Source organism: Mustela putorius, unplaced genomic scaffold, assembly GCF_011764305.1.
Source record: "Mustela putorius furo isolate JIRA1106 unplaced genomic scaffold, ASM1176430v1.1 tig00000585_pilon_pilon_pilon, whole genome shotgun sequence".
Classification (NCBI taxonomy): domain Eukaryota; kingdom Metazoa; phylum Chordata; class Mammalia; order Carnivora; family Mustelidae; genus Mustela; species Mustela putorius.
The window spans coordinates 362501-628169 of NW_025421424.1; the positions used below are offsets into that span (position 1 = coordinate 362501).

General features: G+C 45.7%; 10 protein-coding genes, 4 long non-coding RNA genes, 20 other non-coding genes and 2 pseudogenes across 42 annotated transcripts; 19 read left to right on the top strand and 17 right to left on the bottom strand.

Annotated features, from left to right (window-relative positions):
* Nucleotides 1–7329: 7329 nt before the first annotated feature.
* Nucleotides 7330–7402, top strand: TRNAV-CAC. Its single transcript has one exon. It is a non-coding gene; the product is annotated as a tRNA-Val (tRNA).
* Nucleotides 7403–11955: 4553 nt separating this feature from the next.
* On the bottom strand, nucleotides 11956–12029 carry TRNAN-GUU. The gene has a single exon. It is a non-coding gene; the product is annotated as a tRNA-Asn (tRNA).
* Nucleotides 12030–12582: 553 nt separating this feature from the next.
* Nucleotides 12583–12654, top strand: TRNAH-GUG. Its single transcript has one exon. It is a non-coding gene; the product is annotated as a tRNA-His (tRNA).
* Nucleotides 12655–14364: 1710 nt separating this feature from the next.
* Nucleotides 14365–18439, top strand: LOC123392525. The gene is made up of 3 exons (XR_006607246.1): nucleotides 14365–15418; nucleotides 15840–16042; nucleotides 17605–18439. It is a non-coding gene; the product is annotated as an uncharacterized LOC123392525 (long non-coding RNA).
* Nucleotides 14512–14583, top strand: TRNAE-UUC. Its single transcript has one exon. It is a non-coding gene; the product is annotated as a tRNA-Glu (tRNA).
* A 2027-nt stretch (nucleotides 18440–20466) lies between the features above and the next one.
* TRNAG-CCC lies at nucleotides 20467–20537 on the bottom strand. Its single transcript has one exon. It is a non-coding gene; the product is annotated as a tRNA-Gly (tRNA).
* Nucleotides 20538–25829: 5292 nt separating this feature from the next.
* TRNAG-CCC lies at nucleotides 25830–25900 on the top strand. Its single transcript has one exon. It is a non-coding gene; the product is annotated as a tRNA-Gly (tRNA).
* Nucleotides 25901–28629: 2729 nt separating this feature from the next.
* On the bottom strand, nucleotides 28630–32659 carry LOC123392526. The gene is made up of 3 exons (XR_006607247.1): nucleotides 30952–32659; nucleotides 30324–30526; nucleotides 28630–28770 (listed from the first exon to the last, which is right to left on the bottom strand). It is a non-coding gene; the product is annotated as an uncharacterized LOC123392526 (long non-coding RNA).
* TRNAE-UUC lies at nucleotides 31787–31858 on the bottom strand. The gene has a single exon. It is a non-coding gene; the product is annotated as a tRNA-Glu (tRNA).
* Nucleotides 32660–33717: 1058 nt separating the features above from the next.
* TRNAH-GUG lies at nucleotides 33718–33789 on the bottom strand. The gene has a single exon. It is a non-coding gene; the product is annotated as a tRNA-His (tRNA).
* Nucleotides 33790–34342: 553 nt separating this feature from the next.
* Nucleotides 34343–34416, top strand: TRNAN-GUU. The gene has a single exon. It is a non-coding gene; the product is annotated as a tRNA-Asn (tRNA).
* Nucleotides 34417–38993: 4577 nt separating this feature from the next.
* Nucleotides 38994–39066, bottom strand: TRNAV-CAC. The gene has a single exon. It is a non-coding gene; the product is annotated as a tRNA-Val (tRNA).
* Nucleotides 39067–49469: 10403 nt separating this feature from the next.
* On the bottom strand, nucleotides 49470–49543 carry TRNAN-GUU. The gene has a single exon. It is a non-coding gene; the product is annotated as a tRNA-Asn (tRNA).
* A 4951-nt stretch (nucleotides 49544–54494) lies between these two features.
* On the bottom strand, nucleotides 54495–73796 carry LOC123392527. Of its 3 annotated transcripts, none has more exons than XR_006607250.1 (3): nucleotides 73658–73796; nucleotides 69821–69871; nucleotides 54495–54630 (listed from the first exon to the last, which is right to left on the bottom strand). It is a non-coding gene; the product is annotated as an uncharacterized LOC123392527 (long non-coding RNA). The 3 variants fall into 3 exon arrangements; XR_006607249.1 differs by lacking the exon at nucleotides 54495–54630 and adding an exon at nucleotides 68414–69275; XR_006607248.1 differs by lacking the exons at nucleotides 54495–54630; nucleotides 69821–69871 and adding an exon at nucleotides 70980–71181.
* Nucleotides 73797–74075: 279 nt separating this feature from the next.
* LOC123392554 lies at nucleotides 74076–74239 on the top strand. The gene has a single exon (XR_006607305.1). It is a non-coding gene; the product is annotated as a U1 spliceosomal RNA (small nuclear RNA).
* Nucleotides 74240–75515: 1276 nt separating this feature from the next.
* TRNAQ-CUG lies at nucleotides 75516–75587 on the bottom strand. The gene has a single exon. It is a non-coding gene; the product is annotated as a tRNA-Gln (tRNA).
* A 12576-nt stretch (nucleotides 75588–88163) lies between these two features.
* On the top strand, nucleotides 88164–88327 carry LOC123392555. The gene has a single exon (XR_006607306.1). It is a non-coding gene; the product is annotated as a U1 spliceosomal RNA (small nuclear RNA).
* Nucleotides 88328–91848: 3521 nt separating this feature from the next.
* Nucleotides 91849–95690, bottom strand: LOC101691508. Its single transcript, XR_006607251.1, has 2 exons — nucleotides 94438–95690; nucleotides 91849–94187 (listed from the first exon to the last, which is right to left on the bottom strand). It is a non-coding gene; the product is annotated as an uncharacterized LOC101691508 (long non-coding RNA).
* TRNAN-GUU lies at nucleotides 95661–95734 on the top strand. The gene has a single exon. It is a non-coding gene; the product is annotated as a tRNA-Asn (tRNA).
* Nucleotides 95735–110151: 14417 nt separating this feature from the next.
* Nucleotides 110152–110224, bottom strand: TRNAK-CUU. Its single transcript has one exon. It is a non-coding gene; the product is annotated as a tRNA-Lys (tRNA).
* Nucleotides 110225–111204: 980 nt separating this feature from the next.
* Nucleotides 111205–111276, bottom strand: TRNAH-GUG. The gene has a single exon. It is a non-coding gene; the product is annotated as a tRNA-His (tRNA).
* Nucleotides 111277–112022: 746 nt separating this feature from the next.
* Nucleotides 112023–112094, bottom strand: TRNAG-UCC. The gene has a single exon. It is a non-coding gene; the product is annotated as a tRNA-Gly (tRNA).
* A 1083-nt stretch (nucleotides 112095–113177) lies between these two features.
* Nucleotides 113178–113249, bottom strand: TRNAE-CUC. The gene has a single exon. It is a non-coding gene; the product is annotated as a tRNA-Glu (tRNA).
* A 14406-nt stretch (nucleotides 113250–127655) lies between these two features.
* LOC101689808 lies at nucleotides 127656–127973 on the bottom strand (annotated as a pseudogene).
* Nucleotides 127974–130853: 2880 nt separating this feature from the next.
* HJV (hemojuvelin BMP co-receptor) lies at nucleotides 130854–134691 on the top strand. 2 transcript variants are annotated; one of them, XM_004779663.3, is made up of 4 exons: nucleotides 130854–131044; nucleotides 132289–132478; nucleotides 132891–133468; nucleotides 133980–134691. In XM_004779663.3, exons 2-4 carry the CDS (start codon nucleotides 132397–132399, stop codon nucleotides 134598–134600), a joined length of 1281 nt encoding a protein of 426 aa, XP_004779720.1. In that variant the 5' UTR covers nucleotides 130854–131044; nucleotides 132289–132396; the 3' UTR covers nucleotides 134601–134691. The 2 variants fall into 2 exon arrangements, with proteins under 2 accessions (XP_004779720.1, XP_004779719.1); XM_004779662.3 differs by having other exon boundaries at nucleotides 132307–132478.
* A 12583-nt stretch (nucleotides 134692–147274) lies between these two features.
* On the top strand, nucleotides 147275–151462 carry LOC101688663 (thioredoxin interacting protein). The gene is made up of 8 exons (XM_004779660.3): nucleotides 147275–147815; nucleotides 148303–148375; nucleotides 148498–148645; nucleotides 148839–148941; nucleotides 149084–149340; nucleotides 149435–149591; nucleotides 149697–149848; nucleotides 149994–151462. Exons 1-8 carry the CDS (start codon nucleotides 147566–147568, stop codon nucleotides 150027–150029), a joined length of 1176 nt encoding a protein of 391 aa, XP_004779717.1. The 5' UTR covers nucleotides 147275–147565; the 3' UTR covers nucleotides 150030–151462.
* Nucleotides 151463–160975: 9513 nt separating this feature from the next.
* POLR3GL (RNA polymerase III subunit GL) lies at nucleotides 160976–173897 on the bottom strand. The gene is made up of 9 exons (XM_004779657.3): nucleotides 173764–173897; nucleotides 170566–170730; nucleotides 164257–164424; nucleotides 163613–163742; nucleotides 162711–162779; nucleotides 162309–162365; nucleotides 162007–162080; nucleotides 161762–161875; nucleotides 160976–161458 (listed from the first exon to the last, which is right to left on the bottom strand). The coding sequence occupies exons 3-9, from the start codon at nucleotides 164380–164382 to the stop codon at nucleotides 161372–161374; spliced, it is 657 nt and encodes a 218-aa protein (XP_004779714.1). The 5' UTR covers nucleotides 164383–164424; nucleotides 170566–170730; nucleotides 173764–173897; the 3' UTR covers nucleotides 160976–161371.
* Nucleotides 172581–175993, top strand: ANKRD34A (ankyrin repeat domain 34A). The gene is made up of 3 exons (XM_013049519.2): nucleotides 172581–172924; nucleotides 173462–174175; nucleotides 174248–175993. Exons 2-3 carry the CDS (start codon nucleotides 173578–173580, stop codon nucleotides 175150–175152), a joined length of 1503 nt encoding a protein of 500 aa, XP_012904973.1. The 5' UTR covers nucleotides 172581–172924; nucleotides 173462–173577; the 3' UTR covers nucleotides 175153–175993.
* A 1779-nt stretch (nucleotides 175994–177772) lies between these two features.
* Nucleotides 177773–199617, top strand: LIX1L (limb and CNS expressed 1 like). Of its 2 annotated transcripts, none has more exons than XM_045081813.1 (6): nucleotides 177773–178183; nucleotides 186284–186447; nucleotides 189886–190026; nucleotides 196478–196573; nucleotides 196845–196938; nucleotides 197472–197653. In XM_045081813.1, exons 1-6 carry the CDS (start codon nucleotides 177892–177894, stop codon nucleotides 197507–197509), a joined length of 825 nt encoding a protein of 274 aa, XP_044937748.1. In that variant the 5' UTR covers nucleotides 177773–177891; the 3' UTR covers nucleotides 197510–197653. The 2 variants fall into 2 exon arrangements, with proteins under 2 accessions (XP_044937748.1, XP_044937747.1); XM_045081812.1 differs by having other exon boundaries at nucleotides 177774–178183; nucleotides 196845–196922; nucleotides 197472–199617.
* Nucleotides 187127–187536, top strand: LOC106004408 (annotated as a pseudogene).
* On the top strand, nucleotides 187620–187726 carry LOC123392565. Its single transcript, XR_006607310.1, has one exon. It is a non-coding gene; the product is annotated as a U6 spliceosomal RNA (small nuclear RNA).
* A 3742-nt stretch (nucleotides 199618–203359) lies between the features above and the next one.
* Nucleotides 203360–205366, top strand: RBM8A (RNA binding motif protein 8A). 2 transcript variants are annotated; one of them, XM_004779652.3, is made up of 6 exons: nucleotides 203360–203520; nucleotides 203799–203858; nucleotides 203983–204060; nucleotides 204242–204378; nucleotides 204905–205041; nucleotides 205140–205366. In XM_004779652.3, exons 1-6 carry the CDS (start codon nucleotides 203454–203456, stop codon nucleotides 205183–205185), a joined length of 525 nt encoding a protein of 174 aa, XP_004779709.1. In that variant the 5' UTR covers nucleotides 203360–203453; the 3' UTR covers nucleotides 205186–205366. The 2 variants fall into 2 exon arrangements, with proteins under 2 accessions (XP_004779709.1, XP_004779710.1); XM_004779653.3 differs by having other exon boundaries at nucleotides 203986–204060.
* A 144-nt stretch (nucleotides 205367–205510) lies between these two features.
* Nucleotides 205511–210999, bottom strand: LOC101687337 (gonadotropin-releasing hormone II receptor). The gene is given in 4 exon segments (XM_004779654.3): nucleotides 205511–205656; nucleotides 205658–206055; nucleotides 206571–206781; nucleotides 210120–210999. Coding segments are annotated over 4 exon segments (1158 nt in total). The 5' UTR covers nucleotides 210627–210999; the 3' UTR covers nucleotides 205511–205614.
* A 216-nt stretch (nucleotides 211000–211215) lies between these two features.
* Nucleotides 211216–216893, top strand: PEX11B (peroxisomal biogenesis factor 11 beta). Of its 2 annotated transcripts, none has more exons than XM_004779655.3 (4): nucleotides 211216–211338; nucleotides 212154–212269; nucleotides 212658–212859; nucleotides 215691–216893. In XM_004779655.3, the coding sequence occupies exons 1-4, from the start codon at nucleotides 211283–211285 to the stop codon at nucleotides 216094–216096; spliced, it is 780 nt and encodes a 259-aa protein (XP_004779712.1). In that variant the 5' UTR covers nucleotides 211216–211282; the 3' UTR covers nucleotides 216097–216893. The 2 variants fall into 2 exon arrangements, with proteins under 2 accessions (XP_004779712.1, XP_012904970.1); XM_013049516.2 differs by lacking the exon at nucleotides 211216–211338 and adding an exon at nucleotides 211386–212013.
* Nucleotides 216894–217282: 389 nt separating this feature from the next.
* On the top strand, nucleotides 217283–233780 carry ITGA10 (integrin subunit alpha 10). The gene is given in 31 exon segments (XM_004779649.3): nucleotides 217283–217984; nucleotides 220168–220279; nucleotides 220453–220496; nucleotides 220499–220562; nucleotides 220747–220838; nucleotides 221071–221185; nucleotides 221913–222040; nucleotides 222217–222365; nucleotides 222904–223054; nucleotides 223252–223417; nucleotides 223549–223622; nucleotides 223862–224006; nucleotides 224193–224341; nucleotides 224562–224705; nucleotides 224852–225055; nucleotides 225520–225650; nucleotides 226239–226405; nucleotides 226498–226640; nucleotides 227042–227155; nucleotides 227355–227440; nucleotides 227589–227730; nucleotides 227902–227994; nucleotides 228152–228228; nucleotides 228334–228423; nucleotides 228856–228934; nucleotides 229079–229192; nucleotides 229633–229713; nucleotides 229867–229980; nucleotides 231301–231396; nucleotides 231677–231790; nucleotides 232088–233780. Coding segments are annotated over 30 exon segments (3420 nt in total). The 5' UTR covers nucleotides 217283–217984; nucleotides 220168–220191; the 3' UTR covers nucleotides 232154–233780.
* Nucleotides 233781–246453: 12673 nt separating this feature from the next.
* On the top strand, nucleotides 246454–263795 carry ANKRD35 (ankyrin repeat domain 35). 3 transcript variants are annotated; one of them, XM_013049514.2, is made up of 15 exons: nucleotides 246454–246481; nucleotides 246895–247014; nucleotides 252037–252167; nucleotides 252909–252997; nucleotides 253354–253418; nucleotides 254455–254512; nucleotides 254701–254771; nucleotides 255047–255153; nucleotides 255792–255979; nucleotides 256607–256644; nucleotides 256811–258829; nucleotides 260561–260650; nucleotides 261917–261982; nucleotides 262958–263057; nucleotides 263593–263795. In XM_013049514.2, exons 2-14 carry the CDS (start codon nucleotides 246976–246978, stop codon nucleotides 263018–263020), a joined length of 3024 nt encoding a protein of 1007 aa, XP_012904968.1. In that variant the 5' UTR covers nucleotides 246454–246481; nucleotides 246895–246975; the 3' UTR covers nucleotides 263021–263057; nucleotides 263593–263795. The 3 variants fall into 3 exon arrangements, with proteins under 3 accessions (XP_012904968.1, XP_004779705.1, XP_012904967.1); XM_004779648.3 differs by lacking the exon at nucleotides 246454–246481 and adding an exon at nucleotides 246488–246622; XM_013049513.2 differs by lacking the exon at nucleotides 246454–246481 and adding an exon at nucleotides 246488–246601.
* Nucleotides 263796–265669: the final 1874 nt, after the last annotated feature.

Sequence of the window (265669 nt, forward strand, 5' to 3'; positions counted from 1 at the left end):
GGGAATGAAGAGTATTGGCATCCATCCAGAGTCAAAGTCCCTGAGGTGCCAGAGCTTTGCTGGGCTTGGCCTTCTGGCTCCCATGGAAGGTCAAAACCTCGCCATCACCATTTAAGTGCTGTCTCAGAACTTTGTCTTTACTCTTTCATGACTTCCATTTTTGTTCCGCAGTCCTCTTTGTGCTATAGAGAAGTTAGCTTTGCACAATTCAGTAAAAACGCTGCTCTTGAGAATCAAATGCAGTGTCCTGGGAATGGGACAAAAGTTCTACCAGAGACGCACAGTGGCTGACATGACTGTCTTACTCCTGCCTCACCTAATCCGCACAGAGATGGCATGGCTCTATGTGACCTCCTGCCAACCAGAGCCTGGAGTCATGCTCTCGTCCCAGGGACTTTCAAAAACAAGGAAAAAACCTCTGCAGTGTACAACATTGGGCCAACACAGTTCTTCAGCAACATCAGTCAGACCTGGGGGGAAAGGCCTGAAGCCACCACCTGGGTAGAGCCCCATGACCAGCCAAGGGACGGAGACCCCACCTGTGAGAGGGCAGGACTGGCTGAGGCTCCCATTTGTTCCCTTGGGGAAGCTGTGTGGATCTGATGAGGAAGCAGAGGCAGCAGAAGAGATGGCCCCTGGGGTTGAACTGACATTCAGCAGTATCTAGGCAGCTGAAGAAAGCAATTCCGGATTGTTCTTGGGGGTGCCTGGATGGCACAGTGGGTTAAGCATCAGACTCTTGGTTTTGGCTCGGGTCCAGAACTATTGGGCCTGCACTCAGCATGGGGTCTGCTCAAGACTCTCCTTCCCTCTTCCTCTCTTCCTCTGCCCCTCCCCCCCCACTTGCTCCTCTGTGTTCTCTCTCTCTCAAAAAAATATTAAAAAAAAAAAAAAAAAAGAATTGTTATTAAAAGCGAGGTGTCTGGGGTACCTGGGTGTCTCAGTGGGTTAAGCCTCTGCCTTTGGCTCAGGTCATGATCTCAGGGTCTTAGGATCCAGCCCCGCATGGGGTTCTCTGCTCAGCAGGGAGCTTGCTTCCCTCCCCCCCCCCACCCCCCCCACCCCGTCTCTCTGCCTCTCTGCCTACTTGTGATCTCTGTCAAATAAATAAATAAAATCTTTAAAAAAAAAAAAAAAAAAAAAAGCGAGGTGTCCTTAATCTGTTTACTGCTGCAGAGCAATTAGGCAGACGATGAGTTAGTCAGCTTCACCAGATGGGGTATGCTGGTTATTATCTAACCTGTACTATCCTATACTGTAGCCAGGGCTATGTGTAGCTATTTAAACTTAATTATGAAGTACAAAAAACAAATTTGAAAATTCAGTTTCTCAGCATTAGCTACATTTCAAGCACTCACTTGCCATAGGCGTCCGGTGGCCTCCGCATTTGAAACTGCACCTCTGGCTCATTCATCTGGCACGTCAGTACACATGAGATTTGTTTATTTGAAGGTCTAGACTTGTCTTTCAGCATTAGATTCATTTTAGTCCACCTAGTACATCCCTAGGACCAGCAGCTCCTGTGTCTGTACTGAACTCTCCGCTTTCCCTGAGCTTTACTGGAGAGGAGGACTTTCCTGCTTTCCCTGGGCTGGTGAAGAGGAACCCATTCCAGACCCTGGCTCCTGCAGGGCAGTGGTGAACCGGGCATGACCAGGGTCTTCTTGCCTTGATCACTCAAGCCCAACATTGCTCTAGGTTCCTCTAAAGGCTGCCCCTGCCCACACCTCAACGGAATACTTGGGGAGGCTCCTGGGCTCCGCTTATTACTTCTGTTATTAACTATAACAACTCGATTTTTTCCTTTTATGTAGTTTTAGAGTTACATCCTGTTTGTGGTAGTTCCTACTGGTATTTCAGTTGTGATGCTGATATACAATTAATTTTAAAAATAAATCAAAAGTGTGGGAACTATTAGCTCATCAGTGATAAAGGTACATGGATGTAGTCAAATATGGAAGGGCTCTGTTCCTAATGAACTTGGAGAAGCATGATTCTGTCTCAGTTTTAGGGACTGGCCTCCCTTAGCCTTGTCCCTCCCAGGAGCACTCCCTTTTGCCCTAAGTCAGGTAGGCAGGTATGCTCACTTGTCTGTCTCCTCTGGGCTTTCAACACAAAAGGCACTGTCAACTGTTTTTTTTTGTTTTTGTTTTTGTTTTTTTCGGGACTCCCTGGGGATGTTCCCTGTTCAGATCATTAAGAAGAATCAAGATTTCAGAAGTGCTTCTGGCTGGGAGATGTGATTACATCATCCCTGAAGCCATGGAGTCTGTTTCTGGGGAAGACTAAATCTTTTTCTGTGCTCTTTCTCTTCTACGTCATCAATTAGTCCTCAGTGTTTTGTAGGCTTTACTTTGAATCTTCTCTCTCTCTCTTTTTTTTTTTTCCTCAGATGAGGGGTGCTGAATAAGAAGGAGGGGAGGGAAATCTTGGTGAAGTCTTCTCCGTGAGCACTGGCACGATGGCCCAGCACAGGGGCTCTGGGGGCAGACGGCCTGGCTCCGAGTGCTGGCTCTCACCATCAGTGGGATGGGGCCCTTGGCAAGTCAGCCAGCCCTCCGGTGCCCGAGTGTCCTCATCTGCAACGAGGGTGGTCAGAACCTGCACTGTCTCGGGGTTGTATGTGGGCTGGCTACACAAGGAACCGTGTGCCCGTCGCACAGTGAAGCTCTGAGAAAGTTGCTAGTACAATGGGAATTAAGACTTTGCTTTCCACTTCTAACTGTACCACACTGCCAGCTTTCAACATTCCTCAGAAGAAATGAGGGGTGTTAAATGGTTTGGTTGGCATATTAGTGACCAGCACCAGAAAAACTGGTTACTTAATGATTTTGAAAGCCATCTGAGTGGAGATAGTGCAGCAGGGGCCTGGATCCAGCGTCCTCAAATCCTTGGACCTTGGACAGGCATGATGATTGTTCAGCTCATGGTGGACAGTCTTTTGCACATGCTTCTAGCAAGAGCTTTTAGTATCTGGTCATACTTAATCCAGGTATTATAAGAAAACTTCAAGTATGCACTAGTGATCCCCCCTTCTTTTAAGAAAAAAAGAAAAAGAAAATATAATTTATCTGGAAGTTGTAGATGTCATCTTTCAGTGATGACGGTGTATTTGCAGTAAACCGGCATTCACCTTGAAAAGAAATAATGTCTGCATTGAAGGAATTCTGTTTGAAATCGTCGGGAGAACTATCCATTCAGCTCGAGAGAGAAGAGAAAGAGAAGAGAAAAGTGAAGAGAAGCTCAGTGGAATAAAACTAGTTTTCTGCCTTTTCCCCCTCAGGAACAAGACCTTGAGGAACTGGAGAGATGGCAGCTAGTAAGAGTCAGAGAAAACAGCAACACATTAAGAAGTTTCATAGAGGGGCTCCTGGGTGACTCAGTCCTTGGGCGTTGGGTGTCTGCCTTCGGCTCAGGTCATGATCCCTGGGTCCTGGGATCCAGCCCCCCACCCCCACCCCGCATCCGGCTCCCTACTCTGTGCAAACTGCTTCTCCCTCTCCCACTCCCCGTGCTGTGTTCCCCCTCTCTCGCTGTGTCTCTCTCTGTCAAATAAATGACCAGAATCCTAAAAAAAAAAAAAAAAAAGTTTCATAGATCTGGACAGAGAGAGAGGAGAAAGGGGTAGGACATGTGGAGCTGACCAAGGATTCAGACGTGAGGAGCCAAGATCCTGGAGTAGGTTAAGTGAGCTGCATGCTTGGGACAGAATTTCCCCTGGACACATTCGCAAATTAAGCTATGTGCACATAAGAGGCTAGAAGGCAAGCAGAGTGTGGCTGAAAAGAAAGTGGAATTTTCAGCACTGCCATGGTGCTAAGGAGATACAAACTGAAGTTCAGGATTCATTGAAGAGGAAGGGCCCGAGGAAACATGCCACGGTCTCAGGTGGGGGAGCCCTGGCCATCTACAGCACAGCAGTTCGAGCAAACTAGCTGGAGACTGAGGCTTCCCCTGAGGGCAAACAAACTGTAAACCAGCTTAGTCAGGGATTAGGGTCGATCTGTTCCTCTGCTGCCTCCTGTGGGAGAGGGTGAATATCTTCAGAGAAAGACAACATCTTTCAAAAACAGGCTATCATTGTTCACACAACAGTTTCATCATTCAATCACAATACTCTAGGATTGTAAGGGAAGAGAAGCAAGGGGGTGGGGAAGCAAACCATGGAAACTAACTCATGGGTGATTGAGATACTGAGTTATGAGTTATTATTTTAGTTAGTAGAACATGGGGACTCTTGATCTTGGACTAGTGAGTTCAAGCCCCACCTTGGGTGTAGAGAGGTTCCTTAAATTACTTAAAAGTTACCTACAATTACTTTAAAAAGATAAAGTGGTATGATTCAGCTGACCAGAAAAGGGATGACAAGATAAAAAGTTTCATCAGAGAAACAGAATCCATTTTAAAAATCAGATAAAAAAAAACTACAGAAATAAAATACATAATAGTTGGCATTTTAAAGAGTTAATAGTTGAGTTTCATAGCAGTTTGGAAGAGAGATGATTATCCTGGAACTATGTAAGGAGAAGGAAACTCTCCAGGCTTAAGCATAGAGAGCTGAAAGGAAGAGAAATTCAGAAAGCAGTGTAATAGAGATATGGGCCATGTCCTGAAGGCCTAACACACATGTAATTAAAGTCTCGGAGGCTGGAGGAGACAGCAAATGGGGCGGAAACCATATAGAAAGATATTACGGACGATTAAGGAAAAATTGTGATGATCTATCCAACCACATGTGGAAGAAGATCAGTGAACTTCAAGCCAGAGAAGGACAAGAAAATCAGGGGCCCAAGCTGGTGAACTCCAAAGACAAATGAAAACAATCAGAGCAGCACCTGGATGGGGAGTGGGTGGTGAATTCCTATTACACATCGTCGGAAGATTGGAAGCTGAATTCCCAGCAAAAACAATGAAAAGGAGACCTTAGGGAAGGGTTAGAGCAAGATCATTTCCAACCTACTAGGTGCTGCTAATCCCTGGCCAGATATCTGTCAAGAGGAAGTGAAGACCTTACCACATTAGTAGCTTACCCCAACTAAAGGAAATGCAAAAGGTAACTCTTCAGGCTACCTGGGCGCAAGAAAAATCTGGAAAAATGAAGGTAGGAACGAAGAGCAACAGGTAGATAGGTTAAATATGTGACTAAGTCAAATAAATATCACTATCCAAACAATAATAATAATGTCTATGAATTCAAAATGTATGTTGAAATGAAAGTAAGGCAAAAACACCCAAAAATGAGGGGAGTAAATGGAATCGAGATGTTCCAGAGCTCTAGCATTGTCTAGGAGGTGTTAAAGGTGCTAATATATTCAGTCTTTTGCATAGATTTTATAGACTACATGAAAAAAGTAACTTATTTGTGTACATATGAAACAAGTATATAGTTTAATCTTGAATTAATATTACATAGAAACTAAAATAATATTTTTGAGAATTCTCAGGTTTTAAAACTAATTCACTTTATTTTGGGGTGGAATATTCTGGCTATACCTGTTATGTCCTGTGGTCTAATCTGTCATTCAGAGACACTGTTAATTAACTTTATGTTTAATGTTAAGGTTATAACATTAAGTATACTGCAAAATGTGATAAAGGTATAAGCCTCTGTGAGTATCAGCCAGCCTAATGTACTTCCATCAGCTCAGGAAGTTTCCTGGCAAAATATTTAACAAAGGGAAGCCCTGTTCTCGACTGATACTTCGTGGCAGTGGGAGCACACAGGAGTATCAGATAGGTGCATTTGAATACATAGGTTTTAGGTGTACAAACATGCCTTTATGGTGGGCATCTTTTGCTGAACACACTGTTTGAGGGAGTTATTCGTGTTACTGCCTTATCCATAGTTTGAATGTTTTTACTACACAGTACTAATCCATTCTGAAAATACATGTGAGTTTTATCCAGGTTGGCCTAGTATAAATGACATCGCACCAATGTTCGTGTAGAAGCTTCCTTTGGATGTAAGCATTCGTTTTTCTCGGGAAGTTAATAGCAATTTATTACCAGGTAACAGGGTAGGTATATTTTTTAACTTTATGAGAAACTGCCAAATATCAGGAAAGTGGTCGTGCTTTAAATGGACTGCAATCAATACCACACAGTAAGGTCCTACACACTTGAATGGGGGACACAGAGAGAAAACAACTTGAAAAATCTATTTTTCTAGGCTTCTCCTCTCCACTCTGCTCCCAGTACTTAAGGCCTCTGTGGGGGTGGCTCAGTAGTTTAGGCGTCTCCTCTGCTTTCTGCTGGGGTCCTGATCCCAGAGTCCTGGGATTGAGCCCCACTTCAGGCTCCCTGCTCAGCGGGGAGCCTGCTTCCCTCTCCCTCTGGTGGCTGGTGCTCCTGCTTGTTCGTTCTCTCTCTCTCTCTCTCTCTCTCTCTCTCTCTCTGTCTCTCTGTCTCTGTCTCTCTCTGACAAATTAAAGGTCTCTGTGAAGGTGGCTCTGGTCACACCAAGTGTCACCACCAGCCTATTCGGGTCTGGCTGCAAAGCCACAGAGAGACACCAAGGCAGCCCAGACAAGAGTCATTCCTAAACGCCAGGTAGGAATAGCCCTTCCCTCCCCAGTCAGGACTCTGTGACTCTTGGGCTCTGTGCCAAACTCTAAAAACCATTTCTTGCGCTTCCTTTTCATCCCTCCGTGCCTGGATTTCACTAGACACTGTCCGATGGTCATGGCCACAAGCGTCTTGTCAGTGGCTTTAAGGCAGCTCAGGCAGGAACCCGAGGGACCACCCGAGGATACCAAAGAGATTGCGGTTTGGCGAGAGGACCGCGGAGAAGCGCAGAGAGAAAGGGCCGGCGAGGGCAGAGCGCGCAGGGCAGGCGCGGCGGGGCAGGCGGGAGGCCCGGCAGAGGGCGTCCTCCGGTTCCTGGGAGGATTCCAGGCGCCGAGCAGCGGCCACGAGCCGAGAGCACCGACCGCCCCGCAGCGAAGCGGACCACCGACAGCCCCAGAGGGCGGGTGACCCCCGGCCGGGTGGAGGGGGCGCCTGGGGCTGGGACGCACGTGACCCGCCGCCTCCGGGAGCTGGAGAGTCGGCGGGGCGCCTTCGGCACCGGGGCGCGTCGTTCTGGATGTGGAAGCCCTGCCTTTGATGCGGATCCCGAAGCCAGACTGACGGCGGCCCCCGGCTCTTCGCTTCCTCGGGGGAGACGCGGGATCCCAAACCGGCGCCGCAGCGGGGCTGCGGTCCCTTTACCTGGAGGGTCGCGAGGGCTTTCAGGGGCTTTTTGCACTTAGGAAAGAAAGTGGTGGGCACAACAGTAGGGGTAGGACGGAAGCTGTTCAGGCTCCGGCATGAGATCCTGCCGCGTGCTTCGTTTCCGTAGTGTAGTGGTTATCACGTTCGCCTCACACGCGAAAGGTCCCCGGTTCGAAACCGGGCGGAAACAACAGCCTTTTTTGCCCCCTAGTCCTCGTGTTGACAACACACAAGGGAGGACGCTTGGAGCCAAGGGGAAGGCAGCGTGCGCAGCCTCATTTTCCTTTCAGAGAAACAAACACGAAGCCAGGCTGCAGCTCCCTTGCTTCCTGACAGCCTACTGCGCACTTGACAACCTGGCCTCGTTCGTCCGCTGCCGGCCTCGCTGGAGAGCGGGGGCCACAACCAGTCAGGCAGGCCGAGAAGGGCACCGGGGACAAAGCCCAACGCACGTTTCCTCTACCTCCAGAAACCCCCTAACCTGCTCCTCTGGCGCCTCAATCCGCTCTACAGGCGGACAGGCACCCGGGCTCGGAGAACCGACCACGTCCTCCCGGAGCCGTACACTTGGTTTTCCCGAGCCCAGCCCGCTGGCGCAACAGGTGGATTTGCCCCCACAGAACCAAAGAACACGAACTGCACCTGGGACTCGTCGAGTCGGCGTTTCAGGCTCCACCCGATGAGCCCACGGGGGAGCCGAGGAGCCCTTCGGGTGCCATCATCAGGACAGCCCTTGAGTTAGTTGGGAGGCCACCAATAGAGGGACTCTCTGCTCCTCACCCTCACCTTACTCATCGGGAAACCGAGGCTCACCAAGAGAGCATGGCCTTGGCTCTGCCACACACAGGGGTAAAGCTAGACTAGAATGGAGCACCGACCAGTTAGCTTGGGGTCAGACCTCAGAGCCCAAAGTGCTGCTGAGGCTGGGAGAGATGGAAGAGCAGCAGGGCAAGGGCTGGGAGCTGTGGGCCGCTGGGAAACGCCCCACTTTTGCTCTGCCCATCTGAGAAATCTAACTTTATTTTCAGGGTTTTCATCTGCAAGGGCCAAAGCAGGGATCCTGTGTGGATGCCCGGTGATCTGTGGGATACGATTTGGATTTTTCACGGCTACTGGTCAGGTTCTAGTCGCAGTCAGTAGGACCTTTCAGCACTGTCTCCTTACTTAGGATTTTCCTTTTCCTCCCCTAAATGTGCTGTGCACCAAAGGGCACGTGCAAAGGTGCCTCTGCAGTGAGTCCCTAAGAGCCAGAGGACCAGACTCCGGTTCCTTGGAATCACCTGGGTGGGAGAGCAGAGCTGGGATGAGCAGCCAGGGCAGGAGCTCACCTCCATCCCCCTCAGAAACCTAACCTCTCACTTCAAGGGTTTTCATCTACAGAGAACCTGCGATTTGACTGGATCACTCCTTTAAAACAAAGAAACAAACATATTTTGAAACACACAAAACAAGTTGCAGGTGTGGGAACATCCTGTATCCCTCACCTCAGTGCACCAGTTAGCATTTTCCCACATTGACACACCTCTCCCCCCCCCCCCCGCCCCCATATATTCAGTCTGGACACCCTTTGAAGACCTCTCAAGATAATTAGTTGGGCCACTGTCGCTCATTTCCTTGGGCAATGTCCCTCAAAACCAGCCTCTGCAGGACCTCTCCTCCAAGGCTAAGGGGAGGGCTTGTCCTCTGGAGGAGGCCCCTCTGGTCCCTTCAGGAACCAGACACCTGTTGCCCTCAGACTGTAGAGAAGCTTCAGGTGGACTGAGTGGTATGGCCTCTCCCAGAAGGTGCAGGCCAGCTTGTGCCCTGCACCTGTAGGAACACAATTAGGGTGTCATGCCCCGCAACCACTTGCCCTCTGGACTCCTTCTGGTGGCTTTGATGGGCAGAGGGTCTAGGGTCAGCCTGAGCCCTAGAACCCCCCACCCCAAGACAGACCCCTCAGGGAGGTGTAGCTCCCCCTTAGCTCCTGCCCTCCTGGTTGTCTGTGCCCTGCAGGGATCTGAAAGGGTCCTGGCCCAACAAATGGGGGAAGAATCCTTTCCTCTGGGGGGAGGATGAGGGGAGCAGGTGGAAAATTCTTCAAAAAGAAGGAGTTTTCAAGAGCTTTCCAGAGCTGTCTGCATTGGTGCTGTCAGGTAGGTGGTGGCCCTGTGATCCTGGTTCTTAGTCTTATTTTGTCCTGGCCTCGAGCTGGTCCTGGCTCCAGTCTGAGTCCAAGCAGACACCGGCAACTTGTGGTTTGTATCCAACTGTGCCTCTCCTCAAAGTGGGGAAGTGCCTGCGCTTCTATTTCCAGGACCCCAAGGGTCAGCAGGGGGTGGGGGGTGGGGGTCCCAAGGATGCTATTGATGGGGTTTTCTTCTTTCCTTCCCCCCCCCCTTTTCTCTTCCTCCCTTCCTTCTTTCCTCCCTCACTCCCTCCCTCCTTCCTCCTTTCTTGCTTCCTTCCTTCGCCTCTATCTTTCCCTCTTTCTTCTTCTCTCTCTTTCTTCCTTTACATGTTTTGTTTAAGTAATCACTACTCCCAAGGTGTGTCAGCTGAACTCACAATCCTGAGACCAAGAGATGCATGCGCTACTAACTAAGCCAGCCAGGTGCCCATCCCACTCCCTTTCTTGCTGAATCTGTAACTCAGGGACAACAACAAAAACAAACAAGAACAAAAACAAAAACAGTTTAACTATAGATTAGTGGTCTCAGTGCTAGTTACAAGGAAAAAAAAATCAAGTGAAATCTTGAGTACTTTTAAAATACTTTTAAGGATTTCAGTAATTTATATATAATGGCATAGAAGATGTTTCTATCATGTGGTATTTCTGAAGAGGACTCCTTGTGTGCATCAGACTGCTTTAATAATTTTGATCTGAAAACTGCTTTATGTTGTCTTCTAGTCTTTCTAATACTGTAGAAAATACTGGTAGATGATATTCCAGTTTATACAAGTCTTGGGTTTATTTTCTCTTCAAAATCCTAGTGACCCTTAGGGGCCTCAATCTCCTATACTGCTTTTACTGGTCCAACAAACACACTTTAATTCCAGTACTACTTAAGAGTTTATACAATATGAAATTGTGTGTTTCAGTAAGATGAATACATCCTATTATATATTTTTAAGGAGACTAAGTCTTATGATTCTGAAAATCACAGTGATGTAATTATTCTTACAATTGTGTGTGTGTGGGGGGGGTGGTGGTAAACCATTTTAGGTATCATATACAATCCCACCATGCATTTCTCCATTATGTGTCAGGTCAATTTGCAATTTGAAGATCTACTGTGATCTTTAAGTTCTTCCAAGGATATTAAATTGAGTTACTTAATGTATCAGCTTAGCTTAGAGCTTCTCTAATTAAGAGATAAATCACAAAAACTTTTAATACAGTGCTGCTGCACATATTTAGGCATTAGATAGGGGGGTTGATGGAACAGGTTGAGGGCAGTCGACCTTTAGGAGATATCGGTGAGTGTAGAAAACACATGCGATGTCTGCTCCAGCAAGTGAGGGAGGGGCTATCAGTGAACAGTAGGGCAACGTTAAAAGATATGAGTGATGAGGGCGGGGGGGGGGGTGGGTGGGACAGAAAATGATGTGAGTGATTGGAGTCCCTGAACAGAATGGGGGGCGGGAAGCCATTTTTGAGGAATTGAAGAATTTCCCATCATAATAAAAATGATAAACCCACCAACCCAAGGAGCCAAACGAACGAGATGAATGAGCGCAAGACACATGAAGAAAACCATATCCATTCACGTCCTAATTATATTGCTCAAATCCATGGGAAAAGAATAAAAAAATTTGCAAAGCCGCCAGAGGAGAAAGGTGTGATACCTACAGAACACAAAGATGAAGATGATGTGGGCTTTCTGGTGGGAAGCAGTGTGAGAAGGCCCTGGAGCAAACTTCAAAGTCAACGAGGATGTCCCCTCCAAAAAAGGCTTTCAAAAATGAAGGTGACACTGACACAGAAATGTTGACAGACTACATCACCAGCAGACCCACACTACAAGAAAGGTTACACGTACCACATGGGAATCTGCATTTAGCCAAAGGGACGGAAGGGCAACAGACTGGTAACCGCGTGGGAAAATAGATAAGATTCTTTTCTTATTACTTAAATCTCTTTAAAAACACGAGACAGATGAAACCAAAGTAGTAAGGATGGGTTTGGGGGTTTCTAACACGAAAAGTAAACGGCACGATGGCTACAGCATAAAGATGGACAGGGAAGAAACGTGAAGAGGTAGGGGATCCCTTAGAGGGAAGCCGGGAAATTACAGGTGTATGCGGCTATAAAGCTTGAAGCAGTCGCTGAAATAACAAAACAAAGAGTTACAGCTAATAAGCCAAGGAGGGAAAGGAGTGGATCATAGAAAAACCACGGAAACACTACGTCAGAGCAGTTGCTCTTCCAGGACTTTACCCTGTAGAAGTAGTCGTCTAGTACAAGAACGATGACGACAGCAGTATTTTATCCATACTATCCTCGAATCAACTTAAAGAGTATAAGGAAAGGATTCAATAAATACTGGCACAAAAACACACGCAGGCAGAAACTTCTCTGCCTCGTTAAAAGGCATTCGGAGGGTTGTACTCATTCGAGGACGTCCGGATTCGCAGCGACCTGTTCTCCTCCACAGCTCTCCTTCTCCAGAGTCCGCGGTGGCCTTCGAATCTTGGCCTCGGTCCTCCTGTTGTGCACAGGCCAAACGACAGGACCCTTTCTGCCTTCTAAAAATACTGCCGCGTCCCTGGGTGGGCTCGAACCACCAACCTTTCGGTTAACAGCCGAACGCGCTAACCGATTGCGCCACAGAGACCTTCGGGAAGCCTCCGCCCACATCCCGGTAGAGAGCGAGCACGCGCTCAACGCTAGGGGGAGCCACCCGCCTCCTGGGGGCGGGGGGGTGGGAGTGGCCCGCCCCCTCCCCGGAGAAGCCGAAGGCCAACTGGTTCCCGGGAGGTTTCTCCCCGTGGATTCCGCGGGCACCCGACCTTCGGCGCCGCTGGCGCTCGGCTTGCTCCACTCAGCGGCGGTCGGTGTGGGGGAAGCTGGAGAGAGGGTGGGGTGCGGCTGCTCAGAAGGCGGCAAACGCCAAGAGGCGGCAAAGAAAAGCGGGGGAGGCGGGGACGGGATGGCGAGACTGCCCAGGACCCGGATTGAGGGACCGGACAATGGTTTTTTGGTGGTGGTTTTGTCCTTATCGCGTAGGAGGTTCCGAGGAAGGGAAGGAAGATCCGAGAGCGGGTAGGAGAGACGCCACAGCACCAGTACCTGCAGTTTGTCCGATGAGAAAACAGTGCAGCTACAGGAATGACTTTGCGTCAAAAGTCCTATTGCGACTGGAAGGCCGGCCGCCGGGAGGGTGGCGCGCCGTGATCGTATAGTGGTTAGTACTCTGCGTTGTGGCCGCAGCAACCTCGGTTCGAATCCGAGTCACGGCACTCTTCTCGGCCCCTGGCGACCCGTCCCTTTTACTTTGTCTTTAAACACCCCCACCCTCGGGGCGCCAGCGCCTCGAACCTGGGGGCCCGAGAGCCCTGCTTTCCGCTGGCCACTGGGCGCCGGGAGGTCTTCTTCATTCACCCGAAGGAAAGGAAAACTCCACTCGCCGCTAACCTCGGGACCTTCTCCGCTCTGACTCGGAGCGTAAGGAAACTCAACCAAATGGCTTTTCTTCAGCGCGCCTCCAAACGAGGACAAGTCCTGGAGTCCCCAGCTGTCCAGCGAGAAGCCTCGTGGGCTGTCCTTGCTGGGAAGTGGCGTCCCCGTGGTCCTCAAAAAACCTTAAGGATCTTCAAAGACCAGAGAAAAGTGCCTGTCAGGTAAGTGACAGCTCTTCCACAGACCTGTTGAGCGCCTCAGACCTTGGCTCCTGCGAATCTCTGTCTCGGGGGAACTCTTTCAGTCCTTGGCTGTAGTCCTTGGCGTCATCGCAGCAACCTCTCCAGTGGCTCGTGGCATACCCTCAAGGGTTTGAAAATGCCTGTCGGCAGCCCCTTCCACGCCCGACGGTATTTATTCATCGCGATACCACTGAGAGTTGTGCTTGTTGCACATCCTTGCCAGGATGGGGTGTTTCCCATCCTTACCAGTAGTGCTATCTCGATGTGATTTTAACATCCATTTCCCTAGCGGCCAAAAATACTGAGCACCCTTTTATGTGCTTTGTTGGCCTCGTGTATCTTCTTTTCCGAAGGATCTGTTCATGTCTTTTACCTATCTCAAAAACTTGAGTTGCCTGATTTTTTTTTTTTTTTAATTATCAGTTTGGAGGCGCTCACAGCACCCTATAGCTACAGGTGTGGGGGTTTGCTTGCTTGCTTGCTTGTTTTTTGTTTGTTTGGTTGGTTGGTTGGTCAGATATGTTTTGTGAACATTTTCTCCCTGTCTGTGGCATGCTGTTTTCACTGTCTTGGTGGCGTCTTTGAATGAGAAGATATGGTTAAAGTTGATGAAGTCTAACTTGCCCTGTCTTTTTTTTTTTTTTTTTTTTTTTTAAGTACATATTTTTTCCTGGTTCTTGTTTAGGAAATCTTTGCCTACCACCAAGTCACAAAGTAACCTCCAAAAGGTTTATGCCTTCAACTTTTATGTTTTAGGAGGCACCTCCCATTAATTTTTGTGTGTAGTGTTGGGTAGCAGTAAAGCTGTTTCCGCCCCCGATATTGAACCTATTTCCTTACCCGGTTGAACTGTTTCTGTTGAAAACGAATTCACCAGGTCATCTGTGGGTCAGTTTCAAGTCTCTCGGCTCGGTCCATTTATCTGTGTGTGTCTCCTGATGCCGCTGGCACATTGCAAGGTCAGTAGGGGCTCAGAGTAAGTCTTCAAGTCGCGTAGGGTGAGCTGCGGGGGGGCAGCAGGTTGTAGGCGGCATAGATCCGGAGTCCAGTTCCCGGCTGCGGAGCCTTCCTTGAAAGCGGTCTCAGTCCGCCGGAATCCACCGGGTGATGCGAGGACCCCGGGGTGTCACGCCGGGCGCCTCCCTTCCCGCGCTCTCGCGGCACCGCCTGTCCGCACGCTACCGCCTCGCGAAGGCGCGTCACCAGGGCGGCTCTGAGGGGCGACCAGGCCGGGCCGGGGCGACTCGCGCCGGGACGGGTGGGCCAGGCAGGGCCCTGGCGGCCCTCGGGGCGTCTCCTCCTGCGGCCTCTTGTGTTGGAGAGGGCGGGGACGGACGGTCCTTGTGAAAGGGCTCCGGGGAGGACGGGTGACCTCCCTGAAGGCTCAAGGCCTTCCACGGCTCAGGGGGACAGGACTTCCGTGGGAAGGCGGTAGAAGAAAAGGCTCCCGCGTGCTCCCTGGTGGTCTAGTGGCTAGGATTCGGCGCTTTCACCGCCGCGGCCCGGGTTCGATTCCCGGTCAGGGAATCGCTTTTTTGACCAGGCATCTTCCCTTCTAGCCCTGCAGCTGCGCGCCGGCGGTGTGCTCCCCCCACCGCACCGACTCTTCCTCTCCCGCGGCCGGGGGGAAACGATGGCTGGCCCCTTGGCAGGGCGCGCCGGGCTTGATTGTGTCCAGGTCCGCCGCCCGCAGAAGTGACTGCAGAGGGCCACTAAGCAGCTGACTCGTGTTTACGTCTGCGCGGCGGAGGTTCAAATCCCCGCGGGGCCGCCCCAGAGGCGCCCACCAGGCTAAGCTCTGGATCCCAGGTCTGGAGGCCAGGCCACGTCGCGGGGTTCGTGTGTACCCCGGACGCGAGCCGGTGGGCCCAGTTCCTCAGCTCAGTTCGTGCGGGGAAAGCGTACTACGCGTTCGGACCCGATACCCGCGAGGGCTGAAGGGAGCGGGTCCTCCCCGAAGGCTGTCTCATTTGCAGATTAAGCGGCGTAGGGAGGTGATGTTAGCTGACGCAACAAAAGGCAGCGAGTGAGGGGTGCACTAAACGGAAAACTTACTGCTTCCGTAAGCCGAAGGTAGGGGTAGAAATCCACACCCGGATCCCAAAACGATGATACCCCAGTCAAATCCCCCAGTTTCTCCCAAGGGCTGTTGCATTTAGACCCTGTAGACTTTACCAGGCGCTGGGCCCGTTTTCTTTTTTCCCTTCGACCCTGGCTCTGAAGACCTGTTGAGGTAAATGTGACGTTCCGGTAAGGCTGGAAGAGAGAGCGAGCCAGGGCCGACGGAGGTGCTGTGGACCCAGCAGGCTGCAGAGGCGACCGGTGCGGGGTGGAGACCAGGCCGCGCAGGGGCTGCGGGGCGGTGAGTGTGGGGCCGCTGCCGAAGGCGGATGGCCTCAGGGGCCAACTCGTGGGTTCTCGTGGGGGCAGGTGTGCGAGGGGAGAGGGGCGAGTGTCTCTTGAACTCCTTTCGGGAGCGGTTTGGAAGAATGGCGAGGGCTGGGTGGAGGAGAAGTTGGTGACCCTGAGTGTACCAGGCAGGAATGGAAGGCTGTAGGGGTCGGTGGAGGTCCGCTATAGGCAAAGTTAACTATTTTCTTGACGGTGGGGTATTGACTGCATTTTCCGTCCGTTACTTGGCTGGGTGCTTTTGTTCTGGCGGTGGTTCCGCCCCCCCTCCTTTGTTTTTCCTTTTTTCTTTCTTTTTGCTTCTTTATGTCTCCTCTCCTCTCCTTGCCCCCAAGACTGTCTTTTCTTCACTCTTGTTCTCGCTGAGACCCTAGGTGTGTGCGCAGTGGGGCACCCTGAGGCTGCTTTCTACAGACCCTTCGGTGGGGGAAGCATGGTTGAGGGGTTGGAGGTGCACAACACCGCCCGGTTCCAGCAGGCCGCACGGGAACCTTCTGTGGTGGTTCACTCCAAGAAATCCAGGAATTCTAAATTCATCCCTGCCATCTGGGTAATGATGAAGGCAGAGTTTTCCAAAGTAAGAGAAGAATACCATCTATTTCATTTCTGATTACAAGGTCTTTTTGTGTGTGGGTTTTGGGTTTCTTTTTTTCTTTCTTTTGTGTGTGGGGTGTGTGTGTGTGTGTGTGTGTGTGTTCGTGTGTTCGTATGTTTGTTTTTCGTTAATTAATCTTGATCGGTACCTTAAAAAAAAAAAAAAAAAAAGAGCCTAAAGGTAGATGGCAAGCTTGCCACTAACATTTGCAAGTGTTCATGCAAAAAGTAAAACAGAGGCATCAAATCAAATCTCCTCCCGCTCCTGGGTGGACCTTGAGGGCTAGGAACACAGAAAAATGGACATTGTCAGTCCCAGGCTCCCTTGAGAAGGCATATAGGAGGTCCTCACTACATTAAGGTGGGACCCGAAGATCCAAAGCCCTGGCGGGTAAAGGTGATCCCATCTAGTCCTGCCCCTTCTACTTCCAGGGCTCTTTGGACAAGGCGGCCTTGGCTCTCCAAACAGAATAAGGAAAAGGAAGGCTTAAGAGGCCCTTGACAATAAACAAACTGAGTAGGCGGGCGGCACAGGCAAGCAGGCCCTGGCTGGCTCACCGGGTAGAGCAGCCACTCTTGATCCTCAGGCTTGTAAGTCCCAGCCCCACGTTGGGTTGGACGTAGAGATAACTTGAAGATAAAATCTTTAAAAGAAAGTAAATAAAAAGCCCCTGAAGAAATTGTGGCGGCGGGCTTGACCTCTAGTGGATTTAGCCTTGAGTACACATAGCCTGGGTAAGTCTGGGAGACCGTGGGCCATCAACTTGGTGGGTATGTTTCCCAGTCAGTAACAAACCCCAACCAAGAGCCTGCCGGAGGAGAGCATAGTCAAAGGAGAACATACTCATCCAATAACACTTCATCCAGGTACCCTCCAGTAGCATCTCAAGAGAATCAACTTGCATCTAGAATTCAGTTATAAGACAGAAGGACGAAAGCTCAGATATCTGGAATTTTAGAGATGCTTCCATCCATCCTTGTCTCAGGGCAGACATGAAGATGGAAATTAGGACATAATTCTGAAAGAAACAAAACTGAAAAGATTGCAGCTACTGCATAAGGTGTGGTGAAGCCAGTCTTCAGAGGACCATACACACCTTTTAAATGTAAATCATGACAATTGGGGCTAATTCCTAATGAGCTAAACCTCCATCTCAAAGAGTTACCAAAAATTTTTTAAAAAATAACAAGAACAACAAAAGCATATGGGACCAGAAATTAAATATAAAAGCAAGAATTTGAAAATTAGAAAAGACATGAAAATAAAAAAGAAAATGAGAAGTGAATATACAAAAGCAAAAAGTCAGTGGTTGGCTCTTTGAAAAGACTGCTCTGATAAAACTGGGAAGAGGGAAGATGGAAGTCACTGCTACTCAATGGGTAGACAGGAGATTAACAATAAATGAGTATCATAAACATGCATATGCCAACCCATTAAAAGTTTTAGAGGAAATGTAGGTATATTGCAGTATTGATTTGGGTAGGGTGGGGAGGAGGACTGGTCCTACAAGCATTAATTTTTTTTTTTTTTTTAATTCTTTGCAGGCTTTCTTCCTGCAAAGAAAGCCCAAGGACCAAAAAAGGTCATTAGAAGAAATGACTCCAAAGGCAAAGAAATTCTACAAGCACCAAAAGATGACAGAATTCCCCAACTTAGGTTTATGAGTTTGGGTGGAAACCAAAAACCCCAAAAAGGCAATGGGAAAAACAGAAATTACAGGCCTCGCTTAGTGCTGAGTATACACAGCTGCGGAAAAAAAAAAAAAGACGAATCAAACAAAATATATATTTAAAATGTGTCATGACAAAATTGGTCTTACACTGGGGAAGCAGTTGATTATCATTAGAAAATAAATGAATTTGTCACACTAACAACTTTTATGGGAGGAAAATGGGAATCACCAAAGCCCAGAAAAGGTGTTTGGAAAAATTCGTTATCAGTTTATGATTTTTCAGAACCTCTTAGCCTAACAGGAAGAGAACAGCCCTCATCTGCTGAAGGGGTAGCTTCTAGACCAAAAAACAGACAGACAAAACCCCTTCAACACACATTATAGTTGATGATAGAATACTGACCTTTTCCCCCCTTACCCTTGCCAATCTGGAACTGTCAGGAAGCAGACAAAGAGGCCCGCTGCCATCACTTCTCTACACCACTGTGATGGAGATCTTAGCCAGTGAGGAAAGGCAAGAAGAAGTAGGAGAAGTGCAAATGAAAAAAAAGAATACTACAATTATTTATATATATGAAATAAATTACTGGAACTATTAAGAGAATCGAGCTTCTTTGGTATATACACAAATAGAGAAAGCAGGCTATGATGAAGATTCAAAATCCAAAGGTGTTAAAAACATTATAAATGTTCAATGATTATAGCATATAAGAATTCAATTCCATGTACTGTGCCGGGTGGGGGGAGGAGGGGAGAAGAGGGATGAAATATGATCCCTACCTCCACCATCACCAGAGTAACTTCCATGTGGATTAGGCACCAAAATGTGAAACGAAACCACGGATGGTTTTAGTTGGTATTAATGTATCGAGGTAGTCGCATGATCTCAAGAGTAAGCAAGGATTGAAAACACAAGACAAAAAAGACCAATTTTTAGTGAAGAGGCTAAGTCACCTGCTTCAAGAATCTCTGTTCATTGCAGCACAGAATCAAGGGTAAAAAGTCAAGGCACAATTGAGGCGAATGTATCTGCAGTCAGCATAATCAAGTGGTATCAAAGATTCTTAATGAGTTATTGCAAAAGGAGAAGAAAAAGACAGACCTATAGGAAAAATCACCAAAGTCGGGGGAAAAACACAGGAGAAAATTCAAGTGGCTAACCAACATGGACCCGTGCTCCAATTCATTACCAAGAAGGGCCTTCAAAACGGAACCCTGATGAGAGAATATTACAGAGAGGCAAAATAACAACAGCACCACTAATAATTAAGTGGGAGTAGGGGGTGAGGTAGAAGGTTATGACCTGGTAAAGCATGGGAGTGGTTGATTAAAGGGCTAATAATATTTTACTTCTTCATCTGTGTGTAGGCTACACAGGTGTGTTCTGTGCATTTTACCTTATGTATGTTACAATTTTTCAACCCCCCACCCTCAATCTTCCCCACTCCCCCCACCTTCCTCCCACCCCCTCCACAAAACTCTTGAGGTTGAATCAATCACGTTTGTTTTTTAAAATTTTTGAAGATTTTATCTGTGTATTAGAGAGAGAGCGCGCGCGCGCGTGCCTGTGAGCCTGAGCTGCGGGGAGGGGCAGAAGGAAAGGGAGAAGCGGACTCCCCGCTGAACAGGGAGCCCAGCCCGGGGCTCCATTCCAGGCTCCCAGATCAGGACAGGAGCGGAAGGCAGAGGCTTTAACCGACTGAGCCACCCAGGCGCCCCTAAATCAAGTTTGTTGTGTTGGTTGTTGTTTAGTTTATTTTTTAAAGCGGAAAGGAGGGGAATCTCCCCCAATGTCACTAATCTTCACTTTTAAGCTGCTGTTAGGTAGGCAAATCCTCCAAAGATTTTCGGAGGAAAATTCGTCACCCGTAGCGTCTAACGCAGTCACGCCCCTACTACCCTCTAATTGGAATCCTTTCCAAGGAGCGCCCAAGAGCTAGAGAACAAACCCGGGTCCACGGTTCCCGGAGTCTTTAGTTCCTCTTCCTTTCACAAGTATACTCTTCTTCTTCGGGGGCCCACACCTGTTGAGGCGCATCGCCGGGCACGCGGCGGTCCTTCCCCGGAACCGCGATGGGCCGGCGGGAGGAGCGCGGACCGCGGCGACCAGCCGCGCGAGCGAGGGGCCTCTGGCCGCAGCCCCCCTGGCGTCCACCAGCCTGCGCCTTCCTCGGGCCGCCGACGCCGCCCCGGCCACTGGGTGTCTGCCCGGCCCCGGGGCGGCTCCCCTCCGGCGACCTTCCCGTGGCTGCCCTCGCTCCGGGGTGAGACGTGGCCCAGCGGCCGACCCCAGGTCCAGCACGGGCCTCAGTGACCTGGTGGCCCTTTGGGTTCCGTGGGTCCTGCAGGGGAAAGCCTGAAAGTAACTGTGGTCTTAAGTCCAAGCAGTCTAAACTGCAGACCCCGAGCAGACACTTGGGGGGGGGGGGTGGACAGGTGAGAACTCTCGAGCGAGGTGGTTGCCGCGCTGCACGCCAAAGGCTACTCCACTCAGGCCCAGCCCCAGTGTAGATCGGCTCCTTCTTGCTTTCTGCTTGGAAATGGCCCGCGGATTCGGGGTCTCGTTTTTCCTGCTCCTGGCGGCCAGAATCAGGAAACCACAGGACCTGGCCTGTGCCACCGGGAAAGCGAGGAGGAGGGGCCTCGTGAGCGTCTGAGGTCTGCAGGGGAGGGGAGAGGAGCGGGGAAAGGCACAGGAGGGTCGCGGATGGGAAAAAAAGGGAACGAGGCAGGATGCATTGGCCGGGAATCGAACCCGGGTCTCCCGCGTGGGAGGCGAGAATTCTACCACTGAACCACCAATGCCTCACACACGCCTTGGCGCATGGTGGGTCTCTAGAAAGAAGTTCCAGAGTGACCGTGGGAAGGAGCACCGGGGAGCGGAAACGCTCCAGAAGACGTTTACGCGGTCGTCTTTGGAGGACTGACCTAGCAAGCCCACAGGCACTCGAAGCAAAGGCTTCGGAAGGAGGTTTCCATCAGGCAACAGCGTCAAGTGGGGACATTCGAACAAGATAGCAAAATAAACTGTTCCGTCCGCTCACACCACAACTCTGAGAAAGTTGTGGTGTGAGCAACTGTACAACAGACTCCGGCAGGAAAACGTGGGAAATTCATCCAGACCCCTTGATCAACCCTCAGCCTCGAACTGTCGCTATACAGAGTCTGAGAACGTATCTAACTTGCCAGTTCAGAGCAAGTAAAATTCTAACCGGGGAAAGTAAGAAGCAGCAGATGCTGGTTGGAATTGGTGGAGGAATTAGAACATCTAAGGAAGAAACATATTTCGGTTAATGCAGTTAGGTCTTTGTTACTGGGTTTTTGTTTGGGGAGGGTTTGTGGGTACAATAATTATGTCGTTCTGTGATCATTATAACAATAGTATTTATCTGACTCTTAAGGTGTTCTAAGTATTTCAGTGGATATGTGATATACCATAATTATGACACGATTAGTACAGGGCGCCTGGGTGACTCAGTGGGTTAAGCCGCTGCCTTCGGCTGGGGTCATGATCTTAGGGTCAGTGGGATTGAGTCCCGCTTGGCAGGAAGCCTGCCTATCTGACTACTTGTGATTTCTCTCTGTCAAATAAATAAATAAAATCCTTAAAAAAAAAAGATTACTAGTAAGCCTGTGACTGATGATTAGCTGTTTTGGAGAATCTAATTTCGTTAAATTGAACTCCTGGCTGCAGTGAGTTGTAGCATTTGTTGACTCTGAGATGCCTCTGAAGCACAGGGCTTGGTGTATTGGCCATATAAGGAGCAGGCTGTTTTTTAGAAAAACATGGATGGCTGAAATGTCCTTTGATGACACTGAAATAGAGAATTTCTTTCCCCAATTTTCTCTGGGGAAATTCCTTGGGGAAATTAAGAAGGGGGGGGGTGCGGGAGGACACGGGACCTGGAGAGCTCCCCCACATGTTAGGGCTAGGAATCTGTATGACTTTTTAAGGACAGGAGCCACAGAGGTGCAAAGAAGTCTCTCTCCCTAGAATGCAAGCATTAAAGAGTGAAAATATAAATATCAGAATATCAGTCAGAGGCAAAGGACAAAAAAAAAAAAAGAAAGAAAGAACGAAAAGAAACAGTTTATATTGGCTAGAAGAGTAACATTCTAGCATCTGTCTAGGATCTAGTCCAATTTTTTGTCATGGTATGGCCTCCTTGAGTGGCCAAAGGAGGTGTGGTTAAATGGAAGATCTTCCAATGAAATTTTCAGGTATTCATCCTTTTGTAAGTCTCTCTCAAATACAGGAAAAAAGCAGGACCATTGATCCTTGGCCTCTTTCCAGGACACAAAATAGAGGTAGGATGAGAGAAGCTGTTATCACCCAGATCTTCTGGATTAACTCAGGTATATCCACAAAAGTCTACCTTCCCTAAATGTTACTGGGTCCTGAATGTCTATTGAGGGGAAAAACATGTTGGTATTAAATTTGGGAGGAAAGGGAGCTTGGAGGCCCTAAGAAATGGGGCAGCAAAAGAATGCATCTGAAGTGAGAAGATTTTTATTTGAATACCTCAACTTTATAGTGTTGCATAATTTAAGTTTCTTATGCAGACTTTGCTCTGGGTGTCTTTACTGTTTGATCTATGTGTCTACCAAAGAGATCTATACACATTTATTTTAAGAATTCTTTTCAGAGTCTTTGAAGACGATAAGACCTAGGTGCAACCTAGGATGAAGCTTTGGTGGTTCAGTGGTAGAATTCTTGTTCCACAAGAACAATGTAGGAGATCCAGGTTCAACTCCTAGCTAATGCATACGCCTTCCACTTTTAAGTTTTTCTTTTTGCACAGAGAAAACGGGTTGATTCTGGGTTCTGGTTTCCAGAAGTGGCAGTGGCAGTGCAGGGAGAAAAATAGCAACAATGCCTCTTTAGTTAATTCCAGAACAGAAGACCTTAAGGAGCTACCCTAAATAGGGATTTTGTAGGGCTCTGAGCCTTGAATTGATCCCACATGTTTGTTGACCTGCAGTGCAGTCATCACCTGGCAAGAGTATGTCTTTGAAGACTCAGATGTACCTGGTGGTTCTCTGCGATTTGAAATTGTACTTAAAACAATTGGCTCAGTGGGTTAAAGCCTCTGCCTCTGCCTTTGGCTCAGGTCATGATCTCAGTGTCCTAGGATCAAGCCCGGCATCAGGCTCTCTGCTAAGCGGGGAGCTTGCTTCCCGCCCCCCGCTGCCCCCCGCCTCTCTGCCTACTTGTGATGGCTCTCTCTCAATCTCTCTCTTTCTGTCAAATAAATGAATAATGATAAAAAAAAAAACCACTGTTACCCTTGTTCTTTATCCTATCCTATCCTTTGGCCACATAGCACATGTAGTGGAATCAAAAAGTGAAGTTCCTGAAGGATAGAAGTGGCTATAGGAGAGGCATTAGGGGCTCAAGGAAGGGAGACACTTGAATGCAGAGAATTGGGTTGTGGGGCTTCTGACCTTCTAAGGAGTTAGGTCCTAGTTTGCTGGTCTTGGTAAAATTAAGGACAAGAATGAACTCCATGTGGAGAGACACACTCACAAGAAAATAATTTTTATTGTGACTTTTTGTTTTACTTCACCAAATCTGATCAAAGGAACTTCAGGTTTGTATTAATCGATACACCAATTTTAGAACTGTTTTAGGATTACAAAAAAAATTGAACAGATAGCAGGGTTCTCTTATTCAGTTCTCCCAGTTCTATTATTAATATATTGCATTTATATGATACCTATGTTACAAATAATGAACCAATATTGACACATTATTATCAACTAAAACTCTTCATTTTTTAAAGACAAATCAATTTTGACAAATTGATAATGTCATGTGTCTATCATTACTATGACATACAGAATACTTTTGATACCCTAAATATTCTTCATACTGCACATAATCATCCTTCCCCTCTCCAAGTCCTGGCAACCACTGATCATTTTTAATCTCTATAGTTTTGCCTTTTCCCAGAGTGTCATATGTGGTCTTTTCAGACAGGCTTCTTTCACTTAGCAATATGAACTTAAGGCTCTTTCTTTTTTTAAAGATTTTATTTATTTGACAGACAGAGATCACAAGTAGGCAGAGAGGCAGGCAGAGAGAGAGAGGAGGATGCAGGCTCCCTGCTGAGCAGAGAGCCCGATGCTGGGCTCCATTCTAGGACCCTGGGATCATGACCTGAGCCGAAAGCAGAGGCTTTAACCCACTGAGCCACCCACGCGCCCAAAGGCTTCTTTTTTAAAGATTATTTTAAAAAATTTATTTGACAGAGAAATCACAAGTACGCAGAGAGGCAGGCAGAGAAGCAGGGAGAGAGAGAGGGTAGGAAAGCAGGCTCTCTGCTGAGCAGAGAGCCCAATGATGCCCGGCTCTATCCTAGGACGCTGAGATCATGACCTGAGCCCAAGGTAGAGAGGCCTAACCCACTGAGCCCATTAGTAATAGTAGCCCATTTCTTTTTATTTCTTAATACTACTCCATTCCATAGTTCAATCCATTCACGTACTGAAGGGTATCTTAGTTGCTTCCTGTTTCTGTGACCATTCATGTGTGAGTTTCTGTGTGGAAATAAATTTTCAAAAATTTCGGTAAAGACCTAGGATACTGATGCAGTACATATGTAAGATTAGGTTTAGCTTTGCAAGACACTGTCAAACAGTCTCTCCAAGTGACTGTATCGTTTTGCATTCGAAAGCAATGAATGATGGTTCCCACTACTCTAGATCTTCACTGCATTTGGTAATGTAACTTCTTAGATTTAACCATCCTAATACGTGCGTACTGGTATCCTAATGTTGTTTTAATTTGCAATTCCCTAATGACAAATAATGTTGAAAATTTTTTCATGTCCTGAGTTGTCACATATATATCCTTGACTGTTCAGATATTTGCCCTTTATTGAATTGGGTTTTGAAATTGTTATTTTTGAGTTATACAGTTATTAGTGTATTTTGAATACAAGTCCATTATCAGATAAATAATTTGCAAATATTTACTCCCAGATTCTGGCTTGTCTTTGACTCCCAGAACAGAATCTATTGCAGAGCAGAAGGATTTCATTTTAATGAGGTCAAACTAAATCCATTTTTTTCTTATAAGGATGGTGCTTTTAGATTCACACGGAAAAGAGTTACCATGAGAATGAATTTGAAGAACAAAGCGGGCATTGTGAGAGACCCTCACCTGTAGAGAGAAGCAAGTGTCTGGACATGAGATCCTAAGATTCTTCCTGACCTGTCAAGCACTTCACTGCTACCAGACCTGAGAAATGGCAGGAGACAGATAATAGGGATGGTAGGGGGGCGAGCAGAATACACATCGTACAGAAATCAAGACACTGTAGTGAAGGAATATGAGGACACTAGGTGGTATTAGGTACAGGTGTGTCCAGATTTAGGCTGTGGAAGGCTCCCTCAGGATGCAGTGTGTTGGAAGTGCAGGTTTGTAGTTTTGGAAGAGATATGGGAATAAATGTACACCTGTCGATGTAGGTGATAACTGGAAGCGTATTGGCCAGAGCCAGAGTGTCTTTTGTGTATTGGGCAAAGGACAGATGGAACCAAAGTTCCTAAAGGGTGACCTGATGGTTGTTTTCCTTGCTGAGTTTAAGTTTGTAACTCAGCCTCCACCTAGCTTTCCTTCTAGCAAGAAGGGATTCCTTGCAACACTGTGGCTCTTGTCCTTCAAAAAGTCATACTGATTCCTAGCCCCAACATGTGGAGCCTAAAAAACTGGCAAGTAAGATACGTTCTCAGACTCTGTATAGCGACAGTTCGAGGCTGAGGGTTGATCAAGGGGTCTGGATGAATTTCCCACGTTTTCCTGCCGGAGTCTGTTGTACAGTTGCTCACACCACAACTTTCTCAGAGTTGTGGTGTGAGCGGACGGAACAGTTTATTTTGCTATCTTGTTCGAATGTCCCCACTTGACGCTGTTGCCTGATGGAAACCTCCTTCCGAAGCCTTTGCTTCGAGTGCCTGTGGGCTTGCTAGGTCAGTCCTCCAAAGACGACCGCGTAAACGTCTTCTGGAGCGTTTCCGCTCTCCGGTGCTCCTTCCCACGGTCACTCTGGAACTTCTTTCTAGAGACCCACCATGCGCCAAGGCGTGTGTGAGGCATTGGTGGTTCAGTGGTAGAATTCTCGCCTCCCACGCGGGAGACCCGGGTTCGATTCCCGGCCAATGCATCCTGCCTCGTTCCCTTTTTTTCCCATCCGCGACCCTCCTGTGCCTTTCCCCGCTCCTCTCCCCTCCCCTGCAGACCTCAGACGCTCACGAGGCCCCTCCTCCTCGCTTTCCCGGTGGCACAGGCCAGGTCCTGTGGTTTCCTGATTCTGGCCGCCAGGAGCAGGAAAAACGAGACCCCGAATCCGCGGGCCATTTCCAAGCAGAAAGCAAGAAGGAGCCGATCTACACTGGGGCTGGGCCTGAGTGGAGTAGCCTTTGGCGTGCAGCGCGGCAACCACCTCGCTCGAGAGTTCTCACCTGTCCACCCCCCCCCCCCAAGTGTCTGCTCGGGGTCTGCAGTTTAGACTGCTTGGACTTAAGACCACAGTTACTTTCAGGCTTTCCCCTGCAGGACCCACGGAACCCAAAGGGCCACCAGGTCACTGAGGCCCGTGCTGGACCTGGGGTCGGCCGCTGGGCCACGTCTCACCCCGGAGCGAGGGCAGCCACGGGAAGGTCGCCGGAGGGGAGCCGCCCCGGGGCCGGGCAGACACCCAGTGGCCGGGGCGGCGTCGGCGGCCCGAGGAAGGCGCAGGCTGGTGGACGCCAGGGGGGCTGCGGCCAGAGGCCCCTCGCTCGCGCGGCTGGTCGCCGCGGTCCGCGCTCCTCCCGCCGGCCCATCGCGGTTCCGGGGAAGGACCGCCGCGTGCCCGGCGATGCGCCTCAACAGGTGTGGGCCCGAAGAAGAAGAGTATACTTGTGAAAGGAAGAGGAACTAAAGACTCCGGGAACCGTGGACCCGGGTTTGTTCTCTAGCTCTTGGGCGCTCCTTGGAAAGGATTCCAATTAGAGGGTAGTAGGGGCGTGACTGCGTTAGACGCTACGGGTGACGAATTTTCCTCCGAAAATCTTTGGAGGATTTGCCTACCTAACAGCAGCTTAAAAGTGAAGATTAGTGACATTGGGGGAGATTCCCCTCCTTTCCGCTTTAAAAAATAAACTAAACAACAACCAACACAACAAACTTGATTTAGGGGCGCCTGGGTGGCTCAGTCGGTTAAAGCCTCTGCCTTCCGCTCCTGTCCTGATCTGGGAGCCTGGAATGGAGCCCCGGGCTGGGCTCCCTGTTCAGGGGGGGGAGTCCGCTTCTCCCTTTCCTTCTGCCCCTCCCCGCAGCTCAGGCTCACAGGCACGCGCGCGCGCGCTCTCTCTCTAATACACAGATAAAATCTTCAAAAATTTTAAAAAACAAACGTGATTGATTCAACCTCAAGAGTTTTGTGGAGGGGGTGGGAGGAAGGTGGGGGGAGTGGGGAAGATTGAGGGTGGGGGGTTGAAAAATTGTAACATACATAAGGTAAAATGCACAGAACACACCTGTGTAGCCTACACACAGATGAAGAAGTAAAATATTATTAGCCCTTTAATCAACCACTCCCATGCTTTACCAGGTCATAACCTTCTACCTCACCCCCTACTCCCACTTAATTATTAGTGGTGCTGTTGTTATTTTGCCTCTCTGTAATATTCTCTCATCAGGGTTCCGTTTTGAAGGCCCTTCTTGGTAATGAATTGGAGCACGGGTCCATGTTGGTTAGCCACTTGAATTTTCTCCTGTGTTTTTTCCCCCGACTTTGGTGATTTTTCCTATAGGTCTGTCTTTTTCTTCTCCTTTTGCAATAACTCATTAAGAATCTTTGATACCACTTGATTATGCTGACTGCAGATACATTCGCCTCAATTGTGCCTTGACTTTTTACCCTTGATTCTGTGCTGCAATGAACAGAGATTCTTGAAGCAGGTGACTTAGCCTCTTCACTAAAAATTGGTCTTTTTTGTCTTGTGTTTTCAATCCTTGCTTACTCTTGAGATCATGCGACTACCTCGATACATTAATACCAACTAAAACCATCCGTGGTTTCGTTTCACATTTTGGTGCCTAATCCACATGGAAGTTACTCTGGTGATGGTGGAGGTAGGGATCATATTTCATCCCTCTTCTCCCCTCCTCCCCCCACCCGGCACAGTACATGGAATTGAATTCTTATATGCTATAATCATTGAACATTTATAATGTTTTTAACACCTTTGGATTTTGAATCTTCATCATAGCCTGCTTTCTCTATTTGTGTATATACCAAAGAAGCTCGATTCTCTTAATAGTTCCAGTAATTTATTTCATATATATAAATAATTGTAGTATTCTTTTTTTTCATTTGCACTTCTCCTACTTCTTCTTGCCTTTCCTCACTGGCTAAGATCTCCATCACAGTGGTGTAGAGAAGTGATGGCAGCGGGCCTCTTTGTCTGCTTCCTGACAGTTCCAGATTGGCAAGGGTAAGGGGGGAAAAGGTCAGTATTCTATCATCAACTATAATGTGTGTTGAAGGGGTTTTGTCTGTCTGTTTTTTGGTCTAGAAGCTACCCCTTCAGCAGATGAGGGCTGTTCTCTTCCTGTTAGGCTAAGAGGTTCTGAAAAATCATAAACTGATAACGAATTTTTCCAAACACCTTTTCTGGGCTTTGGTGATTCCCATTTTCCTCCCATAAAAGTTGTTAGTGTGACAAATTCATTTATTTTCTAATGATAATCAACTGCTTCCCCAGTGTAAGACCAATTTTGTCATGACACATTTTAAATATATATTTTGTTTGATTCGTCTTTTTTTTTTTTTTTTTTCCGCAGCTGTGTATACTCAGCACTAAGCGAGGCCTGTAATTTCTGTTTTTCCCATTGCCTTTTTTTGGGGTTTTTGGTTTCCACCCAAACTCATAAACCTAAGTTGGGGAATTCTGTCATCTTTTGGTGCTTGTAGAATTTCTTTGCCTTTGGAGTCATTTCTTCTAATGACCTTTTTTGGTCCTTGGGCTTTCTTTGCAGGAAGAAAGCCTGCAAAGAATTAAAAAAAAAAAAAAATTAATGCTTGTAGGACCAGTCCTCCTCCCCACCCTACCCAAATCAATACTGCAATATACCTACATTTCCTCTAAAACTTTTAATGGGTTGGCATATGCATGTTTATGATACTCATTTATTGTTAATCTCCTGTCTACCCATTGAGTAGCAGTGACTTCCATCTTCCCTCTTCCCAGTTTTATCAGAGCAGTCTTTTCAAAGAGCCAACCACTGACTTTTTGCTTTTGTATATTCACTTCTCATTTTCTTTTTTATTTTCATGTCTTTTCTAATTTTCAAATTCTTGCTTTTATATTTAATTTCTGGTCCCATATGCTTTTGTTGTTCTTGTTATTTTTTAAAAAATTTTTGGTAACTCTTTGAGATGGAGGTTTAGCTCATTAGGAATTAGCCCCAATTGTCATGATTTACATTTAAAAGGTGTGTATGGTCCTCTGAAGACTGGCTTCACCACACCTTATGCAGTAGCTGCAATCTTTTCAGTTTTGTTTCTTTCAGAATTATGTCCTAATTTCCATCTTCATGTCTGCCCTGAGACAAGGATGGATGGAAGCATCTCTAAAATTCCAGATATCTGAGCTTTCGTCCTTCTGTCTTATAACTGAATTCTAGATGCAAGTTGATTCTCTTGAGATGCTACTGGAGGGTACCTGGATGAAGTGTTATTGGATGAGTATGTTCTCCTTTGACTATGCTCTCCTCCGGCAGGCTCTTGGTTGGGGTTTGTTACTGACTGGGAAACATACCCACCAAGTTGATGGCCCACGGTCTCCCAGACTTACCCAGGCTATGTGTACTCAAGGCTAAATCCACTAGAGGTCAAGCCCGCCGCCACAATTTCTTCAGGGGCTTTTTATTTACTTTCTTTTAAAGATTTTATCTTCAAGTTATCTCTACGTCCAACCCAACGTGGGGCTGGGACTTACAAGCCTGAGGATCAAGAGTGGCTGCTCTACCCGGTGAGCCAGCCAGGGCCTGCTTGCCTGTGCCGCCCGCCTACTCAGTTTGTTTATTGTCAAGGGCCTCTTAAGCCTTCCTTTTCCTTATTCTGTTTGGAGAGCCAAGGCCGCCTTGTCCAAAGAGCCCTGGAAGTAGAAGGGGCAGGACTAGATGGGATCACCTTTACCCGCCAGGGCTTTGGATCTTCGGGTCCCACCTTAATGTAGTGAGGACCTCCTATATGCCTTCTCAAGGGAGCCTGGGACTGACAATGTCCATTTTTCTGTGTTCCTAGCCCTCAAGGTCCACCCAGGAGCGGGAGGAGATTTGATTTGATGCCTCTGTTTTACTTTTTGCATGAACACTTGCAAATGTTAGTGGCAAGCTTGCCATCTACCTTTAGGCTCTTTTTTTTTTTTTTTTTTTAAGGTACCGATCAAGATTAATTAACGAAAAACAAACATACGAACACACACACACACACACACACACACCCCACACACAAAAGAAAGAAAAAAAGAAACCCAAAACCCACACACAAAAAGACCTTGTAATCAGAAATGAAATAGATGGTATTCTTCTCTTACTTTGGAAAACTCTGCCTTCATCATTACCCAGATGGCAGGGATGAATTTAGAATTCCTGGATTTCTTGGAGTGAACCACCACAGAAGGTTCCCGTGCGGCCTGCTGGAACCGGGCGGTGTTGTGCACCTCCAACCCCTCAACCATGCTTCCCCCACCGAAGGGTCTGTAGAAAGCAGCCTCAGGGTGCCCCACTGCGCACACACCTAGGGTCTCAGCGAGAACAAGAGTGAAGAAAAGACAGTCTTGGGGGCAAGGAGAGGAGAGGAGACATAAAGAAGCAAAAAAAGAAAGAAAAAAGGAAAAACAAAGGAGGGGGGGCGGAACCACCGCCAGAACAAAAGCACCCAGCCAAGTAACGGACGGAAAATGCAGTCAATACCCCACCGTCAAGAAAATAGTTAACTTTGCCTATAGCGGACCTCCACCGACCCCTACAGCCTTCCATTCCTGCCTGGTACACTCAGGGTCACCAACTTCTCCTCCACCCAGCCCTCGCCATTCTTCCAAACCGCTCCCGAAAGGAGTTCAAGAGACACTCGCCCCTCTCCCCTCGCACACCTGCCCCCCACGAGAACCCACGAGTTGGCCCCTGAGGCCATCCGCCTTCGGCAGCGGCACCCACACTCACCGCCCCGCAGCCCCTGCGCGGCCTGGTCTCCACCCCGCACCGGTCGCCTCTGCAGCCTGCTGGGTCCACAGCACCTCCGTCGGCCCTGGCTCGCTCTCTCTTCCAGCCTTACCGGAACGTCACATTTACCTCAACAGGTCTTCAGAGCCAGGGTCGAAGGGAAAAAAGAAAACGGGCCCAGCGCCTGGTAAAGTCTACAGGGTCTAAATGCAACAGCCCTTGGGAGAAACTGGGGGATTTGACTGGGGTATCATCGTTTTGGGATCCGGGTGTGGATTTCTACCCCTACCTTCGGCTTACGGAAGCAGTAAGTTTTCCGTTTAGTGCACCCCTCACTCGCTGCCTTTTGTTGCGTCAGCTAACATCACCTCCCTACGCCGCTTAATCTGCAAATGAGACAGCCTTCGGGGAGGACCCGCTCCCTTCAGCCCTCGCGGGTATCGGGTCCGAACGCGTAGTACGCTTTCCCCGCACGAACTGAGCTGAGGAACTGGGCCCACCGGCTCGCGTCCGGGGTACACACGAACCCCGCGACGTGGCCTGGCCTCCAGACCTGGGATCCAGAGCTTAGCCTGGTGGGCGCCTCTGGGGCGGCCCCGCGGGGATTTGAACCTCCGCCGCGCAGACGTAAACACGAGTCAGCTGCTTAGTGGCCCTCTGCAGTCACTTCTGCGGGCGGCGGACCTGGACACAATCAAGCCCGGCGCGCCCTGCCAAGGGGCCAGCCATCGTTTCCCCCCGGCCGCGGGAGAGGAAGAGTCGGTGCGGTGGGGGGAGCACACCGCCGGCGCGCAGCTGCAGGGCTAGAAGGGAAGATGCCTGGTCAAAAAAGCGATTCCCTGACCGGGAATCGAACCCGGGCCGCGGCGGTGAAAGCGCCGAATCCTAGCCACTAGACCACCAGGGAGCACGCGGGAGCCTTTTCTTCTACCGCCTTCCCACGGAAGTCCTGTCCCCCTGAGCCGTGGAAGGCCTTGAGCCTTCAGGGAGGTCACCCGTCCTCCCCGGAGCCCTTTCACAAGGACCGTCCGTCCCCGCCCTCTCCAACACAAGAGGCCGCAGGAGACGCCCCGAGGGCCGCCAGGGCCCTGCCTGGCCCACCCGTCCCGGCGCGAGTCGCCCCGGCCCGGCCTGGTCGCCCCTCAGAGCCGCCCTGGTGACGCGCCTTCGCGAGGCGGTAGCGTGCGGACAGGCGGTGCCGCGAGAGCGCGGGAAGGGAGGCGCCCGGCGTGACACCCCGGGGTCCTCGCATCACCCGGTGGATTCCGGCGGACTGAGACCGCTTTCAAGGAAGGCTCCGCAGCCGGGAACTGGACTCCGGATCTATGCCGCCTACAACCTGCTGCCCCCGCAGCTCACCCTACGCGACTTGAAGACTTACTCTGAGCCCCTACTGACCTTGCAATGTGCCAGCGGCATCAGGAGACACACACAGATAAATGGACCGAGCCGAGAGACTTGAAACTGACCCACAGATGACCTGGTGAATTCGTTTTCAACAGAAACAGTTCAACCGGGTAAGGAAATAGGTTCAATATCGGGGGCGGAAACAGCTTTACTGCTACCCAACACTACACACAAAAATTAATGGGAGGTGCCTCCTAAAACATAAAAGTTGAAGGCATAAACCTTTTGGAGGTTACTTTGTGACTTGGTGGTAGGCAAAGATTTCCTAAACAAGAACCAGGAAAAAATATGTACTTAAAAAAAAAAAAAAAAAAAAAAAAGACAGGGCAAGTTAGACTTCATCAACTTTAACCATATCTTCTCATTCAAAGACGCCACCAAGACAGTGAAAACAGCATGCCACAGACAGGGAGAAAATGTTCACAAAACATATCTGACCAACCAACCAACCAAACAAAAAAAAAACAAGCAAGCAAGCAAGCAAGCAAACCCCCACACCTGTAGCTATAGGGTGCTGTGAGCGCCTCCAAACTGATAATTAAAAAAAAAAAAAAAAATCAGGCAACTCAAGTTTTTGAGATAGGTAAAAGACATGAACAGATCCTTCGGAAAAGAAGATACACGAGGCCAACAAAGCACATAAAAGGGTGCTCAGTATTTTTGGCCGCTAGGGAAATGGATGTTAAAATCACATCGAGATAGCACTACTGGTAAGGATGGGAAACACCCCATCCTGGCAAGGATGTGCAACAAGCACAACTCTCAGTGGTATCGCGATGAATAAATACCGTCGGGCGTGGAAGGGGCTGCCGACAGGCATTTTCAAACCCTTGAGGGTATGCCACGAGCCACTGGAGAGGTTGCTGCGATGACGCCAAGGACTACAGCCAAGGACTGAAAGAGTTCCCCCGAGACAGAGATTCGCAGGAGCCAAGGTCTGAGGCGCTCAACAGGTCTGTGGAAGAGCTGTCACTTACCTGACAGGCACTTTTCTCTGGTCTTTGAAGATCCTTAAGGTTTTTTGAGGACCACGGGGACGCCACTTCCCAGCAAGGACAGCCCACGAGGCTTCTCGCTGGACAGCTGGGGACTCCAGGACTTGTCCTCGTTTGGAGGCGCGCTGAAGAAAAGCCATTTGGTTGAGTTTCCTTACGCTCCGAGTCAGAGCGGAGAAGGTCCCGAGGTTAGCGGCGAGTGGAGTTTTCCTTTCCTTCGGGTGAATGAAGAAGACCTCCCGGCGCCCAGTGGCCAGCGGAAAGCAGGGCTCTCGGGCCCCCAGGTTCGAGGCGCTGGCGCCCCGAGGGTGGGGGGTGTTTAAAGACAAAGTAAAAGGGACGGGTCGCCAGGGGCCGAGAAGAGTGCCGTGACTCGGATTCGAACCGAGGTTGCTGCGGCCACAACGCAGAGTACTAACCACTATACGATCACGGCGCGCCACCCTCCCGGCGGCCGGCCTTCCAGTCGCAATAGGACTTTTGACGCAAAGTCATTCCTGTAGCTGCACTGTTTTCTCATCGGACAAACTGCAGGTACTGGTGCTGTGGCGTCTCTCCTACCCGCTCTCGGATCTTCCTTCCCTTCCTCGGAACCTCCTACGCGATAAGGACAAAACCACCACCAAAAAACCATTGTCCGGTCCCTCAATCCGGGTCCTGGGCAGTCTCGCCATCCCGTCCCCGCCTCCCCCGCTTTTCTTTGCCGCCTCTTGGCGTTTGCCGCCTTCTGAGCAGCCGCACCCCACCCTCTCTCCAGCTTCCCCCACACCGACCGCCGCTGAGTGGAGCAAGCCGAGCGCCAGCGGCGCCGAAGGTCGGGTGCCCGCGGAATCCACGGGGAGAAACCTCCCGGGAACCAGTTGGCCTTCGGCTTCTCCGGGGAGGGGGCGGGCCACTCCCACCCCCCCGCCCCCAGGAGGCGGGTGGCTCCCCCTAGCGTTGAGCGCGTGCTCGCTCTCTACCGGGATGTGGGCGGAGGCTTCCCGAAGGTCTCTGTGGCGCAATCGGTTAGCGCGTTCGGCTGTTAACCGAAAGGTTGGTGGTTCGAGCCCACCCAGGGACGCGGCAGTATTTTTAGAAGGCAGAAAGGGTCCTGTCGTTTGGCCTGTGCACAACAGGAGGACCGAGGCCAAGATTCGAAGGCCACCGCGGACTCTGGAGAAGGAGAGCTGTGGAGGAGAACAGGTCGCTGCGAATCCGGACGTCCTCGAATGAGTACAACCCTCCGAATGCCTTTTAACGAGGCAGAGAAGTTTCTGCCTGCGTGTGTTTGTGCCAGTATTTATTGAATCCTTTCCTTATACTCTTTAAGTTGATTCGAGGATAGTATGGATAAAATACTGCTGTCGTCATCGTTCTTGTACTAGACGACTACTTCTACAGGGTAAAGTCCTGGAAGAGCAACTGCTCTGACGTAGTGTTTCCGTGGTTTTTCTATGATCCACTCCTTTCCCTCCTTGGCTTATTAGCTGTAACTCTTTGTTTTGTTATTTCAGCGACTGCTTCAAGCTTTATAGCCGCATACACCTGTAATTTCCCGGCTTCCCTCTAAGGGATCCCCTACCTCTTCACGTTTCTTCCCTGTCCATCTTTATGCTGTAGCCATCGTGCCGTTTACTTTTCGTGTTAGAAACCCCCAAACCCATCCTTACTACTTTGGTTTCATCTGTCTCGTGTTTTTAAAGAGATTTAAGTAATAAGAAAAGAATCTTATCTATTTTCCCACGCGGTTACCAGTCTGTTGCCCTTCCGTCCCTTTGGCTAAATGCAGATTCCCATGTGGTACGTGTAACCTTTCTTGTAGTGTGGGTCTGCTGGTGATGTAGTCTGTCAACATTTCTGTGTCAGTGTCACCTTCATTTTTGAAAGCCTTTTTTGGAGGGGACATCCTCGTTGACTTTGAAGTTTGCTCCAGGGCCTTCTCACACTGCTTCCCACCAGAAAGCCCACATCATCTTCATCTTTGTGTTCTGTAGGTATCACACCTTTCTCCTCTGGCGGCTTTGCAAATTTTTTTTTTATTCTTTTCCCATGGATTTGAGCAATATAATTAGGACGTGAATGGATATGGTTTTCTTCATGTGTCTTGCGCTCATTCATCTCGTTCGTTTGGCTCCTTGGGTTGGTGGGTTTATCATTTTTATTATGATGGGAAATTCTTCAATTCCTCAAAAATGGCTTCCCGCCCCCCATTCTGTTCAGGGACTCCAATCACTCACATCATTTTCTGTCCCCCCCCCCCCCCCCCCCCCCCCCGCCCTCATCACTCATATCTTTTAACGTTGCCCTACTGTTCACTGATAGCCCCTCCCTCACTTGCTGGAGCAGACATCGCATGTGTTTTTTACACTCACCGATATCTCCTAAAGGTCGACTGCTCTCAACCTGTTCCATCAACCCCCCTATCTAATGCCTAAAAATGTGCAGCAGCACTGTATTAAAAGTTTTTGTGATTTATCTCTTAATTAGAGATGCTCTAAGCTAAGCTGATACATTAAGTAACTCAATTTAATATCCTTGGAAGAACTTAAAGATCACAGTAGATCTTCAAATTGCAAATTGACCTGACACATAATGGAGAAATGCATGGTGGGATTGTATATGATACCTAAAATGGTTTACCACCCCCCCCCACACACACACAATTGTAAGAATAATTACATCACTGTGATTTTCAGAATTAGAAGACTTAGTCTCCTTAAAAATATATAATAGGATGTATTCATCTTACTGAAACACACAATTTCATATTGTATAAACTCTTAAGTAGTACTGGAATTAAAGTGTGTTTGTTGGACCAGTAAAAGCAGTATAGGAGATTGAGGCCCCTAAGGGTCACTAGGATTTTGAAGAGAAAATAAACCCAAGACTTGTATAAACTGGAATATCATCTACCAGTATTTTCTACAGTATTAGAAAGACTAGAAGACAACATAAAGCAGTTTTCAGATCAAAATTATTAAAGCAGTCTGATGCACACAAGGAGTCCTCTTCAGAAATACCACATGATAGAAACATCTTCTATGCCATTATATATAAATTACTGAAATCCTTAAAAGTATTTTAAAAGTACTCAAGATTTCACTTGATTTTTTTTTTCCTTGTAACTAGCACTGAGACCACTAATCTATAGTTAAACTGTTTTTGTTTTTGTTCTTGTTTGTTTTTTTGTTGTTGTCCCTGAGTTACAGATTCAGCAAGAAAGGGAGTGGGATGGGCACCTGGCTGGCTTAGTTAGTAGCGCATGCATCTCTTGGTCTCAGGATTGTGAGTTCAGCTGACACACCTTGGGAGTAGTGATTACTTAAAAACAAAACATGTAAAGAAGAAGAAAGAGAGAGAAGAAGAAAGAGGGAAAGATAGAGGCGAAGGAAGGAAGCAAGAAAGGAGGAAGGAGGGAGGGAGGAGTGAGGGAGGAAAGAAGGAAGGGAAGGAGGAGAGAAAAGGGGGGGGGGGGGAAAGGAAAGAAGAAAACCCCATCAATAGCATCCTTGGGACCCCCACCCCCACCCCCTGCTGACCCTTGGGGTCCTGGAAATAGAAGCGCAGGCACTTCCCCACTTTGAGGAGAGGCACAGTTGGATACAAACCACAAGTTGCCGGTGTCTGCTTGGACTCAGACTGGAGCCAGGACCAGCTCGAGGCCAGGACAAAATAAGACTAAGAACCAGGATCACAGGGCCACCACCTACCTGACAGCACCAATGCAGACAGCTCTGGAAAGCTCTTGAAAACTCCTTCTTTTTGAAGAATTTTCCACCTGCTCCCCTCATCCTCCCCCCAGAGGAAAGGATTCTTCCCCCATTTGTTGGGCCAGGACCCTTTCAGATCCCTGCAGGGCACAGACAACCAGGAGGGCAGGAGCTAAGGGGGAGCTACTACACCTCCCTGAGGGGTCTGTCTTGGGGTGGGGGGGTTCTAGGGCTCAGGCTGACCCTAGACCCTCTGCCCATCAAAGCCACCAGAAGGAGTCCAGAGGGCAAGTGGTTGCGGGGCATGACACCCTAATTGTGTTCCTACAGGTGCAGGGCACAAGCTGGCCTGCACCTTCTGGGAGAGGCCATACCACTCAGTCCACCTGAAGCTTCTCTACAGTCTGAGGGCAACAGGTGTCTGGTTCCTGAAGGGACCAGAGGGGCCTCCTCCAGAGGACAAGCCCTCCCCTTAGCCTTGGAGGAGAGGTCCTGCAGAGGCTGGTTTTGAGGGACATTGCCCAAGGAAATGAGCGACAGTGGCCCAACTAATTATCTTGAGAGGTCTTCAAAGGGTGTCCAGACTGAATATATGGGGGCGGGGGGGGGGGGAGAGGTGTGTCAATGTGGGAAAATGCTAACTGGTGCACTGAGGTGAGGGATACAGGATGTTCCCACACCTGCAACTTGTTTTGTGTGTTTCAAAATATGTTTGTTTCTTTGTTTTAAAGGAGTGATCCAGTCAAATCGCAGGTTCTCTGTAGATGAAAACCCTTGAAGTGAGAGGTTAGGTTTCTGAGGGGGATGGAGGTGAGCTCCTGCCCTGGCTGCTCATCCCAGCTCTGCTCTCCCACCCAGGTGATTCCAAGGAACCGGAGTCTGGTCCTCTGGCTCTTAGGGACTCACTGCAGAGGCACCTTTGCACGTGCCCTTTGGTGCACAGCACATTTAGGGGAGGAAAAGGAAAATCCTAAGTAAGGAGACAGTGCTGAAAGGTCCTACTGACTGCGACTAGAACCTGACCAGTAGCCGTGAAAAATCCAAATCGTATCCCACAGATCACCGGGCATCCACACAGGATCCCTGCTTTGGCCCTTGCAGATGAAAACCCTGAAAATAAAGTTAGATTTCTCAGATGGGCAGAGCAAAAGTGGGGCGTTTCCCAGCGGCCCACAGCTCCCAGCCCTTGCCCTGCTGCTCTTCCATCTCTCCCAGCCTCAGCAGCACTTTGGGCTGAGGTCTGACCCCAAGCTAACTGGTCGGTGCTCCATTCTAGTCTAGCTTTACCCCTGTGTGTGGCAGAGCCAAGGCCATGCTCTCTTGGTGAGCCTCGGTTTCCCGATGAGTAAGGTGAGGGTGAGGAGCAGAGAGTCCCTCTATTGGTGGCCTCCCAACTAACTCAAGGGCTGTCCTGATGATGGCACCCGAAGGGCTCCTCGGCTCCCCCGTGGGCTCATCGGGTGGAGCCTGAAACGCCGACTCGACGAGTCCCAGGTGCAGTTCGTGTTCTTTGGTTCTGTGGGGGCAAATCCACCTGTTGCGCCAGCGGGCTGGGCTCGGGAAAACCAAGTGTACGGCTCCGGGAGGACGTGGTCGGTTCTCCGAGCCCGGGTGCCTGTCCGCCTGTAGAGCGGATTGAGGCGCCAGAGGAGCAGGTTAGGGGGTTTCTGGAGGTAGAGGAAACGTGCGTTGGGCTTTGTCCCCGGTGCCCTTCTCGGCCTGCCTGACTGGTTGTGGCCCCCGCTCTCCAGCGAGGCCGGCCGGCAGCGGACGAACGAGGCCAGGTTGTCAAGTGCGCAGTAGGCTGTCAGGAAGCAAGGGAGCTGCAGCCTGGCTTCGTGTTTGTTTCTCTGAAAGGAAAATGAGGCTGCGCACGCTGCCTTCCCCTTGGCTCCAAGCGTCCTCCCTTGTGTGTTGTCAACACGAGGACTAGGGGGCAAAAGGCTGTTGTTTCCGCCCGGTTTCGAACCGGGGACCTTTCGCGTGTGAGGCGAACGTGATAACCACTACACTACGGAAACGAAGCACGCGGCAGGATCTCATGCCGGAGCCTGAACAGCTTCCGTCCTACCCCTACTGTTGTGCCCACCACTTTCTTTCCTAAGTGCAAAAAGCCCCTGAAAGCCCTCGCGACCCTCCAGGTAAAGGGACCGCAGCCCCGCTGCGGCGCCGGTTTGGGATCCCGCGTCTCCCCCGAGGAAGCGAAGAGCCGGGGGCCGCCGTCAGTCTGGCTTCGGGATCCGCATCAAAGGCAGGGCTTCCACATCCAGAACGACGCGCCCCGGTGCCGAAGGCGCCCCGCCGACTCTCCAGCTCCCGGAGGCGGCGGGTCACGTGCGTCCCAGCCCCAGGCGCCCCCTCCACCCGGCCGGGGGTCACCCGCCCTCTGGGGCTGTCGGTGGTCCGCTTCGCTGCGGGGCGGTCGGTGCTCTCGGCTCGTGGCCGCTGCTCGGCGCCTGGAATCCTCCCAGGAACCGGAGGACGCCCTCTGCCGGGCCTCCCGCCTGCCCCGCCGCGCCTGCCTGCGCGCTCTGCCCTCGCCGGCCCTTTCTCTCTGCGCTTCTCCGCGGTCCTCTCGCCAAACCGCAATCTCTTTGGTATCCTCGGGTGGTCCCTCGGGTTCCTGCCTGAGCTGCCTTAAAGCCACTGACAAGACGCTTGTGGCCATGACCATCGGACAGTGTCTAGTGAAATCCAGGCACGGAGGGATGAAAAGGAAGCGCAAGAAATGGTTTTTTAGAGTTTGGCACAGAGCCCAAGAGTCACAGAGTCCTGACTGGGGAGGGAAGGGCTATTCCTACCTGGCGTTTAGGAATGACTCTTGTCTGGGCTGCCTTGGTGTCTCTCTGTGGCTTTGCAGCCAGACCCGAATAGGCTGGTGGTGACACTTGGTGTGACCAGAGCCACCTTCACAGAGACCTTTAATTTGTCAGAGAGAGACAGAGACAGAGAGACAGAGAGAGAGAGAGAGAGAGAGAGAGAGAGAGAGAGAACGAACAAGCAGGAGCACCAGCCACCAGAGGGAGAGGGAAGCAGGCTCCCCGCTGAGCAGGGAGCCTGAAGTGGGGCTCAATCCCAGGACTCTGGGATCAGGACCCCAGCAGAAAGCAGAGGAGACGCCTAAACTACTGAGCCACCCCCACAGAGGCCTTAAGTACTGGGAGCAGAGTGGAGAGGAGAAGCCTAGAAAAATAGATTTTTCAAGTTGTTTTCTCTCTGTGCCCCCCCATTCAAGTGTGTAGGACCTTACTGTGTGGTATTGATTGCAGTCCATTTAAAGCACGACCACTTTCCTGATATTTGGCAGTTTTCTCATAAAGTTAAAAAATATACCTACCCTGTTACCTGGTAATAAATTGCTATTAACTTCCCGAGAAAAACGAAACGAATGCTTACATCCAAAGGAAGCTTCTACACGAACATTGGTGCGATGTCATTTATACTAGGCCAACCTGGATAAAACTCACATGTATTTTCAGAATGGATTAGTACTGTGTAGTAAAAACATTCAAACTATGGATAAGGCAGTAACACGAATAACTCCCTCAAACAGTGTGTTCAGCAAAAGATGCCCACCATAAAGGCATGTTTGTACACCTAAAACCTATGTATTCAAATGCACCTATCTGATACTCCTGTGTGCTCCCACTGCCACGAAGTATCAGTCGAGAACAGGGCTTCCCTTTGTTAAATATTTTGCCAGGAAACTTCCTGAGCTGATGGAAGTACATTAGGCTGGCTGGCTGATACTCACAGAGGCTTATACCTTTATCACATTTTGCAGTATACTTAATGTTATAACCTTAACATTAAACATAAAGTTAATTAACAGTGTCTCTGAATGACAGATTAGACCACAGGACATAACAGGTATAGCCAGAATATTCCACCCCAAAATAAAGTGAATTAGTTTTAAAACCTGAGAATTCTCAAAAATATTATTTTAGTTCTATGTAATATTAATTCAAGATTAAACTATATACTTGTTTCATATGTACACAAATAAGTTACTTTTTTCATGTAGTCTATAAAATCTATGCAAAAGACTGAATATATTAGCACCTTTAACACCTCCTAGACAATGCTAGAGCTCTGGAACATCTCGATTCCATTTACTCCCCTCATTTTTGGGTGTTTGGCCTTACTTTCATTTCAACATACATTTTGAATTCATAGACATTATTATTATTGTTTGGATAGTGATATTTATTTGACTTAGTCACATATTTAAACTATCTACCTGTTGCTCTTCGTTCCTACCTTCATTTTTCCAGATTTTTCTTGCGCCCAGGTAGCCTGAAGAGTTACCTTTTGCATTTCCTTTAGTTGGGGTAAGCTACTAATGTGGTAAGGTCTTCACTTCCTCTTGACAGATATCTGGCCAGGGATTAGCAGCACCTAGTAGGTTGGAAATGATCTTGCTCTAACCCTTCCCTAAGGTCTCCTTTTTCATTGTTTTTGCTGGGAATTCAGCTTCCAATCTTCCGACGATGTAATAGGAATTCACCACCCACTCCCCATCCAGGTGCTGCTCTGATTGTTTTCATTTGTCTTTGGAGTTCACCAGCTTGGGCCCCTGATTTTCTTGTCCTTCTCTGGCTTGAAGTTCACTGATCTTCTTCCACATGTGGTTGGATAGATCATCACAATTTTTCCTTAATCGTCCGTAATATCTTTCTATATGGTTTCCGCCCCATTTGCTGTCTCCTCCAGCCTCCGAGACTTTAATTACATGTGTGTTAGGCCTTCAGGACATGGCCCATATCTCTATTACACTGCTTTCTGAATTTCTCTTCCTTTCAGCTCTCTATGCTTAAGCCTGGAGAGTTTCCTTCTCCTTACATAGTTCCAGGATAATCATCTCTCTTCCAAACTGCTATGAAACTCAACTATTAACTCTTTAAAATGCCAACTATTATGTATTTTATTTCTGTAGTTTTTATCTGATTTTTAAAATGGATTCTGTTTCTCTGATGAAACTTTTTATCTTGTCATCCCTTTTCTGGTCAGCTGAATCATACCACTTTATCTTTTTAAAGTAATTGTAGGTAACTTTTAAGTAATTTAAGGAACCTCTCTACACCCAAGGTGGGGCTTGAACTCACTAGTCCAAGATCAAGAGTCCCCATGTTCTACTAACTAAAATAATAACTCATAACTCAGTATCTCAATCACCCATGAGTTAGTTTCCATGGTTTGCTTCCCCACCCCCTTGCTTCTCTTCCCTTACAATCCTAGAGTATTGTGATTGAATGATGAAACTGTTGTGTGAACAATGATAGCCTGTTTGAAAGATGTTGTCTTTCTCTGAAGATATTCACCCTCTCCCACAGGAGGCAGCAGAGGAACAGATCGACCCTAATCCCTGACTAAGCTGGTTTACAGTTTGTTTGCCCTCAGGGGAAGCCTCAGTCTCCAGCTAGTTTGCTCGAACTGCTGTGCTGTAGATGGCCAGGGCTCCCCCACCTGAGACCGTGGCATGTTTCCTCGGGCCCTTCCTCTTCAATGAATCCTGAACTTCAGTTTGTATCTCCTTAGCACCATGGCAGTGCTGAAAATTCCACTTTCTTTTCAGCCACACTCTGCTTGCCTTCTAGCCTCTTATGTGCACATAGCTTAATTTGCGAATGTGTCCAGGGGAAATTCTGTCCCAAGCATGCAGCTCACTTAACCTACTCCAGGATCTTGGCTCCTCACGTCTGAATCCTTGGTCAGCTCCACATGTCCTACCCCTTTCTCCTCTCTCTCTGTCCAGATCTATGAAACTTTTTTTTTTTTTTTTTTTTAAGGATTCTGGTCATTTATTTGACAGAGAGAGACACAGCGAGAGAGGGAACACAGCACGGGGAGTGGGAGAGGGAGAAGCAGTTTGCACAGAGTAGGGAGCCGGATGCGGGGGGGGGGGGGGGGGGGCTGGATCCCAGGACCCAGGGATCATGACCTGAGCCGAAGGCAGACACCCAACGCCCAAGGACTGAGTCACCCAGGAGCCCCTCTATGAAACTTCTTAATGTGTTGCTGTTTTCTCTGACTCTTACTAGCTGCCATCTCTCCAGTTCCTCAAGGTCTTGTTCCTGAGGGGGAAAAGGCAGAAAACTAGTTTTATTCCACTGAGCTTCTCTTCACTTTTCTCTTCTCTTTCTCTTCTCTCTCGAGCTGAATGGATAGTTCTCCCGACGATTTCAAACAGAATTCCTTCAATGCAGACATTATTTCTTTTCAAGGTGAATGCCGGTTTACTGCAAATACACCGTCATCACTGAAAGATGACATCTACAACTTCCAGATAAATTATATTTTCTTTTTCTTTTTTTCTTAAAAGAAGGGGGGATCACTAGTGCATACTTGAAGTTTTCTTATAATACCTGGATTAAGTATGACCAGATACTAAAAGCTCTTGCTAGAAGCATGTGCAAAAGACTGTCCACCATGAGCTGAACAATCATCATGCCTGTCCAAGGTCCAAGGATTTGAGGACGCTGGATCCAGGCCCCTGCTGCACTATCTCCACTCAGATGGCTTTCAAAATCATTAAGTAACCAGTTTTTCTGGTGCTGGTCACTAATATGCCAACCAAACCATTTAACACCCCTCATTTCTTCTGAGGAATGTTGAAAGCTGGCAGTGTGGTACAGTTAGAAGTGGAAAGCAAAGTCTTAATTCCCATTGTACTAGCAACTTTCTCAGAGCTTCACTGTGCGACGGGCACACGGTTCCTTGTGTAGCAGCCCACATACAACCCCGAGACAGTGCAGGTTCTGACCACCCTCGTTGCAGATGAGGACACTCGGGCACCGGAGGGCTGGCTGACTTGCCAAGGGCCCCATCCCACTGATGGTGAGAGCCAGCACTCGGAGCCAGGCCGTCTGCCCCCAGAGCCCCTGTGCTGGGCCATCGTGCCAGTGCTCACGGAGAAGACTTCACCAAGATTTCCCTCCCCTCCTTCTTATTCAGCACCCCTCATCTGAGGAAAAAAAAAAAAGAGAGAGAGAGAAGATTCAAAGTAAAGCCTACAAAACACTGAGGACTAATTGATGACGTAGAAGAGAAAGAGCACAGAAAAAGATTTAGTCTTCCCCAGAAACAGACTCCATGGCTTCAGGGATGATGTAATCACATCTCCCAGCCAGAAGCACTTCTGAAATCTTGATTCTTCTTAATGATCTGAACAGGGAACATCCCCAGGGAGTCCCGAAAAAAACAAAAACAAAAACAAAAAAACAGTTGACAGTGCCTTTTGTGTTGAAAGCCCAGAGGAGACAGACAAGTGAGCATACCTGCCTACCTGACTTAGGGCAAAAGGGAGTGCTCCTGGGAGGGACAAGGCTAAGGGAGGCCAGTCCCTAAAACTGAGACAGAATCATGCTTCTCCAAGTTCATTAGGAACAGAGCCCTTCCATATTTGACTACATCCATGTACCTTTATCACTGATGAGCTAATAGTTCCCACACTTTTGATTTATTTTTAAAATTAATTGTATATCAGCATCACAACTGAAATACCAGTAGGAACTACCACAAACAGGATGTAACTCTAAAACTACATAAAAGGAAAAAATCGAGTTGTTATAGTTAATAACAGAAGTAATAAGCGGAGCCCAGGAGCCTCCCCAAGTATTCCGTTGAGGTGTGGGCAGGGGCAGCCTTTAGAGGAACCTAGAGCAATGTTGGGCTTGAGTGATCAAGGCAAGAAGACCCTGGTCATGCCCGGTTCACCACTGCCCTGCAGGAGCCAGGGTCTGGAATGGGTTCCTCTTCACCAGCCCAGGGAAAGCAGGAAAGTCCTCCTCTCCAGTAAAGCTCAGGGAAAGCGGAGAGTTCAGTACAGACACAGGAGCTGCTGGTCCTAGGGATGTACTAGGTGGACTAAAATGAATCTAATGCTGAAAGACAAGTCTAGACCTTCAAATAAACAAATCTCATGTGTACTGACGTGCCAGATGAATGAGCCAGAGGTGCAGTTTCAAATGCGGAGGCCACCGGACGCCTATGGCAAGTGAGTGCTTGAAATGTAGCTAATGCTGAGAAACTGAATTTTCAAATTTGTTTTTTGTACTTCATAATTAAGTTTAAATAGCTACACATAGCCCTGGCTACAGTATAGGATAGTACAGGTTAGATAATAACCAGCATACCCCATCTGGTGAAGCTGACTAACTCATCGTCTGCCTAATTGCTCTGCAGCAGTAAACAGATTAAGGACACCTCGCTTTTTTTTTTTTTTTTTTAAAGATTTTATTTATTTATTTGACAGAGATCACAAGTAGGCAGAGAGGCAGAGAGACGGGGTGGGGGTGGGTGGGGGGAGGGAAGCAAGCTCCCTGCTGAGCAGAGAACCCCATGCGGGGCTGGATCCTAAGACCCTGAGATCATGACCTGAGCCAAAGGCAGAGGCTTAACCCACTGAGACACCCAGGTACCCCAGACACCTCGCTTTTAATAACAATTCTTTTTTTTTTTTTTTTTTAAGATTTGTTTGAGAGAGAGAGAACACAGAGGAGCAAGTGGGGGGGGAGGGGCAGAGGAAGAGAGGAAGAGGGAAGGAGAGTCTTGAGCAGACCCCATGCTGAGTGCAGGCCCAATAGTTCTGGACCCGAGCCAAAACCAAGAGTCTGATGCTTAACCCACTGTGCCATCCAGGCACCCCCAAGAACAATCCGGAATTGCTTTCTTCAGCTGCCTAGATACTGCTGAATGTCAGTTCAACCCCAGGGGCCATCTCTTCTGCTGCCTCTGCTTCCTCATCAGATCCACACAGCTTCCCCAAGGGAACAAATGGGAGCCTCAGCCAGTCCTGCCCTCTCACAGGTGGGGTCTCCGTCCCTTGGCTGGTCATGGGGCTCTACCCAGGTGGTGGCTTCAGGCCTTTCCCCCCAGGTCTGACTGATGTTGCTGAAGAACTGTGTTGGCCCAATGTTGTACACTGCAGAGGTTTCCTTGTTTTTGAAAGTCCCTGGGACGAGAGCATGACTCCAGGCTCTGGTTGGCAGGAGGAGGTCACATAGAGCCATGCCATCTCTGTGCGGATTAGGTGAGGCAGGAGTAAGACAGTCATGTCAGCCACTGTGCGTCTCTGGTAGAACTTTTGTCCCATTCCCAGGACACTGCATTTGATTCTCAAGAGCAGCGTTTTTACTGAATTGTGCAAAGCTAACTTCTCTATAGCACAAAGAGGACTGCGGAACAAAAATGGAAGTCATGAAAGAGTAAAGACAAAGTTCTGAGACAGCACTTAAATGGTGATGGCGAGGTTTTGACCTTCCATGGGAGCCAGAAGGCCAAGCCCAGCAAAGCTCTGGCACCTCAGGGACTTTGACTCTGGATGGATGCCAATACTCTTCATTCCCCAAGTCTGTCCCAGACTGAAAGAACATCCCAGAGCAAAGCGAAAACACAACAGGTCTCCCAGATCCGCCAGAAGCTGAGGGTGGGACACAAAGGACCAAAATGGAGAGTGACCCAGAGACAGAGAAAAGGACAATGGGTGTATTGACCAAACACTACCTGGGAACTGGCTTTATTTAACGACTAGATGGCCGTTTAACTTCGGATGGTCCAAGGGCTACATTTCCACAGAAGAGTTTCCACCCCTCCACATACTTCAAAGCTAGCTATGATGTGTATACAGAGGTTCATATGAAAATTATATTTCTGTATCAGAGTAAAGAGATTATGAAAGAGTTATCCCACTCATTGTCGACTTACAGAAATGGAGACAGAACAGCTATAAGAATGTTGTCATTTAACAAAGAGAAAAACAGGATTTAGAAAAGAGACAGAAAAGGGAGGAGAAAGAAAAACCCCTACAGAAGACTTGAGAATATTTTGGTTTTGTTTTTCCTTTCCTTGGTAAACGGATCAGCTGAAAGCCAGCAAACAGCTAGTCTAAACAATTAATTCTGGTGAAGCTGCCTCACTCGTCAGGTCAATATTTTTAGCTATTTGTGTGAATGCTCCCAGAAGTTCTTCAAAGTTTAGTTGTGGGATGAATGTGGTGACTCCGCCTCCCCAGTTTTTTTTGTGTAATACCTGCCAGGCCCTTGCTTTGGCACCTCTTAATTCAGCCTAACTGAACTACTTTCTCCATCAGGATTTCTTGAGCTCATAACCATCCCTGTTGAGCCATAATTATTCTGAAAAGAGCAGATTTGACGATGCCCACTTGGGTATCACTTTGACACACCTTTAACAGTTGAATATCAACTTAAGGTAATGGTTGTGAGCAACACAGAGGTTATTAGATAGCAGATAGCACAGGAAAGCCAACAGTCTGAGGACAGCAAAAATATCACACATAGATACTTTAAATTTACTTTGCCTTCTTGCCTCAGCCAAACCAGAAGTATCAACTTCACTTCAGCCTAGCCCAGTGGCTTTGAACTTTTTCCAACCAAAAGAGTAAATATGTATATGTATTAAATATAAAGTACAAAACGTGGACCATTAAAAAGCCTTTACCAATATAAGCCAACCTGAATAAGCACTGATGTAGTACCAACTAAAGTTCAGAACATTAGCAGACCACAGAAATCTTCCTCATGACTTTTCCCACCCAAGAGCTCACGGAGTCATCTCCATCCCAAAGCCCCACAACCCCCCCACATTTTATCAGTATGTATGTGTGTGTGTGTGTGTGTGTGTGTGCATTTATGTATATATTTGTCTTTGCTTTCACATAAATTAAATCATAAAGCATATATATATATATATTTTTTTTTTTTTTTTTTTTTTTTTTGCGGGGGGAGACAGGCATGGTCTGAGTTCTTCACTCACCATTATGTCTGTGATATTTATCCATGTTTTCCATGCAGTGCTTGTTTTTGTATTCCTTGTATGAATTATATCTCAGTATACTTATTAAGCTCTTGGATGTTTGAGTTGGTTCCAGTTTAGGATATTTTGGATTGATATGAACATTCTTTTCTATGTCTTTTAGTGGACATATACATTTCTCTAAGACAGCCCGTTTCAATAAAAATATAATGGCAGTCACATACAGTTCTAAATTTTCTAGTAGATACCTTTTAAAAAGTAAAATGAAAGAGTAAAATGAACATCTATCTAATATTGTACTAGACCTACTATATAAAAATATTGTCATTGCAACATGCAATATTAACAACTTTTCGGGGGTTCAGTAGCTGCATGTAGCTTGACCTCTCATATTGGAGAGCACGGGACTAAGGTATGTAGCTAAAAGTAGAATTTCTGGGCCACAGTATATAACCATGAAGGCATGACCCTTAGCTGACACTGCCAAATTTTTTTTCCCAACAGTTTTGGAATTTATTTTTACCGTTTCCAGAATTAAGAGTCTCCAGTGCTCCTCATCCTCTCAGCATTTGGGATTGTCAGTCTTTTTTTTTTTTTTTTTTTAAGTCAGATTTATAGAGATGTAATTTACATACAGTAAAATTCATGAACATTAGATTATGCTACACATTCTCTTCAGTGATACTTGTACATGAAACTGGATTTTGGTGGTTGCTGTGATAAAAAAAAAAAAAAAAAAAAAGCACCGTGCCCCCCCCCCCAAATCAGTGTGTGACAAGGAATGAAGCCTGAGAAGGTCTGAGAAACTGTGCAGTGCACAACACCAAGGCATATGATTTCGAAATGTCAGAACACTGAAAACAACAAATCCTTCAGTTAAACTTTTGTAGGGAGTCAAGAGAACACCCAAGAATATCCACAGCACCTCCCACATACTCTCAATATACAGAAATATATATGTGAACCAAGCAAACAATAGCATTCCCCAAGTACATACCAGAAAATACCAACCAGAATCCTCAGGACAACAGAAATCTAAGAGTCTCACAGGCTATATTAGTTGTCATTTACGACCTAACAGGGAATAAAGATCCCTGGCAACTACCACTCATCAGAGATTAGTCCCAGGAATTCACTTCATAAAATTAAACCACAGTCACACACTGATGCACGCGGATAGGGGAAAATAATGATGCACAATGAGAGGAAGAGAGAGAAAAAGAAGAGTTTTCCAATCACCCTACTTAGTATGTAAAAGGCAAAGAGCTCACTTTCTGCCCATGAGATTCAACAGAACTGAGCCAACAGCACTAACGGTCCAGGTGTGCAGGAGGAGCCGGTCAAGGGCAGGATTCTGTTGGCTCCACTGAGATGTCTGAGCTAATTTTCATGGACATAGCAGAAAACAAACAACAACAACAACAACAACGACAAAAAACTGTCATGGAGTACTGCAGTTATATGCATGCCAAATGATAGGCCAGACCATACTCTAAGAGAATCAGGTTGGGGAGATGGGGCCGGTGGGTCTTATTTAAGAGCTGATGTGAATTAGACAGGACCCGGAATCCAGTAACAGTTTTATGTGAAGAAATGTGCAAGTGATAAACAGCAGGAAGGACGCGGAACTCAAGTTAAAAGCTAGGCCGTCCGTCCCTGGGTGGGCTCGAACCACCAACCTTTCGGTTAACAGCCGAACGCGCTAACCGATTGCGCCACAGAGACACAAGCTCCCCGTTCTCCCCCGCCTTCTTAGGTAGTCAGTAGCTCCTTACCTCGCAATGTGCCGCACACTGGACAGTAGACGTTCCAAAGCCTTGGAAAACCCGAGACCAGGATCGCAGCAGACGCCGCGTGCTCATCACGGGAAACCTCGGCGCCGGGCGATTCTGAAGACAAAAGGGCACCCCAACGGCCTCTCCCCCTTTGCTCCCCACCCGCCTTAAACGCTAGGGTCCTCGTGGTCTGAGGCGAGTGGGCTCCGCGGGACGGTGCAAGTCGGTGGGCTCGCCTGATGGCACTTGCCGTTTCTCCGCCTTCACCAGACCGCCCTTCGTCGCCACCTGTCCTCAGGGGTGCGGGGGACCTGCACCAGGACCGCTGTGCGGGCTGGAGGGGGTGGGAGGAATACAAGTGGTCAGAAGGAGAGCATTTGTCCACATTCGGGGATGCCTTCGGGGCGGGGGGTGGGGGCGCTTCCGCTGCCGCCTTCGGTTTCCCGTGCCCAGCAGGCAAGCTCTGCGCGGGCAGCGGTCGTGGTGATGGTCGCTCTAACGTCCCCACGCCGAGACTGGGGGTCACTCACGCACCAGGACGCTCTCCTGGAACTTGTCAGATTCCACTGTCGTCTTTAGCTCTTAGGCCCTTCGTGAATGGAAATCCTGAAAAACTTTTCTTTTTTTTTTTTTTTTTTTAAGATTTTATTTATTTATTTGACAGAGAGAGATCACAAGTAGACAGAGAGGCAGGCGGAGAGAGAGAGAGAGGAGCAGACTCCCTGCTGAGCAGAGAGCCCCATGCGGGGCTCGATTCCAGAACTGTGAGATCATGACCTGAGCTGAAGGCAGCGGCTTAATCCACTGAGCCACCCAGGCGCCCCCTGAAAAACTTTTCAAATGGAAATTTCCTTTTTTCCAAACTCCTCAAACTTCTAACAGTTCATGGTGCGGCATCCCCAGCGGACGCCCCAGAAAGGGCCTACGTAGGGCGGGCCGTCCGCACGCTTCGTCCGCCCGCGCCCAGCCCCGCCCCACACGCGCCACCGGCTTTCCTTGGGGGCGGGCGTGGGCGCCTGCTGCGGAAGGCGCGGGGAGAAAGGCTGGCGCCTTGGGGCGGGGGCGGGGGGCGAGAAGCTGCGGAGGCAGGTCCGGAGGCATTGAGACTTCCTAGGCGGCCTGGGCAGCGGTGAGGGCCCGATCCTGGAGAGACGAGAATGCTTCTTTTATCCTAGCCGGATGAGGAAGGAAGGAAAAAGAGAACCCGAAAGAAGGAAAACCGCGTAGACCCGTAGCTCTGTTTAAAAAGGGTGGTGGGGGGGGGGCGGGGAGCAGCAAAATATCATCGAGGCTGTTAGAACGGCTTAGAACACAGCGGTTGCCAGGCGGCCCATGGCTCTCTGTCATCGTACAGTGCTCAGTACTCTGCGTTGCACTCGGCTGCAATCGCCTCGAAGCAGAGTCTGGTGAGGTTGTGGCGAGTGTTAAAATTCTGCAGAGTTGCGCCGCTTACCAGCGGCTCAAGAGCACGGTTTCCCGAGACCCCCGCGCTCTGCGCTGAGAAAAGGGGAAACCGCACGGTGCGCGCTGGACTTACAGGCATCTCGAAATGCCGGACTGCCCCACGTCTGGAAGGAGGTGAAGGAGGAGTCACCAAAGATACCTTTGATATCTTTCTAAAAATCATTTTTTTAGGTTTTTCTGGTTGAGGTGTTTCAAACATCAGTAGGGCCTTTTTAGACCCAAATAGGGACGAAATGAAATGAGACTTTGCACTTTAGCTGGATACTTTAAATAAAATCCAACGAATAAATGAAATCTTAACATATTTTTCTTTTTTAGATTTTTCTGGTTGAGGTGTTTCAAACATCAGTAGGGCTTTTTAGACCAAAATAGGGACGAAATGAAATGAGACTTCGCACTTTAGCTGGATACTTTAAATAAAATCCAACGAATAAATGAAATCTTAACATTTTTTTCTTCGTACAGTAAATGACTGAACATAGAGTGCACAAATCTGAAGTGCACAGCCCAGTGAGTTTGCTAAAAGTAACTGGTATCTCGATCAAATTACGGAAAATGTATATTAGTCCAAAAATTTAGAGTTCCTTTCCAGTTGTTAGAAAAGAATCTGAAAGATCGAATGAAATGGGGCCTCTTGCGTGAAGGGGTTTTAAAATGAAGCCGGCGGCGGGGGGGGGGGGGGCGCCTTGGTGGCGCAGCGTTAGTTAAGCCCCTGCCTTTGGCTGGGGTCGTGATCTCATGGTCCTGGAATCCTGGAATCGAGCATCGGGCTCTCTGCTTGGTGGGGAGCCTGCTTCCCCCTCTCTCTCTCTGCCGGCCTCTCTGCCTACTTGTGATCTCTTTCTCTCCCTCTGTCGAACGAATAGATAAAATCTTTAAAAAAATAATAATAATAAAAAGAGAATAAATAAAATAAAATGGAGCCAGGAAGCCATTAAGGAGATGGGCTTTTATGCACGCCTCCACTGGGTAGAATCAGGAATTTTTGAGTTGAGCCAAACCCCAAATATTACAAGGACTGAGCCCGAAAATATGTAACTTGCCACAGGAAGAGACTTTGCTTAGTGATAACCTTAGCAATCAATCACAGTCAAGATTAGCTTTCTGCCATCAACCCCAATGGAAAGTCTGCTAGGGTCGCTCTGGCGGCTTGGTGGGTTTAAGTGTCAGATCTAGGATCTCAAAGTCTTGAGTTCAAGAAGCCTCCTATTGGACTCTGTACTCCGTGCCACTTGGACTCTACCTTGGAAAGTTTAAAAAAAAAGGGCGGGGGGTCTCGCTAAGCAACTCTTTAGGTTGTTATTCAAGTATGTGTGCGGAATTGCAGTTCTTTGATCCCAAATAAACAGTCTTATTAATCATTGCCTCCTGACACCTTTAGGTTGCATGCCTGCTGTGAGAAGCAGGACCTGAAGTGACTTCACAGCAGGGTCAGTGGCTCCTGGAAGCAGCTGCAGTAGCCATAGGAGACTTCTGTGCTCAGGGACAGAATATGAAGAGCCTTTCACTTGTACTGAGTCCGCTTCAACGTACCAACCTCTCTGCTTTCGGTTGGGGTGGTTGTCTTTCTTAGGGATCGGGTGGGTGGCTGCCCAGAGAGAGAGATGCTCATTATGCCACTGCAGGGTTTTCACTATTGAGGAGTACTCTTTTGTTTAAAAGGCTTGCAAAAACTTGTGATGCCCAGTGTTTTACAACAACTGTTGGATCATTTAAAATTGCAGTGACCACTCCAGGAAACCTTTGGGGGCACCCTTAAAAAAGAGGATTCCAAGCATTCTTTGAATAGTATACAAAGGACAAAGTAAGTCCAAAACACCTCTGAAACTTTCCTTACATGGAATGCAAAAATAATAATAATAAAATTTTAATAAAAGACTTTGGTCATCTGAGCAGGAAACCTTAAATTACTCCATCTGCTAGAAACATAATTTGGATCCATCTATTCTCTTGAGCTTGAGCTTTCCCCTGAGACATAGCTAAAATTAAAACAAAAACAAAACTATAGGATCTCTGTGTTTGTGTCCATATATGTTTGTTACAGATATGGTATGTTGCTACCTTAGGATGGTATCGCCAAAATTAATTTTAAATGTTCTGCTTAATTGGCTTAGGGAAAATTAAGTGTTTATAAATTAAGTATTCCTAAAGTTCTCAGTAATAGCATGAAGGCTAACCTAAATGTTTTCAAGTTCATATAATTTAGGATAATCTTCGGTAAACAAAAGATAATTCAAGTTTGTTGATTTAATAAAAACAAGAGCATCTTCAGTTATCCGCATTAAATATAATGCAGATAAACAACTTCTTCTACTTGGGTTTACTAGTCAAATAAGCTTGTGTTATCTCTGTGTTACAAAATTCGTGAATGAAAGAAATAAAATGATTAATTCGGGCCCTGGGTGGCTCAGTCAGTTAAGCTTCTGACTCTTGATCTCAGCTCAGGTCTTGAGCTCAGGGTGGTGAGTTCAAGCCATACATTGGGCTCCAAGCTGAGCGTGGACCCTACTAAAGAAAGAAAGAAAGAAAGAAAGAAAGAGAGAAAGAAAGAAAGAAAGGAAGGAAGGTGATTAACTGTTTAATGTCTAATCCAAGTATAATTGTTAAAAGCAAATAATTTAAATAAATATGAATGAGACCGTTTGTACTGTTAGACTAAATAGTAGATATTCATTGAATATCTAAATCATTTCCAAAAAAGATAAACATTAATTGCTAAACATAGTTTATCTAGCTTTGGCTTTTTAATTTTTACCAAAAAATTATTATAAGAATATATCTCTAAAAATTTTGAAATGTTTTTATAAGTTTGCTAATGTACTACAGGATGCTAATTTATAATAGACAGTTGCCTGCCTCTTTTTTTTAATTTAATTTTTTATTGACATGTAATGTATTATTAGCCCCAGGGGTACAGGTCTGTGAATCGCCAGGTTTACACACTTCACAGCATTCACCATAGCACATACCTTCCCCAAAGTCCATAACCCCACCACCCTCTCCCTAACCCCCTGCCCCCGGCAACCCTCAGTTTGTTTTGTGAGATGATCCCATCTTGTTTCATTTATCCTTTTGCTATCCCCCACAACCCCCACGTTGCATCTCCACTTCCTCGTATCAGGGAGATCATATGATTATTGTCTTTCTCTGATTGACTTATTTCACTAAGCACAATACCCTCTAGTTCCATCCACATTGTGGCAAATGGCAAGATTTCATTTCTTTTGACGGCTGCATAGTATTCCATTTTGTGTGTGTGTGTGTGTGTGTGTGTGTGTGTACATACATACACCACATCTTCTTTATCCATTTATCTGTTGATGGACATCTAGGTTCTTTCCATAGTTTGGCTATTGTGGACATTGCTGCTATAAACATTCGGGTGCACATGCCCCTTCGGATCACTACGTTTGTATCTTTAGGGTAAATACCCAGTAGTGCAATTGCTGGATTGTAGGGTAGCTCTGTTTTCAACTTTTTGAGGAACCTCCATGCTGTTTTCCAGAGTGGTTGCACCAGCTTGCATTCCCACCAACAGTATAGGAGGGTTAGTTGCCTGCCTCTTAATAGTCCCTAAAAAGCAAAGATTACAAGTGGTTAAAAAGGTTGGAAAAGGAGCTAAAAATACAAATGAGTCAAAGAGAAAAATGTCAAAACACTTAGAATAGTAAGCATACATGAACTCTGCATATGCCATGTGCACTGATGCTGAGAGAATGCACACAAGGGAACAGGTGTGCCTTTGGAAGAGGAAGAATCCATGAGCTTTCCTAAGAGTTTTCTCCTACTGTGGAAGGATTTGTTGTAAATTCTGGTATGTTTCAAACTGCGGTCATAGACCATTGATGAGTTCTGATGAACGTTTATTTGAGTAGAAAATACAACTATTATCTCTATCTGCTTATGTAGTTGAATGGATGATATATGTATCTTCAATTTTATCTGTAATTTATAGATTTTATTATAGGGGTATTTATCCATATATGAATAAAAAAGAAAAAATTTTACTTAAAAAGTAGAAAGGAGAGTACATGCCTGGCATATACGGAAAATAAGCAATACATGGCAGTTTGTTAAACTTTTACTTCAGTTACTTATATGGTTTTATATGTGTATGCGCTGAGACATAATACACAGACTATTTCTTGCTGTGAAATGATGCAACATGTTTGAAAGCCGCTGTTTTTATACTGCAGTAAACTGAACGACGAAGGTTCTGTGTGGCCAGTAGAAAAGGCCAATACGGGAGCAGTCATCCTTTCTGTCCTGTACATGCACAGTGGTCACTCCTCAAAGCCAGGCTGCAGCCGCTCTTTGGTGGATTCATACTTTGTTGCCTTGTCTTTTATGATTTATAGCCAGGCAGCAACCTTTGTTTGAAAGAACTTCTCCTTTTTCAATCTTAAGCATGAATGCTGCCTGACATAGCTTTACATCACACTTCAGTGAACCAGTGGCATCCGGAGCAAGGAATCTTTACGTGTCCTTTCTTCCTTGTTTGGTTACACAGCTGTGCTAGAGGACCGCTTTCTCTTCTTGGGAGCTTTAGGATTAGCCTGGCCTCTTCACCAGTCTTGGACCTCCCTCCTGGGTATTCTGCTGGGTGCAAAAGCCCCGCTGTGCTACCAACCTTCGCTCGATTTAGCTACTGCACAGATCCAGCTTTCCAGTGTTGTTGCCCCAGTACAATGAAAGGGATTCTAAATGGTTTGTTCCCTGTCTAGATCCAGGCTCACCCACCTCTCTCCAATAAATGGCATACACATGAATTCCCACCAGCGACTAGGGTCTTAGAAGTATTGGTGAGTCAGCCTTTAGTTATCCTTCACCTTTAATCCTTTCTTTCCCTCCCTAAAACTGGAACAATTGTCTGTTCTGAATTTATTCAATCCCCTAGTCTTTACTGATGGTTGCTTATCCTACCCTATGAACCAATCACAGACTCTCAGGACCCCTTTCATGCAATACCATCAGTGCTGCTGCACATACACTACACACACGTGCACATACCCACTTATACACATAGGTACATACAGTTCCAGTAAAGTTGAAATGCTATAAGCATATTTTATCACAATTAATTATCATTGTTCTGGAAAGTCGATGCAATTAGGTGGGAAAACAAGATCAGCAGTATAAATATTTGCAAAAATGAGGTAAAAATATTTTATGTAATAGGTCTATAAATGCAAGAAAATCAATGGTAAACTATTGGAACTGGTAAGAATTAATTAAAATCACCATTTATTGCTGAGTGGAACACATTTTAAAAACTGGATGACTATTTTGACCTTAATTATTTGAAATGATATCTGTGCATGTGTGCACACATGTGTGGGTGTATGTGGTGTGTAAGGAAGAGAATGTTAAAATGGTGACAGTGGTTATCTCTTTGGGTGATAAGATTATAACTATTTGGTTTTTTCCTTATCTATAGTTTCCAGATTTTCTATAACGAACATACGTTTTTATAATAAATAGATAAGTTTTAAAATGGAAGAAAAAAAAAGAACCTCCCCCATGTTTTAAAACTACTTGCAAGGCCGGGATTCTGGTGATGGCTTCTTTGACATTGATACCCTCTGCTGTCTGTTGGGAACCTGTTCCATCTTTTAAGTCTTTATTCTGCCTACTCAGAGCAACCCTCTTCAGCAATATGGGAATCCCGTTGTGCCTCCTTGTTCTGTCATTCCCAGTCTAGCAGAACAATGTCAGGATGAACCTATAAAAATTAATGGATTTCAAGAAAAAAAAAGAAGGGGTTTCATATTGTAATTTATTTATATAAAACAGAAACTTAATATCCTTTCATTTGCTAAAAGGACAAAGATTTCCTGTACTTTTTTAAAAAAATATTTTATTTATTTGACAGAGAAGGAGAGAGAGGGAGAGATACCACAAGTAGTCAGAGAGGCAGGCAGAGAGAGGGGGAAGCGGGCTCCCTGCTGAGCAGAGACACCCCCCACCCCCGCCAACCCTGATGTAGGGCTCGATGTAGGGCTCGACCCCAGGACTGGGGGATCATGACCTGAGCTGAAGGCAGAGGCCTAACCCAATGAGCCACCCTGGTGCCCCATTTTCCTATATTATTGGTCTGCAACCTGAGAGGAGATTTATAAAGGAAAGCAAAGATTTCATGTTTTATCAAAATAATTATCTGTGCTTTATCAGGTCTTTTATGGGTTTTGCTCAACTATGTAACCTCCTGGTATTGGCTTTTAAAATCTTTTATTGTCACTGTGGTCAAATACATAATTAAGTATTGATTCACAATCTGTGATCCTACTTAGTCTGGTATCTAAAACCTTTTGGTATTTTTGAAAAACTTGCATCCACCTTGGCCATTTTCTTTCTTTCTTTTCGTTTTTTTTTTTGTTTTTTTTTTTTTTTAAGATTTTATTTATTTATTTGACAGACAGAGATCACAAGTAGGCAGAGAGGCAGGCAGAGAGAGAGGAGGAAGCAGGCTCCCTGCTGAGCAGAGAGCCCGATGTGGGACTCGATCCCAGGACCCTGAGATCATGACCTGAGCCGAAGGCAGCGGCTTAACCCACTGAGCCACCCAGGCGCCCTCTTTTCGTTTTTTTAAAGGATTTTATTTATTTATTTGACAGAGAGAGATCACGAGCAGGCAGGCAGAGAGAGAGAGAGGGAAACAGGCTCCTCGCTGAGCAGAGAGCCCGATACTGGGCTCGATCCCAGGACTCCATCCCAGGACCCTGTGGTCATGACCTGAGCTGAAGGCAGAGGCTTAACCCTCTGAGTTACCCAGGTGCCCCCAACCCTTGGCCATTTTCAAAGTTCTTGGACATTCAAAATTAGACTCAGGAGAAGCAAAGACAAATTTTTGGCTGATTAAGCAGCAAAGACCCCGGCCTTAAAATTGATCAAAACCAAGGCAATTATCTCCTGAAGGAAAATCTGAAAGTCCTCAGTATAAGGTATGTTCAATCTAGGACATCCCACAAAGAAAAACCTTATTGGGCTGACCACAGTTGTAGTTTCAGTCCACTGACTAATTTATGGTACAGCCCAAACAAGAAACCTATCTTGCCACAGTCCATGAAAAGACCCCTCATGAAAATGACTCATCATCAGCTGACCCACTGGGCAGCTGATAAACTTAGAAATCTCGTGAAACAATATGAGAGGAGCTAGCTGTATTTCTAGGACCACCAACGAAGCACAATTAACTGGTACAGTATCTTTCTTTCCTTTTTTTTTTTTTAAACCAATAACTTGTTATTTTCTTTATAACACTTTGTAATCATTTTATTGGGGAACCTCCTTTGTCTATTTCTCTATGAAGTAATATGGCAGTATTTGTAATGTGTCCTTATACTCCTTGTGGACTTCTCTGCAGGAAATGAAGAATTCCACGAATGGGCTTATACTTGGCATTTTAGCTTGGAAAACACCCTTCAGATTCTTTGGGGAATTAATCATGAAGGACTGTTGGATTGAGGTATTGGGGCTGTTACTTGTCCTAATAAGTATGCTAACTCTGGTTGCAATATTACCCAGTAAGTAAAACTCCTTAGTTGGTGGTAAAACCCTGTAATATTGAAAAACTCACTGCTTTCATAGGTTATTTGCTGTACAGACTGAATCTCTTACTTGTTCATTCCTCTATCCTGCCTGAAACCCATATAGTAGCCAAAATACCTTACTGACTTTATCTAAGTTCTTCTTACAATGGCCTGTTATCAGGAATAAATTGTAGCCCCTGGGTTAACATATTATTTTTTCTTGTGACCCTCATTGCCGATGGTCAAGCCGTATCTTTTTGCCCCTACCCTGCAAGAAACCATCGTCTGACTCTACAAACCTGACTGACTGTTGATTTGTGCCAGAACAAACCATACTCATGATATACCTGAATGAATAGCTTGGCCTCTATCCCTAGAGAGATAGAAAAATTTTACTGGTAAGAATGTATAGTATTCTCTGTGTCCTTAAAAAATATTCAACCACTTTTTCTTTGGCTAATAGCTTCCTTGCCCTACCCTCCTTCCTATGAAAACCTTCCTTTCTAAAAAAACAAAAACAGAAAACCTTCCAAGGCTCAAAATGCGTCTCCTTGGAGCATCTCTGCTTGCTACATGGAATGCTGCCTGATTTATGAATGGCCTAAAAAAGCCAATTAGGTCTTCATATTTACTAGGTTGAATTTCATTTCATGGGATATCGATATATATTTTTAAAGATTTATTTATTTATTTATTTATTAGAGAGAGAGAGAAAGAGAGTGAGTGAGCCCGGGCATCGGGGAATGGCAGAGGGAGAGGAGGGAGAATCCCAGGCAGACTCTGTGCCCGGCACAGAGCCGACGTGGGGTTCGACGTGGGGCTCGATCTCACGAGCCTGATGTCACAACCTGGAGATCACAACCTGAGCCAAAACCAAGTCATTGTTTAACTGACTGTGCCACCCAGGTGCCCCTGGATATATATTTTTTTAACTTTATTAGAATCTATCAGTTTCCCAGGATGGTTGTACTATTTTACTCTTACCAGCAACAATAGATAAATTGGCTGCACATTTTTGTTACCATGAGTGTTCTCTGTCAAATTTTAGCCATTCTGGGGCGGCGCCTGGGTGGCTCAGTGGGTTAAAGCCTCTGCCTTTGGCTCAGGTCGTGATCTCGGGGTCCTGGGATTGGCCGCGTTGGGCTCTCTGCTCAGTGGGGAGCCTGCTTCCCTTCCTCTCTCTCTGCTGCCTCTCTGCCTACTTGTGATCTCTGTGAAATGAATAAATAAAATCTTTAAAAAAAATTTTTTTTAGCCATTTTGATAGGCATGCAATGGTATATCAGGGCATTTTAAATTTGTGTTTCTAAGGAGTGGTGGATGATACTGAGAATTCTTTCTTATGCCTCTTGGTCCTAAAGAAATCTTTTGTGAAGAGATTCCAAGTGTTTTGTCCACTTTTATAATTGGCTTGGCATTTTTTTTTACTTTTTTCATAAACTTTTTTTTTTAAGACTTTATTTATATATTTGAGAGAGAGAGCATGAGCAAGGAGAAGGTCAGAGGGAGAAGCAGACTCCCCGTGGAGCTGGGAGCCTGATGATGGGGGACCTAGTCCTGGTACTCTGGGATCATGACCTGAGCTGAAGGCAGTTGCTTAACCAACTGAGCCACCCAGGCACCCTTATGTAAACTTTTTATATTAGAATAGATTTAGATTTATAGAAAAGTTGAGAAGATAGTACAGAAGATTCCCATATACCGTGCATTCAGTTTCCCCTACAATTTGCATTTTACATTAGAGTGGTATGTTTGTCATAATTGAACAAACACATTATTATTAACTAAAGTTCATATTTTATTCAGATTTCCTTAGTTTTTACATAATGACCTTTTCTTATTCCAGGATTCTACCCAGAAGATCCCATTATATTCTCCTTATGCTCTTCTTGACTGTCACAGTCTCTCAGATTTCCCTTCTTATTAATGATCTTGAAAATTCTCAGGAGTAGGGGCACCTGGGTGGCTCAGTGGGTTAAAGCCTCTGCCTTCAGCTCAGGTCATGATCCCAGGGTCCTGGGATCAAGCCCTGCATCGGGCTCTTTGCTCAGCAGGGAGCCTGCTTCCTCCTCTCTCTCTGCCTGTCTCTCTGCCTACTTGTGATCTCTCTCTGTTAAATAAATAAAAAGATCTTTAAAAAAAAATTCTCAGGAGTACAGGTCACGGACTTTGTAGACTCCCTCAGCTGGGATTTGTCTGATGTATTTCTCACAATCAGGGGTTATGGGTTTTGGGAGGTAAAGTACCATTCTCACCACTTTGCATCATGGGTCTTGTTAAAAAGAAAACCACAGGCTCAAAATAGCATCATTTAGGTTAAACCCCAAGAAAGTAAACCAAAACTTCATACCTAACCTAAACTGCAGTTTCAGCCTCCCAGAAATGTAACCTTTAACCAGTCAACATGGAATTTCTTGGTCAGTACTAGGGACTTTACTGGTACACTCCTTCCTCTCACCCTAGGAGGGCAACCTTGCCTGAATAACATATTCTCTACTGATAAGTACCTTGGTCTTGTCTTTCTTTCTTCTTCTTTTTTCCTTAAAGTCTTCTCTTTGCCTTTAAAAACCTCCTTTTGGAGTCAGCCGGATGGTATAGTTGGTTGAGTGTCCGACTCTTGGTTTTGGCTCAGGTCCTGATCTCAGCGTCCTGGAATCCAGCACCACGTGGGTCTCGGTGCCCAGTATTCGGAGCGTGGAGTTGGCTTAGGGTTCTCTCTCTCTCTGCCCCTGCCCACCCTGTTCCCTTTCTCTCTCTCTCTCTCTCAAATAAGTAAATCTTAAAAAAAAAAAAAAAAAAAAAAACCCTCCTTTTATTTAGCCCAGCAGAGCTCTGCTGTGCTTATTGGTTGGAATGCTGCCTGATTCAGGAATCATTTTAAAAAAACAGTTTGATCTTCAAATTTATTTGGTTGAATATTATTATTTACAAAGATTTATTTATTTATTTATTTGAGAGAGAGAAAGAGCACGCGCGCGAGCGAGCTCAGGAGCTGGGCTGGGGAAGGGCAGAGCTGGACTCAAGGCTGGATCCCACAACCCTGAGATCATGACCCCAGTTGAAATCAAGAGTCCGAAACTCAACCGGCTGAGCCACCCAGGCACCCCAGAACTCTATTTCTTAACAATATGTATTATTACATTATTTATCTCTATTGATGTTAATCTTGATCAGCTGGCTGAGGCAGTGTTTGTTAGGCTTCTCCACTGTAAAATCACTTTTTATCCCATTTCCATGGGTAGGGAAGTGAGTAGCCCACAGTTAGTGTAGTAGCTACATAAATTTGGGATACTTCTGCCTGAGACATTTGTCTATTTTCCCTATTCATTTTTCTATCTATTTACTTATATCAATATGTACATGCAGATATTTATTTATTTTAAAATATTTTATTTAATTGAGAGAGAGTGAGATCAGGAGCAGGGAGAAGGGGCAGAGGCACAGGGAGAAGCAGACTCCCGGCTGAGGAGGGAGTCCAGTGTGGGGGCCGGGTGGGGGGGGGGTGGTGCGGGCGCTTCTGGGCTTGATTTCCATCGCTCAATCGCAGGACCCTGGGATTGTAACCGTCCCTCAGGATAATATACTGCTTAAAATATAACTAATGAGGAGTTGTATTGGTCATGCAAGCAGGCTTAAAAATGACCTTGAGAAAAACCTGTACTAGCAGCGGGCCACTAGGGGAGAGGATGATACAGGTCCTTGAAGCCGAGCAGCCAGGAACACCCAGCCCGCTCAGGGCGGAATACCGTCGGCTTCCCTTTTCCGTTGTCTCCCTAGCCCCAGAGAAAGCCCGCTGTGGAGGTAATCCCTTTAAGTGCGCTTGCTCTCGCACAAATTCAAGCTGCCTGACCGGGCACACCCTACTCTTCTTCTTGTTTACTGACGAGTTTCGTGGTCTATGTCTTCCATCTCTTTGTTGGTTGTTATCTTGTATCTAATAAATAACTGAGGGCTGGCCGTGCTTCCTTTACCTCCCCTGCGCCTTTAGGAAGCGGCAAGTGGCGCCCAAACAGGGACGGAAAGGAAACAGGACAAGAAGCCCCAAGGTGAGTTTTTGCAGGGCTGTGCCTCACCCTCCTCCCCCCACCCCCTGCCTGTGAGCTGTGGGTACTTACCAGGGTATGGCCAGTGCAGTGTGTTCAGAAGTTTTACTTCGAACTCTCTATCTAGTGTTCGGGCAAGTTAGGTCCCCCTGGGGTCTCGACCTTCAGGGAACAACTGCCACAATAGGGAAAGAAAGTGGGAACTAAACTTCTCTGGTTATTTCCAGGGCAGAAGACATGGAGGAATTAGTGTGCACAGGGACTTTGGAGAGGCTATGTCCTTCGGGTGATAGGTGTGTCTGATGGGTCTTTGAGGTATTGCATATTGGCGTCTAAAACCAGTGTTAACTTTTATTCTTTCTCCTGGTGGTCCCTGGAGTCCAGAGTCATCTGGTCACTGATTCACATGCTAGACTTGGACAGACCTTTGGGCCACATCTCACTATGCAGTGGGGATGAAGAAATAAATCCCCAAACAGAGAGACATTGCAGGGTGGGCAGACACCCTGGTGGAGGGGAAGGAATTAGGGGAACAAGGAAGTGGGGGATACATGGGGGGAAGAATCCACAGGGAGATGAGGGGAACTAGGTAGAGGTAGGCCTCAGTCTTTGGTGGTTGTGGTAAAATCAAGAATGAGTTCCCACGTGTAGAGCAACATGTACAATAAAATAATTTCCATTACTGTTGCATTATAGTCCATAAGGGAAATCTTCTCTTTAGGGGATCACTTTTATACTTAGGGGTGGGTAAGTCCCACTGGGGTAGGCCATGACAGTCATCAGCCCTGCAGTTTTGGAGGAGGGAACGCCGGCAAAAGAACACCCAGGGATCATCAGGCGTGTCTACACCTGTTTCACTCAACAAAGCTTATGTGGGTCCCAGACATCAAACTGCACGCCACATTGGCAAATTGAGTAAGTGCTGCTAGTAATTCCTTTCTTGAAGGAATAAGAAATGATTGAGCCAGTGCCATGGGAGTGAGATGCAAGGTCAGAACCTAAATGATTTTCTCCATCTTCTCCCTCTGAACATCCAACTACCTGCACACACCAGTTCGCAGTTGCCCTCAGTCTCTGTGGAGGTTTATAAATTTTCATAATTTCTCTAATCCTGTTTCTTCCTTCTGTAATTCTACCAGGGTAGTTTTTTGAGTTGGTCAACAGCCCAGACCACTTCAACATCCTGGATCATTTGTCTGGTCTTGATACTGTTAAAGAGTAGGCGGTCAGTTGGGTTCTGACGGGATAGCTGGAGGTCAGCAATGAGGAAGCCATCACCAGCTATCTGGAAGGTCAGAGGCGTGTCTGGGCAGCACTCCACAAAAAGCTGGATCAAACCAGACAGGCCCAAGGTGGCCAGTGCCAGGACAGGAAACCCTTGACCAAATTAAGAAGAAGAAGAAGAAGAAAAAAGGGAAACCCAGCCTCCCACCCCAAGGTAGTAAGCCTGTTGATATTGATCATCAGTGAAAGACTCCCCCCCACCTCCCACCCCCTGCCATCCAGCTCCCTCTTGCTCTAGCTCTCCCTGTCCCTCTCCCTTTCTCTCCTCCTCTCCCTCTTTTTAGGACTGGCTGGATCGAGGCCTCAGGGTCCGGTGTCTCCCCAATTCACCTGGCAACAGTAGGTTAAAAAGAAAGCCAGGCCCCAAATGGTACCACTTACAAAGACCCCAACCCAGTAAGAAAACACTTACTACTTAGCCTAACTGCAGTTTCAACCTCCCAGAAATGTCACCTTTGACTAGTCAACATGGAATTTGTTGGTCAGTAGTAGGAACTTCACTGATAGGCCCCCACCCCTCCTCCTGTGAGGGCAACCTTGCCTAAACGATGCATTCTGGCTCACAAATTCCTTTCTTCTTTTATTTTTAAGCCCTCTGTGTCAGTCTTTAAAAACCTTTGCTCTCTGTAAACTCAGCAGAGTTCCCCTGTACTTGCTAGATGGGATGCTACCTGATTTGTGACTCATTTAATAAAGCCAATTAGAGCTTCAGATTTCATGGGTTTGGTATTTTTAAGATTTTTAAGATTTAAGCATAGGAATTAAAAGTGAACTTCTAGTGGCTTTCAGGGATAATGAAAAGCAGGCATGGTGCCTCAGTCTGTCTTGCTCTTTCCAAGGACTATTGGTAAGATTCTCTTGGTTTGAGCTCCCCTCTTTTTCTTCAATGGAGCTACTGATCTAATTGGCTTCTCGGTCCAGGGGTAATGGGGGTAGACAAGACGGACGGGAGGCTCAGAGAGAGCTGCAGTCCTTAGCCCTTGGTTCAGTCCGCTCTGTAGTTCCTTGTTGGGGTCCTTTCCCCATTTCCAGTCCATGGTTTCCATTTACTCGGATTTGCTGGTTGGTCCTTTCCTCATTTCCTGCCCACTCTCCATGTACCAAAGTCTACTGGTTGAGTCCATGCTGGGAATTGCTGGTGGTATGCGGGGCCTTCTCTTTGCCAGTAACATCTTTTGGTTACTGCTGTTGTGTTGAGGTGCCCTTGTTTATCTTGTCTTGTGGGAACAGAGGCTTAGGTAATTGGATTCTGAAATTCTAGAGTCAAGCGCGCCACCTTCTGGCCAGCCTGCTTGCTTTGTGTTGAAAAACTTGTGGGGCCAGGAGCTGTGAGTAAGTACAGAGATGGCAGTTTTACTCGAAATACAACTTGGAATTACAGTGTCCATGATGCGGAACATTGCAAGTACCTAAGATGAGTTAAGAAGTGTATTTAAAAGTAAGAGTTTTCCAATTTAAACAGAATGGGATACTTGTTTCAGTTGGCGAGCCAACGCCTCCAGATGCCTTCCAGTGTATTGAAAGATTCATTGCAAAAGGCTCATGGAAAATTAAAAGACTATAACTCTGATGTAACTCCTGTTGATCCCCTCTATCGTCTGAGTACCCATTCCGCTAATCCTGTGAATTGTATTTCTACTCTGAAGAGACGACACAGCTGTAAACAAAAGGCCTCCCAAGCCGATGGCTTTACAGACAATTCCATACCTACCTTCAAGAGAGGGCCCCATATGGGCCTCTCTCAGAGTTGATGAAAATGAGAGATTCTCTGGTAAACTGCTGTATTACGCCTTTAACCAGACAAGGGGTAACTCCGGTAAATACCAGAGCCTGCACAGGGGATCCTGGAAAAACTGGCAGAAGCCAGTGAAGGGTGGAAGCTCTCACCAGAATCGGTTCTGAATTTCTATCTGTAGCACCCAGTTGAGAGAGAGAAAAAAATTTCATATTGTCCCTTTCTTTTCGGATCCAAGCCCATTACATTGATCCTTTCTCTCCCTGGGATAGCTATTGTCTTCTTGTTTGTCTCGTTCTGCATTACTGGGCTAGGTGTTTGGTCTGCCTGGGGCATCCAACTTGTGTTTTGTTTTGGCTGTCAGGGTGATTTTGGATTTTGGAAAGGTGATATCTTTTGCATCTTCTTTGGGGACCCAGCTTACACCCAAGCAGGGTTATTCAGTAATGCCAGAAAAACTTAAAATTGAAACTGTACCCGGAGGGAAAGAAAGCAGATAATGTAGTTGGATAGGTGGCTCCCCCGAAGTTGTCATTTAACTTAAAACCCAAATCTTTCAGAAAGTGACAGGAGCTGTCTTGATCTTACATAAGTTTTGCAGAAGTTAGCTCTAGAGGCATTTCAGAATTCACCTATTCCCTTACTGATCCCCAAATCTCCCGTTTATCTCCAAAAGACTTGTAAATTGTTGGCCTTAAAAAAAACCAGAGTAAAAAAAAAAAGGCAAACCCCCCCCCCAAAGTAACCATAGTGTCTCTGCACCCGTGTGTGTGTGTGTGTGTGTGTGTGTGTGTGTGTGTGTACTGTAAAGTCAGTATTCTTCTTCCTGGATGGTATTGTTGAAATTAATTTGTAAAAGAGTTTCATTCATTTGGTTTGAAGGCAAGTGCTTGTAAGGATTGGGCAGTCTAAAACTCAGAAAGAAAGAAAAACTGGGGCATCTGAGTGGCTCAGTGTGTTATAAGCATCTGGCTCTTGATTGCAGCTCAGGTCTTGTGAGATAAGCCCCGCATGAAGCTCCAAACTAGGCATGGATTCTCTCTCTCCCTCTGCCCTTCCCCAACTTCCTCTATTTTAAAAAAAAAAAGGAAAAGAAACTAACCCAAGTGTCTTTTAAATTTGTATGATCTGGGAAAATACAGAATTAATAAAAGCTAGTTTAAGGGGTGCCTGGGTGGTTCAGTGGGTTAAGCCTCTGCCTTCGGCTCAGGTAATGGTCTCAGGGTCCTGGGATGGAGCCCTGCATTGGGCTCCCTGCTCAGCGGGCTGCCTACTGCCACCCACCCACCTCCTCATCCCCCCCACCCCTCCACCCCCTCCTGCTTGTGATCTCTGTCTGTCAAATAAGTAAAATCTTTTTTTAAAATTTTTTAAGAAAACTAGTTTAAGGTTGATGGCTTAATTAAAACAGACACATCTTTAGAGTTACCAGCGTTAAATATAAAACTTCTATTTCACTGGAATTTACTAGTCTCCTTTAGTAGTTTCCCCAAATCTTTTTGGCAATCTGAAACCTTAATAGTTTCGCTAAGTTAGTTAAATGATAAGTTAAATTCATTAAATACCTAGCTCATTTTCAGATAGACAGAATATTAAAACATTATTTTGGCTTCTGATTACAGAGAAACTAAAAGATATTTAAGTGTGTTAGTGCCACACTAGAAAATTTTAAAAGGCAAGTGCTTCTAGAAATTATAAAATATACTCAGAAATTTGCAAATCTAAAGAAGCTCATGATACAGGCAGACTGGGTCTGAGGACCCAGGGAGGTCCCACAGGACCAGCCAAGAGGGTCCTTGACTTCCCACAGGACAGAAATGAAACACAAGCCAGAGAACATGAAAACAGAGTTTCCTAAATAGGGTGAGTGACAGGTGGAGAATAGCAGACCAAGTAGTTGGAAGACTGGGAAAGGAAAGAGGAAGTCTCCTTGAGGCTAGCAGTTTATATTGGAGAGGGTCTAGGGTTATGTTTCTTCAAGAGTATGGTAGGACCCAATCAAAGGTGTCAGGGGAACAGTAGGTGTTACTGCATAAATTAGGGAAGGTAGGGATATTGATGCCAGCGTTAGCAGAGGTTGGTTTGAAGCTAATATCCTGAACCATGTTTCGTTCTTAGGTGTTCTTCTTAGGTGTTAACGGGTGTTTGGGGTCTAGGACAGAACTCAGAGTATGATTTAATTTCCTTGGTCACCCTCAAAGTGGGAACATAGCTGCTTTGGCTGATTCAGGGGCAACAGATGGAGTGTGAGTAAATGGGGCCTAGCAGAAAAACAGCAGAGATGGACACTTAGAATTTCTAAAACGGAGTCCCTTCAATTTCCTACCTCACTGCTGTAATAGTCAGTTCACAGGAGCTTATTATGACTAGACATTAAGGTTTCTAAGAGTTAAAAATTCTGATACAAGTAACTAAGACTACTGGAAATAATAAGGGAAATGTTTCCCTCTACAAGGAAAAGTGAAATACATGGTTTTGGTAAGAAAAAGAAGGAGGGATAGAAATACATTTTTGTTGAGGGAAAAAGAAAGTACTTTTGTGTTAGTGACTAAAGTGAGACTGATAATTTTAAGAAGGAAAACATAGGACAACATCAGAATTTTTTAAGTAAATTCTACCCCACATGGGGATCAAGCTCACAACCCCAAGATCAAGAGCTGCATGCTCCCCTGACTGAGCCAGCCAGGCACCCCCAAAATCTGAACGTAAAAAGAAAGTTGTAGGGTTGTTTAAAAAAATAATAATAATAATTTTTTTGAGAGAAATTTTAATACGTGATCAAGCTGGCTGACATACAAGCCAACGGCAACAGATTTCTATAAAGATAATGATACATTTGGATAATGTCCATTGTGCTCCTGCAAAGAATGGCCCCTTGTTGCCAGATTTTTGCCATCTTAAAGGTCCTATACCCATGGCAAGCAGTCTGCTCCTGAATCAGAAAAACTAAGGTGGGTAAAGAATGGCTGTAAATTAAAGGAACAGCTGGGGCCTGTGGAAAACCAAGGTGGTCACTTGGTTCTTCCTGGCTCCCTAACCAGCCCCATTTTTTGGGTTTTGCACTCTCTAACCTACCATAGTACATTTAAATGGACTCAGATGATAAATAGACATTGGTGGAAAGACTTTAAATAAAGTTACAGGAAACAGTCTACCAGCAAAGTCTGATCTGTCAGGTCTATAACCCTGGGAAAACTCCCTTTGTTCTAGAAGCCTCAGACCTCCCTCTGGACCCTTCGAACACGTGCAGCTGGACTTCATTCAGTTGCCACCTGGTAGTAGAGGTTATCAATATGTTCTTGTTACTGTATGATATGTTTTCCAGATGGGCTGAGGTTTATCCTTAAACTGCAAGGCTGATGTCCTCACAATAGTGGAAAAACTGTTAGAAAGTGTGTTTCCCACTTGAATTATACCTTCCACGTTCTCCACATCCCTGGACAAATACAAACCCTGACAAAAACCTTGCAGACTTTTTGGAATTCTCTCCCTTGTCAGTAATAGCAGCAGCTACGGGAAGTGTGTAGTGTCTTCGCTCAGGGCTGTCGTCCGCAGGTTAAAGAAGCCTTCCGAGATGGGCGTTCAAAGGATTCTGTCAGTCACTGTCTGGCCTGATGACTGGGTATTCTGGAAGTGTTGTCAGAGGAAGACAGCCCTTGAGCCTCATGCAGAGGAACCTTACCAAGTGTTCCTGACCACAGACACTGCTGCAAAACTAGGAAGCATTGATCCTCAGGTCCACATCACACAGCTAAAAAATGTTGCACCTGACACTTGAGTCAGCACAGATGCTGGAGACCTTCAAATCAGACTGATGAAGAGAAGCAGCTGACATGGAGATCCACTGCTTCCGTCCCAGACGATGGATCAAGACTTCATACTTGAACTAAAGGCAAACCCCTTACTCCTCCTTTTCTTTTCCTTTACTCTGGCATCGGCCCGGAAAGAGGAACACCTTCATCTTTACCCCCCCAGGCCAATTGCTAAGTGGGGGTAACCTCGGGAATTTAGAACCACCTTTTATTTCAGGCTAGGGAAAAACAAAACACAACACCCCCCCCCCCCCCCCCCCCCCCCCCCCCCCCCCCCCCCCCCCCCGCCCCGTAATTCTGCCCCCAGCTTTTCATAAGCAAAAGAAGGCAGGCACCTCATTGGTGTGAGAGAGGACCTACCAGGAGGCTTTTGTGATTCGGGATTCACTCCTGTTGGCGGATCCCTTCTTCCTGGTAAGGGATAAAAGTAAATAAGGCGATGATCAGGAACTTCTTAATTTCTTGAAGTTATTACAGAATCTGCTGCTGAAGCAGGAGCTGCTAGGCAAAGATTGGTAAAATCTCTGGCCACAGTTGTTCTGGATAATGAAATAGCCCTCCATCCTCTTCCAGCTGCAGAAAGACGGGTCTGTGCTGTGGTCACATCCCCTACTAAACCTGGATTGACACTTGCGGAAGTTAAAAGCCAGGATATTTTTTCCTCAACATCGTCCCCGCCCCCCCCCTTTCTAAAAGGAGGCCCTGTGAGCGAGCACACAGCGAGAGATGGGGGCTGATGTAAGCCAAGACAACGCCTGAGAAGGAAGCTGCAGAAGAGGTGAAACTCTTCCTGGTCTCCTTTAGGGTCTCTGACTGGGCCTGAGAATTAAGTTGGCTGTGAAACAGACTTTATTTTATTTATTTTTTTTAAATTTATTTATTTGACAGAGATCACAAGTAGGCAGAGAGGCAGGCAGAGAGAGAGAGAGAGAGAGAGAAGAAGGCTCCCCGCTGAGCAGAGAGCCTGATGCGGCACTCGATCCCAGGACCCTGAGATCATGACCGGAGCTGAAGGCAGAGGCTTTAACCCATTGAGCCACCCAGGTGCCCTAAAACAGACTTTGACAGGAGAAAAGCACGGAGGTATTTTACACTATGTGGAAGCTGTCAAGGAAAAATAAAGACCCCAAAAGTGCTAAGGCCTACATGCTTGCGCACTAGATTAAGCAAGAGTAGAAATTTTGAAAAAGTAACCAAAACATAGGAGGAGGCAAAAGACAGATAAGAGTTAATTTAACAAGGTCCATTTGCAGAGATTTCTCTCGGCCTCAACTTCCTGTCTCTGATAACAAGAATGTTTCTTAGCTCCTGGTAGAGGGGAGAGCATCTTTACAGGGGAGCTTTATCTTCCTCTGCGTAGGAAGGAGGTCGGTCAGAGCACCCTTCTTGAGTCTGCTCTTTTTCAAGTATGTCTTTAGCTCAAAATAATCCTTATGCTAGAGTGTCATATTTTGGGGTGCCCTATTAGGCCACCCCTACATTGGTGGCGCCTGAATCTGGGACTTCCAACACCCAGAACTGTGAGAAATAAGTTGCTTTTATTGTTCAAGCCACCCAGGCTGCCGTGTTTCGTGATAACAGTGTGAGCATATTAAGAAACCCATCTATGATGCCAGGACTTGGTAGTTGACAATTTCCGGAGTTCTCGCTCCTGCTTCCCATGTGGGATCCACCGGAGAGAGCCAGATGAGCGGTGTGCCCCAACCAATCTCACAGGATGCCTAAATTCAGTTGGTGTGAAAAATAATAAAGGGAAACTTAACTAAAATAGAGGCCAGAAGGGGGAGCCATACCACCAGCATCAATTACAGGAAGCATTGTCAGTTGGAGACTCCCAACAGAATTCTCAACAGAAAAGAATTCACAGTGACAGGTCCCAAAAGGAAAAAATGTGGATTGTATCTCCTACATAAAACTGACTACCCCCCACCAACTCAGCCTGTGAGAAGCCGTCATCACCCTGAACTCTTGCTTTTCTCCAGTGGATTTTTGTTCAAAGCAACCCCTCCCAACTTCTTCCTCCTCCATAAGAGGACATTCCCCTCCTTTGTTTACTCAGCCTGCCTGTGGTTTTGCCACAACATGCATATTGTGAATTTGCAATTCTCTGCTGTTTCCAAATAAGCCCATTTTTGCTGGGAAAATAACTTATTTTTAAAGTTAACACCTGCCTATAGTTTACCCTTGCTATCGGCCTCCAATCACGGCGCACATGAAGCCTTCCCATTTTCTGCTAGAAAGCTCTCCCACTCCTCTGCCTTCCTTTCAGTCTCTGCAAAACCACAAGCTGCAAGCTCTGAATAAGTAGCATCCGCTTTCCCTTACTCGGGCTCCTCTCAGCCCTCCTCCATTGGTCCTAGTCCTCGGCCCTCCAGGCCCAGTCCCAGCAAGAAGCCCCTCACTGTTGATGTCTAACCCAAGTTTCTGTGAGTAATTTTCCAATCACTGACCCACAGTTGTCTTTGCTGTATTTGGGAGTTGCCATCAGGTTTATACTGAAGTGTCTCCCCTACTGCAGTAGCTAAAGCAAAAAATCGGCCTTACATTTTTAACAAGTGCCTGCACATTCCCTGACAGGACCGCGCCAGGTCTTTCCACTCAGGCTGATAGCAAGTCCAAGCTCCTCTTGTTCCCTCCCCATGCCAGGCCAGTAAAGAGGCAAGATGTTGGGGCAGGGAAAGGGACTGCATACAGAAAGACAGCAAACCAAGGAGATGGTAGACTTTTTTTTTTTTTAAGATTTTAAAAAATTTTTCGTTTCACTGAGACTGACAGAGATCACAAGTAGGCAGAGAGGCAGGCAGAGAGATGGGGGAGCAGGCTTCCCACCAAGCAGAGAGCCCGATGCAGGGCTCAATCATGACCCCGGCGGAAGGCAGAGGCTTTAACCCACTGAGCCACCCAGGCGCCCCAGAGATGGTAGACTGTTAACCCAAAGAACTATTTCCTCTTGGCAAGAAATTCAGGTTTCTTTTATGTTACCAAAGAGGAAAGCGAGAGGGGGTCAAGAACTGGATGATGTGTGTGTGTGTGTGTGTGTGTGTCATCCTGTAAGTTTTTTGTCCCTGGTCAGCTGATCTTTGCGTCCAGGAATCTGGTCGTGTTGATCCTGTAAATCTTTAAACATAGCATAGCCATTTCTGTACCTACTTCCTTATCTTCTCAGGTGAGGTGGATGTCAGGTAAAAAGCAATCTTTGCAAAACTTAGCTGTCAGATGCCTACAAGCAGAGCTACGCAATCCAATATTCTGACGGTAAAGGTCATAGCAGCAAGGGAAATAGAAGCAATACAGAGGAAGACATGCCCTTTCTGTTACAAGGCTAGTCAGATTCCCCAGGAAGTATTCCTCACTGCCGCCTGGACAATGCGTCTGGCTGCCAGGATTCAAGGAATGGGGCTTGGATCAAGCATTCACATTCACTGGCTCCATTGTCACCTAATCCCTGTTACCGACTCGTCTCCTGGCCTGACTGGCCAGAGACACTTCCTTTACCGCTTGCTTTACCGTCTCCAGAGGAGAATCCTTCAATGAATACATTGTGACAGGAGCAACCGAACAGAATCTACTTTTAATGTTAAAATAAAGAGCCTTTCAGTTGGGTTTCCCAGGCCGGAGCGCCACTAGCGGTGAAAACGGAAGGCGAGGGGCGCCCGGGTGGCGTCTGTGTGCCTTTGGCTCGGGTTATGGTCTCAGGGTCCTGGAATCGAGCCCCATATCGCGCTCGGTACTTGGCGAGAAGCCTGCTTCTCCTCCTCCTACTCCCACTCTCCCTGCGTGTGTTCCCCTCCCTTGCTCTGTCTGTCAAAACAACACAAAAACCCAGAAGCGTTGGTTTTCAGTCACCTGTTGTCTCTATAGTTTCATAAATTCAGCTGCTTTCGGATACTGGATAGCTTTAATAATTTATCTATTGGAGCGTGCGCATGCGCGGGGAGGGAGGCTATGGAAGGCGCGGAGCACAGGGGTAGACCGGGAGACAGTCCCAGCCGACTGCGGTGAGCCGCGAGTCCACTCGGGGTTGACTCCACCATTCCCACCCAGATCCAGACCTGAGGTGAAGCCAAGAATCCAGTGCTTAACTGCACCACCCAGGCGCCTCTGGACAAACTGAAATTGAAATTGAAATCCTGGATCACAAAGTTAAAACTGACTGGATCTAAAAGGAGCCCCTTCCCTTTGCTTTGTTTTACGCACCGAAAGGCATTATATTTGAAGAAAGGTATAGAGACATGAAGAGCCTGCCAGACAGGTTCCCCGCAGGCCAGAGGTTCAGACCCCACGCCCGCCGCCGCACGGTTTCGAGGTGGGAAGGAAAGAGGGGACAAGGACAGGGGCGGGGCTGTGCGCCGGAGGGAGGTGCTCCTGTGACGCCACACAGAGGGCGTGTGCTATGTAAATAAGGAAGCGCAGGGGCTGATGATATCGACCCCTGCCGCCTAAATACAATGGGATCTCCGGAGCTACGGGAAGCAGTCCGAGGCGGTTGACGGAGGTTCATTGTGCTGCAAGCGGGGAAGGTGTCGGGGGACTCAAGAGTGGTGGGGAGAGAAGTGGTCGTGTGTGAAGAGTGCAAGGCGTGTGAAGCTGGTGTGGGGCGTTGGGACTGCAAGTCATACTTACCTGGCAGGGGAGATACCATGATCACGAAGGTGGTTTTCCCAGGGCGAGGCTTATTCATTGCACTCCGGATGTGCTGACCCCTGCGATTTCCCCAAATGTGGGAAACTCGACTGCATAATTTGTGGTAGTGGGGGACTGCGTTCGCGCTTTCCCCTGGTCTTTTTCTCGTTGAAAGTCAGGCATTTGATTCAAATTTTTATAGAATGCTTGGTGTAGCTGTTAGCGTTGTATTTTTTTCTCATTTTGCTATGTGTGGTGTTAGAGTAAGCTACGCGCGTGCGTCTGCCTCATAAAGGTGAAGAAAAGGGAAAGTTCTTAGTTTTCAGAGTTTGTGGTCTTAGCTAGGAAGGGTGGCTGTGCCCTGTAGCATAGTTTTTCGCTAGCGGCATGAATTTTCCTAGGTCCTTTTTCAAAAAAACGGGCTTAATTTTCTGTCGAGCAATGCTATTTTTTCTAAGTTAAGAGAATTTTGAACCCAGTGGTTCTGAGCCTCTCTTCTGGAGCCGTGCTATCTTCGGTTCAATTTCCTGCTTTCAGATCCCGCTCCCTCAAGTGTCCAGAGTGACTGCACAGATTACCTACCCTCTCCTCTCCCTATTTTAGAGTTCTATTTTATAGGAAGGGAGGACTATGGTATGAAACGGGCCTGTCGAAAGAGTCAGTGAGTAGCACATTTACATTTGTAGATTGGGCCAGGGACCCAAGCACTTTTGGGGCACAACACTGCAGAGACACTGGACGTGATGAAAACGGATTTTATTAAAGTTACACCAGGGATCATTGTTCAGTGACTGTGGACACCCTCCACCCCGGCCCCCCAGGGACAGTGAAGTAACGCATTCTGTGGTCAGAATGACTGTAATCTTCTGGGCTGGAAGCATCTCAGAGTTAATGCTCGGTAAAAGCGGAATAAGGATTTAAGGCCTTGCTTCAAAAACAGGCCAGTGCACTTCCGGTTGAGGTCTCCGAACCATCAAAACCAGAGCACCCTCCAAGCAAAACCTGCCTGACAAGACAAGTGGTGCAACGACTGGTCGCGCGGCGAGACGCCCTCGGGGTCACGGCATTTAGTGGTCACAGCCGCCGGGCTTTACTCGAGGCCCGAGGGGCGGTGGGGGATGAGAGGCCGCAGTGGCCCGGAGCCCCCCCCCGTGGCTGCAGTGTCCGTGGCGCCGGGTGGGGGTGGGGATGAGAGCCGGGCCGCTCTGAGATGCGAGTTTCTGGGTTCCCGGTTCCTGAGGAGGCTGCGGAGCGCGGAGGACGCGGCTGCGAGGGGTCCAGGCGTGGGGTCGGGGGGCGACGTGCCCGGAATTTCCCTCCGCGGGATTGGGGGCGGGGTGAGGAGCGGGTGAGGAGCGGGAAGGCACTTGTCCGCCTTGAAGAGTAAAAAAAAAAAAAAAAAAAAACAACCACCCTGTCCCCTTAAAGGGAAAGGTCCCACCGAGATTTGAACTCGGATCGCTGGATTCAGAGTCCAGAGTGCTCACCATTACACCATGGAACCTCCACAGAGGTGGTGTGCTGTCCTTCGCCAGAGGTGCCTAAATACTGACCCAGCATCCACAAGCCGGTCGGCAATCCCAAGTCTGTTCTCTGTACTGGCGGGACTAGACTAGACTACAGTTGGCCCGCGTCGGTGCTCATCCACCGTGCTTTCTCTCTGTCCGCCTCCTTTGATTGACTTCTGTCATGTCTCTTCCACCTCAGAAAATAAGGAAAATCCACTCTGGGCCTAGGGTTAGGGAAGAGTTCATAAACCACAGATTCTACCCCAGTTTTATCCAGTTTTCTGTCCAGAGGTGAAATTTCTGTTAAGAGTACAGTGACTTTACTTTTCCTTGCCTTCACACTTTTCCCATTGCCCAGAGAAAAGGCAAGACTTGGGACTTCCTGGGTCCCTTGGTCACAAAGCACCCCTCACCCTCCAAAGCCACCAACTGACTCCTACATGCAATAGATAAAGGTGTGTCAGCAGTGGAGTGGAACTGGGAGGCAGGGGGATTCCCCCCCCCCCACACATTTCTGGGTTTTGTTGTTGCTGTTGTTGTAAGCTTTTCTTCTGTTTCTGTTTCTGTATTTGTTAGACCTACAATACAAAGTAATCAGCCGTGTTTAACATTAACATCAAACACTCTGACAAACCAAACCAAACTTGGCTTGCGCTGACTCAGAATCAACAGCATACCATTTAAAGCCACAAGGCAGGGCTCTGACTCTTAAGACTGTTTTCGGAGAGTTTGGCCAAGTCCTCTCCATTCCAGTTTCTCAATATATCATAACCTGGAAACTGCACGCTTAAAAAACAAAACAAAATAAAACAACGAACATAATATCCATGTACCCAAGAGCACCCAGGACTGGGCCACAGGGTATGTGTCCCCAAGGTGTCTTAGAGTGTGCACGTGACTTAGGTACACAAAATACCACCACACTAAATATGCACATAGTGGATGTAAATCCATATTACATTCAAAATAGCCATCTGTGTATTTAATTTCCCCTTTACCTCCTCATTTTATCCCAAAGCCAATCCTTCCCTTACTCAGTACACAGAAGAGAAAAAAAATTGACATTGAAAGAAAAAAGCCGCTGCCTGAAAAACAATGAAAGATGCCCGGTGCTCTGGAAGAGGTATTTTGTTCCTCGAGACTGGATGAGGCTTGAATGGAGGCAGAAGGCAAAGGGTCTACTTTGTTACAAAGAAGAAGATGTTCTCCTCAAAGTTTGAGGAGAAGATGAAAGTGCCTTCTGGAAAACGAAAAAGTTAAGCCGTAACATCACCAAGTATTCCTCCAGGAAAGCTTGAAGTGAGTCAGGCTTTATGACTGCAAGGAACAGAAATGGACTGTGACTGATTTCAAAAGGAAAGAAGTCTGTTGAAAGGATGATAAGAGATCACAGAAAGGCCGGCAAAGCCAGAGAACCAGGCTCTGAGGAGGAGCGGGGAAGAGAGAGCAATGAGTGGAGAGAGTGTCCTTGTGGGGTCTGAGAGCCCAAGGTGAGAGATGGGGATGTGGTGGTGGTGGGGGAGCAGGGGCTGTCCTGAACAGAAGGGCCCCAGAAATGTAAGTCCTCCCCATCCTCGCTCTGTTTCTCCTCCCATTCTGCTGCTGCACCTCTCATCTCTCCCCAACTTCCTCAGCTCTCTTTCTCCTCAGCCCCTTTCCCCAGCCCGTTTCACCCCTTTATTGAGGCTGACCTATACTTGGAAGCAAGGGTTGGCAGGGTTTCTCACTCTAACATCAATGATAGGTGACTTTTCTTACAAATGAGAGAAGTGACTGGGTTTTGTGCCTGCGGTAGCTGATCCTGGTCTCTGTGCCCACACCACTGAGGCACCCCAGAGTCCTTGCTGTGCCCTGTTCTAGTTGGAGTTGGGGGTTATATTAGGTCAGATCCCTTGGCAGAAGCCTGAGGAAAAAGAGCTGATGGAGTGCCTGGGTGGCTCACTTGGTTAAGCAATCTGCCTTTGACTCAGGTCATGATCCCAAGAGTCCTGGGTTCGAGCCCCACATTGGGGGCCCTCTTCAGCGGAGAGTATGCTTCTCCTCTGTCCCTCTCCCCGTTTCTTTCTCAAGTAAATAAATAAAATCTTGGAAAAGAAAAAAATCCTGAAAGACAGGCAAAACCCCACCTTATACACAGGAGCCTCTGGGATTGTAAACTGTCACGATAGCTTTGGCTTGTAAGAAATGGTTAAAATTGCAGTCATTTTCTCCTTCACACTTTATGGCTGCCATCTTTCCTTTTCACTCTCTGCCAGACAGGAAATGGTTCATGTGTACCTCCGTCCCTGGAGAGCTTTACTGGGCTTTTGGACTTCAGTCTACCCTGTGGTCTTGCAATCTCAGCTCTCTGTTGAGCTCAAAAGAATGATTCGGTAGATCATTCAGCTTTCTCTTGTCCGAGTGGAAACTCCTTCCTCTTACAGATTCCTGTCTCTTAAGCACATGTGGAATTGCACTTCGGTTTTATGAAATCTGTATCTTTTCATGTGTGTCTGGACAAACTTCCCTTTGGTACTGTTTTAATTCCTTTAACGGAAGACAACTTCTCATGAGGCCTTTAGGTGGCGCAGATGAGCACCTTGAGGAGCTAGGCAAATTAACACCAAATGCCTGTGCATTTGGTGCTGAACAGAAACCTCGGGATAGGCCTGTGGGAACTCGTAACCACCATCCGCAGCTATAGGTGAATTTTTGTAGTGGGGCTCTTAACTCCTTAGTCACCATACTTAATCTCTGTACTAGTTGGAGATGGGGGTTTATAATTAGGTCAGGTTTTTCAGAGGCAGTTAAGAATTGTTGCGATTCCAGTTTGTGGTCAGATCAGGGCTAGCAGAATGAAGAGGAGATTCTGGATATAGAAAAAAAGACAAAGAGACAGAATATTACATCTCCTTATCATCCTTACATGTGACATAATGTTACACCACAGCTTTATAACCCTTAGAATGGTGCTCTCAGTGGTAAATGAAATACTTGTTTCTCCAAGCATGTGAGGAGCAAGTTGGAAAAACTGGCTCAGTTGCTTAAATGATTGTGTATTCAGATTGAATCTGAGGGTTCCTAAAGTGCAGACTTCGATCTGTAAGGTGATGAGAGGATGCAGTCATGAAACTTCGTATCTTTCCCCCCTTCCATTATTATCCCCCCCCCCCATTTTGCCTGTTTCTGTGGTCCTTGCCTGGGGCTTCAATATATGTATAACTAAGGAAGGCACTATCAGTGCAAAAGACATGATATGCGGACCGTGAAATTGGACAGTGCTTATTCCAAAACATACTTTGACTTCCAGTTACATAGCCGGAGTCAGTGAATGCATCCTGATTACATGCATCCTGCTTGGGCTTCAATAACGAGGTACTGCAGGTTGGGTGACTTAAACAACAGACATAATCTCACCATTTCGGAGGCCAGAAGACTAGAGTTAGCTTCTGATGAGACTTCTTCCCGGCATTTGGAGAAGGCTGCCTTCTCACTCTGTCCCTGAATGGCCTTTTCTCTGTGAACAGGAGAGAGCTTTGGTGCCTCCTCCTCCTCTTGTATGGACACCAGTTCTGTGAGATCAGGGCCCCATCTTATTAACCTCATTTAACGATTATTACTTCCTTAAAGGCCTTACCTCCGAACACAGTCACATGGAGCGTTAGGATTCAACATAAGAATTCTGGGTGAGGGTAGGGAGCACAGTTCAGTCTCTAACACCAAACAACAGGGACAGTCCTGTGATTCTTTACCTGTCAAATCCTGTGACACTTGCCTGGTGACGGGGCTAAGTTAACGTTAGCAAGGCTGTTGATCCTGCCGGTTCTAGGATTAGAAGAGCACACCTGAGCTGGAAAGCGTGGCCATACAGGAGAAAGCGTAGGTCCAACAAGAGAGCAAAAGGCTGTAGGGCCGGGAAGCAAAGGTTTTGCTAGGGTCACTAGAGGTCCTAGTGAATGATATCACTCCTGTTTCTACTGTTGGAGGCCTGAACCCATGCATCCCAGCTGTGGGAGAAACAGCACCACGTCTTGGACACCAACGCAGAGCATATATGCGGCCTCCTGGAGAATCTCGCTCAGCCCTTCGAGATGTTGCAACCCAGGTGGCAGTTGGCACTGTAACTAAGTCTTCAGGAGGCCGTCCCACTGGTTTCTCCCGCTAGCTGCTTCTGGATGGTGGGGATCATGGTCAGACTCGTGAATTCCACAAGTGTGGGCTCCTGCACTTGGTATTCTGTGAGGTGACTTCCCTGAGCAGAAGGAGTTTATAGTCTGCTTGGGCGGTCATAACGAGATACCATAGCTTAAACAACAACAATTATTTCAGAGTTCTGGAGGTGAGAAGTCCAATATCATGGTGCTAGCTTTTTTTTTGGGTGAAGACTCTTTTCCTGAGCTGCCTTTTCTCTGTGTCCTCATATGGCCTTTCCTCTGTGCTTAGGTGTACGTGTGCGGGCATGTGTGCACGTACACACACACACCCTGCTTATCGCCCTCGACCCACAAGGACAACAAGAAGCCCCAGTTCAGATGTAAGATACATCTCTCTCTCTATTTCCGCAAGTCTACACACTTACATACGTTTACATGACCAATCAGCGAGCAGGGTACAGGAGGGAGCAAATCAGGCTCTACACCTAAAGGAACAACTTCGCTAGCAACCAATGCTGTTTACTTCCTCTTTGGGCGTTCCGCTTAGTCTCACGAGGCACTCCTAACCTGGCAACTAGCCAGGCGCCATCTTTTAACGGCGGAGGCCGCCTTGGCCAGGGGCCTGCCTCCGACATCTCCCCCTTTTTTCTATTATGGCGGGGATCGTGCCTGTCTTAGGTTGTCAGTGGCGGGGAATATCCTTACCCGTCATCAGACGGCAGATATCAATGATTTGCGTCCTGTCTTAGGTTGGTATATTTCCCCCACCAATCTTACCTGTCGTTGACTACCGATCCAGCATGCTTAGCCACACTTGGGGGGATGTTCCAGCCTCGATGGCTAACAAGGCCTGCACCATGGCTTGCTGTTGCCTAGGTTGCTGTCGCCTCCAAATTTGCAGTTTCCTTACTAGTAGAATCAAGCCCACTACGAGGATTATCATCAGACCAATTATGCTAGCCCATTGTTTCGTAAAGGTTAACACATCTTGCAATGTTTTGATTATCTCTGGGAGGGTTGCAAGCTCAACTCTAGTGTTATTTATCCTTGTTATGCCTAGTAGCAGGTGCTGAGTGTAGTTTCGGAACTCTGCGGACTAATTCCCCCGCAAGTATTGGGAGAGCTGTCGGGAGACATTCTGTAAGTCACTCATATTAGTATAGGCTATGGGAGTTACACAAATTGCCGGGAAGGGTGCTATACATCCCAGTCCCAATAGGGCCCCCAATATGTCCACTTGTTCTTGAACCAAATCCACTCTCTGGTTGACTATTAGGATTCCTGCTTGCAGATGTGCATTGATCAGAGTCTGTGTTTGAAGGGCAGCCGCCGTTCCTTCTGCAAGGGTGTTCACAGCTTCCGCAGTGGGTATCGTTGCAGCAAGCGAGACTGCTGCTGCTGTGGCAGCTGCTGTAGATATAGCCAATGCTGTCACAATGACGGCTGTGATACCAAAATCTCTCTTCTTTCTGGATAGCACCACCGGTAACTTGTCCTCTGGAATGGAAACTGGGATAGGAACATGGGTAGGGATACGCATAATCACAGCCAGCTTGAAGGCCGTGACATTCCAGCACTGGGGAAGATAGCAGTTCTTAGTGCAATTCAACGTATCATTCAGCTCGCTAGCATTTGTTACGAGGAAAAGGAACGGTGGCGAGATGTATATGGGAGTGGGCCGATAAGTAATATTACTGGTACAAGACACATTAACTGTTGTCTCAAAGGTACTAGAGTCATTTTGTTTATAAGAACAGTTGAGGAATTTGCCACTATTTAACATGGACACTGCTGAGATATCAGTACATGCTCCTAGCAAGTTACAGACCTGCCATGCATCAAAGGGAGAGGAGAGATTGCCTTGCTTAGGATTTTGAAAGGAATAATTGTACCCTGTAAAGGTATTATTTTTATTAGTAGGAGAGCGTGGAGTGAATGTAAAGCTATGCATTTCATTGATGTAAACTGAGCGCAAGGTACTCTGACATCCAGACCATTCAGGTGGCCATACCCTGTTATTGGTGCACCTGGGCAACTTAAAAGGTTGATATGGCCCCGAGGCATTAATAGGTTTCACAGGGGCCAAACCCTGGATCACAGGTGGTCCCATTGAGGTATGTTTAGCAAGCCTTCATCTAGGAACCATGGAGCCGCCTTTTCCTGAGCAGTTTTTGCTTTTAGTGGAGTTCCATTGGCTTTCAGCAGGTCTTTTAAAGACCCTTCCAACCGCACTTTAGATACTTCAGATCCCATTATGAACACACAGACAACAGACGCGGACGTTAAAGACACTAACTAGCACACTAACTTTTTACACGCAAATACTTCAGTCGACCTTTACTCCCTGCTTTACCGCGGAATTCCCACTTTTGAACGTGGCTAATGTCCTCGCTTACCTGCGGACCTTTACTCCCCGCTTTCCTGCGGATTACCTTGCAAGATTCCTTTATTTAGTTCCCGGGTTTCGGCACCATTTATCGCCCTCGACCCGCAAGGATGACAAGAAGCCCCAGTTCAGATGTATCTTCTCTCTCTCTATTTCCGCAAGTCTACACACTTATATACGCTTACATGACCAATCAGCGAGCAGGGTACAGGAGGGAGCAAATCAGGCTCTACACCTAAAGGAACAACTTCGCTAGCAACCAATGCTGTTTACTTCCTCTTTGGGCGTTCCGCTTAGTCTCACGAGGCACTCCTAACCTGGCAACTAGCCAGGCGCCATCTTTTAATGGTGGAGGCCGCCCTGGCCAGGGCCTGCCTCCGACACCTGCTAGCTCGGATGCCTCTTCCACTTCTTAGAAGGACACCAGTCCCATTGGATTAAGGGCCCCACTGGACCTCATAACCTGAGTTACCTCCTTAAAGGCCCTGTCTCCAAGCAGGCACATTGGGAGTCAGGCACACACCTCTGAGTTTGGTGGCTGGGGAGGCAAAATCCAGTTCATAACCAGAAATAATGCTGTGTGGCATGCTGTAGGGGTGGATAAGGCATTCTGCAAGTGCATGGACAGTGTTTTGGTAGAAGCGTTGTGGGCAGGGAAGGTAAACCTGTGCTCAGAGTGTTCCAGTGAGAAGAAAGACTGTGCCATCTATGATGGAAGTGGCCCGATGTCACGGATCTGCCGCTAGGGAGTTGTCCGTATTTGACCAGGGAATGGTGCTGTCTTGGTGACTGGTCTGTGCTCCTGGCAGACTGGGCACTCAGCAGTAGCTGTAGACAGGCCAGCCTTGGTGAGTAGAGGTCCATGTTGCTGAACCTGCCCATAACCTCCATCCTTGTCACCATAACCACTTTGCTCAGGAGCCCATTGGGTGATGCCAGAGTGGGTGACTAGAGAAATAAGCAGACTGGTATCCACAGAACAGGTCCTCTTACCCACACAATTATTCACATCCTCGTGTCTGCGCTCATTCTGAGAAGTCTATCCACGTACTTCTTCCCGGGGCTCCCTTGTCACCAGTCAACATGATCAACATGTCTCGTCTGAGTAAGATGAAACACCAGGTATACTACTCGGAGTTCCACTCACTGGAAGGGTTGCCCTTCACCACTGTCCTTCAGGGCTGTCCCAGAAAGAGCTGTCATACTAAGGCTGTCCCCCTTTGGGCAGTGCCTGCATATCAGGCAGAACCATATGCAAATGGGGCTCCAGTCTTCTCTTTCTATGTGAGTTGTAGGGAATGCCCCATAAGGCTTCTCACGGTGCAGGCCGTGAGAGGGGTTGTGTAGCAGGAATGGGGACCATGGGCATTTGTGCCCCTTCTTCATGTAACTTCCTTGTACCTTCAGGGCCTGCTTGGGCCCTATTTCGTATGTACCATTTCTATATTAGATAATTATATTGGGCGCTGGGGTGGCTCAGCTGGTTGAGTGGCTGCCTTTGGCTCAGGTCATGATATCAGAGTCCTGGGATCAAGCCCTACCTACATCTGGCTCCCTGCTCAGGAGGGAGTCTGCTGCTCCCTCTGGCCCCCATCCTGCTCAGGCTCGAGTGCTCGCTCTCTTCTCTCATAAAATCTTTTAAAAAGAATGTGTGTGTGTGTGTGTGTCTTAGATGATTATAGCTTGTGGAGAAATTAAGTGAGCAAACAGCAACATTCCAAACGGCAGTGGAGGGAATTGGAAATGCTCTGTTACAAGGGCCTGCCTGCCCTGTCTGTGAAGGGTTGCAGTGTTATTTGCAAGTTGACCCAGATTGCTGCTCCTGATCTCTGTCTCTCACGTTCTCTGTCTCAAAACATTTTAAAAAGCAACTTACAAACACAGGTAAATTAAGAGAGACAGCGAAAGTATACCATACTGATACTAATTAAAAGAAAACTGGAGTGGTTATATTGATTTCAGACAGAATATACTTAAGAGCAAGAAAAACTACAAGGAATAAAAAGTGGCGTTACATAATAAAGGGGTCAGTTATCCAGAGGGTATAATAATACTCGATGAATAAGTGCCTAAGAACAGAATACATGAGGCAAAAACTGATAGAAACTGTAAGGAGAAATAAACAGATTCAGTAGTGATTGGAGTTGAAGATTTCCAACTAGAAATACAATGCACGATGGAACAAAACTGGAAATCAGTAACAGCTGGAGAACCCCAATTTGGAGATTATACAACACACTTTGAATACTACATGGGAAATTCTTGAGAAATTATTTTGAGCTAAATGAAAATGAAAATACTGCTTATAAAAATGTCTGGGCGGCGCCTGGGTGGGTTAAAGCCTCTGCCTTCTGCTCAGGTCACGATCTCAGGGTCCTGGGATTGAGCCCCGAGTCAGGCTCTCTGCTGGGCGGGGAGCCTACTTCCCCCTCTCTCTCTGCCTGCTGCTCTGCCTGCTTGTGCGTGCTCTCGCTCGCTCATGCGCTCTCTCTCTGTCAAATAAAATCTTAAAAAAAAATGTGTGGGATGAGAGCACCTGGGTAGCTCAGTTACGTGTCTGCCTCCAGTTCAGGTCAGGTCATGATCCTGAGGACCTTGGATGGAGCTTCTCTCTCGAGCCCCTCTGCCACTCCTCCCCACAGGTGTACACTGGCTTGCTTGCTCTCCCCCTCTCTCAAAACCTTTTTAAAAAACGTGTGGGATGTAGCAAGAGTAGTTCGTTCGTGGAAGTGTGTGTGTTAGCAAAGAAGATCTAAAAATCAATAATCTAAGATTTCACTTCGGGAAATTCAAAAAACAAAGTAAGATGAGAAGAAAATAAAAATGAGCAGAAAGCAATAAAAATTAGAAACAAAATTAATAGAGAAAAATCAGTGAAATCAAAAGCTAGTTTGTTTGGAATGATGAATAAAATTGATGAACCTCTAGCCAAACTAAACGAGAAATAGAGAAGATAGAAATTAGTAATACCAGAAATGGAAGACCCTTAGTACGATCGTGCAGACATTAAATTACCGTAAAGGACTATAAGGAACAACTGCTCCCAGATTTGATAACTTAGATGAAATGAACCAGATCCTTGAAAGACACAATTTACGCAGACTCTCACAAGGAGGAATAAGGCCTAATTGCCTCAATAAGCTTCTGAAAACAAAACCAGACCTAGTTTCACTGCTGAATTCTACCAAACATTTAAGGAAACAATACCAGTTCTCTACAATATCTTTCAGAAAATAGAAGACAGAACTTTCCCTGACTAATTCTAGGAGGCAAACTTGACCCTAATACCTGTTTAAAAACCGAATTCAGAGGCATCTGGGTGGCTCAGTCATGAAGAGTCTGCTTTTGGCTCAGGTCATGTTCCCAGGTCCCAGGGATGGAGCCCCACATCTGTCCGGATCTCTGCTCCATGGGGAGTCTGCGGCTCCCACTCCCCCTGCTTATGTTCCCTCTCTTTGCGGTCAAGTAAATGTTAAAATAAAAATAAAAAATTCAACCAAATACATTTAAAAATCTAATTAGCTTTATTATTAAAAATTCACGGGGGCACCTAGGTGGCTCAGTGGGGTTAAGCCGCTGCCTTCAGCTCGGGTCATGATCCCAGCGTCCTGGGATCGAGTCCCACATCAGGCTCATTGCTCGGCAGGGAGCCTGCTTCTCCCTCTGCCTCTAGCCTGCCACTCTGTGTGCCAGTGCTTGCGCTCTGTATCTCTCTCTCTCTCTCTCTCTAACAAATAAATAAAAATCTTAAAAACAAAACAAAAAAAACCCACTTCCTAGTATTGACCAGGAAAGTCCATGTTGACTGGTTCAAGATTACATTCCTGACGGGACAGTGTGAAACTTCAGTTAGTTTAGGTATTAAGTCCTCCTCCTCTACTGACTTGGCATTTTAATCTAAGTGAAGCCGCTCTGGGTCTGCAGTTTTCTTTTTAACAATGCCCCTTCTTTGGATCAAAGTCAATTTAACTGAGAGATGTAATTAAAAACAACAACAACTTAAGGCACTAGTGCCACTCTCGCTTACCACTTTGTAGTTCTCTGTAGCTTCCGTTGATTCTTTCTTTGACATTCACAAGTTCAATCAGATTGGGAGGTTGACCTCCAGAACACTTGCTAGAATCCAAAGTAAAAGCAAGGAAGTCAAAAACAGACATTTAGGGGCGCCTGGGTGGCTCAGTGGGTTAAAACTCTGCCTTCAGCTCAGGTCATGATCCCACCATCGGGTTATCCGCTCAGGGGGGAGGGAGCCTGCTTCCCCTTCTCTGTCTGCCTTTCTGTCTTCTTGTGATCTCTCTCTCTCTCTCTCTCTCCGTGTGTCAAATAAATAGATGAAATCCTTAAAAAACAAGCAAACAAGCAAAAAAACCCCCAGACATTTAATTCAGGAAAAGAGGGATGAGTTCAGGAGGTCCAAGCTTGAGTTGTAACCAAACTAACACGACTTCCCTCCTTGGTGAGTGACAGGTAGAGACTTCACCAAGTGGAGTTGCCGCACAAAGGAAACTTTGCTGCAAATAAGGACATCATGGGGAAGGGGAGGGGGAATAAATTCTAAAGCTGCGGCTCCCCAGGTAGGGATCAGCAGGTTCTTTTTACCTGGGGTTAGGATGAATTCTCAGAAAAAGGGGATGTGGTCATAGCCTGTAAAGGCAGACAGAATGTTGCATCGCACTTAGAAAACAGGCCTCTAAGGTGCGTCTAATGTTATGTTAATGAGGCTGGTGCTCCTCCTAGGGCCGAGAACACCACTTTGAAGAAGCAGCCGGTAGTTGGCCAGGGGGGAGAGGGGCTCTGGGCGTGCTGGGTGGGGTCTAGGGCTCCTTATCTCTGGTAAGGAATATAGGGTCTTGTTTACTTTTGGAAAAGGTACTGGGAGTTTTACCATTGATTTATTGTCTCTGATAGGGTTAGGCTAATTCCTAGCCTGGTAGAGACTGTTAGCTTTTGCACTCTCTTGAATTCCCTTAAAATTCTTAACTAAAGGTTTTGCCTTGCTTGGTAATTCGGACACCTCCTGGGAAGTTCCTGGAGAAGTGTGCTCAGGCGAGTAGCGAGGTAGGGCATCAGAGATCATGGAAAACAATCAGGCCAAAAATGACTTACCCTGAGTCCCGAAAGCTACGTCTAGGTTTTGACTGAGGACCCTTAACACTTTCTGCTTTCAGAATAACGTGTGTTCCAGAAAAGGACTAGAAGAAAAAAAAAAAAAATTGAAAACTTTCCCATATCGAAGGGTTAGAAAGGGAAATGAATGAGATGTTCCGTACATGAAACTGAACTTTCAAGAATGGACTAGATTCCTGGGGCGTCTGGGTGGCTCAGTGGGTTAAAGCCTCTGCCTTTGGCTCAGGTCATGATCCCAGGGTCCTGGGATTGAACCCCGCATCGGGCTCTCTGCTTAGCAGGGAGCCTGCTTCCTCCTCTCTCTCCCCTGCCTGCCTACTTGGGATCTCTGTCAAATAAATAAAATCTTTAAAAAAAAAAAAAAAAAAAAAGAATGGACTAGATTTCGCCACCAGTTGTGATGCCTCGAGAATTTTAATAGATGTACACACAGTGCTGCAATCAGAAAGCTGACTGGATCTGAAAGGAACCCCTTTCCTTTGTTGTTTTACACACTGAAAGGCATTATTTGAAGAAAGGTACAGAGACAGGAACAGCCTGTCAGGTTCCCTACAGGCGAGCAGAGGTTCAGAACCCACGCCCGTCGCCGCCGCGGATGGGGCTGGGAAGGAAAGACCGGACCTGGGGAGCCGAGGAGGGGTGGGTGGAAGGGAGGAGGTAGGCCGGCGGTCAGGGTTCTTGTGACGTCACGAGGAGGGCGTGTCTTATGTAAATATAGAAGCGCGGGGGCTGATGGTTCGACAGCTGCTGCCTAAATAACAATGGGATCTCCGGGGCTATGGGAAGCAGTCGGGCGGTTGACAGAGGTTCGTTGTGCTGCGTGCGTGGAAGGCGTCGAGGGGCTCAAGAATGGTGGGGAGCGAAGTGGTCGTGTGTGAAGAGTGCAAGGCGTGTGCAGCTGATGTGGGGCGGAGGAGCGGAAAGTCATACTTACCTGGCAGGGGAGATACTATGATCACGAAGGTGGTTTTCCCAGGGCGAGGCTTATCCATTGCACTCCGGATGTGCTGACCCCTGCGATTTCCCCAAATGTGGGAAACTCGACTGCATAATTTGTGGTAGTGGGGGACTGCGTTCGCGCTTTCCCCTGTTCTATTTTGTTTATAAAAATAGAGTGCGCTTTTTTTTCTTAAGCGTTCCTTTGTTTTAGTTTATACGTGTATTGGTTTTCTTGTGTGCTTATATGGTTCTTTCAATGGTGGCATTTTGTAGTATTTTTTGTTTTTCAGATTTACGGTGTCCTGTTTATACTAACTAGTGGCTGTTTTTTGAGTTAGCGTTTCTTTTTAAAGAAGAGGCACTTATACAACTTTTATGTCATTGGGAATTTTGGCACGTTTTTCCAAAACTGTTTTAGTTGCGTTTTGGATAGTTTTAGTTGAGAGTTCTGTTGAGTTTTTAGTGTGGTTTTTATCTGCTGGTTTCTGTATTTGGTTTCTTAAGAAGCATTATCACAGGAACGTCCCAGGATTTCAGTAGTAAGAGGGGGTTTGCATTAGCATAGGGTTCAACAAAGCTAGCTTTGCAGGGACAGAGTGGGACAGTGAACCCCATAAAAGAGGAAAGACGTAGAACTTGCCTCAACACTCCAAACTTTCAATCTTAACGTTAAGTAGTATCTAGCTGGTAGTGTCAAGGAGTTAAACGTCCAGCAGTGCCAAGGAACAGAAGAAACCCCGAGAGATAGGGCAAGAGTTGTTAAAACCAGCCTGCCTACTGCCATATGCCCAGAAAATAAATCAGCTGATAAAGTGCATGTGTGAATTGTCCTTCTCAGGGTTCTAAGAGAATATGGCAGCCACTTCCATTTCCACCTTCCAAATTGATACGTTAAGCTAATGCAGAACTGTGCACGAATAGGAATTCTGGAAAATGTGCTTCCGGTTTAGAATGAAAATGGACACAAATCCACCACAGTCCACCTCTTACAGACTTGGTGTCTGCGTGGTATTCCTCCTGCTCCTTTAAAAATCATTTTTAACTTTCAGTATTAAAGACAATAGGAAAATCATGCTTTCTTCAAATAGTGAAAACATGCCAGCCCCCCCCCCCCCCCGCAAAGAATAAAATCCCTTTTCTTTGAATGATGTTCATTCCTCTTCCAGTTGAATCACCGTCATTCCCCCTACTTAGATTAAAAGTTGAGTACTATCAACACATCTTATATTTGTTAGCTGGTAGTGGGATGGAAAAGGAAAGAGGAAAATATTGGTACATACATATGCAAAAATATTTGTATCAAAATAAGGAAGAAATACTCATTTTATTACGAGTCCTCACTTCTGCAACTGCCACTGGTATTTATGACTGTCTTCGCTACTAATTACATATTTCTTTTGCCCTCAGCAAGTACCACACTTCTGTGTTAGCAGTTATCTTGTCTGGTGGAGTGATCTATGAATCCTCATTCCTAGAGTCTCTGGACCGTTCTCTGTGTTACCTGTAGTGGATTGTTAAAATTTCCATTGACTTCCAATGAGAGTTCCAAAGGGTCTTCTGATGGCTTTTCTGCATTCCTCAAATACTCCTCCTTACCGCCATTGTGTAGTAGCAGCCCAAGTTGCCCTTGGGAACTAAGACTTGGGAACTAAGACTGCTGGATCAACAGATCAAAGTTACAGAGGTAGATGGGAAGCAAAATGTTCACTAGTATATCCCTAGGGGTAATAGTGAGAGGAGCCACTCCCATTTCTACCACTTGGTTCCCAAACTTTCCAGTAACAGCACCATATATTGGTTGCTAATTTAGAGTATATCAACCGTGTGAAATACTTGATTCTTTTTATGATGTTCATTTTTTTGTGTCAGTTCCTTTAATTAGAACACAAAATGGGGGCAGCTGGGTGACGCAGTGGGTTAAGTGTGTGGCACAGGTAGTGATTTAAGGATTGTTAAATCGCCTGCATAGGGCCCGGCCCAGAGTCTGCTTGAGAATCTTTCTCCCCTCCCTCTACCCATCTTGTTGGTTCTCTCTCTCTCTCAAAATGAATTAATAAATCTTAAAAAAACAAACCAGGACACTCAAAGACATTGTATATTCCTTTTGTTCCATGTATATTACTTATAAATAATTATATAAAATATACATATGTAATTTATACGTATATATGTATTTTGAAGTCTGCTAAAATTAATACCCTGGGAGCTGGTTTCTCTTGACTGCTGTTTTTTTCTTAAGTATGAATTCAATGGGCCTCATTTTGTTGTTTCTTTGTGTGTCTAGTACTTTTTATTGTTTATAGCACACTTTGAATGATACATTGTAGAGATTTCAGATTCTGATACCTTCCTCCAAACAGTATCAATATATGTTCCACTAACCAATTTGATGACTAATGCATGACCTGGAGTTTGTGTAGCACTGGATTTACGTTTTGTTTAGGTGGATCTTTGGAAAGTCCAAGGGGTTTCCTAAAGCGCTCTAACTTGGTGTGACTCAACCTGGAAACTCCGGCTCCTCCCTCTGTTAATCTTACCAGGGCTTGGTTTTAATATTTGTTAGGGAGGGTCAAGCTTGACACTAGGGTGTGGTCTTCACACCTAAAACAGAGCAGTTCTGGTGTATCACCTCTATACTCAGAGTGGTAGAGTTGTTAACAGAGCCTGAGTCCCAGTGTTGCCAGCACTGATCTCTAGGATCTGTTGTTTGCCATCTTGTAGCATCCGTCCTCTGGTAAGCCAGATTGGATAGTAGCTTTCTGCGCATGAGCTGCTTTACACTCAGCAAATGACTGGCAGGAGACCAAATGTGGACTTCTGAAAAGTGGCATCTTTTCTCCTTTCCGATGCTCTGTGCTGAAGATTCCTGTTAACTTCAGCTGCCCTGATTTTGATGTCTGCCTTCACAACTCAGTGTGAATACCGTATTCTCCTGGGATTCCAGATTGCTGTGCCAACCTCAACCCTCTCTCATGGAATCACAGCCTTGCACTACCTCTGTCCAGTGTCTGTAAACAGACCCTTCACGTATTTTGTCCATCTTTGTAGTTGTTTAAAGTGAGAAGACTAATCTGGTGGTATTACTATATTAGAGTTGTGGGTAGAAACCCTGAATTCTTCCCAGTGCCTTTAAGGTGAAGGTGCCTAAAATGACTGGCTCAGTTTATGGAACATGAGACTTTTGATCTCGGGTTTGTAGGTTCGAGCCCCAAGTTGGGTATAGAGATTACTTACAAATAAAATCTTAACATAAAAATAAAATGAAAGATTTTAGGGGTGCCTAGCTGGCTTACTCATTAGAACATGTGACTCGAGCTTGAGATTGTGAGTTCAAGCCCCATGTTGGGTGTGGAGGTTAAAGAACGAAACTAAAGAAGTAAATAAAGTGCTTTCAGAAACTTTCAAAAAAGATAAGATGACGGATTTTTACATATATTACTGGTTTCTATTTTTAAAATCCTTGTTTTATTTATTTATTTGTTTATTTATTTATGAAGGTTTTAGTTACTTATTTGTCAGAGAGAGTGAGCGGCACACAGCAGGCGGCTGAGCAAGCCCTGGGATCATGACCTGAGCCAAAGGCAGATGCTTAACTGACTGAGCCACCCAGGGGTCCCTAGATTACTGATTCCTAAATAATTTGAATACTATCTTCCACATTTACAAATGACCTAGGTGAAGGGTTTTGTTTTTATTTTTAACAGATATCAAGTATGATCTGGACCTTCTGGACTCACTTCCAGCATGGTGACCCCACAGTATCACAAGGAGATCTGAACTAACTATGCTGTTCTCTGGGCATATTCCCATGCTTGAACTTGAAGAGTGGCAACATACGCCACCCCAAAATATGACACTTTGACATAAGGATTGTTTTGAGCTAAGGGCACCTGGAAAACAGCAGGTGCAGGAAGAGCGTTCTGACACCTCTGACAGCAGGTGCAGGAAGAGCGTGCTCCCTTTTCCTTCCTGAAAGCAGGAGATGCGTGTAAAAGATGCCCTCACTGCATCAGGAGGAAAGAAGCATTCTTGTCATGTGAGACAGGAAGTCAGGGCCCAGAGAAATCGGTACAGACCTTGTTAAAATAATTTATATCCTCCTTTAATCTTCCCATATGTCTTGCTTTTTCATAATTGCCTCCCTTTGTTCAACCCAGTATAAAAACATTTAGGCCTACCCACTACTTTGGATTTTCATTTTCCTATTGGACCTTCCATGTTGATGTAAAAATCAATGTGCTTTTCTCCTATTAATCTGTCGTGTGTCAACTTAATTCTCAGGCCCATATGGAGTCCCTAAGACAGTAGAGGTAAAGTTTTGCCTTACCCACAGACTCTCCTAGGACTACAAAAGAGAGGATTAGCAAAAGGACAACTGTAAGGTTCCTGGTGCTGGTAGAACGAACTTCATGTAGGCCTAGTAGGCCTAGTAGAAAATGCCAGAATTCTCAGAATCAGATAGTGGAAGAGTGAGACAGTGGAAGAGGGAGAGGCTGCTTTGAAAGACAAAGGTTGGAGGGGAGGCCCAGAAAGACAAGCTGTCTTTAAAGTGGGGACCAGTCCCTAGAATGTATCTCCTTTCTCCTCTTCCCCGGTTCCATAGCTCTTAGTTCTGAATCTTCTCCCCATTCTCTTCCCCAGCCTCACTCCTGGGTGCACCGGGTCTTTTCTCCCAAGCATGCAAATTTCAAACCTTCTTTCTACAGAAGACTCCTTTTGTGGTCTGCTGAAACCTGCACATGCTTCTTGGAATAAGGCTTTTAAAGATTTATTTATTTGGGGAGGGGGTTAGAAGGTGCACATGCTTCTTAGAATAAAGCTTTTAAAGATTTATTTATTGGGGGGGGGGGGAGCAGAGGAGAAAGAATGTTAAGCAGGCTCCGGGCTGAGCCCAGAACTCCCCCCACCGGGCTCAGTCTCAACCACCCTCCCAGGCTTAACCAACTGAGCCACCCAAGCATCCCAGGAATAAGACTTCTTAATGCATAGAACAGAACATTTAAAATTACAGAGGAAATCAGTTACTTTCAAAACCAGTTGTCTTCGAGCCTTTTCCTATAGTTTGGTAGCTGCAGAGGGAATGAGGTAGCCTCAGAGCTGGGCAGCTGAGCTTATGCAACCAAACCTCCCATGCCGCAACTCAAGACGATCCTGCAGTTGGGGTGGTAAAGAATAAGAATCTTGGTTTGTGCCAGTCTCAAAGTGAAACTGGACATCTTTATTATTTACCATCCAAACTGGGGTGGGGGAGGTGGAGGGGGGAAAGAAGTGGTTCTGGGAGCCGAGATCCAAGGGAAAGGGACGGTACGCCCCCTCGTGGCTACCTCGGGGATCCACACGGCACTGGCCACGGAGGGTACCCAATCGGTAGACAGCCAAATAAAATTCACTGGACGCTGGGCGATGCTCAGGACCCTAAAATTAGAGCGCTATGAACTGAGCTAGCAAGACGGGAGAAGTAGGTGCGCTTCTTTTTTCCCTAGCAGCTTGGAATCGTTGCTTAAATGTAATACCTGAGCCAAGACCTCAGCGTGTGGCTAATCTGGAAATAGGTTTGTAGAGAGTTTAATAGATTTCCTCCGGCCCACGGCTGATGGGCACTAAATCACAGTCCAGGCCTAGGACCTTCCAACTTCTGAGTTCAAGGAGGGGCCAGCGTAGCGGATGAAAAGTGCTGCGTGGAGATGGGGTTCAGCTGAGGGAGCAATGCCAGCCTTCGCCCCGGGCCTTTTAAAGAAGGGCCTCTCTCGGTGCTAGCTTCCGTCCAGATTGAACCCCAGACTTCCATGGAAAGGATCTCCAGGATAAAAGGATTTTCAGTCCATCCCAAGGGGTCCCACCGAGGCTTACCACAGATTCTCACCTCCTTAACCCTGTTACTGGAATTTTCCAATCGTCCACGAGGGGGCGCTTTCCCCCCAAGTTCTTTAGGCTCAGGTGAAAGTTGACGTGACGCCAAGTGCATTTTTCTGTGCCCAAGCCCCGCGTGTTCTCCGCCTCTTCTTGAGGGGCTGTCGGGAAAGTAAATTGAGACTCAAAGGAACGCACATATTAATAAATAGAATATTGTTAGCTACGTTTATAAAGAAAAAAACGTGAGTGCATGCTTGGAAGTAGCCCTCAAATGGCTACAAAGCTACAAAGCTGTAGAGAACTTTCAGCTCTATTTATGTGGGGTTAAAGCTACAGGGGTCATCGTCCGACTCAGTACAAGCATTCTTACTTTACTCCAGTAATAATAATAAATTCGCTCAGACACACCTTTAGAATTCTTCACCAGCCTCTCCTCCGGTTGTCTTTGAGTGTGCACTTCTTGGAAGTACAGACTTCACCATTGTCCACATTCCTCTGCAGGGCTCAGGGGCGCGGAGGAGCGCACAGCCGGTTTCGGGCGGGGGGCGGGGGGCGAGGGGCTGGGGCCGGGCCGATTCCCCCCAAGGGTGCGGTTTGCAGCCATGAACAGGGACTGTGGGCCCCCCAGCAGTTCCGATGCCCGCGTTTGGGAGGTCGCCAGGTCCAAAGGGTAATATCTCATGGCGCTGCCGTCTGTAAACCGGGCATTTAAAGGAGGAAAACTGTTTTTCAGAGTTGAGAGCATCAACCGCACACGGCAAATGGCGGGTGATCGAAATTAAGCAAAATCGGCCTTTTGTTCAGAGGCTGAGTGCTCGCGTCCTGTACCCCGCCCCCTCACCAGGCTGCCCACGCCCCCTCGCTGCTTCTCTCGTCGTTTCCTGGGTTCAACCCTCGACACCCCGGCCCCGGACCGCCGAAGCCATACTAGGCTGCTGCGTGGCGGTTCAGGGTGGGGACTCACGCCCATCCTAGGGCGCACGAGTCCAAAGTCGGAGTTTTCGACGCATTCTCGATCAGCTCTGGGAACCAAAGCTCGTCCGCTTCGGAGAAACCTTTGCTGTCTTCCCTCTCCCGAGCCCCTCGTAGGACTCAAATGCCCACACTGCAGTTCTTGGCTCCCCTGGGCCCCCACGGCAGAGTGGATCCGTCACCAACCATTTAGGGAGTGCCTACCAGGGCCCGGCCCGGCTCGGGGACACCCGCTGCATCGCGAGCCACGCCCGCCCGGCCCCGTTGAGTCTACCCTTGCAGCGAGCTGGGGCCTTGGGGGTAGCGCCCAGCCCACGCGCGTCAGCCTGATCCTGCGGGGACTCTCTGGGAGGAGGAAATCGGAGTTAAGAACCGGAAGGTGGATGACTTCAGCCGAGAGGCTGCGGGCCACTTCCGGAGCCAGGAGGCTATGAGGCTGCGAGGAGCAGGCGGAGGGGCCGTGAGTCCGACGTTGGGCTCTTGGAGTCCCCGAGTGTCTGGCCCGGTGTCGATGTTCACACGTGCCCAGTGAGACGACCGGTGGCCTCAGTGTCTCCCGCCCTTCCGGTTTCCGGAATGAGAGAATGAGATGTCCCCAGCCAGAGGTTGGAAAGCAATTTCTGAGATCAGGAAATGAATGGAGAAGGGACACCCTCCGTGTCTCTGTGGCGCAATCGGTTAGCGCGTTCGGCTGTTAACCGAAAGGTTGGTGGTTCGATCCCACCCAGGGACGGTCTCTTTTCCCAGCAGCTTGGAACCTTAGGTTACTTGCTAGTGAATTCATTTATCCTCCGAGTCTTCTGAACTTCTGTCCACTTTAAATCAGACTCGGAAATATCCTGCCCGAAGACCCAAGTTGCATCAAAGTGCCTAAAAGGAGGAATTTTTCAGCAAAGAAGTAAGCGTCTGGGCCTTTCTTTATCCCAGAGGCACTGCAGAGAGCCTCACTTCCCAAAACTGGGTTTTTACAACTGCACATCCTGGAAACTAGAAAATCCTAAGAATTGAGAACAACAAAACCTGTCTTCACTCGCGGTGAAGCCTCTAGTTATGGGTGCAATTGTGGTTCTTCCACCATGTGGCTTGAACAAATCACGAGTTTTCTGTGCCTCGATTTCTTTGTCTATAAGAGGGGGTGAATAAGAGTACTTCCTTCATGAATTAATTTAAATTTTTATGAGATGCGCATATAAACCATTTGACCACTTAATGTTAATTAAAACTTTTGAGTGGCATCTCATCACCATTTCTGTTATTTACTTCATCTTCTTAAACAAATGGCTATCTTTCCATGGATGGGTTATTGTTTTGTGGTTTGTTTGTTTGTAATTTATTTTTATTTATTGATTGATTTTTCGATGGATTAGTGTATAGACAAACATGCCTTAATTGTTGGACGTGACATTGATTCTAATGTTTACTGTTGCAAATGCTTGTTCAAAGAACATCCTTATACAAATATTCTTATCACTTATGCATGGATTTCCCTAAAAGAGATTGCTGGAAGTGGACTTTCCTAATCAAAGTATTTGTCATTGCTAATTTTTTTTTTGTCATTGCTAATTTTGCTAATTCCTGTCTAATGGCCCTCCAAAGAAGTTGTACCTAGTCATACTGCCACATTCTAAGAGGGCACCCTTTTCTTGGCAACCCAAACTGACACTTACCAGCAGTACAAATCCATCACTTTTGCTTGGGGAATGTTATTCCTTGTTGGTCTCACACATTACTGTGACTTGTCCATGAGGAGCTGGTGCTCCCTCAGTCTCCTTTGTTCTCTTGATCCCCTGGGGATCCTGGGGAAGTAGTTCACAGGGTTGGATTCATAGGACAGTAGAAGTCCGGTTCCCAATGTGCCTGTGGCAGAGAACCCAGTCTTTTGCTGCTTGAAGAAGAGTCAAGAACTCACCTGTCAGAGTGGGACCTTCATGGGTGGTCCTGAGCCAAATAAAGTAAGGAGAGAATTTTAAAATTTTCCTCAAATTAAGACTTCAGATGTTGGATATTTTTAAATGTTTTCTTATGGCAGCAAGAGAGACTGCCTTCTCTGGACTTTCTTTGGGGAAACTTAGTAATGGTGTCCATTCTGCTGATCTTATGAAATTGCTCCCTTGGTGCTAGTATGTGATACTTGTTAGAAAACCTTGTCTGGTGAGCTGAAGTGAGCAAGTAGCTAAAGGAAACTTCTCATAGAAAGCAGAAATAGGGGATACATTCTCAAACAGATTTCCAAAGTCTTAATTTTGATCTTTTCAGAGGTTTTGGGTGGTGTCCTAGCTCAGGCTGCTATAACGAAATACCACAAACAACAGACATTTACTTCTCAAAGTTCTGGAGGCTGAAAAGTAAAAAATCAAGGTGGTGGCACCACTCCGTTCTTGGTGAGATCCCTTTTCTGGCTTCAGATGACTACCTTCTCAGTGACCATCATATTTTTACAAGGTGACCTTTGTCTTTTCACAAAGTCCCATCATGGGGTGCCACTCTCATGACTCCATCTAAACCTATTTACCTCCTGAAGGTTTTACCTCCTAATACCAGCACACTGTGGGTAAGGGCTTCAACATTTGGGAGGGACAGAAACATTCAGTCCACAATAGGTACTAACATTAAGAGGCATTTCCTGAGTGTTTAAAATACCCTTTATATGAAATGACCAGATTGCAGACTTCAGAGCAGTCGTGTGCAGGTGGGAGCAGAACTTGTCCTATAGTTCTGTGATCTTTTCCTCCTAGAGGAATTGTGTGTATGTGTGTGAACAGAAAATCGAAGGATTATAGAAAGATACATGAAAAAAATTACTTCCTCTGCTCAAGCTTCCAATTCCCAAAGACAAAATACTAATGTGATTGTTTTTGATAAACAACTTTATTTTTAATAAAACAATTATAGTTTTCAGTAAAGCCAACAAGCATGGCTTTATTAGTTCCATAACAAAGTAACTACTCCCTTTATAAGTATAGATTAAAAACTTCCGGTGAACCAGGCTATCTTCACATGCTACAATTCAGACAAGCTTCTAGGCCTCTCAGCCACAGGGCTGGCCATTAACCCACAATAACTACTGGTCCCCTGACAGTGTGGGCAAGCCACATTCTCTGGGAAATTCTTAAAGCATCATGATCTAGAAGTTCCACAGGATTTTCTTTCCTTTCTTTCTTCCCTGATCTGCTTGTATGCTCTGAGCTAGAAGCTCACAGATACTAACACCCCCTCCTCCCCAAAACAAAAAACCAAACAAACGCAGTTAAAAAAATCTCCTGCATTTCAAGGTTCTAGTCACTCTACCAGTATTTTTGTGAAGAAGAGAATCCATATGGTATGAAAAGCATACATCAATTACAGAACTTTGTCTTAATGAAGTTGGAGAGCTCTGATAAGAAAATGGGGTTCTGGGGTGCCTGAGTGGCTCAGTAGGTTAAGCCTCTACCCTCAGCTCAGGTTGTGATCCCAGGGCATCGGGATCTCTGCTCAGCGGGGAGCAGAGAGCTTCCTCCCTCTCTCTCTGCCTAGGGGCACCGGGGTGGTTCAGTTGGTTAAGTTCAGCTCAGGTCATGATCCCAGGGTCCTAGGATCAAGCCTGGCATCACACTGACATCAGGCTCCCTCTCCCTCCGCCTGTCTCCCAGCTTGTACTCTCTCTCTCTCTCAGATAAAAAAGAAAGACAATGGAGTTCTGACAAAGATGAGAGGAAAACCTAACCTAGGGTCTGTAATGGTCTAGGGGAAAGAAAGATTGAACCAAATACTTAACACAGCTCCAGTCCACACATCACACAGGTCTAAAGACAACAAGCAGATATGCTCAAGTCTGTGAGATGATTCAGGAAATGCAAAATCTTTTTGAAAAATTTGACACTAAAATGCAACTAATGATGAAATTATTTTACAGTGAAAATCTCAGAAATGTAGAACTGTACCACACAAAGCATGAATCCTAATGAAAACTATGACTTTGGTTAACAGTAATGTATCAGTACTTCTTCAGTTGCAATGAACGTACCAAACCAATGTTGGGGGTGGAGGAGAAGGAGTGTATGGGAACTCTGTACTCTGTTCAGTTTTTCTGTAAACCTAGAAGTACTCTTAAGAACTAAAGTCTATTAACTTGTTGAAAAACCTCAAGAATGTAAAGGCCATCTTTGCTTGGTATTCTCCATTTGTTGCTCCAGATCCATTCTCACCACTGCCTACCTTACTCTGTGCCCTGGAAAGTTAATCTTTTTGAACTGCCAGAAAGGGCTTCCCAGCTCAGCTTCCTGTTAGCTGTGGCCCATGGGCTGCAGTTGATTGGGGTTGGCAGGATGGGCAGAATATGAGGTCAGCGTAATTATTTTCTGCAGGCTGACAGTGACTGTGTTCTTTGCTACACCTCAAAGCCACAGCTGTTTTTTGGTGGCTCTGAGCTACAATTACCGCTTTTCCAGGTTCCAGAAACGTCTCTCTCCTCTTGCCCCATCAGGCCTAGTCATGGGTCTCCTTTGTTGCTACTGCTGGAATACCACACCATACATTACCTGCGTGGGGCCTGGGAATCCTGAGCTGGGAAGTTCCCGAAATCCCCCTAATCCTCAGCAGGTCTGGCCTTGGGAGAGCCTCAGAAAACGTGCCACAAAAGCTTTGGGAGGTCACCGCATCTCTGTTCACCACCTTGACTTTAATTCTTTAAATCAGTGATTGGCTATTTCCATCTCTGAAAACAAATATTGTTAATTCTTCATTTTCTAGTTTTAGGTACTTCATCTTTCTTCTGTCTACTCCCTCTACAATTACCACTGTGTGTGTACATGCACACACACACTTTCCCACTTCCTTAGCTTCCCAACTGTGATGATTAATTTGATGTGTCAGCTTGGGTAGGCCATGGTACCCAGATAATTTGGTCAAACATCATCTAGATGTTCTTGTGAGGGTATTTTATAGATAAGATTAATATGTAAATCAGTGGACTTTGTGTAAAACAGATTACTCTCCATAATGAGCGAGGGGATCATCTAAACAATTGAAGGCCTGAGGGGGAAAAAATCAAGGTTCCCCCAAGAAGGGAGGAATTCTGCCTCCAGATCCTGCTTCAAGATTAGAACTACAATATCAATTCTTCTCTGGGTCTCCAGCCTACTGGCATATCTTGAAGATTTTGGATTCACCAGCCTCCACAATCATGTGAGCTAGTTCCTTAAAATAAAAGCTTCTCTTTCTCTCTCAATAGATAAATATTTTATATACACACATATTTATGTCCTAGGTATGTATAGAAATACATCTTCTGTTGGTTCTACTTCTCCAGAGAATTCTTTTTTATTTTTTATTTATTGATTTTTTTAAAAGATTTTACTTATTTATTTGACAGATATCACAAGTAGGCAGAGAGGCAGGCAGAGAGAGAGGGAAGCAGGCTCCCCGCTGAGCAGAGAGCCCGATGGGGTACTCGATCCCAGGATCCTGGGATCATGACCTGAGCCGAAGGCAGAGGCTTAATCTACTGAGCCACCCAGGTGCCCCTCCAGAGAACTCTTAATACATCGATATACTCATATCATAATTTTGATAAGATCAGTGATTATTATTTTAAATATATATAAACTGTTAACAGACAAGCCATGTAATGTGATCAAAAAAATTTTTAAAAGATTTTATTTATGTATTTGACAGACAGAGATCACAAGTAGGCAGAGAGGCAGGCAGAGAGAGAGAGAGGGGAAAGCAGAAAGCAGGCTCACCGTGGAGCAGAGAGCCCAATACAGGGCTAAGTCCCAGGACCCCGGGATCACGACCTGAGCTGAAGGCAGAGACCTTAACCCACTGAGCCACCCAGGCGCCCCTAATGTGATCAATTTTGTGTAACATGTTCTCCTGGCATTAACAGTTACCTTAGTTTTCCATGCAGTCATTACTAAATGATAAATGGTTTCTTTCCAGTACTGTAAATCTCCCCTTGACACATTGAAACACACGTTTTGTTTTTTTCTTTTTTTCTTTCTTTTTTTTTTTTTTAAGATTTTATTTATTCATTTGACAGACAGAGATCACAAGTAGGCAGAAGGGCAGGCAGAGAGAGGAAGGGAAGCAGGCTCCCCACTGAGCAGAGAGCCAGATTCGGGGATCAAATCCAGGACCCTGAGATCATGACCTGAGCCAAAGGCAGAGGCTTTCACCCACTGAGCCACCCAGGTGCCCCTTAAACCTTTTTCAAGAACTTGCTCCTGGCACATTCCCATCTCCTCCAGTCTAGACCACTTGACCTACAGGCCTTCCCTACTGCTGTCATCATCATACCTCTCTTTACCATTATCTTGGGGTTTCCATTGCCTCTTTTATTAGGTCATCTTCCTTCCTTCCTTCCTGTTTTTTTTTTTTTTTAAAGTTAAAAATCTCTTAATTTTTTATTCCTGGTACCACTACCACAATTTACAGGGCAATATACCTGATGTAATGAAAAGAAAAAGAAAAAGCTACAACAGATAAAAGACCTCAGGAATGTACATCTAATTGACACTACATTGCATTAATCAATAGCTGCACTTTTTGCAAACTGTGGTTATGACAGTCCTGAACAAGAAGGGTTTCCTGTTTAAGCTGCAGTAACTTTTCTGACTATGGATCATCGTTCCTTCTGTGGCAGATTTTTACAGTTCCTCTAATGCATTTGGGACGACTGTCTCAAAGTAACCTGCAGCTTTCCTGACAACTTCTCGCTCGCTCTCCTGCTAAGAACTGTAGCCCTTTTCTTCTGAAAATTTTTTCGAACCTTCTGCTACCATATCCACCACTTCTGCCACCAGAGCCATAACCACCGCCATAGGGACTGCCCGAGCTTCTTCCACCAAAACTGCCCCCCTTCATGGGTCCATAATTTGATTGCTGTTGTCCACTATAATTTCCAAAATCATTATAGTTCCCACCACCACCATAGTTACCACCTCCAAAATATCCTCCTTCATTGTAACCATCATATCCACCACCACCACCTCCATACCCACCTCCTTGGTTTCCATATCCTGGTCCACCACCACCATAGCCTCCTCTACTACTGTAACCAGGACCACCACCATAGTTGCAACCATCACCTCCAAATCCATTATATCCACCATCACCTCCTCCGTAACTACCTCTGCTGCCACCACCACCACCACCAGAATTTCCCAGAACACCAGCATCAGACAAAATCACTCTCTAATCATGATGAAACAAAAGAAGGAGGAAAAGAAGAACTACTACGTGATTGTCTGAAGGCAGAGGAACATCAAGGATGCTTGACATCCCCTGAACTGAGAAGGAACTTTGAGATGGGGAAACGAATGAGAGAAGCAGTTGACGAGGGTTTTTATATTGGGTAACTTACTGGTGGGAAGGATTGGACCATGATCCAGTCAGCTGCTCAGCTATTCTCCACAAAAATCCAGACCTTAACTCATAAATCGTGTGAGGAGGTAGGACCTGAGGAAGAGCCTAACAGTGAGATGAGATCCAAGTGTACACGCAAATGTGATTAATAGCTAATTATTAACAGACCCCTCTGTGCACCAGGAGGCCAAAACCCCATTACTGAAGTTTATATCTTAATGGATCTGCTGGAGGCCGCACAGAACTCTTGGTGCTCTTGTTTCCTCTGTGATCACAAGACAAGTAACAGTAATCTGTGGGGGCGGGGGCAGCTTCTGAAGAACATAACACTAGAATGAGCACCAAGCAGACAAGTCAAAATGCTGGCCAAAAATGAGGTCAGTGTGGCAAGCATTCCTACAATGATCGTGTTTGAGCATGAACAGAATGCAGTCCAAACCACAACAAATGACCAACTAACAGTAACTGTTGCTTCTTCACCAATTTCACATTTGGCTCTGTTCCACTCCTCCCACTTTTGGAATAAAGAGTACTAAGATTTCCAAAGGTAGAATTGCCCACAGTTCCCCACAATGTATGTTGTCTCTTTTGTTGCGAGAAGCCAAAAATCCAACTTTGAGTACAGGTTTGTTCCTGATGGTAATACACTGGAGCCTATTGACACTGTAGAGAAGGCAGATACCATTCTTTTCTTTTCTTTTTAAATTTATTTTAAATTTATTTTATTTATTTATTTTTTATTTGCATAACAGTACTCATTATTTTTTCACCACACCCAGTGTTCCATGCAATCCGTGCCCTCTATAATACCCACCACCTGGTACCCCAACCTCCCACCCCTCCGCCAATTCAAACCCCTCAGATTGTTTTTTAGAGTCCATAGTCTATCATGGTTCACCTCCCCTTCCAATTACCCCAACTCCCTTCTCCTAACACCCCTTGTCCTCCATGATATTTGTTATGCTCCACAAATAAGTGAAACCATATGATAATTGACTCTCTCTGCTTGACTTACTTCACTCAGCATAATCTCTTCCAGTCCCGTCCATATTGCTACAAAAGTTGGGTATTCGTCCTTTCTGATGGAGGCATAATACTCCATAGTGTATATGGACCACATCTTCCTTATCCATTCGTCCGTTGAAGGGCATCTTGGTTCTTTCCACAGTTTGGCGACCATGGCCATTGCTGCTATAAACATTGGGGTACAGATGGCCCTTCTTTTCACGACATCTGTATCTTTGGGGTAAATACCCAGGAGTGCAATTGCAGGGTCATAGGGAAGTTCTATTTTTAATTTCTTGAGGGATCTCCACACTGTTTTCCAAAGAGGCTGCACCAACTTGCATTCCCACCAACAGTGGAAGAGGGTTCCCCTTTCTCCACATCCCATCCAACACATGTTGTTTCCTGTCTTGTTAATTTTGGCCGTTCTAACTGGTGTAAGGAGATATCTCAATGTAGTTTTAATTTGAATCTCCCTGATGGCTAGTGATGATGAACATTTTTTCATGTGTCTGATAGCCATTTGTATGTCTTTATTGGAGAAGTATCTGTTCATATCTTCTGCCCATTTTTTGATATGTTTGCCTGTTTGGTGTGTTGAGTTTGAGGAGTTCATTATAGATCCTGGATATCAACCTTTTGTCTGTACTGGCATTTGCAAACATCTTCTCCCATTCCGTGGGTTGCCTCTTTGTTTTTTTGACCGTTTCCTTTGCTGTGCAGAAGCTTTTGATTTTGATGAAGTCCCAAAAGTTTATTTTTGCTTTTGTTTCCTTTGCCTTTGGAGACATATCTTGAAAGAAGTTACTGTGGCTGATATCGAAGAGATTACTGCCTATGTTCTCCTCTAGGATGCTGATGGATTCCTGTCTCATGTTGAGGTCTTTTACCCATTTTGAGTTTTTATCTTTGTGTATGGTGTAAGAGAATGGTCAAGTTTCATTCTTCTACATATAGCTGCCCAGTTTTCCCAGCACCATTTATTGAAGAGACTGTCTTTTTTCCACTGTATTTTTTTTTTCCTGCTTTGTCGAAGATTATTTGCCCATAGAGTTGAGGGTCCATATCTGGGCTCTCTACTCTGTCCCACTGGTCTATGTGTCTGTTTTTATGCCAGTACCATGCTGTCGTGGTGATCACAGCTTTGTAGTAAAGCTTGAAATTAGGTAGCGTGATGCCCCCAGTTTTATTTGTTTTTCAACATTTCCTTAGCGATTCAGGGTCTCTTCTGGTTCCATACAAATTTTTGGATTATTTGCTCCAGCTCTTTGAAGAATACCGGTGGAATTTTGATCAGAATGGCATTAAAATTATAGATTGCTCTAGGCAGTATAGACATTTTAACAATGTTTATTCTTCCGATCCAAAAGCATGGAATGGTCTTCATCTTTTTGTGTCTTCTTCAGTTTCTTTCATGAGTGTTCTGTAGTTCCTCGAATACATATCCTTTACCTCCTTGGTTAGGTTTATTCCCAGGTATCTTATGGTTCTTGGTGCAATAGTAAATGGAATCGATTCTCTAATTACCCTTTCTGTATTTTCATTGTTAGTGTATAAGAAAGCCACTGATTTCTGTACATGGACTTTGTATCCTGCCACGTTGCCGAATTGCTGTATGAGTTCTAGTAGTTTGGGGGGTGGAGTCTTTTGGGTTTTCCATGTAAAGAATCATGTCATCTGCGAAGAGAGAGAGTTTGACTTCTTCATTGCCAATTTGGATACCTTTTATTTCTCTTTGTTGTCTCTGCTTGCTGTTGCTAGGACTTCTAATACTATGTTGAACAAGAGTGGTGAGAGTGGGCATCCTTGTCGTGTTCCTGATCTCAACGGGAAGGCTGCAAGCTTTTTCCCATTGAGGAGGATATTTGCTGTGGGTCTTTCATAGATAGATTTGATGAAGTTCAGGAATGTTCCCTCTATCCCTATACTTTGAAGCGTTTTAATCAGGAACGGATGCTGGATTTTGTCAAATGCTTTTTCTGCATCGATTGAGAGGACCATGTGGTTCTTCTCTCTTCTCATATTAATTTGTTCTATCACATTGATTGATTTGCGAATGTTGAACCATCCTTGTAGCCCAGGGATGAATCCCACCTGGTCATGGTGGATAATCTTTTGAATGTGCTGTTGGATCCTGTTTGCTAGGATCTTGTTGAGAATCTTAGCATCCATATTCATCAGTGATATTGGTCTGAAAATCTCCTTTTTGGTAGGGTCTTTGCCTGGTTTGGGGATCAGGTAATGCTGGCTTCATATAAAGAGTCTGGAAGTTTTCTTTTTGCTTCAATTTTTTGAAACAGCTTCAGGAGAATAGGTGTTATTTCTTCTTTGAAGGTTTGGTACAATTCCCCAGGGAATCCATCAGGTCCTGGGAGGTTTTTTGTTTTGGGAGGTTTTGATCACCGCTTCAATCTCATTACTAGATATCAGTCTATTCAAGTTGTCAATTTCTTCCTGGTTCAATTTTGGGAGTTTATAGTTTTCCAGGAATGCATCCATTTCATCTAGGTTGCTTAGCTTATTGGTATATAACTGTTGATAATAACTTCTGATGATTGTTTCTACTTCCTTGGTGTTAGTTGTGATCTCTCCCTTTTCATTCATAATTTAATGAATTTGGGCTTTCTCTCTTTTCTTTTGGATGAGTGTGGCCAATGGTTTATCGATCTTATTGATTCTTTAAAAAAACCAGCTTCTAGTTTCATTGATACATTCTACTGTATCTCTGGTTTCTACCATGAATGATCTCAGCTCTAATCTTGATTATTTCTCTTCTTATGTGTGGAGTTGGTTTGATTTGTTGTTGATTCTCCAGTTCTTAAAGGTGTAGAGACAGCTGCTGTGTTCTGGATTTTTCCATTTTTTTGAGGGAGGCTTGGATGGCTATGTATTTCCCCCTTAGGACTGCCTTTGCTGTATTCCATAGGTTTTGGACCGAAGTGTCTTCATTCTCATTGGTTTCCATGAATTGTTTCAGTTCTTCTTTGATCTTCTGGTTGATCCAAGCATTCATAAGCAAAGTGGTCTTTAGCTTCCAGGTGTTTGAGTTCCTTCAGAACTTTTCCTTGTGATTGAGCTCCAGTTTCAAAGCATTGTGATCTGAGAATATGCAGGGAATAATCTCAGTCTTTTGGTATCAGTTCAGTCCTGATTTCTGACCCAGTATGTGGTCTATTCTTGAGAAGGTTCCATGTGCACTTGAGAAGAATGAGTATTCCATTGTTTTAGGGTGGAATGTTCTGTATATATCTGTGAGGTCCATCTGGTCCAGTGTGTCATTCAGTGCTCTTGTTTCTTTATTGCTTTTGGCAGATGTCATTCTAATTCTTGGCTGTTGACATTAAACTGTTGTCTCACTCCCCTTCCCAAAAGCTTTCAGGATCTCCTCTTTGTCCCTACTGTTTTGAAGCTAATCTATTTTTACTCACTCCACTGGGCACTTAACAGACCCTTTCAGTGGGGGAGTTTGGATTTCTTGTGTATCACTCCAGAGATGTTTATGTATATATAAGTAAAAGTGTCTATCTCTTGGAACCACCATTACCACTTTGATACAAATGATTGCACATTATAAGACTGTTCCTTTGGAATCTTCACTTGATCTATGTCTCAGTGAATTTAAGTTAGCTTTTGCTATATAACAAACCATACCAAACTTACTGACTTAAAATAAGAATAATTTATTATTTGTTAGGGCTTCTGTGAGTTGGAAGTTTTTCTCTTCCGGGCCAGCTCATTTGGGGCTGGTTGGTGTAGGATGGTTCAGTCACCTGTCTGGGGCACAGCTGAATTGACTAGAAGATCTGGATGGATCTTTTTTTCCTTATGATCTGTCCAGCAGACCAGCTTGAGGGTCTTCAGATTATGGCCTCAGGATTCCAAGTGCAGCAAAAGAAGGTTAAGCCCCAATGTGCATTTTCCAAGCCTGCGCTTTCCCTCAGGTTTGCTAAGGCACCAACATTGGCCAAAGCAAGTCACAGAGCCAGTCCTAGATAACAGACCAGTGGACAAATAAGTTCCACATCCTGATGGGAAGAGCTGCAAAATATACCATTTCTTTTCAGTCAAACCATATTGGAATATCAGGAGCTTCCTCATTCTTTTTACAGCTGGCTGAACCGTATTTCATTGTATAGTTGTATATTTAGTTACCCACCCCCAAATGGTGGAAATTTAGAGAGGTTTCCAGTTTTAATCACTGAATGAAAAATGCTCTGTGAATAACCTTGAATATGTTTAATTTCACATGTGTGGGGATAATGGGATAAATTTCTAAATGTGGATTTTAAAAAGTAAATAAAAAGTTTAATTATTGATAGATGTTGTTAAAAGGGCACCCTACAGAACTTGGACCAACTCACCCTTTCATATTTAACCTCTCCAACATGCTAGACTTTTTAAAATTACAGCATTTCTTATAGGTCAAAAGTGTTAATTCAGTGTTGTTTCAAATTGCATTGCTTTTGTTAATAGCAACCTTGAATGTTGACTATCTTTCCTTATGAGCAATAGAAATGTGTATTTTCTATTCTTTATATGTTTGCTCTTTGGGGAGGGTTGTTGGCTTATTATTGGTTTGTAGTTTGTAAATATTAGGGAAATTAGCCTTTTGTATATATGTGTGTTCTGTGAATGTAGGTGTTGGGTTTGTTATCAAGGGGTTTCGGCTGTTTTGGGGTATGAGTTCACAATTAGGGCAGTGAGGAGAAATTAAAATGGAGGATTTTTAACACAATGTGAATTGCAAATATTTTCTCAAATTTGTTGTGTTTGGACTTGACTTAGCCAGATATCACTTGATTCACGTAGTCAGATTCATTGATACTTTCTCTCACAACTTGAGAGTTTATGTTGTAGAACACCTTTTTTCACATACACACCAAGATAATAATTGTTTCCTATTTCCACAGGAACTTTTATGTCCCTCTTTATTGTTATTTAAATCTTTGATTGATTTAGAATTTACCCTTATGTAAAGAGCATGGTATTCACTGACCATTATTTTTCCCTAGACACCTATTTATTTAAAACTGCTCATTAGAATTACTGGTTCAAGACCCTCTTTCTAATGTATTACATTTCTTTATGTATTTTGGTATATATCCGGATTCTTGTGCCATTTATTACTGTTGACTCATGCATGATACCTTACTATCTTAATTACTCTAATTTTTCATAGGATTGGTCCTTCCTATTGCTCTCTTTAAAAGAAAGAATTTCCTTGGAAAAGATCTTCTTCGAGTATTTCGTTTCTTTATTTTTGAGATTTTTATTTAGTTATTTGATAGAGCCAGCAAGAGAGAGAACACAAGCAGGGGGAGCAGGAGAGGGAGAAGCAGGCTCCCCACCCAGCAGGGCCAGAAGTTGGGCTGGATCCCAGGACCTGATGGTGACCTGAGCCAAAAGCGGATGCTTAACAACCGAGCCACCCAGGCGCCCCTCCCTGAGTATTTCTGCTTGTTACTTTTCCATTTAAACTTTAAAATTATATTGTCCAGTTTGAATTCTAAAAAACATTTCTATATTCTTATGAAAACCATGTTATCTTCAGACAGCGAATTAAGGAGAGATGTTATCTTTGTGACATTGAGTCTCCCAGCCAAGAACATAATATATCTTGGTTGACAGGGAAGGAGGTCCTGATGCAGTGGTCCCTGAACTTGGTCATTTACCTAAATCACCTACAGAGCTTAAGTCACAGGTTTTGGGGCCAGCACATGGTTTCTGATTCCGCAGGTCTGACGTGGGGCTTGAGAATCTGCATATCTCACAAGTTTCCAGGTGAAGCTCATGTTTGTCCTGGCACTACACTTGAGAATAACTGGCCTAATGTATTGATCATCTGGGAGAGGGTTGGTGGGAGGCTGAAGCATATTTACAAACTTAAAAAAAAAAAAAAAAGGACTGTTAAAGGATCCTTAGGGAAGAGAGGCGGACAACTTGCATGAGGAGTTAAGTGTCTTCGCCCTTGAGGAGAAGCCTCTAGACCTGTGCCAAACTTGGCTGCCACACGCCTTGAAAAACAACTTAAGCCAGACCACCCATTCCAGCACTGAAAGGAGACTCGGACGAGACAATTACAGAGCAAAAAGTTCAGGCTTTCCCCAGCAGAATCAAGTTCTCCATTGGATCAATAACTACCTCAAAACCGGTGCGCGCTGCGCAGCAGGCCGCCCAGACACCGCCCCAGGCATCCAGCGGAGAGCGGCGGGGACTCCCAGCCTGCAAGCTCGCGCCTGCGCCTCGCTCACGCCCCGCCCACGCCTGCGGCTCTTCACAGTCCCTCCTCCGCCGCCCCAGATCCTGTTCCAGGGCACTCTCCTTTCCACCACGCCTCCGAGATTTTAGTAAATGAGTTGTATTTTATAGCCGTTTGCGGCTGGTGAACGCTTCAAAACCTGAAAAGCAAAAACAGATGCTCCTTGGCACCTAGCGAAGAACATTTTAACTAGCTAAGAAGGTCCTTCAAAAAACCCCACCAAGCAGAATAGAGTGTTTCCATCCGGTCCCTTCTGGTCCTAAGGCGTCTTCTCGGTAGGGCGGAGGGGGGCCCCACGGATCAGGACTCGGAGCTGTCACCTTCCCCCCGGGAGAAGCTCCTCCCGCCCCTCGATTGGTAGGTCAGGGACCCAGGGTCCCCGGTTCGGATTAACTTGTGTTCAATTTGAAGCGAATAGAAGATGTTCTGGAAGTTGTTACCGAAGTTTAAAAACCAAAGCGGCCGCAGTGGCTAATTACAAATTTACAGTTGTTGGTTGCCTAAAGAAGATTTCATAGAAACTCAAGAGAAAAATATCTGCTCGCCCAACGTGGGGCTCGAACCCACGACCCTGAGATTAAGAGTCTCATGCTCTACCGACTGAGCTAGCCGGGCGCCCGGGGCCTGGGTTTTCTCTTAGAGGTATCATTTCTTTCAAGAGACAGAGTATATAGTCTAGATACACACTAGTGACAATGAAAGAGATCTTGGGATTGTGAACATGATAGTAGCTTTTTACTACTAAGACTGGCTCCGAGAGAGTGGCGGGGACTGCGTCGGGCCAGGCAGCCTTCCAGAGAACGGAGAATGTGGAGTCCTAAAACTTCCGTGTTTCCGCAAAGTCCGCATGGATCGGATCATTTTGTTAGCCCGGTGTCTGGCATGCCGACTGCTGAGGAGGAGACTAAAGAGCGCGAGGGAACCCGGATGAGAGTCACAAACAGCCGGGGGAGCAGGTAGGGGCCTGGGGGCTTGGTGCTCCAGCCCCTGCTTCCTTCTTTTCCTGAAGGCAGAGAGGCTTAATTCACTCAGCCACCCAGGCGCCCCATGTGTTGTTCTTTTCCTAAACCGTGACAACCACGGTGGTGGGAGGAAGCGTGGCTGAGGGACGTGTCACTGGGAGCACGAATTTGTTTTTAAATACTAAAATTTTGTGTGGCTTAAGTAAAATACCCTATTTGTTACGCGTCCTAGCGAGATTTCAAGTCAGATGAGAGTCAGAGCCCCAGGGGATTTCATTCCACTCTCCCAACTTTCATTTCTCCAATGTACGGTACAAGCGGTGAGTTCCAGAGTCAGAAGCAAAGGGTTCTCACCTTTGCAGCCTTGGTGGCAGCTCCGATACTCCCCAGACCGCCCTGAAGTGCGCGCGTGCCAGAGCCGCTTAGGTTGTTTGTTTGGGGGGGGGGGGGGGCGAGTGGGGTAAGGAGCTGAACAGAAACAATTCACCCAGTTTGTGAACAGCATTTCTGCGAGGAGCTTGGAACGAAGAGAGAATTAAGCTTTTTTCAAGCCCTTTAAAAGATTTTGTATATTAATTAAAAAAAAAAAAAAGAAAGAAAGAAAAAAAAACTGGCCACCCCAGACACACCATATGCCGTGACTCGGATTCGAACCGAGGTTGCTGCGGCCACAACGCAGAGTACTAACCACTATACGATCACGGCGCGCCACTTGCCAGGCGACGCAACGGGGTTTTATTTTATGCCTTTTGGAATAGGAATAGGTACCCTATGCTGCCGTTTTATTTGCCCCGTTTAAATGATCTGCAGCAATCAAAGCACCAAACTTTTCCACTCCACAACCTCGAAGTCTTGACCCCTGAATCCGGTTTTGGGCTAAATCCCGCCTTCAGGCGCCAGCATCGCCCTTCGGCTGGGCAGCGGGCTGCGGCTGGGACCATCGAGGATCGCCCCTCCTCATGCCGCTTTTCCTTCCATTTCCAGCTTGTACCCTGGAATTGAGGTTTCTGTCCCTGCAGCGGTGGAGCCCGGATAGAAGCAGAGCTGGTCGAAGGCCCTCTTTTACGTTTCTTCTTGCTAGACACCGTTCCAAGTGACAGGGATCTCTCCGGGAACTGCGGGATTTGTACTGACGTCCTTACTCTGATTCCTCAGTAAACCAGAGCCGCATCCGAGGATTTAGAAAATCAAATCCGAGCAGCCTTTATTTCAGACCCCCACCCCCAAAAAATGCCCTAAAGACCCCAAAAGGATAGTTATATACTGGTGCGAGGCCAGCGCCCGAACCCAGCACACGGGCTTGGCTCGGCGTTGCAGCTAGGAAAACCCCAGAGGGTCTCTTTTAAGATAGATTCACCACGGAACTGAGAGTCTCAAAATCCTTTCCTTCCCTGGCGGTTTACTGAATTGAACTACTTAAAAGTTTCGGGGGAGAAAATCTAAACGCATATTGCGTTGGCCGGGAATCGAACCCGGGTCAACTGCTTGGAAGGCAGCTATGCTCACCACTATACCACCAACGCAGGCCCTTTCCACTTTTGATTGTTTTCCCTATGAGGAGTAACTGCCTAGTTCTGGTCACAATTCTTTATCTGTCATTTACATTAAGAGAGATTTCTAACACCCAGCCAAACAAGACAGCGCTCTATGATTTCTCCTATGGTTATATTAAAGATTCTATGGTAGTTTCTTATTGATTCACAGGTTTTTAAAATCAGTTCTAATTTTTTCAATTGTGGTTTGAAGGAGGTGTCTCAAATCCAGTTAGGAAGTTAAGTCTCCCCTGATGGACTCATTAGGCATTTCAGAGTACTTTCATAGGGCAGATGCATTAAGGTAAATACAGTAAGGTAGATTGTTTATGGCGGCATTGTTTGTAGTAGCAAAGGATTAGAAATAACCTAACTGTCCATCGAAAAGAAGTTGATTCAATTAATTATGGAATATCAATACAGTAGAATACTATGTGCCATAAGGAAGAATGAGGAAACTCTTCAAGTCTAAACTTGATGTATAATCTAATATATTTCTAAAATACATTGTTAAGTAAAAAAGGCAAAGTGTACCAAAAAACGTGTATAGATTGCTATCATTTGTGCAAGGAGGAGTATATTTAAATATATAAGTATGTGTGCATGTACTTGCGTTTGCATAAGATATGAAATGTAACATTGGTTGCCTTATTAGAGGGAAAATAGATGGCAGAGATAAAAATTAAGTTTGTCAGTTACAGCCTTTGCATATTTGAATCCTAAACCATGTAAATAAATACACTACCCTTTTCAAGAACTAAATTAAATTGAAAGAAAATATCATGTTAGTGAAGAGCGTTTATTTCCATTGACAAGTGTTGGAAATATATTAACTTTAAAAATATCTGGAAATAAAATAGTATGAATAGCATAATTCCAATTGTTTTTTTTTAAACTGGACATCGGAGTTAATAGGTCGGAGAACAATTTTCACTTTGTATATTTCTGCACTTCCTGTATTTCAGCTTTGGCGAGTCGGGTAACTGACTAGGAGAAACAATGTTAATCATTAAAAGGATTCTGTGGAATAGTTTAAACAAACAAAAAAAAAAAAACACAACTTTAAAATGACTCTTCCCTGACCGGGAATCGAACCCGGGCCGCGGCGGTGAGAGCGCCGAATCCTAACCACTAGACCACCAGGGAGGCTGGTAAAAGCTTTCTGATAGAAATTATATGATTCGAAGTGTATGTTTCTACCTAAATTTCTGTATACCGTTCCAACTGCCTTGGGTTTTGAGATTCCTGAAAACTGCGCCTTTGTCAGGTGGAATTGACTCCTTTGTTTCTTTTTTGAAGTTAGTAAACCCGCGGAAGAACCCGGAAGCCTGGCTCCCAGAGCTGAGGGATGATCAGAAACGCACCATCACAGTCCCCAAGACCAGAGATAAGTAACAGGAGGAGACGGAGACAGAAAAGAAGCTCTCAGCTTCACGTAGTTGCCCTGATTTCCTGAACTGTGATCAGGAGAAAAGTAACGACCTTTAGCTGGAGCTTTGCCCAGGTGAACAGAAACTTTTCCTTAAGAAATATAAAGGTCGTCGTGTGACCAACGCTTGGAGATCCTGATCCTATGGCAGCTTTTTTTCGTCTATGAACTTAGACCAAATTCTGCTGGCCAAAACAAATACTGCAGTCACGTGAAAGTCACTGGGCCTACGGGTCCTTGGTGGTCAGCAGAACCTGAGCTTAACTCTGGTGGGAGACTAAGAGAAAGGCAGAGGTATGGAGCTTTTCAGTTTTTTAATATGAAGAAAGGAGAGTGGGAGTAAGAAGGAAAAAAGAAATGGGGTGCATGCTTCCACTGAAGGAACATTAAAAACCATACCCATCAGTGTATGCAAATTAACTTTTTTTGACTATATGAGAAAAAACAAATGTAACAAAATACTGACAATGAATCTACGTGAGGGGTAATTGAGTGCTCATTATTTTATTCTTTCGAGTTTTTTGTAAAAATTTTTAAAATAAAAAATTGAGAAAAACAAGAATGAAACAAAAGCCTCCACTCAGGCTTTTTTTTTTTTTTTTAATCAGAAGATCCCAATGTTACTAACTTTGATGAGTTCAAACCGAAATTTTTAAAAGCAGTCCCCCTCCACATTAACATAAAAAAATATTTTCGATAATGAAAAAGTGAATTTAAATATGAATCACTAATGATGTGTGCATATCAGCAGGGCTTAACAGAAGAATGGATAGTAGGACATGGGGAATTTGTGGGGTTTTATGTTCTTTTGCTTTGCTTTTAAAGTATTAATGTTAAAATATTGTTTAAGAAAAGTATACATCCTCCTGACTTCCAATCTCCACCTTCCTGGGGGTTTAAATGCCAGAAATTTGTTACTAAATGCCAGATGGTTATTTTCACAAAAACCAGTAATCCCATTGTCACATGTCACCATGGAGATTAACAGAGGCCATTTCCTTTTACTCCAGCTCTGTTCCACAGAACCACAATCTGTACCCCAAGGATGGAAAAAAAGTAACTAACTTTCAGCATTTTGGAATTGTATACCAATTCCAAATTGGGGTGGGTAGGATAGTAGAATTTATTCCTCTATATCAGAGGAAATCAACCTTTTATTTCAGTCAATAACAGCCCATTGTAATCTATTTTTCTGCCACCTGCTGGTAATTTTTGGCAACACATGAGAACCTAGGAAAGAAAGTACAAGCTCTGGGAGCTAGTCACCCTTCTCAACATCAAACTACCAGGAGAGGGGGCACCTGGGTGGCTCATTGGGTTAAAGCCTGTGCCTTTGGCTCAGGTCATGGTCCCAGGGTCCTGGGATCGAGCCCCACATCGGGCTCTTTGCTCAGCAGGGCACCTGCTTCCTCCTTTCTCTCTGCCTACTTGTGATCTTTATCTGTCTAATAAATAAAAAATCTTAACAAAACAGGAGAGGCCTCATCATTCAGGATGAGGGAAGATGGGGGAAGGAGTACAATTCCTTCACTTCACTCCATCTTCTGTTTTCTTTTTTCCTTTTTCCATACATTTGTAGATCATATGCCAGACTAGGCATTGAAGTCACAAAATATACTTAATGAACTCATAATCAGGGGGCACTTGGCTAGTTCAGTCAGAAGAGCATACAATTCTTGATCCTGGGGTTGTTGAGTTTGAGCTCCACATTGGGTATGGAGATTAATTAAATAAACTTTAAAAAAAAATAGCTCACAATCAAATGGAAAACCAAATAAACAAGTGAATAAAAGAATATGGATCAGGGAAGATTGAGTACTTGTACTTTTCCCTATTCCTCCTGCTAATACAACTAAAAAGCTTGGACACTGCACATAAAACAAACTTAAGAGACTTGAAAAGGTGGAGAAAAGGAGGCAGACCAGCTAGGGGCCTAAAGAACCTAAGGAGCCACACATTGGTGATTTCCTGGGTTTTTTTTTTTTTTTTTTTTTTTTTTTTTTTTTTTTTTTTTTTTTTTGTCTCACAAATCCCAGATGTGGTGCTGAAGAAGCCAGCAACCTGGAAATGCCAGTGGGGACAGCCAAAGGAAAAAACAAAACAAAACAAAAGCAAGCCTGTTCTTTCTAGCCAAAGGACCAGGAAAGAGGCAGCCTAGGAAAATAGAAAACTTCTAGATAATCAGCACTCCGCTCCAGCCAAACACCAGAGAAAGAACTGTTTTGCTCACTCCAACAAACACTGGTAATGGTTGAATGGGATGCCTAGACATCCACCTTCACCAGGCCTTTTAGGAGGTGTTCCTTCCCTTCTCTGCTGGATTAGTTCTAGAGGAGAGGTGGTAAAGAGCAGTTTCACCAACACCCAGTGATATCAAGGTGACCCCGCCCCTATCCCTACTATTAGTGGAGACCATGTGGGAAGGAGTAAAAAGACCTTCCTACTTCTCCCAGGCAGGTTGGTATCAGTGAAAGCCTAATAACCCCTGCCCTCACCTAAGCAGTAATGAGAAGCCCCACCCCTCAGGTGTCAGTAGAAGCTGAGTGGGGAAACTGGAAGCCTACACCTACTTGGCTGTAATAAGACACTCCCATTTACTTTCACTGCCACAGTAGTAGTGGAGAAAGCCAACTAAGAAGTTTTAAATAGGATCCAGAGTTCAAAATGTCCAGGTTTTAATAAAAATAGCACTCATCATACCAATGAGAAAGATCTTCAACTGAATGAAAACAGACCACACCTAGATGACAGATACTAGAATTCTCTGACAAAGATTTTAAAGCATGGGGTGCCTGGGTGGCTCAGTGGGTTAAAGCCTCTACCTTCGGCTCAGATCATGATCCCAGGGTCCTGGAATGGAGCCCGGCATCAGGCTCTCTGCTTGCTGGGGAGCCTGCTTCCTCCTCTCTCTCTGCTGCCTCTCTGCCTACTTGTGATCTCTCTCTGTCAAATAAATAAATAAAATCTTTTTTAAAGAAAAGATTTTAAAGCAGTCATCATAAAAATGTTTCAACAAGCAATCACAACCATGCTTGAAACAAACGAAAAAATTAGAAAGTCCCAATAGAGAAATTAAGTTTCAGCAAAGACATAGAAGCAAAGAAATAGAAGAAAAAGAAGAACTAAAAAAAAAAAAAAAGAACAACAACAATGACGATGACAACAACAACAGCTAAACGGAAATTTTAGAACTAAAAAATAACAATAACCAAACCAAACCAAACCATCTCAGTGGATGGGTTCAATAGCAGAATGGAGGGGGCAGTGGAAAATCTGTGAACTAGAAGACAAAAGTACTCAACATGGACAGTGGATAAATAAAAATTAAAAAAAAAAAAAGGCAGAGTCTCAGGGACTTGTGGGATTATAACAACAGATCTGTGATATCATTGGATATCCAGGAGGAGAAGAAAAAAAGAACAGGACAGAAAAAAGTACAAAAAGAAATAGTGGCTGGAAATTCCCCAAGTTTGGCAGAGGGATAAAACCTATGTGTTCAAGAAGCTGAGCAAACCCCAAAGAGGATAAACCCAAACAAATTCATGCCAGGACACATCATAGTCAAACTACTGAAAGCTAAAAACATAAAAAATACTGAAAGCAGTGGAAAATGACACCTTACTTGTAGGGGGAAAATCAATGGCAGATTTCTCATTGGAAATCGTGGAGGCCAGAAGAAGGGGCACAAAATTTTTCAAACACTGAAAGAAAAGACTGTCCACCGAGATTCTTTTTTTTTTTTTTTAATTGATTTTATTTATTTACTTGACAGAGAGAAATCACAAGTAGATGGAGAGGCAGGCAGAGAGAGAGAGAGGGAAGCAGGCTCCCTGCTGAGCAGAGAGCCCGATGCGGGCCTCGATCCCAGGACCCTGAGATCATGACCCGAGCCGAAGGCAGCGCGGCCCAACCCACTGAGCCACCCAGGCGCCCCCACCGAGATTCTTATATCAGGGAAAATACTCTTCAAGAGTAAAGGGCATAATACATTTCAACAACAAAAAGACAAACAGCCCAATTTTCAAATGAGCAAATGAAGAGAACATCTCCAAAGAAGATACTCAAAACAACCAGCAAGCATATGAAAAGATTCTCGATGTCATTGGTCATTAGGGAAATGCAAGCCTATACCGCAATAAGATATCATTTCACACTTTGGGGCTGGCTACAGTTATGGAAAATAACAAGTACTGATGAGGATGAGGAGAAATTGGAACACTTATACTTTGCTGGTGGGAATGTAAAATGTTTCAGCTGCTGTGGAAAACAGTTTGGCAGTTCCTCAGAAAGTTAAACGTAGTATATATGACCCAATAATTCACTCCTAGGTACATTATACCACAAAGCACTGAAAACAGATACTCAAAAGATATCCTATCCATGTACATTCATAGCAGCATGCTATTAACAGTAGCCCAAGTAGAAACCACCCAAATGTCAATAAAGTCACAGATAAACAACTATGGTATATAAATACAGTGGCTTATTGTTTGGACATAAAAAGAAATGAGGTACTGATACCAGCTATGGTATCATAGTGGTATGATACAGTATGGATGCACCTTGAAAACGTTATGCTTAAAAGAAAGAAAACAGACACAAAAGATCACATATTGTATGACTCCATTTACATGAAATGTCCAGAAAAGGCAAATCCACAGAGACGGGAAGCAGACTGGTCATTGCCAGATGTTGGGGAATGACTGAATAATGGGTACAGAGTTTCTTTTTTGGGGAGATGAAAACATTCTGGAACTTGATAGTGGTGACTGGTGCAAAACATTTTGAATGTATTATATGTTATTGAACTGTACACTTTGGAATGATTAAAATTGTGGACTTTATGTCCGATGTGTATTTATACAGTTAAAACAGTGAAGGAGGGACGCCTGGGTGGCTCAGTTGGTTAGGCGGCTGCCTTCGGCTCGGGTCATGATCCCAGCGTCCTAGGATCGAGTCCCACGTCGGGCTCCTTGCTCCGCAGGGAGCCTGCTTCTCCCTCTGCCTCTGCCTGCCACTCTGTCTGCCTGTGCTGGCTCTTGCTCTCTCTCTGACAGGTGAATAAATAAAATCTTAAAAAAAACAAAACAGTGAAGGAGAAATCCTAGCAAGATTTTTTGTGGATATAGACAAAATTATTCTAAAAGCTAAATGGAAAGGCAAAGGAGCTAGAATGAGTAAAATGAAGTTTGAAAAAGAAGAATTGAGTGAGGGGCACCTGGGTGGCTCAGCGGGTTAAAGCCTCTGCCTTCAGCTCAGGTCATGATCCCAGAGTCCTGGGATCGAGCCCTGCATCGGGGTCTCTGCTCAGCTGGGAGCCTGCTTCCCTCTCTCTCTCTGCCTGCTTCTCTGCCCACTTGTGATCTCTGTCAAATAAATAAAAATAAAATCTTTAAAAAAAAAAAAAAAAAGAAGAATTGAGTGGGATGGGGTGGGAGGGATAAGGTGGCTGGGTTATGGACAGTATGGTGGGTATGAGCTATGGTGAGTGCTGTGAATTGTGTAAGACTGATGATTCATAGACCTGTGCCCCTGAAACAAATAATATATATGTTAATAAAAACATTTTTTAAAAGATAAATTAAAGTTTTGAAAAAAAATTAACTGGGTAGAATCAGCTTACTCATTTTTAAGACTTATAAGACTACAGTGTCAGGATGGTGTGGTATTGGCAGAAGAATAAATGTACAGACCAATGAAACAGAATAAAGAACCCAACAATAGACCAAATATGCCAAACTGACTTTTTTTTCTTTTTTTTTTTTTTACAAAGGTACAGAAGCAATTAAATGAAGAAAGAATAGCTTTTTCAGTATACCTTGCTGAAGAAATTGGACATCCATTGGTCAAAAAAACAAAAAACAAACCAAAAAATCTCTCAACTTTAGTTTCACACCTTATATAAGAACTGACTCAAAGTGGATCAACAACTTAAACGTGAAGTGTAGAACTCTTAGGAAGAAAAAAAAAAGCTCTTCATGAGCTAGGGCTAGTCAAAGATTTGACACCAGCAGCATGATCCATAAAAGGGAAAAACTGATAAAGTAGACTTCTTCAAAATTAAATACTTTTTTTTTTTTTTTTTGCAAAAGACCCTCCTATGAGGATGAAAAGACAAGCAGTGATTGGGAGGAAATGTTTGTAAACCACATACACAACAGAGGACCATTACCTAGAATATATTAAAAAACTCTCAAACTCAACAGTAAAAAAACCCAGTCTGATGAGAAAATGTCAAAAAGACATGAAGGATATACAGAGAGCATATAAGCACATGAAAGATGTCCAACATTATTAGCCACTAGGGAAATACAAATTGAAATCACAATTAGATACCACTACATACCTATCAGAATGGCTAAAAAAAATTTTTTTTAATGACTATCTAATGGTGAGAATGCAGAAAATGCAGAGAAACTGGATCACTCATCCATTGCTTTTGGGAATGTAAAATAGTGCAAGTCACCCTGGAAAACAGTTTGGCAGTTTATTAAACAAAAAACATCCTGAAGGGGTGGTGCAGTGGGTTAAAGCCTCTGCCTTTGGCTTGGGTCATGATCCCAGGCTTCTGGGATCGACCCCCACATTGGGCTCTCTGCTCAGCAGGGAGCCTGCTTTCTCCCCTCTCTCTGCCTACTTGTGATCTCTGTCAAACAAATAAAATCTTAAAAAAAAAAAAAAAACAACTAATCCTGAAAGGTTACACACTATATGATTGCTTATATAACATTCTTCTTCTTTTTTTAAGACTCTATTTATTTATTTGACAGAGATAGCAAGAGAGGGAACACAAGTAGGGGGAGCAGGAGAAGGAGAAGCAGATTCCAGGGAGCCTGACATAGGACTTGATCCCAAGACCCCGGGATCATGACCTGAGTTGAAGGCAGATGCTTAACTGAGCCACCCAGTTGCCCCTATATAGCATTCTTAAAATGACAAAAATCACAGAAATGGAGAAGATGAGCTTTTACTAATTTTAAGGTAGGGATGGAGATGGGAGGGAAGTAGGCATGGCAACATGAGGGATCCTTGTGATGGAGTAAGCTATCTTGATTGCAATATCGCGCTATAGTTTCCTGTTACGCCTGAGTTTTCGCATCCGAGAGGCCACCAAGGAGCCAACACCGATGCAGTCACATGAGGGTTTATTTTTACAAGCTTAAGCTTGGGCCCAAGTATACCCAACGCAGCGGAGTAGGGACTTGGACCCTAAACCAGACTATAGTCAGAGTTTTTAAAGGCGGAGTAGGTGTGGACTCGGGGGTGGGTGAGGACAAAGGGGTGTTCAGAAGGGCTATCAGGGTAAAGAAGACTGTCAGGATATTGAGGCCTGGTTATTATCAAGCCAAGGCCGTTTTTCCTCTAGTGAGGCACTAACATGAAGACAGTTGAGAGTTTCCTGATAGAATGTCACATTCCTCCTCTCAAGTGTCCTTGTTAGTGAGATTTAGCACTGGGACATTTGTAAACTGAGGAAGACTCCTGTCTTGCAGGATTGTGATTTCTGCAAGTTAACTATTTGTTCACACATCCTACCGAGGGGAGGGGAGCAGGTGGAGAGGGGGGGCAAGGTGCCAGCTTTTGCTTTGTCAGGATGGCTGTACTTATGTCAGGGCTAGACTCAAGGTGGGTACAGTCTTGTTTTTCTTGGCCTCCACATTTCCCAGGGGGTTACCATTGGGAGAAACTGTGTAAAGGGTACATGGGATCTCTCTGTATCATTACAATTGCATATAAAGCTATAATTACCTCAAAAGGAAAAGTTTACATTTAATGAGTACGGAGTTTCAGTTTTGCAAGATAAAGAGTTCTGGAGATTTCGTTGCACAATGTGAATATACTTAAAACTACTGAACTGTACACTTTAAAATGGTGAAGATAGTAAATTTTATAGTAAGTGTATTTTACTACAATTAAAATTTTATAGAGAAAGAACAAAGTAATTAAAGAGTAGAAAGATTTTACACACGAACAAAACTAGAACTGAATGAGACAAAATGCAGTTAATTTCACCAGAGGGAGTGAAGAAACTCTGGGAACTCTGCTGCACATCAGTAGCAAAGCTGACAGTAGAATTCATAGCTCCTCTCCAAATTGCTTGAAATTGTCTTTTACTTGGAGCTTTAAGATCCATAGGATTGGAACACCTGGGTGGCTCAGTTGGTTAAGTGTCTGCCTCTGGCTCAGGTCATGATCCCACAGTCCTGGGATGGAGTCCCACATAGGATTCTTTGCTCAGCAGGGAGCCTGGGTCTCCCTCTGCTTCCCACTCCCCTTGCTTGTGCTCACTCTCTCTCTCTCTCTGACAAATAAAATACACTTATAAGATCCACAGAATCTCTTAGCCCCTTTGTGACATCAGATTTTCCCACACAATGCCAGATGGCATCAATCTCAACTCTTCCTACTGCCCACAGAAATTCCTGTCTACACGGGACTGACTTGTCTTCTTCATCCCTTTAGACTAACGGTTCTCAACTTAAGCCACATGCGCAATTGCACAGGGAGTATTAAAAACAAAAAAATCCTGGCAGTTGTGTTCCACCCCCAGAAGTTCTGATTTAATTGGTTTGGGGTATTCTCTGAACATCAGAATTTTTTCAACCTCCTCAGATGATTATAACATGCAGCCAAAGTTAAGAGCTGCTGCTTCAGGCACTGAATATACAACTTTTCCATTAAGTGCTGTATTACATTTACTTTGTAGATTTTATTTATTTATTTGACAGAGACACAAGTAGACAGGCAGGCAGGGAGAGAGAGGGAAGCAGGCTCCCTGCTGAGCAGAGAGCCCGATGGGGTAATTGATAGGACCCTGAGATCATGACCTGAGCTGAAGGCAGTGGCTTAACCCACTGAGCCATCCACGCACCCCATAGACTGTTATTTTTCATCTGTTATATTCGTCTCCATGGCAAAACTGTATAATATCCTAGAAGGCCTTCATTCTATCAAATATTTCTAGCAAATTTTTTTTAAAGATTTTATTTATTTATTTGACAGAGAGAGATCACAAAGTAGGCAGAGAGGCAGGCAGAGAGAGGAGGAAGCAGGCTCCCCGCTGAGCAGAGAGCCCGATGCGGACTCGATCCCAGGACCCTGAGATCATGACCTGAGCCGAAGGCAGCGGCCTAACCCACTGAGCCACCCAGGCGCCCCTCTAGCAAATTTTAAGTGCTCGATCAACACTTGAATTCTCAACTAGCTGAGAAAGTTCCTTGGGTTGGCATCAGAATCCAAGTTAGTTTTGGCTGGTTAATACAGTACAAAACGAAGATGGAACAAAGGAAGGAGATAAAATCTAACATTTGGTGACAATGACAGACATAATTCCTGATACAGGAGTGGCTGAAGTCCAGGCCTAAATAACTGAGAAATCTTCACCTGATTAGCAATAAATGTCCAGGGACAAAAAACAAACAAACAAACAAACAAAATAAACAACCACAAGGCATCAATCATTAACCCTAATTATTAATTGTCTCTCATGACAAATTCTTCTACCAGTTCAATTTGTTTTAATGACAACATCTAAGTATGCCAAAAGCTCTTTGGTAAACAGAGGAGTCTGTATATGCTTGAATCATTCAAAATACCCAAAGTCCTTTTGAGGAACAGTCCAGGTGGATATCACCTCTGTATAACTAAAAATCCAGCAAGTAGACCCAAAGGGGTAGTAATTCACAGACTGAAAACTCGCCATTGAAGTATCTCATGATACTTCTCTGCTAATTTGCAATAATCTATACCCAAGAGGCCTAAAATGTCTGACACGGAGGAGATAATCCTGCTGTGTGATTTAACAGTATAAATGTCTCTGGAGCCCACTCAGGTTCCAAGTTCTGCTCAAACGATGGGACTGAGGAACAGCCGTAATTACAAAGACTTGGAACCAAAAGAGATACTTAGAAACATATAATCTGTTGGCTTTTCAATCCACTTAAGCAATAGAACTCTTTTTTTCTTAATGAAAGCATGCCCCAAATCCCAAAATATAAAAGAGCTCAAACCAGAGCTGCTCTGTTTGGACTGGGGTGTAGGAAATCCCTACAGCTTTGGGAGCATGGCTTTTAAATCCAAACCTACAGGGAAAGGGGCTGAGGGTTAAATTTGTGTGGCCCCGTGTTTAGGAGGCTCTAGAGAGAAACCAAGAATGTGAAGTAAAAGGAATCAAACGTCTCTCTCATATGAGAGTACTGGGAAAGTCGTGTCCTTGAGCTACACACACACACACCCCAAACCTGTTTCTAAAGCAAGCATGATCCATAACGTAAAAACACTTTCAGTAATCCAGTTTATCCAGTTTACGTCATGGTAGTGTGAAACCACTTGGGATTGAGAATATCTAGAAGGTTTCCTCAACCGTGGTGGTATCTTTGGGGTAGGAGGGGGGCTTTAGAAATATGCAGGGGTACTTTAAAAATTTACAGTGACTGGGTTGCAAGTGGCAACTGGATGCAAGTGGCACTTAGCAGGAGAGGTGAGACAAGAATGCTTACTGTCCTGCACTAGGCAGGACAGTTCTACAAAACAAAGAATTGTCCCTTCTCAAATGTTAATAGAGCCCCCACTGAGAAGAACTGCAGGCAAGGAAACCTAAAAGATTTAGGTTACTTTATACCCAAGATTCCCATGACACGTTTTCACAGAGGATAATACACTCCTAAAATTTGTATAGAACCACAAAAGACCCCAAGTAACCAAATAAAGAAAAGCAAAACTGATGGCATCACAATGCTGGACTTCTGCACAAAAACAGACACACAGACCAATGGAGCAGAATAGAAAACCCAGAAATGGACGCACAACTCTATCATTGACAAAGCAGGAAAAAAAGAGTCTTTTCAACAAATGGTGTTAGGAAAACTGGAGAGCAACATGCAGAAGAATGAAACTGGAGGGCGCCTGGGTGGCTCAGTGGGTTAAGCCGCTGCCTTAGGCTCAGGTCATGATCTCAGGATCCTGGGGTAGAGCCCCGCATCTGGCTCTCTGCTCAGCAGGGAGCCTGCTTCCTCCTCTCTCTCTCTCTCTCTCTCTCTCTCTCTCTGCCTGCCTCTCTGCCTGCTTGTGATCTCTCTCTGTCAAATAAATAAATAAAATCTTTAAAAAAAAAAAAAAGAATGAAACTGGACCACTTGCACCATACACAATAAACTCAAAATGGATGAGAGCTCTAAATGTGAGACAGAAACCATCAAAATCCTAGAGAACACAGGCAGTAACCTCTTTGACCTCGGCCTCAGCAATTCTTGCTAGACACGTCTCTGGAGGCAAGGGAAACAAAAGTAAAAATGAACTATTGGGACTTTATCAAGATTAAAAACTTCTGGGGTGCCTGGGTAGCTCAGTCGGTTAGGTGTCTGCCTTCGGCTCAGGTCATGATCCAGGAATCCTGGGATGGAGTCCCACATCAGGCTCCCTGCTCAGTGGGGAGCCTGCTTCTCCTCCTCCTCCCTGCTCGTGCTCTCTCTCTCTCAAATAAATAAAATCTTTTTAAAAAAAGATAAAAACTTCTGTAGAGTGAAGGAAACAGTCAACAAAACTAAAAGGCAGCCTATGGAATGGGAGCATATATTTGCTATAGATGTATCTGATAAAGGGTTAGTATCTAAAATCTATAAAGAACTTACCAAACTCAACACCTATAAAACAATCCAGTTAAGAAATTGGCAGACAACATGAATAGACATTTTCCTGAAGAAGACATCCAGATGGCCAACAGACACATGAAAAGATGCTCAACATGACTCATCATCAGGGAAACAGAAATCAAAACCATGATGAGATAATATCTCACACCTGTCAGAATGGCTAAAATTAACAACACAGGAACAATAGATGTTGTCAAGGACTTAGAGAAAGGGGAATCCTCTTACACTGTTGGTACAAACTGGTGCAGCCACTCTGGAAAACAGGTTCCTCAAAAATTTTTAAATAGAACTATCCTATGACCCAGCAATTGCTACTAGATAGTTACCCAAAGGACAAAAAAATACTGATTTGAAGGGGCACATGCACCCTGATGCTAATAGCAGCACTATCAATGATAGCCATATTACAGAAAGAGCCCAAATGTCCATTGAGTGATGAACAGATAAAGATGTGGGGTGTGTGTGTGTATAATGTATATATTATATGTATATAATATGTGTTATATATAATACATACACACATATTATATATATATATATAATATAATGAAATATTTACTCAGTCCTCAAAAAGAATGAAATCTTGCCATCTGCAACAACATGATTGGAGTTTGGGTGTATTATGCTAAGTGAAATAATTAGAGAAATACCATACAATTTCACTCGTATGTGGAATGTAAGAAACCAAACACATGAACATAGGGGAAGGGGCAAAAAAAAGAGGGGCAAACCTAAGAGACCCTTAACTACAGAGAAAAAAACTAAAGGCTGCTGGAGGGGAGATGGGCAGGGGTATTGAGAGCCTACTGAAGTGTCTGCCTTGCTCTCCTCACTATCCATAGTAAAGAGGTAGCTCCTTGGTGGTCTGGTGGCCAGGACTGAGGGCTTTTGCAGTGAAGAGGAGTCATGTCTATTCCAGCCCCCTTGCAGGAGGTATGTGTACCCTCAAGAAATTGTAGTTAAAAGGTCAAGGAACATACTTGAACATTTTTCTGAGGACAGGGCTAATATCTCTCATTAGGTTTTCAAAAGGAGTTTGTGATCCTCCAAAGTAAGAACCACTGATTTATAAACTCTCAATCCCAAATAATCCCATACTGCTAACACCCTAATAAATTCAACCAAAAGAAACCCATCTTTTACTGCATTAGCAGTCTTTGATTTTAGAAGCATTTTATTTTTGGAACTCTCTTCTTAATGCAGGGAAGGGCAAGCACTGCTTTCTTTACCTTTCCAGGAAATGATAAAAACACCAAATGTCTAGGTAAAGGTGGTACAAAGTAAAGAGTCTGTCTTTATGGAATAGTTCCAAATGGGTAAAATGGTAAAATTTCAAGCTATGAAAAATGACGCCTTTTTATTTAACTTAAATTTAAATTCACACTTCCAAAAATACTTGATTTGTTTTCATTTTAACTTTAATTTATCCACAAGAGGTTTAAAGAGAGTTGCAAAAATGTAAGCAACACCTCACATGCAACCAAAACAAATATAACAAAAACTAGCATAAAGATAGAAAATTCAAAAGCTATAGAAAAAAATATATAATAAAAACCCAAGTGTATATAAATACTATAACTAGATTATATTTTCCTCTGAACTTCAAAACAGTTAAAACCAAAAGAGAAAGAAAATGAGTTACAGCATTCTCACTGCCTCTTAAAAGGAAACATATCAAGCTGCCAAAAAAGTCAAACTTTCCTTAAATGGTGAACTTCTCAAATAGGCCCTTCTACCACAACAATTAATGACCTAATGACCATCACTGAGTTTATCTGAAATGAATTTTGAAAAAGTATCTTGTTTCCTTGTTGTTTCTTTCATTTGACACCAAATAAAAGATATTTATTTATGAATATGGATATTCATGAGGCTATCCAATGATGATCTTCTATGTTTTCAACATACTGGTTTCTACCAGTTAGAGGGTTAGTAATATAGTTTAAACATATTGAACTATATTAGAATTTTGTTTAATTCCTTGGGTATATAAAAGTTGGTTGCCAGCCATCTCTCTTCTTACCCTCAGTGGTGGGCTCATTCTCTGAGCCAGTGTTCTAACTTGAAGATCTTGGGACTGTTTTCTCTGGTCTACCTTCTCTCGCATCCTGCCTAAATCTGTATCTTTTGTTTTTTTCCCCTTTTCTCCATCTAAATTCCGCCACCTGGGAGCCTATTGAAGAAGCTATAATGCAAAGAATATTGACTTCTGGGGCAGATAAATCTGGATTTGAATTAGGCAACCTGAGACAAGATAGTATCTTCAAGCGCTTCGGTTCCTAGAAAATGGGGATAAAATTTGCCTTTCAGGGTTGTTGTGAGGATTAGAAATGCTATCACCAGATCACTCAGCATAGCATGTGGCACCAACAGATGTTCAACAATAATTAAACTATTTCTACTATGATGAGTACCCCTGTCCAGGTGGATCTGATATTTTTGTTTTGTAGTAAGTAAGGCAGTGGACAACTGTTACTCCTTAGTACCTTTTTTGAGAAAAGCTATCAAGTCTGCTCTTCCCCTCATCTGCTTAATGTCGGTGGAGATCATTTTTGTTCCAGGGAGGTACTTCTTGGGGTTCTCCAAATACTCATCAGTGTCTCCTCTCCCCAGGTGATGCCTTTGTTCTTGTTGGCATCTGCAGAAGACAAGTCAGGCCCTTGGTTTATCTTTTGCCCAGATAAACCATGGAGCTTTGGCCCAGTTTTGTGCTTGCCTCCCTTTTCCACAGTATGGCACTAGGGCACAATTCTGAACAAAAATCTTCTTGCCCTTCTCAATATCACCCATTCTTAAATCACTCTTCTGTTGCAAGTGAAACAAAGAAGCCCATTCACAAGTCAGAGGTCTCTCTGTAAACTCAACTTTGCTGACTATAAATGTGTTCTGGGTGGCATTTGGTAGATAGGTTTTGACAAGGATGACGATTAGACACACACACTCAAACACACATACACATACACACACACAAAGGGCTCACAGATAATTTCTGACTTTAAAATTTTGTTATGAAAATTTCAAACATTTACAAAAAGATCCTAGGGTAATGAATACCTGAGTTCTCTATCTCCCAGTTTGAACAATTATCAGTGCATGTTTCAATCTTCTGTAAGATTGAATGCCTATAAGCATTCCAGCTATCATATCATTTCATCTGCAAATATTCAAAGATAGATAAGCTCTTGCTTTTTAAAAAGTACCACCTATCACACTAACTTTATAAATCATTAAGTATTCATGAATTGTTCATTTGCATTCAAATTTCCCCAACTGTCTCATAATTTTTGTTTGTTTTCTTGAATTAGAATCCAATAAAATCCATACTCTGCAACTGTTTGATGTCTCTTAAGTCTCTATTAATGCCTAAGTTCCCTCTCCATTTTCTTCTTTTTTTCTTGAATTTGTTGAAAAATCCAAGTCATTTTGTCCTGTAGAGTATTCTCACAGTCTGGACTTGTGCCTCTGTGGTGTCATTTGATGTCTCCTGTATTTCCTGTAAATTAGTAGTTAGCTCTACACTAGTTCAGATTCAGACTGAAAGGGCTTTTTTGCATGCCTGCTTCAATAGGTGGAATTTATAATCCACCTGTGATCAGGAGGACACAATCTTTGTTTCTCCCTTCATGATGGATAGTAGCCATTGTTGATCATTGCCTAGACACATTAATGTATTAGGAGTTATAAATGTTGATTTTCTAATTATGCCATTCCTTCTTCATTTATCTGCTGGAAAACTTCTATAAAGAGAAATTTCGGGGCGCCTGGGTGGCTCAGTGGGTTAAGCCGCTGCCTTCGGTTCAGGTCATGATCCCAGGGTCCTGGAATCGAGCCCCGCATCGGGCTCTCTGCTCAGCAGGGAGCCTGCTTCCTCCTCTCTCTCTGCCTACCTCTCTGCCTGCTTGTGATCTCTCTCTGTCAAATAAATAAATAAAATCTTTAAAAAAAAAACTATTAGAACTGTATCAAAAGGACTCAGCAACTAGAATAGTTTACACTGGCTAATTTAAGTGTCAAAATGGATACTATTTGCATATTTGATATTTCAACTATCATCTTTGTATCAAATATACTTAAATCTATGAGTTTGCCACTCATTATTGGAGAGCACTAGGGGATCAACTCATTATTTTGAAAACTGTTAATAATTGGAAAGAATCAAACATTTATCTTATCTTTCCTGTGAGAATTCAAGAGGAGGGGGAAATTTCTCTCTTTTTTTTTTTTTTTTTAAAGATTTTATTTATTTATTTGACAGAGAGAGATCACAAGCAGGCAGAGAGGCAGGCAGAGAGAGAGAGAGAGAGAGAGGGAAGCAGGCTTCCTGCGGAGCAGGGAGCCCGATGCGGGGCTCGACCCCAGGACCCTGAGATCATGACCCAAGCCAAAGGCAGCAGCCTAAACCACTGAGCCACCCAGGTGCCCCAGTTCTAATAGTTTTTGAAGTCTTCTTTGCTTATCTTGAGCAATTCCTGACCCATACCTGAAATCAGCCATTTCTCTCAGGGGCTCCTTTCAAAGGAGCTTCCTAGTCAAATTACTGTGTTTTTAAGTCATTTGAATAGTTCGGTTGGCATTTTACATTTTTGTAGTAAAATCCTTATACTATGGACTCATGTGGTTGAGAGAAATCTAAATTTTTCAGAAATATATGGATAATGAAGAGAAGAATACTGTGTAGACCTCTAGATTCTGAATTAAATGCAAAGCCAATTAATCAAATGCCTTAGGGACATTATTTGGAATCAGCCTTTGTAGTCACTTCACTTGGCAAGTATAAGAGATGATGATCCCAGACACCTATGGCTGCAAAAATACAACATGGCCAAATCCCTTGGTTGCAATATCTTAAAAGGTCACAAGATTATGTTACTCTACAAAAGCATCTTTCTGAATCTCTTTTTTCTCGGTTTATCTCTCTAAGTCCCCCTCCCCTGTGGATGAGTAACCTTTAAAAAACTCTTGTCTCTATTCCTTCTTCACCTCTGCTGTTAGCCTCCTCCTCTAACAATGCAGAAGCTTATATTTTGTGTGTGAGTTGGTGAGAGGGAGGGAAGAGGAATGGCTGTATAAACGAAGGGAATAAAATGGATGAGGTAGGGGGATAAACAGCTGCAAGGATCTGGGCTGGTAGACTGAAACAAACCCTCCTCCTAAGCAACTCAGAGCTCAGATTTCTTCTCTGGACAGCTGGCTTTTTTAGTCCTTCTGAAATACTCTGCAAAGATGAGGGAGGGGATGTGGACTACCTCTGCTATGGACCTTATTTGAAGTCAGCTACCTCTTAGATGTGTTCAGTAGAAACTAAATGCAGTATTCAATATAGTGGGAGTGAGGGTGGTGACAGAAAGGTATGTAATTACCTACTCTAGTAGGTAATTTTAAAGGTTGGGCGTTTATTACTGAGAATGCTGGAGGGCTGCCTGGAATAGGCAGTGACTACTCACATAACCTGGAAGTGGATATCTGACTTGCCCATGATATTTCTGCCTCCCCTTCCCCACTTGGCACTGTATACTCTATATTCTTTCTAATCCTCCTACCCTCCCCACTCCCCTCACCCATACCCTACCCCCACTAACCTTCCTGGAATTTTGGACTTAGCTATTTTTAAAACAGTCAACTCAGTAGCCACCTCCCTCCCCCGCTCAGCTGTCCAGTACTCTGGCCAGCCATTTACTCCCCCTTCCCCCCACGCCAAAACTTCTCTGGTTCCCTGACCTCAGTGAGATTGCAGCCGGTGTGGGAACCTGGGGGAGACATGGAGAAAGAGACGGGGGATCCCCTGGCTGGAGCTGACCGACAGAGTAGGCAGTCATGGCTGGAGAATTGGATATCAGAGTAATGTTTGACCTCTGGAAACAGTAAGTCAAAATGAAATTGCAATTCCTTTAATAACTTTTGGAATGAAGTTAGACTTTCAGAAAATTATGACACCTACTTGAATGTCTCTTGTACAAAAGCTAGGATCTCTTTCATACCAAGGTGCCCCATCTCCATTTCTCCTGTCTTATTTCTGGTTGCTGGCCACTGGCCTCTTGAAGTCTTCCATCTTTCCTCTGGCCATTTTAGCCTTCTCCTTACCCTGTTGCCTCAGATTTCTGATGAAGTTTTAGGAGTTTTGCATATCCCCTATTCTGTGGTTTTCTCACCAAGACCAAATTTAGCCTCAGATGATTAGTCATTGGTACCCCTCCACCCTGCCTGTACTCAGCGTTGCCCTTCACATTGGGCTTCCAAGGGTGGGGCTACTCCTTGTAAATTGTTATCACCACACTCTAGTCTTGCCACCCCATTCTCCCTCCCGCATGACTCTGACTCCACTCGTATCTTTACCCCAAGAAATGGGAGTTTGGCAAGAGGGGCTTAGGCCCTCCCCAAGGCCTGTTCTCGTCAAAAGATTGGGAACTTCTGAATTTGCAAAAGGAAGATGAAAAGAGTGGTTCTTCAGTCAGATTTGGAAAAAATTTTTTAAAAAATACAAAAACTGTTACCTCAGCACAAATATTGATTTGCATGCTTGGTTTGCGTCCCGTTATTCCTTAGGAGAGAGGGATTATACTCCTAGCTCTCTAGTAGATTAATGAGATGGGTCCCTTTTCCTTTGAATACTGATGTTCTAGAGAGGGAATGGGTAGTCCACCCTCACTCCTTCTTGCAAAAAATTCTGACACAAAGAAGGAAGAGAAATGAATGACCCCTGGAGGGTCTCCCCTCTGGACGGGGAAGGGCATATAAGAGGTATGTTTCTGAAGTATTTTCAGATCCTAATTTTATGGAGGATGACAGAGATGACTGGGGTCTGATCCATCCACATGATTCCTCCTTTTTTGATATTTCTGTTGTTTGGTAGTTCAGGATGGGGCAATACAGTGGACTCTGCCCATGTCCCCACCCCCCACCAGTCCAGTCAACTTTCCTTCCACCCCCACCTCAGGGTATTGCATAAGTCGCCACAAGAGCAGGGCACAGAGGCTTAACAGCCACACTTACATTTGGGGAACCCTATCCTCCCCAACTCCTGACCGCTCATCCTTTTCCTGATCTTCCCAAATTCTCTTCACATCATCCTGAATGATTTTCAACTCTTCTCTCTCCCCATGCCCAGCCAAATTTCTTTTTTCAGTCCCTTACAGGAGGTCCGGTCAAAATTCACTAGGTAGGAGGGTCATCAGCTGGAAAGAGCCGGAGCCTGGGGGGACCTGGCCGGATAGGTATGGGGAATCCAGGCTGGTCCCCCCATGGCAGCCCCCCAACTCTAAGCACTCTCACCCTCCTGCTGCTCCTCTGTGGACATGGTAAGGAAGGGCTAGGGAAGGGCTGGGGAACCTAGAGGGTCCTCTGCTGTGCAAGGGTGGGCAGGTGAGCATGTGTGAGGAGAAGAGATGGGTGCTGCGGAGTTCCAGTCACTGTCCCACCTCTCAAACAGATCTATTTTATTTCCCATTCGCCTTGGGGAAGGGCACTGGAAAAGCGCTTCATCTAGAAGAAGAGATCTAGCGGGCTTACACATTTTTATCAAGACCCAGCGAACACAGGAACTAGGGAGCTGGGGGCTGGGGACCCGGGATAGGACTGGAACTCGGGCTCAGTTGGGTTTTAGGAGCTGCTGAAATCCCACGCCCCCCCCCCCCCCCCCCCCGCATCAGACTTGGGAAAGTTGAGCCCGGATCTAGGAGCCTTCTCACAATTTTCTCCCTTTGTCCTCAGCTCATTCTCAATGCAAGATCCTCCGCTGCAATGCTGAGTATGTATCATCCACCCTGAGCCTTAGAGGTGGGGGTTCACCGGGAGCACTTCGAGGAGGAGGAGGAGCAGGAGCAGGGAGCCGGGGTGGCGCGGGCTCCGGCGGCCTCTGTCGAGCCCTCCGCTCCTACGCTCTCTGTACCCGGCGCACCGCCCGCACCTGCCGCGGGGACCTGGCCTTCCATTCGGCGGTGCACGGTATCGAAGACCTGATGATCCAGCACAACTGCTCCCGCCAGGGCCCCACGGCCCCTCCCCCGCCCCTCGGCCCCGCCCTTCCAGGCTCCGGCCCAGTCCGCTCCTCCGGACCCCCAGCCCCGGACCCCTGTGACTATGAGGGCCAGTTTTCCCGGCTGCACGGTCGTCCCCCGGGCTTCCTGCATTGCGCCTCCTTTGGGGACCCCCACGTGCGCAGCTTCCACCACCTCTTTCACACGTGCCGTGTCCAAGGAGCTTGGCCCCTGCTGGATAATGACTTCCTTTTTGTCCAGGCCACCAGCTCCCCCGTGGCATCGGGGGCCAACGCCACCGCTACCCGCAAGGTCAGGGACTCAGCAGCTCCTCCAAACCCTCTCATGGTCGCCCCACGGTACCCCTCCCTCCCATCCTCACTGTTCCACAGCAATGCTGCCATTCCCTTTCCTCCTCCTCCTCCACTTCTCCTACATCTCCCGCCATACCCTCCCACCAACACTTAAGTCATTTAACACTTAAGCTCCTTAAGTCACTTTCCCTCCCTGGGAATTTCACTCAAATGCAGAAAACAAAAAAGAACGTTGAGGGGAGAGCTGAGGAGTCCTAGGTTGAGGAGTCACAGAAGGGAAACTTTTCTTTCTCCTGTGAGTTGCTGAGATCGAGACCAAAAAGGAGAGGGAGGGGTTGAGCAGGGACGGCTGGGCAATACCAGAGTACAAAGAGATCAGAGTGAGGGAAGACCACAATAAGCCTACTCTGGAGGCCCAGATCAGATCCTTGACTGTGTGTGAGCCCGCTGGTGGTAAGGGGACGAAGTACTGAGCCCCAAATGAACTGTTTTCCCTCTTGCCCTCACAGCTTACCATTATATTTAAGAACATGCAGGAATGCATTGATCAGAAGGTCTACCAGGCTGAGGTGGACAATCTTCCAGCAGCCTTCGAAGATGGTTCTATCAATGGAGGTGACCGACCTGGGGGCTCTAGTTTGTCCATTCGAACTACTAATCCTGGGAATCATGTGGAGATCCAAGCTGCCTATATCGGCACAACTATAATCATTCGGCAGACAGCTGGGCAGCTCTCCTTCTCCATCAAGGTAGCAGAGGATGTGGCCAGAGCCTTCTCTGCTGAGCAGGACCTGCAGCTCTGTGTTGGGGGGTGTCCCCCAAGTCAGCGACTCTCTCGCTCAGAACGCAGTCGTCGTGGAGCTATAACCATTGATACGGCCAAACAGCTGTGCAAGGAAGGGCTGCCTGTAGAAGATGCTTACTTCCATTCTTGTGTCTTTGATGTTTTGATCTCTGGTGACCCCAACTTCACGGTGGCAGCTCAGGCAGCTTTGGAGGACGCCCGAGCTTTCCTGCCAGACTTAGAAAAGCTGCATCTCTTCCCCTCAGATGCCGGAGTTACTCTTTCCTCAGGAACCCTCCTGGCCCCACTATCTGGGCTCCTTCTTCTGTGGCTTTGCATTCAGTAACTAGGCCAGCAACCCCATGACTGGTTTGAAATGATCAGGGGATAGAGACAGGCAGGGAAGAACATGAAGAATCCCTGAAGGAAACAGAGGGAACTAGAAGACACATGAAATAACGACATTTAACCAGAGTCAGATAAGGCTATAGTCCAGGACTGAAATGATCACAGAATAAGGATTTTGGGCAAAGCTTCTGTAATCTAGACTTCTGTAGTGGCTCTTTGTCCATTTTCCCAGTCCCAGTTATGATACACGATTGTTGTAGTTCCTCTACTCCTGAAATCACCCCAACAAACTTAGAGGCTATAGGGATCTTGATGACCAGTAGAAAACTTAAGGGTTGAGACTTTTAAGATGAAAGAATTGAAAGAGGAAGACATGACCATTACCTATGAGAGATGTAAAAATCCAACAATATTTTCTCTTGGAAGATGGAAAGAGGAGGAAATGATTAAGGATGGAGTCTATCTGATAAATAAAAATCGGTAAGATGTGCTCTTTCTGGCTCAGAAATGAAACAGGGCTTGTCTGGATCTTAGGAGGAGGGAAACTCTACCTTTGGAGCATGGCATGGATAGGAAAGCAGCTAGCATCCCCACCTCTACATAATCTGTTATTAAAGCTATGAATTCTTCACATCCTCTTCTGCTGCCTTTGTTGAATCTCTTTACAGATGCTTGAAATGGAGTAAAGACGATGTATTTACTCCATCGAAAGAGGGCTCAGAAGTATCAGATACTATATCTGCCCTTGGGATGTTTACAGGCTATTAGGGAAACAAAACTGACTGAAGTGGAGGAGTGATGAGTGTGCAATTATTCCCTAAATTCTGTGATGCAATGAATTCAGATGGGAATTAGGTGATGGAAGATAGATGACACACGAGGGCGCCTGGGTGGCTCAGTGGGTTAAGCCGCTGCCTTCGGCTCGGGTCATGATCCCAGGGTCCTGGGATCGAGTCCCGCATTGGGCTCTCTGCTCAGTGGGGAGCCTGCTTCCTCCTCTCTCTCTCTGCCTGCCTCTCTGCCTACTTGTGATCTCTCTCTGTCAAATAAATAAATAAATTCTTAAAAAAAAAAAAAAGATAGATGACACATGAAATAATGGAAGATAGTTGATGAGAATTAAAGAAATAATAAGAGGCAATAGAAGGGATGGGATTTGAAGTGATCTTTGAAGACTGGAAAGGATTTGAATTTTTTTTTTTTTTTTAAGATTTTATTTATTTGACAGACAGAGATCACAAGTAGGCCGAAAGGCAGACAGAGAGAGAGAAGCAGGCTCCCTGCTAAGCAGAGAACCCGGTGGGACTCAATCCCAGGACCCTGGGATCATGACCTGAGCCAAAGGCAGAGGCTTTAACCCACTGAGCCACCCAGGTGCCCCAGGATTTGAATTGTTAAGGGCCTTCCAGGGCAATGAAGACTGTCCGGAGTTGTGCATAAATTCATTCTTCAATGAGGAAACCAGCAAAACTCAAATGAAGGAGATAGGAAGGAATGGACTAGAAGATGGACAGAGGCCAAATTATGAGGGACCTTGAAAGTGAGTCCAAGGAATTTAAATTAATAGCTGTGAGCTTAATATTACCAGGTAATGTTCTAAACATTTTTAACATATTAATTCATTTAATTTTCACAACTCTCTCAAGAAGGTAATAGTGTCATCTTCACTTTTATATAAGGAAATTGAGGTACAGCAAGATTAAGCAACTTTCCCACAATCACATAGCATGTAAATGGTTGAACAGTACTTAATTCAGTAACTGACAATAACTGTTGAACCCAGGTGACTGGGCTCCAAAGCCTTAACTCTTCATCACTACACTGTGTTGTCAAGGAAACAGAGCCATTGAAGATTCCGGTTGTGGAGGTGGACAAGGAGTGCAGCTTGTGTGGCTGCCTCCACACAAGTGACTTCTTTCTTAACTGCTCCTTAAATTAGTTTTCTGAACTCAAAAGAGTAACTTTATCCCTCAGATGTGGGAATATCAAGTCAGTTAAGAACTTCATGGCCAGGGGTGCGTGGGTGGCTGAGTGGGTTAAGGCCTCTGCCTTTGGCTTAGGTCATGATCCCTGGGATCAAGTCCCACACTGGGCTCTCTGCTCAGCAGGAAGCCTGCTTCCCATTCTCTCTCTCTCTCTCTGCCTGCCTCTCTGTCTACTTATGAACTCTATCTGTCCAATAAATAAAATCTTAAAAAAAAAAAAAGATAATTTCATGGCCAACTGATGAATTAGATTTTTCTATGGTACCTGTCATGTAACACAGTTTCTTTTGCCCAAACTTAAGGTTAGCCCTAGTACCAGTGGAGTGTTTATTTAAAAATGGGTAGGGGCGCCTGGGTGGCTCAGTGGGTTAAAACCTCTGCCTTCAGCTCGGGTCATGATCTCAGGGTCTTGGGATGGAGCCCAACATCTGGCTCTCTGCCCAGCAGGGAGCCTGCTTCTCCCCTCTCTCTGCCTGCCTCTCTGCCTACTTGTGATCTCTCTGTCAAATGGATAAATAAAATCTTTAAAAACAAACAAACAAACAAATAAATGGGTAGCTCAAAATAAACGCATGAAAAGATGCTCAACGTTATTAGTCATTAGGGAAATGCAAACCAAATTAGTCACAATGAGAAAACACTACACAACCACTATAATGGTTAACATTAAAAAGACTGATTATATCAAGTGTTGGAAGAAGTGGAGTTCTCACAACCTACTGGTGGAAATGTAAAATGGTACAACTAGTTTGTACAAATGGTTTGGCAGTTTCTCAAAATTAAGCATATACATACCATATGATCTAAACATCCCACTTCTAAGTAGTGACCCCAGGGAAATGATAATGTGTGTCAGCACAAAGACATATGCACAAACGTTCATTATAGTTTTCTCTGAAATAACCAAAAAAATTGGAAGCAACCCAAATGTCCATCAACAGATGAAATCTGATTTCTTAGATTATTAGTATGTTGGTCATTTGAGATAAAGTTTATCACAATTTACCAGTTGTGATAAATCCATAGACAATATCAGTCAGCAATAAAATGAAATAAACTACAAATGCACATAACATGATGAATCTCAAAATAATTATGCAAACAAAAGGAGCCAAACAACAACAACAAAGAGTATATATTGGTTGTTTCCATTTTTATAAAGTTTTAGAAAATGTAAACTAATATATAGGGACAGAAAGGAGATCAATGGTTGCTTAGGAATGGGTGAAAGGAGGGAGAGATGGCTTACAAAGGGGCAAGAGGAAATATGGGAAGTAACATGTTCATTAACTTGATTGTAGCAGCAATTTCATGGGTATACATATGTTAGAACCCATGAAATTATATACTTTATTTTGTTTAAGATTTTTTTAATTTATTTGACAGAGAATGAGAGAGAGAAAGAGAGAGAGTGAGCACAGGCAGGCAGAGCAGCAGGCAGAGGGAGAAGACGATGCAGGGTCCTGCCTGGTCAGGGAGCTGGATGCAGGGCTACATCCCAGGACCCTGGGATCACGACCGGATCCGAAGGCAGATACCTAACCATCAGTCTCCCAGACACCCCTGAACCCATGAAATTATACACTTTAAATATGTGTAGTTCATCTTACTTACATCAAGTATACCCAATAAAGCTAAAATTAAACAAACAAACAAACAAACAAACAGGTAGCCCACCTTTCCCTTTTCCTTTGGTGGATCTGACAAAGACTTAGAATGACCACAGCATCATAAGGAATATTAGAACAGACTTGTTCTTCTCGGAAAACACAGAAAAGAAGAGAACGGCGGGGCAAGGGAGAGGGAGTATTTCATGATTTTGTATTCTCTTTTCTACTCCTATCACAGGGACATATTCCTTCCTCCAGATTGTCATTCCAAAGGCCAAATACCATAGAAAGCACATTTTCTGGCTTAAAAACATCAGCCCTGCACCTCATAATTCTGTGTTTCAATTCCACCAATAGTCAGCAGATGGCGATGGTGACTAAAAAGAAGTACTCACTGGGGCTGGGGCGAGTCTCCCAGGAAAAGAAATGTGATTTCTTAGATTGTTAGGTATGTTGGTCATTTGAGAGAAAATTCTAATAAATATTTGATGGAATAGGCATTTCAGGAATAAATTGGAGGTAGTGTCACAGTTAAATAAATTGTTTAAATAAATTATTACATATAACCTTACAACAAACAAAGGGTTGTTCAAGACATGAAATAATGAAAATATGTTACTTGGCTCCACAGTGGATATTATTTACACAGCGACAGTAATGTAAACACTAACTATTGATACAGCCCAAACTGTGCTATAACTATTAGGAGAATGAGGTAAAGGAAAGAGAAGGCAGATATACAACATAATGTGAAAGCTGACATTTCAATTACTATAACAAAAAAGTAAAATCTGTGTCTACTATTTCTAAATTAAGAAGTCAAAGGAGAAACATTTAACCTAGAAATAGGAAGTAAATGCCAGATAAAAAAGCTAACTGGGGGTGCCTGGGTGGCTCAGTGGGTTAAGCCGCTGCCTTCGGCTCAGGTCATGATCTCAGGGTCCTGGAATCGAGTCCCGCATCGGGCTCTCTGCTCAGCAGGAAGCCTGCTTCCCTCTCTCTCTCTCTCTGCCTGCCTCTCCATCTACTTGTGATTTCTCTCTGTCAAATAAATAAATAAAATCTTTTAAAAAAAAAAAAGCTAACTGAATTGGAAGAGACTCTAATGAATGTCTCAGTAGGAGGGCATGAGAACTGATGTTTTTTGTGTGAGCCCTAAATATGTGATTTTAAGCAACATTATTTTGATTTTTAAAAGGGAAGACATTCCCACTTTGGCCAGTCCTGAGCTTTTCCCCTTAATTATCAAATTTGTGGCCACCTCACACACTTCTTAGGTCTACCCAACACCTCCCAACCCACTTCATCCACTTTGTGTGCTTTATGGCAAATTCCTCCCCACGCTTCTTCTCAAGGAAATAGAGATAATTTCCGTGCTGCAGTAATTATGGTTGCCAAAATCAATGTCAGGAAACTGCTCCAGCATAAAGGAAAGGAGAGAAGGCAAAGCATTAGAAAATAAAAGGCCTTCCTCAATTTTTCTGCCTACTCCCAAACCAAATTATTCATCATCCTTTCCAACAGGAAGAAATATATTACATATGTTTCCTGAGATAAAACTTGTGTGTGAATGGAAGGTGGGCTTTCAGAAAGTGAAAGAGAAATCAGGCAGGATAACTGGAATTTGCCTTCACCACAGGGCTAATGATTTTGGAATCATTATCTGCTCTTGGTTCAAAGATATATATATATATATATATATATATATATATATATATATATATATATGAAACTATATAGTTGACACAATGTTACATTAGTTACAGGTGTATAACATAGTGATTAGACAAGTCTACAGTTTAGTGCTATGCTGACCACAAGGGTAGTCGCCATCTGTCACCATGCAACACTATTGTAATATCATTGACTATATTCCTTAGGCTGTACTTTTCATCCCCATGACTTATTCATTCTGTAACTGGAAGGCTGTACCTCCCACTCCACTTCACGCATTTTGCCCACCCTCATCCCCTCCCCTCTGGTAACCATCAGTTTGTTCTCTGTATTTAAGGGTCCATTTCTTTTTGTTTGTTCATTCATTTTGTTTTTAGATTCCACATATAAGTGGAATCATATGGTATCTATCTTTCTCCTTCTGACTTATTTCACTTAACATAATACCCTGTAGGTCCATCCATGTTGTCACTGATGGCAAGATCTCATTTCTTTAATGCTGAGTAACATTCCATTGTATGCATATGCCACATCTTTATGTAATCAGTCTTTGATACAGCACTTTTCTCCACCTCCTACCTCTGAGAAATGAGTGGTCAGATTTTTAAAAAATCAGTCAGCTTCTTCATCCTGCCCTCTCAGCCCACCTCACCCTGGCCAAGAATTGAAAGTCCCTTTGCTAAAACTACAGCATCAAAAACAGAAGATTCTGCTGTGGTATTCTCTGTGTGGAGAATACAGCCCTGCACCTACCACAGACAAGCCTATAGCCTTGAAATGTAGTGATGGAGAACAGACAAGAACAAGAAGGACGAGTCATGGGAGGGGCTGTCTATCTACACATTAGCTGATCAGGCTAAAATAATCCTACTGATTGATTTTGACCCTTCTTTAGAATTTTTGAATCACCTAAATTATGCCAGGCCATAAGACAAACATGGTTCTTACCTTCGGGGAACTTGGTTTAGGTGGGAAGAAACACAGATAATTATAAGATAAATGATCAATATTCATAATATGTAGAAGTATGTCCAACATACTGTAGGAATACAAAGAAGGTGGCAATTAAATCTGCTAGTAGAAATCAATCTTTACAAAGGAGATTAATTTTCTTTGTTTAAGGAGCAGAGATGGACTACTTAGATTTTTCAGCCATAAGTCAGATGAATTTTATCCTAGATGTGTGACCTTAGGCAAGTCAGTTGAACTCTCTGAATCACAATATTCTCTTCTGCAAAATATCTACCTGCCTATTTAGTTAGAATCAAATGTTAATGCAATTGCTTAATAATGCACATGTATAAACAGCTCTATATACACTATAAAATGCTATTAACAAAGAATGTATTGTTAAATGTTAGTCTAGGTAAAAAATAGAAAACTGGCTTAATATATAGTTTCTTCCTCTCAGGCATGAATATCATATTCTTTCCTCTGCTCCTTCTTCTCACAATCAAAGAATCGTCTTTGTCACTTAGGGTTTCAGGTTTCAGAAAATCTTTGATGCATTTGAGACAATTCTTGGACTAAGGATCTTGACAATACATTAGTCCACCCACTAGGTGGCAGGGCTGAGCAAATGGATTACTGAATTGTGTAAGAAAAAAAAAATTCTCAGAAAAGAGGAAGTTGGGCTAAGCACACAATGTCCCAAATCTTTCATGTTTATAAATATCAACATAGTCCAATTTTCCCCTCAGAAAAACAAATCATCACCTCTCACTGACTTACCACCCTTGCTCTGATACACGACTGGGCCATAGGCTTTGAGGAAGGGACTGGTTGCATATGTTCTAGCACAGCAGAAGGAAGTGAGGTTGAAATTTAGTCTTATACTGGTAAGAAACAATACTAGGTTCTGATTAGTGGCATATTCTGTTCTATAGACACACCACAACCTACCAATTCAATTTATACTGAATAATATATTTAACCTATGAAATGTATTCTGCAAGGTGCTATAAAGAATACAAAGATTTTTTTTTTTTTTTAAAGACTCTCTAGGAATTCATTGTCCAGGAGAGAAAAGAAAACTTATGTGTAGATTTTATATAAGAAATATAAGTAACATTTGTGTCACGGAGCATTTAGAAGAGAGTGAAATTCAACTTGATGGCAAGGTGAAAGATGAGAGGACTGGGAATCAAGAAAGGTTTCATAGAAGAAAGTCATTTGGCTGTCAACAAAAGAGTGGATAGGATTTCAAAATGCAGAGATGGGGGAGGAAGGTCAGGCATTCCAGGTAAAGAGAAAAGCATAACCAAAGACGTAAAGGCAGAGAAGGATGTATTTGGGGAACACTAAGTACTCAGGTTTGGCTGAGGTATAAGGTACATAGATGAGGAAGTAGAGGCAAACGGGACTGGAAAGTTTGGTTAAGGCCAATTTGTGAAGACTTTAAAGGCTAGGTTGAAGCATTTGGATTTGATTCAGTAATCAGTGGGTTTTGGAGCATCACAGGAACAGACAAGAGTTCAATTTTGTTAGATTAATCTGATTATGATCTATTGATTATAGCAGAAAGGTCAGTTACAAGGTATTAAAATAATCTAGGCAAAAGTAACAAGGACATGAATCAGAGTGCTGGCAGTGGAATAATAAATAAGAGGTAAATTCTAGAAACCCTGCAAAGATGGCCTCCACAGAATTTGGCAATTGATTGGATGTGGGGAATGTCATATAGATAGGATGGAATCAAAAGCAATTCCTGGATTTTAAGCCTTGATAATTGGGGGGATGTATAATAGTTCCATTAAAAGAAACAAAGGGAAGAACTGAGTTTGAACACAGGGGGAAGATTATTAATTCTATACTGGACAAGTTGAATTTGCGATGCTAGCTGCAGCTTTGGAAACAGGCTAAAGATAGAGTAAAAATTTTACATAAGTGATATACAGATGGGCAAACTGAAGAGCAAAGCTTAAAGGAAGAAAAGGAGAGGGCCAAGGACAAGTCCTCCAGAAAAGCTTTTGGAATTAGAGAAATAAAAAATTGCCAGAAAAGGAGAAAGTCCAAAACTCAAGATGAATGTCTACATTTTAAAAAGATGTCAGTTTCAAACTATATAGGAGCCAAAGGGAATAAGGCCAAAAAAGCCTTCTGGTTTCCTCTGGAAACCTTGAAGAAAACCATTTCAGTGGTAGCAGAAGCCAGACTACAAAGAGACAAATTTAGTCAATGCAGAAAGCCTATATAAGTTATTCTCTTAAGAAATATAATAGTACAGGAAAGAAAACAGAGGAGTAATAGCATGAGAAGGGAACTACATTTCTTAATATAATAAGGCAATTTTAAGAAGTATCTAAATGAGTCTACAGTAGTTCTGAACAAATTAATTTACCTTCTCTCCCTACCTCTCCCTGAAGTTGGGCAACTCCTACATGTCCATTCTTTCCTCCACATGATAGAAAAACAGACTCCAATAAACACGAAATGTGGGCTTCCAGATAAGGTGTTTTTAATAATTAAACCTAAATTAAAAAAACAAGAACACTTGCAAAGCATCCTGGAGACAAGAGCTTTATATTATGTGTTAAGGATCCTGGATTTGGAGAATGGCCCCGCAGGTTACCAGCTGTATGTCCTAGGGGTAGGTGGGGTGTGTGTGTGTGTGTGTGTGTGTGTGTGTGTGTGTGTGTCTTTCTCTGTCTCTCTCTCTCTTTTGTGGGGTGGTGGTGGTTGTTGTTTGAAGACTGGTAGAGTCTGCTTTGACTCTAAAATTTTGTGAGTCTTGCCCTGAATCCTTATCCCTTATAGCAAGCATCAAATAAGATACAATGTGTTAAAGCACTGAGAGACAGGACAACACATTAGAAAGACTTCATACTTCAGTCCAGACAAACTTGGGTTCAAGATCTTGCTCTATTAACAAAATCTATGACCTCAGGCAAATTACTTAATCCTCTGAGCCTGACTTAATCAACCCTGAGTCACAGGGTTATTGTGAGAATTCAATAAATAATCTACCTTAAATCCTTTCTGGAACATACAGATGACATATTTATTTATAAATAAAATGTTATTGAAATAATTATGTTAAGGACTTGGTCCATTACAGGTGCTCAATAAATGACAAAAAAGTCACTTTGAACTCTTAAGATGCTATACAATTACTAATATATTATTAATGACTCGGAGGCAGACACACAGTTGAGCAGTCTGGAATTCCATACTTCTTTCTACTTCTAGTTGCCTCTAAACTAACGTTGTCTAGGGGGAAAATGGGAAAAAGCTGATAGGTTAGAGTAAAGGGAAGTTCATAGAGTGGAGGTGACAAAGGGGTTTATTTGTTTATCAGACCAGAAGCTAAGGAAAGAAACACAACCAGCTCTGACTCTGACTGGCAACAGAGTAGTGAGGGCATTTCTCTCCCTGAAAGCTTTGGCTTTACTTAACCAACTCCAGTAAAACAAACTATCACCTTTTGATTTTTATTGGCACAGAGATTGAAGAGGGTGGGGAAGGCACAGGTAAAGACGATCTCACTTGAAAACTCCCTGACTTAACCTGACTAGGCTGACCCTCCTGGACCCCTCCCACCCCCAGCCTGGCATTCCACAAGTGTTTGTACCCCGTTCTCAGGACAGGAACCTACATGATTTTTTATTCCTTTGATTCAGGAACCCAAAAAGAAGAATCAGGGAGCAAATTTTTATCTCAATACCAGGTTATAAGGTGAAAGGTCGTAAACAACTCTGTCCAAGAGAGCTTCATTTCGGAACATGCCTTGGCCAGGAGCCTGGTAAGCAGCTGCTTACTGCCAAAGCTAAATAGTTTTTTGGCATTTAAGGGAATCCAGACATAGCACAGAGCAAACAAGTGGTCTATACTGAGTTCTACAAAATGGAAAAGGAAAAAACCCTGAGCCCAGAGAGGAATTCATTGCAAGAGAGAATTGCTTGATTTTAAAAAGCTCAAAAAATTTGGCCCTTCATATATGTGCCCAAATAAACAAATATCAGCATTCTCTTTTTCTCTAAGATGTCCAGAATCACTACCACCCTGATCTATTTCTATTCACCTCTCCTTCTTTCCTCTCAAAAACTATGTAGCTACATATCACACACAGTTTAACAATATTCACTCATATCTTTTTTTTTTTTTAATGTAATCTCTACACCCAATGTGGGGCTCGAACTTAACCACCCAGAGATAAAGATTTGCGTGCTCCACCAATGCAGCCAGCCAGGCACCCCTGATTCATCTATTTCTTTGTAAACATTTTGCTGTTTTGTATTCATGTCCACTTTCATACCCATCAAAATGAAAGTTATCGGGGTGCCTGGGTGGCTCAGTCTGCCTGCAGCTCAGGTCATAATCCTAGGGTCCTAGAATTGATTCCTGCATCAGGCTCCCTGATCAGTGGGGCATCGGCTACTCCCCCTCTCTCTCCTCCCTACTCATGCTCTTTCTCTCCCTTGCTCTCTCAAATAAATAAAATCTCAAAAAAAAAAAAAAAGGAAGTTCTCCCCAAAGCCACAATTCTGAATTTTAAAATTTACTTTGGAGAGAGTCCTACCCTGCCTGCTCCTTGATAATTCGATCAATATTGCTGACCCACTAAAAAACAACTCAGACCTTGTTGACTAGGTTTCTAAAACAGGGTGCCACCTCAAACTCACACACCCTAAGGATCAACATGTTCCCCTTTTTGTTCCTGGGGGTTGATAGTGGGTGTGTTTTCCAACAGAGTTTTGATGTCTGAGTCTTAAGCTTGCTTAATAGTGGGGCTGAGTTCTAACTTGTTAGCCTTAGGGTGTCAACTCAGTTATGGTGTATGAGAAAGTAAGAAGGCTTCTTAATAGCAATGGATAGCCTTCTTTTTGCTGAGAATAAGATTGCTGTATATCTTAATGCTTCTTATTTACTTCCGCATCTCAATCCTGGAAACACTGTCTTCCTCTTTCCAGCACAAAAAAAAAAGAGAGGGAGAGAGAGAGAGAGAGAGATAGGGATGAAAATCTCCTGATACCTCAACACAGAAATAGGAGAGGCCCAGGATTCAAAGACAAGTTTGGGGGGGGGGTGGAAATCCCTGTAACTCTGCAAGTTTTTCTTATTGCATTTATGAATAATTTCTCATGAGATAGCTCTTTAAGGTATCTTATGGCTAGGTTGGGGGAAATCCTCACGGCCAAATAACAGCAGAGTGAGGAGTCAGGGTATCTTTTAGCTTAAACTTATAGTGTCGTAGTGACCCTTCTGTCTTCTTCACCGGGATTTCTAAAGGGCTTAGAAAAACACTTTTAAAAGATAGGGAAGCTCTTCCTTCAAACAGGAATACAGCCATCTCTCCACTGACATACTGGTTATAAACAAGAGAACTTTTAACTACGCTGTGAAGAGTATGGGCAACAGATTTAGGGACGTGCCTTTGATTTAGTGGGTCGCAGAGGGGATAAGGACAAGAAAGAGCACAAACAACTCAGAAGCAAAATGGAAAGAGTGAAGTATCTCTTCTCCTTTTCTTTCCTTTCCTGAAGAAGCACGGAGGGAGGGAGAGAGAGAATAGAGCCCAAAGTACACACCTTACTGAAGAGTAATGGGTGACTGGGGGAACATAACAAAGTGTTCCCCAACTTTGCAGGTAGAAACTGAAGAGATGAGAGGATAAGCAACAGGATGTGAACACGCCCTATTTCCGTTCCAGAGAACAGAGAAAACAGAATAGAGGGTACAGGGGGTGAGAACAGTACAAGCGCCGTCCCGAGCTCTGACGGACTAGAAAGGGGGAGAGAAGGCTGAACAGCACGCCCCCCATACTCACAGTCCACTGAGGACTGAAGAGAGGTTTACAATCTGTCACAAGTTCTCCTTTCTTTCACAATAGTTTGGGGGTTTGACAAAGACGTAGGGCAGAAGGACAAAAGGGATCCTCCTGAACAGTAACGCCAGAGCTCCCTGGCCTCCGCCCCAATTCTGAAGTATTCTTGGAGTTATGGGATTATTTTTCACAGGACTTGCGACTTGTGAGCCGGCCATAAACGGTCGCCTCTAAATTAATTGCACTGGCTAAAGCGAGGCGCGAAATACCCACCTAAGCACATTTTCTTTTTGCCTCAAACCCTGCTCCCAGTCCAGAAGCATCTGCACCCGCCCTCCGACTCCACTAACCCGCGTTAAATCTTAGGGTCAGCGAGGCCGCCAGCTTCCTTCGGGCAGGAGGGAAGCCGCTGCGCAGCCCCTTGGCCCCCTCCTCCCTGCGACGCGGTGGTGCACAACAACCATTTTCCCCGCCAGGAGCACACCGTGTCCACGCGCCGCTGCGACCTCGCTGATTGGTTGGGCTCCTGGTAAACAAGGACCGGGCAGCCAATGGGGGGGCTGTGCACGAGGGCAGCACGAGCCTCCGGACCAGCGCTCGCGTGGCCCTGCTAGCCTGCTCGACTATATAAAGCAGTTTCCGGCTCCCACTTGTAACTAGCCTTTCCTCTTCTCTGACCCAGACGGGTGAACTGCTCCGCCGAGATCCAGAGCGATCCTCCAGCTGTTTGGAGGATAGAAAGGAAAGCTGATTTTTTTTTTCCCCCCTGGGGCTCCCTTGGCATAATCTACAGCTTTTTCTGACATCTTTTTGAAAGCTTAGTGGAGAGTTGAAGAGTGAAATAATTTATTCCAGAGGGGTTTGTGGATTTGGAAATTTGGGTTTTTTTTCCCTCCTCTGTTTATAATTGTTAAGACAACCCAGCCCAATCATGGTGGTGTTCAAGAAGATCAAATCTTTTGAGGTGGTCTTTAACGACCCTGAAAAGGTGTATGGCAGTGGGGAGAAAGTGGCTGGCCGGGTGATCGTGGAGGTGTGCGAAGTCACTCGAGTTAAAGCTGTCAGGGTCCTGGCATGCGGAGTCGCCAAAGTCCTGTGGATGCAGGGATCCCAGCAGTGCAAGCAGACTTCTGAGTACCTGCGCTACGAAGACACCCTCCTCCTGGAAGACCAGCCAACAGGTGAGTGGCCGGCTGAAAGCACATTCCAGAGGGCAGTTGAAACGAATGATTGGAGCTTACGCTAAATATTCCAAGTTGCTCAGGTTGAGCAGCTTGAATTTCGTGTTGCTTCCTTTTTTAGTTTTAACTTGCAGACTCTGTCCTCAAAAGGGGTGGTTTCTAGAATTTCTTAGTGTTGTGTTCTGAAGGTGATCCTGAGGGATGTTGCTTTAAGCTGTTATAAGGTTTCCTGAAAAGAAGAAGTTAATTCTTGTTTTCTGTTTGAGAGGATGGTAGCTTCTCTGTCCTGGTTGAGCCTTTCATCATTGCAGGGCTTTGTAACTTTTTGCCCAACACAATGCATCAGAATCTTTCGTTTTAAGAATATAAGGGGTGAAATTGGGGGAGCTACAATAGGCTTGCATGCTGCCCAAGAATTCCTTATCACACGGATGCATTTTAAGTGTAACAGGAAACCTGATGGGCTACTCTCTTTTCTTCTTATTAGGTGAGAATGAGATGGTGATCATGAGACCTGGAAACAAATATGAGTACAAGTTCGGCTTTGAGCTTCCTCATGGGTAGGTGTTTCGCTAAATACATCTTTGGACTTTTTTAATGCCTAAAAATTGTCCCCACCTTTGATCATTTACTGTTGGTGGAGAGGACTTTTGGATTAATCGCTTCATTTTTCTTGACACAGGCCTTTGGGAACATCCTTCAAAGGAAAATATGGGTGTGTAAACTACTGGGTGAAGGCTTTTCTTGATCGCCCCAGCCAGCCAACTCAAGAGACAAAGAAAATCTTCGAAGTGATGGATTTAGTAGATGTTAATACTCCTGATTTAATGGTGAGATTCATTTTAAAATTCTCCTCTTTGGGCTTTAGGGATGATAAGTAAAGAGTCTTGGGCATTAGATTGAAACACCTCAGGGGTGGGAGAGAAAGTTGCCTATTCTCAGTAAGGAGTGGAAAGGAAAAAGAAGCGGAGAAGGATCTCTAGAAATTCTCAAAACGCCTTATTTTACTCCTCTTGAATATAGGCCCCTGTGTCTGCTAAAAAGGAGAAGAAAGTTTCCTGCATGTTCATTCCAGATGGACAAGTGTCTGTCTCTGCCCGAATTGACAGAAAAGGATTCTGTGAAGGTAAAAACCTTGAATTTAAAATGGTAGACTGATGAAACTGAAACTGTGGTTTTGGGAATGAGAGCAGGGGATAGAGAATGGAATAAAAGCCATTAATTGTACTAAGCATCAGCTAATAAGTTTTAATCTTTCTCATGATTAGGTGATGAGATTTCTATTCATGCTGACTTCGAGAATACATCTTCCCGAATAGTGGTTCCCAAAGCTGCCATAGTAGCCCGCCACACTTACCTTGCCAATGGCCAAACCAAGGTGCTGACACAGAAGTTGTCATCAGTCAGAGGCAATCATATCATCTCAGGAACCTGTGCATCATGGCGTGGCAAGAGTCTTCGGGTGCAGAAGATCAGGCCTTCTATCCTGGGCTGCAACATTCTTCGAGTTGAATACTCCTTACTGGTGAGTGGGTGGAGTCAGAGAAATTTTTCATCTTTCAGAATAGCAGTGGTTTCTCCTGACCTCTAGTTTAATGAACTACCATTTTCCTTTCTAGATCTATGTTAGTGTCCCTGGCTCCAAGAAGGTCATCCTTGATCTGCCCCTGGTAATTGGTAGCAGGTCAGGTCTGAGCAGCCGGACATCCAGCATGGCCAGTCGGACCAGCTCTGAAATGAGTTGGGTAGATCTCAACATCCCTGATACTCCAGAAGGTGAGCCAGACCTAATGTCTTTTCTTCTTTGGCCTGCTTGGGTTTGTGAAATTGTGATGGTCAGATATTTCATGGGCAGACTTCTTATGCCTATGTTTTTTCCAGCTCCTCCTTGCTATATGGATATCATTCCTGAAGATCACCGATTGGAGAGCCCCACCACTCCTCTGCTAGATGACACAGATGGTTCCCAAGACAGCCCTATTTTTATGTATGCTCCCGAGTTCAAGTTCATGCCACCACCTACTTACACTGAGGTGAGAATTGTCATTTTACTGCTGCATTTGTCCTAAGCCTTCTATAGGAAGTTGAGTGGGAGAGATTGCTAAACTGGGTGGTTCTTTTCGTTCTTACCCAAACTAAAATGGTCGTTTCTTTCTCTTCTCGCCCTGCCTCCCCCAGGTGGATCCCTGCATCCTTAACAACAATGTGCAGTGAACATGTGGAAGAAAAGAAGCAGCTGTACTTAACTTGTTTCTTTCACCTCTCTTCCTGGACTCTTAATTTTTCAGAGACTCAACAGTCTCTACAGTGGGGTATGGGTCCACCCCAGCCTCTGATTCCACAACATAGGAGGTGATCAGCAGGCAATCTCCTGAGCCTTAAATGGTGCGCACACGTCCTCAGGCAGTGAGATGCTGTGATTTGGGAGTGTTTGCTGGATGGGTTTAAAAACACACTAGAAAAACTCAGGCCCATCCCATTTTCTCAGATCTTAAAAACTGAGGCATTTTAGTAGTTTTTGAAGAAGGGGCAGAAATGGCCTCCTGACATGGTCTTCCCCAGGTTTTTTGGAGAAGATTATGTATCTTGAACTTTTGTGTTATGTGGAGCAGAGCCAATTTAGCAAACAAGGACAACAAAAAGGAAAATATCATGGCCAAAAATTTGGGACAAGAAGGTTCTTAAAAAAGGTGTTGCCCTTTGTTTTTACACTTATAGAGAGAAAAAACAAAGCATAAACCTTCCAGAGCTGATTTGGTTTGAACTTAGGAGAGCACTTCCCATGTGAATTAAAGAGAAAAGGCTCTAAGGTTGTCTTTGCTTAGAATATGCTTTAATCTGGCTTAAAGCAGTTGTTAACTATGCCCCACCAAAGGTCTTAAAAGCCATTTTTAAAGCCTATTGCACTGTGTTCTCCTCTTGGCAAATGTTTTCATGCAGGAGAATGTGTTTTTCTTACGTGACTCCTTGGAATGGATTCTGAGGTAATAATTCTTAGCACTTTAGTTCCTGTCAAATTTTGGGTGTTTCTTTTTTTTGTTCCCCCTGATCTCAAATGTAAGCTAAAACTGGTCTACTATGTTTCTAGGGGTAAGCACAGTGACAAAAAATATATATATATCGTGTTATTCCTCACTTTTGAGACTTTGTCCCAGTGTATAGAATTCTGTCATTCTGACACTCTAATAATTCTGTGAGAAGGGTTGCTGCTATCAGCCTTCGCCACTGTGACTTCTGCACACTTGAGAAGGAACTCTAGATCAAGATGCCCCTGATACTGTGATCAGAGCTTCCAGACATTGCCATGAGAAACAAGAGGATGGGTCTTCACCAAAACCCACAGGGCTCCCTTTCTGCCCAGTGTTAGGAGGCAAGGATATCAACAGTCCTCTCTCACTGCAGCCCTTGGCACTTGGTCAGTCACCGTTAGCCTTAGCACTTTGTTCACTGTCCTGTGTCAGAGCACTGAGCTCCATCCTTTTCTGAGAAAGGGCTGAAGGTGGTTTCACTTTTTTTGTTTTTTTAATTGTTTATCTTTTTATATGATAAAAACTATATTTTGTACTTAACCAGATATATTTTCACCCCAGGTGGGGGGTATTCTTTGTAAAAAACAAAAAAATAAAAATAAAAGTTTTTTAATGTCAGAAATGGTTTTCTTGTCTTTGAGATGGTGTTGAAGCTATTCCTAAGTATGCCTGAGGGAGCTTTGCCCATACTTCACTGTTCCTGGTTTTGGATATCTTGTGGGGAAAACACTACCTATGTGACAGGACCCTAAAGATTATAGTCAGAGTGGGGGTTGTGGTGAATAGGGAAGGAATGTGAGCTACATTTAGTTTTAATTCCAATTAACTAAAGAACTGTGATGGGATATTCTGTTGGTATAGACTAGTTTTCCACAACTATAGATACTCATGAGTAAACGCCTTCAATTTTGGAGTGCATGAGTTTTTTTTAAAAGATGAGCTCTTTGGGCACCTGAGTGGTTCAGTCAGGAGAGCATGTGACTTGATTTCAGGGTTGTGTGCGTGAGCCCCTTCTTGGGTATAGAGGTTAATTAAAAATAAGATCTTTTGAAAATAAAATGAGCACTTGAGATACACAGAACTAAGATTGGAAAGGGGGTTTTAAAGGAAAGGTTACGATTCCCTGTTTTATCATTTGGTTTCATCCTAGGGTTTCTTAGCTAAACCTGGTTTATATACAGTAAGACATGATAATTATTTAGGACTGAAGGATTTAGATGTATGAGTATTCGTTGAAGACAGCTACAATCTCTTCTGTTCCTATTGCAGTTCCTATCAAAGAAACACATTATCCTAACTCAGTAAATGTTTGCTGAATATTTAACCCCACCCTCATCCCTTAGGATAGGCTTCTGCAGTACCTATTTCTTCTTTATAGGGTGAGAACAATAAATGGATGCCACAAGTCCCCCTCTAATTGAAATGATTTTTATTATTCTGAAAGGGGTGATGAGGATGAGCAACCCTGAGACTTTGAAAGTTAATGCACTTTCTGGTTTCTGGCTTATTTAAACTTTTGCAGACAGTTAATCCAGGCCCTTAACTGGGGATTTGGGGGTTGGCTTTTCTGTAGACTTCCACGTGGTAATTCCGAATCTCAGACTCCTGGAAGTTCATAAAATCAGTGTGAATTGAGGAGCAAGTTTAGATTGAAAAGATTGTTTCCCACTTCAGTCTTTGTTATCTGTCTTTCAATCTTAAGAGCTCTCCTCTCTTGGCTCTTAGTTTTTCCTTCCCAAGGTGTCTGGCTCTAGCTTCCTGTTGTCCTGGTGACTCTCTCCTTTAAGACTACCTCTACTGCCTCCTTTTCTTACCTGTATGAAGAGAGTTTGGTGGCTCCTCCTCTCTTCGCTGAATTTGACCAGGAAACTAGGTCAAAGTTGATGGAAAGTTTTTTGTGCAGCTTGTTTTCCAGGGACTGGAGGGGTGGAGCAAGGAGCAGAGCAGGCCAGAGGGCAAGAGGGAGAGACGGAGAGAAAGCCTGCCTGTTGGAGTAAATGGCTGGCTAATGGGGCAAGATAGAAGAGGATAGCAGGGAGAGGGTAGATAAGTTACACCTAAGTTCTGCTAGAGATCTGATTCTTTAGCAGCCACAATATATGCATCTCCTCTTGTTACCGAAATGCCTCAAATTCAGCACTGTCCAATAGAAGTTTCTGTGATGATAGAAATGTTTGCTACGTTCACTAAATCAAGTAGCCATTAGCCACTGGCAATTGAGCTCTGAAACGTGGTGGTGAGCTAAATTTTTATTTTTGTTTAATTAATTTAAATTTAATTAGCTCTGTGTGTGACTAGTATTAAATGACAATACTGAACAGTGTAGCAAAATATGAGAAGGAAGGAAGCTATTCACTCAGAGGAAACTCATCCTTCCCTAGACCACCAAAGGCTCCACTTAACTTCCTTTTGCCTTTTACACACAACTTCTACCTTACCTTAGGACATTTGCTGTATATAGGCTCCTTTAAGTGCACTTCCTTGGGTACTGGCCTACTTGTTTCTCCACCTAACTGGGTAGATTTGGGGCCAACCTTTCCTGTGCTCTTCTCACATGCTTTTTATTTTTTTATTTTTTTAAAAGATTTTATTTATTTATTTGACAGACAGAGATCACAAGTAGGCAGAGAGGCAGGCAGAGAGAGAGAGGAGGAAGCAGGCTCCCCAAGGAGCAGAGAGCCCGATGTGGGGCTCGATCCCAGGACCCCAGGATCATGACCTGAGCCGAAGGCAGAGGCTTTAACCCACTGAGTCACCCAGGCGCCCCCTCACATGCTTTTTAAAGAGCCCAAACCTACATGTACAGCCATTAGAGGAGGTCCAGTTCTTAGTATCATTTATTCATTAGGTCCAATCTGGTATACAAAGATCTGCGAGAAGAGAGCAAGAAAATAATTTAAAGGGAGAAAAGAACTAGAAAAAGTAAAATTAACAAAAAAGTGCAGGTACTTCCACAAACCAGGGTCCTTGGCTACCTTGATACCTCTGAGCAGACTGAAAACACAAGGGTGTGATTTGGGTCAAGCCCCTGGGAGGGAAAGCGTGGAAAGATCTGTCTGAACACCTGGTCAACAAAAACAATCACGCAGGATTGCAAAAGGTACAGAGTGGGGTGAAGGAGTATCCTTTGCCCAGTTCCCTCAACAACCTATAGACCACCCTCCCTAGCATTTTCCTTGGACTATCTACGTCTAGGTGATGGAATACGTAAGGGAGACAATGAAAATATTTTATTGATCCTCCAATGGCTGGAACCCCTGTCCCAAGCACCCTGACCTCAGTGGTTCTGGACTAGAAGAGCAGACATTTTTGTCCCATTCTCTATTCTTACTCTCATTCACTTCCATTTCCTAAGTTGAAAACCAGCCTGCAGAGGGGCTGCAGACCCAGGACTGTAGGTCCTGGCCCAACAGGTGAGTCTACAGCCTAGAAAAAGTGCAGAGATTAGCCTTCCTATACCATTTAGGAGAAATAATACAGTGTGGATTCAAACTATCTGAACCCCAATCCTAATTCCACCATTTAACAAGCCGTTCAAGCTTGGACAACTTGTTTAAGATTTCTGGAGCTACCGTTTGATATCTGTGAAATGGGGGACAAGAATAATACCTACCTCAGAAGACTGTTGACAGGATTTTAAAAATAAATGTGAAGTGTTAGAACAATGGCAAACAAGCACTTGTTATCTAAAATAAAGAGGAGACATATCTTCCACCACCCTGATTAGTTCAGTTCCAGGCATGTCTCCAAAATGGTCCCTCCTTTGTGACTGAGCAGAAGTAAGCCCTTCTCTCTTTGCTCCTCTTGATTCCCTTCCTGTGTTAAGGGAACAAAACAGTCTGAGAAGAGGTCCATGTATGGCCGCGGACTCAGCCTGGAGTTAATCGTGGTAGGGGAGAGGTTGGAACTCCCATCTTCGGACCAGGACAGGCCCTCTGAACACTGCCAGCATTGCACAGTATAGCTCAGGAAGTCCTAGAGTTTTCACTCTCATAATTCCAGAGTGCCTCACAGGCCTCTGGATTAACCCCATCACTTTCTGGAAATTAATTGAGCTTTCTTAACTTCTCAGTAGACAAGTTCAGGAGAAAGCTTCCCACCATTTAAAGTCATAAACTGGGGAACAGAGAGTGCGGGGCAAACAATGGGACCTGATGAAGAACTCTCAGACTCCTTATTTGAATGTAATGCCTCTCCTTCGATTTTCTTTCCTGAGCTGGACTACACTGAGTGGCACAAACCCAGTGGAGGTGAGCCCTCTGTTGAGGTCCAGTTTAGCCTATTTCATCTATTTCTGTCCCGTCTTGACCTTTCCCTTGGCTTGACCCTGCTGTATTCTTTCCTGGGCCCGTTGTTCCGTAAGGAGAAAATAATGAACCGGCTCTGAAGGCTGGGATTTTTCTGACTCCCAGTTGATTGGTCATCTCCAAGCAATGGGAGTGATAGGAGGAGGAGGAGGCAGAAAGAACATGGGTCCTGGATTGTGGCTCTCATGTGCCTTGAGTGCTAGGATGTCAAGCAAGGTCCATTCTCATTCTTTCTTGGTGTGATGGAGCTGCTAATTAGCTCTCTAAGTCAATCAAAGGGTCAGTAAACGGCTTCTTGGAAAAGTCCTGGCAGGGACATTTTTAACTTTCTGGACAGATGGAGAGAGGAAGGATTTCAGTTGTTGAGAGGGGAGGTGGAGGTCAGGGGCATGAGAATTATGTTTCGCTTATACGGTTCTATGGCTAAAGACCCTCCTTCTCCACTTCACATATCTAAATTCTGACTTCCTCCTTCATCTACCCAGATTCACAGTGAATCCTGCTTTTGTCTCCTGTTCTCCCATTTCACTCCATTTCTAGTTTTTCATGCCTGTCTTACCTTCTCACTCTAAGGAGACCTCACTTTCTATTCAAGACCCCAAGATATTTTTAGCTCCATATCTCGGTAGATCAAGGAAAGGGTGGTAGGATTGTGGCCAAAGCCTGCTTTGCTTTTCTTGGAGAAAGAAGCCCATCAGTGGTACCCAGAGGCTTCTCTTCAGTCCTAGCTCTTCAAGCTATCCTGTAGGAGTGCTCCAAATTTACTTGCAACCTCATGCACCTCACTGCCCTCAACTTTTGGGAATAGAATTTGAGATCTTGAAAGCTCAGATGAGTCTCATACAGCTTTGGAAAGTTGAAGAAATATTAGTTGAGATCAGGGCCTGCAAACCAGGGGGCCATTGGTGGAATGAGCTTGCAGATGTTTAGAAACCAGTACAGTTTCTTCCTAAAAATTTGAATGGCTGGTAAAGATTAAAAAATCAGATTTCGGGCGCCTGGGTGGCTCAGTGGGTTAAGCCGCTGCCTTCGGCTCAGGTCATGATCTCAGGGTCCTGGGATCGAGTCCCGCATCGGGCTCTCTGCTCAGCGGGGAGCCTGCTTCCTCCTCTCTCTCTCTGCCTGCCTCTCTGCCTACTTGTGATCTCTCTCTCTCTCTGTCAAATAAATAAATAAATAAATCTTAAAAAAAAAAAATCAGATTTCACTAAAAGCTACTGTTCTGGCTCCTCTTAAAAAGCAATTATATTTGGTAACAAGCAGCCCACATTCCTTCATGGCGTCCACCCGCGAGAGCTGAAGGGACCAGGCAGGCTCTCATTTGCTAGCTTCCACCACTACTTGTTATATCACACTCCCCAGCTTCACCCCTGTATGCCTGCCTGACTCCTGTCTGGTGTTTAGGTTTGTCTTAAGTTGTTTCCTAGAAGGAGAGCTTCTCAAATATTTCCTCTGAGGGACCCCTAAGATTAGGGAGAAGGAACCATTTTCCCTTGGGGCTTCTGGAACACTCCAAAGTCACCTGTCAGAAGCCAAAAATGCTGTTGAAGTACCTATTTTATGTTTAAAAAGGGCAAATTTCGATTTATACCACACAGTACATTTGTGTGGTGTAGCATAAAAATAATTTTATCTTCCTCCACCAGATCCTAAAAGTTAAATTGAAACACTGGAAGATATACTGTCTGCAACTCCAAATATTCCTCACTACATCACCCATAAATAACCCCAGTTAGGCACCACAGTGCTAAAGACACAAGGCAAAGAGAGACATGGAAAAAAAGACACGGAGAGAGCATCAACAAGAGGAAAAGAATATGAAAGACAATAAGAATGAGTGAGTGATAAGCTCTTTCTGGCCCTAAATCATACCTCCTGACCTGGCCCAAGCCAGCTCCTGGGAAATTTGTAGACATCCCTGATATCTCTGGACAGGTGTTGGAATGGTGGCTCAGGGTGAAAAGCAAGTCTCAAAACAGGATCCAGGCCAAGTAAGGGAGAGGTGAGGGGCTAACAGCAGCCAAGTATGGTCAGACGGGAAAGATTGTCTAGGGGCCAGGAGAGAGGCTTGGAGACAGGAAGGAGAGGGCTGAGAAAAGGGCTGGTCAGCATTTGCCCTTTCTCCCACCAAGCCCATCTTTGTTTCATTTCCTCTTACTTCCCCTGCCTCAGAAAAATGAAGTGAAAGAGTTGCCTTGACCTCCTTATATGAGGGAATCTTCTTTCCAGAATGGCTACATCTTCCGCCATACAAGAGCAGGAGATGAGTACCAGGGTTCCTTTCCCTGTCCAAATGGGATTTCATCTCTTCTCTCCCCAAGATAGGAAATACCCCAGATCTGTGTTCCTGACTTGGGTGAGTTTATTACCCCCACCCTCTTTGGTAAGGCAAAGACAGGTGTAACTAATCTCCCTCCTATTCCAGTACTTTCAATTCTGCCCTGAATACAACAAAGAATGTCAAAGACAGGAATTGGATATTTCCCATTGACCATTGTGTACCAAGAGAAATGGAATCACAGGATGGGGAAGATTCAGGGAGAGGCAGGGGTCCAAGTTTTGGGAAGTCCATCTCACAGCTGAGGACCCAGGGAGGAGGAGGGGTTAAGAATGGGGAACAGTCTCAGACCCAAAGGTTGTGGCGACATAGCCTTTCCCTGTGTTAGTCAGGTCTGGGCCTGAGGAATCCTTGGACCCTAAAAAGGTCTTAAAAGTCTTGGTCCTTAGCCTCTCAGGTCCTGCAGTTAGGGCTGTGTCCCATTAGGGTGTGTGTATGTGGTGGGGGGGGACTTCCCTTCCCTTTAGGATGCAAAACAGCAAATTAAGTTGTTGGAGATAAAGCAAAGGGCTTTCTGAGGTGATGCTAGAACTTTTTATTTTCAGTTTTCTGATCCCAAATGACCTTGAGGAGATAGTGAGGCTCAGTAGGGGAAAGGTCAATGGAGAAGGGGCACTGCTGGTCTGGCTAGGTTAGCTAACCGAGCTATTCTTGTCTAGCTCACGTCTCTTCCCTGTCCTCTGGCCAGACATAGTATGTCTGGGGAGATGAAGAAGCCCTGCCCCACCAGCCCCTTCCTCAGTCAGAAATTTCTCCACACTGCTTGATGTGAGTCCTGACCTGCAGATTGTGACCTTGACCTGTGATGCAGGGGTTGTCATCTCCCTCAATAGTTGATAGAATTGCTGATCCTCCTGTTACCTACCAGAGCTGAGGCAGTTTCTTGGAAAGGACTGGCTGCATGCCTGAGGTATCTTTAGCTTGCCCAGACTGAAAATAGGTGGGGAAATCCAGGGGATGGAATGAGATCAGGAAAAGCTGGACACGTCCTAACCTTTGTTCTCAAAACCATTTAGACTCTTGCAGGTGGATCAATGTCAGCCTGAAGTGTTCTTAGTGGATCGCTAATCCAAATTCTGTCTCATTTGAGGCTTGCAGCCTTGTCATGATTTTTCCAAGGGCACAAGGCTGTGGGGTGGTGAAATTCCATAATCCGTAACTCCATAAACATCAGACCATAACTAGTGCTTTGCTCGGTGGAGACGGCAGACCTTCCTTTTGGATTAGTTCTTAACCAGCCCATGCCTACAGGCCACCCTTCCTTCCTTTCAAAGTTTACGTAGCAATAAAAATGAATTGGAAATAATTGCTTTTTCCTCACTAAGCCATGGGCGCCCTATCCACCTGATCGCTGACCTTCCAATTTTCTTGGGTCTCCAATCTTCTAAGTAACATGTTGCATCCAGGTTTTCCATTCAGCTGTCCCTCAAACCACTGGAGTCCCTGTGTAGTTTGCAGACCCCACTCTCAAGCTTCCTGCCCAACGTGGGAGGGCACTAGGATGGAACAGAAGAGCAGGGAAGGGTAGGATTCTTGCCAGAGAACCCACCCTGCCTGAGGCCACCATGGGCCTGGCTGTGGGCATGGGAGCGATCTGTTCAACATAAGCAGGCAGGTAGCAAAGGGCTGAGCAAGCACATTGTGGGTCCTCTCTAAATGTCTGCAGATGGATCCTCAACCTCTAACTTCTCAGCTGGTCCTCCAGAGAAATAAACAGTCGTGACTAGTTACTAGACCTTAGGCTTCAGCCTGCATGATGGAACCTATGGAAAGTAGGGGAGAGGTCAATGGAAACAGTCTAACTCTGCCTGGAACAGTTCTGGAATCTGGGGAAGCTGCTAGATCTCGTGTCTCTGGCTTTGTTGAGCAAGGTCACCTGCCAGGAGTGGCAGGACGCCAGATAGGAAAGAATCCAAGAATGGTCTGATCTTTCTGACGCTTTGTTTTTGAGGCAGTGCCACCAAACCCAAGTGATCACTCTAACCTTTGCCCTCCTTTCTCCCATTTCATGGGAAAAGATGTACATATATATAGTGGTTGGGGGAGGAATGTGTCCCGGTCCTCCTCTACTCAGTTTTGTGGAGAATCTTCTTTGCTCCTACTCTTTTAAGGTCCTAGGCTGGCATTAGGTGGGATCTGGGGGGATGGCTATGCCCCCAACATAGACACAGATACAGTTAATCAGGTTAGGACTGGTATATGTGTGAGAGGGGGACAGGAGGCAAAAGATTTTTCAGTGTCTTTCACATTTGTTTCTTGCTGATTTCTCCAGAGCGGCAATTACAGGCTTAAGTGTGACCATGGGAAACCCCAGTGACAGGTCCCGGGGCCCCTCCCCCACCATTCTATTCACCTAACACCTTGGAGAGCTAGAAAAGGAAACATATCACGACAAATTGCTCAATAACTCTGGAATGGTGCTCTTTCGATTCCTGCTTCTTTCTCTGTTCTCTTGGCTGCCTCTACCTTAATACCTATTACCACAGACAAACCAGTCTCTATGCCTGAAGATGGCTGGATAATTTCTTGAAGGTTCTCTTCCGTCCCCTCTTTATAACTTTCAAATGTTTAGTAGGGTCGCTATGACAGCATGCCAGCTATCTGTGCCTGCCTCCTTATTCAGTCCCTATTCTGGACACGCAGCTCGCTCGTGACCGTTGCATGGCAAGTGGCTGAAGCCAATCAGCTCATGGAGGGCTACATCGGAAGCCAATCAGGGCCTAGAGAAGTGACCTCACCCCAGGGAGAGCTGTGTGGGCGAGAAAGCATCTCTCGGAGCTGTGAGTGTCCCTAAGTCACTCCCCTCCTCCCCACCCTCTTTACTTCCTGTAAAGCAATACCGCCTACCCCCTCTACTCCAAGAAGGGAGTAAGAAAGGCTAACTAAATTCCACAAAGGGAGAATCAAAAGAGAAACTGCAACTCAGCCACAAAGCAGCTTCTGGAAGTGGAGAATGGGGGTTCCCTTTGCACAGACCTAGCTTTCTATGTGGGGTTCCCAGGGGCCTGGAAGAGGGTGTACAATGAGGAAGAATCAGCACCTCCTCCCCACTCCCTCCCTGCACCTGGCTTTCTTGACTCTCTCTCGCAAAAATAGCTGTAATCTTTCTTTGTAAACAAGGCTAAGATCAAGGTCAAGTGTGGGAAAGAGAGGGCCCATGTCCCTGTGAACACATGTGAAAAGAGACAATCCCCAGGCGTCCCATGGTCCAAGGACCAGAGGCTCAGACGCCAGCTTCAGGGAATGGGCTGGTCTCTACTACTCTCTCTGCGCAGCCTCCTCGATGACTTCCTGACTGTTTCCTGGCAGGGCTTGATTGGGAGTATGTGTCCCACCAAGGGAGTGGGAGGTGAGGGGTAAAGGACAGGAAGGCTGTGACCCCCAGTGTGTCACGGTGGGCTCTGATGTGTCAGGAAAGAATGGCCCAGCTAGGCACTCCCTTCTTTCCTCCAGGCCTCTCCCACCAGGCCTCACCCTCCACAGAGAGACGGATGAAAACATTTTATTTAAAAATATAAAGCTGGTCTTATTCCTCCTAATTGCACACATTCCCAGTTATCTTTCACTATAAGAAAGTGGGTGGGGACATACGTTCAGCTGTCTCAGCTCCAATGACGCCAGTGTTTCTTTGACAATTAAGCCATTGGTCCTTTGCCCTTTGCCCAAGCTATCAGAGGTGATACACGGAAGGCAGGAGGGGAAGGGTACAAAAGAGAGCTAGCTGTCAGCATTGTCCATTCCTATCCCCAGGGCCAAACAGTTCATCTGGGCTCTCAGCAAATGATCTGCCTGTCCACAAAACCAAATAATAGGGACAGTTATTCTCTGTATCTTAAATCAAAAAAAGATCCAAAGGCCCAGGGTGCTGTTCAGGCTCCTTTTTCAGTATATAGCCTCATCCATATTGTCATCACTGTCACCCCCAAAGTCCTCTCCATTGTCAAAATATGACATGATGTAATCAGTTTCCTGAAACAGAACAAATAGAAATCCAAGTCAGGCTTGCTTTCAGCCTTTTCCTTCCTCCCGGTGTGTCAGGCCCTTCTCCTCCCCTCCCCAGGAAACTATCCCAGGCCTGGGAAGTCCCTTCTGGCTGCAGTTTGCTCTTGAGAAGACCCTAGGGACACATGAAGTGGAGGGCACAATCCTCTGGGACACATCTCCTTTGGCTCTCCAACCCTCTAGAGAGAACATCGCTGGTGGATGGAGTCGAGACCCCCACAGCTGATGAGGAAGACAGGGGGACTGAGGGTGGAAGGAGAGCCCCTTCACCTCTTCATGTTCTTCTTCATCATACTCCTCTTCTTCTTCCTCTTCCTTCTCTTCTTCTTCTTCTTTCTCCTCATCTTCCTCTGAAGTCACTTCTTCCTCCTTTTTCTCCAGGGTCTTATGTGGAGATGAGCAGAAGGAGAAACTCAGACTCCGCTCAGAGAAGAGAAAGAAAGAAGCACACAGAGGCCAAAGGACAGGCAATGAGTCCGGGGTCCAGGTGGTCTCTATGCACATTTCCCCCTTACCTCTAGTTTCTGTATTGTTTCTTCCTTATCTTCTGTGTTCTTAGGGGGCCTCTTGGGGATTAGGATGGTGGTCCCTGGTCAAGGAATCAAAAGGTGAACCAACAGAGAGCAAACTTCCTTATTAGCTTTCTACCACACCCTCTCCCAGAGATGATGTCACTCTGCTGCCCTCATGTGGCCACCATGGCATCCAGCTACAATAGTGGGTAGAGTGGGTTGGAACTGGGAGGGCAGGCAAGACCACCAACTGCCTCGGGGCCCTCCAGCTGGTGAAGGAAATTGCTTTTCCCAGATACACTCACGTTCCTTTTGTAGCTTCCGCACTCGGATCTTTAGCTCCCGGGGTAAACGTCGCCAATCTGGGAACAGTGGGAATGTAAATGTCAATAAGACCCTGCCTGGGGTCTCCTATGAATAACTGGTTTTAAAAGGAGAGGTAAGAGACAGAATAATGGTGAGGAAGGAAGGGATTAGTTGGGTCATAGTTACTTAGAACAAAACTGTGTCTTGGAAACCTCCAGAAAGCGGGGCTATTTAATAGGTTTCCACGTAGAGTCAGAGAGTGGTTTTGGAACACATCTTGGGCTCCAGTTTGTAAATACTGAATAGAGTGGGGGGTGGACAGAGAAAGGTGGACAGGTTGGTGGCTTGTGGCACCTTGAGGATTTAAAAAAGGGCAGTAAATGAACGGGCCCACCACCTACCAGGGTTCCAGTCGATGGCATTGTCAATCGGCCCTGACATCTGGTATTTATCTGAGTAACGCTCCACATCTGAGGGGTCAGAGGCCAAGGGTCAAAGTTTTATCCTTTCAGAGCCCTAGAACAGGGTTGTTCCTGAGGGCCCAGCCCACTTGATGCTCAGGCATTGTCTGTTCCTTCACCCCAAACCCAGAACCTGGGGGCGGGTCAGCTTCCATGAGGACCTTCAACATTCTTCTACCTTGTCCCTTGGTCACCCCAAATTGTAATACATCTCCCTTAACCCAAAAGCACAGCCATGTTGAGAGGTATGGAAAGGAAGGGATACTAAAGAGCAAGAGATCAGGGTTTCAGTCTTCTCTGGACTCTTTGTGGAGTTAATGGGGCTACCAGGCAAGTCTTTCATCCCTCTGAGCTTCAGCTTCTAAGGCTTCAGCTGGAAAGCACTGTTTATCAGTAACCTCAAACATTGCACTTCCACACCAGCTGGTAAATATCCACTATCCCAAGCCTCCCAAGTGACTCCCCTTCTTTGGTCCCTCCTGGTCTCCCTGATCTCTCCAGAATCCTGCTAACCTTAGGAGGGCTTCTCACACACCCAGCATCAGCCTCCTTTCTGATTGTTTGATGCCTGTAATATCCAACCTGTCAACCATGTTGATATATTCCCTTCATACCTATGAAATGAGCACTGTGATGCTTAATCTCCTACTGTTGTGAGACTGTCGTGAGACTCAGAACAAACCATGGATAAATTTCAAATACAGGGGTAATTTTTATGATCTCTCCAGCTAAATAGTCAGCTTTCGGTGGCTCTTCTGGCCTCTCTGGCCCCCCAGTGGTGCTGTGTACAGGGCACTACTCATGAAAGGCATTCAGAACATGATGGTAGCATTCCAACTGACCTCTTTTGGGGACAGCTGGCCGGATGAAGTAGGGGAGCTGCCTCATGGCCCCTCGTAGCTCCTGCTTCAGTGCCAGGACATACTCCCCTTCCTCTCCTGCAGGCAGAGGTACTGGGCGGAACTCCAAGGGCTAAGGAAGCAGGGGCAGTGGTCAGTTCAGGGAAAAAACAAAACAAACACTAGGGGCGCCTGGGTGGCTCAGTGGGTTAAGCTCAGGTCATGATCTCAGGGTCCTGGGATCGAGTCCCGCATCGGGGCTCTCTGCTCAGCAGGGAGCCTGCTTCCTCCTCTCTCTCTCTGCCTGCCTCTCTGCCTACTTGTGATCTCCCTCTGTCAAATAAATAAATAAAATCTTTAAAAAAAAAAAAAAAACAAACACTAGAGTACAAACCTAGAATGGTCTTTCCCCCCAATTCAATCCAATGCTCCCACTGACCAGAAGTCCAGAGAAAAATGGGGGGAACGACACAGCATTTTGAGAGCTGAGGAGTTGGGGGTGTAAGAAACTACTTTGCCTGGAAAACATCCCATGTGAGTTGAAAGCATAGAAACAGGAAGGGGCAAGCTGAGTTTTATGCTGGCCCATGAGGAATCCAGGCTCATATACAGTCAGCCAGGGGCACACAAGGGGAGAAGATACTCACGGGGAAAAGTGGAGAAGGCTGAAGGGTGGATGGGGGCAGAGCATCCCCCTTCCCAATGCCCACAGCCTCCATGTTGAAGGTCAGCTGGCCCCGGCCACGACCCCGGCCCCCACCCCGACTGGCCATGGTGGAGGGGGCCTGGGTATTCAGTGATCCAGTGAGAAAAACCTGATAAAAACAAAAACAAAATGAAAAGTATAGTAGAATCATGGGAAGCCAGAGAGGTATAAGACACTCAATATTTTCCCCTTAGGACCCAAATAGCCAGTGTAATTCAACATATTTTGATGGGGTAGGCTGCACTGTACCAGGCAGGATATTTTTGGAAGTACAGACATGGATGAGACATGGTCCTACAGGATAGATAATTGCAATATAGTGTAACTGTAGGACAAATGGGAAAGTGGGGGTGCCTGATGACTCAGTAGGTTAAGCGTCCGACTCGATTTCGGCTCAGGTCATGAACTCACGGTCATGATCTCAGGGTCATGAGCTGGAGCCCTGCATTGGATCCTTGCTCTGTGGGGAGTCTGTTTGGATTCCCTCTCTCCCTCTGCACCTCCCCTTACTCTCTCTCTCTTTCTCAAGTAAAAATTAAAAAGGGGGTAAGTGATTAGACCCTTGGCTACCGAACTCTGCTTCTTGTTATCGATTTTGAGGGGCCAGTGAGAAGCAGATAGGTTAGAAGGTAAAGTTACCAAATGAAGATGAAATTTGCAAGAAATGATATTCCAGTGACAAAGAGCACACCTAGCACCCAGATCTTGGTTTCCAATACCATTTTCCAGCAAAAGGAACATCTTTTTAGAAAAATGGCTGATTCTAGGGCTGGGGCAGAAAATACATAAGGGAGCAGGGAGCATCTTCTAGTGCCAGAAAGCAAAGAAGTACTCAAAACAACAACACACATACATACATGTGGGGCTATTTCAAAAGGGCCTAAGAGTCAACCAAAAGAGCTCCCAATGGCCAAAGCTGGAAGAATTTGAGCAGTAAAATAAAGCAGTATTAGCTTATAACCCCAAAGTATAAAACAAATATCCATGAGTCTACACTGATATAAATAAGTAAGTTAATACATGGAGGAGAAAATACAAAATTCTCATGTAGAATTCTGAATAAATTATGTAAACTCTACCCTGAAGAGGGGAGTATAACCTTCCACTCCCTAAGTGTAGACTATATATAGGGAATTTTGTCTAATTCAGCTTAGGAAATGGGAGAGTAATTCTATAGTGGAGAACGTGGACAAACACTACTTTAGTCTGTTGACCAAGTCAACATCAACAATATTAAATTATGTTGCTAGTAAGGGTATATACCCTTAATAAGATGGGAGAAGGGAGAAATCTAGAAAGAATGGGTTGGTGAAATGAGGCTTGATGAATCACAAGGTCTCAAATTTGGGAGAGCTCTCAGAAATCATGTATTCATTCATTTAACAAATAATTACTGAGCATTTACTATATGCCAGACACAGTGCTAGACAACAGGGATCATAGTGAATCCTCTACTCTAGACATGTATACTTCCTGTGTATGTCACGTAGAAAGAAACCTAAACCATTGGTTAGAGTGTCCTTTCCCTTGAAAGGGCCTGAAGACATGCTCTCATGATATGATAGACCATATTTAGTAAATTGCTTTTTTTTTTTTTTTAGTAAATTGTTATATAGTTTCTATTTACCCATCTTTAGTAAGAGGATTGCTTATCTTACTTCACAAGTTATTCCCTTTTGGGGTATTTGTTCTTCAATTAATATCCAACAAATACTCTAAACAAGAAATACGCGGCTCAACAAAATGCCCTAGTTGGTGAAAAAAAAAAAGATTTAGAAATACGAATAAGGGGGCACCTGGGTGGCTCAGTGGGTTAAGCCGCTGCCTTCGGCTCAGGTCATGATCTCAGGGTCTGGGATCGAGCCCCACACGGGGCTCTCTGCTCAGCGGGGAGCCTGCTTCCTCCTCTCTCTCTCCTGCCTCTCTGCCTACTTGTGATCTCTGTCTGTCAAATAAATAAATAAAAATAAATAAAATCTTAAAAAAAAAGAAATATGAATAAGGTTATCTATTTTGTCAAACGCGCATATACATTTTTTATATATACATATACATTTATGCTTTTAAAAAAAGTTGTTCTTGAAGGATACACATTGAAAATTAATATTGGCTAATCTGAGGTGATGGGATTTGTGGGGCTTTTTTTGGGGGGGTTACGTATATTTTAAAGTTTGTTTTCTATACTGAATATTGTTTTTTAATTTTTAATTTAATTTTTTTTTAAAGATTTTATTTATTTATTTGACAGAGATCACAAGCAGGCAGAGAGGCAGGCAGAGAGAGAGAGGGGGAAGCAGGCTCCCTGCTAAGCAGAGAGAGGGATACAGGGCTCCATTCCAGGACCCTGAGATCATGACACCAGCCGAAGGCAGAGGCTTAACCCACTGAGCCACCCAGGCACCCCTGAATATTGCTTTTTTAATAAGAGAAATAATTTAGAAATATAGCAACAGAATAGTAGATGAGATTAATAATAAGTAGCAGGAAGGAGAGGGTGGAAAATGTGTGTCTGAGGAATTTGGAAAGTTTTAGGCTCAGCAAAAAACGTGAGGAAAAATGGCTGTCAGTCAATAGATTAAACTGTGAACTGACTGAAAGAGCATATTAAGGGGCACCTGGGTGGCTCAGTTAGTTAAGTGGCTGCCTTCAGGATCAAGCCCCATATGGTGCTCCTTGCTCAACAGGAAGCCTACTTTTCCCTCTCCCTCTGCCTGGTTGCCTGCCACTCTCCCTGCTTGTGCTCTCTATCTCTCACTCTCTCTCTCTCTATGTCAAATAAATACATAAAATCTTTAAAAAAAAAGAGAGAGAGAGAGAGAGAGCATATTAGGGGGGAAAGAATGTCTCATAAACACTAGAGAAGGAGAACGAATTTGTGAGCATGTCTTCAGGCCCTTTCAAGGGAAAGGACACTCTAACCAATGGTTTAGGTTTCTTTCCACCTGACATACACAGTTCTAGCAGTGGGGATGGGAGCTGGTTTGATGCAAAGCAGTAAGGAGTCAAGAAAAGTCTGTGAGCTTTGAGGTTAGACAAATCGAACTCCATTTCCAGATACTAACCAAGTGACCTCCAAGGATATGGTGTAAAAGGAAGACAATATTTTTACTTAACTGAGGCAATATACTAGTGATTGGAAAACTACAAACTGCCCATCTCTACCAAACTCAGGTCAGGAAGGTACGGTGTGTCTCTTCTATTTAAGATTGTGATTGAGTCTAACTTCTTGGGGATATTAAGGTTCTTCTATGATCTGGACCCAAACTGCTTTTCCTTACTGTCAACCCTCCCTAGAGGTCATCCTTGTACTCTCCTTCTCCCAAACAACTCATATACATGGTACTCACTGTAGTAACTGTATTCTGGTAGAAATTATTAAGAAGCAGGTTTCAACAAAACATACAGAAAACTCACTACATCAAATTCCAGAAAGGCAGTACATGTAGTGGTTAAGAACAGGGATTTGAATTCCAGTTCTGTTATTTCCAGCTGCACAACCTCCAGCAATGAATTTAATATCTCTAAACCTGTTTCCTCACCTACAAATGGGAATAATAATAATAATAATAATACCATCTTAATTCAGTCAACAAATATTCACTGAGTGCTTGCTATATGCCAGGCACTATTCCAAGTGCTAGGGATATAGCAGTGAGCAAAACAAACAAAAACTGCTGTGCCCGAAGACTTGAAATGGAGCTTACATTCTCGTAGAGTTACCAATAACAAATATTTATTTTCCACCCGAGACTGAGTGGAATGCCGAATGGGGTAGATGTGAACAGAGAAAAGAAGAGATCCAGAGACTGAGGCCTAGAGCACTCTAATATTTAGGATTTGCTATATTTATCATAAATATGACAAGGAGTTAACCCTTACTATATGAACTCATGGAAATCCAAATGAAAAAAAATCATACCAATAGGATAAATGTGCAAAGGACATGAATAGGTAATTGACAGAAGAATGATTAATAAAACCACTCTTCAAATTTACAAAGACATAATAGATAATCGGGCTGCCAGTTTTTTTGACATGGACCTTCTTATAACTGACTGGAAGGATTTTGTTTATACACAGTCTGTCAGGGGAGCAACTTGCAACAATTTGGTCATTTGAATCGACAGCCTCTTAAATGTTCATATCCTTAATCCAATAACCCTACTTAAAACATCTGTGCAAAGAAATCATCATATATATAATCAGATTTGTAAATACAAGGATGGTCATTATAGAGCTATCCATGGGAGCAAAACTTCTGAAATAACCTAAATGGCCCAATGAACAACGAATGGTCAAAAAAAAGCAAATATCCATTTTAGACTATTATATAGAAAGAAAAATGACTTCAAGTAATATTTAAAAGGAAAAAAATGTTCACAGTATAAAGTGGAGGGAAAGATGATATAAAATTGTATTTGTTGTATAGCCTGATTTATGTAACATACACACACACGTATATACATATATATGTATGCAGAAAAGAAATTGAAAGGATAAGTATTAAAGTAATAATAATGGTTATCACTAGATCATGGCCATTAAATAATAAGCATTTTGACTTATACCTTTATGTGTTTCCAAGTTTTCTAGAATAATAGGCATTTTGATTTACACCTTAATGTATTCCCACAATTTTCTAGAATAAATGTTTATTACTTCTTTAATCAGAAACCATAAGGGATGGTTTTCTTTATTTTTAAGAATGCTACTGGAGGGCACCTGGGTGGCTCAGTGGGTTAAGCCACTGCCTTCAGCTCAGGTCATGATCTCAGGGTCCTGGGATCGAGTCCCGCATCGGGCTCTCTGCTCAGCAGGGAACCTGCTTCCTCCTCTCTCTCTCTCTGCCTGCCTCTCTGCCTACTTGTAATCTCTCTCTGTCAAATAAATAAATAAAATCTTAAAAAAAAAATTAAAAAAAAATGCTACTGGAATTCAAATCCATGTTCTTAATCAGGATAGGTCCCTCTCTTTTGCAACGAGAGTGAGGAATGCATTTTGTTGAGCTATATATTTGTCTAGCATATTTGTTGGATATTAACTGAGGAACAAATATCCAAAAATGGAATGACCTGCAAAGTGAGAGAGGGAGTCCTCTTTAAAACAGAAGCTGGAGGGCGCCTGAATGGCTCAGTGGGTTAAGCCGCTGCCTTCAGCTCAGGTCATGATCTGGGATCGAGTCCCGCATCGGGCTCTCTGCTCAGCAGAGAGCCTGCTTCCCTCTCTCTCTGCCTGCCTCTCCATCTACTTATGATTTCTCTCTGTCAAATAAATAAATAAAATATTAAAAAAAAACAGAAGCTGGATAACAATTTACTAAATACAGTTTATCAGATGAAGGATGCACATCTAAAGTAGAGAATTCACTATGATCCCCATTGTCTAGCATATGTCTGGCATATAGTAGGTGCTCAATAAATATCTGTTGAACGAATGAATGAATACATGATTTCTGAGAGCTCTTCCAAACTTGAGACCTTGTGATTCATCAAGTCTCCCCTTACTGTCCCATTCCTCCTAGCTTTCTCCCTTCTCTTGACTGTGGGAGCAATTATATTACAAGCCACTAATTTAAGATATCTTAATTAGATATTGTGTATGTTTTGTGTTTTATTACTTGTTCCCCAATTACGTTAGGAGTTTAAATTCTGCCTTCCCAATCCATTCGATTCAATTAACCTTTATTGGGCACTTCCTATTAGTACAAGAACCTGCTTACAAAACCTTATGTTCTCAGAACAGAAACATTAGAGAGCCCACTAAGGGCTCTAACGGAGATATGCATAAAACACTATCGTCAGACTGGGGAACGGTTAATTCTTTAGGGGAGGGGGAGTTAGAAGGAGAAGAAGAAAAATGTAGTCCAGGAAAGCTACAGGTAGGAGGTAATATTTCAACTAAGTCCTGATAGATAACAGGAGTTTGTCAGATTCTTAGACAAGGGAATAACAGGAATAGATTCCAGGGAAACTGATGCCACAGCAAACAGTCAGAGATACGAGTGAGCATTCCTCACTTTGTGCTTTAATCTCTCTCCTCTATGAACGAAAGAAAAACTGCAGTTTTCTGGTATATAATCAGTCCAGCAATGGGAGCCCAGGAGAGAAAGGGAAAGAAGAGTAGGAAACTAGAGGGGGCTAGATCCAACAGGCTGCGGGAAAGCGTTGTCTATTTCGCAGCTTGGCCCTGGTGAACTAGTTCGGGAGATGTGGGACAGAACCAGGTCAGGGCCACCCGGGCCGAGCCTTACCTGCTGCCCCTCCCCCACGCGGAGCCCTCGTCGCAGCCAACTTGAAATTTGCTGGTCTTCCTCTAGCTGGTGGCGCTGTAGGTCCGCCTCTCAGAGCTCCCCATTGGTGAGTTCTCCCGGCCAATCTAGGAGAAGACGAGGAGGGAGATCCGCCCACTTGAAGGCCTAGGAGACGTAGGGAGGGGGAGAGTTCAACCTGAACCCGGGTTTGGGAAGCAGGCGGCGGCGCGAAGGAAGATGGGGTTGCAAAATCAACCAGGGGTCGGTTTTTTCCGACCTCATCTCAGATGGGGGATCTGCTGGGTAGCGAGAGTCCGCAGACGGAACCTGACACTTAGATCTCACCGAGAGACTCTGTTGAGGAAGCCTCCACAGAAAAATGAAACGGTTGTTCGTTAGGATCAGTCTTTTTGTGACTCGGGCTTCACAGCCTGGCCCCTCCATTACTCCAATCTTCCCTCTAATCCTACACGGCTTCCCTCCAGCACCACCAATGACTACTTCTTTTCTATTTTTCCCCTCTTTGTGGGTTGCTGCCATGTCTATGAGAAGATGGGAGGAAAGTTTGGGGAAGGAAGGATTAGGAATCAGAGAACCAGAGTTGTGGCAGGACAGGAGCCCAGTGTTTCCTGCATTTTCGCTTGCCTTTCAGTTCTTCCTAGCCCTTGGTGAAGGGGGGCACGGTGGTGAGGGTGGATGGGGGATGGTGGTGGAGAGGAATCCTACTTTCATACACACACACACACACACACACACACCCCACAAAAACAACCCCAGAAATGGGAAGAGAGAATAATTCAGAGTGGTGATAAAACTTAGGAGTCAGTCAAGACTGTCCTACATGTCTGAGAAAATGGCCCTGGAAGTGAAGCCTCTGGACTTGGAAGGCTATAGGTGTAGTGGCAAGTGCCCAGTCTTTGGAAAAGGACAGAAACAAAGCTGTGAGGCTTTGGAGAACTTGCTTAACTTTAGTAAGTCTCAGTTTCTTCATCTATAACAAGAGATAACAAGGAGATTCCTATCTTACAGCATTGTTCTGAGGATTTGAAATAACGTATGTGAAGTACTTAGCATATAGCTGGTGTCCAACAAATGTAGCTGGTGCAAATGGGTAGCTTCCTTGCAATATTTCTCCCCCTCCTTCTCCAGAAACACTATTTTTAGTATCTTTTGTCTGGTGGCTTCCAGTCTGAATTATATCAGGTGAGTTTTCCAAATCCTTGGGATTTTTTCCTCATCTTCCACTTCCCCTCATGCCTTCCAGCTGGACACAAACTCCTTCCTAAAATATGCAGATGGAAGCATGGTAACCATGGAGACAGGGCAGGTGGCAAGGAGAGGCAGAGACAGGCAGCCGAGAGACCGATAACGATTGCGACAGATAGGCAGAGAGAAGACTTAAGGAGCGATTGGACAGAGACCCTCAACCAACATGGAAAAATAATGAGTCTAAGCAAGACGGAGTGTAAAGAGATGCAATGAGAAAGGGATGTGTTACAAGGTTCGCGCTTCTCTCTGCCCCTTTTCTCTCTCCCTCTCCCCCTCCAAGAATATGGGGAGGAAGGCATCTGGGAATGCTCCCTGGTGTAGCTAAAAATGACCCAGTATATCCACTCTCCTCATACTTATCTGAGGTCTGTACAAGGGATCTGAGGTTCAAGTTTACGTGTGCTGTGTGTTCCGTTTGGGCGGAGGTGGAGTGAGAATGTACCGCTGTGCCTGGCTCCAGTTCTCCCTGACATGTAAACTACAAGAAGGCAGCCAGATCTCTTGCTTCTCTCTGCGCAGTATGGACTCTGGCTGTGGATCTCAATCGCCTTTCTCCGCCTCTGCACAGTGTGCCATGTGCTCTGACCTGTGGCAGGTCAGAGCCGGCGCATAGGAGCGCATAAATACACCTATCGCGGAGAATGGGACTCTGCTCAGCGAAGAATTGGGATGGTCCCAGTCTGAGTCGCGGAGGAGTCTCCTAGAAACATTTAGGTTTGTTGGGGCTGAGGGGAGGTCGGCTGAGCAAGAGAAGTCAGGATTGGAGCCTCTAGGGTTTGGGGCTTTATGTGTGCATGGGTGGGGGAACGGTTTGGTGCCCAACGCCCCCACCCGCAGAGACTAGGCTATAAATAGCAAGGCAGAGCTCCGCCCCCCCCCCCAGCTTCTCTCCTCCCGAGCCGGCGCCTTGCCCGGGGCGCACCGGGAGGAGGGACCAGGATTCGGTGCCCGGGCGCAGATACTGACACCAAGGGAATCCGAGTGCCCCTCCCCACGCCATGTGGGCCCCTGGGAACCCAGCTCCGCCACCCAGGCTGCCCCATGGCCCTGGCCTCAGTCCTGGCCCGGCGGAGATCCTGCGGAAATTCAGGTATCTATTTGGGCGCACAGCCTGGGAGGGAAAGAGCAAGGAGTGATGGGGAACATAGCAGGGGCAAAAGAAACCCCCCAATTCTCCCCCACCCGTTTTAGGTCCCAAACGCAAGCTGCTTCCCTCCCCCCATTCAATTTTTGGGGCTGTGGCAACCTAAAAGAGGTTAGGAATGGGAATTATGTGTGTGAATGTATGGGTGCATGTGTGTGGGTGGGTGGCGTTCAGCATCCTAGAAAGGGGTATTCCAAGTGCGGATAAGAAAAGGGGGATGCTGGAAAGGTCTGATAAGCCGTGGGGTGAGGGTGGGGTTGCGGTATCCTTGCGCGTGCACGTACGCATTTGCACGCGCGCTCGTCCTTCAATGCGGGTGCACCTTCCCACCTTCTCAGGCATGCGCTGGGGGGCCGGGGCGGCTCAAAGGCATGAGTTAGAGGAAGTAATAGTGCCGTGGAGATCTCCCCACGCCGTTTCCTTCCACCGGTGCCTCAGTTTCCTTGCCTGAATCCGTCAATAAGATCTCTCTCTTTCTTGCAGGGATTGACTTCGCCACTGAGCCCTCAGGCCTCCGCCAGCCACCACCCCCACGCCCCTAGACATCCTCGGCGGGCCCCAGTCCCGGCTCCATTGGTGCTCTCGCCCCTGCCGCAGCTATGCTGCACACCGAGGGCCACGCTCTTCTTCGGGCCGTGGGTCAGGGTAAGCTACGCTTGGCCCGTTTGCTTCTGGAGGGAGGCGCCTACGTGAATGAGGGTGATGCCCAGGGGGAGACTGCACTAATGGCGGCCTGTCGGGCCCGTTACGACGACCCCCAGAACAAGGCGCGCATGGTTCGCTACCTCCTGGAGCAAGGTGCGGACCCCAACATCGCAGACCGCCTGGGGCGCACCGCGCTGATGCACGCTTGCGCCGGGGGTGGGGGCGCCGCCGTGGCCTCGCTGCTCCTTGCCCACGGTGCAGACCCCTCTGTGCGAGATCACGCGGGCGCCTCGGCGCTTGTTCACGCCCTGGACCGTGGGGACCGCGAGACTCTTGCCACGCTGCTGGACGCCTGTAAGGCCAAGGGCACCGAGGTCATCATCATCACCACCGACACCTCGCCCTCGGGAACCAAGAAGACACGGCAGTATCTCAATTCCCCACCGTCCCCGGGGGTGGAGGACCCTGCTCCCGCTCCTCCTAGCCCCGGGGTCTGCACGTCGCCTTCCGAAATCCAACTGCAGACTGCAGGAGGAGGAGGAGGAGGGGGAGGTGGAGGAGAAGGAGGAGGAGGAGGAGGAGGAGGAGGAGGAGGAGGAGGAGGAGGAGGAGGAGGAGGAGGAGGACGGGGGTTGCTATCCCCTCGCGCTCAGGAAGAAGAGGAGAAGCGGGACGTATTCGAATTCCCTCTTCCTAAGCCCCCTGATGACTCCTCCCCTTCTGAGCCGCTCCCCAAGCCACCCCGTCACCCTCCAAAACCACTCAAAAGGCTCAACTCCGAGCCCTGGGGCCTAGTGGCCCCTCCTCAACCAGTCCCACCCGCGGAAGGGAGGCCGGGGATCGAGCGCCTGACTGCGGAATTCAACGGCCTGACCCTGACCGGTCGACCCCGTCTTTCCAGGCGTCACAGCACTGAAGGTCCGGAGGATCCGCCCCCGTGGGCGGAGAAAGTGACGGGTGGGGGTCCTCTCTCTCGCCGAAACACTGCGCCAGAAGCTCAGGAGTCTGGTCCGCCGTCAGGGCTGAGGCAGAAACTGAGCCGCATGGAGTCGGTGGAGCTCGATACCCCCGGAAGTATTTGCCCCGACTCGCCGGAGTGCAGCCGCTTGTCCCTGGAGCGCCGCCGATACAGCGCCTCCCCGCTGACCCTCCCTCCAGCCGGCTCGGCTCCCTCCCCGCGCCAGTCCCAGGAGAGTCTGCCCGGGGCTGTATCTCCGCTGAGCGGACGGAGGCGGAGTCCCGGGCTGCTGGAGCGGAGGGGCTCGGGGACGTTGCTCCTGGACCACATCGCGCAAACGCGGCCTGGTTTCCTGCCTCCGCTCAACGTCAGCCCCCACCCTCCCATCCCCGATATTCGCCCCCAGCCCGGAGGTCGGGCGCCTTCGCTGCCCGCCCCTCCCCAGGCGGGGGCGCCAGGCTCTCCTAGGACCAAACGCAAGTTGGTGAGGCGCCACTCAATGCAGACTGAGCAGATCCGCCTGCTAGGGGGCTTCCAGAGTCTAGGCGGGCCAGGGGAGCCAGGGCGCTGAGATGAGTGAGAGGAACCAAGGAGGGTAGGGATCAGGACCTTGATGGGACAGGTGGGAGAACCAACTCACACACACACCACGGACATAGGGGTCTTTTGCATGTGCTGTTGGGCACGGTGCACGCACACATGAGTAAAAAAAGTGTCCACAAGCACAGTACTCTTATTCGCAGTGAAGGGTAAGTACTCTCTTTACTGGGCATAGACACATGCATTCATGTCCTGGTCACTTCACATGCATATGGGAATACTTGTGTACCCAGCCATAGAAATGGCACACACAGGGCCACTTGTGCTAGGGCCCCAAGTGGGTCCCAAAGTCACTTGCATTCGTTCAGAAGCAGTAAGAAAACCCTACTTACGGTTAGTCTCCAATCTCTTTGCCCTTTTGCAGAGGCAATTCCCTGCTTTCCATGTTAAGCCCTGCAACAGCCCGTTCATGACTTTGCACACTCTACCCTCTTCCTGGATATCCCATCCCGTTGTGTAGGTCTTGCTTCTCTCTCCAGGCCTGGCTCCTTGTTCACATCCTGCTTCCAGCCCTAACCACTTTTCAGGATATCTTCTTCACCCTCCTTGGGATTTTCCTGCAGCAATCCTCAGCCTCAGTTCTGCTGCTGCCCTTCCGGCTCTCAGCTTTACTTCTCAACTTCCTGCTTTTTATTCTCACCTTGTTCCCCCAACCAACACAGCAGGTTGTCTCATTTTCCCAAGGAGTGGGTCATGGGCTCTATGCTGCTCTTCTGTCTGAGCTTATGAACACCCCCACAGGTAGAAGTGGGGAGTAACCCTAAATCACTCCTCTCTCCACTTGACATATCAAATAAATGTGTTCAGAAGTCTTTGGTTTGTCACTTCTGCCTGAGGGTTTGGGGAATGAGGAATGGGGAGGGAGGGTGATGCTAACTACAGCTCTAATGATCTAGGGGATACTTAGAGGTTCCATCCACTTCCTTGCAGGAGACCAACTGACCAACTGTGGTTGCAGAAGAAAAGACAAGTGTCCTGTGTCCTGAAGGTTTTAAGGCATTTGACAGGCTTTCAGTTCAATCAGTCTCCCCTATGTCTATCCTTAAATTCTTTGACTTAAGATTTCTACAAAAGTACCTTCTACACAAATTACCTCCCTCCACCATCAACAGATGTATCCCGATAGATTGACTAACCCTCTTTCAAGCTTCTTATTTCATGACCATTCCTGGCGGTTCTAATTTTTTATCTCACCAAGCGCATTTCATCCATTTTTTTCTACTTCTTCTTCTTCTTCTTTTTTTTTTTTTTTTCCATTTGGCAAACGAGATCACAAGTAGGCAGAAAGGCAGGCGGGTGGGGGGGTGGGGTGGGAGGGAGCAGGCTCCCCGCTGAGCAGAGAGCCCCATGCGGGACTCCATGCGATGAGGGGCTCGATCCCAGGACTCTGGGATCATGACCTGAGCTGAAGGCAGAGGCTTTAGCCCACTGAGCCACCCAGGCCCCCTCTACTTCTTTTTTAAAAAAGCTTTTAGTTATGCAAGCTCTACACACAAAGTGGGGCTCGAACTAACAACCCTGAGATCACGAGTAGCATGCTTTTCTGACTGAGCCAGCCAGGTGCCCCCATTTTTTTTTTCTACTTCTGACTTTTCTTTCCCCATCCTGAGCCACTGCAGAGGGAGGAAAGAGAGAGAAAAGTAGTATAACCTCACCTAGGTAAGAATGGCATGATGGTTAACTGACAAAGGATGTGTAGTATGTATCTGTGTGTGTATGTGTGTATAAGAGTAATCTGAAAAACCCAGCCTAACAAGTTATGAACAGGGTAACTGTCTTAATCTGCCCCCTAGACTTCTCAGTTTTCTTTCTGCATATATTCTTATTATTCCTCACTCTAATGGGAGGTAAGGGAACAGCCCATTCCACTCTCTCTCTTGGTTTCCCCCAATCAGAATAGGTGAAATCAGAAAATTACCTAACGATGTGTGATATAAGGAAAAGATCAAAATATTGGGAATCAAAAGACCTATGTCTGAACCCCTCTTTGCCATCTCCTAGCTTTAATTTTGAGCAATTTATCTAGCCTCTCTTAGTGTCCATTTCCTTATCTGTAAAATAATAAAATCTAGTCGTTGTGATTATTAAATAAGACAATGCACTAAAGTATACTGCGCAGTGCCCGACATATAGTAAGCATATGGTCATTAAATGTATTCTTTCCTTGTTTTAGCTCCACCGCCCATTGCATGTGATCTTGGACAAATCCCGTAACTTATCTATTTCCTCATCTCCATCCATGAAATGAAGTCGTCAGACAAATAATCCCTAAAAATCCTCTTACTCTGTCTACAATTCTCCTCAGCCTGACATCCAGTCCTTCCCCGGCCTTTAGTAACCGCTCCCTCCGCCCCCGCCCGCCCCTCTGCAAGCTTCGTTCCAGGGGTCTGGCTTGCTTTCCAGTACTCCCCACAGGACTGCGAAAAAGCGCCCAACATAACCTTCTCCCTTATAAAGCTTTTTCTCTTTGCAATTGGTTGCCCAGAACCTCCGCCCTCCTCAATGATTTGCCTATGGTAGAGCTGGAGCCCTCCAGTTCCCGCCCAGTCTCTGGTGATTGGCATAGAACCGGGCTCGTCCCCGCCCCCTCTTGACTGACGGCTGGGCCCCAGCACCGCCTCAGTCCCTGGGCGCTCGCTGGAGGGGGTGGCTGGGACCGTTAGCTCGCCAGGCTGGCAGGCTCCGGGCCGCTACTCCACTGGCGGCCGGGATGGAGACGATGCGAGCACAGCGGCTGCAGCCTGGAGTGGGCACCAGCGGGAGGGGTACTCTGCGAGCGCTTCGGCCCGGAGTGACTGGGGCCGCGGCTGCCACCGCCACACCCCCAGCAGGGCCCCCGCCCGCACCGCCGCCCCCTGCACCGCCCCCGCCGCCCCTGCTCCTAGCCGGGGCCCCTGGGCTGCCGCTGCCCCCAGGCGCCGCCGGCAGCCCCGCGGTGCTGCGGGAGGCTGTGGAGGCCGTGGTGAGGAGCTTCGCCAAGCATACGCAGGGCTATGGCCGAGGTGAGTCTGCGAGTCTGGCCTCCTGCGGGACACCGTCTGTAAAGGAGCCTTGCTCCCATAGTCCTCTGGATCGCTTTTTCTGGCGCAGAGCCCTCACATGCATTTCCTTTTGGGGAGTTTCCTTCTGGGCTACACACACACACACACACACACACAGGCACATGCGCGTGCGCGCGCACACACACACACACACACACACAGGCACAGGCACAGGCTCATACACACGTCTCACCCACTCCCCTTTATTGAGTTAATACTATATTGCTACTATATTCTCCAGGGACCCCTTTTTACAAATACAGCCATCTTTTCTTCCCACCCTTTTCTCCTTCAGAAATGGAATTCTTCCTGTAGCTTAACATCCCTTTGCCTTTGAGGACCAGTCCCCATTGTGTAGGACCCTATCCTTTATGTCAGCTTTAAGACATTTATCATCCATACTCTCCCAATCTTTCTTTTGTGATCTTGGCAATTCCTGGGCTCCCCTATTGACTTATTACACCTTAATCTTTTTTTTTTTTTTAAGATTTTTATTTTCTTAAGTGATCTCTGCTCCTAATATGGGACTCAGATTTACAACCCTGGGACCAAGAGTCAGATGCTCCACAAACTGAGCCAGTCAGGTGCCCATCAGCCTCCTTAATCTTGACTTTTGAATTATTTTCTTACTTATCCTGACTCTGAAATTTCCAGTGCAACTTCGGATTTGCTGGGGAGTTAGGTGATGCCTTCACAAGTCACTTATAATTGTGTTTTTGAATCTGGAACCATACTACTGAGCCCACACCAGCTTCCTATGACTTAGTATCTCACTTTGGTGTCTTTTTTAGTATGGAGCCTCACAACTTTGGCCTCTCTGTCTGTCTGGCTCTGTTTTCCTGGCCCTTGCCCAGGAACTGAGGATAAATCCCAGGCCTTGGCTCTCTCAATGTTAAATTCTGTGGAAATGAGCCAGGCAGAAACCCTATTTCCATTAGAAACCTTCATTTTACATATGCCTAATTTCTAGGGTTTCTGAGAAGGGGAATGTGAGGGTTTTCTTTGTTGTTTATGTTTAATCAGTGCAGATTTTCCTGCATTTGAGCTCCAGATTTATAGTGTAACAAGGAACACAATATAGTGAGGGGTGTGGGATTCAAAATGTAGGTCTGGCATTTCTGAGACATCACTTCTTTCTGCTTCTTAAGTCCTGCCTGAGCTGAAAGTGACTATATCTCTAACTTTCTAGTAAGACAATAATACAGAGAAAGGTTGTAAGGCCTTCTCAATGGACAGCAGTGACTTTTTTTCCCCCTCCTATGAAACTAGCAAAAAGAGCATATGCGGGTTTTGGAGTCAGACAAATGTGGATTAAATCCCAGATTAAATCTCTGTCACTTGCCAGCTATGTTTTTGGGGAAGTGACAACTTCAGCACACTTCAGTTTCCTCAAGTGTTACAAGGAGAATTAAATGAGATATTACAGCTGACATGTAATGGGTACCTTCTATAAATGATAAGAATTGCCTCAGATTTGTTGGTTCATTTTCTTGGAAAGAACAGGTCTCATTTTATCCCATTCTTCAATTCAAACAGTGTAAACTCAAAGATTCCTATGAAAACATATTTTTTTAGCTCCATTTGTTAGATGTGCCCAATAATACATTTCCCATTATTTTCCTTTTGTTCCTCAACATTTTGAACTGCTACCATGGGGCTGGCACTCTGCTAGGTGCTTGGAATGCAAATGCATATGATTCTGAAATTCATCATGAAGAAATATCATTATTTGTCTAGTTAAATTCCTAGATTTAACAGGGCTTCATGATGGAACTGTCATCAGCTATGGTCCTGCTGCTTCCAGTCTTTTTAAGTTGAGACCAAGGGAAGGTCTTTTCCTCTGGGCATAGGAGCAGTCATCCTCACAAACCATTCCTCTTAGAAACTTACAGGCATTTATTAGAATTGTAGAGGAATGAACCATTTTTCATGTCTGTGTTACCTAGCGAGCCTCTGGTTTGGCATCTAAACTGAGTGTCCTGTAAAACGTTTTTCATTTCCTTAGACAGGATGAAGGAGCAAGGGGATTTTACTGACAAAGAGCAATCAGTCAGGCTTCAGACTCTGAGGCGAAGCCTTCCTCCAACCTCCCTACCTCCCACCGCACTCCCCATTTTTTCTGAGTTTCTCATTTCCAGTCTGGGTGTCCCGCCAGTACTTTGGGAGAGTTTGGCAGATAATTCCGCTTCAGACAAGTAGAATCTCTGCCGATTTGGCTCAGAAGTCCTTCACCACATGGAATTGCTTATTCTGCTTCGATTAATAGGCAAAACTGCCATTGGCATGTACCCATGTACCCTTGTGACTGATGGTCTGGTATTTGGGGGCTGGCACTGTTCCCCTGAGTATAATTTACTTTGATCTTGCCCAGACCTTTATCTGATCCAGCAGTGCTTTACTGTATCATCTGCAATTCACATCCTCACCTTCTTTCTGACTGCTTCAAATTTACCTTTTCTGCCTTTAGATTTACCTGCATCCGTATAGGACCTCAGCATTCATTTTAAAAACACAAAAATGAAACTATTCTATTATTTCATTTGTTTCTCCTATATCTCCCCCTCAAAACACGCACCATAGTCTCCACCAAGTCACATATCTAGCTCAGTACACTGTAAGGTTGTTTTTTGTTTTTTGTTTTTTTTTTTAAGATTTGATTTATTTATTTGACAGGCAGAGAGGCAGGCAGAGAGAGAGATAGAGGGAAGCACGCTCCCTGCTGAGCCGAGAGCCTGATGCAGGGCTCTATCCCAGGACACTGGGATCGTGACCTGAGCCGAAGGCAGAGGCTTTACCCCATTGAGCCACCCAGGCGCCCGGATCTTTTTTTTTTTTTTTTTTTTAAGATTTTATTTATTTACTTGACAGGCAGAGATCACAAGTAGGCAGAGAGAGGAAGGGAAGCAGGCTCCCCACTGAGCAGAGAGCCTGATGCGGGGCTCCACGCGGGGCTCGATGCGCGGCTCAATGCGCGGCTCCATACTGGGCTCCATGCGGGGCTCCATCCCAGGACCCTGAGCCGAAGGCAGGGGCTTTAACTCACTGAGCCACCCAGGCGCCCCAGTATGCTGTAGGATCTTAATTAGCTTGTAGTGCATAGGGTTTGAAATCATAGTACCTCACCCCGTGAAACAATGGCTGTGTGATTGCGGATAAATCGCTTAATCTCTCTAGGCCTCATTTACTTCATTCATTCAACAAGTACTTATTGATCACCAGATGCAGTGGTGAACAAGACAGGTACTCCGTCCCTATCTTCATGGAACTCACAGTCCACAAGTATGTGTGAGGGTTAATGGTGCAGTAAAGCAAGATAGGGCAGTTGACATAGGGTCAGCTTTGAAGCAAACATTGATTCTAAAATCCTGGTTCTGCCGCCATGGCCTGTTCCTTAACTTGTTCACTTTTTTTTCTTTGTTTGTTTTTTGTTGTTTAAGATTTTATTGTCAAGTAATCTCTACACCCAACATCGGGCTCAAACTCAAAATTCCGAAATCAAGAGTTGCATGTCCTGCTGAATGAGTCTGCCAGGTGCCTTCTTGTTCACTTTTTGCAAAATGGGTATTATAATACTTACCTTGATAGTTTAGTTTTGTGTGGATTAAATGAGATAATGAGCACATAGTTGGTACTCAGTGAGTGGTTGCTATTATTATTATGCTTTTGGAAACCCTTTGAAAACTGTAGGTGAGAGGTATTGGTAGCATTCACATTTCCTTTGCCCCTTTTTGCACGTGGCATGTAGTCCCCATCTAATGTTTGACAACTGGCAGTCACTTTCCTTGCTCTGTAACTTCTGCATTGCCCTCTTCAAACGCATCATTTCAGAATTATTGTTCTCCCTTTATATCACAGTATGGCTACATCATTGGAAGTTCTGCCCAGCTGCTTCCCTAGGTTGAACAAATGGATCTTGTGTGGCATTTTCTGTTTAAGTTATTGTTCCTTTTCATTGGAATCACAGACAACTTCTTTGTGTACAAGTGATTGTGGAGCTAAATTGGTAGTCTGAATATTTCCATTTTGGGGGATGTTGGATTAGACCCTGTATTAGTTTCCTGTAGCTGCTGTAACAAATTATTGCAAATTTGGGGGTGCTGTTTACCACAACAGAAATTTATTCTTTCACAGTTCTGGATGCCCCATCTCAAGATCCTTAATCGCATCTGCAAAGTTATTGCCACCTAAGGTAACATTCACAGTTTTAAGGATTAGGGCATGGACATCTTAACAGGGGGCATTTTTCAGCTTCCCATAGTCCTTGTCATAAGTCACAGTCATCTTGCCATCCCTCCCTTCAAATGAATCTATGCACTAGGCCATCAGGAGCACATTCTCTTTTAGCCCAGCATCTCCAGTTACTTCTAAAAAGCAATTGTAGTTGTCAGATGTGTCTGTACTACAGACACAGACCTGCTGACCCCTTGATTTTGGCCCATCGTTACTTCCAGACTTCTGGCCTCCAGAACTGTGAAAGGACACATACATACATGATTTCATTGTGGGTTTTAGGGGGCTTGTGAACTCCCATGAAGTTCAGTCATGGACCTGATCTTGGACCCTGGGTTAAGAATCCCAAATTGGAAAGAACCCTGGCATCAGGATGTCTGAATTCAGTCCCTATCTCTGCCACAGCAGGTGACCTCAAGCAGGTCACTTCCCCTTTTGTAGCCTGAGTTGGACTAGATGATCTCTGAAATCCCTGTCAGCTCTAAAGATCAATGAGTCTGTGAGCAGTTTCAAATGAGGATCACAATTAATTGCTCTTCTCCTGATCATTCTGCCCAATTTCCCATTTCATCCATTTCTGAAACAAGTCTCCCCATTTCCTTTGGCTTTGAGTAATCATTAAAAAATAGTCCTGTGCTGTGAGCCAAGAGAAATTTAACTGGCTATAGACTGGACATAGGCTTTTTAATAGGACCTTCCCAGTTGCAGTGGTTTCCTCCCCTTTCCCTTTATTTCAATATTCTCCCTGTTATGTGCATGTCAGGAAAGCTGTCACCCAGTGCATTGTGCTAAATTGTCTCAAAGAGGGAACTGGGGCTGAAAAGATCTCAGTGGAAAGAACAAAAAGATGGCTAAGCTTTCTGGGCCCAGTGACCTTTGAAGAGCCCCTGCCAAAAAACTAAGGGTGGGAAAGACAGAGTTTCCTTTTCATGCTGCCTTTTAATGGAAGAAGGAACACTGTAAGAAGTCAGATACAGGGTGTTAGGAAAGAGCTTGTGCGCCTTTCACACCGCTGATGCAGGGAGTGCTTGCTTCAGTTGCAGAGCAGGTGAGCTAACGGTTGTTGCTGGCAACAAGATTTCGGATGCCTCCTTGGCCGGCAAAGTGTATTATTCATCTCTGCATCTCGAATGCTCAGAATAGAGCTAGGTACATATTATGTGCTCACATTTCTGCCTAATGTGTGTGTGGCAGCTATGAAAATGTGCTGGTCATATCTCCTGCTGCAGGGGCATAACTGACAGCCTTAAGCTGCTGTCCTCTCTGTGTCCATCACCTCGTGTGCACTGAGGCCACACATCCTGTGGCTGCCCCCTCCCCCCAGTCAGTGACGTGGCCTAGCAGGGACATTAACTCACGCACATCCTGGTGATATGTGGATTTCCTTTGGCTTGTGGGCTTCCCACTGGCCTGGCCAAACCTTTTTTGGAACTGAGCTGCCAACTGAGATTCTCACATCCAGACCTCATTCCTTCCCACATCCCCTTCTACAGGTGTCAGACCTTCAACATTGTCTGAAGCCTCTCCTGTCTCCTGCTTCCTCCACAATAAATCTCTTGCTTGTCTGTCCCATCTTGGTGTCTTCTCCTTGGCAGACCTAAACTAATGAATAAGTCCTTGTAACTAAGAGCAGAGAGCGGCCATGTTGGGGGATATGGGAGAATGCACGTGATCATTTATTATTATGAGGCTCTTGTTAAAGCCACTTGAAACGTTTGGAACCCTGCAGTCAAAGTGATCCTTTCCAAAGGAAAACTGATTTCACCCTAAACCCTTCAATGGCTTCCCGCTGCTCTTAAGAGAAAGCCAGTGCTCTGATGAGGCCTGCGAGGTTCACTTTGGTCTGGTTCCTGCTAACTTCTGCAGTCTCACTTGCATTACACTTGCCCTCACTCTCTCTTTTTGAGCCACACTTGTCCCTTTATTTGCCATCTTCTCTGCTGCTACAGAGCCTTTGGGTATGTTGTTCCTTCTGTTCAGAGCTCTATTCTCTCACCTTTTTGCCTAGTGAATTCATACTCATATCTGTACTTCAATATCACTTTGTCAGTGTAGCTTGCTTTGATCTTCTCAACGAGGTCAGATGCCCCCATGACATTTCCCATCATCTACCAAACTCCCTTATAGTGCTTATCAAGGTTGCAGTTTTTCATTTGCTTGAGGGTCTCTGGTTAATCTCTCTCCCTCTCTAGACTGTAAACTGCATAAGGAGACAGAACAGGATATGGTTTTGCTCACTATTGTCGCCTAGCATCCGGCACGTAGTCTAGCACAGAGTAGGTACTCAGTACATAATTGTGCGATTATTGAGCCCAAGTATTGGGGAAGGAGGGGCTGTTCTGGAATACAGTATTTTGAGTCTGGTTTTGAGTTTTGAGATTGATTTTACCCTCATACGTTAGCCCATTACTGTTTGACAGATGGTGGCAGAAGTCAAGAGACTTCCGGGTCAGAGACAGAGGACTTAATTACTCACAGTACAGCAGGTAGCATAAACATCAGATTTGTTTGCATCAGCTCCCCTTGCCTCCCACATCTGATGCGAAGGGTTCAGATGCATGCTCCTGTAGGCCACGTGTTGCATTACAGAAGAAGAACAAACACTGAGCCTGGGGAACCTGCCATTACTTAGCAGGGAGTAAGCAGGCTTGTTCTTTGTCCCAGAGGAAGACGTTACCTCATCCTTCAGGTTTCTTGCTGCAAACACAGTCCTGAGAAATGGCCCAAGGGAAGAGCTACCAAATCTTTAAAATCTTGGCATACCCAGCAAGATGGAAAGGAGCATAAGAGACCTGTGAAGGAGTGTTCCTCCAAAAATCACTTTTACCTAGGGAAATCCTCAGAAGAGACATTCTTGCTCTTGCGCTCGATCTCTCTCTCTCTCTCTTTCTCTCTCTCTCTCTCACACACACACACACACAGTATAGTATATATCTACACATAATGTATAACATTCCAGGATGGAAAAGGAATCTGGCTATGGGTTTCCTCACCAGAAGCATAGACCTGTGATGGCTAAAAGGGCCACATTTCTTTGAGTGTCAGTATTGCACAAAGGTTAGGAACATTGACTCTGGAACCAAGATAGTCTGGATTTGAATTCATACTCTGCTACTTTCTAGCTGTTACATCCTTTTTTTCAAAAAATATTATTTAATTGTTTGAGAATGAGAGAAAGAGAGAGAGACTGAGTTGGGGGAAGGGGCAGAGGCAGAGGCAGAGGGAAAAGCAGGCTCCCTGCTGAGCAGGGATTCCTCCCCTGCCCGCCAATGTAGTTGGGGGGCTGGATCCCAGAACCCTAGAATCATGACCCAAGCTGAAGGCAACCACTTAACTGACTGAGCCACCCAGGCACCTCTAGCTGTTACATCCTTGGGCAAGTTATTTAACTTGCCTGTGTCTCATTTCACTCATCTATAAAATGGGGGCACAACACACAGGAAGAGTTCAGTAAATGCAATTCTTTCTCATTGTGCTGGTGATTATTATTCTAGGCCCCCTGACCAACTGTGGAATGATCTAATGGCACTTCATTAGGCAGGGATAATGGTCTGCTGACCTGGAAACTCTGCCTCCAATATTTTAGTTATTCTGCTTTGGTGCTTAGGGCTAATCAAAATGTGAACCAGAGAGGTGGGGAGGGAGGCCAGGCATATACTGGTCTTACTATGCAAATACCTTAATCAGAGTCTAGGTTTATTAATTTAAATGTTTTTAAGTGATGATAAGGAGCTAAGGCAGGTTAGACTCTTGATATACATACAGCTGGCAGATACTGTCTTGAAACATAGAACCACTCATTGCTGAACTTAACTGCTTCTCTTTTTGTAGTGAATGTGGTGGAGGCACTTCAGGAATTCTGGCAGATGAAGCAGTCCCGTGGGGCAGACCTGAAGAATGGCGCTCTTGTGGTTTATGAGATGGTTCCCTCCAACAGCCCTCCTTACGTCTGCTATGTCACTCTACCTGGGGGAAGCTGCTTTGGGAGTTTCCAGGTAAGAGTTGCAAGCAGGCAGTAGCAAAGATAAATGCTTGGCTGCTAGTAGTGGTTTTCTCCATCACTTTGGCCATTTTTTGGTGTCTGAAATCACATATTTGAGCACCTGAACCAGTTCTGGGCACATCATTCTGGTAAGCCTCTGAGGTTCATTTAACCACAAAAGAACCTCAGTAGCTTCTCTTTCAGCCTACAAAAAACCACATCCACTTTGAATTGGATCCCTTATGAACAGGCCCTTTCTCTGTGTATCAGACTACCAGCACCTAGCCCATGTTCTAATCTGGCCATCCATCTTCCTGCCATCTCGATTTGAGAACACAGAATAGTATTCCTTGCCCACAGGGTTTCTTCATAGGCAATTACTAAAAGAAAGCAATGTTTCAGTTCTTTAAGAGGTCAAAGGGGAGGCACTATGTATGGTGGAGATAGTACTCATCTAAGAGAAGATCCGAATTCTTATTTTCCTCACTGCCAGAGAGGGCAAGTCAGGTAAATTCTCTGGGCCTCAGTTTGTCCATCTATAACAAGAAGGAGATAAGTTAGATTATTTCTACAATCTTTCTAGTGCTAGCACTCTACAGTTCTGTGAAAGAACTGTGATATAGGATGGTGAACAGTGGTTGCTTTTATAGGGTAATAAGAAATTTGACTAGCAGTCTTTGTTGGCTTCCACCATGACGTACTGTGGCCAGGGCCAAGAAGTTGCAGAAGGTGTTGGTGCAGTCCATCATCCTTATCTCCAGATACTTGCAAAATAGATCTCGAGTTCAGGTATGGCTTCATAAGCAAGCGAACATGTGGATTGAGGGCTGTATCATTGGTTTTGATGAGTACACGAACCTTGTATTAGAGGACGCCAAAGAGATTCGTTCTAGAACAACTAGTCAAGAAAACAACTGGGTCAGAACATGTTAAAAGGAGATAATATTACCCTGCTCCAAGGTGTCTCCAAACTAGAAACGATCAGTGAAGTGAGAAATTTTTTTAGAAGACCACGTAGATTGTTTTTATAGAGGTCCTTTGTTAGGAGTATAGTTCTAAAACATTTGTTTGTATTGTTTTGATTACCTTTAAGTTATTACCAGAACACAATAAATACTGTGGGATTGTTTTTTTTTTTTTTTTTTTTTTTTTTAAAGGGATTGTTTTTATTTAAAAAAAAGAAGAGGGCTTACTTTGGCAGCACATATACTACAACTGGAACGATACAGAGCAGATTAGCATGGCCCTTGTACAAGGATAACATGCAAATTCGTAAAGTATTCCACATTTTTGAATCATTGAACACTGAATAACTAATGATGTACTGTGTGCTGGCTAACTGAACATAATAACAAAAGAAAGGAAAAGAAATTTAACTAGTATGAATATTGTCATCAAAGATGGATTCTTTGACATCACCCATAGGAAGGTAGCCTGCTGAAATGTCAACTTGGAGTCTGAATAGGAATTTAGAGGAGATATCTGATAGACATTTTGTTGTGTTTTATGGTTTGTATAACCTTTTGTCAAAGTTATAACCCCTGCTGTGTGCTTCCAAAGCCCCTTGAACTTCCCTTATCATGTCACTTATCACAACATATCATAATTGATTATCTCATCTAGTGGATTATGCTTGGTGGAGGCAGAGATAGTATCTGTCTTCTTTCTTATTCAAGTTTATTTTTTTATTTTTTTTAAACTTTTTTTTTTTCTTAAAGATTTCATTTATTTATTTGACAGAACGAGATCACAAGTAGACAGAGAGGCAGGCAGAGGAAAGTAGACTCCCTGCCGAGCAGAGAGCCGAGCAGAGAGCTCGACACGGGACTTGATCCCAGGACCCTGAGATCATGACCTGAGCCGAAGGCAGCGGCTTAACCCACTGAGCCACCCAGGCGCCTCTTGTTCAAGTTTAAATCCTTACTACCAACTCAGCACCAGCCCAGCAAAGAGTAGGCACTTAATAAATCCATAGCATGAATGAGGGCCATTGTGGTTCAGCTCCTGCCTCAAACAGAAAAGTCCTAAGGAGACTTCATTTCAAACACAGTGACTAAATTTTTTCCCTCAGAGACCCAGCCATTTCAGAGAAATAAATATATGCTCATGATGACTAATGTTTATACTTTCTCTTCTAGAAAATAAGATCTTCCTTCTCTCAGGTCATCTTATTACTGAATAAGGATTTGATAATTTTATGGTGATGTCCATAACTGGACCATCATAGTAATTTGATTTCTGTTCCCCACCCCCAAAGAATAGAATTATCTATCTTGGCTTCTTTTAGCTTATATCTCTTATGTCCATTTTGGCAGGTGAAATTTCTCCTGGTGGTTTTCTTTATGGATGACTTTTCAGGAATAGCACTACACTGTAGAATGAACAGCAGGCTAGTGAGTAGAGACAGGCTAGTGAACAGAGAAATTGAAGAAGATGACTTAAGGTTAATGCACCAACTACCATATTCTGAGAGACCTGTCAGCTCAAAGAAATCGGGAGTTATTGATACTGAGGGTAGTTAATCAGTGAACATATGCTGATCGACTTTTAAAAACTGTAACATTACTTCCTTCCTTTCCTCTAACCCTAATCATAAATGACAGAGGCCACAGAGGCCTTTGAGGCTGCCAGTGATGATGAATTATAAAGGAATATTATAGTGCCTGGGGATTTAAGGTTGAGTGATTTAAAACTTCTGAAAATCAGACTTGTTCTATGATACCCATGTTGAATATAACATAAAAAACGTTAATTAACTTTTAATTTTTTCTTGGTTTGTTCAGGTCAGCTTTCCTTCCCCTTGTCACCCCTCTCCTCTTTATTTCCACTGGGGGGGAAAAAGACTATAAATTCCTTCTTCAGATCTTGGACTCTATTCAGGGATAGCTCATTGATTGACGACATTACTGGGGGAAACGCCTGCTTGAAGCTAAAAGCAAAGTCCAAGAACCCCAGATGGGTGCTTCTGGTAGAGACTAGAGGTCTTCTCTGCAGAAGCAACCTAGACACAGATTTGTTCTACTCTTAGGGTATCCAGAGGCATGAAGACAAATCTTGCCTATGCACAGAACAGGAGAACAAGATAGAGATTTTGAATGGGCTGGGCAGAATCTGGCTTTTGAGTAATGAATTCTGTTGACAGTTTAAACGGGGATATCTTTTATATCCAGTGATTATGTGCTGACTTCAGCAGCCTTCCTCATTCTGCATTCAATTTGGTATGAGCTATGGCCATCTCCAGTTCCTTAATGACTTCAGGATGTTGAATCAAAATTATGTTTCCAAATGCCTCAACCATTTTACGTTACAAACTTTGGAGGGTGTGCTGAATGAACTGATTTATCCAAAGACTGTCCCAGACTCTTCTTTCCCAGTGTTTCCCCTCCCACCATTCCTTCTGCTCTCTTAGATATACGCATGGACGTGTTTTCTCTTTCTCTGCTCTGCCTAGTTTTGCCCTACAAAAGCTGAGGCCCGGCGGAGTGCTGCAAAGATTGCACTGATGAACTCTGTGTTTAATGAACATCCTTCCCGAAGAATCACTGATGAGTTCATTGAGAAGAGTGTCTCTGAGGCTCTGGCATCTTTCAATGTAAGTTACTGGGAATTGAAAGGAAGAAGAGCGGGGGTTGGGAAAACTGGCTGGTTGGGAAGTCTTGTAAATCACTGGGAAACAGAGCAGCAATTCTTTTCTTTCCTGTCTGTACCTCCTTCTGTTTATTCTCTATCACTCTTGTATATTATATGTTCCCTATGTCTCAATCACTGATTCTGTATGTATGTTTATGTTTTTGTTGCTATTTTTCTGCTTTCATTGTGTCTCTTTGGTATCTGGAAACCTTTAATTCAAGATCTATGGAATTTTAGAGATAATCCAAAATAAAAACTGAGCTTGAATTCTACTTTTCCCAACTTTGATGTAAGAACTTACTCCCTGGGGTGCCTGGGTGGTTCAGTGGGTTAAGCCTCTGCCTTCAGCTCAGGTCATGATCTCAGAGTCCTGGGATCGAGCCGGAATTGGGCTCTCTGCTCAGTAGGGAGCCTGATCCCCGTGCCCCCCGCCCTGCCTGCCTCTCTGCCTACTTGTGATCTCTCTCTCTGTCAAATAAATAAATTAAATCGTAAAAAAAAAATTACTCCTGTCTTCCTCCAATGTTTGTTTTGTTTGTTTGTTTGTTTGTTTATGAAGGCTTTATGCCTGGCATGGAGCCCAGTGCAGGCTTGAACTCTTGACTCTGAGATACAAACTTGAGCTGAGGTCTAGAGTTGGTAGCTTAACTGACTGAGCCACCCAGGCACCCCTGGGTTTTTTTGTTGTTGTTGTTGTTATTCTTTTTTTTTATATGACGGTTCTTAGTGCCACTTGTCTCCCTTAGTTCATTTATTAATAAAGAACACTTTATAATATAGTGTCATATTTCCTTTTATCCTTTCTAGGCATGGGGTGGATAATTTATTTACTCTCCTCAAAAAGGATGTGTATTCTTTCAAGTGATGATGATAATGATAACCATAGCTAATCCTAATTGAGTATTTACTTTGTGCCAGGGACGATTCCAGGGGATTTATATGTATTTTATCTCATTTGATCATCACAATAACAGCTGAGGTATAGGAACTGTTTTTACCCCTATTTTACAGATGAGGAAACTAAAAATATGGAAGTGCAATTTTGCCCGAAGGGATGTAGCTAGGAAGTGATAGAGCCAAGACTGGAGCCCATTTGGACTTAGAATTTTCTAGCTCAGGAGTACATCTTAGAAATGAATGCTGCCTTCTTTCTTCCTTTCCACAAGTTCACTGATAGGGTGATGAAGTTCTCTGTTTCTGTTCTCTTTGAATTTAAGATGTAATTACATGTACTAAACCACTTTGATTATCTGTTCATGTATTTATTAGTGTTGAACACTTTATTTTATTTTTTTAAAAAGATTTGTTTATTTATTTGACAGAGAGAGAGGGACAATGAGAGCAGGAACACGAGCAGGGGGAGTGGGAGAGGGAGAAGCAGGCTCCCTACGGAGCAGGGAGCCTGGAGCCCGTTGTGGGGCTCAATCCCAGGACCCAGGACCCCAGAATTATGACCTGAGCCGAAGACAGACGCTTAACGACTAAACACCCAGGCACCTCTGTTGAACACTTTAAATCATAAATTAGCTTCCCTCTGTTACGCAGGACCCATATAATTTTCTCCCATTTCTCTTTGCCCCAGTCAGCAGTATCTACAGGGAATAAAAACAATTTTTATATTAATCAAATTCAATTAAAATTAGGAAAGTACATTTATCACTTTGCATTTATCACAGTACATTTATTAAGTCACCTAATGTATTATACAATGAAACATTAGTTTGGGTTATAGAAAGCAAGGGTTCATCATTTTGAAATTATGGTTCTACTAGTTATGTGACTTCAAGTAAGTTACTTAATCTAAATCTCAGTTTCCTCATCTGTAACAATTATACCTATCCCATAGGATTATTGGATAGAAGAGCATATATTCAAGCACTTAGCATATGTTACTTGTTTAGATGCCTTTGGATGCAAGTAATAGAAAAATCTCACTTCAAACTGACTTAAGGGAATAAATCAAGAAAGGAAATTTATTCTCTTACATGATAGGAAGTTCAGAAGTAAAGATTTCAGGGCTGGTTTATTCCATGGATCAAGAGTGTGAATGTCGGAGCACCTGGGTGGCTCAGTGGGTTAAAGCCTCTGCCTTCAGCTCAGGTCATGATCTCAGGGTCCTGGGATCTAGCCCTGCATCAGGTTCTCTGCTTAGTGGGGAGCCTGCTTCCCCCTCTCTCTCTGCCTGCCTCTCTGCCTACTTGTGATCTCTCTCTGTCAAATAAATAAATAAAATCTTAAAAAAAAAAAAAAAAGAGTGTGAATGTCATCATCTACTGGCCTAAATTCTTTCCATCTCTCTGCTCAGCCATCCTCTAGATATTGGCTTTGTCCTTGGGCTGGCTTCCCTTAGGGTGGAGGACAGCTACAGAATTTCAGACATTAAAACAGACATAACTACAGTTAGAGATGGAAAGAGACCATTTTTCTTTCTTTCATCTCTTTCTTTCTCTTTATTTTTTAAAAGTAGGCTCCACACCCAACCCAATGTGGGGCTTAAACTCAGTACCCTGGAATCAAGAGTCACATGCTCTACCAAATGAGCCAGTCAGGTGCTCTGAAACTTCTAGTATCTCTTCAGTAGTAAGGAGTCTTTTCCCAGAAACCCTCTGGCCCAGAAACCCTTCAGCAGACCTCTCTCCTACTTCCCAATGGCCAGAATTCCCACCTTAAAACCAATTACAAGCGGGGCGCCTGGGTGGCTCAGTGGGTTAAGCCGCTGCCTTCGGCTCAGGTCATGATCTCAGGGTCCTGGGATCGAGTCCCACATCGGGCTCTCTGCTCAGCGGGGGGGCCTGCTTCCCTCTCTCTCTGTGATCTCTTCCCTTCCTCTCTCCTACTGTGATCTCTCTCTGTCAAATAAATAAATAAAATCTTAAAAAAAAAAAAAAACCAATTACAAGCAAAAAAGGTTAGGATTTACCCAGTGGAATTAGAGGATAAAATCATTCTTCCCTGAGAGAGACGCATGGGAGATGGGTAGGTACTGGAACAAGATTAAGATTCTGTAGCAGGGAAGAAGGAAATAGATGTCACCAGCAATGTCTACTACAAAGCATTTAGGCAGTATAAATTAGTATTATTCCTGCCATTGTTTCTATTTGATTAACCCCTCAAAATTGAGAACTTGATAGATTTCTCATTAATTTCCCAGTAGAATCGCCATATCCCAAGTAACATTGATTTGGTATTAGCCATGGGTAAAAGGTGATATTCACATTTCTTTGCTTTCAGCCTTTGTTCTTTTAAAGTTCTGACTTGGAGACTGTATGTCTTGACAAATCACCCAGTCTCTGTAGGTCTGAGTTTCTTCATTTGTAAAATGAATAGGTTGAATTTAAATTAACTCTAATTCCTTTGCAATAATATTCTAATGTTCCTACCATGTATCAAGTATTCTGTGATTAAATGTGTATTGAATAAATCGGGTTCCTTTATAACCATGTTAGATGTAGAAGTGTGACAGGAGGTAGATCTTGTGGGTCAAGTTGTGGCACAACTTGTGGGTCATGCCACTTTGGTGTACTTCGAATAGGTTTCTGTTGTGCCATAATACTGAGCCCCTCAGCTTTCAAGGGACTGAGAAAGGCCCAGGGCAGATGGCCTCCTCTGCCAGCAGCCTCTTCTGTATACCCCAGTTGGTTGTACAGATGTGATCATTACTTTCTATGTACTGTACAATGGAAAACTCTGGAGGTACTGAATAAGGTATCATATTAAATATTATAGGAAAAATGAAACTGGTTACTTGCATCAGGGCCGTAAATGCTAATAGTGAAGATTACCTTTTTCTTCCCTCCCTCTAACTTTTCATTTTTAAATCCAGATTTTGTGATCTTTGCTTTGCCATGAAGGTTAACTACATGTTGGCATGTTGTTTCTCATGAGCCACAAAACAGTATGGGTTGATCCTATGTAGTTCTGACTTCTTGTTGACCCTAGCAGAGTGAAAACAAATAATAAGCTAGCACCTATGATATACTTTCTGAGTGCATTGAATTATTTTAGATGTAGTACATATATTGTAACCCCCCATGAAAAGTGCCCCATAATGAACTGAATTTGGATTTGGATATAACTTGATTGGCTCCTGACCTCTACCTAGTCCTGTTTCTCAAAAAGAGTAGAATCTTAGGTGTAGGGCAGGAATGATCATGTAGAATGAGCTAGAAAGAGCAGGCAACTTCTCAGGAAGCAGGAAGAGAAAGTTGGGTACTTACGTTCCCAGTAGTCTCCTGGCTTTATTTTCCTAGATCAGGTTGACAAAAGGTCACCAATAAACCAGGACATGCCCTTATTTTGGAAATCCCAGACAACACCCAGGTTTGGAATTATCTCTAATAATGTTAAACCATGGGGTACCTGAGTGGCTCAGTGGGTTAAGCCTCTGCCTTTGGCTCAGGTCATGATCTCAGGGTCCTGGGATCTAGCCCTGCATCAGGTTCTCTGCTCAGCAGGGAGCCTGCTCCCCCACCCCCGACCCTGCCTCTCTGTCTGCCTCTCTGCATACTTGTGATCTCTGTCTGTCAAATAAATAAATAAAATCTTAAAAAAATATATAATGTTAAACCACCACCAAACAGCACAAAACCAGAGCCAGTATCGGAATGTATTTGGATTGTGTAACTGGATACCCAGCCTAATGTAACAATGTACCACATTTTATATAATTGGAGTTTTAAAAAATTTTAATTTTTTATTTTTAAAAAGATACTTATTTACTTGAGGGAGAGAGCACGAGCAACATAGAGGGGCAGAGGGAGAGGGAAAAGCAGGTTCCCCACTGAGCAGGGAGCCTGATGTGGGGCTCGATCCCAGGACCCTAGGACCATGAACCTGAGCTGAAGGTAGACACTTAACAGACTGAGCCACCTGGGCACCCCAGTAATTTTTTAATTTAATTCTTGAGACAGTCTTAGGAGATGGATCTGTGACTATTCCCGTTTTACAGATGAGGACACAGAGGAACAGAGAAGTTAAATGAACGATTTCACCAAGGCTTCTCGGCTACTAGGAGATCCAGTCCATGTTCTTAACTTCTTTACTGTACTGTTTTTTGCTCAGGATAATGTATCTTAGTTGTACCTTTACAGGGTCATGTCACCAATAAGATACAAGAGGGAAATGTCCAAGAGGCCAAACTGCTATCCAGAATTTACCATGCTGATAGCTCCTACTGTTTCCCTTGAAAATGCATTTGCCCAGTTACCCTTTAGGCTAGTCCAATCCTGTATGCTGAGCTCACTCTGTTATTTTTACTAAGTCAGGGTTCTTCTCTCTGTCCAGTGTTCCCTCTTTGTAAGATAGGAAAAATTAGATTGGCCTCTGTCGCCTGAGTTAGTATGTGTGTTGACTTTGGAGTCCTCTAGGTCTGTGGTGACCAGAATAGCCATCAGCCACCATGTAGCTTTTTAGCACTTGATATGTGGCTTGTGTGAATTGAGATGTCCTGTAAGCATGAAAGAGACATCAGATTTTGAAATCTTAGTATAAGACAAAGAATGTAAAATATTTCATTAAAAAGTTTTATGCTGGGGCGCCTGGGTGGCTCAGTGGGTTAAAGCCTGTGCCTTCAGCTCAGGTCATGATCCCAGGGTCCTGGGATCAAGCCCCACATTGGGCTCTCTGCTCAGTGGGGAGCCTGCTCCCCCGCCCCCTCTCTGCCTGCCTCCCTGCGTACTTGTGATCTCTGTCTGTCAAATAATAAATAAAGGGCGCCTGGGTGGCTCAGTGGGTTGAGCCGCTGCCTTTGGCTCAGGTCATGATCTCAGGGTCCTGGGATCGAGTCCTGTATCGGGCTCTCTGCTCAGCAGGGAGCCTGCTTCTCTCTCTCTCTCTCTCTCTCTCTCTGCCTGCCTCTCCATCTGCTTGTGATATCTCTCTGTCAAATAAATAAATAAAATCTTAAAAAAAAAAAAGAACTTCTGTAGCCATTTTCAAAAAAAATAATAATAATAAATAAAATCTTAAAAAAAAGTTTTATGCTAATTATAGTTTAAGATAGTATTTTGAATATATTAGCTTAAATAAAACATGCTCTTAAAATTAGTTTTACGTGTTTAATGTGGCAACTGGGAATTTTTTTTTTTAAGATTTATTTATTTATTTATTTAGAGAGAGAACTTACAAATGCTCGCAGGGGGCTAGGCGGGGGGGGGGGGGCAGAAGGAGAGGAAGAGAGAAACCCAAGCATGCTGTGCTGAGCGCAGAGCCCTACGCAGATGGATTCCACAACCCTGAGATATCGACCCAAGCCTAAACCAAGAGTCAGACATTCAACTGACTGCCCCACCCAGGTGCCCCTAGGAAATTTTAAATTAGGTTGGGGGCTTGTGTTATATTTCCCCTGGACAGTGCTGCTTGAGGCGATAATCCTGACTGAAAATCTATTTATCTTTTCCTTTCCTCTGTTACAGGGCAACAGGGAGGAAGCTGACAACCCAAATACAGGGATTGGTGCCTTCCGATTCATGCTGGAATCCAATAAGGGCAAGTCAATGTTGGAGTTCCAGGTACTTTTCCACGTACTTCTCTGACTCTGGTGACACAGATCAACCTGTGGATAGATACTAATCCCTAAGTCACTGATACTCAGTTGAAAGGGAAGGGAAAGAAGGTTAGAATATTTTTCAAAATATAAAGACCTAACTTTCCCAAAGGGCGTATCAGAGATGGTATGAGATGCTTGCATAAATACATTTTGTAAGAGGTTCCCCATGTAATTCTAATGCAAACTCCCCATATAAAATCACTGTCCTTATGCTTCATATCTTCTTCCCCCAGGAACTAATGACAGTTTTTCAGCTGCTGCACTGGAATGGCAGCCTTAAGGCCATGAGGGAAAGACAGTGCTCTCGGCAGGTAAGAGGTTCTATAGGTAAGTGCAAGGAGTATGGCAGAAGAACTATTTTGAGGGGGCTGTTGTTAGAAATAAGCAGGCCTATAGTTATCAGGTTGTGAACACTGAAAGTTTCCCTTAGAGGGCCCTCTTCATTCCTATCATCTTTTTAATTTAGATCTTAGCTGTGATTCTTTTGCCGAACTTGCTTCTTCCACCAGAAAGTTCCCTTAAGAATCTCCTTAGAGGACTTAAGTGCAAACTTCAGTTAGGACTCCAAGGCTAAGAGTTCCAATCCTGGGGCACCTGGGTGGCTCAGTGGGTTAAGCCTCTGCCTTCAGCTCAGGTCATGATCTCAGGATCCTGGAATTGAGCCCCAGATCGGGCTCTCTGCTCAGCAGGGAGCCCGCTTCCCCCTCTCTGCCTGCTGCTACTTGTGATCTCTCTCGCTGTCAAATAAATAAATAAAATCTTAAAAAAGAAAAAAAAAAAAAAGAGTTCCTGGTCCTGTTGGGCCAATGTGGTGTGAACCTGACATTGTCAGTGATCTTCATATTCCTTTCCCCTTCCAGGAAGTGTTGGCTCATTATTCACACCGGGCGTTGGATGATGATATTCGCCACCAAATGGCATTGGACTGGGTGAGCCGGGAGCAGAGTGTGCCAGGGGCACTGTCTAGAGAGCTGGCCTCTACTGAGCGGGAGCTGGATGAAGCCCGGCTGGCAGGCAAGGAGCTGCGCTTCCACAAGGAGAAGAAGGATATTCTCCTGCTGGCTGCTGGGCAGTTGGGCAATATGCATTCTTCTAGCTGTTAGGTGTCCACTCACATACTCCCCGTCCTCTCTCGGCCCTTTTTTTAATAATGTCTTTTCTAAGACTTAGTTGATTTCTGTACATACTTTCTCAATTTTATACTTTAAATATATATATATGTATATGTATATGTATAAATTCTACACTTGGATTCCTATTTGCTGAGAGATACCTTTTCTTCTGGTTTTTGGATGTCGTTTCATTTGAAACATCACCACTCCACTTTGTAAGAAGAGGAGGCTGTCTTCAGAGCTTGTTGGCTCTTACCCTTCCAGTAACTCTGTGTAGCCATTTCAGTAGCACAAGATGATTGACAAAGTGTTCTTATAATATGACAGGGAGCTTGAATAAGGATTATGTGCCCTACCCTCACTCTCATTCCTTTCTCTTGGATTCCAGACAGGGTGTGAGTATGAAGCTTTTGGTTTTGGTTTATCTTGAGCTGAGCCTACTTGATAGAGTTGTTCCTCCAGCAACTAGATATTTCCTAGCCTAGACTCCCCCTACCCCACCACCACCACCTTATTCCTTTTCTGCCTTCAAGTGGCACTTCACTTTGAGGCTGGTATCTTATTGTTAAAACCATTCCTGAGAAACTTCCCAGAAAGAGGAGAGGACTTATAAACACACCCATAGGTGTTTATCACCTAAATTACCTCTGGGGCATAGATAACATATCAAGCTGGTCCTCGAGCTTCCCAGATGAGCTTTCTCCGGAGAGGGTCAGTGTTGAAGCTGCTTATCTTCAAGTATTCCTGTTTCTCTCCTTCTCCCCCCTCACCCAGCTTAGCTGAGTCCAGTATTAGACCTTCCTGCCTGCTGAAATTGGTAGAAGGGAAAACATTTCCCTAATCCCACTCCTCCTATCATTTCACTCTTTGGAAACAGCTGTCCTGTTTGGTGAGGGCCATCCATGTTCCTCTCTCTCTCTCTCGAAGTTGCTGCTATGTGCTACCTTAGATGTCCATGGATTCAGTTGTTTTCTCTCTTTTCTTTCTTCTTCTTCCATGTTGATTATTAGAGCATGAGTCAATCAGGAAAAGGAGCCTAGCATTATGGCACTTCCTAATTGGAATCTTGGGAGACTGTAGGAGGGAGAAGAGGCTCAATGATCAACTATGTATGTTTTTAAGATTCCCTCTCCTGATGCCCCCCCACCCCTGCCCCTGTCCTGGGTAAATAGGAGAGAAATGATAGGGAGTACAGCTGGGAGAATTTTTTGTAGGTTTCTCAAAGACACACTTCCCCTTGTTTCTGTAATCTCCTTTATATTGTATTATATATAGCTCAGTGCACTTTCTAAAATGTGCTTGGGACGTTTCATGTTTCTGCAATTGGAATTTCCATTTAATGATGATACACTTTGTTTTTAGAAATAGTTAGGAAATAGGCCACAATTTTCTCTTTTGGACCAGATAGGGATAAGATGAAAGTCAGCTTTTTGGCCTTCGAAATCATCTTGGTGACTAGTTCATATGGGATCAGTGGTAAGGAGTCTAGCAACTGTTTTAGTGTTTGAAAGGGATCTCTTTGAATTTTCCAAGCTCCATCTCTATACACCATGGAGCACTAATAGGGTCAGAATAGAGGCTCCTACATTAAATAATAGGTATGTCTGTTCAGATTTTATTCATATTTATAATCCAGAAATCCTAAACCCTCATTTTTCCTATGCTCCTTTCTCTGGAAAGCGTGAAGTGGTGTGAGTTTTGGGAAGAATTTCCTCTTGCACCTCCTGGATTGATTATTTTTCTCAAATAACAACCTTAAGATCCCAAAGAACTTGAGAAAAATTCCCTGATCTGTCATTTTCATTGTTACAAGAATTTACTTATCTTTTTAGTAGTTTCTATGTATTTTATATGTATAATTTTATACAATTAAAAATAGATTTTTGTCTAGTGAGCTACATTGACTCTTTTATTTTTTAAGATTTTATTTATTTACTTGACAGAGAGAGACACAGCAAGAGAGGGGACGCCAGCTGGAGAGTGGGAGAGGGAGAAGCAGGCTTCCTGCTGAGCAGGGTTCCATATGGGGCTTGATCCCAGGACCCTGGCATCATGACCTGAGCTGAAGGCAGACACTTAACAACTGAGCCACCCAAGCATCCCACATTGACTCTTTCTTGAGATCTATGTATCAGAGAAGCTGTAAAATGACCCATTCTTTTACAAGTATATGAAAGCAGAATTTTGATTATTATTTTTTGGATGGTAGAAATAAGATTGTACTCCTGGGGGAAGGCATTCTAACTCCCCTTCTCCAGACATTTGAGGAACCCGGATTTTGTCACTGATCCTTTCTCTCAAACTCTACCCATTTCCACTGGCACAATCTCACCCACCATGGTGACTTCAACTCTATAATACACACCATTCTTAAATCTATTTCTTTCACCCTTTCCAGCTTTTACATCTGCATTTACATACACTGGACATCACTACCTGAATTTAGGACACAAGCTCTTTGAACTCATATTCAAAATAAAAGCTATTTCCACACATGCTCCTCCTTGCCTCCCCAAATCTGTTATTAAGATTATTATCTACCTGTCTATCTAAGCTGGAATCTTAGGTCCATACTTGACTTTTCCCTACCATGATCTAATCAGTCATTATTGAGTTTACCTCCTATATAAACTAAAAAAAGAAAGAAAAAGTTTTATTTATTTTTTTAAAAGAGAGAGAATGCGAGCAGGGTGGGGAGCAAAGAGAGAGAGAGAGAATCCTCAAGCAGACTCCCTGCCAAGTGCAGAGCCTGATCCAGGGCTCCATCCCAGGACCCTGAGATCATGACCTGAGCCAGACACTTAACTGGCTGAGCCACCCAGGCACTCCCTACATAAACTTCTTAATCTGTCTTGTCCATATCCACTGCCTTTCAGTCATTTATCATTTCTGGGCTGGAGCACTGCAATAACTTCTTAACTAGCCTCCGTCTTCATTCTTTACATCCTCCACACTATTGCTAGATTTCTTTCTAAAATACTTAGTACTATACCACTAACTTGGTTAAACCATCACTTAGCTATCTTTTTTTTTTTTTCTTAGCAGCATTCCCCAAAGTTTCATATGTGAGCCCTTGGTATTGAGACAATTTTAGGTGGTAGATGGGCAAATATTTTTAATTTTAAAATTAAAAAATATATATTTATTTATTTGAGAGAGAGAGAAAGCATGAGAGATCACCAGTAGGAGGTAGGGGCAGAGGGAGAAGCAGACTCCCTGCTGTGCAGGGAGCCTGAAAGGAAGAAGACCCTTAACTGACTTAGCCACCCAGACACACACATTTTTCATTTTTATTTAGTTCTAGTCTAATCTGAAACTGTCATAGAAAAAAATACAGATTTTACATTTATGCCAGTGATATTTAAATTCAGTATAAACAAGTCAGTCTACTTAATTAACAAGTCAGTTTACTTAAGGAAAAATACTAAACAAGGAACAGCATGGGGGACTATCTGTGATTGAGAAAAATCATAAATACTCAAATACTTGAAGCTGAGAAATTATTGCCTGCAGGATAGAATTCCAAAATTCTTAGCATGGCATACATTTTGGCCCCAACCTGTACTTTCAGCTTTATCTCCTAACCATACAGCACCAGGCAAACAGAATTTCTTGCCATTCTGGGATCTGTTCCTTCAATAAGTATGTATCAAATGTCTGTGAGCCAGACACTGGTCTAAACTGTTAAGGATATCATAAATAAGAATGTCTGCCATAAGGATTACACTCTAATGGGAAATCAACAATAAACAAGATAGAAAGTAAACAAGGTTAATTAGATCAGCATTTAAGCTCTGTGAAGAAAATAAACACAGTGACAGATAATAAAGTAGAGAACCCTTCGATTCTGGTAGTATTTTGGGGAGACCTAAAGGATGAGGTTGAATGAGCCATGTGAAGAGCTGGAGCAAGAGCATCAGGAACAGGAAGTTCTAGAAGTCCTGAGATGGGAGAGACAACATAATTGAGGGAAAATGTAGGGAGAACTTAATGAGAGGGAATTTGGTGATGGAAGTTGTTGTAAAGAGGCAGAGCAGGTGGTGTTTGAATTTTATTCCAAGTGCAAAAATAAGAAAAGGTTTTTGGTAGGGATGTGACCAGCTGATTTTTTCAAAGATCACACTGTCTATTGTGGAGAATGGGTTAGTGTCTGTGCTTCGCCTGCAAAACTACCCAGTCTAAAAGGCCCAGTTCAAATGGAAGCCTTCTTATTCCCAGTCCTATTATAAACTTCCTTTATACTGCCATAACAATTTTATGACAGCAATTATCACTCTCATAATATAAAATGATTGTTAATAATGTAATTATTTTTCCCTCTATTGCCAGCACCTTCTATTAGATATACACATTATAATTGTTTGATTAAAAAATTAATAAGTAAGTGAATGTGCAGTCCACTATCATTGAAGACCTACATCAGGACTGCAGAATTTGGGGGCAATATGGGTTTGGCCTCCTAGGCAAAAAACTCCTAGGTTTTTAGAATGAAATACCTGCACCATTCCCGAAGATACTCAAGTCCCTATTTTGTTTACAGCTATGATTTTTTCCCCCTTCATTTCCAGAGGTGGTGGGTGTTAGGTTCCCCCCCCAAAATGGGTACCCCAATAATGGGTCCGTGACTAAAGAAGCGAGACTGATACAAAGCGAAGGTCAAGCAAAGCTTTATTTTGGGCCAAGCATCAAGAATCAGACCAACCATCAAACAAACAGCCCCGTCAGGGATGCCCCTCACAGAGGGCAACCCCTCCCTGCTTTCCAGACTTTTATAGAGCAAAGGCCCTGTAGTTGGGCCTGGCCACACACAGGTGGCTAATTGAATTACAATTCTCCCCACAGTAGCCATGGAAACTAGCCCATCACCTAGGTAGCTAGGAGACAGTATGCGCCCCCACTTATTGAATACCTCCGCCTGGCCTAACCCACCCTTGTACTTGGGCTTTGTTACCTGGCGCTGGTTTCCGGGACTTGTTTTTAAGTCCCCTGGGGGAAGGAGAGCAGGGGCTGTTTAAGGGTTAAACAACAAAGTTATTATTTAACCTCAATGGAAGCCTCTGGCTAAAAATATAAAATAGGTCCTTACAGTGGGAAGAGTTTGACTTAAAAGAAAAAAAAAAAAAAAAAAAAAAAGCTGCAGCAGCAGCTTATACCCGCCTCACCAATCCTAGTTCATGGACAACCAGGTCTGTTAGTTTCCTTGAGAGAGACATTCGGTGCTGCACCAACCAGAAGCAGCTTTTTGAGCCACCATTGCTGACTGAACTATTTTAAAAATGTTACATCACAGGTCCAGCCACTCCTCAGAACAGCATACGGGTCTAGACTTTTTGAGAGCGAAAGACATTCTTGAAGTTTCATTTCCTAATATTAAGTCCAAGGAGACGGAAAACAATCTTCTAATAAAGGAATTAGGCAGTGCCTCGCTGTCAGTAATATTTCTCCTCGGCTGCCCTAATCAGTAGGAAATCGTTGCCTACACCTACCCGCTAGCTGTCCCTTAGAGCGCTGTTTGATTCAGGCCACCACCTACTCAAGATGGCTACAGGAACACTTCCGGTATCTTCCCGAACTAGGCCCGCCTTCATTTGCGTATTTTCACTGCGCCGGGGGCGGGACTCAGAATTAGCTTTGGATTGGGCAGCTTAACCAGCGACCTTTCCCCTCCGCGACAGTTTCCCGAGGTGCCTAGTGCCTGAGCGGCCTGGGGAGAGTAAGAAGGCAGGCAAGATGGCGGACGTGCTGGATCTTCATGAGGCTGGGGGCGAGGATTTCGCCATGGATGAGGATGGGGACGGTGAGGACAGTGGAGGCGGCTGCGGGAAGCGGGGAAGGTGCGAGAGAAGAGAGTTAATAGAAAAATAATTCCCTTTCCCGGCAGGGAGGATGGGAGTCGGGGAACCGGGTTTCGGTTGGATTAGAGAGTGCGCCCCCTTCGGGAGGAATGGGGGCGGGACCGGGAAGGGAATGGGACTGAAGGTGGTGTGGGGCTGCTTTCAGATCTGTCCCTAAAGAGACTATTGTTACAAATACCTGTTATTTTTGCTACTCATTCTTTTACTTCTGGGGCTCCAGAGAGCATCCACAAACTAAAAGAAAAGGCGAAGAAACGGAAGGGCCGCGGCTTTGGCTCCGGTGAGTGTTTGTGGGGAAAATGGGTCTAGAATGGCGACAGATACGAGTTTTGGAGTCCCCGTTCAGACACATGGGGAACAGTGGGAGAATGGATTTCTGGTGATCTCTTGTATGTTCCCTATAGAAGAAGGGTCTCGAGCGCGGATGCGTGAGGATTATGACAGCGTGGAGCAGGATGGTGATGAACCTGGACCACAGCGCTGTAAGTAAAATGGAGCCTGTAGGGTTCTGTGTTTGTAGTGAATTATGGACCAATGAAATAAAGTCCACTAGGAATGGGGTCGGATATACCTTAACCAATCTCAGGAATCCCCTCTTATCCCACTCGTGATCTTGCTTGAAGTTTTTCTCTTGTGCTCAAACCTCCCTCCCTTTCCCAACAGCTGTTGAAGGCTGGATTCTTTTTGTCACTGGAGTCCATGAGGAAGCCACTGAAGAAGACATCCATGACAAATTTGCAGAGTATGGGGAAATAAAAAACATCCACCTCAACCTGGACAGGCGTACAGGATACCTGAAGGTATCCTAAGTGATACCGTATTGCTTCTCTTCCCCATAACTTTAGACAGCACTGATAATTCTCCCATGTTTGCTGTGATTGGCCAAGAGCATAGTTGAAATAAAATGAGGTTGAAAATTGATTTTGTCAGACATAGCAAAGAGACGGAAGCAGACATTTTGTATATACAATAAGGATATATGAGGTATATTTGTTGTTTAAAAGGTACAGAATTTTGTATTTGGGTATGAGTTTAGATTTGAGGAAGATGCTTAGGTGGTGTTTGGTGGAATATGAGGGTTTTGGTTTTTTTGGTTTTTTTTTTAAAGATTTTATTTATTTATTTGACAGAGAGAGATCACAAGTAGGCAGAGAGGCAGGCAGAGAGAGAGAGAGGAGGAAGCAGGCTCCCTGCTGAGCAGAGAGCCCGATGCGGGACTCGATCCCAGGACCCTGAGATCATGACCTGAGCTGAAGGCAGCGGCTTAACCCACTGAGCCACCCAGGCGCCCGAGGGTTTTGATCTCTTTCTTTTCTCTTCTCCCAGGGGTATACTCTAGTTGAGTATGAAACATACAAGGAGGCCCAGGCTGCTATGGAGGGACTCAATGGCCAGGATTTGATGGGACAGCCGATCAGTGTGGACTGGTGTTTTGTTCGGGGTCCACCTAAGGGCAAGAGGAGGTAAAGTGGAGAGGGCAAAATCTTGGTGAAGGGATCATGAGCAAAACAGAATAAGGACGTTGTATTATGTTCTCTGATGGGCCCTTCCTTTTCCCTAGAGGTGGCCGAAGACGCAGCAGGAGTCCAGACCGGAGGCGGCGCTGACAGGTCCTCTATTGTCCAGATGTTCTCTCCAGAGATTCTGTTTGACCATGCAGCCTTGGAGAAATAGGGCTGGGATGGAACTCACCATGTTTATATTTAATCTCTTACCCTACTTGCTTAGTGGTTTGGGTTTTTGATTTTTTTTTTGAGTTATGAATAAATGTCCCATTTTTGTTTTGTACATTTAAAATTACTTTCCTCTTCTAACATTGCAAGTTCCGAAGCACTATTTACAGTAAGGCAGTATAGGTCACTGTGAAGATGCTTCTAGGGCCTCAATTCTGTGTGAATTTCTACATTAAATACAGTCTCAAGTCTTAGCTAGGATCAAAGTAGAGACACTGCTCAGTACTTCTTTTTCTTGGAAGCTAAGAGAGCAGGGGTGGAAGTGATGTGTCCTTGTGATATTAAAGCATAGTTAGTTTGTTCCTATATACTCCGTACCGTGCTGATGGATGTTATAGGAATGTCTCTTTTGTTTCTCCTGTCCTTCCGCTGCCATACTTGTTTGTACTTGCAGCTTTCTAAGGGCTTGAATCTCCTGTTGGGGCATTCTCTCAGAACCTTTTTCCCTGGAAGAGTCTGTACAGACTTCTTCATGCCTTCTTTGGCAGCCAAGGGTAAAGGCCCCATAGAGGAGAGGATCCAGAGGAGCATTGAGGAGGCCAAAAAGGAAAAGGATGTGGCTGAGGCTTGGGGGGACTTCAGTTAGCATGGTGGGAGAGAACCAGTACCACAGGCCCAGCAGGTAATAAGGTGTCCAGCAGAGGATGAAAGTCACCAAGACGAGTAGGGCCAGTCTCAAGGCCCGCAGACGAACACGGGAGCAATTGTCTAAAGAGCGATGGAGGGCAAATTCGCCGGCAGGGGCTGGGAATTTAGAAAACATACTCAAATTCAGAACCATTCAGCTTCTGAATTGAGTGTAGGATGAACAGGCAGGGATGGTGAACTGGAGTTCTCCTGATACAAGGAAGAGAATGTAGCAGGTAGGAGGTAATGTTACACATCCTCTTCCCTTCCCAGATTGGGACTAAATGCTCCCCTCTTCTCCCCCAGGGATTATGACACATGCTGGAGGAAAGGTTTTGATTGGGGTGTGGTGTTAGGAAGCTACTGAGACTACCCGGAGACTTGATAGTATCTAAGACTAAAGAAAATACTGATCACTTTTCTCCTTAATCCTTGCCCAGCTAACTCAACAATGGAGGGTGGCTAGAGGCTGGTTAGAATTGAAGGCATTTAGAAAATACTTACAGCATCAGATGCTAGAGGGATGGTTACGATGTCACTTCTGGTTTGATAGAAAACTATCAAATCAGTAAATGAAGCTAGAGGCAATAGTTCTTAGGGTATGGGTTAGGGCCTGGGGATTGGAGTCTCACCGTGGTTCCCCTTCTTTGTCCGGGGACTAGGCACACTGAGGACAATGCGGCTATAGCAGATGGTCATGGCAGTCAGCGGCAGCAGAAAGAGGCAGAAGAAGGTGAAGAGGTTGTAGGTGATTTCTTGCCATCGAGCCTTGAAACTGCCTTTGGTGACACACTGAGTGAAGGGGACTGGACCAGCTCAGCGGACAGTGTGGAACAGGAACAGCTGGAGTGGAGTTTGAGGACTATTAGAAATGGTCCCCCTTCATCCTTCTCACTAGTCATACTTTCCCAGTTCATCGTCAATTCTCTGCAGAGCTGGGTAGTGCTGAGTTCATCTATAGTGCCATATTTAAAAGGTTAAAAACTTGAGAATCCGTTTTCCTTTTAGGCTATGGAGCTAATCATTGTTAAATCCTGGGACTTAAAGAATCTTGCCTTCTCAAGTACTGTTCTAACATGGCACTTTGTAAAATTTTTACCGCCTCACCAACATTTTTAGCTGAAGTGATTTTTTTTTTTTTTTTGATATATCTAATTCTGTGGAAAAAGAAATTTTGTGTAAAATGGGTGCTGCTAAAATTTCAGGCCATTTTTGCAGCCACTTTGAAATGACCTTTAGTGATAGTCTTATACAATAATTATACGAGTGAAACAATGTTAAGAAATAAAATTTAACATTTTCCAAATGCTGTTGGCTGCCCCTCCCCCTTTTTGGTAAATTGCTGAGTTTTTGGTTTGAATCCTAAAGAGTATTTTTCAGTTAAGAGCTTCAGGGCTAACACTTTGGTTCAGATAAGGCAGATTGAGTCACTATTAGTTTGATAAAAGGCAAGCTTAGTGGTCTTGGATTCCCAGATATAAGGCATTTGGGAAAGTGATTTCAGCAATGAGGGACTTTTAGGAAAGGTGAATAGTAGCCACAGACAACTGAATGGCTTGGGGTTAAGGTCAGCTTACTCTGAGCTAGCTGGGGAATGGTTTTTCCCCTTCCCATCTTGAGTCCATGTATTTGTAGGTTTTTTGATTGGTTGGTTTTGTTTTGTACTGTGCCTAGATACATCTGACAGATTGTGAAAAGGGGTTTAAAAATAAGCAAGGCTTCTGGACTTAGAGTTTGGTCTGTAGCCCTACTTCTGCCTCTCCTTCCCCCTATTATGCAGTTTACCACCTATTATATAAAGCTTCCTTTCAACCACTTGTGATACTTAGAAACTTGAGCCTTCAAAGATAATTTCTGACTTTTCCGGTACTTCCTCACCACACTTAAGCAAAGGGTTTTTTATTGACATATTAGTCCTGGAAGGTAGGATTAATATTTTAAATAGAACATATGGGTAATGCAGAATTTATACAAGAGGATGCTAATTTGGAACCAAAAATACCATCTTTTGCACATGTATCATAATGTTATCAGTTTGCCATTGAAGCGAATGGAGATTACAGTTGTCAGAATGTAACAAAGGATGAAACTCCTATCCAATATCTTGTGGCCAATAGGTTTCAAGTGATTTAGCCAAAGTCATCAGCTAGTTAGTAGTAGAGCCTTGACCCAGAAAAAAACAAAGTAAAACAATGCAACAGAAACAGGCGTCTAGGGGCGCCTGGGTGGCTCAGTGGGTTAAAGCCTCTGCTTTCGGCTCAGGTCATGATCCCAGGGTCCTGGGATCGAGCCCCTGGGATCGAGCCCCACATCAGGCTCTGCTCGGTGGGGAGCCTGCTTCCTCCTCTCTCTCTGCCTGCCTCTCTGCCTACTTGTGATCTCTGTCTGTCAAATAAATAAATAAACAGGCTTCTACCTCCCAGTCCACATATAAAATTTGCTTCATATAAACAACTTTTTTTTTTTTTTTTAAGATTTTATTTACTTACTTGACAAAGATCACAAGTAGGCAGAGAGGCCGGCAGAGAGAGAGGAGGAAGCAGGCTCCCCGCTTAGCAGAGAGCCTGATGCGGGGCTCAATCCCAGGACCTTGGGATCATGACTTGAGCCAAAGGCCGAGGCTTTAACTCACTGAGCCACCCAGGCGCCCCCATATAAACAACTTTAATACCTTTTGCACTGAGGCAGCAATGCTGCTTTTTTTTTTTTTTTAAAGATTTTATTTATTTATTTGACAGACAGAGAACACAAGTAGACAGAGGCAGTCAGATAGAGAGAGAGGGAAGCAGGCCCCCTGCCGAGCAGAGAGCCCGATGTGGGACTCGATCCCAGGACCCTGAGATCATGACCTGAGCCGAAGGCAGCGGCTTAACCCACTGAGCCACCCAGGCGCCCCCATATAAACAACTTTAATACCTTTTGCACTGAGGCAGCAATGCTGCTTTTTAAAGCTTTGGGTAGCAGAGGTTCCTGCTTGCAACATTGTTGGAAGCATTATTTTTTGCCTTAGACTTAAAGTCAGACTAAGTTTTGGTAGTTATATTTCTAATATTTGAGGATTTAAGGATCAAATAAATATTCTATAATGCATTATTCCAGAGTTCCTTCTAGGTAGAAAATCCTAGTCCTGGTCTCCCAAGATGCTGCTCTACTCTTTCCCTCAGAGGGTGATGTGGTCTTGATTTTTGGTCTTAAAGGAATTGCTTCATATTTCCTTTTTTTCTGTATTTCTAGTTCATTATCAATACACAAGATGTGATAACTGGTACTCAAGTTCAGATGCTCTGTTTTCTTTCCAGTTTTCACGATAAAACTAGAGTAAAAAATACCAATCTGATACGTCACTCTCTACTTTTTACCTTAGTCTCTCTCCACTGTCCTCAGGAAAAAGTACAAGCTTAATATCTGTAACCTGGCTCTTCCTTCCCATCCAGGCCCATTACTCACCCATTTTCTAGCCCTCAACTTTAGCTACAACCACTTTGAATTCCTCTACCTTCCACCCTGCCCAGCATTCCTCCTGCTTTAATTTGTCTAAAGCCTCTCTTATTTTAATAAAATGAAAAATCTGTTGTAATGTCTTTGAGAAGTTTTCCCCGACTGTCCAAGAGTGTGTCAGACATCCTCATTGTTCTTTAGCTTCTATGGTTACCTTTAGTATAATGCTGGACTGCATACTGTATTATAATTACACACTAATATGCCTTCTGCGCTAGTCTGAGTTTCCTGAATGCAGCTCTTCACTGCTCAGTCCTTGATAGAGCATTAGAGTGTGTCTAGGGGTGATGTACATTATATTTTGAGTGGATGAGTGACTACCACAGGGTTTTACCCAAAGCCCCTGACTTCACTGTCTTCTTTATAGACCCACATACATGTTTCATCCCTACAGTTTTCTGCAACAATCTGCTGAAAAAGCTGGGAGGATGCAAAGAGGTGAAAGCCAAGCATAGGGAAACAAAGCTAAAGGAAGAGGCATAGATAGGGTACTACTTTGAAGGCAAAGGCTCTTAATAGAGATACAGATTAACATGCAGTGATCTTAATTTGCAAAACAGCAGAGGCTCCCCTCTGAGGATTAGTGGGTGACCATGGTCAAGCACACCACTCCACTCCAAGCGCTCATATTGTTTACCCAGATTCTTGTCCCCTCTAGCCTTGGGTCCCAACAAGTCACTCACCTGGGGCAAGGCAAGCAGGAAACTAAGTCCCCAGGCTGCCCCTAGAAGTTTCCTTCCAGCTGGGCGGGGTCCAAGCGGGTGGAGTACGGCTGCCTGACGGTCAAGTCCAATGACCACAGGCAGGAAAGCTGCAGCATACATGGCCATTAGTTTCAGGAACATGAGTGTCCGACATGCGATGTCCCCGGCCAGCCACTGAACAGTGATATTCCAGATGGCATCTAGAGGCATAACCACAAATGTGACTAGTAAGTCAGCAGCTGCTAAGTGTGCAAAAAGTCGTCGTACAGGAGAGGGACGGAGTCGGCTGGGTTGTGGTCGAGTCACTGACAACAGGACAGCCAGGTTCCCTCCAGCTGAAGAAATGAATAGCACAGTAGTCACTCCCACTCGGACCTTGGCTGCAGCTGAGAAGGTGGGCAGCTCTGAGCCCTCTATCTCTACTCCTGATCCCGCCCAGACCTCCTCCTCCGCTAACCCCCGAGGGGTGCCATTGCCTGCAGACATGGTGACCTGGAAGGGAAAGGGGTGGGATGATTAAGTGTAAGTATGAAGAGGTGAGCTTCGTCCACTGATTCCTTATTAGGATCTGAAGCTGGTTATTGAGAGTTTCGTCTATTAAAGCCTCTGTCTCTGGAGACTCTCCATCTGTGTCCTGGAGGTCACCTGCCCAACTGCCAGGGTCCCGCAGGGAACCGGGATCTGGTGCTGGCTTCTACTTCCATAGACTTCTTTAGCCTAGCCTACTGCCCTAGGTTCGGCCGCAGCGCATTTGTGCGTGTGTGTTAGGGGTGTTTGGGAGCACCCCGGGGACAACCCCATCCCAGCCTCGCAGGCGAGATACTGCGGTGCCTTTTCGCCCCGCCCCTACTGCAAGCCCCTCCCCGGTCCTGAATATTTAAAGACGAATGTACCGCCGGAGGCGTGCTCAGGAAATAGTGGCTATCCGATAAGGGTATGCTCTGACGGAGACACACCAAAAAAACACGCCGATATTGGTCCAGAGACACACGCTTCTTGTTCTAGATTCCGAGGTCGGTCACCTTCGCTTTCTTTTCTGGCGATGTTTGTCCCTCGCGAGACACCGTTGATTGTCCAGGAGGCGTGACTAGGGGCGGGAAGTGGGGCGGGAGAGGGGCTGCGGAGCCGGGGCTGCCGCTGTCATGGACGCCTGGGTTCGCTTCAGTGCTCAGAGCCAGGCCCGGGAGCGGCTATGTAGGTGCGGCCGGAATAGGAATGGGGGTGGGGACAGAGGAGGATCCTCGTGAAGCGAGGTCCGTTCATACTACGGGGGTCAAAAAGGGTCAGCTCGGGCTACGGGGGCCCGGACGGACCGCCAGGCGCAGATTTGAGCGGGCCGTGAGGAGATGATTCGTTTTTGCTCACCGGAAAGATGGGGAAACTGAGGCACGAGTGGGCCAGCGGGGAGGCCGCTCAGGGTGGCCATGTCCACATAAGACCCTACACTTAACCCACTGGGCGGTGGTGGCGTGAGGAGCATTCGCCCCGCGGCGAATAGCCGGACTCTGCCCCCCAGGGCTGAGTGGCTCTAAGTTCCCTTGTCCCCTCACCCTGTTGTCATCCGGGAACTCCTCTGCCTCCTCCTTGTCTTCCGGTTTCGATTCAGCTAGAGGGCTGAAACCTCCTAGTCAACCTACTCTGAAAAATAATCTCTCCACCTGTCCCCCCACTCCCTTATATGTCAGGTATATACTCACACTGGTGTGCTTATGATGGGGCGACCCCCCTGGTGCCTTCACAGTCCACTTCAGACTTCAGACTTCATCATTGTCAAATCTCTTATTTTCTCAACTCCAAGTAATGCCCCCAACTCCTTTTCTAGGCCCCTTTTTATCCTTACGCCTTTCCCTTCCCCTGGCCTGAAGGAGAAACGGTAAGAAATGGGCATAAAGAGGAGGAAAGGGAATGTTCGCAAACGGGGAAAAGGGGAAGTCAGTACTTTCCTTTTGGAAGACATTTTTGAGAGGTAGGTTAGGGATGTCTCCACCTTACCTTGCCTGGCCTCTTCTCCAGGGCCGCCCAGTATGCCTGCTCCCTTGTTGGCCATGCACTTCAGAAACATGGGGCCAGTCCAGAGTTACAGAAGCAAATTCGACAACTGGAGGGTCACCTGAGCCTAGGAAGAAAGCGTAAGTAACCATGCTTTTGTTTTATTACTCCAACACTAACTCCATCCCCAGCTTCTCCCTTAGCCCTTCCTTCCTGTTCTTGACCTTCTCTGCCAGTTCTTACCCCTTATTTAGGTCTGCACTTATCCTCTGCATGCCTCTTGGTTGAGATAAGAGAGCAGGGGTAAGAGACTAGTGAAGGATGGAAGAGAATGGGGCAAGTTGGAGAAAACCAAACTGAAACACAAATTAAAATTTGAAGAAAACTTTTTTTGAACTGTTTCTCTTTTTTAAAAAAAAAATTGTAATTATCACTTCTTGACTTTCACCTTCTTGCTTTCTCTTTCTCTGTGTCTCACTCTCTGTCTCTACTTCCAAATCCTTGCTTCTCCTTACTAATCTCCACAAGTTCTACGCCTGGGTAACTCAGCGGATGCTCTTGAGTCAGCCAAACGAGCTGTGCACTTATCAGATGTTGTCCTGAGATTCTGCATCACTGTTAGTCACCTCAATCGAGCCTTGTACTTCGCCTGTGACAATGTCCTGTGGGCTGGAAAATCTGGACTAGCCCCTCGTGTGGATCAGGAGAAGTGGGCCCAGCGTTCATTCAGGTTTGATATCCTTTTATCCTACAAGAACTTTTGTATTTTCCATACTGCATAACTTGCCTTTTATGAGCAAATGATCTTTCAGGGTCTTTCCAGAACATACACATCTTAATCACTTGGCTTCCAATCTTTATTTAGATTTTAAACTATCAGAGAGTAGTGAATGGAGACAGATGGAAGACAGATGCTCTTCCATGATGAATGACTAAGATTGGGCAAGATAAGTTATTATATGGCTTTAAATCTGCTTCTATCTATACCACAGGTTATGCCTCTCACTGCCTGCTTGTTTAATTCTAAAAATATTTAGGAAGTGCTTACAATGGGCTAGAGAATAAAGCAGAGAGTCCGATATGGTTCCCATTCTCACTAAGATTCTAGTCTAGTGGGGGAGTCATATTAAGACAACTACCAAACCAATTATTTTTGGAAATGTACAGGTGTTATGAGATATATAACAAAGGGAGCTGATTTGGATTGAAAAGCCAGGGAAGAACTCTTTGAGAAGTAATGTTTTAGTTCAGACTTGAGGTGTGAATACAAGTTGGTCAAAGCAAACAGTAGCAGAGAAGAACTTCTCAGACAGAAGATATCCCATTCTAAGGCTTCAAACCAAGAAAGATTTTGTCAAATTAGAGAAATAGAAAGAAAGCCAGCATGATGGAGAGTGCTGAGTGAAGGACAAGTTTGAACTGGAGATGTGGAGGGGACCAGTTCATTCATGCCAGGCCTCTTTGGCAATGGTAGGATTTTTTGGTTTAGTTTTGTTTAAATTTTATTCTAAGTGCAATGCGTTCTGAACAGGGATGTGACGTGATTCAAATTGTGTTTAAAGAAGATCTCTTGCTGTAGTGGAAAATGAATTGCAGTGGGGCAGAAAAGGAGGAGATGCCCTAATATGGTCAAGAGATGATATTGGCTTAGACTAAGGTGCCTCCCATGTGCCCCTAGATTTCATTTAAAATGGGATGGGGGGTGCCTGGGTGGCTCAGTGGGTTAAGCCTCTGCCATTGGCTCAGGTCATGATCCCAGAGTCCTGGGATCGAGCCCCGCATCCCGGTCTCTGCTCAGTGGGGAGCCTGCTTCCCTTCTTCTCTCTGCCTGCCTCTCTGCCTACTTGTGACCTGTCAAATAAATAAAATCTTTAAAAAAATAAAATAAATGAAATAAAATAAAATAAAAATAAAATGGGATAGGAAGGAAGCCATGGAGAGTTTTAAGAAGGGGAGGTAATGCTGTGATTTATTATGTGAAATTAGATTGTTGGGGGATGGGCAAGAGTGGCCATGGAGAAACAAGTTACATGACTAAAGTGGTAGTTTGAGCAAGAGGTGCTTGTGGCTGAGACTGTGCTTGTGAGTTGTGAGTGGGAGATGTGATTGGATTCAGGATGTGTTTTGGAGGTAGGACAATTATATTGAGTACAGACCACTATTGACAGAGTGGATTTAAAAAAACATGGACTATTGGAGTGCTTGGGTGGCTCAGTCATTTGAGCATCGGACTCTTGGCTTCTGGTCAGGTCACGATCTCATGGTTGTTCGGTTGGTCGTGGGATCTCATGAGCCCCCTTCACTCCCCACCTTGGGCTCTGTGCTCAATGGGAGTCTGCTTCAGATTCTTTCTCCCTCTCCTGCTGCCCCTGCTCACTCATGCTCTCTCTCTAAAATAAATAAATGAAATCTTAAAAAAAACAAACCATAAACTGTTCATTGGTTCTTTCGCTTGTTTTTTAAGAAGGCTCCATGCCCAGTGCAGAGCACAATGTAGGGCCTGAACCTAGATCAAGACCTAAGCTGAGACTAAGAGTTGGACACTTAATTGACTGAGCCACCCAGGTGTCCCTGTTTGTTTGTTTGTTTAAGATTTACTTATTTATTTGTCATAGAGCACGCAAGCAGGAGGAGTGGCAGGTAGAGGGAGAAGGAGAAGCAGGCTCCCTGCTGAGCAAGGTGGTGGGGGCTGAGGGGGAGGGGGAACTCCATCCCAGGACACTGGGGTCATGTCCTGAGCCAAGGGCAAACTTTTTTTTTTTAATAGTTTATTTATTTGACAGAGATCACAAGTAGGCAGAGAGGCAGGCAGAGAGAGAGTGAGAAGCAGGCTCCCCATTGAGCAGAGAGCCTGATGCGGGGCTCCATTTGAGGACCCTGAGATCATGACCTGAGCTGAAGGCAGAGGCTTAACCCACTGAGCCACCCAGGTGACCCAAGGGCAAAAGTTTAACCAACTGAGCCATCCATGTGTCCCTGTTTGTTTGTTTTTTAGGTAATCTTTACACCCAACATGGGGCTCAAACTCACAACCCCAAGATGAAGAGTAACTTTACTGACTAAGCCAACCAGGAGCCCCAAACATAGACTGTTTTTAAGGAATTGATAAATCTAACACATTTAGCAAGTTGCTTAACATTTTGGGCCTCGCTTTTTGTTTTTGTTTGTTTGTTTTAACAAAATGATGGGATTTAAAAGATCTGTAATGTGTCTGGGTCTCTGAAACAGCTGAAGCTTGTTCTCTGAAAACATTTGCATTATTATAGTTCAGGTTGAATGTGTGTGTGGCTAATGGGTTGCAAAGTGGACGATTGAAATTTAAGGGTTTTCTTGGAAGATTTGATTATGCTTCTGACTTTAAGCCAGGATCTTAAGGTATATGTAAACACAGATTAGTTACAGAAAGCTGGGGTAGTGGACAGTAGCACTTTCTGCTGGTGTTCTCATGCATAATTCCTCTGTACTTACTCTGTACTGTGGGGGGAAAATGTTTAAGCCTCTGTTTGATATGCCAAGTGGTTTTATGTGCCCTTACTGACTCTTCTAGCCTGTTTATCTCAGGTACTATCTGTTTTCCCTCATCATGAATTTGAGCCGTGATGCTTATGAGATTCGCCTACTAATGGAGCAAGAGTCTTCAGCTTGTAGCCGGCGACTGAAGGGTTCTGGAGGAGGAGTCCCAGGAGGAATTGAAACTGCAGGACCTGGGAGTCCAGGAACTACGGGAGGAGGCTTGCCTCAGCTGGCTGTCAAGCTTCAGCTCCGAGTCCTGCTCTTGGCTCGGGTCCTTCGAGGTCATCCCCCACTTCTGCTGGATGTAGTCAGAAATGCCTGTGATCTTTTCATTCCACTGGACAAACTAGGCCTCTGGCGCTGTGGCCCTGGGATTGTGGGGCTTTGTGGCCTTGTGTCCTCCATCCTGTCTATTCTTACTCTGATCTGCCCTTGGCTACGACTCAAGCCCTGATATTCTGGTACAGGATGAGGAGGGGATCTGAATTGGTAAGACAGAGTCTAAGATCATCCCCAGTGTACCAGCCTCATTCTAATTCTACTCCTTTGTTAAAGTTAAAATGCCCAAGATTTTGGGGGTAGAGGGAGGAGCTTTGGGGAAGGTGAGGTGAAGAAAGGTAACTTGTGAAGTCAATGGGATAATTCTAATGTTCAGATATTCCGGAGCTTTTGCTTTTTCCTCCTTCATTGCAATGTCTATGTCTTTCTTGACCCTTTTTACTTTGTGTTTCTTACGTCTATTTAAGATTCTGTCTCTGCATTTTTTTTTTCCACTTTCTCAGTTTGCTGTCCCAGGAATTTGATCAGCAGAATTACTTTTTTTTGGTAGGGGAGGTAGAAGGTCTGTAAGGTTCTAACCGCCTTCTTTTTCCTCACAAAGGCTGCTTGTGGCAGATTTTACCCCCTTCAAATGCCACCAAATCATAATTCTAGAGACTTTATTTCCCAGTGGATTCTCCCCTCATGCACTAGAGACTGTTTGATACTTCCTCCTTCATGTCTACCTCACCAGCCTCCCTCATGACTTGGCCCTTCCCTCTACTCATACCTGCAGATTTCTGCTTACACTTTTATTTCAGGGCTTTGTTCCCTAGCCTCTTGTCACCCTTTCTTCACCTATCCAGAAGGATGCTATGTCTAGCATCTTGCTGTAAATACTGTACAGTGATTCTGTGTAAATAGCTGTGGCCATGCCCACAATGGAGAGCAAGCCTTCCAGGTCAGCATATTAAAGATCAGTTTGCTCATCAATGTCTGGTCTGGTCCTGTGTGTTCTGGTCATCTGAGGTCTCTAATTCCTGTTACTGTGGTATGGGTGTTCCGTGGGATTAGCCACTAATATCATCACCGAGAGACTTTTTTTGAACACCTACACTATGTAGGGCATAATACTGAAGAGGTAGAGATACAAAGAGCTAAGAAGCTCCATGGTCCCAACTTTAGAAGTTTATAGCCTACTTAAGAATATGGGGTCTAGGGGCACCTGGGTGGCTCATTGGGTTAAGCCTCTGCCTTCAGCTCAGGTCATGATCTCAGGGTCCTGGGATCGAGTCCCACATCGGGCTCTCTGCTCAGCGGGGAACCTGCTTCCTCCTCTCTCTCTGCCTGCCTCTCTGCCTACTTGTGATCTCTCTGTTAAATAAAAAAAAAAAAAAAAGAATATGGGGTCTAATATTAAAGTAACTATACTGGTCCCACAATCCCCACCCCATACCAGTTCATAATTTCTAGTCCCTCCAAAAGCTATAATGCCACAAGGCCTCAGAGTCTGAGTCACAGACAGAACTAAGTGAAGTGAGACTGGCAAGGTTTGGTTTGTGGGCTGGCTGTGTTCACATGTTGGGACTCCCTTGGATGGGAGGGGAAATGATAGCACTGTCGCCAGCTCTATCATTTCCCATATCCCAGGGTGAGATAAATAAGGTTAAGAAGTAAAAAGTCTCTGTCCCCCACGCCAACTGTCTATTCCAAACCTGAGGAAAGCATTAACTGCCCAGCAACAGACAACAAAGGATAGAAAAAAAGGAAGAGAAAGAAACGGCGAAGTCAAGACTTGTGCTCTTTGGATAGTGAGATGATGCCTCCAGGGGGCAGCATCAGAGCAGAGAAATTAGGAAGATCGCTCAGTCCTTTCCTTGGTCTGGGGCTCCCGGGAGTTCCCACCATCACTCCTCCCATTTTATTTTTAGCTGCCAGTGGGAGGGGGCAGGATGGGAGGGAAAGTAAAGAAAACAGAAAAGGAGAGGGACAGAGGCACAGAGGACTTCACGCGGGCAGAGAACAGGCAGGCATGGAACTTGCCCTTATCCCTCACCTGCTCTTGCCAGTGATGTTCCTGACAGGTGAGGAAGGTTAACTTGGACTTGGTTCCTGGTGGGGAAGGAAGGTGTATGGGTGGTTTGGCATTGGGAACTTCAAGGTTAAAATCTTTGGAGTTAGGTGACAAGTTAACACTTGATTATGTATGTGTGTGTGCATGTTTGTGTGTTTGTGTAAGGTTTCATTCTTATGCCTGCACATATGAGTGCTTCGGGAATGAGACTGGCAGATACTTGGGTTAGATTTGTGTCCCATTATCTAAAATCTTTATCCTAAGCTCTGGAGGAGTGAGTGGACCAAAAGGAAGTATGATGTGACCTTCCACGTGGCTAGTCTGATTCCTATTCTCCTCCCAACTTCCTTCTACCCTTGGTGGTCTCTGGAGCCCGAGGCATAACTAACTCTGGTGAAAACTCAGTTTTTATCTAACCAATGAGCTACGGTTGCTAGTCATACAGCCCTGCCAGTTTCCTGGATGCAAAAAGACTCACATAGAAAACACCTTTCTAAAGAGGAATGTGGTTTGAGACAGAGCTTATAGCCATGGGTGGTGGGGGTGGCCTGAGAGCTAGTTGCTTGAAAGGAGAGAGCAGGGCAGGGAAGAACCATGGGAGGGACCAGAGGCTTGGAATTTTTCCTCACCAGTGCCCTATAATCTTTGTTTCCTAAAATACCAGCTTTGATTTCTTTACATTTTTTTTTAAAGATTTTATTTATTTATTTGAAACAGAGATCACAGGCAGAGAGGCAGGCAGAGACAGGGGGAGAAGCAGACTCCTCGCTGAGCAGAGAGCCTGGTGCAGGGCTCGATCCCAGGACCCCAAGATCATGACCTGAACCAGAGGCAGACGCTTAACCCACTGAGCCAGCCAGGCAACCTTCTTTACATTTTTAAAAATTTTATTTTATTTTTGGGACGCCTGGGTGGCTCAGTGGGTTAAAGCCTCTGCCTTTGTCTCAGGTCATGATCTCAGGGTCCTGGGATGGAGCCCTGCATCGGGCTCTCTGCTTCGCAGGGAGCCTGCTTCCTCCCCTCTCTCTCTCTGCCTGCCTCTCTGCCTATTTATGATCTCTCTCTCTGTCAAATAAATAAAATCTTTAAGAAAATTTTTTTTAATTTTATTTTTAAGTAAATTCTGTGCCCAACATGGGGCTTGAATTCATAACCCTGAGGTCAAGGATAGCATGCTGTACTGACTGAGTCAGCCAGGTACCCCATACCAGCTCTGATTTTATTTTATTTTAAGATTTTATTTATTTGACAGAGAGATCACAAGCAGGCAGAGAGGCAGACAGAGAGAGAGGGGGAAGCAGGCTCCCCGCCGAGCAGAGAGCCCGATGCGGGACTCGATCCCAGGACCTTGAGATCATGACCCGAGCTGAAGGCAGCAGCTTAACCCACTGAGTCACCCAGGCGTCCCCCAGCTCTGATTTTAAAGGGATTGGCGTGAGTGGGGATGGGGAGAGAATCAGCCAGGACAAGAGTACAGGATGTCTTTAGGGTGGGCTAAAAGTTAAGGAAGAAAGGCAGGTAAGCAGGGGGCAGTTGGGAGGGTGGATGAGCTCAAAAAGAAGCGGGCTGTGGGAAACTTAGGGGTGATGGGACCCTTGGTAAGGATGGTTGGCAAACCATGTGTGTGGGCAGGAGAGTGGCCCCACCCAGTTAATGACCAGTCAGGTTTTCAGGGCTGGAATCATGCAAGGAACTAGACAATGGAGAAAGAGATCAAGAGTGTGAAAATGACACTGGGAGTCCTGAAGAGACAGAAAGAGGAGAGACCAGCAGTACTCACTAGCCTCCTCTTGTCCTCCCTGAGTTCCCGAGTTTGGGGAGAATCTGGAAGGAACAGTAGTTCTGGGCTGCAGAAAGGCCCTCTCCTTCTTTGACTCTTACAGCTTCTGGGGGAGGATGTGTAGGAGGAATGATGTGGAAAAGAGGAACCTGACCCTTTCAGACAGGTCTGTGAATGAGATTTCAGGGATGGGAATGGAAATACAGCTGTGCATCAGCATGGCAGAGGTTAGACATCTGGACCCAAACACAGGAAGGAGATCATCCTTGCTTGGAGCTCTGAGTATCTGAGTAAGAAACGGGGAGATAGACTAGATCAAAATGTTCCCTCTGTGCTTCCTCTGGTTGTACCTCTCCCAGTATTTATTAGCCTCTCTGACCACATCCTCTTATCCTTATGACCCTGTGCCCCAGGTCTGTGCTCCCCCTTTAATCTGGATGTGCATCGCCCACGCCTATTCCCAGGGCCACCTGAGGCTGAATTCGGATATAGCGTCTTACAACATGTCGGGGGTGGACGTCGATGGTGAGGAGGAAACCAGAGGGCCGTGGGATTGGACTGTGGTAGAGCTCTTAAAGGGAAGGCAAGGCAGATGGGAATCTAAATGACTCTGGTCTTTTGGAATTGGCTTGCGTTTTCCCTTCGGCCTGTCTCAAAGGTCATGTTCACAAAATGCTTATACTCATGTCCTCCTCCAGGATGCTGGTGGGTGCCCCCTGGGATGGGCCTTCAGGTGACAGAAGGGGTGATGTTTATCGCTGCCCTGTAGGAGGTTCCCACAGTGCTCCATGTGCCAAAGGCCACTTGGGTAAGAAGACGCCTCACTCTTCCCCTCCTAACCCCTAACCTGATAGGCTAGTAGCCACCTCATGTTCACCCCCTATCCTACACACTCCCTTGTCTTTGACTTGATCCTGATCTCATCCTCTTTCCAAATCAAGAACCTCATAGGGGACCCATGATCTCATTCTCTTCTATCCCCATTCAACCAGGTGACTATCCGCTGGGAAATTCATCTCATCCTGCTATGAATATGCACCTGGGAATGTCTTTACTAGAGACAGACAATGATGGGGGATTCATGGTGAGCTAAGGGAAAGGTGGTGGGGGGGGATCTCTGAAGGATTTTGGCAGAGAAAAGAGCAGCATGGTAAGGGAATCTGATCCATGTGGAGGGTCAAGGTCAAGAAGTTTAAAACCATGGAAAGCAAGGAGGGGAATCCCCGGGGATAGTTCCAGTGCCTCCTGGTTCCTAGGGGCAGTGCTGAGAGTGTGCTCCCAAGCCCTGGGGGTAATACTCCTCCCCCACCCCCCAGGCTTGTGCCCCTCTCTGGTCCCGTGCTTGTGGCTCCTCTGTCTTCAGTTCTGGGATATGTGCCCGTGTAGATGCTTCATTCCGGCCCCAGGGAAGCCTGGCACCCACCGCACAACGTAAGCAGAAGAAAGGCCTGAGGACTCAGTCCCAGAACCGGGTGCAGGGTGGGAAAAGCCGGGGCGACAGAGTGTGATGCTGGACAGGGGGCCTGCGTAGCTTTCCTCATTGTTTCCTAAGGTTCCATGTTTCCTAACAGATTAGAATTCAGACTCTTTGCCAGGGCATCAAGACTCCAAGAACAGATCTAACCAACTTCAAAAACTCAACTCTCACCATATCCTTGCATGCACTGCGCCTTGGCCATGGCATTTCCCTCCCCATTCTCCCCTTGTTATCTATTTTATACCTCCCGTCCTTTTGTTTAAAGTGTTCTCCATGCAAATGCCTTTTCTTATATTCTCTTCTCCTCCAACGTCTTCTGTTGCCACCTCCTTTGACTCCCTACCATCAGAACTGACTCTCTGTTGTCCTACAGCATTGGTGGTGCCCTGTTTTTACCTAGCCCTTAATTCCTCCTACTCCTCCTTTCTTCTCCTTCTTCTTCCTCTTCTTCTCCCTCTTCTACTTCTTCTCTTTCTTCTTCTTGTAAATTGTATGCATGCCTGTCTCCTCTTTTACTCATTTCTACATTGACCCAGGGCCTAGCACACTACCTTCCTTGCATGCTCAGAAGTGCCTAAAACGTGTTTGAATGGAATGTACACTCCTGTGACCTCTTCCCTTGTTGTCCCCATGCCCAATATCCTTCTACTCTGGTCCTCATCAGCAACCTCCTCCTCCTAGGCTGTCCCACCTACATGGATGTTGTCATCGTCTTGGATGGCTCCAACAGCATCTACCCCTGGTCTGAAGTTCAAACTTTCCTGCGAAGACTGGTAGGGAGACTGTTTATTGACCCAGAGCAGATACAGGTAAGAGACAGCAATATGGATGGCCTTGTAGTGGGAGAGATGGCAGGGATGGGGGAGGAGTGGAGGTGAATGTAGGCAGTGTCTTTGGGAGTATCCAAACGCCCCTCTCCCTGCCCTCACATACTGTCTTCTCCCTCAGCATATGCATTCTATGTGAGGGCACACATTGTTTTCAGGTGGGACTTGTACAGTATGGGGAGAGCCCTGTGCATGAGTGGTCCCTGGGAGATTTCCGAACCAAGGAAGAAGTGGTGAGGGCAGCGAGGAACCTGAGTCGACGAGAGGGACGAGAAACAAAGACTGCCCAAGCAATCCTGGTGGCCTGGTGAGGGACTGGGAAGGGGAGCCTGGGAGGCCAGAGTGAGGAGGGCCTGGAAGGGTTAGGGGAGGGTCTGGAGTACAGCACATCTCATCACATTCTTCAAAGTGTCTATGTTTGTGTCTTTCCATGTTTCTCATTTATTTATCACTGTAGCCGGAACTCTCCCTATCCCTGCACTCTCACTTTGACCTTGGCCTTTGGGTTCTCCACCACTCATGTCCTAGCCCGCTTGCCAAACATGATTCATACTCTCTGAGTGTGTCCTCTCTCCAATGGAATTGTTGCTGAATGAACCTTCGAGTAAATGGATTTTGTACTTATTTGCGTGGAGAATATGCCACTCTATATGTTCTATGTCACTCAAACGTTTTAGTTTTTACTCTATGCCAGTCCCCGTGCCAGACACTGTCAGGGAGATGGACTAAAAGGCAAGATGCTGGACTTCAGTGAACTGCTGACAGTGTGTGTGTGTGTGTGTGTGTGTGTGTGTGTGTGTTTGCATACACGTGATCACACCTCACTACTTTCTCTCTCTTCTCAGCACAGAAGGATTCAGTCCATCCCGTGGGGGCCGACCAGAGGCTGCCCGGCTGCTGGTGGTTGTCACCGATGGAGAATCGCATGATGGGGAGGAGCTTCCTACAGCACTGAAGGCCTGTGAGGCTAGAAGAGTGACCCGCTATGGGATCGCGGTGAGAATGTCCTCTGGACCTGGTGGGATGGAGGGGTGTGGTGACACTGAGGACTGGGAACTTGAAGAAGATGGGCAGTAAGCACTTCCCAAAGATCAGCCATCTTTCCCTTCCTTCACTTTGACTGCGTTCTGGGGCCAGCTCTGACATCTCCCTCCGCATAGCTAACTAACCCCACCTGGATCTCCTGTCCCCAGGTCCTTGGCCACTACCTCCGGAGGCAGCGAGACCCCACCTCTTTCCTGCGGGAAATCAGGACGATCGCCAGTGACCCAGATGAGAGATTCTTCTTCAATGTCACCGATGAAGCTGCACTGACTGACATTGTAGATGCACTGGGAGACCGGATTTTTGGCCTTGAGGGTAATGACTACCCTGGAGAAATGAGGGACAGGGAGGGGGCAGGCTGGGTGTAGGTGGGGTTCTGTGGTGAGTTCAGTAAGTCAGAGGAGATGTCTTCCCTGATACTGCCTTGATGTTTTCTCATGCTCAAGGGTCCCATGGAGAAAATGAAAGCTCTTTTGGCCTGGAAATGTCTCAGATTGGTTTCTCTACTCATCGGCTGAAGGTTGGACAGACTCTAACCCTGCTGTGGCACCTCTCAACATGTGACTCCTCCCAACCTGAGACGCAGGCAACTTCAGCCCAGGGCTCTTCTAGATTTCTCCTTTAACCAGTGTCCATGCTGACCCTTCTGTGCCTTTCCAACAGATCCCAGCATACTCTTAGTGACTTCTCACTCCTGGGGTTTTTACTCCTCATTTCCTGTTGTCTTTTCAAATGTCTCCATCTGTTTCTGCCCAACAGGATGGGATTCTCTTTGGAATGGTGGGGGCCTATGACTGGGGGGGCTCTGTGTTATGGCTTGAAGATGGTCACCGCCTTTTCCCCCCACGGACAGCCCTGGAAGATGAGTTCCCTCCTGCTTTGCAAAACCAAGCAGCCTACTTGGGTGAGTAGCGGAGGGTTGCAGGTGATGAGGGGGTGAGGAGGAAATGTTTTGCCAGTGGGGGGTACGAGAGCAGTGTCTCACTGATCTGCTAATTTCCTTGGGACCTCCTCCTGTGCCTTTAGGGAACCCTCCTACTCTGACCCCATCTTTTTACTCTTTCACCCCTGATTCCCTGCCCACTTCTAGGTTACTCTGTTTCCTCCATGCTTTTGCGGGGTGGACGCCGCCTCTTTCTCTCAGGGGCTCCTCGGTTTAGACATAGAGGAAAGGTCATCGCCTTCCAGCTTAAGAAAGATGGGGCTGTGAGGGTTGCCCAGAGCCTCCAGGGGGAGCAGGTAGGGCATCCAAGGGAGGGTGGGACCCTTGGATCCTGAGGGACCTTCAGGCTGTGGGGGAGGAAAGGGAAGGGCTAAGAGCCTGAAAAGTCTGTTGAATTCTGGTTGGCAGAGGCTGTCAGGGGTGTGAGGATGAGAAGGGCAGGTTGGCAGATACCTCTCAATTGTCCACAATCACCTTGTCTTTTCTCTGGGGTCACCACTCCCCACCGCTCCCCAGATTGGCTCCTACTTTGGCAGTGAGCTCTGCCCATTGGATACGGATGGGGATGGAACAACCGATGTCTTACTTGTGGGTGCCCCCATGTTCCTGGGACCCCAGAACAAGGAAACAGGACGTGTTTATGTGTATCTGGTGGGTCAGGTGAGACTTGCTGGGTCCCCCTTGAACTTGTCTGCAGAGGGGGGCGTGAAGGGGAGAAGGGAGGGAAGTTTCTTCCATTCACAGGCTGGCTGAGAGGCTGGGACTACCAGGCCCGGTCAGCATCTTCTGTCTTCTCCCTCCACCAGCAGTCCTTGCTGACATTCCAGGGAATGCTTCAGCCAGAACCCCCCCAGGATGCTCGGTTTGGCTTTGCCATGGGTGCCCTTCCTGATCTGAACCAAGATGGTTTTGCTGATGTGGCTGTGGGGGCGCCCCTGGAGGATGGGCATCGTGGAGCACTGTACCTGTATCATGGCACCCAGAGTGGGCTTAGGCCCCGGCCCGCCCAGGTCAGGAGTGTCTGGATAAAGCAGGGAAGTGGGTGGAAGGAAGGAGTAGGGGGTGTGCTCCTCGTTCATTGATGTCTCCCTGACCTTGCAACCCAAAATGGACAAGTATTTTTTTTTTTTATCAGTAGTCGGGTAGGATACAGTTTGCTGTACTAGAGAGTCCTGGACACAGGCTCGTTTCTCTTATTCCTTCTTATTCTCTCTTTCTCTCCTTTTAAGATTTTATTTATTTGAGGGGGAGAGGCAGAGGAAGAAGCAGACTCTCCACTAAGAAGGGAGCCCAATGCAGGGCTCTATGCCAGGACTTTGGGGCCATGACTGGAGCCAACGCCAGATGCTTAACCAACTGAGCCACCCAGGCATCCCCCACTTCTTATTTTCTTATTCCTTATTGTGTGCCAGGTGTGTGGCCTGGGTCCCCAGGCGTGAGTGTCCCTGCTCAGTTTCTCCTTTCTTCCTCTCAGAGGATTGCTGCCATCTCCATGCCACAGGCCCTCAGCTACTTTGGCCGGAGTGTGGACGGCCGGCTAGATCTGGATGGAGATGACCTGGTAGATGTGGCTGTGGGGGCGCAGGGGGCAGCTGTCCTGCTCAGGTGAGCTGTCCCAGCTCAGGACTATAAGCTGTGAAAAGCAAGGGCTTGGGAGTCACAGACTGAGATTTGGATTTCTTTCCTTTCCTTTTTTTTTTTTTTTTTTTAAGATTTCCTTTATTTGCCAGAGAGAGTGAGCAAGGGAGAGCACAAGCTGGGGGAGGGGCAAAGGGAGAGGGAGGAGCAGGCTCCCTGCTGGGATGATGACCTGATCTGAAAGTAGACACTTAACCCACCCCACAGAACCACCCAGGCACCCTAGATTTGGATTTCTTGACCAATTTGCTCTGTTCCTCCATTTCCTAGTTCTGAAAATGGGAACAATCACAGTGCCTACCTCATAGGCTTGTTCTGAGGATTCAGTGCCCCAGTGGGGTAAAGATCTTGATGTGGTGCTTAGCATACAGCTAAGCATGCAAGCATTTCTTCAACGTCAGCTATTCTCTTTCTGCCCGAAGGTTCTGGGGAGGGTGACACGTGTACATCCAGCCCCTCGTTCTTATCCTTGACCTTTGGGAGACCAATACAGGGGACTGCCTTTTTCAAAGGGCTTTCCTCTTGGCTAGCCTTTCTTCCCCACCCTGCTCCCAGCTCCCGGCCCATCGTCCACCTGGCCCCCTCCCTGGAGGTGACCCCACCAGCCATCAGTGTGGTTCAGAGGGACTGCAGCCGGCGAGGCCAGGAGGCAGCCTGCCTATCTGCAGCCCTTTGTTTCCAAGTGACCTCGCGCACTCCCGGCCGCTGGGATCGCCGATTCTGTGAGTGACCTGAGCATCCTAAGCACCTCTCAACCCAGCCTGCCTCGGTCCCTGGACCCCTCTTTACCCTCGCTCCTACCTGTCCCATCCAGATCTGCGCTTTACAGCATCCCTGGATGAGTGGACGGCGGGGGCACGTGCCGTGTTTGACGGCTCTGGCCAGAGGCTGTCCCCGCGGCGGCTCCGGCTCAGTGTGGGAAATGTCACTTGTGAGCAGCTGCGCTTCCACGTGCTGGTGAGGAGCGGGTAATGCTCTGTTAGCCACAGGGCCTGGGAGCCAGGGGAAGGCTGACTGGAGGAGGAATTCCTGCCGGACGGGCCCAAAAGCCAAGGCCGAGGCAGGAAAGCGAGGAAGGTCAGCCTGATCTGGGTTTGAAGCCTAGCTCCGCCATCTACTGCCTGTGAATGAACTCTGGCAAGTCACACAGCCTGCACACCTCAGCTTCCTGGCCTCAGAGGAGGAGATACTAATAATAACTACATCAAGGGAGTTGTGTTAGAATCTGGTGTAATGGGATTGATACCTTAGGACAGTACCCAGCATACAGAAGGTGCTCAGTCATCGCATTGTACCAGGGGCCAGGGCTGTACACCTAAACCTGGCTCCCCATGATCCTCTACTCTGGTTTTCCTCAGGATACCTCTGATTACCTCCGGCCACTGGCCTTGACTGTGACCTTTGCATTGGACAACACCACGAAGCCGGGGCCTGTGCTAGATGAGGGCTCACCCACCTCCATAAGAAAGCTGGTCAGTGGTGCCAAGCCCCGCCCAGCCCCTGGGTCCCAACACTGCCCCTCTCAGTGAATTCTAGAGACATGGAGGGTGGACACCTGATAGCACGGCAAAATTTGACCTGAGCCTCCGCTCTTCTCTTTTCACTTTGCTCCAATTCCATTCCTTTCTACTTACCTTCCTCTCAGTCCTCACCCCCTTCTTTCCCCTTTAGGTCCCCTTCTCGAAGGACTGTGGCCCTGACAATGAATGTGTCACAGACCTGGTGCTTCGGGCTAATATGGACATCAAAGGCTCCAGGTGAGACAGACATGAGCTAGCCCAACCAAGGTGACCTGAGACAGACCGGAAGGAACTTGAAGGGAGCAAGAGGGTTGTTTCTTGCCCAGGAAAGCAGAAGTGATGCTTTTCACAGCTTTTTCAACTCCTGGGCTCTCCCTTATCCTAGGAAGGACCCATTCGTGGTTCGAGGGGGTCGGCAGAAAGTGTTGGTGTCAGCAACCCTGGAGAACAGGAAGGAAAATGCCTACAACACTAGCCTGAGTCTCAGCTTCTCTAGAAACCTCCACCTGGCCAGTTTCATGCCTCAGGTGCCTGGGGCAGAGGAGGTTTGGGAGGAGTCAGGGCTGGAGGAGAAAGGAGATTGGGGTATTGACCTGGGCTGTGAAGGGCTCCAGAGAAAGGCTCAGTGTTTGAAGGCTGCCAGCAGGAGAGCCCCTGCAGCCTCAGCTCTGGCCCCACCCCCTCTCCTCTGCTCTCAGAGGGACAGCCCAGTGAAGGTGGAATGCACCACCCCTTCTCCCCATATCCGGCTCTGCAGTGTGGGGCACCCTGTCTTTCGGACTGGAGCCAAGGTGAGTGGGGACCCAGAACCTGAAAGAGAGAGCAGCTCTGAGACAGCAGGGGCTGGAATCTGCAGGGCCTGGGAATTTAGGGAAGGGCTACACAAGAGCTGCTGGTGCCCTGCTGGCCTCATGAAGAGGAAGAGACCATGACCCCATATGACCCCAGGTGACCTTCCTGCTGGAGTTTGAGTTTAGCTGCTCTTCCCTCCTGAGCCAGGTGCTTGTGAAGCTGACTGCCACCAGGTGAGAACAAAGGGAACTTCCTCCCAGGCCTCTCCTATTGGGGCTTGTGGGGGGAAAGGGTATATGAGGGGGCTAGGACGTGAGCCTCTCCCTCTAACCCTACAGCAATAGCCTGGAGAGAAATGGGACCCTTCAAGATAACATAGCCCGGACCTCAGCCCACGTTCAATATGAACCCCACCTTCTATTCTCCAGGTATGGCTCATCTCCCTGCTAGCACTCCTTTCTGACCCCAGACTCATACTCTAAGTTTCCTTCCTTTCCTTCCATGTGTTTTGGTGTTTCCCCCAAACCCTTGGGGCTGCTCCATCTTTTTGCCCTCAATCCCACTCCAGTTGAAACTTTTAAGCAACTTACTTTCCTAGGTATAGTTATACCTATACATCCTAGGTTTAGGGCTTTGCTCTAGGCCCTGGGGATTGCAGGTGGGGTGAGGGATATGGGATGTGGCCATCAAGTTTGTGCCAAGTCCATGTCATGTCCCATTTCTATCTTCTTTATGTACCACCATCTCTTTATCCATGTGCTGGCTCTGCCTTCCCTGAATCCCTGTCTGTGGGCTGATCATGTGCCCCTGTGTCTGTGTCATGGCTGTGACCGTGTTCTTCTGACTTGGTGTCCACGCAGTGAGTCCACTCTGCACCGCTATGAGGTTCACCCATACGGGACCCTCCCCGTGGGTCCCGAATTCAAAACCACTCTTAGGGTGAGAAGCTGGAGGGACCTTGGCATGAGCAGGGGGAGGGGGAGGAGTCTCTTTTCATTTTCCAGTGGCACCTAGGGGAAAGGGGAACAGATGCAGAAGGAGCTTCTGTCTCCCGCTTCTTCCCATTTCCAACCCTCCTCATAGGTTCAGAACCTTGGCTGCTATGTGGTCAGTGGCCTGGTCATCTCAGCCCTCCTTCCAGCTGTAGCCCATGGGGGCAATTACTTCCTGTCATTGTCTCAAGTCATCACAAACAATGTAAGTCTGGGCTAAGGGTGTATGGAGCCCTACCACCTCAATCTGGTCAATTTCCCTCTATCTGCTGGGTCACTGCTCTCAGGACTCCTCAACCCTGGGAGAACTTTCTTGAACACATGTGGCATAGGTGGGGAGTATACGTGGGGAGTGTGCTCCTGCTCAGCCAGAGTGGCTGGCCTCTCACCATCAAGAGGGTCACTCAGGGAGCACCTGGGTGGCTCAGTCGTTAAGCATCTGCCTTCAGCTTGGGTCATGATCCTGGGATCCTGGGATGGAGCCCCATGTGCAGCTCCCTGCTCAGCAGGAAACTTGCTCCTCCCTCTCCCACTCCCCCTGCTTGTGTTCCCTCTCTCGCTGTCTCTCTCTGTCAAATAAATAAATAAAGTCTTTAAAAAAGAAAAAAAAAAAAAGAGGGTCACTCCAATTGCATCTCCCTGTAGGCAAGCTGCACGGTACAGAACCTGACCAAGCCCCCAAGGCCCCCTGTGCACCCAGAGGAGTTTCAGCACACAAGCAGACTGGTATGAGTCACAAGAAGGTGAAGAAGATGTCCAGAGTGGGAATGCAGCGGGGAGTGGTAGACTTCAGAGACTTGAGACAGGGGATAGAACTCGGAGTGGGGAGTAGGTGATTTTTCAACTCCAAGATCTTTATCTGGCTCTCTCTTCCGGCAGAATGGGACGAACACTCACTGTCAAGTCGTGAAGTGCCATCTTGGGCGACTGGCAAAGGGGACTGAGGTCTCTGTTGGACTACTGAGGCTGGTTCACAATGAATTTTTCCGGAGGGTAAATCTTTTCTTCCATTCTTCTCTTCCGCTCCTACCTGGAACTTCAGCCTAGTCTTTGGAAAAGACTCATGTTCAAGTTTCACCTTTATCTCTCATGAGCTGTTGGACCTTGAGCAAGTTATTTAATCTCTCTCTGATTCTTTCTCTCCATCTCTAAAGTGGGGAAGATAATACCTACTTCATGGGGTCGTAAAGAATAAATGAATAATGAGATGGATTCATTAAAACTAGTTTTTGTCCCTATATTTTCCTCTGTTTATCATCCCTTGGTGTTATATCAATAACCAACATTTATAGGATACCAAAATTTAGCCAATTAATTAATTATTTTTTTGTTTATAAATTTTTAAAATAAAAAATATTTTGTTATTAGTAATCTAGCCTACTATGTAAAAGGACCTGTATTAGGCAGACACTGAGGAGAATATCCCCAACACTTAGCACCATGCCTAACTCATTATAATGGCCCAATACATGTCTCTTAAATGAATGAACGGATAGTTGATATTATGTGCATGATAAGTATTGGAGGGTACTGGGAGGCAAGATTGTAGAGCTGAAATGGATCTAGGTTATGAAAGTTCTCCAAAGCTAGGGAGATGAAATTCAACTCAATGTGATAGGCAGTCAGGAGTCAGTGTGAGTTTCTGAGTAGGGAAATGACATCTTAATTATAACAGCTATTAATTATAACAGCCATAACAGCTGTGAGGGGTGATTTACTGTGAATAGCACAAGATCCCTGGGATGTAGGCATATTTTATGGGAAAGTTAAGTCTGAGACACCATCCTTCTCCAAGTCTGGTTCTCTATCACTCTTTGGTATCCTTTTTTCATTCATTCATTTATTTTTTCAATAAAGCTTTATTGAGAAACCAGTGTGTACTTGAGAGTGTGTTAGGCACTAGGCACTAGAGACACAGATGTTTATGAGACAGAGCTCTTGACCTCAAGGATCTTCTAATCTGGTGGTGAATGACAGAGACGTAAACAGAATATTATGACCTAATCCAGGGTGATGGAGGTTAGAAGGAAACACTTCCTAATTCCCAGAGGGGATGACCTCTAAACTTCAACCTGAAGAAAGGGCAGGGGTTAGCCAAAGAAAGGGGAGCTAAATAATACTGGGTAGGGCAAACACATATATGAAGGGCCAGGGGCTCATCCCTCTATTACCCTTCCTCTCTTTCTCCATTGATCTCCAGCCTTTTCTTCTCGTCTAAAAGATGCTGGAAGTGATGCCTACCAGCCTCATCTTTGCTATTGGGGTTCTAAGACCATACCACCTATGATGGCTCATTTTCAATGTCTTCCACAGGCCAAATTCAAGTCTCTGACAGTGGTCAGCACCTTTGAGCTGGGAGCTAAGGAGGGCAGTGTCCTACAGCTGACTGAAGCCTCTCGTTGGAGTGAGGTGGGACAGAATCCTGAGTTTGAGAGCCACGGAAAGAGTGAGGGTGGGAATGCGGCAAGGGCACCTGGGGGCTTTTTAAGAACAGAGATATCCTCATAAGGCAGCAGCTGGGGAGTCAGAAGGGAAAAATCAGGACACTGGGGTCCCACTCCCTTTATTCCTGCCTCAGTTGCTTTCTTTTTATTCTTCTATTTCGAGGCTTCTATTTCACCCTCGTATGTGAGGTGAGGCTAGCTGGGAGAAAGGATACCAGTACCAAACAGCTCTCCTCCCTATACAGAGCCTGCTGGAGGTGATTCAGATGCGCCCTGTCCTCATCTCCCTGTGGATCCTCATTGGCAGTGTCCTGGGAGGGCTGTTCCTGCTTGCTCTCCTGGTCTTCTGTCTTTGGAAGGTAAGCACAGCTTTGGTGGTAAGTATGGGACATGACGTCTGTGATTTGAGGGCTCCTGGAATATGGCAGGGAGAACTGGATTTGTGCTGGCCAGCTAAGTAGGCTATGGGTGTTCTGCCCGGATCTCTTCCACTATACTCTACAAATGTTGGCTGAATGAAACGAAGCCAAATAAAATAAACTAGAATCTCATTTTTGGGAGCAGAATAAAAGTAAAGATTTCAGATATGTCTGAGGGCCCTTGGCAAGGTCCTCAAGCAGGGCATTACGTGATGACTCTTCTCTCTTCCTCTACAGCTTGGCTTCTTTGCCCGAAAGAAAATCCCAGAGGAAGAAAAAAGAGAAGAGAAGTTAGAGCAATGAATGTAGAATAAAGCCCTAGAAAGTCCTCTTGGCAGCTTCTCCAAAAGACTTGAGTGAGAGCCGAGGTTTGGGGGCTCAGCTGGACAAGAAGAGCCTCTAGACTGTCTCCCCAGACCTGCAGCCTGACTTGACTTTTGAGTCATGAGGATGCTGCTGGCAAGAGATGAGGCCTTACCTCAGAAGACAAGGGCTGGCGCCCAAAGCAGAAACACTCTCCCCCTGTGCTTCCCTTCTCATGATCCCACTGCCACAGTCAACCCTGGGGCCTTGGTTGGGTGCCCCTTTTTCCTTATCCCCAGGAATCAGGTTTTTTGCCCAGGTTCCCTGGTATCTTTTAGATTCCCCCTACAATCCTCCCTCAAATTTGGAAAGGGTGAGGGCAGATCCTCCTCCATTCCCTGCCTCTCACCTTCCTGTCTGCTCCCCACTCCACAGAAGGGAGCTGAGTTGGCTTCAAAAAGTAAAGTCAACATCTGCTGCTTTCCTGTGGAGTCTGGTGATTCAGAGAGCCGGATGGGGAGAGTCAACAGGAAAAAAGGAGGGAGGAGGAAAAGCCACAAGAGACATTCTGTACAATTCCAAGGAACAGAGAAGTCTTTAGACGGGCAACTGCCATCCCCCTGAAACCTGAGACTTCATGGTGCCCTGGCCCGCCCTCAGGTGCCTGTGAAACCGAGCTGCCCCAGGCCTTCGGGGCACGGGTTTCCCAACTCGTGGCCTTCCCTGGGAGCAAAGCCAGGGCAGGGCGCCTGATTCTCCGGAGCCACCGGCCCCCAGGTGGCTAGAGCTGGAATAGCAGAGAAGAGTCTCGTTGCTTTGGTCATGGCCAGGGGAGAGAGTTGGATACCCTCGGGGGTGTTTTCTTCTCTCTCGGGTCTCACACACTCACGAGCCCTTCTTAGGGTCACATTCTAGAAACCACACAGAAGGGAGACGATTTCCTCTTGATGGTGGGAAACCCTTTCACCGGCTTTGGGAAGCAGCAGCTCCATGGGGTTCTAAACACCCCATAAACCTTAGTCAGGTCTGCATTGATGAAGAAGCCAAAGTGGGTGACAGGAGGTCTCTGGGGAGCAAGCCCTTATATGCTTATTATTGGTTGTGTGGCCCAAATAGCTCCTAGGAAAATGTTTTTGGGGCCACTGAAGTCATTCCTGGTAGCGCTTCTCTGGTGGAATCAGTTTGCCAGCCCTTGCCTGATATTTACTGGAAAATTCCAATTTCCATCTCTGGGTCACCTGGTGAGGTGGTCCTGACCAGTAGTAGAGCGAATTAGATTCTCCACCAATAACGTATAATTAATAATAACGTATAATTAGATTCTCCACTGAATAACGTATATTTCTTTGTCATCAAGACTTTGGATACCAAAGTCTGTTATTGCTCTCCAAGCTGTGGCTCTGATGGCCATTTGAAGAATCTGTACCTGTTTTGTGCTGAGAGGAGAGGAGACCTGACCGGGCAGTTGACCAGCAGTCACATTGTTCTTCAGGGCTATTCTTGTGGTCTGGGCACAATGTTTATCTTGGCACGTCTCTGGTCTTCTGCATAGGACATTGTCTCTGTTTCCTAGCAGGGTGGACAGCGTATCAGATGGTCAGAACAAATAAAGTTCAGTGTCAAATTATGTCTGGCTCTTTTTCAGTTCCCTAGGATATGGACTGCTCAGGAATGGTGAGAGAAATATTCTTGGACTGCCCAAGACCTTATACAGTTGAGTTCCTGGAAGGCAAAGTTATAAGATATTCGGAATGTTTTCTGTGATTCTCTCCCCAGAGATGTCTTCTAGCCTCCTGCAATCCTCACCTAGTTAAGTGACTACAGACTATAAATTGTGTAGGTCTGGTAAGCACATAGGCCTAGACTGAAACCCCAGGTCTGCCATTTATTAGCTGTGTGGTATTGGGCGAGTCATAACTACCCTGAGGCTCACATAGCAGTAAGAGGTACAGTGGTTAAGAATGAAGACAGAGGAGCACCTGGGTGGCTCAGTGGGTTAAAGCCTTTGCCTTCAGCTCAGGTCATGATCTCAGGGTCTTGGGATTGAGGGTCCTGGGATCGAGCCAGCCCACATTGGGCTCTCTCTTCAGCAGGGAGCCTTCTTCCTGCCTGCCTCTCTGCCTACTTGTGATCTCTCTCTCTGTCAAATAAATAAATAAATAAAATATTTTTTTTAAAAATGAAGACAAACTTGGGTTTAAATCTCAGCTATACCACTTTTTGACCTTGGACGGATTTAATTTGTTTAAGTCTTGGCTTTCTTATCTTTAAACTTACTAAGGTTGTGAGGACCAAATGAGATAATTCAAGTAAAGTGAACATATACTGGGTACTCAATAAAGGTTAACTGTTGTTATAAAAATATTTTGTTATAAAATAATCAGCCTTCCCTGTGTATGTTCCTAATCTGGTGACCCACCTCCCCTTCACATAGGTCCTGAAGATTTGTTTCTCCTGTGTGTTATTGTTTCCTGATGCTAAATCTTCTCCCATGCTTCATCCCCTTTGACATAGGCTCTCATGCCCACTAAGACCATTAGAAGGTTCTAGTGGTAGAAATCAAGTCTATTTGATTTTTTTTAGACATCCAGTGTTCTAGTACCTTCGAGGGACATGTGCACATAAGCAACGGCCTTAGAAATAAGACCACGTCTCTCTCTCTCTCTCTGTTGCTTAACTCCAAAAATGGTGGCTGGTCCGTCCAATAGGCAGAGACAACCATTTTGTGGCAAGCTGGTGAGTTATTTGTGGCAGGAGGAGTCCATGGTGACCCTCAGTGCACTTCACATAAGCTATTGCTTATCAGCCTTTGGGGAGCATACATTTCTGATGTGGTAATGTGGACAGATCTCCCCCCTCTTTAACCCCAGTCAGCATCCAAAAGGTAGATGGATTTCTTCGAGAACTGGTTCATCTAATTCTTTATCGATGTGATTAAAAGAGCATTTTAAATATTTTCCCCATCTAGAGGTCCCTCTCTTCTCTAGCCTTGAGCTCCAGAATGGGACTTTTTCTAACCTACCCTATTCTTCAGTAAGCTTGTTACCTCTTCCTTTGAGGCAGTGCTGTTTTGAGAAGCCACCATGGAAAGAACAGGCTCTCCTCAGACACAGGAGTATTCCTTCCTTTCTTCTCTGTTGCTTCTTCATCCCCTCCTTCATTTTTCATTCATTCACTTATCAGCCATTAAGCGCCTACCATGTGCCTGGCGATGAGAACAATACAAAACACCACTCCTACCACCAAAGAGCCCAGTCTTGTAGGAAAAAAAAACATGGAAACAAATAATGGCAGAGGTGGTTGCTATGCAACATGGCAGTAAGGAATAGAAGTGTGTCCTGCACAAGAGGCATGCTTTTTTGAGCAGGGGTGGCAGAGTTGTAAGGAAAATCTTTACAGAAAAGAAAGTGGCTTGGGAGGCCACCAAGTGTGAGAGCAGGCGTTCCAGAGAGGATTAATCACCAGTGGGGAAGGGAGTGGTAGTGGCTTAGGACAGCCTGAGCATGGGGCTGTTTGTGGACATGGGAGAGGGGAAACTGGAGAAGGTGGGGTATGGCATTTGCTGTGCCTTGTAAGCCACATGAAGAATTCAGCTTTAGCAAGTAGGCTTTCGGCTTCCAGAGGCCTTTGAGTGGTGGCTGTGGCCTCAGGGAAGAGAAGATGTTAGGGGATCTTTGAGCATGGTAGTCAAGAAAGAATTTATTTATTTATTTATTTTTATTTATTTTTAAAGGATTTTATTTATTTATTTGACAGAGAGAGATCACAGGTAGGTAGAGAGGCTGGCAGAGAGAGAGAGAGAGAGAGAGAGAGAAGCAGGCTCCCCGCCGAGCAGAGAGCCCGATGCAGGACTCGATCCCAGGACCCTGAGATCATGACCTGAGCCAAAGGCACCGGCTTAACCCACTGAGCCACCCAGGCGCCCCAAGAATTTTTTTTTTAAAGTAGGCTCCATGCCCAGCATGGGGCCTGAACTCACAGGCCTGAGATCAGAAGACATGTGCCTCACTTACTGGGTCAGCCAGGTGCCCCAAGAAAGAATTCTTGAGACCCTGTATGATGCAGCTGAGTAAGCTTTGGTAAGTAGGACAGGGGTAGGACCCGTGGGCAGAAGGAGCTGCACTTTTGCTGTATGAAGCTGGTGCTTATATGCTTAGCGCTCAGGAAGGAGAGGATGCACAGGGAGTATTAGATTCTAAGTATTGTCTTCAAATTTTTACTTGTAAAATTACCTTCTCAAGATTTCTCTGCTGATTATCATTCAGTTCAGTATTAACCTGGTAAATTTTACAGGCAGTGATGAGACCCTTTAAGAATGTAGTAACCAGGGATGTCTGAGTGGCTCAGTTGGTCATGATCATGATCTCAGGGTCCTGGGATTGAGTCCCTCATCAGACTCCCTGGTCAGTGGGGATCCTGCTTCTCCCTCTCCCTCTGCCTGCTGCTCCCACTGCTTGTGCTCTTTCTCTCCGTCAAATAAATAAAAACTAAAAAATAATAATAAAAAGAGTGCAGTAACCAGCACGAATGTGATCCTTACCAAATCTATGCAGACCATAGGTGACCTTTTGGGCTAAAGGTTAACATGTTTCTGCTTCTGTCCCTCATCATTTCCCCCTGATCAATCTTCGGCCCTTAAATCTTTAAGCTTGTTGAAAGACAAAGGGCTCATTTTCTGTAACTTCTTCAAGCTGACAGGGGTTGTAGAGATGTCCTTACCTATGGACTGATCTATCTCTACAAGTAACTATTATGGAAGGTCACTGCTGTAGAGTCCAGAGGGGACATTGCTTCGAGTAGTAAGGCTCATCTATCGGCTGGGCAAAGGAGTCAAGAACTGCTTGCATGTATATCAAAAATAGGAGAGAACAAAGCAAAAGAGACAACATATTAGAATTCATATTATAATAAAAATAAGAAGTGTGATAAGAAGACCCTCCTGACCAGGAATTTAACCAACCATTAAGATCTTTAAGACAATGGAGGGTCTTTAAGAGCACTGATTTGGTTATTTATATCAGTAAGTCATCCTGTTATATTTTTGTCATCATCTGGAATGTGGACACAACATTCTACTTTAATAATGTCACATGTTCCTCCTTATGCTGCTGTTAAGAAGTCCACTGCCATTCTATTTTGTAGAAATGCTTTACACATTTGAGTTACTTTAGTGCTTCATAATGTAATGCTATTCTGACAGTCACTTAAGGCCTTAATTGTGTATTTATCAAGGACCTCAAGGAACACAGATCTTGTCCCTCATTGTTTTAGATATGGAAGATTAGCAGGACTGGTGCTAGTCTTAGTGCTATGGCCATGAATCCAGGCATAACTTGTAGTACATCTTCCAATCCAGCCTGGTGCAAACCATGGCCACAGATTTGGCCCACATAACCATTGTGTTCCATTAGGTGCTAGCATCTGACATCTGGTCACCTTGTCTAGTCAGTAGCAAACCAATGGGTTGCTGGTAAAATAATGGTAAGCTCACAGGCTTCTTGGAGGGAGCTATCTCATTTGGCAAGTATTTTTGGATCATGAATCAAAGGTATGGTTTTTCTGTTCCCAGCATAGTTGTCCTACTGTTGTTGTTGTTGCTTAGTTGTCCTACTGTAGGACTAAGCCATATATATCTGTCCCATACTTGTAATCTTTCCTGACTGTTTTGATAGGAAGGACAACATACTCAGGGAATTTGTTGTCATGAGCCTATCTGTGGGTTGGCATGTTCAGTTAAAATTTTGATAGTTTGAGGGGCACCTGTGCGACTCAGTTAAGCATCTGCCTTGGGATCAGGTCATGATCTTGGGGTCCCGGGGTCGAGCCCTGCCTTGGGCTATCTGCTCAACAGGGAGTCTTCTTCTCCCTCTTGCTCTCGCTCACTCTCAAATAAATATATAAAAAACCTTAAATTTTTTTTTTTAATAGTTTGATAAGAGGAAACCTTCTTATGGCCTGGAGAGTCCCATGTAACATTTGCCATAGGCAAAGAAACATACTCTTTAGTAGTAGAAATATTCCTATATATGCTGGAATTGGAGTGACTTCATGTTGGGTTTGGTTAAATGTGGCCACTGTATGCTTGGCTAAAGCCTCTACTTGTAATTTTTTAAAAAGATTTTATTTTATTTATTTGACAGAGAGATCACAAGTAGGCAGAGAGGCGAGCGGGGGGCGGGGGGAGCAGGCTCCCTGCTTGATCCCCGGACCCTGAGATCATGAGATCATGAAATCATGAGATCATGACCTAGGCCAAAGGCAGAGAGGCTTAACCACTGAGCCACCCAGGTGTCCCAAGCCTCTACTTGTAATTTTACATTTATAGATGTAAATATATATGTATATGTATATACATGTATATATACAGATATATATACCTGGTTCCCAGATATATCCTGGTTGCCAGGATATATATGGCTAAGGGATAAAACCATTAGGAAGCCTTCTTTGCCTGATGTCCAGTCTTAACAATATCCTAATTTCAAGGAATCACTAGCAAGTGGGAGATGACTTGTCCTGGGAGATTAGGGCATCCCCAAGTGCATTCTCCAATTCAGTTATAGGGAAAATGGGGCCATCCATGATCTCCACAAGTTCATAGCTAATCCCATGGAGTGGGTATGCTTTGACTTTTAAGGAGTGATTTTGTTTTCCCAGCCACATAGAATCAATCAAGGTGACAACTGAGTTACACAGTTTGGGGGGAGTCCATCCCTTTGGCCAGCTGTTTAAATAATCATATGTCTGGGGCACTTGGATGGCTCAGTGGGTTAAGCCTCTGCCTTCAGCTCAGGTCATGGGATCAAGCCCCACATGGGGCTCTCTGTTCAACAGGGAGCCTGCTTCCTCCTCTCTCTGCCTGCCTTTCTGCCTACTTGTGATCTCTATCAAATAAATAAATAAAATCTTTAAAAAAATTTTAAAAAATCATATGTCTGTGGGGTCCCTTCTATTATTCCGACAGAGTAATAAGAAGGAAGACTGGCTATATATGAGCTATTATGGAAATCTCTCTGAAATTTACCTCAAGTTGTCTAGCTTAGGCAAACAATTATTTGAAGACAACTAATCAAAACTAGAATCTAACATCCACATCCAAAAGGATATATTATCGAAACACAATCTTTCTCTCTAAATTCACCCGTTTTTCCAGAGATAGCCAAATCAAGACTAATTAGGTTGTAAAACAGCCCAGTTTTAACAAACTTGGCCTCAGTATTTACATAAGCTAGGCAAGGATAGTGATTAATCGTGTAACTTTCTTTATTTGTTTTGCTGGAATTTTCATAAGGAATTTCTAGCTTGAACTTTTAATAGCCTCTGAAGGCCAGAGCCAAGCCAAACTGTTGTCATCAGACTTGTCTGTAATACCTGTAGATTTGGGCATATTTCTTTTCTTGAGGTCCCCCAAATATCTTGAGGTTCTTGTACTTGCCAAGAAGTGACATTCTTTACTCATCTGGTGAGGCTACTGGGAACTCTGTGAGCAAGGTATCAGGCCAACATTTCCAAGGGGCTCTATTGGCCCCATAAAGTCATCCTTAGTTCCTTAAAACTGTCTATGCATTTCTCTCTTAAATATGACATTTCAGTCAAAGCCTTGGTAATATAATCAATATTTCCAGTGGTGTCCTGTTATAAGGAGAACAGATTCTTGTAGAACTTATGCAAATAACTGTAATTGCTGTGGAAGAAAGAAAAGTCATTAAGAGTTTCTGATTTCTGGAATGTTCGGGTAGGGAGAAAAATTGCTTCAATTTGTTCAGAATATTTTATTGGGGTACTTGGGTGGCTCAGTGGGTTAAGTCTCTGCCTTCGGCTCATGTCATGATCTCAGTGTCCTGGGATTGAGCCCCAAATCCGCATCCGGGTCTCAGCTCAGCGGGGAGCTTGCTTCCCCCTCTCTCTCTGCCTGCCTCTCTGCCTACCTGTGGTCTCTCTCTGTCAAATAAATAAATAAAATCTTTATAAAAAAGAATATTTTATCATATTTCTGTAAGTCATGGAAGAAACTTTTAAGAGAGAAACATCATCAATCTGGAAGAGCAAACATTAGAGAACCAGCAATATTTCAAAGAAGAGTCATAAAAAACTATAATCTTCTTCCTCAATTCACTCAGTCCTGTGTTGTTAATTTTTGATCTGAGTGCAGCTTTCCCATGAGTCCTGGAAATTCTTACCCAGTTCAATTCCATGATTTTAAAGATATCAAAAATCTATATTTGTTAAAAATCCTTTTTGTGAATCTCCTTGAAGACAAAATTCATTCTGCAAGAGCATCAGAACAAGCACTATAAATGGCTAGAGTCAAAAATAGACAAGGTTAGGGTTTCCTGGGTGGCTCAGTGGGTTAAGCCCCTGACTTTGGCTCAGGTCATGATCTCAGGGTCCTGGGATTGAGTCCCGCATCAGGCTCTCTGCTGAACAGGGAGCCTGCTTCCCCCTCTCTCTCTGCCTGCCTCTCTGCCTACCTTGTGATCTCTCTGTCAAATAAATAAAATCTTTTAAAAAATAGACAAGGTTAAAGATCTGATATGAGAATTCATTATAATGCAACTGACAAGGAAATCAGTTTTTTTGTGACACATAACACTTTAATATTTAGAACGTCAAGTGATGACCTTATCCCAGAACATATTAAAACTTAAGGAATTTGCGGGCACCTGGGTGGCTCAGTTGGCTAAGTTTCTGCCTTCAGCTCAGGTCATGATCTCAGGGTCCTGGGATCCTTGTTCAGTGGGGAGTCTGCTTCTCCTTCTGCCCCTCACCTTGTGCTCTCTCTCTCTCTTCTGCTCTCAAGTAAATAAAATGTTAAAAAAACCAACAAACCTTAAGGAATTTCATAAATTTCTAGAACAGTTATAGCATTTACCCAAACGACATAACCTACAGCTTATCATTATTAGTTTGACAGTGCTTCTGGAGTAACTTAACACACCAAATAAGCCTAATTTGTCAAAAACTTCATTTACCATTTAAATCTCAGGAAGTTGGGTGCCTGGGTGGCTTAGTATGTTTAGCATCTTCTTTCAGCTCAGGTCATGATCTCAGGGTCCTGGGACCAAGCCCTGTATCTGGATCCCTGCTCAGTGCGGAGGGAGTCTGCTTCTCCCTCTTCCTTTGCCCCTCCCCTGGAAATAAAATCCTTAAAAAATAAATAAATAATCAATCAATCAATCTCAGAAGTTTGTTAAAAACCTTACAAACTTTTATTTTTTATTTACTTTTAAATATTTTTATTTATTTGACAGACAGAGATCACAAGTAGGCAGACAGGGCAGGCAGAGAGAGGGGAAGGGGAGAAGCCTCCTGGCTGAGAAGAGAGCCACAATACGGGGGCTCGATCCCTGGGATCATGACCCAAGCCAAAGGCAGAGGCTTTAACCCACTGAGCCACCCAGGCGCCCCAAAACACCTCAGAAAGTTTTAAAGCACATATCTAAAAAGGATTACAGCTTATAAATTTAATATTTACATTTAACCAAGTTAACAATAAGGGAATCTACAGGAAGCTGTATAGTTGTTAGCAAAACTGAGCTCCTTTAACATTGAGACCTTTTAACTTGCTTAAGTAACCAAACAAAACAGAAGCTTTGTTTTTTGGGGTTGACAGAAAGAAAAGAGAAAAAAACTGTTTATATTTTCTTATCACGAGTATACCAACAATCCAAGAACACTTTGTTGTTGTTGTTTTTAACAAAGAGAAAAGGTGAATTTCAATCCTATACCACCGTACTTTTAAAATTCATTTCAAGCTTAGTCCTGACTGCACATAAAATTCTTTCCCAAGGGAGAAAATGTTTTATAAGAGGATTTCCAGCTGAAGGATGATTGCAAGCTTTTTGAGACCAGGAACATGCTATTAATCTTTGCTGTCATAGAAATCATCTCTCAGGTACAGGTGGGAGACAAAGGAGGCCATGATCAACAGTGTGGCAGGAGGCTGCCAGGACTTAGCTCACAGCAGAGGCTCCATACCTCCGTACCATCTACCCACCCAGCAACTGGGCTGGGAGAGAGGTTCTGACTACATTGCATAAGTGAAGAAGCTGAGACTCAGGCCAAGCAAACTGCCTGATGTCATACAACTACATATAGTGGTGAACCTGAGATTAAAACTTGGATTTGTCTGGCTCTGAAATCTCTATGCCTTCCACAACAATAAACACTAAGAGAGATGGAGGACCACCTTCACTGTAGAAATTGATCCAGTCACCAGATTATGAGATTTTTCAGAGGACAGTATGGAAGCTTGGGGTTTTCTTTCTCTTCTTGCTCTTACAGCTGCCTGCACTGATGCTTTTTGATAAACATGTGGCTTCCTTTTGATTCTAGAAAACACTAAGTCTCAATAACAAAGGATGCAGACTTCAGCAAACTAAGGATTATATAGTAATCACTAAGAGCTGAGCTGGAAAGACTGTTGTAGTGCTGCTAATTCTTTCTGTAAAGACAGTAGGATTATAAAATCAAAAGACAAGGGGGTCTGTTTTCTGCTCAACCAAACATATCTAAAGCACATTAGAAGTTTGATGCGATATTTTGTGTTATTTTATGAAGTGCTGCATGGAATTATTACCTGGTTGCAAGAAAACATCATGTAAAATGAGAATATTAGAAATAAAAAAAAGAGCATGGATAAAAGTAAAAAAAAATTATTTCCCAAAGATATCCCTTTACAAGCCGTCTACAACTTTTTCATTCAAATTTTGTCCTAAGGCTTTTCTCTCTAAACCACTAGGCTCGTTTTAAGACTAAATTATCTTCTTTTTCCCTCTACAAAGTGTACTTCCATTCCTATATCTTTCTCATATATTTCCCATTTTCCCAAATGCAAAGTTGCTTATTTCCATCAATGCTAATTACATTTAGCAGAATTTTAACTTAGAAACCTTAGTCTTCAGTGATAACTAAGTAGTAAACCAACTCTGCACTGTCCATTACACCAAAATTCTTTAGATCTGAAACCCATGAATGCATCTCATAATTTCTAAAAACATGTTTTTTCCAAATACTACAGTCTTTCAATAAACCATAAAGCACATTTACCAAGAGACCCAGTTCTCCTCAGTTTCTCTGTGATAAGAAGCCAAAGCACATAAACCTGTGTTCAGTAATCAATGCTTTAGTATTTTATCTCGTTTAGAAAAGATTTAGCTAGCCAATGATTTCAACTTCAAAGTTTCAGGTGGAAAGATTTTGAAAGCTGTTTTAACAATTACCCATGAGGACTTTATGAGACAGACATTAACTGTCATTTTAACCCATCCTTGGGGACAAATTGCAACAGAAAAAACATGAGCTTATTTAACCGTTAGCAATCATTGGTAAAATAAAAGTTTTCTAAATCCTGATAACTCCAAAGACATGTCTATCTTAATTAAACTAACAAACTTACATTAGCTTAAATACTGAATATGTTGCAAAGAGTCAACCTAAAAGTAAGTCCATTTGTTTAAAAAGTCACTGTGACTTTTCACTTTTTTTCAACTTAAAAGGTCACTGTCAATTTATAGCACCTATGGGGAAATCTGAAGTGGGAGGTTTAAGTTCAGGGAGGAGTGTAATACTAAGTACTAAATAGTATTGAGGTTTAAGAACCCCTAAATGGGCCATTTTTCATTATTCTCCAGAGAATACTGAGGTCAGGCATTATCACAGAAGGAGATAAGGTGCTTTTTTCAATCCTGTTGTCCAAATAGACTCCAGTGTGTTAGAAGACAGCCCATAGGGGAATCCTTTGGGACTGAGGAAGTTGAATTCATAGTCAATTCCTACAAAATGAATGAGGAGAATACATTAACTAAGTGGGAGTCCATTACCAAAATCCCCTTAGGCTTCTGAATGGTGTCCCGTCAGGAATACTACCAAAGTTTCCTGTGGTTCAGAGCTGGGAAGTGTCCCCCTTTCTTGATGGCTCTGACACCTTTGTACTACCTGAGAAGGGATGTCGACCTTCCTTTGCTTCCGCATTGCAGGACCAGCGGGTCCTGGAGGATGGACTGAAACGCTGCAGAGATTGGGGTTGCCTCTTTCCATTTGGGGAGAGCCAATATATTTGACAACCAATAATAGTATCCTTTCTAAGCCTTTATCATTAATGGGTCAGGTAGAGGTCCTGGCCTTTTTTAAGAAGAGGCAGTTATTATTTTTTTAAACATTTAAAAATTGAAATTCAATTAACTGGCATGTCTGGGTGGCTCAGACGGTTAAGTGTCTACCTTTGGCTCAGGTCATGATCCTATGGTAATGGGATCAAGTCCTGCATCCAGCTCCTTGCTCAGCGGGGAACCTGCTTCTCTCTCTGCCTGCCACTCCCCCTGCTTGTGCTCTGTCTCTGTCAAATAAATAAAATATTAAAAAAATAAATTCAATTAATTAACATATAATGTATTACTGGTTTCAGAGATACAGGCCCGAGATTCATCTGTCTTATATAATACCCAGCGGCAGCTATTTTATATCATATTAAGCATCATATATCTAAGATAGAAGTACTCTCAATCTGAGAGCAGGACCAAGAACACCAAACAGCCCATGCATAAGGACAAAATGATAGATATGAGAAAAGGAAAGTATTACCCTATCTAATCTGGGTAATCCCTCTTTCTTTCTCTCTTTCTTTTTTTTAATAAGTAGGCTCCATGCCCAATGTGGGGCTTGAAATCAGAACCCTGAGATCAAGAGCCACATGCTCTGCCAGCTGAGCAAGCCAGGCGCCCCCAGGCAACTTTGTTGTGAGCTTTATCCACAGTCCAGTCCAAAGAAGCAGTCCTCTGTTGGGTGAGTGCTCCAACCAGGTGATAGCTTTCACCAGTCTCTTTTGGGAAGCACAGTCAGAGTATCTTGGATTTTAGGCTCATCAAGGAATCACACCTGGTTATTTAGGCAGAAACCTTAAATGGGAGTCTTGAAATTGGCAGCTGTCCTAAAGACATATGTGGCCACCCCATGCCTGACCAGAATATATGCATTAAAAGAACAGGAAAAATAGGAGAGTCTGACTTCTGAGCTCAATGCCTTTAGGGTCGAGGTAATGGTGTCCCACCAGGCAGCCAGAGCCATAGTGTAACCATGGGCAAGAGGTCCTGTCCTGCATTCAGCCAAGACACATTCCAAAGCGTCGTACTATTCAGGACATCTCTGAAAAAGGATATGTAAGAAACAAACATTGGGAGTAAAGATAATTTACTAAGTTGCATTGATACTCACTCCTTTGGCTCTGTTCCAGCCACCAAAAATGTTGTGCGATCATTAAGCGATGGTTGAGAAAGAATTCTTCAGATGTTGTACGATGCAGCTTGGTAAGTTTATTTAAGTAGCACACAGATAGGACCGTGGGCAGAAAGAGCTGCACTTTTGCTGTATGAAGCTGTGGGTTATATGCTTAGTGCTCAAGGGGGAGGGGACGTGCAGGGAGTTATTAAATCACAAATGTCTTCTTCAAATTTCTAATTTCACAAGATTTCTCTGGTGATTATCACTCATTTCCATATTAACTATTAGTGAGATATACAGGCAGTCATGAGACCCTTTAAGAATGTAGCAACCATGGGGGGCACCTGGGTGGCTCAGGGGGTCAAGCCTCTGCCTTCAGCTCAGGTCATGATCTCAGGATCCTGGGATCCACCCTCTCATCGGACTTTCTGCTCAGCAGGGAGCCTGCTTCGCCCTCTCTCTCTGCCTGCCTGTTTGCCTATTTGTGATCTGTCAAGTAAATAAAATCTCAAAAAGGAAAAAAAAAAAAAGTAGCAACCATCACATATTTGATCCTTATTGAAACTATGCAGGCTATAGGTAAGCCTTTCCGGCTAAAGGTGAACATTTTTCTGCCTCTATCCCTCAGCAAAAGACAGGCAGGCAGACCAGTTAGCTGGAACTGACTGGTCAAGCAAGAATTGCTGAGAATCTGAATTTAAAGGGCAGTGGAAATAGCGAAGATGGTTTTGCGGTGTTTACTTCAGATGGGGGTTGCTTAAAATAAGTATTCTCTCCTCCCACTGTGTTGTTTTCTAACTTAGAGGTTGCGTTGCAATATTAAGTCCGATCCCGCTCCCCTCAGGTTTTGTTTCCCAGATTGCGAAGGGTCATGCACCGTTAGTGCACAGTCCTCTGCTCTGCACCCCCATCTCCTCTGGTTTCCAAACAGCTCTCTTCAAAGCCTCTTCTGTGTTTGGGTTTCTGGCCCGGGAATGGGAGGAGGAAGCAGAGGTAAACTACGCGGGCCAGAGGTCTCTGGATATAATAAGAGTGTGGTCACCAGCGGTTAAACGCGACAGTTGGTGAGACCACAGCGCACCCAACGAATCCCGGACCTGCCGGCCTACAGTAACGGCTCCTGGAGGGGCGGGCCCGAGGCGGGGCTTGGGCCGGAGCTGCACCTGAACCTGCGCTGGGGAGCGGGGCTGGGAGAGGAGTTTTAGTCCCTGCGGGAGTACCTTCTACCGTGTGGGTTGGAGCTGGAGACAGGTTTGGTTTGGGAGAGCGAGGTTTGAGACCAAGCCCAAGTCGCCGCCAAAGACTGCGGGTTTTTTTTGCTTCTGCAACGTCAGAGTCGGGCAGGGCCAGGGGCGGAGTTTTAAGCTTGGTTCTCGGCTTCTCGTATCCGATTGAAACCAGCAGGACCTGGGGCGGAACCTGGGGCGGAACCTGGGGCGGGTCCTGGGGCGGGTCCTGGGGCGGGACCTGGGGCGGGTCCGCGGCGGGTCTCACTTGGCTTTTGACAGCTCGCTCTCGCATAGCCACAGCCGAGTCCCTCGGGTTCGGGAACCTGTAGCCCCGCTCTCCACGCGTCCCCGCCCCCCGTGGCCCTGGCCCCGGCCATGAAGCGCTTCTTCTCCTGCTCCAGCTCACAGGTGGCGGTAGGTGCCAAAATGTCTGGGAGGATGGGGCTGGGGTCCAAGCCCTGTGGTGACAGAAGTTCTGAGTCCGGTCTTCATGCACTATCGCCTTTTCTCTTTCTGGGTCTTTCCAGCGCTTCCACTCCCGCAGTGCAGCCTGCCGGCTCTGCCTTCCTCAAGGCCCTGTCCGCTGGCCTCTGACTTGCCTTCCTAACCTCAGGCCTTCCCAAGTTCCTTTCCGTTGGCCTTTTCTTGTCCTAGCATGTACACCTCCAACTTCTGAGATGTTTCCTGCAGCCCCTGCCCCTTCCCAAAGGCCCTGTCTACTTCTGCCATCTCCTAGTACTGAACACCTCAGAGCATCTGTCCTATCCCCAGCCCCTGCTCAGCCCCAAGCTCTGCTCTATGTCCCAAGTCCTGTGCCACGGCCCCATTTTCAGCCCTGACCTGTCCTCACAATCCTCTCCCATATAGCTCTATCCTTGCTGTTTCCTCTCAGCCCAACAAAGGTCTGTGCCTGCCCCAAGCCCTATTTCATAGTCACCTCTGTCCCTGCCCCCATCTCACCCCATGGCCCTTCCACTCCCATTCTCTCATCAGCACCACTGGCTCTCTGACATCATTCGAACCCTCTTTCCAATTGGTTGCTCCCACACCAGCAGTCTCCTCCTGTTCCCCCATCAACCTCTGCCCCTCTCTTCCCAGCGGTTGTCCCACACCTTTTTTGCCCCGACTTCCATCTGCCTGCTCTCTGTGGGTTAATCTTGCAGTCCGCCATCCTGACAGGCCCTAGCAGAGGAGGCATAGCTGTCTGGCTGCTCCCCAGGGAACTGGGTAAGTTGCCCACAGAGTTCACCCTGGCCAGCTCACCGCAGTGTCTGGTTATCAGACTGGTTCTTGGGCCAGTCAAGGCCTTCCACCTGCTTCTCCCCAGAATTTTCCTTCATTCTAAACCCTCATCCAGTTGCTTAGGGCTTGTACTCTCTGCTTCCCCGGACTGAGTTAGGGAAAGATGATAGTAGGAGAAGAGGATAGAGTAGATATGCTCAGAGTTCCCAGTAGAAGTCACTCGACTCCCCCACGTTCTCCCAGAACCCAACACAAGGCTGATTATAGAAGGTAGGGCACACAGAGAGGGTGTAGCTGTTTCTTCCCTGCAGATACCTCCTATCTGAGGATGGCATTTTCTGTGGAGATTGGGATTATGGCTCTTTTAGAAGTGAGGTAGCCAACGACCTGTGGACCTGTGGGAATATTACTCAGCCTAACCCGACTTACTGGTGTCATTCATAAGCAAACATGAGAAATGCTAGGCTCACACTCTTCAAGGGCAGGCCGCAGAAGCTTGGAAGGGAGCGAGCTATGAGGCAAGAGTAGGAACTCTGTTGAGGCCTGTTCTTGTCCCACTTGCAACTGCTTCTTCACATAGTCTCCACATGCATAGATCAACCAATCAAAATGCATTATCTGGATGACTAGTATAGGTACCAGCAACTGAGGCAACTCAGACTCTGTCTTAACTGATAATGATTTTCTCATTCACATGGATTCTTCCCTAGTGACTGAAAGTCCTCCACACTTCCCTTTCCTTTCAGGTCTGTGGAGTCTGCCTGCCCTTAGGAATGGGGAGATTATTTCATTTTTCCCAATTCTCCAATCCTTGGTTTCCAGTCTTTCCAAAGTTCTGGAAGGAGCAATGGACTGAATGTTGGAATTTGGAAATATCCATCCCTCTGTTCTTCACCCCAGCTCTACAGACTTGTGGCCATGAAGACTTTACACCCATTCTAAACTCTCTTCTGTATAACAAGCTCATAGGAAGTAAATCAGGTGGCTTTACAACTATCCAACTGGAAAGAAAACTGGTTTCTCAGTCAGGATGGGATCGCAAAGAGCTTACAACTAGGCCAGTGTCAGCTGCAAATTGTTTCCTCCTGAAACTTCCTCACCCTTATGATAAATTCCTCCACTCCCTGGGTGGTTAACCACTCTGAACCCGTTTGTCAGAGAAATAGTGTGACAGGCTTCCCGGCCACTCCCAAAACCTGGTTTCCAAGTCGTGCCAGCGGACTCTCCCTGCCTGTCTCCACTCCCATCCCTGGGTCCAGGGCCAAAGCCCTGCCTCCTTTGAGACCAGGACTGACAGTTCAGGGATCATTTTCAAATTAATCTAAATTATCCAGAATATAGGAAGCTACACACACACATACACACACACACACCCCTAGCTCTTATGATCTCATTTTATTTTAGTCAAATAGAGGATGCCTTTGAGGGTGTCTTACATATTAGCTTACTCTGCCTATGTAGGAAGTGGACCAGAAAATAGCTTTAAACAGTTGGCGCTGAATCAGCTTGGAGGAATGTTAGTTGCATTAAAAAACAACAACAACAAAAAAAACAAAACAGAAAAGAAACAAAAAAAAACCTAAACTGTGAGTCAGTTCTGGTTCCTCTAGAACAGCCTTTCCATTTCCAATCACCTGTCCTACAGGTGTACCCACTCTTTCTCTCTGCTGTTGGTGTGTTCCATCTCAATAGGAAGCTTACCAGCACACAGCCAGAGATAAGGAGAGGTTGCAATTACTTCTACAAAAGCCCCCTAATCTTGGCTGCAGAAATACAAAGCTTATCCTTGTTTTTGACACTGCTGATTAGAGTGGTGATTGCTCCCCTGAGGCTGGGATGGTCATCCAGGGCCTCTTTTCCAGAGGCGCTGGGATGAGCGGTAGATGGATTTGGAATTCGGAAGCATCCCTCTGTCCTTCTTCACCCTAGCTCTGCAGAGGTTTGGTCATGATGAATTTTCCATCTCTTCTAAATTCTTAGTAGAAAAGATTATAGGAAATAAGTCAGGCAGATTTAGAGCTGTCTAGTTGGAAAGAAAAGTATCTACTTTGCTAAGGAGCCCCTTTACTGTCTCTACAGCCTGGCCGTTATACGTTGGCTGATACAGAGCAAGAGCTCTTCCTCTCGCTCCCCTGAAGGGAGAATTCTGACCCCTGAATTGCTGGCATATCAAAAATGTGCTAGCAATGCTGGGAAGGATGGGGATTGGGATTAGCCTTTATCGTGCCCTTACTCTGTGGCCTGTTACATCACTAGGGAACTGAGGTTCAAAGAAGTTGTTACATGCTGAAATTCACAAGGATAGAAAAGCGTTAGAATCAGGATTTTAAACAGACAACTTCAGATTGAGGTCAGCTGATGGCAGTGTCCCCTGAGGGAGATATAATTATAGCTTCCATATTTTTTTCTGAGGCTAACTGGTCCCCAAGGGACATTAGATGATATTATTCCTAGGTCCCAAAGTCTACTTGGTATAGGGAGAAGCCATTTGGCTTATTTTGTCCTTTGAGAAACAACCTGTTTGGAGACTCTTCTCTGTGCAGGGAGTAGCGTCTGGGGGTGGGTGGCTTTGGCCTAGAGGCAGTCTTAGACTGATTACATGGTAATAAGGAAACCTTCTCCCAGAACTCTGTAGCAGTGTGTGTGGTCTGGTGGTGCGAACCGGGAGTGGATGCCAGGTGGCCTGGGTTCTAGTCTCAGTTTTACCCTGTTTTGTGGTGTGATCTGGGACAGTTATCCAACCTTAGTGTGCTTCAGTTTCTTCTGCTCTCAAATAGATCCAATTATATCAGCTCTAACTCCTTTCCGGGGATGCTGAGAGGCTAATCGAAATAGCACTGGAAAGGACTGTGAAGAATTACAAGAATTACCTTAGAATCCACCTAGCCTGAGATCATTTTATGGCTTGGGCATTTCAAAACTTCCCTGTTTTTGCTATATAATTTTCCCTGGCTGGGCAAACAGTATTTGAAAATTGGTTATTTGGCTTCTGCAGACCCTATGTTTTCCCACCTCCTCCCAAGGCCTCTTTCTTGTTGAGATGACACCTCATAAAATCTAAGGTGCCACCAGCAATCCTTCACCACTTCCTGTTTGGTTATAAGAATACCATACCCTTGTATGGCCTTTTCCAGTTTACGAAGAAATTTTATATGCCTTATATGAGGTTAGCTCACTTAATGCTCACAACGTGATGAGGTAGTTATTATTTCCCACGTGTCAAAGATGAGGACACAGAGGTGTTCAATTGCTTACCCTGGGTCACATAGCTGAGAAAGTAGCTGACCCAGGCCTTCACCTCAGGCCTGCTGACAAAATATTCATCCAGGAGTCTTTTCACCATCATACAGACTTTTGCATCCCTTCTTCCTTTCCCTTCCTCTCTCTGGATCCAACCAGGCCTTTCTGGGCTTCAGCCCTGGGTGTTTTACACAGCTGTCTCTCATGCCCTGTGATACCTCAATTATTGTAATTACCCCCACCACCAGCAAAAAGTCAAGCTGGAATGAGAGAACAATGCAAGCCCAGGTGTGGCTGTTGCTGGGGACAGCTGCTCCCTGCCAGGGAAAAGAAGAGGGAGGGCAGGGGAGAAAGGAGCAGGGGAGCTGCCTCTCGCTGCCTCTGCAGGCCTAGCCAGAGACCTTATCTCTGCCGCTAGGTGGTTGTGCTTTGGAAGGGGAAGAGCAACCAGCTGAAGGGCATAAAGGGCATAGAAATGAGGCTGGAAAAAAGAAACTCTGCCCCCCCTCCCAGTTTTGGGACCCGATGCCCAAGGGCAGAGATGTAATGGCTGGGTATTTGGGCTCCTAGCTGTAATGTGATGCTGGGTGCCTTGACTTCTCATAAATCTGAGGACAAGAGGCAATGTGGCTCAGTTTGCTCCAGCAAGACCCCGAGAGGAAAGGGGAAAGGAGTCATGGCTGGGATCACTCTGAGCATGCGCACCTAACCCCAATAGTCACGTGATGACTTAAAAAAAAGGACATCTAAATACTACACTTTCAGTACTAGAACATGATTTTTAATCCAGGAGTCCAAGCACTTTTTGACCCAGGGCTGACAAAGGCCAGCAGTAGTCTCTCAGCTGCATATGGATGTCCCTTTTCTTTGCAGGGCACCCTAGCCATCTCCTCCCTTCCTTTTCCCATCCCACTCCTGCCCCCTGTATTCACACAACCCATGGCCCCTGACCAGGTGGAGAGATGGAACCGCCGTGATCAGAAGCTGCTGGAGGCGGTGCAGCGGGGGGATGTGGGACGCGTGGCTGCCCTGGCCTCGAGGAAATCAGCCCGGCCCACCAAGCTGAACTCGAATGGCCAGTCCCCGTAAGTGAGCCGTCCCAAGTCCACCTCCCTCCCCCCGCCCCCCCATATGTGGTTACCATTAAAAGCCTTAAACCCGGAAGGAGGTAAGACCCGGGAAGCCCTACAACCCCAGAGCCGTTTTTGTCTTGACCAGCAAGCGTGTCTATCAGCGTTTGTTTGCTACACACCAAGGGCTGCACACAGTGAGGGAAGAGACATTGTCTCTGAGTCCCACCCCTCTCACAGTCCAGAATGACAGAACTGCACCCCCCCGCCGCCCCCAAAAAAGGGAAAGAAAAAGCAGAAAAGGACATAAAGCCCATGAAACAAACAGAAAACAGGTACACTCATTAAAGATGGCATCTCTTTATTGCTCAAGTAGGAGGGTGTGTAGCTTGGGAAATTAGGAGCAAAGTGGTAATGGCCATGAGCCTCACATGGCTGGATGGAGTGATTAGGATGAGAGGGATATTATCCCTTGTCCCTTCCAGTGGCCAGCCCTCTTTTGTGTTTGAGCAATAGTCTAGCTTGCTCGAGACCTATGGCTCTCATTTCTGTCTTTGCTTCCAGCCTCCTCTGGCTTTGTGACAGTAGGCCACAGAGCCTTTTCCTCAGAAAGTCAGGCTATAGGGGAACTTCCCTGTCTAGTTTGGGGACTGGCTTTGAGGTGAAGGAGCATAGTAGGTAGTACTTATGAATATTCTTGTAGCTCTCATCCCCCAGTCCCCTCATCCTTCTGCTCCTTGGCCTTGATTCTGGCAGGTTCCATCTGGCAGCCTCCAAAGGCCTGACAGAATGTCTAACTATACTGCTTGCGAACGGGGCTGACATCAACAGCAAGAATGAGGATGGTGAGTTAGACCGCACATTGGGCCCCACGGCGGGCCTCTCCCTTTAGAGCAACAGTGGTGGTGGGGGCCAACCCCTGGAGGTTCCGAGTGTAGCCCCCCACTTCTCTCCTCATCAGTTCTGGCCAGCATCCTCCCAGGGCGCTCCTCCCTGCAAGCTGGCTTTACCTCAACCCCCACTCCCACCTCCACCACAGGTACCAGGTACTCGGGGAACAGGAATTTCTGGCCCTGTGGGGCTGAGAGCTTCTCTCTCTAATCTCCCCCTGATTATCTGTGCGTCTTTTGCCTTCCCTCCCTGTGAGTCATCGGCATGCGTAGGGCCATCCATCTTCCATCTCCCCTCTTTCTCTTTCCAGGAAGCACGGCCCTGCACCTGGCCACCATCTCCTGTCAGCCACAGTGTGTCAAAGTTCTGCTGCAGGTAGGAACAACCTCTCAGTACTGCTTTAGTGAAGGGAACAAGTGGGCCCAGCATCTTCTATCTTGCCCTTGTAGTCACATGCACTATTGGGTCACATGGACCGCTCTCCTCCCCAGTAAGACGTGGTAATCCGGGGTGCCTAGGTGGCTCAGTGGGTTAAAGCCTCTGCCTTCGGCTCCGGTCATGATTCCAGGTCCTGGGATCTAGTTGGAGTCCCGCAGCAGGCTTTCTGCTCAGCAGGGAGCCTGCTCCCCGCACCCCCCCCCCGCCCCCGCCTGCTTCTCTGCCTACTTGTGATCTCTGTCAAATAAGTAAATAAAATCTTAAAAAAGAAAAAAAGGCAGGTGGTAATCCTGCACCCATCAGTTCACAAGCATTTAGGTAACACCCACGACATGCGGATGACATGCTTAAGGCGGCCCTTGAGGGCAGATCAGAAAGCAGAGTTCCCCGGGGGACTGCTGGCCAGTCCTCTGTAAGCCATCAGCAGAGCCCTGCGCAGATGGAGTGCTGAGTGGCTGGGCAGGTGGAAGGACAGAGGTGTTCAAATTCATCCACACTTCTACTGTCTGCTTTTAAGGGACTTGCAGTCTAGGGGCACTAAGGGAAATATATATGTGAAATGACACGCAGAAAATCCAGAAACCTGTCTCCAAAAGTGCAAAAGGCACAGTTCAGCAGGCCACTGGGCAAATGGCTGTTCTGCTTTTGTTCTTCCCTGACCTTTCCAAGTTCCCTAATGCTTAGCCTGAAGTATCCCGCGGGGACTCAGATATCATTTTCCCTAACATACTTATTGGTCTATCATCTGATTTTTCTTAGGCCCTAGGTTTAAGAACTGCGGCTGAAATTCAAGGCTGCCTATAATCTGCAAGGAGTGGACTGGCTCTCCTAGTAGTTGGCCGGAGCCATGGTCCTCCTTCCCCTCACTGTAGTGCTATGGAAGTTGGGGAGCCAACGGGGGGTGGGGGTGGGGGTATGGGATAAGGATGGTACCACCATGCCCCATGCTGCTTCCCTTTGTGGCTGTTTGCAGCATGGCGCCAACGAAGATGCTGTGGATGCAGAAAATCGTAGTCCGTTGCACTGGGCAGGTGTGTGCTGGGGACAGGGGGTGGGGTTGGGGGGAAGCAGGACTGCAGGGACCATGGGCAGAAGGCATGGGTGTGGGATGACATTTGGAGAGCAGGACAGATTGAATGGTTGGAGGGAATGCTGGGTCATAGTCTGACTAGTGTCCTTCCTGCTTCTCCTTAACCCAATCATCCCTCAATCCTCCCAGCCTCCTCTGGCTGTGCCTCCAGTGTGCTCCTGCTGTGTGACCATGAAGCCTTCCTGGATGTCCTGGATAATGTGAGTGTCTGCTGGGCAGGGCCCTGCACAGGGAGGCTGCTGCTCTCTCTGAGCTTGACTGGCTAAGCTCTGGGATGAGGAGGGTGGAGCCTCCTCTTCCTTCTCCCCCTGATGCTCCTCCTTTCCCTCCCAGAAGAGGTTTTTTTTTTTGTTTTTTGTTTTTTGTGTTTTTTTTGGAAGAGGGCTTTTCTTTTGAAGAAGTGTCGGGAGAGGGCATTTGGTAGAATTGTCAAGCCTCTGGCTCCTCGTGACCTCCCTTCCCACAATCTGTGCAGGACGGACGGACACCCCTGATGATTGCATCACTGGGGGGTCATGCAGCTATCTGCTCACAGCTACTACAGAGAGGTGCCCGAGTTAATGTCACAGACAAGGATGACAAGTGAGCCTTCCCCATCTCCCCAGCTCAAACCCAGGCATTGACCACTCTAGAAAGGAGCCCCTGGGCAAACGTGTGTGTGCGCATGCGCGTGTATATGTGCGTGTGTTTTGTGGAAGAAAGATTGGTCTCTCTTTTCCTGGGAACCTCCTTCCTTCTGAGCAGTTGTTTGGAAGAGCTACATGCTGCTTTGCACTTTTCCTCTCAGGGAGCTGAGAAAGTTTTACTTAGACTTTCCTATTCAGCTGCTACCACCACCATCATATGATGGTGGTGGTAGCAGCATAGATGACCAGCATAGATGACCCTGGAAGTCGAATCAATACTTCTGGATCCATTAGTTCACTTTACTGGTTTCAAACCACCATCTAAACAATGGGATCCTTTTTCCAATAAAGAATTTATGTGGAACCTCGATAAAGAAAAGATGAAAATAGGGCCCTTCTACTTGGCTCCTGGCTTTCTGATGCTGCAGCTCCAAGGCAGGGTGGTCTGGTTTCATGCCTTGTTGTTGGCTGGTGTGGGTCTGTGGTTCTCCTTGCCACACAGAGTGAGATCTGATTCCATGAGTGGAATTTCTAGAAGCAGGACTCCTGGATTTCCTGGGGAAAGCCTTTGCCCAGCTTTGTCCCCACTCACAGATCGGCTCTGATCCTGGCCTGTGAGAAAGGCAGCGCCGAGGTAGCAGAACTGCTCCTGAGCCATGGGGCAGACGCAGGGGCAATGGATGGCACAGGGCACGACGCTCTGCATTATGCTCTTCGCACTCAAGACAAAGTGTTGTGTCGGCTGCTGCGGCAGGCTCTGAACCGGCGGGGGCAGCGGGGAGGTAAAGCTGAGTCCCTTTTTTAACTTCACAATTCTCCTTGAGAGCCTTAGCATCCAGGAAGCTGCTTAGAATGCCATTTATTCCCATTGAAATAATCCCTCTGACAAAGAATTTTCACTTGAGTTTAGAGTTTAACTTACTGATTGCTGCTACTGTGAAATGACCCCAAATTCCCAAAGCATGGTCGCAAAAGTCCTTAATGCAGCCTTGTGTCCCCTCAGAAGGCAACTCTGGCTCGACTACCTCTATGTTTATGAGTTGTGATTGTTCATCTATTTGTATGGTTTGCCAGTCACCCTCCATCTCCCTTGCTAGACTGGAAAGCCCTCAGATGACAGGCCACTGCTGTTTTGCTCCACACTGAGATCCTGGTACCCATCAGTGCCTGGCACCATGCCCACTAAATAAGTGAGCAAACAAAATGAACAAGCTGGCCCGTCTCCAGGATAAGGGAACCAAGGATGCTGGACGCTTGGGGACCCATTCAACAGGGGTGGCTCCTGTTGACATGTGTGGGAAGGGTCCTCACACTGGGGGAATGTTCTTCTCAGAAAAAGTCTGGAGATAAAGCGTGGGCTAGAAGAGGGCCTGTCTCTATTCTCATTTTCCCTGTGATTTCTCGCATAGGTCAGGGGCTTGTTCAACATCCAGATCTTGCATCCCAGGTAAGACCCTACATGCCTTTTGCTTCCGACCCACCCTAGGCTGTCCCACTGGGGTTTCCCCTAGGTAGTGATTCTTGGGGGCATCGAGAGAGAGGAAGATAAGAAAACCCCTCCTGGGTCTTGGCTAGCTGCCTGCCTTTAGTTCACTATTCCTTTTTCTATGTAGGCCTCCTCATCTGAGCCTCACATGGGTTCTCCACCTAAGAGCCCATGGAGAGCAGAGCCCGAGGAGGAGCAGGAGGAAGAGGAAGAGGAGGAAGACCCATACCCAGATGAGTGGAGGTGGAAGTATGAAGAGGAGCAGAGGAAGGTTTCTCAGTTGGAGCAGGAGCTGGTGCAAAAGACTGAAGAGGCGAAAACTCAGGCTGCAGCCTACCTGGGCCTGGAGAACCAGATTCGAGAGCAGGTGCAGGAGCTGGGGCTCCTCCTAGCTCAAGAGCCTGGAGCTCCCGGAGGGCAGGGCTCTAGTCTTCGGCCTGGAGGAGATGGAATGGAACAGGGCTGTCCCTTGGGCCTGCTGGCCAAGCGCATTCAAGAGCTAAGGAAACAGCAGCAGGCAGCAGCCGCAGTGGCAACCAAGCCAGCATTAGCTCCTAAGAAGGCTGAGGATTTAGCCTCGGGGGGCATTCAGCATGAAGCCCAAGGAAGGCTCCAGCCAGAAGAACAAGAGCCACCCCAGAGCCTAAGGTGTGAGACCGCTGGGAAAGCCACAGGACAGCAGCTGAGTGCCAATGGTGGACAGGCCCTTGGCCGGGATGGTACTGACGAGCCATCAGCTGGTCAGAAAGAGAAGCCCCAGGCCCCTGGGGCTGACCCGATAGGCACAGCGGCTGAACCCATGGGCCCAGCAGCCATGAATCAGCTCCTTGTACAGCTGAGGGAGGAGGTGGCTGCCGTGTGGCGAGAAAAGGATGCTGCCCGGGGGGCTTTGTCAAGACCAGTCCTGGAGGGGGCTCTGGGGACACCCCAGGTGGAGGCTGCAGCCGCTGCCTGGGAGAAGATGGAGGCCAGGCTAGAGCAGGTGCTGGTGAGGCTGGATCGGGCAAAGGCAGGATTACAGGGCAAACCTCAGGCCCCTGCCCAGGAGCCCAGAGAGGGAGCCTCAAAGGCAGGCCTGGTGATCATCACCAAAGAGAATGAAGGGAAGGAGAAGAAGGCTCCTGGGGCCCGGGGAGAGCCTTTGGGGGCCCCTGGAGGGGAACGGCTACCCGGAGGCTGTCCGGCTAAGGGCCAGCTGGAGAAGGAGGTAGCAGCACTGAGACGGAGCAATAGCAACTTGCTGGAGGAGCTGGGGGAGTTGGGGCAGGAGAGGCAGCGGTTGCAGGGGGAGTTGCAGTCTCTGAGCCAGCGGCTCCAGCGGGATTTCGTTCCCAAGCCAGAGGCGCAGGTCCAGCTGCAGCAGTTGCGGCGGAGTGTGGGGCTGCTGACGGACGAACTGGCCATAGAGAAGGAGGCCACCGAGAAACTGCGGAAGCGCCTGGCCTCCCAGAGCAGTGGCCTCCAAGGGCTGTGGAACTACCTGCCACCAGACCTGGTGGGCAAGGGGAGTGCTGGGCGCACAGCGGGCGAGCCCCTGGAGGAGCTGCAGGCCTGCATCAGCACCCTGGTGGAGCAGCACCGCGAGGCCCAGAAGGGGCTGGCTCGCCTGGAGGAGGAAAACCAGCAGCTGCGGGGAGCCCTGGCCCCATGCGGGGAGCCGGGCACCTTGTCAGAAGCCCCCGCACCGCCCCAGGTGGCGGCTCTGGAGCAAGACCTGGGGAAGCTGGAGGAAGAGCTGCGGGCCGTCCAGGCCACGATGAGCGGGAAGAGCCAGGAGATCGGGAAGCTGAAGCAGCTGCTCTACCAGGCCACGGAGGAAGTGGCCGAGCTGCGGGCCCGGGAGGCTGCTAGCCTGCGGCAGCACGAGAAAACGCGCGGTTCGCTGGTGGCCCAGGCTCAGGCGTGGGGCCAGGAGCTGAAGGCCCTGCTAGAAAAGTATAACACAGCGTGCCGGGAGATGGCTCGCCTGCGCCAGGCGGTGGCGGAGGAGCGGCGGCGGAGCGGGGACCTGGCCACACGCGCGGCCGAGCAGGAGCGCCAGGCCGGCGAGCTGCGCGCGCGCTCCCAGCAGTTTGAGCAAACAGCTGAGCAGTTCAAAGATAAGGTGGACCATCTCATTGGGGCTTGCCGGGACAAGGAGGCCAAGGTGAGCAGGCTGGGCAGCCGGTAGGGAAAGTAAGTGGCCATGTGTTTAGGGGGTTTTTAGCCTGCCTCTGTCTTTGTGCTGTCAGTTTAATACCTGTAACGGAGCACCTGTGGTTTTCAAGGACGGTTGTGTTCCCCGGCGTCGGCGTCGCGTCTTGCCTCTTGTTTCTCGTTTCTCCAGGAATTGGGGTTGATATTAGTGGTGAGGCTAAGGTATAAACAGAAGAGAGAAGGGGGCTTAAGTATTACAGTTGGGGATTCAGGATTCAGAAGCAGTGCGGGTCGCAGCCAGCTAGCTACTGCCCTGGAGGGATTATGGTTATGAACACTTTCACTTAAAAAGTAGATTAGCCCAGGTTGCTGGGGTTTTGCTAGGGTTCTGGGGAGGTAACTGGGGGGCTGATGGGGGTTAGAAAAGTAGACTAGCCTCTAGCTCCTCTTCTCCTCCCCACCCCACCCACTTCAGTCAGAGGGAGTTCTAGAGATTTCCATTGGCAAAGAGAACACCAAATCAAATAAAAACGTTTGAAAACCACTGTGTTAGAAACCGGAGTTTCCCAAGGATTGCTCCAGAACTCAGTGTAAAGGCTGTACATTTCTAGGAGGCATGTTTTATGAATCATAAAAAAAATCCATTTACGAATGAATTTAGTAATTTTATTTATTTATTTATTTATTTATTTATTTATTTATAAGATTTTATTTATTTGACAGAGAGAGAGAGACAGCCAGAAAGGGAATACAAGCAGGGGGAGTAAGAGAGGGAGAATCAGGGTCCTGGGGTTCTCTGCTCAGCGGGGAGCCTGCTTCCCCCTCTCTCTGCCTGCCTCTCTGCCTACTTGTGATCTCTCTCTATCAAAATAAATAAATAAAATTTTAAAAAAGATATAGGAAGTATATGTTTTGTATAATACAGAGGGCACACAAAGAAGGAATGTTATACAGAATAGCAATCAGTGTGCAGTGGGGCTGATTAAAAAAAGGAGGAATTTTGTGTTGGCGTTGAAGGAAAAGATGATGTAGATAAATGGGCGAAAGAAAATAGTGTAGTCTGACATTGGATTTGAAATTCAGTTTCAAAACTTACTGCTTGATCTTGGGTGAGTTCTCTAAAGCCTCCAAATCTCATCTAAGACTCAGTTTTCTCATCTCTACTATGGGGATAATGATAGGGTTTCAGGAAGATTACATTAATAAGACATTATATTTAAAATACTAGAAATGCTTTTTGGTAAATGGTAAGCACTCAATAAATAAAAGTGAGCTATTTTTATAATTCCTACTGCCACCATTCCTATTACTGCTGGTTATCAGTAACCAAGTTTGTGCCTCAGTCTCACAAACCACAAAAACAAAACTCATCTCTTATTTCTTGGTGGTCAACAACCATGAATAGGGCAGGATCCAGTGCAGACTTCAGACCATGGGCCATGAATTCAAAGAGATCTTGGTTCAAATCATTATTTCATTACTTACTAGCTGTATGATTTTGACAAGTCACTTAAGTCAGTCTTATCTGCAAAATGTGAATACTAATACTTCCTTCAGTGAAGTATTATTCTCCTCAGAACAGAAGAAGAAATGTCTTGAGTATTAATTGAGACAATGTGTATAAAAGTACCTGGCATATATTACATACCCACTAAAAGGAAATTGACCTTGACCGTGGATGGTATTGGGGTGGGAAATGACTTGGGCCACTTCAGTTGTCTTTCTTTCCTTGTGGCATCAGATCAAGGAATTGTTGAAGAAGCTGGAGCAGCTTTCAGAGGAGGTCTTAGCTGTTCGGGGAGAAAATGCTCGCCTTGCCCTACAGCTTCAGGTATGTTCTGGCCCTCAGAGAAATAGATGCTGCTAGAAAAGAGGGCAGCCAGTGGAAGTGATGTATGTGAGGGAAAAAGTCTAGGAATTGTAGAGGCCTGGTCAGGCAGTGGTCTAGGCTGGGCCAATGGTGGGCCAAGGGAGCCTAATTGGTATAGCTGACCACTTCTTTCTTCTCCTTTTTTAAATTTTTAAATTTTTGTTTAAATTAATTTCATTAACATATAGTGTATTATTTGTTTCAGGAGTAGAATTTAGTGATTCATCAGTTGCATACAACACCCAGTACTCATTCCATCAAGTGCCCTCCCTAGTGCCCATCACCCAATTACCCCATCCCCCAATTACCCCATCCCCTCACCCACCTTCCCTCCAGCAACCTGTTTGTTTGTTCTCTACAGTTAAGGGTCTCTTGTGTTTTGACTCCCTCTCTGTTTTTATCTTATTTATTTATTTTTATTTTTTATTATTAAAATTTTTTTTTAAAAAATTTATTTGACAGAGATGACAGGTAAGCAGAAAGGCAGGCAGAGAGAGAGAGGAAGGAAAGCAGGTTCCTTGCTGAGCAGAGAGCCTGATGCAGGGCTCGATCCCAGGACCCTGGGATCATGACCTGAGCCGAAGGCAGAGGCTTTAACCCACTGAGCCACCCAGGCGCCCCACTTTTATCTTATTTTATTTGTCCTTCCCTTCCCCTATTCATCTTCCCCTGTTCATCTGTTTTCTTAAATTCCATGTCTGAGTGAAATCATATGGTATTTGTCTTTTTCTGACTGACTTATTTTGATTAGTATAATACCCTCTAGTTCCTCCCCCATAGTTGCAAATAGCAAGATTTCATTCTTTTTGATGGTTGAGTAATATTCCATTATAGAATCTCTACATATAGATGTAGATATCAATATAGATATATATCATATCTTTATCCATTCATCTGTCTATGAACATTTGGGCTCTTTCCATAGTTTGGCTTTTGTAGACATTGCTGCTATAAACATTGAGTGCATGTGCCTCTTCGAACCACTGTGTTTGCATCCTTTGCATAAATACCTAGTGGTACAATTGCTGAATCCTAGGGTGGTTCTGTTTTAACTTTTTTGGGAACCTCCATATTGTTTTCCAGAGTGGCTGCACCAGTTTGTGTTACCACCAACAACTGACCACTTCATTCTATTTTTCCTCATCCTTGGTGGGGGGGTCGTAGTATGTGTGTCAGGGTGGGTGTGCTAGGGTGGGCACAAGATCTCTCACTGATGCTCACTCCTAGGATTCCCAGAAGAATCACGACGAGATCATCTCCACCTATAGGAACCATCTGCTGAATGCTGCGCAGGTGAGCATGGGAGGAGGTAGGGACAGCACCTTGGGCGGGGGGGTGTTGCATTTGGGATCCCTCTTTTTACCTGCATATACCTGTCATTTCTTGGAAATTTGGACTTTATTTTTTAAAAATATTTTATTTATTTGACAGAGATCACAAGTAGGCAGAGAGGCAGGCGGGGGGAGGGGAGGGGTAAAGCAGGCTCCCTGCCGAGCAGAGAGCCCCATGAGGGGCTCTATCCCAGGACCCTGGGATCATGACCTGAGCTGAAGGCAGAGGCTTAACCCACTGAGCCACCCAGGTGCCCCTGGACTTTATTTTTTTTAAACAGACTTCATTTATTTATTTGACAGAGAGAGAGAGACAGAGAGGGAGGGAACACAACCAGGGGGAGTGGGAGAGGAAGAAGCAGGTTCCCCACAGAGCAGGGAGCCCTACTCAGGGCTCAATCCCAGCAACTTAGCCACCTGGGCACCCCGGAAAGTTGGACTTTAAATGTTCCAGTGCCAGGTCTCTGGAGCTCCTTAGGTAGATCAAGAGAGGTTGTGCATGAATGTGAGTGGGGAGAGGTGTTTGTCCCTCCTTGTCAATACCCTGGTCTACTGGAAGGCCTTTTCCTGTTCCTTATGCCTTTTCTCAGTTTTAGCCTGAGCCAAATTATCCCTCACTAAGGAAGAAGAGATGGGTCATTTGCTCCTTTATTAGGAAGAATGATAGCTACAAAGAATTGAACACTTGTTGTCTATCAGGTGCTCTGCTTCATATTCACTATCTTTTTTTTTTTTTTTTTAAACCCTCACAGCAGTCCCAGCAAGTAGACATCATTATCTTCCTTGTAGAGACTAGGAGACAGCCATGGAGAAGTCACACACTATAAACCAGGGCACAGAGGAAAGAGCATTCCATGAAACCACGGAACGTTCCCTTGCCTGTCTCTCCTCATTTCCTGTTCATCATCTCCTTTTCCTTTCTTCCCACCACTTACAGGGCTACATGGAACAAGATGTGTACAATATTTTGCTGCGTATCCTCAGCATCCAGGAGGAGTGAGACAGCCATGCCCTGAGGGATGTGCGATTTCTCTGTGGTGAGTTGTGGGTCTGGATGATGAGGGAAGGAACCCAGAGAAAGGACTTGGGCAAAGAGGCTTAGGGATGGGACTTGGAGTCTCCTTTTGCCCCATGCAGTGGCGGCTGACACTGGGGAGCCCTGAGGGGTGAGGAGCATATGAAGTGAGATTAATTGAGAAGACAAAATCTGGGGACTCCCTGGGTAGAGGCAGAATCAGGGAATAGGTAGACCAAAGGGGTCTGATGTGGGACGATGAGGACTGAAAAGCCTGGCTGAGTGGCTCTCCTAAGGCCCAGTCTAGAGACAGCCATGGTAGCAGAGTGGCAAGGAGTGGTTTGCTAGGGCGGGACTCTAGAACCCCAGACTCTCTCCTTCACTCGCATACCATTCATTCAGAGGGTAGTCACCTCTGACTCTTATTGCTGCCTCTGTGCACATGGCCATCTTCTCCCGTCCAGGTGGATGACATCCCGCTTTGCATCTTGTCATGGGTGGGAGGAGGCTGGGGAGGTGGAAATGTGTGCATTTCACCCTTGAATTTCTTCTTTCAGGGAGTAAGAGCATCCCTGGTCGCCAGAGGCTCCACCAGGTTGGGGAGGAGGAGGGGGCAGTTGGTGGGGATGGGTGGGTGGGGTTTCACCTGACATTATGGATCCCAGACCTGAAAACCTGAAGCCTGGAGTCAGCACTAATGAGACCAGAGGAGGGGGCACATGGAGGCCAGCTCTATGGAAAATAAAGCAGGAGGCATGTAGTGTTGGATGTCCTGGTTTTCTCTGCTTAAAGGGGAGTGAGGGGAGGAATCTTTCTCATTCTCATTCCCCCCCCCCTTTTTTTTAAATCACAAATCGCTCCAAAAGTCTGCAGCTTTCAAACTTGGATTATGATCCACAGTAAGAAATACACTTTGTATCATAGTGCGTATATCTGAAATAGTAATTACCCTTACTCTTTTCACTCTATGATTGTCTCTGCTGTTACACTTCAGCAAAAAAATATTGCTCATAATACATCCACAAATGGGCCAAGATTCATGATTGAGAAACAGCTCTCTGTGAAAATGGAGATGGACACTCTTTCTCTTTCTCAAATCTGGCTCTAATCTTTTTTCTCCGTCTTGAGATTCCTGCGTCCACTATCTTTTTTAAGAAGGAGAAATTGAGAGACCTGGATTTCCTTCAAGCTGTACAATCTAAAATATTTGATCCTGTGTCATACCCTGCATCTAGATCTGAGGCACAAAGACTCACATGGTCTGTGTTCTTTGCCCAGGTACAAAGTGATGTGAAAAGTCAGATTCCTGGGAAAGGGAGGAAGGGATACTCAGAGCTGGCTTCTTCCCTCCACTTCTGTTAGACTTTAAAAAATGTATCTCTGTTGCCCACTTCCCATGGGCCTCCTCCCCTTCCTGTCCCTCCACTCGCCAGACTGCTAGGTGAGAGAGAGGCAGCGAATTCCTCCCCATCTGGAACTGCGGTTTAGATTCCTCCCTGGTCCTTCTCCCAGCCTGCCCCCTGCTGGGTTTTGCTGTGTAGGAGGACTCGGTTTTGGCCCTAGAGAGCCACACTGGGTTGGAAGGAGAGTGGGGAGGGGCTGCCTTGGAAGACAGGGACCACCCCAGGGCTGTAGGAGGGGTTGGCCCAGAAGAGAGCAGCTGTGTAGATTGCATCCTAGAGAAGATGAGGACAAGCTTTGGGATTTGTATGGACGGGCACAGGACTGCTTTAAAGCAGGAAGAATGGAGACAGGAGAGGTTGATGGGGAAAGAGAGGGTACAGCTGCTGGAAGAAGGGCATCAAAAGATCCAAGTTCCCCATGAAGGGGAACAGATCCTCTCTTTCCCTTCTTGCTCTTTGAGTTACCAAAGAATATAAAAGGACTATTACAATCATTATTTATGGAGTGCGGGGTGGGAAGAATGAAAAAATTGCTTAGAGAGAGAGAGAGGGAGAGATCCACACAGGCGGAGAGTGTTTGGCTAACTTTAAGTGTGAGTTAGAAGGCAGCTTTGGTAGTGGAAACTGATCCCAGGATGGCTGAGCTATGGGAATGGTCAGTGGTGTGAATACTAACACAGGATGGAATGTTCCCAACCCCTGGCCTTTCCAAACAGTCTCCCTCTGTATAACCCCATAAACTCTTACCCCAACAACCCCAAGGCCTGAAATTTTCCTTGATTTCATAAACAAATCTTTGTTTCCTAAAGTAGCTCTAGTCCTACTGTTCTCCCCATTCCTCCTAGGAGGGACTTAGGTAGGTACTTCCTACTCCTTTTTCTCTTCCTTGTTCCTCAGGCTTCAGATATAAGAGTATATGGGTGAGTGTAGGTGAAGCGTGGTCGCCACGATGGGGTCAGACTGTATCTTTGAATGCCTCCCATCAGAACATGGTCCTAATTTGTAGTTTCCCTCCTTTATCAGATAACAATTCATTAAACTGACATTGAACGAGTCTACTATGGGCCAGGCACTGGGGATAGAGAGTGAGCATCACAGAAAAAATTCTTGTCCTTGCCAAGCTGGGATACAGGATCAAATTCAGGCACCCTGTTTCCTACTTTATGTTATCCTGGAGGGGTGCTGGAACTTATAACCTCAAATTAACTATTAAAGGAGATCCCTTCTTTAT

What these genes read in the sequence shown, in the direction of transcription:
- ANKRD35 (XM_013049514.2), top strand. Translation starts at nt 246,976, where the DNA reads ATGAAGCGCTTCTTCTCCTGCTCCAGCTCACAGGTGGCG. An exon ending in GCCGGGACAAGGAGGCCAAG is followed by an intron (nt 258,830 to 260,560) that starts GTGAGCAGGCTG and finishes TTGTGGCATCAG; the next exon opens with ATCAAGGAATTGTTGAAGAA. An exon ending in GCCTTGCCCTACAGCTTCAG is followed by an intron (nt 260,651 to 261,916) that starts GTATGTTCTGGC and finishes GCTCACTCCTAG; the next exon opens with GATTCCCAGAAGAATCACGA.
- PEX11B (XM_013049516.2), top strand. Translation starts at nt 211,850, where the DNA reads ATGATGGGGCGACCCCCCTGGTGCCTTCACAGTCCACTTCAGACTTCA. An exon ending in CCTGAGCCTAGGAAGAAAGC is followed by an intron (nt 212,270 to 212,657) that starts GTAAGTAACCAT and finishes AATCTCCACAAG; the next exon opens with TTCTACGCCTGGGTAACTCA. An exon ending in TGGGCCCAGCGTTCATTCAG is followed by an intron (nt 212,860 to 215,690) that starts GTTTGATATCCT and finishes TGTTTATCTCAG; the next exon opens with GTACTATCTGTTTTCCCTCA.
- LIX1L (XM_045081812.1), top strand. Translation starts at nt 177,892, where the DNA reads ATGGAGACGATGCGAGCACAGCGGCTGCAGCCTGGAGTGGGCACCAGC. An exon ending in GCTGCTTTGGGAGTTTCCAG is followed by an intron (nt 186,448 to 189,885) that starts GTAAGAGTTGCA and finishes TGCTCTGCCTAG; the next exon opens with TTTTGCCCTACAAAAGCTGA. An exon ending in AAAGACAGTGCTCTCGGCAG is followed by an intron (nt 196,923 to 197,471) that starts GTAAGAGGTTCT and finishes TTCCCCTTCCAG; the next exon opens with GAAGTGTTGGCTCATTATTC.
- RBM8A (XM_004779652.3), top strand. Translation starts at nt 203,454, where the DNA reads ATGGCGGACGTGCTGGATCTTCATGAGGCTGGGGGCGAGGATTTCGCC. An exon ending in GGGCCGCGGCTTTGGCTCCG is followed by an intron (nt 203,859 to 203,982) that starts GTGAGTGTTTGT and finishes TGTTCCCTATAG; the next exon opens with AAGAAGGGTCTCGAGCGCGG. An exon ending in GGCGTACAGGATACCTGAAG is followed by an intron (nt 204,379 to 204,904) that starts GTATCCTAAGTG and finishes CTCTTCTCCCAG; the next exon opens with GGGTATACTCTAGTTGAGTA.
- HJV (XM_004779663.3), top strand. Translation starts at nt 132,397, where the DNA reads ATGGGGAATCCAGGCTGGTCCCCCCATGGCAGCCCCCCAACTCTAAGC. An exon ending in GCTGCTCCTCTGTGGACATG is followed by an intron (nt 132,479 to 132,890) that starts GTAAGGAAGGGC and finishes CTTTGTCCTCAG; the next exon opens with CTCATTCTCAATGCAAGATC. An exon ending in ACGCCACCGCTACCCGCAAG is followed by an intron (nt 133,469 to 133,979) that starts GTCAGGGACTCA and finishes TTGCCCTCACAG; the next exon opens with CTTACCATTATATTTAAGAA.
- ANKRD34A (XM_013049519.2), top strand. Translation starts at nt 173,578, where the DNA reads ATGCTGCACACCGAGGGCCACGCTCTTCTTCGGGCCGTGGGTCAGGGT. An exon ending in AGGAGGAGGAGGAGGGGGAG is followed by an intron (nt 174,176 to 174,247) that starts GTGGAGGAGAAG and finishes GAGGAGGAGGAG; the next exon opens with GACGGGGGTTGCTATCCCCT.
- POLR3GL (XM_004779657.3), bottom strand. Translation starts at nt 164,382, where the DNA reads ATGGCCAGTCGGGGTGGGGGCCGGGGTCGTGGCCGGGGCCAGCTGACC. An exon ending in GCGGAAGCTACAAAAGGAAC is followed by an intron (nt 162,081 to 162,308) that starts GTGAGTGTATCT and finishes TTCCTTGACCAG; the next exon opens with GGACCACCATCCTAATCCCC. An exon ending in AAACAATACAGAAACTAGAG is followed by an intron (nt 161,876 to 162,006) that starts GTAAGGGGGAAA and finishes TCTCCACATAAG; the next exon opens with ACCCTGGAGAAAAAGGAGGA.
- LOC101688663 (XM_004779660.3), top strand. Translation starts at nt 147,566, where the DNA reads ATGGTGGTGTTCAAGAAGATCAAATCTTTTGAGGTGGTCTTTAACGAC. An exon ending in GGCTTTGAGCTTCCTCATGG is followed by an intron (nt 148,376 to 148,497) that starts GTAGGTGTTTCG and finishes TTCTTGACACAG; the next exon opens with GCCTTTGGGAACATCCTTCA. An exon ending in GAGTTGAATACTCCTTACTG is followed by an intron (nt 149,341 to 149,434) that starts GTGAGTGGGTGG and finishes TTTCCTTTCTAG; the next exon opens with ATCTATGTTAGTGTCCCTGG.